The sequence below is a fragment of the Gordionus sp. m RMFG-2023 genome, chromosome 4 (assembly GCF_954871325.1).
Source record: "Gordionus sp. m RMFG-2023 chromosome 4, tfGorSpeb1-WG-v2, whole genome shotgun sequence".
Taxonomy (NCBI): domain Eukaryota; kingdom Metazoa; phylum Nematomorpha; class Gordioida; order Chordodea; family Parachordodidae; genus Gordionus; species Gordionus sp. m RMFG-2023.
The window spans coordinates 16600493-16888850 of NC_088778.1; the positions used below are offsets into that span (position 1 = coordinate 16600493).

General features: G+C 27.0%; 9 protein-coding genes and 2 long non-coding RNA genes across 17 annotated transcripts; 6 read left to right on the forward strand and 5 right to left on the reverse strand.

The window, feature by feature from the left end:
• Positions 1-33890: 33890 nt before the first annotated feature.
• Positions 33891-36374, reverse strand: LOC135928432 (uncharacterized). Of its 3 annotated transcripts, none has more exons than XM_065464892.1 (8): positions 36344-36374; positions 36240-36298; positions 34581-34650; positions 34500-34541; positions 34384-34455; positions 34294-34335; positions 34176-34241; positions 33891-34130 (listed from the first exon to the last, which is right to left on the reverse strand). In XM_065464892.1, the coding sequence occupies exons 3-8, from the start codon at positions 34648-34650 to the stop codon at positions 33904-33906; spliced, it is 519 nt and encodes a 172-aa protein (XP_065320964.1). In that variant the 5' UTR covers positions 36240-36298; positions 36344-36374; the 3' UTR covers positions 33891-33903. The 3 variants fall into 3 exon arrangements, with proteins under 3 accessions (XP_065320964.1, XP_065320963.1, XP_065320966.1); XM_065464891.1 differs by having other exon boundaries at positions 34279-34335; positions 36344-36361; XM_065464894.1 differs by lacking the exon at positions 34294-34335.
• A 5137-nt stretch (positions 36375-41511) lies between these two features.
• On the forward strand, positions 41512-51495 carry LOC135928675 (syntaxin-12-like). The gene is made up of 9 exons (XM_065465131.1): positions 41512-41548; positions 41595-41663; positions 44125-44193; positions 44235-44298; positions 47643-47733; positions 47779-47850; positions 47893-47950; positions 48088-48383; positions 51348-51495. The coding sequence occupies exons 1-9, from the start codon at positions 41512-41514 to the stop codon at positions 51411-51413; spliced, it is 822 nt and encodes a 273-aa protein (XP_065321203.1). The 3' UTR covers positions 51414-51495.
• Positions 51496-57059: 5564 nt separating this feature from the next.
• On the forward strand, positions 57060-58469 carry LOC135928676 (vacuolar protein-sorting-associated protein 36-like). Its single transcript, XM_065465132.1, has one exon. It carries the CDS (start codon positions 57060-57062, stop codon positions 58467-58469), a length of 1410 nt encoding a protein of 469 aa, XP_065321204.1.
• Positions 58470-87343: 28874 nt separating this feature from the next.
• LOC135928329 (uncharacterized) lies at positions 87344-88359 on the reverse strand. The gene is made up of 3 exons (XR_010572291.1): positions 88204-88359; positions 87884-87960; positions 87344-87439 (listed from the first exon to the last, which is right to left on the reverse strand). It is a non-coding gene; the product is annotated as an uncharacterized LOC135928329 (long non-coding RNA).
• A 553-nt stretch (positions 88360-88912) lies between these two features.
• Positions 88913-90674, forward strand: LOC135928677 (uncharacterized). Its single transcript, XM_065465133.1, has 2 exons — positions 88913-88997; positions 89038-90674. The coding sequence occupies exons 1-2, from the start codon at positions 88967-88969 to the stop codon at positions 90672-90674; spliced, it is 1668 nt and encodes a 555-aa protein (XP_065321205.1). The 5' UTR covers positions 88913-88966.
• Positions 90675-90804: 130 nt separating this feature from the next.
• LOC135928003 (uncharacterized) lies at positions 90805-92214 on the forward strand. Its single transcript, XM_065464308.1, has 7 exons — positions 90805-90913; positions 90954-91043; positions 91087-91206; positions 91244-91324; positions 91370-91414; positions 91462-91651; positions 91698-92214. Exons 1-7 carry the CDS (start codon positions 90832-90834, stop codon positions 92041-92043), a joined length of 954 nt encoding a protein of 317 aa, XP_065320380.1. The 5' UTR covers positions 90805-90831; the 3' UTR covers positions 92044-92214.
• An 18999-nt stretch (positions 92215-111213) lies between these two features.
• Positions 111214-124726, reverse strand: LOC135927782 (uncharacterized). The gene is made up of 6 exons (XM_065463964.1): positions 124628-124726; positions 124426-124583; positions 113043-113158; positions 112953-112980; positions 112614-112731; positions 111214-112447 (listed from the first exon to the last, which is right to left on the reverse strand). Exons 1-6 carry the CDS (start codon positions 124668-124670, stop codon positions 111585-111587), a joined length of 1326 nt encoding a protein of 441 aa, XP_065320036.1. The 5' UTR covers positions 124671-124726; the 3' UTR covers positions 111214-111584.
• A 321-nt stretch (positions 124727-125047) lies between these two features.
• LOC135929184 (mucosa-associated lymphoid tissue lymphoma translocation protein 1-like) lies at positions 125048-138969 on the forward strand. Its single transcript, XM_065465731.1, has 10 exons — positions 125048-125207; positions 125248-125399; positions 125442-125613; positions 125656-125762; positions 126029-126152; positions 131701-131878; positions 131942-132142; positions 132207-132383; positions 136945-137444; positions 138440-138969. Exons 1-10 carry the CDS (start codon positions 125095-125097, stop codon positions 138780-138782), a joined length of 2067 nt encoding a protein of 688 aa, XP_065321803.1. The 5' UTR covers positions 125048-125094; the 3' UTR covers positions 138783-138969.
• Positions 138970-143623: 4654 nt separating this feature from the next.
• Positions 143624-238406, reverse strand: LOC135928949 (bifunctional glutamate/proline--tRNA ligase-like). 5 transcript variants are annotated; one of them, XM_065465407.1, is made up of 29 exons: positions 238304-238406; positions 238181-238262; positions 228641-228740; positions 228302-228479; positions 218500-218600; positions 210278-210363; positions 209068-209194; positions 208671-208863; positions 201542-201713; positions 200159-200248; positions 199793-200078; positions 199055-199225; positions 192176-192373; positions 191061-191240; positions 190514-190780; positions 186339-186461; positions 168561-168665; positions 162556-162693; positions 162372-162515; positions 162121-162209; positions 161578-161839; positions 161105-161257; positions 160758-160859; positions 155924-156079; positions 155401-155640; positions 155061-155234; positions 146187-146359; positions 145804-145947; positions 143624-144446 (listed from the first exon to the last, which is right to left on the reverse strand). In XM_065465407.1, exons 1-29 carry the CDS (start codon positions 238371-238373, stop codon positions 144290-144292), a joined length of 4461 nt encoding a protein of 1486 aa, XP_065321479.1. In that variant the 5' UTR covers positions 238374-238406; the 3' UTR covers positions 143624-144289. The 5 variants fall into 5 exon arrangements, with proteins under 5 accessions (XP_065321479.1, XP_065321477.1, XP_065321478.1 ...); XM_065465405.1 differs by lacking the exon at positions 218500-218600 and adding an exon at positions 223041-223333; XM_065465406.1 differs by lacking the exons at positions 186339-186461; positions 218500-218600 and adding an exon at positions 223041-223333.
• Positions 238407-249217: 10811 nt separating this feature from the next.
• LOC135928883 (uncharacterized) lies at positions 249218-252876 on the forward strand. The gene is made up of 3 exons (XR_010572390.1): positions 249218-249420; positions 249466-249534; positions 252591-252876. It is a non-coding gene; the product is annotated as an uncharacterized LOC135928883 (long non-coding RNA).
• A 13627-nt stretch (positions 252877-266503) lies between these two features.
• Positions 266504-267582, reverse strand: LOC135928482 (sex peptide receptor-related protein 2-like). The gene is made up of 2 exons (XM_065464946.1): positions 266665-267582; positions 266504-266624 (listed from the first exon to the last, which is right to left on the reverse strand). The coding sequence occupies exons 1-2, from the start codon at positions 267574-267576 to the stop codon at positions 266592-266594; spliced, it is 945 nt and encodes a 314-aa protein (XP_065321018.1). The 5' UTR covers positions 267577-267582; the 3' UTR covers positions 266504-266591.
• Between the last annotated feature and the right edge of the window lie 20776 nt (positions 267583-288358).

Here is a 288358-nt window from a genome sequence, read left to right on the forward strand (position 1 = left end):
TATTCCATATAAACTTTTTGTGTATTAATTTATATTTCCAACATTTATTGATTTTACATGTAATATAACATACAAAATACAATTATTCCTTATAAAATTTTGTGTATTAATTTATATTTCCAACATTTAAATTTTTTATATATATAAATTTTAAAGACTCAAAAAATTCAAATTTCTATTTTGGGTGATGTGATTCATATAGTGGTTATATTCACTTTATATTTTATAATTCACATATATTTTATAGTTTTTCTATACCGCCAGTTATATCCGTTTAATATTTTTAAATTCACATTTATTTTATAGTTTTTTCTATGACGATTAATACATAGAATTTTTTTATAATTCACATTAATTTAAAATTGTATATTAGAAATAGTTATAAGTTCTAATAAATTTATGTTTGATATTTTTAAGAAACAATAATATTTCTTAAAAAAATTTATTATCCCCCCCCAGACCAAATTCCTGCGTACGCGCCTGTACCTTGGTCTTTAGATAAATTCTTAATTTGCTACCATTCGATTTCCAAAAAATGTAAATTCTATTTAGGAGAAGTTTCAAACATCTAAATATTTCTCCTGTCATTTATGCAATTATCCCTTCCTTATGTAACCTGTAGTATAGGATTCTAATCTACAATTTCTTTATCACTAGTAGCTTTTATTTTATCGCGCCTCTTTTCCGATTGGTTAATTACAGTGACGTCACTAGGGGAGGGCGCGCAGTGACTCGAGCCCCCTGAAAAATTTGAATAGCCCCCTGAAGCAATAAATTTTTTTTAATAGCTCCTTAATATTTGCTTTGAACTAAAAATAAATTTTTTTGATTGCCCCCTGAGCGATTTCTTTTATATTTCTATTAAGTAATATATAGATTTAATTTTATTAATTAAAAATAATAAGACTATCTAAATTTTTATTAAATGAATACTATTTTAATTATTAGATTATATTAATACATATAAATTATATTTTCATTATGTCAGCTTTTCAATTAACTTTATTAAAAATAGAATATTATTATCACTAACTAAATATATATTTAACCTTAACAGTTGAAGCTTAACTGACATTTATTATTTAAATTATTATAAAATCCTAATTAAATAAATATAATCATTAATAATTGAAAACAATGACATATGTCATTGATTGAAAATTTTAATATTGTAAGTTACTGAGTTCAAAATCTCATTATTTTTAAATACTATGCCTCTTCTAATTGGCCTCTTCCTAAAAATATTTTTAAGTGTAAATAAGTATATGAGATTTCTTTATACAAAGTAAGTAGGCATATAGAATATGTCATGATATTATTTATTTTTGGTGTTTATTTTTTTTGTCATGAAATTATTTTTTATTTTTGTTAGCGCGGATTGATAATATAACATACGCGGAATCATTTTGTTTTAAGAAAAAGAAGACTCATGGTGAATCGAGGATATTTTTTTTTAGTTAAAAAAAATATAATTTTTAATTTTTTAATTTTTGGAATAATTTTTAATTTTTTCTGAAATTGTAATTTTAATTTTTTTTGATTTTTAATAATTTTGTTAAAAATATAATTTTTGTTTAAGAAAAAAATAAATAGACTAATTAAAGTTTCGGTGTCAATTTGTTTTAAGAAAAATAAAAGTAAAATAAATATATTCTGGAAAGGGACAGTTCAATTCGTTAGGAAAGGTCATTAAAAAAATAAAAGGTAAGTTTTATTTTTTATATTTATGTATAATTTTTTTTTAGGTATAAAAAATAAAAAGGAAAAACTTAACATTTGTTAAGGGCACAGTAGATTAACTGTGGTATTGAATTTATATTTTAAAGGCACAGGGGTTCTGTGGAATATTTTTTTTTGAGGAAAATTCGGTAGAGTACCGTGGTTGTTGTTAAAGTCACAGGGGTTCTGTGGAATATTTTTTTTTGAGGAAAATTCGGTAGAATACCGTGGTTGTTGTTAAAGTCACAGGGGTTCTGTGGAATATTTTTTTTTTGAGGAAAATTCGGTAGAATACCGTGGTTGTTGTTAAAGTCACAGGGGTTCTGTGGAATATTTTTTTTTGAGAAAAATTTGGTAGAGTACCGGAATTATTAACAGGGATAGGAAAAATTGTAATTTGGGTTACAGAGGAGTATAAAAGGTTTAGATGTACTGTTGTGTTATTTCGGTATTAATTTTATTAATTGTATCATATTGTTTAACTCTTCAGATAGTTAAGATTTTTTTAGTTAAGTTAATTATTAACTTTTTGTAGGTAATATTTTGAGATATATTTTATCTTGTTAAAATAGTTAATATAAATTAATTAATTTAGAAATATTTTTAAGTTAATTTAGATAGATTTTGTTTCATTAATTTGATTAAAAATTTTTTCCTTAAGTGAAATGAAGGGTTTTAAATTAACTAAATAATATATTAGGAGCGATAGAGGTATTGCTGATTTGGTTAGGTAGTTTATATTTCGGCAGGAGAAAACGCCGGAATAGAAGTATTAGGATACGGGGGCAGACGTTATTGATTGAAGGACATAACGGGGAAGAAGATAGATATGGTAGGGTTACGTGGTTGCCCGTGCAGGAAATGTTGCAGGGATGGGCAAGTAATGAAGATTTAAAATGGAGCGGTAAGGAAAAAAGGAATTGAAGATGGAAGAATAGGAATATATAGAGGTCGAGGAGAATTGATGAGGTCGTTTAGGACGGAAGGTCCGAGAAATAGAAATATGGTATGTTATAAATGTGGGTTAAAAGAGCATATAGCCATAAACTGTAGGGACATTAAATGTTTTGAGTGTGGCCAAGGTGGTCACATTTCGACGTATTGTCCGGGTAAAAGAGAGAGATTAAGATGCGCTGGATGTGGAAGATTTGGACATGCGGAGAATGATTGCAGAGTGGGAAGAATGGACCAGAGGAGGATTTCCTTAAAGAGGAGAGAGTTCGAATGCTATTAATGTGAGGAGTATGGCCGAGATTTCAACAAAAGGTGAAATGGGGGTAGATTGCAAAATTATATGTTTCAAGCGCCGTGAAGAAGAGCATTTGGCAAGAGATTGCGACAGGGGATGACTATATGATGGTGAGGAAAATAGAATTCAGGCCAAGGAGGGGAGAGCGGAGGCGAGAAAGAGTTATGAAAATGTTGAGGGAAGAGGGTAGAGAGGAAAAAGTATACCTTCCGAGTCCGAAAGTGTGGTTTAATATAAACGGGAAAATGATATCCATGTTGTTTGATACGGGAGCAGCTATTTCGGTAATGGGATATGAAGATTTTAGAAGACTATGACCGAATAGTACAATAATTCGGGAGAGGATTCAAGTGAGGCAGTTTGATGGATCCGAAATGGAGATGATGGGAAAAGTGAAAATAGGCGATGTCGGAAGTGACGGATGCCAAGTATTAGATTTGTGGATAATTAATAGAAGTGTAGAGCCAGTGATGGGATGGGACTGGATTAAGAGTGTTGGGCCGGAAGTATAACTTTTGGGAAGTATTTGCGCAGTGGGGAGTATTTCTGGCCGTCAAAGAAGGCATCAGGGAGGATATTATAAAGATGGTCGAGGAGGATGAAGAAATTTACCGGAGAGATGGTAATGGATGGAAGACCGAGACAATATAGAAGTGGATGAGGGATATCCATGTTTTGGGGAGAAAGTGAAGTGATGACAATGGGGGATCGTGTAGAGGCGATGAGAGAAGGTCAAATGTTGATGAATAGGGAAATGGGAGGATGTTCAACAGTAACAAAGGAAATAGTTGGACCGCGGATGCGAGGTATAGAAAATGGAGAATTACAAGGGAAGGAGTGGCAACAAGGAAGAGAAGTAAATAGACCAGAGGAGTTTGTGGGGGAATTGGAATTTGTGAAAAAGAAAGTAGGGCGGTTAGTCCAGGAATATGATGAAATTTTTAGTGAGTTGGGTTGTTTGAGGGACTATGAAGTGGATATAGGGATGAAGGAGAGATGCGTACCAAAATATTGTGCTGTGCGTAGAGTACCTTTTGAATGGAGGCAGGAAGTAGAAAAAGAGTTGATCGGTAGGTAAAGGAGGGCATAGTGAGTCCGGTGGAATACAGCGAATGGGCGACGCCTTTGGTACCCGTAAAGAAGGCCAATGGGATGTTGAGGTTGTGTGCGGATTCCCGGGTAACGTTGAATCCATGTGTGGTGGAGGTGAAGTATCCGTTACCCAGGATAGAGGAGATATTGGATAGTTTAAAGGGGAGCAGATGTTTTTCGAAAGTGAATTTTTCGAACGCGTATTTGCAATTACGGGTGAAAAAGGAGAGGCAGAGATTATTGACTATAACAACGCCGAGGGGTCTATTTGCTTTTAGAAGGTTGCCGTTTGGATTGAGTGTATCGGCGCCTATATTTCAACGGAGTGTGGCGGCAGTTTTTCAGGGATTAGAGGGAGTTTTTTGTTATATGGATGATGTACTAATAACGGGAGTTACGCCAGAGGAGCACAATAGAAGATTGGAAGAAGTATTTCAGAGGATCCGGGAAAAGGGATTACGGGCGAGTAGAGAGAAAAGTGTCTTAGGAATAATGGAGGGTATATTTGGGGCATCGGATTTATGGAGCAGAGGTTAGACCGCTAGATAAAAATATGATTGGAATTGGAAGTATGGTAAGGCCGAAATGCAAGGCGGAGGTACAATCTTTGTGGGAATGGTAAATTATTACCATTGATTTGTCAATGATTTTGCAGAAATAGCAGCGCCCTTGTATAAATTGCTAAAGACAGGAGTAAGATTTGAGTGGAGAGATGAGCAGGATGCTGCGTTTGAAAGTTTGAAGAAGAGAATTGGGGAGGAGCCCATTTTGGTCTGTTTCAAAAATGAGTTGGAAGTGATTCTAGCGGTGGATGCGTCTAGCAAAGGAGTAGGAGGGGCGTTGTTACATGAAATAGATGGAATAGAGAGGCCGGTATTATTTTTCTCCAGAATATTTCGGGAGGCGGAGACGAGATATTCTGTAATAGAACAGGAGGCCTTGGCCGTGATTTTTGGACTGACAAAGTGCCGGGAATATTTGATTGGGCGGAGGTTTATTGTATATACGGATCACAAACCGTTGATATATTTATTCAAGAAGGATAACAAAGAGTTGTTAATGCAGTGGCGTAGCTAAGAATTTTCCTTAGAGGGGGTCCATACATATAAAAGCCTGTGGGGCTTCGCCCCCCAAACCCCCTTTAACGGGCCTTCGGCCCTTTTTCCAGGCCTTCGGCCGGGTTTATCTTATAAATCATAACTATATCTTCGATAATATATAATAAATATATATTTTAAATGCATCAATAATATGTTATTATAATTTAGTAGGTTATTTTCAATGACTTTATAATAATATTATCCAGAATAATTTCAATAGTAATATAATATCCTTCCACAAACATCAAGACCAGAATAATTTCAATAGTAATATAATATCCTTTCACCACAAACATCAAGACCATAAAAATATAAATATTAATGGTATTTATTTGATATTAAGTCACTTTTAAGTCTTTTGAACGTATAATCTAAAAAAAAATTTTGCTCTGGGAGGGGTCCAAACCCGAATGTCTCCGCGGTTGCAGAGGTGGCTGTTGTTGGTAGGAAGTTTCGATGTGACGTTAAAATATAGAAGAGGACGAGAAAACTACTTGCCGGACATTATGTCAAGATGTGGGGGCGGAGAGGAGATTGAAGACAAAAGGGGGACAATGGTGGAGAAAAAAGAAATGGCCATGGTGAGGGCGATGTCTAGAATTTTAAAAGGTGGCCCGGTAAATTGGGAAGAAATTTGGACGGTGACGATAAAGGATAGAGATTTATGTAGGATAAAGGAATGTATAATGGGTCGAAAATCCTGGAAAGAGGGCGATAGAGTTTATAAAAATATTGGCAAGGAATTGACAGTGATGGACGATTGTGTAGTGCGGGGGAATAGAGCGGTGGTACCATATAAACAGAGAGAGGCAGTAATGGGAATATTACATGCGGGACATCAGGGAGTGGAAAGGATGAAACAATGGGGACGAGAATATGTATGGTGGCCAGGGATGAATGAGGAGTTTGAGAGGTTGGCAAGGAAGTGTGTAGTATGCAATACTTGGGCTAATATGCCAACAAAGGATAAAGGAAGTACGTGGCAGAAAGCATCAGGACCCTGGGAAAGAATCCATGTTGATTTCTTTGAATTTGAAAGGAAGGAATATTTACTTGTGGTAGATGCGTATTCTAAATGGGGGGAGTTTGAGATGGTGGGAGGATTGACAACAAAAATTGTAGTTAGGAAGTTGAAAAATCTATGGGCGAAGTTGAGGGTAGCGAAAGTGATAGTTTCGAATGGCGGACCGGCGTTTGGCAGTGCGGAGTTTGAAAGGTTTTGCAGAGAAAATGAGATAAAGCATATTCTAACTCCTCCTTATCATCCGAGCTCCAATGGACAGGCAGAACGGATGGTTGGAATAGTGAAGAATTGGTTAAGAAAGGCAAAGTACGGGAAAGGAGAGGTATGGGTATCTGTGGCGTACTATAATAATAGTAGGAAGGGAGAGGAGATGTCGCCGTCAGAGAAATTTTTAGGACGCAGAACGAGGATTAGGTTGGATGCTTTAAAGCCGGGGTCAGATAGACCAGAAATGGAACAAAAGGAGGAGAATACAGTGAAGTTCACGGTGGGACAAACAGTGTGGGCCCGAGTATATGGGGAAAGGAAAAAGTGGCAGTCCGGAGTAGTGATGGAAAACGTGGAGAAGAAGTTGAGTAAGGTTCAGTTTTAGGATGGAAAAGTGGGCATGCGTCATTAAGACCAATTACGTAGAGGGGTTGACCCGGAGCAGCAATAGAGCTCAGGCCGGATGGACATAAAATAAAAAATTTTTTAATGGGGTCAAGGTCACGGATGAGGGTAAGGAGATGTCTTACGGAGGATGGTAAAGGGGATGTTAAAAAATAAATAATAAATAAAATATATATATGTAATTGGTAGTAAAAAGAGAAAAAATTTTCTTTGGTAATGCTAAATTATATAGGTAAATTCAAATGGTATGGGGAAGAAATTGGTAACATTAAAAATAAATAATAAATAAAATATATATATGTAATTGGTAGTAAAAAGATAAAAAAATTTCTTTTGTATAAATGCTAAATTATATAGGTAAATTCAAATGGTATGGGGAAGAAATTGGTAACATTTTTTTTCCTATATACTAAATAAATTGTGTATTATAATCAAATTGTAAGGAAAAATTGATAACATTTTCCTCATAATTATTTAATTGTATATGAATATATTCCTCCTTAAACTATATTGTAATCGCTTAGTGTTAAACAGTGACACTCATGTATTTTATCTTAACTTTAAAAAATTGTTTTTTTTACATCCTTAAGCTATTTATGGCGTAACTTAATATATTTCAAATGTAATAAGAATTGTTTCTTTCTTTTTGTTAAAAACAACTTTTATACTTTAAAAATCAATTTGTTTATAAACTAATATTAAATTTTATATTTTATAAATCAATTTACTTAATAAACTAATGTTCAATTTTTTATTTTTAACTTTTAAAAAAAAGATCAATTTATTATAAACTACATTAAATTAAATTGTCAATATATATAGGAAACTATTTTGAATTATGTGATCATTACATTTTTTAAATTTTAATATCAATAAATTGACGTAATATACGTTTATAACATTTAATTTCTGCCTTTGATTTCTGCAACCTTTTCATGGTGGCAGTAAATTAAAATTTTCTAAAATATTAAATATAAATTAACTTCTTAAAATTTTTATAAAATCCAATACTATAAAATAGAAAAATTCAAGGATATTGTAAATTATAAATTATGAAACAGACCTCAAATAATAACGTTAATATTAATATTGAATTTCCAACATACACAGGTAATGGCGATGTTTTTCTAAGTCGTTTCGAAGACATATTCAACGATGCTCAGATCTCTGATATCGAAAAAGCAGGATCCTTCACAAGAAGACTACTAGACGAAGAATACATCAAGCTCAAATCGATATGTTCACCTACCGATTTCATCAATCCATCGATATTGATTGAAAAATTTAGGTTATTACACCCGAGGAAATCTACAAGTTCGAAATTGTTATTATTCAATGCAGCTGTACAAGGTAAAAATGAAAGTTAAATCAATTGGGTAAGTAGATTATGTATTTTACAAAATGAATGTTCGTTAAGCGATAGTAGAGTCATTGAAAAAGTAAAAATTTCAAATAGCAGAAGTATCAGGCAGAAAATTACGTTGAAAGAGAATATTACGTTAGCAGAAGTCTTTAGTTTAAGAGATGATTTTGAGGAGACAGAATTAAAAGAAAATATAATAGCTAAAGTTGAAAACATTTCTTTAAATGAAAAGACTGAAGAAGAAACAAGCGTAAAACATTTGGAAAGACAAAGAGGCATAAAAGTTGAAGAAAACAAACAGGTGGTCAGATACGACGATAGACATAATCCACGATCGAATAACGATAACAGACAACGATGGACAGCAAGAGGCCATGACTTTCAAAGAAATATTTATCAAGGAAATAGTTATAACCCCAAAGGAAATAATTACAACCCTAGATATCAGAATTATAACGCGAATTATTACAACGTCAGAGCAAACTATCCAGGATCGTACAATAATTCTTCGAGATTTGATAATAGAGCTAGTTATAATAAAAATGACTATAATAATAATAGATTTAATAATGATTATAATTACAGATATAACAGACATTATAACGATTCAAGATGTATTCAAAGATATAACGATAATCATAATATTGGAAATCGAGGAACTAATCAAGTATGCAATTGTAAATATCATAACAACGACAATAATCAATCACGATATACAAATAGACACTGTAAATATAGAAGAGATAAAAGAAGATGATAATGACAAACTAGAAAGAAAAGAATATAATTTATACAATTTAGACATAAACAATATGGATACCGATAATAATTACACAGCTAACGATGCTTATAAGGTCACGGTATATTTGAACGACATGCCTATTTTGATGCAGATCGACACCGGGTCAAGGTATAGTATTCTACCGATTCATATCGCGAAAAAGATTGGAGTAAAAATCTTAAATAAATCAGATATTAAATTAACTGGTTATGATGGAAACACAATATATGTTTTAGGAACTACCAAAGTCAAGGCAAAATTCGAAGACAAAAGTCAAATCTTAACTGCTTATGTAGTCCAGAGTGATAAGATTGCACTGTTAGGAAGGACCTGGATAGCAGTCTTTAGAAATATACTAGATAGATTTGTAAACTTAGTCGAAGAAGATTATGACAATACTATTCAAGAACTGATCAAACAATGCGAGTCAAAACTTAGCAAGAAACCAATACTACGCAATTATGTCAAACTGCATCTAAAACAAGGTGCTACACCGAAAATCATACCTCCCAGGCGTGTACCTTATTCAAGAATTGACTTGGTTACAAAAGAACTACAGAAGTGGATAAGCGACAAAATAATCGAACCTGTTGAAGTGGTAAGATGGGCCAGTCCTCTCACTCCTGTTGTCAAGAGCGATGGTTCAATTCGGCTATGTGTTGACTTCAAGAATACTATTAATCCTGCGTTAGAGGATTTAAAGTACCCAATCCCACCGCTGCCACCATGAAAAGGTTGCAGAAATCAAAGGCAGAAATTAAATGTTATAAACGTATATTACGTCAATTTATTGATATTAAAATTTAAAAAATATAATGATCACATAATTCAAAATAGTTTCCTATATATATTGACAATTTAATTTAATGTAGTTTATAATAAATTGATCTTTTTTTAAAAGTTAAAAATAAAAAATTGAACATTAGTTTATTAAGTAAATTGATTTATAAAATATAAAATTTAATATTAGTTTATAAACAAATTGATTTTTAAAATATAAAAGTTGTTTTTAACAAAAAGAAAGAAACAATTCTTATTACATTTGAAATATATTAAGTTACGCCATAAATAGCTTAAGGATGTAAAAAAAACAATTTTTTAAAGTTAAGATAAAATACATGAGTGTCACTGTTTAACACTTAGAAAAATATGATGTTTCAGAGTACCTCTTATCCCGAGAGTCTTAGACTACTTAGCCAATTCGATTCTTAATTTTCCGAATTAATGTACTCTTATAGTCAAAGTTATATATTTTATTTTATTAAATGAAATAAATAAAAAATAATAATAAGAGATATAAAATAATTTAATGTTTAATGGGTATATATAAAGGTAATAAGAAATATGAAATGATAGTTGGTTTACCTTTTTTTTTAGGTTGTGTAAATAAGGATAAGAGTATAAAAATGGGATCAGATTGTATTTTATATTTTTTTTTTCTTAAAAAAAAGGAAAATATAAATTGGATCAGATTTTAAAAATGGGGAAGATATATATTTTTATTAAAATTGTTTTCGTTAAAGAAAATTTGTTTTTAAATGTGATTTATATTTAACGAAAGGGAGCAAGAGTAAGGTTAAGGGAATATTAGTAATATTAAGAAAGTTTGCATAAAACAGAACAAGCAATTGATTTATTTGTAAAGGATGGGGTTGGTGAAGAAAATAGAAAAGTTTGTTTTGAAGTAAAATTCATTAAGTTTTGTGTTGAATTAAAAATCAGTTTAGTTTTTGAATTAAGATTATAAATAGTATTCGCTAACATATTGGAGTTATTCTTAAGGGATTCAAATAAAATGCCCATAGATAACCGTTAAGTATGGATTTTAGATTTTATAGGAAAGGATTAAGAAGTTTGTTATTCTTTTCCCTCTCCCATAGTTTTCGGAATTGAGGAAATGAAATGTGGGGGTTTTTTTTTTGAGAAAAAATATATATTTGTAGATAAAGCTCATATTGTAGGAAACAATAATTCAGAATTAAATATATATATATTAGTGGTGGGTAAGGTCAAGTACGGTGTAGAGTAGTAGGGGTAATAAAGTTTATATATGAACCTATTATTGTCGTGTCAGTTACATAGACTTAGATCGCATATGCTTCGAACAACTATAATTAGCAACGACATGGAGCCATTGGTGAGTGAGTGTAGAATGATGTCTAAAGATCAAGATCCAGGAACTTCTCGGGCTCGGAGTGCAGAACCCCGACTAATAACGCAGACGAGGTGGAAGGTGAACAAAGGACTATGTTTTCGATGCGGAGTGGAGGGGCATATGCGGCGGGACTGCCCTCAAGGAAATTTGCCAAGGAGACGAGAAAAGTATGGAGAATTGGGAAGGCCCCAGCCCCGAAAAATGGCGCCTCAAGGAGGACCGAATATATTAAGAGTAACCCCCCGGCAGATGATGCCTACAAGGCCGATGCCGCCGCCACGGCCGGTGCCACCTAGGAGATCGGGAGTCTTTGAATTGCCCTCCACGTCATCGCAGAGGCAGCCGGTGGTGTGGGACGCGCCCGGAAGGCAGGCAGTAACGGAGGAAGAATTTCTGGAGGTTGGGGTGAGCACGAGGGAGTTAGATGAGTTGTTTGAAGACTACAGACCCTTACCCCCCCTCTAATAGGGAACTTTGGAGTGGGGAGGGATGGAGGTGTCATGATATTATTTATTTTTGGTGTTTATTTTTTTTGTCGTGAAATTATTTTTTATTTTTGTTAGCGCGGATTGATATTATAACATACGCGGAATCATTTTGTTTTAAGAAAAAGAAGACTCATGGTGAGTCGAGGATATTTTTTTTTAGTTAAAAAAAATATAATTTTTAATTTTTGGAATAATTTTTAATTTTTTCTGAAATTGTAATTTTAATTTTTGTTGATTTTTTATAATTTTGTTAAAAATATAATTTTTGTTTAAGAAAAAAATAGACTAATTAAAGTTTCGGTGTCAATTTGTTTTAAGAAAAATAAAAGTAAAATAAATACATTCCGGAAAGGGACAGTTCAATTCGTTAGGAAAGGTCATTAAGTAACGGCACAACGTAATAGTTTATAATCATCTATTATATATAATTGTTTATAAAATATTAGGTAAAATGTCACTTAGACGTATTTGACAGTTATAGAATATATAGTAGTTAACCCTTTAATAAATTTTACTAATTAATGCTTTTGAAAATAAATATAGGTAATAATTTGCATTAAATTTTTTAACGCAATCTATTTATTTAAAAAAATATATTATTAACAATTAAACATCTTATTATTCATCTCACAATGGATGTTATCCTTCTTTTTGTTCCTTCTCTTTTTATAAGGTGTTTTTAGAAAGTTATTTTTTTTTCTTTGAAAAACAGTTTTGATACAAATTTTTAATTTTTTATACGAGTATATTTTTGATATTATTACAAACTACTTTAAAGACATAATATACCAACTATATGTGGTGCGACAATAATATATAAAATTTTAATTGCTTTCATTATATCCCTTTGTCCTTATTTTTCAATTACTATGTTTCATTTCTAATATGGCATTCTTGCCGTGTAAATAACTTAAGGCTTCAATATATTTGTATAATTTCTTCTAAAGATTTTTAGTGTTTTTGTTTTATTATAAATTCTCTGATATGAGTTTAAATCGTGAGTGTCATGGCTATGACTGCAAATTAATCAACAACATCTATTATTTGTGTCGCAATATAATTTAAGATTATTACTCCTGCTGCTGAGAGCATATGATATAATTTAAATGAGCAATAACTGTCTAGTTTTATATATCATTAAAAATGAAGATAATCTTTTAGAAATTTAATATCTCACAATAATTTTCTCGATTACAAGCTTCCATCATGTCATATAAGAGGAAGCTCTAAGCACCATATAGTTTTATGATCTGAATTGTTTGTTTATGTTCTCTTCTTCAAAAATTGTTGATTTGTTTAGGCCTATAAATTTTGACTAATAGTCCATTCTATAAAACATTGTCTAAATGTAACAGAGAGTTATATTAGTTTCATGAACTTTTGTCAATGTATGCTAAGAATTATATTATATTATGTGGTTTTCTAAAACCATTATCAATTGAAGCATATGTATGAATTAATTAACCTTTTTTATAACTTATAATTCATTAGACGCAAATGTTTTTATATCAGCAATCGAAAATATTTTATATTTATACTGTAATAAATAGATTTTGTATTAAAAAAATATTATTTTTAAAAATGTCTTGTATTGTTTTAATTATTTATATGCTCGTTTATTTTGTATGCATATCCTACCGGACCTAAATATCTAGACAGCTGTTACTACAGGGGACAATATATTACCCAACATGCATCGTCCAACAAGCTCCCGCATAAGGAATGGGATTCTCCATTAATTGCATCTTCCGTGAATTTTCTCTTTTCGAACCGGCAATCAGATGTTGTGTATTTTTACGTCGTGAATTATCGTGAACGTTTTGTTCATAATATACATTGTAAAGCGGCGCTATTACATAGATTAACGAGCGTGAAAGTACCTTGGCGGTAGATAAAAGATGAACAAAATTCCTTCGACGAGGTAGTTTTATTGTCATCCGAGGAAACGTTAATTCCTTATAACGCGCAATTGCCTTTAATTATGGAATGCGACGCATCTGATTCAGGATTAGGGCCTGTGTTGTTACATCAATTAGTAGACGGAAGGACAAAACTTATTTAGTTCGCGTCACGTACTTTATTAGAATCAGAGAAACACTACGCTCCGATTGATAAAGAAGCTCGAGCACTTTTATTTGGTATTGAAAAATTTCATTCATTTATTTATGGTAGAAAATTTTTACTTCGAACTGATCATAAACCATGCTATTATATGGGGAGAAACGCAATTTACCTAAAATTTCTATTAATAGTTTGACACGATGGGCCTGGAAGATAGCTTCTTATGATTTTTCAATAGAATATAGACCTGGTAATAAAAATGTAATCGCCGACGCATTATCAAGGCTTCCAATATTAGACACGGAAGAGAATCAATTCTAAACATGCTTTGGATATTCGAAGTATTAATTTGGATGATATGTAATTGTCAGAAAATATTTACGAAAAGAGTCGAAACAAGATGTAATATTAAAAAAAAATAGCAATGAACAGCAAAGTTGGCGAAGCTTTGATCGTTATAAAGATAAAGAAATAGTTAATTTATATAATCGACGGAAAGAGCTTTCTGTCGATCGTGATATTATAGAATGGAATAGGAGATTGGTTATTCCTAATAAATTAAGAAATGGAGTGTTAGAAATGATTCACCGAGGATATCCTGAGGAAAATGTAATGAATATTACCGCATTACGTTGTTCATCAAGAAACCGTAAACCAACAAAGAAGTTTATTGAGAAAATTTAACTTTAAAATGTTTGAAGGAAATGTAATAAATTGTATTAAATATTATTTACTATATATTTTATAAAAAATAATGGAACATTCGAATTAAATAAAATTAAAAATATGATGTGATTATTTTGAAATTAAATAAACGATATATATATTAAAATAGTTAAGTCGTAGTCGTTTTATTATAATAGAAATCAGGCTTTTCAACAACACTATTACCAAATGTAATGGGTTCGGTGGCTAATATAATATACCATTTCTCATAATCTACAAAAAATCTTTATCTTTGTTCAAGGCTGTAGCCAGGAATTTTCAGTTAGGGGGGGGGGGCACTATTTTTTTTTAAATAAAACAAATTTAAGCATTCATATAAATATTTTTCTATTTCTATTAAAAAATTACTAATGTTATATTACAAAATAGTATTATAATATAAACATACAAAATAATACTATAATATAATACGACGATTTTTTATTTTAAATTTTAACATAAATGAATTAAAGGATAAATTTTGTGTTAATTTTTTTTTCATAAGCCATCAATACTAAATTTTGCTTATATTTGATCTTTCATCGACCCTCTAGTGCTCAATAGAACTCTCTTTATTATAGAGAAAGAAGCCACAAAAGCCGTTGTTTCAGTGGCGTAGGCATGGGGGGGGGGGGAAATAAAAAAAAAATTATTTTTTTTAGAAATTTTATTTATAAAAAATTTTATTTATAAAAAATTATTTTTTTTTTAAATTTTATTTTTAAAAAATTTTTCTTTTTAAATTTTTAAATTTTAATTTAATAAATTCTTAATAAACGCTTGATTTTTATGTTTTAAATTTATTTTAAATAATAATAGATATACACATTTGATTATTTTTATATTTATTTTTGGTTTGCAGCTATTTCACACTACTTAAAAAAAGGGAGATATTTATTCAAACGTATCATGATATTGACTCAAAAAATAAAAAAAAAAAACTAAAAGATTTTGTCCAACCAGATTTATCGAATCATGATATTGACTCAAAAAATTAAAAAAAAAACTAAAAAGATTTTGTGCGACCAGATTCATCGAAAGACAAGAGTCGGTGAAACTCTTTATTGAACTATATGATGTTGTCTTTACAGCACTAGAATTTTATATATCAAGCAAGGAAAAAGATTCAGCAGATGCCGAAAATCTTTTGCAGGCTATTATTAAGCCACAGTTTTTAATTTCAATTCAATGTGTTTATTTTTTATTTAATTATACATATGATTTTAGCAAAATGCTACAAAAAATTGATTTGGATTTAAGGGAGATTATGAATAGAGCAAAGGATATTGTTGAAATATTAACAAATATTAAAGAGAATGTGGATGAAAAATTTCATGAAATATATGAAAAAGTAAAGGAGATTGCTAATATGTTTGGAATTGAAATTTTTAAAAGAGTAGTCTCTAGACAATCCAATCAATGAAATATTGATGCATCTACGATTGAGGATTTTTATAAAATAAACATTTTTATTCCCCTTATTGATACATTTTTATTTCAATTAAAAGAAAGATTTATTAGTCATAATTATATTTTAAAAAGCTTTTATTTCTTTTGCCGGTTGAATCTAAACTGTTGATAGTTTTATGCTGATGATTTAGTAAGTTCATATGATAAGTTACTTTTGATGTCGAATTTTGGTATAAAAATCTTAACAGAATAGGGTATTCTTTGAGACTAAAAAATGCTCTGCAGGCCCTTTCCATGTGCAATTGCATTTTAGATTCCCTGCCTAATATCAAAACATTATTAATTATTTTAGCTATCTTGCCAATTAGTACCTGCACTAATGAAAGGTCTTTTTCAACTTTAAAAAGATTAAAAACCTATTTAAGAAACACAACCGGTGTAAAACGTTTAAATGGATTAGCCCTATTGAATATTTATAAGGAGACTATTTTAGATAAAAATTTGATTCTAGATGAATTAGCAAAATCTCAGAGAAAAGTAGATCTCTCTTTTTAAATTCAAATAAAAAAAATAGCAATAAAATTTTATTAGTTTTAATATATAATCAAATTTTTTTTGTAAAAAAAGTATTATTTATAAGATAATATCATCATATTTTTTTAAATACCATTATTTGCATAAGAATTACACATATTTTATATAATTGTAATTACTTTTTTTAAAATAGAGTCTTTATACATTGTAATTTTTAATATTAAAATCTGTATTATATAAAATATCAACATTTTGAAAATATTTTAATCAATAAAAAAAAATATATACATGATTAAATAAAGGAATGTAAATAATAAAATACCCTAAAATTTTGTTATATGAAAATATAAAACAATTTTAACAAATCCAAAAATATAAGCAACTAAGTGTTCGCCCCCCAAAAAATTTTTAAACCCCCCCCCCCCCCCATGATAAAATCCTGGGTATGCTACTGCGTTGGTTGATGATGGCTGCTGAGTAGCATTTATATAATTCTTTAAATGCATGATATTTGTTTTTATACATAATATTTAGATTATTTCTAAAATTATGTGTTTCTTTAATTTCTGCAGCTAATAATCCTTTAGCTATTTTCATTTCATGATGTAAAATTTCCATATTTAAGTTTAATAATTATTATAATCGGGCCATTTTGTCCGATATAAAATAATCACTATCAAAGGGGGACAATGCATTAAAACTTGATAGAAGATTATAATAATCTTGTGTAAATCTATCTAATAAATTATCAACAAAATAATCAATAATTCCTTTTTAAAGAACTCCAATTGGAGTCTTTTTCACAATCAAATTATAATTTGGTCTCGACTAAAAAATGTTGAAAATTTATATGCGTTTTACGTATTTTTGATGATTTGTGGGGAGTGAGATTAAATTTTTCTAAAGGTTTTTCAGCCTTTATTCTAATCAAATCAATAGAATTATTGCTTCTTATGTTTTTTAAATATATTGATAGTGGAATCAATACAATTTTTAGCATCCACTTGATAAGTACCTACTGACTGTAGATACTTATATAGTGGATCTATTGTTATTAATATCTCATAAATTATAATGGCTAATACAATGACATTAATACTATAGACTGCCGATCGTAATGCTAAAATCAAATTTGAAGTGGCAAAAATTGAAGTGACTGGTGGCCATTTTGTGTTTGTATCTTTTACGAAAGAAGCATATGATAATTTCATATTCAGGTATATTTTTATTATGTTTATATTTATAATATATATATATATTCTAATTAAACACCAATTTATTATTTACCTTATATATTATAGTATATATGAATCAAATAAAGGTCACTACTGAATATTTTACTTGAAATATTTCTGCTCTTTATTAACATTTGCAATTTATTATTTAATAATGAATGTCTTTTATAAGAATTCAATTTAATATTTTTTAATTACTAAAAGATTTAAAATGGTAGTATATTGCTGAGGAAGCAAAATTTCCTTTCATAAGTATATCTCAAATTAATTATTCTATTGTAAAAATTATTTATGGCAGATTTCCTATGAAAGATAAAATATTAGTACAAAAGTGGACCCATGCTGTGAAGAGAGAGAACTTCAATGTAACAAAATATAGTAAATTATGTTCAAAGCATTTTACACCAGATTCGTTTATTCCATCTTTTACAAATCATATTCAATTAAGAGAGGGAGCAATACCATCAATTTTTAATTTTCCAAAGCATCTTCTAAAAGTAACAAAATAATGAATAATAAATTATAACATGCAGGTTTCCTAGAAGCAGATTAATTCAAAAATACATGAATATTTTTTTTTATAGAAATCAATTCTAGATTTCTTTTGTATTTTTATAATTTATGTCTTTTATGCTTTATTTTTGCTTATAATTATGTTATTCCTTAATAAATATAAACTATCCATTTCTAAATATATTTCTTTATTTAAATTTAATTCACTAAAGTATAAAAATCAATAATGTAAATATATATCATGAAAAATACAAATAATATATATTATGTTATATTTACATCAAATTAAATAATTGTATTATTATAATTAATATGTATCGCGAAAAGAAAATATTAATCTTATAAATCAATAATAAATACAAATAATATATATATGTTATATTTATGTCTAATAAAATTAATTTATTATAACCAATAAAGTCATTAGAAATTTTCAGATAATTTGTTCTTCACCTATAAATATTTAAGTTAAATAACATATTTTTATATTACTTGGTTTATTGCCCTTGAAAAAGTACAACCTTGTATAGTTTTTGCCTGATATTTAATTGTAATTTTTGATTTACTTTATTACCAAAATGCTGCATTCTTATGTGCAGGTATCTGAAAATAAATTAAGTAAATATTATATATACCTTTTTATTATAAGTCTTATTATAATTTGAGAATGACTTAACCCTGCCTCTTGATCAAACATATGATCTTGCAGGTCACTAAGGATATTTATGCCTAATATTTTTGACAATATTAGACATTCTATTTTTTTAACAGCATGTCTTTTGGTTATTTCATCTACTTTTTCAAAAGCCCTGAATGAGCTCTCTGTTATTTTGCATAGATTTGACATGCTTTGGGATGGTATTATCAATCCACCATAATTCTTAATTTTTATTAATGTATAATTATTGTCGTTTGCGGAATTATCAATTAGGGAATGTAAACAGATATCACATCTAACTTTCTTTTCTTCATATTCAGTAGTGACCTTTATTTGATTCATATATACTATAATATATAAGATAAATAATAAATTGGTGTTTAATTAGAATATATATATATTATAAATATAAACATAATAAAAATATACCTGAAATTTATGAAATTATCATATGGTTCTTTCGTAAAAGATACAAACACAAAATGGCCACCAGTCACTTCAATTTTTGCCACTTCAAATATATTAATCGGCAGTCTATAGTATTAATGTCATTGGGCTAATATAACATAATTTATATTAACGTATTTAGATAAATAACCAGAGGCTTCGACAGAATCATGAGTGGAAACCTCTGAATTAAGAGTTCTATTAGAAAAGTAAACTAATACTTCACCAATAGCCTCAAAATTAATATAAATGATGCGAGATGTTTCTAAATGACCAGTCCACCTTTGGTCTAAAAATCTCTTAAGAGTATGGCCTGCATATTTACAGGATACGTTAAACCGCCTAAAAAATTATGCAATGCATTGAATAAATTTTAAAAAAATTAGAAATGATAACAATATTATTATACCAATTTTGAACCAAAAGATGCAACATGTGATTGTAGCAATATATAAAAGGAACTTTTTATTAATTCTTTTTTGAAGTAGGGTTTGCACTCCACCATTTCGGCCATACATAACGTTTGCATCATCATATGCCTGGTTTATCATATTCGTTGAATAATTATTTAACTCATTAAGTTGCTTTAAAATGCAATTAGTTATGCTTTCAGCAGAGAGACACTATAAATTAATAATCCCTATTAAATTTTCTTGGACTTCTCCAGAAAAAATATTTATAATTATTCTCAGGTTTTCACAACCTGATGCATCTTTTGTCACATCAACTTTAAGACAAAGATTAAGGCATCTCACTTTTATTATATTATCTGAAATATAATCAAGCACCATATCTACCATAATAGATATTACTTCTTTTTGAATCTGGGTGATGTATATCACGTATTTTTATATATAAATTTTGTATTTTTATTTAACAGGATCTTTTTGGATGGTGTATGAAAACATTGCTATAATTAGTCCAGAAAGTTATGTTTTATACATTTGCAGCATCCGTAATTTTTGTTGAACCAGTCCCACAAAAAGGTAGCTCCTGTATGTTAAGAAATATCATGAAATCTTGATTTAAGATCCTAAAAATTTACGGTTAATTTGTTGTTATCTCACTATTTTCTTTATAATGCTAAAATATTCACCGCTGTTTCGAATAACTGGTTATATCGGGCTTAGATAATATTATTTTGTCTAAGATCTTAATCGAACCATTTTTAAAAATCGGCCCAAATCGAGCTATTTAGCAACATTGCACAATATAATTACCAAATTTTATAAAAATTTAATAAGAATCGTTTTTATTTTAATAAATACTTAAAGATCGGTATCAATCTGTTTCTTTAGATTTTGATTGTAAATAATTATCACTTTAAGTGGGGGTTCGAGGTCTTGGGGGGTGAGGAATAATTTATATATATATATCAATAGGTTTTTTATGATTTGCACCCAGATCTATATCAGAGACCTTCAAAAGATAATAATATTGTGATTGAACCATAATAAATAAAATAATTATCATTGAAATAACTACAACTTAAACGTTATAATTAAGCGCCTATATAATGTTATACACAAACACACGTAAAAAATAAAATACGAATGAATGATGATTTATTATTGGAAAAAATAAAACAGGATAGGAAGAAATTTACAAACAAGACATGTTTTTTTAAATAAATATATAAAATTTATTTTAAAAATATAAAAATAATCAATTAAAGAATTTTTTTAAATTGGGGGGGGGGAATATATGGAGGCCATTTTTGGGTCCAAAGATTTTTTCTGGGGCCATGTTTAAGGCCAAAAAAAATTTCAGGGGGTCTTGCCCCCCCCCCGGGCTTTCTCGCGGCTACAGCCCTGTCTTTGTTGCATAGACCTAGGCTAAATTCTAAAGTGATCTACAAGCTTAAAATCATTCAACCGAACCGCATAGTTTGGTAAAAAAAACTAAAAAAAAATTATTGGCTACTTCTCGCTTCTCAGTAGCCTTGAGTATATATTAGATTTTACCAAATTTAGTAGGTTTGTTATCTAATAAATTGATATACACTAACCCTTATATTTGTAGATCTGAACCACGTAGTTTAGTAAGATTTAATAGGTATGCAGCACAGCAGATATCTGGTTTTATAAACTAATTTTAAATTAATAAATGAATATTCCTAAATTTAAACTCTTAGGCTGCATTCATAGTGGAGACGAATCCGATTTTTACATCCGTTCCGTCAAAAGTCAATCTCATTAAAAATGATATATATCTTCATAGTGCGTCCGTTCCGATACCTTCCGTCTTAAAAACGGATCCGGCAAATTTTGAAGTCAAAACATTTTGACTTTTTGATCCGGCAAATCTTATAGAGCGTTATAACGTTACTTACAATTTTTTTATAGTATATGAACATTTATATCATTTTAATGAGTTTGACTTTTGACGGAACGGATGTAAAAACGGATCCGTCTCCACTATGAATGCAGCCTTAAGAATGTATTATTGAATGTTAATATCTTAATTATATATTTTTTTTAATATTGCATAAATTTTTCTTATTACTATATGAAATGTAGAAAAAATGCTGACCTATACTCCTAAAATCTTAATAACTATTAATAGTTTTTAGTTTCTAATAATTATAAATATTTATAAATTTTAACTCTTAAGTATTGTTGACTTCTGAGAATGGCGAAATTACGAGAATTATTTTTTTGTTTTATTCACGAATCAATAAAATTTTTCACTAAAAATATAAAATGAAATTCGATCGTTTTATAAAAAATTTGTAACTAATATAATGTCATTCACATTAGAATTAGTGTAGTTCAATAAAAAAGAAAAACAATTTAAATTTTGAATGTCATTAAAACAAGTAAAAAAAGAAAAAACAATTTAAATTTTGAAAATCATTTCCAAAACAAAACAAGTAGTTTAAAGGAGAATTATAAATTACAACCACTTAACAAATATAATTAATATTCCAAAATTAAAACTCAAAATGTTTTTTAATATTAAGTTTTTAAATCTTTATTATATATATATATATTAAAAAATTACATAATATATTTCTAATTATATGAATTGTAGAAAAGGTGTGAATTTTTCTAATTACACAAATTGAGGAAGAAATTATAGTAATTTATTTAACCATATTTCTGAAATATCAATAATTATTCATTTTCTTCAGTCTAGAAATCTTAACTTGATGATAATTAGCAGATCCTAAAATTAAATAAATTATAATTTAAGAAAGTTTTATAAGTATTTAGTCATATCTTAGATATAATTCAAAATTCTTTTAAGCTTGATTTCTAATTTGGTTTTTTTTGACGATGATTGGCAGCAGTCCGTAAAAATTTTAATTTATTATTTTTCTAAGCCTAACAATTATAAAATATGATTCGAAGACCACTCACAAGGATCGAATTAAAAATACAAGATATTCAGGAATATCAGGAAGAATTATCCAAGGTTAAAGATAAAGTGATAGTTCAAATTTCGTCTGAAAATTTACCTAGTTAATGTTATAAAAATCGATATATTAGTTTAAAATATATATCATATATCTCAATAATATCGAATTTGACAAAATTATAAATCTATCTATGTTATATAAGATTAAAATTTAATTCATACCATAAATAAAAGATTGCATATTTTAATTTTTTTCAATGTTAACCTTGCAGTTGCTTTTATTTCATTTTGCACTACAATATAGTATAGTCAAACATCTTAATATTTTTTAAAATATTTGATGTATAATCTAAGTTGTTACCATTTTTTATTTTAGGCAAAAGAAATTTATTGTTTTTTTCAATTTTCTTTTAGCATAAAGTATTTTAATGAACCTTTTAGGAAAAATACACTTGAAATTAAATATAATAGGTGCTACTATGCTTTAGGGTCTATTCTTTGTCCCACAAAAAAATATATAATCAAATTGCTTCAATATGACCTTTATATTGGGGGATTTATTATTATGTTGATTTATTTTTATTAATATTTTGTTTTGATTATTAGCTACAAAAATCCACTAATTATGAATCTATCTAATTAGAAGCAAATATAAAAATAGAATCATATTTTCCAAGGTGATTTAAAAAATTTCATTAAAGAATTAAAAGGTAACTTATCAAATGGTATTATTACTTAGCCCTTAGCTTATAACATTACATACCAACCAGGTCCGATGGACCCTTTTAATAAAATAATAGGCATATTAACATTGTTTATTTTAAATAATAATATTTTAAAAGATTTTAAATGGTCAAACTTAAAATATCATTGAATGTTAATTTCAAAATTATTTTTGTTCATATTTTCTGTTATTTTATAGTAGGGTATATTGAACAACAACTTTTTTTTAGATTTATTTTTAGATTCTAAATCATGTTTGATACCCATTATGGTTCAAATAAAAATTTTCAATTCATTGACATTTATTTTATGTTGGTAAATTTTTCCATTTTAATACATCTAGAAAATATTTAAAATCATTGAAATGTTGATATTATTCTTCATCTTGATCATTTTCATGGGTTTCAGAGTCATTCTTTATTTTCCTGGAAAAAATATTTTTAAGTGTAGAGTCCAATAGGCCTTTTCATTTTTGATCATATTTTAGGGCAAAAATTTATTGTTTTCTTTATCAAACATATTAAATTTTAGGGCATGACTAAAATACGTGCCCCCTATAAAAGAAGCTTAATTAAATTATATTACTTTAGAATTGTATTTAGCTTTATAAGATAAGGCAGAAAATGTTTTATTTTCATTTTAAAAATAATGATAACATAGTAAAATTTTTAAAAAATTATTTTTTTACATGACTAAAATACGCGCCCCCTATCAAAGAAGCTTAATTAATAAAAAATAGACGCAGAATCATATAGAGCTTATTAAAAGGTATAAAAAATGTTATTATTATATTTTAAAACTTATAACCTAGTGGGCTTTTGAAAAAACAAAATTTTTTTTTGACTTAACTAGGCGCCTCTACGCGCCCCTTATCAAAGAAACTAAATTCATAAAAAATTAAAGCATAATCGTATTAAGCAAGGAATCAAAAAATGTTAATATTAAGTTTATAAATTATTTATAACTTATTGAGATTTGGAAAAAACACTTAATTTCTTCATTTTTTGACTAAACTACGCGCCCCCGTTAAATATACATTATTTTTAAAAAATGAATACAGAACCATGTATAACTTTTAAAGGAGATTCAGAAAATGGTATTATTTATTTATTTAAAAAAATTTTAATTATCAAAAAAAAAATTTTTTGACTAAACTATGCGCCCCTACGCACCCCCTATCAAAGAAGTTTAATTCATAAAAAATTAAAGCATAATCGTATTAAGCTCATTAAAAGGAATCAAAAAATGTTATTATTATGTTTATAAATTATTATAACTTATTGAGATTTGCAAAAAACACTTAATTTCTTCTTTTTTTGACTAAACTATGCGCCCCTACGCGCCAACTATTAAAGAAGCTTTCATAAAAAAATAAAGCATAATCGTATTATACTCATTAAAAGGAATCAAAAAATGTTAATATTAAGTTTATAAATTATTTATGTATTGAGATTTGCAAAAAACACTTAATTTCTTCTTTTTTTGACTAAAATACGCGCTTCCGGTAAACATACATTATTTTAAAAAAATTGACTAAACTACGCTCCCCCTATCAAAGAAATTCATACAAATATAAAGCATAATCGTAAAGCTCATTAAAAGGAATCAAAAAATGTTAATATTAAGTTTTTAAATTATTTATAACTTATTGAGATTTGGAAAAAACACTTAATTTCATCTTTTTTTGACTAAACTACGCGCCCCCTATCAAAAAAGCTTAATTCATAAAAAATTAAAAGATAATCGGATTAAGCTCATTAAAAAAAATCAAACAATGTTAATATTAAGTTTATAAATTATTATATGTATTCATTTTTTTTAAATAATGTATATTTAACGGGGGTGCGTCGTTTAGTCAAAAAAAGAAGAAATTAAGTGTTTTTTCCAAATCTCAATAAGTTATAAATAATTTAAATATTAACATTTTTTGATTCCTTTTAATGAGCTTAATACGATTATGCTTTAATTTTTTATGAATTTAGCTTCTTTGATAGGGGGCGCCTAGTTAAGTCAAAAAAAATTTGTTTTTTCAAAAGCACACTAGGTTAAAATAAGTTTTAAAATATAATAATAACATTTTTTATACCTTTTAATAAGCTCTATATGATTCTGCGTTCATTTTTTATAAATTAAGCTTCTTTGATAGGGGGCGCGTATTTTAGTCATGTAAAAAAATAATTTTTTAAAAATTTTACTATGTTATCATTTTTTTTTAAATAAAAAAAACATTTTCTGCCTTATCTTATAAAGCTAAATACGATTCTAAAGTAATATAATTTAATTTAACTTCTTTCATAGGGGCGCGTAGTTTTCGGGGGCCCGTATTTTAGACATTCCCAAATTTTATGAACGAATTTTAAAAAAAGTTTACAGATAATAAAATAAAATATTATAAAATCATATATAATGGATTATTTATTTATTACAAGAGTTTTTTTAGTGTTGTTAATTTGCTTGGTGGTAAAATTTAGGACACCATTTGGTACTCAGGCCTGCTCTGAGCACAGACCTGGGGTTCAGATGCATAATATTATCCAAAATAGTTCAAATAAAAATTATCTACCAAAAGTAAAGAAGCACTGAAACACCATATGTTTTCTGAGGTTATATAGTAAAGCCCTGCAAGCAACTCAGCTTCGGGTTAAAATATTTTAAATGGGGTATGCTAGGGCTTAAAAATATCAAAAATAGTATTAAAATGAGAATATTTCTTAACTGAGCGATTATTTCCAGCCATATGACTTTTACAACAATATAAAAAAATCACTTTTTTTTCTAAATAAAGGATAAATTAGAATATTTCTGGGATTAGGATAAGGACAATTAGTATTAAATTTAGCTTTATACAAAAATAAAAATGCTTTTTATTTATATTTTTAAATTTAAATATTTTCGGACTCGGTGCTAAAAGGAAGATGTGCCTAAAAATCAATAGGTAGGACTGAGAAAATATTTTAAAATAAATTGAAATGGGCTCAGGAATTTACATAATTAATTATTATAGATTATATTTAGTTAACCCTCTTCAAAACTTTTTGGGATTTATAGGATATTTACAACTTTACAAAATTTTTTACTTTTAATATTGACAATTGTCTTTTGAACATTTTTTAAAACTTTGCTATAATTGTCCTCTCAACATGCTTTATCTAAATCTTAGAAACTAAATTTAATAATATTTTAAAAGTGGGGATAGGCCTGAGACTTAAAGTTGAATTGAATAAATAATATTTAAAAAAAATTTTTTCTCTATTTATAAATAGCTAAAAAAATAATAATTAATAAACTAAACTTCAAAGTTATAAAAAAATGGAGGTTTTATTAAAAGAATTTTATTTTGATTTCACGGCTATGTCCACGTGATAATATTGGATACGCCTATAATATAATAATTTGTACGATACGTGTATATATATATATATCCTAGTCTTAACTTAACTATAGAATATTAGTAATTGAGCGTATATAACTTAAAATTTAAGCATTATAAATTTATAATTAATGACCAAGGAATATTAACATTGGGGTGAAGTACGAGTAGAAATGTATTTATTTTTAAATTGGATAAATATAGATTTTCCTTTTTCGAAATATCAGAAAGAGAAATGTATTTTGCTTGTGGATATAGATTTGATCATACAATAACAGCCTAAAAAAATATTAAATTATTCAGTACGTGCGGCTTGCCCACAAACGTGTGAAGGGCTTCTCATCTTTATCCTTATTTATAATTTGTTCAGTTAGATGGAATATGAGGAAAACCTAACCTAGCTCTGTTGTATCCACAACTAGAGGGCGGAAACGTTTTTATCACGTAATTTATTGACTTTAAGGTTCAGTTTTCCGGTGCATGTAGATGCCTCAAATTCAAATAATAAATTATCAAGATTAAAAACCATATAAATCAAACTGGAACATTAAAACTGAACATGATAAATCGAAATTCAAATGATATGAACTTAAAATCTCTTAATATCGATAGTAATCATTTAAGACTTACACTAAAAGGAATTCAAACTTAAAATCAGACATCTCCCATCTTAAAGTATAGGCTTGTTTCACCCAAATCTTCTTTTCTTAGCCTATGGACGTTTAAATAACAGTTCTCAGACTGTTGTGCGTACAAGATGCGGCTTGCCCACAAACATGTAGAGGACTCCTCATTTTTAATTTTTCATCCAACTTAATTTAATCCAGTATATGGAAATGAGGACTATCTACCGTAGCTCTGTTGAATCTAACGATAGAGGGCATACACACTATAAATAACGTATGACATAAAATTATTAAATATATTTAGAAAGATATAATTATTTATTAAAAAATATATTATTATATTCCTAACAAATTATTGCCATATATCGTCATGAAGAGCTATTATATTTATATCCCAGGATAATAGCGATACGCATTGTTTCAGGGTAGAGGAACTATTCTGTTCCTCAATTTATTAATAGTATTTCCGGCAAGAGAAAAGTTATTTCCGATGCCACGTAAGTTGTTAGTTTACATAGAAACTCTCTCGCTATCTATGGTAAATAAGGAAATCGATCTGCATTCCCTCTCCGCCAATTTAGCACGTTTGTTTTCTCGGGCGATACTCAAGATGATATGTCATTATTTGATTGTCACTTCACCATTTGATGATATATTAATTCTATCAAAAGTATTATATTACAAGTATACCTTCTTTTCAATCCCTGCAATAATAAAATACTTTTAAGGTTAGATTTGTTATTATTTGTTTAAATACTAAACAAATTTTTAAAATTTATGTTTTATTCGTTTTGAAACTTCAAATTTAAATATATAGTTTATTACAAATTGTATTTATTACTAAGATTGATGGTTTATATATGCTTAAAATATATATAAATGAAAAAAAATATGACGAATATAGCCAACATATAATAACACCTAACAATTATGCTGCATCAATACTAGACCTTAGGATTAAAAATACACTAATCGCTAATTTAAAGGAAGATGCAGCAGTTAAAAATATGGCTATATTCAAAGATATTTGTGCAAAATATATCATGGAGCCATTTGATGAGTACTTATTGAATATGAATTTGATTTTTTCCACGTAAATATCAACAATTTTTAAATACTAGGATTATTCAATATTCAAACAATAATTTTTATAAATACTTTATTTCAATAAATTATATTATACATTTATTTAGTCTTTATACATGTAAAGCCAACTCTATAATTATATATTTATTTTTTATCTTTGATTAAATTTCATATATTATGATACATTAAAAATATTCATATTTTCTTTAATCTTTGTTTATTTTTTTTAAATATTTAGTGGCTAATTAAGAAAACAAAAATATTAAAAAGCAGGCCAGGTCTGAAATTTCATTATTAAAAGTGTCTTATTTAATTTCCATAATATTTGTTTTGAAATTATTTTACTGAATAAGATAATTTTTTTGCTACTTAAATAATTGTATAAGAGTTATCAAATGCTTGATGGTTAATTATTTCTTTTATATTCTCTAGCTTTAGTGAAACCTGTTCCCTTGGATTAACCTGTGCCATTCAAAAAAGATATATCCATAAATAGCATGATTTTTTTAGATTATCAAATATCACTAGATTTCCTTCACCATTTCAGAGCTTTCATTACCTTCTAAAAAATAAACTAATCATTTTAAAATAATTAAAATTATGAATTCTAATATTATAAATGCAAATGTATTCACAGGTCCATGCTGAATGAAAGTTAATTAATGCTTTGTGTTTTAACAGAATATTTTATTTGTACTTATTTTAGTATACATGCATCACAATTATTAAAAAATAATATCCTTCAGTCTCAATCAAGTGCCATAGACTTATCAAAAAATTAGCTTCAATGTCATTTCCTTCCCTTAATGTTCTCATTTTTCTCATCATAATACCTCATCCCATGCAAATTTTATAAGATAGAGGTTATCATAAAGTGCAAATCTTTTATAAAAGAGGCAGTGTCATTTCCTTCCACTAAATGTTATCATTTTTCTCATCATACCCTTTCTATAATGGCATTTGAAGGACCTAAAAGCACTCATGTCCAAGGTGTAATTAGAGATGTGACATTTGCTATAAAAAATTAATATTATATTATTACTGCTAATTTTGTTAATAAAATTTCGTACATTAATGAAGAATCCTATTCTCCTAGGATATCTTCAAAAGTTGAACAGTGGCCCCTACAACGGGGGGGGGGGGTCCGAAGCAACTGCATAAGTAAATTTGAGTGGGTGTACTTTTCTTTTTTAAATTTTCTTTATTATTTAATTCTTTTACTGTTTTGTTACATCCATCATAATCAAGTGATTTCTGGTTTATAAATGTAATAATAAGACCCCCCCCCCCCCACTTAATACTTAATATATATTGACGGAAATTTTGGTCGATGTTTAGTAAATTAGGTTGTTATCCGAGATTTCTTGTCATAAATTATTTCTCCAATTTTAAAATATGCCCAAAAATATTAACAAAATAAAAATACAAATGCCTAATTAATTGCAAATCGCATAATATAAGAGATAATAAATCGATAGATCACATTAGAAAAAGACATGGTGGGCTTAATTTTAACGATATAAAGAAAAGCTTTAAAATAGTAGCTTTTAAGAATATTACTCAAAATTGGACAAATAGCAAAGTAATTTTTTTATTAAATATTTAATTATTTATACTTATCTTATTATAAAGGGTATTAAATCGTAATTTAGGAAAAAAGAAGTAAAAATTGGGAATTCAATGCTGTTGGTATAATAAATATTTTTATAATATAAAACATGAGTGGAAAAATCAATGATGTGCAGGTCTTGATCAGAGCAGAGGCGCCAAAGGCAGCTTTTATTTGGTGTTATTGTCATTGATTAAATTTAATCATTGTTCAATTGTGCCAATCAATTAAAGATCGAAATGTTCTAGGAATACTAGATGAGATTTATATCTATTTTAATGGTGTAAAAAGATATGAGGTACTCAAAAAATGTCAGTGTAATGATCTGAAAAAATCGCAACGATTTCTACGCATCAAGAATACAACTCGGTAATAGTACCTTATTTATTTAGATTTAAAATGTTTTTTTATTAAGAAGCTGGCTATCGTCATATAAAGATATTGTAAAAATTTTTCTACTTTATGATGCCTTGAGGGCAGCTTTAACAAATTTAATAGATTCTGAAAATCCTGCCACTTCCAGTATGGCTAGTGCTATAGTTTTTAGAATAGAAAAATTTGATTTTATCTTGTCACTTTGTGTTTTGGATAAAATATTGTTGATAACAAGTTTGGCTTGTACAAAATTGCAAACCATTTCGAAGGATATAGGGTTTGCAATAAATCAAATTAAATTGGCAAAAGATTGCTTGATTAATTTGAGAAGTATAATATAAATTATGTCTTAATTATTTTTTAATCTAATAGATAATAACACTGAATTTTTGGATGTTTTTTCAAAGGCACAAGATTTTATGAAGGAGAGAAATCTACCTTTTGATTTTGAAAGTTCTAGACTTCAAACATTACAATCCAAAAAGGAGAGATATATATACTTTCATCATTAAATATAGTTTTTTAGCTTTAAGATAGGTGTGTTTTATGCTGCACTCAATTTAATTCTTATGCTATTTAACGAAAGATTTAATGATGATTCGATTAAATTTTTACATCAATCATCATTTTTTTACGCCAAAGGTAATGGCAGAAAAATCAATTATTAAAGATATCTGTGAATTTTACAATTTAAATTCAAGTCAAATTTTCGAAGAATGTTAAAGTTTAGAAATATTTATAAGATGGCCAAAATGGGGAATGTAATTATTACTCATGACCTAGAGGTTCAAGAATCTAAAGATTTGTCAGATTCTGAAAATTGTAAATTTATTTAATTAAAATATATTTACTACATTATTTAGCTTCTTCTGATGATGATGATAATTCAGGGACTTACGATTCAGATTGGAAAAACTATTCATTTATTTTACCTTATCGTCTACTTTAAAATTTTTCTGCTTTCCTTAATTTAAGAATTTTATATAAATATTTATTAACCATTCCTACAACCTCATGTACTGCCGAAAGAGTCATGAGTAAAATTAGATTAATTAAAACAAGACTTCGTAGTACCATGAAAGATTCATTTCTCAATAATTTAACTATATTATCAATGGAAATTTTTTTATTTAAACAATTAAATATTGATGAAATTATAAATTCTTTCGCTTTCTCTTCCCCTAATTTATCTAAATTATTAATTTAAAAATAATATTTATAAAGTATATATTTTTTGCATTTTATTTATATTATATATTAAAAATTGATGCAATAAAAATTATTTTTGAAATTTATGGGTGTCATAAAATAATTATAATTTTTTCGAGGGGGGGGGGTACTTTTCAATGGGGTACTTTTCAGGGGGGTATTCTGCTTCATTCGCTCAGAATATGTAGGGGCCACTGAGTTGAATTCAACATATAACTTTTTATCAGATCCATCCCCATATGATAAATAACATTTTCCTTATCTGGTTTGAAGCCCAGTGGTTGTGTAAATTTCATTGAATCCTTTGGTATAGTATAGTCCTGTCTTATCACAATTGTAAATATTACTCCTTAATCAGAGATGGGAGTTCATTTTTGCTCCATTCATTTGCATCATTAATATCTGCACTCCCTTTTTCATTGCAAACATTATGAAACTTTATATGCCATCTTTTCCGAAATGCAACCAGCTTCTAATAGGAATGCCACCTTTATTTAATGTTTGACTAAAACCTATCCTTTTCTAACATCCCTGGCCCATTTTGACTGCAATTTTTACTTCGCATTTGGGTATACCAAATCAATAAAGTTGCTTCTGTCTTTGGATAGCAACTCATTCTAACTCTATTAGTTGCAGGGTATTTATTTCTAGAAATTGTGAGCCTATACCTGTTCTATTAGCTTCCAATATGTAGATTGTGGAAACATAACATTTATAATTTACCCTAATTGTGTTTTTGAAGTTGTACTTAATTTTACAACGATTTTCTCCTTTTGCTTGAGGGTTAACGTTTGGAATTGTGTTTTATTCTAAAATTAATTTTAAGATGATTATAATGTGTAATATTATTACCAATTTTTTATTTAAAAAAAGTTAAAGATGCAGTTCATTATATAATTTTTTTTTTCACGTCCGATTAAATTAATGGATTGTCATAATAGGACCTGAAAAATTTAGCATTATCCGATATTTAGCAATTAACCGATTCGAAATTATAAATATAATTTAACATAATTGTATCATTTTTCGCAATTTTGGCTCAGGGGCGTCGCTAGCCTTCACAATCTCAGTGGGCTCAACTAAAAAAATTTTATGGGTGGCTTTGCCCCCCATACCCTCCAATTTGCGGGCCTTCGGCCGGGTTTTATATTAATATATTATACTTTTTTTAAAATTTGTTGACTCTGAACAATTATTCTGATTTTCATATTTTGTCATTTATTATATTATGCATACAAACTGGCATATAATAAATCAGATAATGCAATAATATAATTCTTAGCAACTTACATTGACAAAAGGTTATCAAACTAGTCAGGCGCGTACGCAGGAATTTGGTCTGGGGGGGGGGGTTAATAAATTTTTTTAAGAAATATTATTGTTATTTAAAAATATCAAGCATAAATTTATTAGGACTAATAACTATTTCTAATACACAATTTTAAATTATATGAATTATAAAAAAATTATATATATAAACCGGCACATAAAAAACTATAAAATAAATGTGAATTAAAAAATATAAAGTGAATATAACCACCATATCAATCACTTAAATCACCCAAAATAGAAAATTGAATTTTTTGAGCCTTTAAAATTTATATATAAAGTAAAAAAATTTAATGTTGGAAATATAAATATTAATACACAAAAAGTGTCTTAGGAATAATTGTATTTTGTATTATATTTACAATTTAAAATCCAATCTTCGTTGGGATTGAGCTAATTTTTCAATTACTCATCCTTGCTTGGCGTCAAATGCTTATAAATATTTAAAAGATCCAAACCATTCAATCCACTTTCAGAAGTTGTACTTCTTAGGTATGTTTTCAGAGAACTGCAAGCCCGGTTCCCGGGTCGGATCGTATTTTAATTTTTTAAATACACCCGGGCAGGGCCCGAAATTTTTTTAAAAAAAACAGCCGGTGTAATGTTTTAAAAATACTCCATTTTTTTATATACTCCAATATTTAGTGATATTGACGTTTATGACTGACGTGCATATATTAAATATTACATTTTTAGTGATATTGACGTTTATGACTGACATATAAATATTAAATATAATAAATTTAGTGAATTGGCATTTATAACTGACGTATGAATAATAAATATTATTTTTTCTATGTCCTATGATATTTAAGGCAATTTTGCCGTGTTAAAAATTTATATATTTATTTAAGGTTTAATTCGAAAATATCAAAGATTAACATATATATCTTGCACTATCTATTATCACGTTACTGCTCAAAGTTAGAAACAATTTTCAGAATAATTTATTAAAATCCTTTATTTAATTTGTAAATATAAAGATAAAAAAATCAATTAATAATATATGCGATATAAATAATATATGCTATATGCAATATAAATAATATATGCTATATGCGATATAAATATTAATTAAAATTAATTATGCGATCAATATGTTCGCTATGATTTATTAAATAAATATTTACATTAAATTTTTTAATATTACTTAATTTTTTAATGGGCATATAGTATGCCCATTTATAAATAGTATGTATTAAAATATTTGTCTGGAGCATAGTTGTCATTGCAACTATCTCCACCTCTGTACCATAAACGGCATTTTGAGCCATGCCCGTCCTCTCCGGCGGGGCACCTATTAAATTAAAAAATTGATTTTATCAAATCTTAAAAATGTTACCAAAAGGTCGAATGTCATTAGGCTCTAGCATTTTCGATGCTTTTTCTGGTGTCTTAACTCCATCATCTAAAAAAATATGTATATTAGATTTTTTTTATTATACCTTTTTTGTTTATACAATTATAATCCTCTCCAACTATCGAATTTAGTATATTCATAACTAGATATTTTCAAAAAGGATTTAATATTAAATATATGAAAATATTACCCTTCATATGATTTTCTTCCGCATTAAGCTTTAGATTTTTAATAGCTGGTTCTTGAAAATTTTCATCATCATCTAAAAAAAAGGAATATTATTTAATAATAAAATCCATTGTATACCTTTTATGGTACTAGAATGAAACTTTTCACTTGACCTAGGAACTGTTTAAAGTTATTTAATAAATTTTTAAAAGTATTAACATTTTTTCTGTCCTGATTTAATTGTGTCATCTTGATAAATATATAAATATATAATTAATTCTTGTAACATCTAAAAAATAATATTGAAAAATAAAAAAATAACAAAGAAAATATTTAATGAGAATTTGTGTTGTGATGATTTAATGACACATATTGACGATTAAATTTAAACCCATTCATGTATAATTATATTGCTAGCAGAAATAATTAAAATAACACATTTGTATTTATGTATAGATATTGATAATTAATATTAAGATGGGTATTTGCTGTTTTGATAATTGAGTTTGAAATGTTTAACCATGAGTCATTATTGTTGATTTGATTCAAATTATGTAGAAAATTATTTGCTGGGGTTGGTAAATTAAGATTAGAGATATTATATTTTTTAAGGATTATAGGAGTATATTTGTTTGAGGGTTTGAAGTATGTGTGATATTTATTGTTTCTTTGTTTATAAAAAGTTGATTATTTAAAGTAGCAAAACCAATAAGAGAATTAGTGATTTCATTACATAATTTCATGTTAAGGTCTCCTCCAATGATGTGATAAAGTGATTTTTATTGATATCTAAAAGATTAAATAGGCCTGTTTTCCATTCAAATAAAGATATGGCATTCCATTATTTCTCGGAGATGGCATTTTAAAGGCAAATATTTTAAATGTATCTTGAAGAAAATATATAAAACAATTTAACATCAGCCATTTTCCCGCAGACGATTTTTTCATCTGGTACCAAGCATCATGCACATATTTTTAACACAAAAATATGATTCCGCCTTTACAAGCCATAAAGCGACAATTTGAGATTGTCCATGACTATCTATTACAAGTAGAATAAACAGTGGCATACCTAGATTGTTTAATTTGTAGGTAGCATCAATGAATATCACCTCAGGATAATATTTAAGATAATGGAGCATGCTAGCATCTTGAAAGTAAATGCCCAACAATTCACTATCATTTTCTAGGATTTCCACCACAGCTCCATTATCTTCCCTGAGTTGATTTATTACATCAAGTAATATATTATCAGATGGCTTGTTTAATTTGGCTGAAATATTATGAATATCTCTCATAGTCATCATCTGACCTGAATTAAGAACATATTCTTGTATTTTCACCTTATTAGCTTTAAAAGTGATAGCTTGCTCCACAATTTGTTTTTTTTATTGGAGAAAGCCTTCTTTGTTTAGAGAGCATCTCATATAGTTTTTTATTTTGATTATATAAATCATGTTAGTTAAAAATCAAATAAATATGTCTAACCTAGATCATGGTTTTTATGATCTTTTACAAATGTGACAATATCTAAAGAATACACATTTAGTTTATCACACTGAAGAAAGACTGTGAACATAAAAATACATTCCTTGTGAAGACTAGATGAGGATCTTATACCTCTAGACTTATTTTTTTTTCAGTCCATATTTACATATATAATAAACTCGATTATATTTATATTGAGCTATAAATGCTTTGCTATAAGGTTCCTTTAATAAGTCTGATTTATTAATAACTATGTTAAAAAAAAATTCTTTTTCATATATAGATATGGCATCGTTTAATTCATGTATAGAATTAAATTTAGTATTAAGATATAATGACATAATTAAAATAAATATATAAAACTATAGTGTAAAATATATTAATATGAACCTGTTTTTAAATATTTAGCTTCTTGAATCAATGATAAATCTTTAGCCTTCTTTTATTTTCTAAAATAAAATAAAATTTATAATGTAAAATATATTAATATGAACCTGTTTTTAAATCTTTAGCTTCTTGAATCAATGATTAGCTTCTTGAATCAATAATAAATCTTTAGCTTCTTGAATCAATAATAAATCTTTAGCTTCTTGAATCAATAATAAATCTTTAGCTTCTTTTATTTTCTAAAATAAAATAAAATTTATAATGTAAAATATATTAATATGAACCTGTTTTTAAATCTTTAGCTTCTTGAATCAATGATTAGCTTCTTGAATCAATGATATATCTTTTCTTTTCTAAAATAAAATAAAATTTATAATGTAAAATATATTAATATGAACCTGTATTTTTAAATCTTTAGCTTCTTGAATCAATAAATCTTTAGCTTCTTGAATCAATGATAAATTTGTAGCTTCTTTTATTTTCTATAATAAAATAAAATTTATAATGTAAAATATATGAATATGAACCTGTATTTATTTTTTAAAATGGAGTTTAAAAAAGGCGCCAACGGGGCAAATATCCTTTACGACCTAAAAAATTTGACTGGAAATTCAAAAAAATCGCCTCAGCATCATCAGCTCCAGAATAATGTTTCTTGATTGACATGAGCACTTTTTCAAAAAAATATCATTATAAAAATTACATTGATCTAAATATACTCTGATATGTAAATACATTATAAACGAACAATATGATCTAAAAATACTCCACAAATAAGCTTAAAGGAGTATATAAAAAAATGGAGTATTTTTAAAACGTTACACCGGGCCGGGCCAGATTTTTTTAAAAAAAAATTATCATCCAGGCTCGGCTATATATTTTAAAAACAAATATTTGAAATTAGCTATAAAAATCAAAAATAAATATAATTTCTTTAAAAAAAAACCCGGGCCGGGCCGAAAAATTTTTTTTTAAAAAAATCCAGGCCGTGCCCTGCAAATTGTATCTCTGCAGGGCTTTGTTATTCTTCTTAAAAAAGAGAATGTTCTCTCATTAGTTTACTAATGGGAAGAGTTGCTAATATATATAATATATATAATCATTTTAATACATTGGGAATAAAATCTAAAATGTGTTTGAAATTATACAAAGCATCCATAGCATTTTTTGGGATTATATCTTAGTTAATCTTTTAAACATAGTTATTCAGCTAATAAAGGCATCAAACAAATATTATTTTTTTTCTATCACCATCTGAAAAAGATTGGGAAAGCTTTTGTGGAAGTAATATCTGCAGATTGGTAAGTGCTGCGTGATGAATTAAAAACCATTCATTTATTTGGATTATTGTTTTATAATACTTTTCTACTGATCTTATACTAAAGTTTTGTTTGACGATGAGCTTGCCTTGCTGCAAATCGAGTGAGACAAATATTAAACACGGATAGCTCTCCGTTTGGCTCAACGATAACATATAAAATTGAAATTCTTCATCAACATTAGCCCTAATTTCCTTAAATTCTAATAAAATGCTCTCCCCTATTCTCAACTTCTTAATCAAGTCAATGCCATGTTTTTGAAAAGTATTACATAAAATAGTTGTATAATGAAATAATACATTCTAATGAGAAAAAAAAATTGAAATAAGCATTGAATCCAATAATTTTCTTGCTTCTGAGGAAATATTTCTTTCAGGCCATTGTGATATATCAGTAATCTTCTAACTCCATAAAAGCTGTTACTGCTTGATGGCGGAGACTCCATCTCGTTGGACAAGCTTGCAACTTCTTTCTCCCTGTTGGACAAGGAGTTTCAGAAAAATTATTATTTGACTAGAAATATAAGAATGGTAGATAAATAATACGCCACTAGAAATTTGAAAATAATAGGTAAATATTACGCCAATGAAAACTTGAAATCGAAATTAATTGATAGGGCAAAGGTTACGTTTAATCACAGGTGATCCAAAAAAGGCTTCTACCTACCACAAAGAATATCAATCAAAATTTGTCGATCCAAATGTATACCTATACATGGGTCATTAAGCCCCGCCGACCAAACTTAAATACATTATTTTATTTTATTTCTTTATTTTTAATTATATATTTTTACATAGAATATAGATATAGTATTATAATTTTAATAAATAGTTATATAATTTAAACAAAACATATTAAAAATTGTTACTTTTGGCAGTTATATTTCAAAAAATATAACTAGTTACAGTTACTAGTTACAATTTTTAAAATATAACTAGTTACAGTTATTTTTTAGCAAAAATATAATGTTACAGTTATTTTTTAGCAAAAATATAACTAGTTACATTTACTTTAACAACACTTGTATTTATATAGATAATGCTTCATCAAGAATATTATCGTGTAACAAATCTCTTCTAAATATTCAACATATTCAAATCACGACCAAATAACACAAAGGAAAATGTGTTTTAGCTTCGAAAAATAACAAAATATAATAGAAAACTTATTCGTTAAGACTTTATTTGTAATCTCACGATATTTCAGAGTTATAAAACAGAAATTAATACGATTTTAAATGGGATTTATAAAATTAGTGGGAATGTTAATTGTTAGTGCTATAAATAAGTTAAATATTTATTAACCTAAAATATCATTTTTTTATTAAAGCTTTAATTAATATTTTACTTTTTCGTATAATCCCTAAAGGTGGCCAATTATTACCAATTTTAGAGTTAGGGGAGAAATATACATTAATAGTTATATTTCCTTTTATCTCATAAAATCCTTTAATATAATTATATTAAAAATAATTATAATTACATTTTAAATTTCAATAATATTAATTCCGCATGGTTGGCGTATTATTACTTTATGAAAGAAATTTTAAAATTATTTTTTGCTTTAATATATTTTAAAATCATATTATTTTATTACTTAAAAAGGTGTATGACTAAACTGTAAATGCCAAGGTAAACTGCAAATGCTTAAATAAAAAATTTTGATATATACTTTATTAATTAGTATGAAATTCCCCCCACTCCCTTAATTAGGTGCCAGCTAAGCGTTAACAAATTATAAGAAATAAGAATTTATTATTTCAGAGATTTAGTATAAAATTATTATTATTTTTATTTGAATGAAATAAAAAAAATATATATTAAAATTTTAAATCCATATTTTTTAATAAAATTTTTAAATTATAAATCCTTTTTTTTAATAAACATTTTTATATGATGGATGAAAATGATATTATTTTTAAAATAATATATATTTTAATCGATTATGTCTAACCACTATTCTTGAAGATTATAATTTTACATATTTAAATCAGTAAAGAGTTCAGGCAATAATAAATAAGATAATTTCCATACATAATTTTTTTTCAAATGGTTTCTGGGTAATGTTAGGAATCCTTTATTTTCAAACGAAGGATATTAATTTTTGGAATTTCGATTAAGTTCATATTAACAAAATTCCCGTTAAATAGAGTTTAAAATTCCTGAACATGAATTAAACCCTAATTTGGCAATCTAGCAGATATTTTTCTCTTAATATTATACTAAAATGTTAAGATCTAAACATGCCCATTAAGAGAAATACGATGGTAAAAATTTTTATACTAGTAACCATATTTATTTTTTACCCCCCCTCACAAGTCAAACTTATATACACCATATTTAGGTAGAACTAGGCTTATTGGATACGAATCCATCATATCAATATTAGGTGCCGTTAATAATCCTAACCTACGTAGTAATTGCCATATAGAGGTGGCGCTTGGTTTGCTAATTATTAATTAGTTCTAATTAGCTATCGATTGATGCCTCTAATAATCATATATTTATATACCTTAATAAGGTCAAGAAAAAATAACTTAAAATATATTGATTGTGCTTGTGATTTGTGCTCATTGCTAGTTTAGTCGATTTTTAGACTTAAGCCACTGATCTGGGTTTTACACAATTACCCAATTATAATCAATTGAGTTTCATAAAATTTAATAAACTATTTATTGAGTTCACGACTCAAGTTCATAGCTCGAGTCGCGACTTGAGTTCACGCAAGTTCAAAACTCGAGTCGCGACTCGAGTTCACGAATTAAGTTTATAACTCGAGTCGCGACTTGAGTTCACGACTCAAGTTCATAACTCGAGTCGTAAAAATGAGTCGACTAATCGACTCAAAACTCGACTTGAGCTTTGAATCGCTTTTTTTGACTAAAAACTCAACTTGAGTCGTAGTTAAGCCGACTCGGCTGAGTCGTTTAACAACACTAGAATAGGCTAAAGTATGATACCTACAACCAGTGATTAAATACCTATATAAAAAATTTATTTAAATAATAAAGTACTTTATTATTACCTAAGAGAAAGGATGAGTTTTTCTTCAATGATTATAGGATATTTTAAATTTGTGGATGTCGTCTATAAAACTGATTTTATGTTTTAGTGTAATGTAAAGTTTCCTATATATATAATATAGAATTAAAGATAATATAGAAATGGAAGGCAACTGAAGTAAGAAGATTATCAAACGTTAATTTAATTTTTTAAATTTTATTTTATTAAAACACTCAACTACTTTTTATTACAATTTGTCGAGCATATATACATTTCATTTAATTGGTTATTTACTAGTGTTGTTAAGGTAACTAGTAAAATTTTTGCTAAAAAATAACGGTAACTAGTTATTTTTTAAAAATTGTAACTAGTAACTGAACTAATTATATTTACCAATGTAAATGTCAAAAGTAACTAGTTACTTTTAAAAATATGTATATATAAATCTAAATAAAGGAAGATAATGATTCAGATATTTAATACATTTCAATAGAAGATATAATGTCTTCCTCTGGGCTAACCAATTATAATATAAATGACTTCGACTACCTACCCAAGCATCGAAGATGTTCCTGTCACACATTAAACTTAGTGGCAACACAAGATGCCAATAAAATACTTTTAAACAATGAGGATTATAGGAAAGTGATAAGGTTGCTATATCTAAATGTCAACGTTTGTGGAATACACAAAACAAATCTGGTCCATCAGCTAAGCAAATTAAAAAGAGATTATATTCTCAGCTGCCATATCCCATTGTAACAAGATGGGGTTCTTTTTATATATCTTTATCTAAAATATTATCACTTATAAATCAAATGCCTTTGGATTTCGATCTATTATGTGATGAATTAGAATTGTGTAGATTTACATCACAAGATTGTGATTTTATTAAAGAATATTGCAGTGTGAATTTAAATTAATGTCTTATAAATAATTTACAATAATTAGATTATGCAACCAGTAGCTAAAGGTATTGATATACTAGAAGGTGAAAAATATATGTATTAGGTTATTATACCCAAACAATAACACAGATACTTATCTGTCTGGAAGTGTTCAAGAATTAAAATATTGTCCACCTTTAAAAGATGCTATATTAGCTAGTATTAAAAAAAGGTAACTTAAATTAAATAATTATTTATAAATTAATTCATGATCTTTATGATAACGATAACATAATTGCTGCTATTCTTCAAATTAAATTTTAAATTTAATAAATACTTTAATACCTCGAGGTGAATCTAACACAAATGGCTCATGTTCTCGACAAACATCATTAAATGTATTTGGATTTTTTGATTTAAAGCGTCAAAATATTTTTGATAATGATGAATTTATTTAAAATTTTATTAAACCCAATAACAGCACATTATCTTCATATGACGATTTTCCAAATTTAAAAATACTCTTTATTAAATATAGTTGTTATTACATCAAGTGCTCCTGTAGAGCGTTTATTCAGTCTAGGGAAGCTCAACTTTGGAGAGAAACGAGCGTGTCCCCTAGATAAAAATTTTGAAATCCAATTGTTGTTAAAAGCAAATAAACATTTATTAAACTCAAATTTTTATGAAAAATAAATATGTTTTTTTTCAATGCAAATATATAGGATATTTTTACTCGATGTAAATATAAATATTCTATTATTCGATATTTTTTTCGGTTTACATATTTTTTTATATAAATAAATTGTATATTTTTTTTAAACAAATGATTATAATTTGTATATCATAATTTTTTTATATTAAATAAATTCGTTCAGTAAATAAATGCGTTATATGAATGATGTATAAAGTAACTTATAATGTAACTAGTTACTTTTGAAAAATAACTAATAACTAGTTACATTTGTAAAAAATGTAACTACTAGTAACTGTAACTAGTTATGTTTCAAAAGTAACTTTAACAACACTATTATTTACATAATAGAAATCTATGATATTCCTAATATAATAAAATGAATTTATATATGTACAAAATAACATTTTTTACAACATTTAATTATTTTCAAGTAAGATATGAATTTTTAAACAAATTATTAACAAAAATTAAATTATATTTAAGTAAGAAAATAAAAAATAACCTTTAAAACGTTTTTACAAAACTTAATTATTTTAAAGTAAGAAATAAGTGTAAGTTAAAAGAAAATGACCTTAATATAAAAATATAAAAGAATTTTATATTTAACATTTCCCTCTTTTTTTAAGTTTTCCCTCTCTTGACGTCACTCCTAAGTTGTTCATCCTGTCTGTTGCTTGAGTAGTCATTTGCTAGTAATACGTGAGTTTGTTTGTCAGTTGGATAACCATTTGTTGATAGTTTGCTGTTTGTTTTTGATCATTCCAAATTTCCATTAAACGTCACTTCGTTGATCAGATTTATTATATATTGTCGCTTTCAAAAATTTTATATTTTATATCAAAAAATTTTATTTATTTATTTACAACTAAAAATTTTATAGGTCGTAAATTATAATTTCGATCTTAATCTTGAACTTGGCTTTGATCTTGACTTTGAATTTGATTTTTAACTTGTTCTCCACTTCTTCCCTCTCTAAAAACCTATGTATTTGATGAAGAATTTTAATTTGATATTATGTTTGTTGTTCATTTCTTTATTTGATCTAAATGTCTTCTAATAGTGTTGTGTCGAGTATCTATTTTGTAAATTCCCATCTTTATGTATCACTATTTCTTTGTCCCAAATATTTACTTCAAACGTCTTGTACCAAATTTTATCTCCTACTTCTATGTCTCTATTCGTTGATATTTTTCTTTTTAGTACCTCTTTTTCTCTCAGTGGTTTAATTAAATCCCATTTTGTCCTAATTGTTCTTGAAAACATTATTTTGCTGATAATCACAAAAATTTTCCCAATGCTATGTCCAAATCTATTTTCTTGTTATTTTTTGCTTGTTGATGATGAGGTATTTTTTAAATAGGTAGTTAGTGAAGTTAGTTCCATTATCTGTCACTATATTGTGTGGTATACCCAAATTGGGTATACCTAATAAACTAATAATGCTCGTCAGTATGTCTAAAATAAGGTTAATTGCATTTTCTCGATTCTTTAAATAAATAAAATATTTTAAAAATAAAAAATTTATGATGATTTTTTTATAAAAACAATAATTTGACTAATAAGATTTTATGAATTAATAAAATTGCTTTGCACTATGAATGAAAATCGCTGCGATCGATCCAGCTTATCGGTCGCTGTGATATCGCGGCTAAATCGCGAATCCTCTTCACTTTGAATTCAAGGTACGATAATTTATAATTTATTTTGAAATCATATTGGCGTGATTGGAAACGCGATTAAAATTTTAAAATCTGTTTATGAGATCAATTTTCTTTATTAAAATCATTATTTTTTCGATTATTTTTATGAATTGAATTAAAGAAAAATTAATATTAATAAATAAAAATTAATCTCATAAACAGATTTTAAAATCGATCAGCTGTTAATCGCGACAATCGCGCGACTATCAATTCATGGTTATGGACTATACACATATAAATAGTAAACAAAATTTAATTTTTAGTTTTTTTTGTAATGTACTAGATCCACCTAAATATTTTGAAGAGTTGTATAATGAAATTGGATTTAATATCCAAAAAATTCAAAATAAAAGTTATAATTATATTTTAAAAATCTTTTCACAATTTATTAAGTTTATCATCTAAATTCATTAACCAAATTTAGCCATAATCTATTGGTAAACAATACAAATCAAATGTAAGTATAGTAAAATCTAAGTAAGAATTTATTAAAGGTCAATAAGTTTTTAATTTTATAAGAACATAATTTTGGGCCTGACCAAGATTTGTTTATTAATATTTTATGATTAGGCCTGAAATTTTGAATATTTTTACATATATTTTATCTATTATTTTGAATAATTTTGCATTTATTGTTTCAAGTGGATGTAAAAATATGAACAATAAATGAATATTAAGGATAGGTATATCCAGCATTATAGTATGGAGGCACCATTAGGTAGTCCCCATAAATTTTATTGGAGTTTTACAGGACCATTTATTGTAAACCCTTGACTAAATAATATTTTTGATAAATTTTTCTTCTAAAAAAATTATAATTATGGTTATTATTTTATATTAACGTTTACTTTTGTTTTAAATTATTATTTATAGTGTAAGAATTTATAAAGAATGAAGGGTTGGGGGTGAAAATGTAAGAGATACATTTCTATTGGCTTAAAATGATATTTACAAGAACTGGCAAACTTCCAAAGGATGGATTCTCTAATGGTTATGTACCTTAAAGGCTCCATTATTTCTTGTTGTTATTTTAAAAATATTAACCTTTACCTATTTTTCTTTCAAATTATTTTTTATAGTGATATAGTGTATATTATATGCATTTTTCAAGAATGGATGGTTTGGGAGGGGAGGAGGTCTAGGAGAAACATTTCTATTGGCCTAAAATAATATTTACAAGAAGTGGCAAACTTCCACCACTATGGATTCCTCCCTCTTGGTTATTTATTTATTGATTATCCAGAGTAATTGATAAAATTTTAATTTACTTCTAGGTCTAGCATTTATTAAATTTTTTTTACAAACTGAGTCCAGGTCTTGGGGTTTTATTTATATAATTTTCATATATTCTGATACTTTGTCATTTTATATATAAAAAAGCTTAATATCTTAAAAAGAATCATAATATTAGTTAGTTTTATGCAGTATTTTTTATGACTATTCTAATCAATAATATCATAACTCTAAAATACATAACTAAGTTTGGATGAGGCGTGATTTGAAAAATTTACATTAGAATCCTGCAGAGCTCCCATCATTCCAGCCCTAAGGCATCAATAAAATATAAGCTCAACCCTTAGTCTGAAGTATTAATGTTAATTTCCTTCCTCTATTTCCTTTACTTGATTTAATATTTATAAAAAAATTTGTTATAAAATTTTTGATACATATACTTTTTTATTAATATTTTACCAAAGAAAAAAATTGTAAAATACAAGTTTTAAGAATCAGGAGGTGGATAATATTTAATATTCATTTTCATATTATATAAAAATAAATAGATAAAGGTTAAAAAATAGAGATTGGACTAACCCTTGTAAAGAAGAAACTATATAAAATTTAAAGGTTTGTTGTCTTAAATGTAAAAATATATAAATCATAATTTACTAATCCTTTTATCTTACATTATTATACACATGCTCCCATATACATTTATAGAGTTAAGTTGACCAGATTTGATGGAAAACATTTCCATATTTTTTAATATATTTGAAATTAAATTATTCGACTTGCAAAAAATTGTTTAAATAAAATATTTATTATTCTTATCAATTTACATTATAATACTTTTATTTACAAACAAATTAAAAAATATGGAAATGTTTTGAATTAAATCTCCATAACACTGTTTAATAACATAATCATAATTATATAATAATTAAAAATTGAAGTAGAAATTAAAAAGTAAAAATTCCTTTCCAAAAATTTAAAAGTGGCGAGTACAAAAACAAAATCTCAAATCATAAAAAAAAATAAAACTTTCTTCTAAAATTAACATCGAAATATCCTCATTTATATAGGCTATAATATGAAATTAACAAACATCACATGTAATATCGTTATAAGTCTATAATTTACATAAAAATATTAATTTGAATATCACAAAAAATATAATCTTAAAAAATACCTATAATAGAAAAAGGAGGAGAGAGAGTGAGAGTTCTAAAATGTTTCATTTTTCGGACCTAAACAATTGGCACATAACTAATAATCAGAGACATACAGAAGTACCATTTTCACGGCCCAGTCCGCATTTATTTTAATAAAAAAATTTCGGACCGGCCCTTTTTAAATATTAAATTTAAACCTAATAATGGCTATTTAAAATATTGGGTTTTAAAATATGCGGCATGGCCCAGGTATTTTTAAGAAAAATATTTTTAACACCCTGCTCGGGTTTAATAAATTATTTTTAGGACCGACCCAGGTGTATTTAAAAAATTAAAGTAGGACTATCCCCTATATCCGGGCATAGGGTCGAGCTGGATCTGCAGGTTTCTGCTAGTAATCAAGATTGTTAATTTTTAAAAACGAATTATATTACCAATAAAAAATAAATAAAAGAAAAATAAAATAAAACCATATTTAGAAGTCAGTCCCTTATAAGGAACAACTATATTAAAAAATTATTGTATTTTCTGAATAAAAAATTAGAATTCCTTAGAATCAAACATTTGTGATTTAATTTTATATGCTGGACTTTAAAAAAATGAAGATGATAGGGGCTAACTTTACATTAATAAACATTGACATTGCATTTATTAATTTTTTTGGTGTCTGCTAAGGTAAGCAGGTTGCAATGTATGTAAAAATACGAACTTATTTATTGAAGCGGCATTGCTGCCGACCTTGGCTTTTGATGCAATTAAGTTCATGTCTTCTAGAGATTTACAAAGCCTGCCCTTTAAGATTTTGCACAAGTTGTCCCCCCCCCTTCCGGGTTGTTTAAATATTTGTCCATCCCGTCCAGGCCCTGTTTAACCTGCCAGCACATTTTATCTATATCATATTTTTTCTAATATTAATTAACGCTGACTATCTATTTCTGTAACAACCGTTTTATAAATCAATTGTGTTTGATTTTGTTGTATTTTGTATTTATAAATGGATCATATAATAAATAACTTGTTTAATTTTTTGTGAATTTATAATTCATATATAGATTTAGTATTTTAGTTAGACAGCTCTTAAAATATAAAGATATATGCATATTGTAATTTATTTTCATAGAAATATTTTTGAAATTCAAAAAAATATATCAAGATTTAAATGCCGGGGTTGGCCCATAGAGATTACGAGGCCTGGCCAGATTTTTTATGTGTTTATTTTATATATACGAATTGCCCATTTTACCCGACTCGTGGGCCTGACTTTCGGATAGACCGGGATCTCTAATTTTTTCCGTTTACGTTGATTAATAGGATGCAATTCATACAATTGTGGGTTGACCAGCATTAAGTCTGAATGTGATTTATTAAAATTGCATAACTTTTTATTTTTTTAAATATTATATTTATTTAGCATTCCTATTCAAAATGAAATTAATGCCATTGTTAAGTTTAATACTGATCTTCTAAATCTATTGACCCAGCATAATTCCGAACTTAACAAAGTAAATAGAATATTTTTCTATATAATATATGTTCATATATTTTAGATTGAAAAGTTAAAATTAAGCAAAATCACAAATGAATTTCACGAAATATTGAAAGTATATAGTAATCTTCAGGTATTTTAATTACAAATAGGCGTATAAATGATTCATTTCTAGTCTAGAGTATTTCAGCAAAATTATTACAATTTAATAGATGAAAAGTCAAATTATACAGGTGGGTACTATATTTAATATGTTTTATTTTTTTGACCAATTGTAATGTATTCAGTAAATGAGTTTGCTTACCTACCATTTTATGTTATAAAGATCGAAGATAGCTAATAAATATTAATGGACTTTTTATAAAAATAGATGAACACACCCCTCTATTAGCGAAACAACCTCATATTTATAAACAAATAGTTACCGAGGAAAGGCTTAAAAGGGAAGACATACTTAACAAAAGATACGAAGAAACTTTGGACACTTATTCTCAAGTAAGGGAACTCGAAAGTCAGATCTTAGACGTCAATCAAATATTCAGGGATTTGGGATTCTTGGTTAAAGAGCAAGGCGATACTATTGACAGCATAGAGTCACATTTAGATAATGTTGTTATAAACGTTGAAACCGCTAATACTCAATTGTCGAGCGCCATTAAATACAACGTTTGTTATTACTTTTTTTTACATTTAAATATTAATATCGATTTTTGATGAATATTTAAAATATTTACATATTTGAGGGGTAATTACAGATTTTTATATAAAAATATGATATTTCGACTCACCCATATTTTAAATTTGGTATGCAAAGTAAATTTAATATAACTAACACTCAGATAAAATTCTGGACTCCTAACATTTATATTTTTGGAATTGAGGTCAAAGTTGGAAAAAATCTATTTTCATTATTATTGGACTTAGCCCATTAATCGTGACTCTTATTTCCAGTATATAAAAAATTTTAATTTTTAGATTTTTATAACTTAGTCCTATTAAGAAATTCTGAATATATCAACTTAATGACTTAAAAGGTTTTTATTTTATAAGATTCCAAATAAAAAATCTTTCTTGAACTTAAATTTAGTTGCATAACTATTCAAGAAATAATTGTTAAGTCTTCTAAAGCCCAATCCTTGTTAACTAACAATTCTAAAGGAAGATCCTATAAAGCATATTCATTCAGAAGATTCTATCTTTAAAAAAAATCATACTTGAAAAATGTCATGCAAGCTTTATTTATAAATGGAAATCTATCATAGGAAAACTGATTTGCAACAACATACCAAGGAAAAATTAAATACGGTTATTGGACCTTGAACTATAGAATACCGTTCTCCTTTTAGATGAATTCCGTATCGAAATGAATTATGGTAATGTTGATAGTATAATCAGATAAGATTGAACCTTTTATTATGATTATTTAAAACCAACTCTTAAATCCAAATAGCACAACGATATGGGGATACGAAATGGGGCACCATGTAATACTGCAAATCAACTGAAATAATTATCTGACAGAATTAAAATTTTGGATGCCCAGCAATGACCTCTTATTTAAATCCACCTAAAAATTTATGGTATAATATGGAAAGACAATTTAAAATATGCCCTAATACTAGAATGAAAAAGAAGATATAAAAAATTCTATTACACTAATGTGTGATCTCATAAATACAATGGCCAATGAATAAAAGTTGATATAAAAGCGAATGAGGATGTAAATATTAAATTAAAATGGACAATTATTTATGAAAAATAAATAAAATATGGACATAATTAAAGCGTTTTTATATTTTATTTTATTTTTTTTTGATTTTTTATAATAAATTGAATCAAATTTTATATTTAAAAATATTATTATTACTAAAATTTTTAAAATATAAAATTGTAGATGACCAAATATTTATGAAATTATCTAATATATGGTACTTAACCATATGCATAGCAAAATCATCAAATAAATTATGTAATATTTCAATTGCTAAATTTTATGAACATCATTTATTTTTTACTAATAATCTATTTAATCATCAAATTATTACGCGAATATAATGCAAAATAAGAATTTATGAAAAGTCTACTGGGTTTTCCAGGTCGCAAATCTTCTTTGGCTTTATAGGGCAACAGAAGATCGAAACTATAGTTAATCTATTTATGTTCTAAATTTTGTAAGACAATGTTTATCGAATAAGAGGAATGGATATATTATTGAACCAGAACATTAGCGCCTGTGAAAGACTGAATACCTCCATAATATTCCTATAGAATATATCTTCTAGTATTGGAATAATATAATCAGCAATTCTTTTTATTTGATTTGCATAAATGTATTGGTCACTATAATAGAATAGAGATCATCATTGAAAAAAATAAGGCTAAAGGAATTTTTCCGACTAGCCCCTTTTTTTCAGCAATTTATTTCACTCTATCCTGCTATATCAAGAAGATTAAAATTACCTATTAAATTGTTCTCTATATCTTCTTCGTTGTTGACTGCATTGCACTAGAAGTATGCCATCTGGTTCGGAAAAACAATTCACATAACCTTACTGCATGTTCATATAAATTTATTAAATGAACATATATAAGGTCATTTTACCTCTTTATGCTTAGGGTACCACAATGTTGTTAACTTTACCATAAAAGTAGCGTACTATAGCTACAATTACTTAAAAATCTAATAAAAGTAACGCGCTCTAGCTACTATTTTTTAAATGTAGCATCGCAAATAGCTACTTTAAAAAATTAAGGCTAAATTTTTTTTCTTAAAAGCTGATAAATAAAAAATTGCAATCCTAATAATATATATTTTTTTAATCGTAAATAAAGAAAAAGATTTTATAAAATATTAAATATATACAAAAACATACTTCGCGAAACTAAATAGTCTCCTAAAGGGAGTACTATATAGAGGTATTATATTTTATAAAAAGGGGTTTAAAAAGGGAAAATCATTAAATACAGTTAGATCTGATATTGATCATCTTAAAAATTTAGTTATATAAATGTATAATTATATCATGATTATGATTATGATTAAACTCTTCGGAAATGTCATTAAAAAACTCAAAACATCAGATGTTCTCAATTTATTGGGTGCTTTGTTTTTTAATTTTGAGATTGACGATGATAAACTACATACCCCCTCAACCAATTTACCAATTTGTATTCCTCTAATTTTTTTATTTTAAATAAATAAATGAATGCAAAAGTAATTAAGGATTTGCACAAATTAAAATTTTTTAAATATACTCTTTATTCATTAAAATTATAAAAAATAAATAATATTTATCATTTTAAAATATTAATTATAAATATGTAGCGCATTTTGGCTACTTATGCTCAAAAAAAGTAGCGGCATTATGATTTAACTATTTTCTTAAAAATTAGCGTTGCTACCTACTGTTACTAAAAAAATATAGCGGTGATAACCCGCTACTTTTAATAACTACTTTAACAGCATTGGTGTACCATAGGCATATAAAAATTTTGAAATGATTCGAACAGACTTGCTATTTATATTTTGGGGAAATATAAAGAATAGGGGAACGAATTATTAACTTTCCAACATTTTATGGTTTTTTGAAAATTTTTTTTAATTTTTTTAATATCATATTTTAATCATAGACCTGCATAGATACGGATTGCATGACCCTGTCTAATTTTTATGAAAAAAATTCAGCCCGGAAATAATTTAAAAACTAATTGTTAAGTATTTACCGATATTTTTTATCGGATATATCAGCCAATATTATAAAATTTTTCGATACGATAAAATGGCTTCCTAATTTTTTAAAAATTTATTTCAAATTTGATAATATTTTGTATTATGTAATTAGTTTAATATTATTATATATATCAATAAAAATATTTTTATATACTTTTAGATTCATGAATATATATTAACGGATCATTATAATACATTTAAATGACTTATGTTATGGTATAGTTAATTATAGATGTTGTACTATTAAAAAGAATATGATATGGATGTATTTAGTGGTGATGCGAAATCGCTTCTTAAGCCAATTTTTAAAAACGGTTAACTAAATATTTTAGGCAATGTTGAAACCTCGAGGTTTCGCTAATAAATGACCAAACCTTTGTGCCATCTTGAGCAAAATCTTTTTGCTTGCGTAATATTTTTCTGGATAAAATAGTTAGCCGTTTTTAAAAATCGACTCAAATGTAACGATTTTGCACTACTAGATGTATGCATTGAAAATTAAAAGTTTACAGAATATAAAATCAGTTATGATATCGGATCGGCCTCCAAAAGTGATATGGTAATTTTATGACAAATTGATCAAAATAACGTGATTTTCGGACAATTTTTAAAGTTTATATTGGCATGACGGTTAAATATTGTATATTTTATACAAATCAAAATTTTAATGCTTTCGCTCAAATATCTCGAGTTATGGACCTTTAGAGTTCGATGAGATCCTTTTCCTCTTTTAACGAATATCAAATAACTCAAAATATTTTGGTTGAAAGTAACAAATTATATATCATTTTGTAGCCCTCAAAATTCTCCAGTCAAAAATACAAAAATTATTTAAAAAATATCTTTAGTGTCGAATTTCTGGAAAATCAAAAAAAATTATTTTGAGAAGGGCCTAATATGAAACGATGAAATTCACTAAATATGTTTATAACCAATATACTTAAATATTAATGGAGATGAGAATTTAAATTTTATTTAGGTTTTTATAATTTTAGGAATAAAAAAAAAATCAATTATAAAGTATGTTTGAAACTATGAAACTTATCAAATATGTCTATTATCAATACATTTAAATATTAAAATAAAATTAAATGGAGAAATAAGAATTTAAATTTTATTTAGTTTTTTATAATTGTAGGAATAAATAAATCAATATGGAGAGCGCTATTTTTAAAGATAATTATAATGAATGTATTTTATAAATAAAAATATGCATTTTATATTATAAGTAACTATTAATATTTCTATAAAATTATTATATACACTAGAAATTTTTTAAAAATACGTTTTTTATATAAATATTTTTAACGATAGTTAATTCCTAAAATTATATATAAATTTAAATTCTTAATTTTCTGTTAATATTTTTACTTGAATATTCAATAAACATATTTGATGAGTTACATTTTTTCAATTTTTTTATTCCTAAAATTATAAAAAACTAAATAAAAAATTCTTTATTTCCGATTATTATTTTTTTAAATATGTAAATAATATATTGCCAATAAACATATTTCATGAGTTTCATCGTTTTAAATGGAGCACTTTCAAAATAATATTTTTTTGTTTTATAAAAGAGGAAAAGGCTATCAATAACTCGGGATATATATGAGCTAGATCATTAAATTTGAATTTATAAAAAATATGCAATCTATTTAACATTTATACTAAATTTCATCCGTTTGTAAAATGGTCGTTCGAATCACTGGTCGATTTGTCATGTAATTATCCATTTTACTTTTCATTTATAAACTAGTTAAGTATTTTCTAACGAGAGATAAATTAATGAAAATACTGGAAGTGAATAAATGTGATATATTATTATTTGATACAATTTTTAATTTTTTTATCATATATGATAATTATCATGTTTTTAAATATACGATTCGAATCGGGTTTTACCCACCCCGGATTTATAGAAGAAAATATTTTTTCCGCTCCCCCGAATTAGAAATTTTATTTAGGCTGTTAAAAAGAGTTATACAGCCCCGGCCTGTTTTTGTTTCGGGTCCGTAGGTCTCTGAAAGAAATATGATCAAAATAATACTTTTTATAATATTTCTTTATGTTAATTTTAATATTAAATAAATCGAACTTTTTTAAAATTAATTGGCCAATTTTAAAATATTAGAATTTAATTGCCCATTATACCTCTAGAAGAAATGAAATCATAACTGTATTCAAGCAAAGAGATATGATCAAAATAATACTTTTTATAATATTTCTTTATGTTAATTTTAATATTAAATAAATCGAACTTTTTTAAAATTAATTGGCCAATTTTAAAATATTAGAATTTAATTGCCCATTATACCTCTAGAAGAAATGAAATCATAACTGTATTCAAGCAAAGAGATAAATTATAACAAATTTATTATTTTTAAAAAATTTATTACTGTGTAATATGCTGATCTTGAAGAAAACTTATTGTTTTGGACAGGGTTGGGCAGTATCGCGGATATTTGTATCTAAGATACTCTTTTTTAAAATTTTGGAAAGTATCTTGTATCCAGTATCTAAGATACATATTATTTAAAAGTATTTGTATCTTAACCAACTTTGTATTCAAAAAGTGGTTAATTTAAATAGTATTAAAATTTAAAATGATATTGTTTTAAGATTTAAATGAAAAATTTAATTAAAATTTAGATATTTTAAGATAATTTTTGATATATGACGTTGGTCGTCATATAGCAATTTGCTAACAATAGAACTACCATATTTGAATCGTTTTATATCTGTCTATTTTAAAATTATGGAAGAAGAAAATAGAATAATATGTTTATCTTCGTTTTCAGATGATTCTTCAACCGAAAATTATAACAATAAATTTAAACTAAGCATACTTAATATCAAATTTTTTGAAGTACTTCAAGATGATCATAATAATGAAATTCATCGTGACTTTGGTATTGACGAAAAAGTTATAGCAACTGTTACAGATAACGTCTCTAACTTTAAGAAAGCTTTCAAGGAGTTTGGATATTCTATGGAAGCTGTAGAGAATGACTTTGACATCAATGATGATGAATGTATAGAATTCGAAATCATTGAAAGTATTATTTAATACTTCTTTAAAATTTATTATGATATTGTAAATTAAGTAAAAAAATTTATTCAAATAAAATTATTTATTTGTTTATTTAAGGGTCTAAAGAAGCCTCAATAACATTGCCTCAACACATTCGTTGTTTGTGCCATACGATAAATCTAATTGCCACAACAGATGTCGAGAGAGCTATTATCCTAACATTTCTAAAATTCATCATCCTGCAATAGCTAAATGTACTAAGCTATGGAATGCAAATAATAGGTCTAAAACTGCAGAACTTATCAAAGCAGTTTTAGGAAAACAATTAGTTACACCTTGTTGCACTAGATGGAATAGTTAGTATGATAGTCTTCATAGTTTATTAAAATTTAAAGGCGAACTTCCTAAATTATGTCAAAAATTAGAATTTCCTAAATTAAGAGATATTGAAATTCAATATTTAGAAGAATATTGCAATATAATGGCCCCATTGGCTATAGCGATTGACAAAATACAGAGTGAAATCAACTGCTATTATGGAGAATCAGCTCCAATTTTAAATGTCGTTAAAAAAATTACAAATTTAATTCAAACCAATCTACAATTTTGCAAACCATTAGCTGTTGCCATAGAAAATTATTTAAATAAAAGATTTAAAAATATATATGATTTTGATAACAATTTTAAGAGTGCATTTTTGGCAACTATTTCTCATCCCTATTTTAAAAATCGTTGGATTGATGGTGAAAAAGAAAAAAAATACCTTCAGAATTTGTCATTACATGAAGTTTCAATTGTTTTTAAAAATAATATTGAAATTAATACTTCAACAAAATCTTCAATTGATGAAGATGATGATTACTTTTGCTTTAAAAGTACCACATCCAATTCTAATAATTCAATAAATGATATTGAAATAGAGGTCCTAAATTATATGAGATGACAGGCGGAGTATAAATATGTTAAATAGTTATAAATATATAAAAGAAATATTTATTAAATATAACACAATATTACCCTCCTCAGCCCCCGTTGAAAGATTATTTAGCTTTGCTAATATGGTTAATAGACCAAATCGTCAAAGATTGAACGAAAAAAAATTAATAATATTCAAAAATAATGCTGATTGATGCTAATTTATTATTATTTACTAATTATATAATTACTAAATGGAATATCGCATTATCTTTTATAATAAATTTGTTATTTTCTACATATTATTTTAAATATTTTTTTATAAATTTATATTATAGATAAGAAAATAAAGCTTTATACATTTTTATTTTGACTATTTAAAGTTTTTTAAAAAAGTATCTTGTATCTTAGATACTTTTTTTTAAAAAAAATACAAGTATCTTATATCTTATTGAAATTTTTCTAAAGTATCTTGTATCTTAAATACAAAATTTTATAAAGTATCTGTATCTGTATCCGAATACAATTTTCTGAAAATTTGCCCAACCCTGGTTTTGGAAGAAATCTTGAACCTGTTTTTTCCTCCTCACCTTGGCTACAGGCCACCTTACCCAGTAAATTTGATGGTATCGGTGTTGGTTTCACCTTATCTCTCTCTCTTTCAGGTTTTATTTCATAAAAGCATGTTCTAACACAGACTCATTTAGACAATGCTTTGATTTGGAACCTAAATTCACTTCCCAATCTTCCTCTCCCTGACTGGAACTTGCCATTAATAGCCCGTTTCATTGAATATATACTATCGAAGGAGCAAACCTTGATAATGAACAGCCTTGAATTCTTAAAAACTGAAAGGGATATTAATGGCTGGAGATCACACATAGTGAAAGCTTAGGCCTATATATATCCCCGGAAGGATTACGGATAGGTATAGGACTCCGAACTAGTTGCCCCACAGTTACTATTCAATGCACGCTTTTTTACATGCATGTTGCATCTAACGGATACCACCTCATTGTAAATATTTTAAATGACGACCAATTAGACACAAAATCTTTAAAAATAAAATTCGCCAGCCTTAACAAAGGAAACATACCCTCAATTTTAGAGCCAACAAGGAGGAACCTAGGGGACAATAGATGCCCTGATAGAATATCCTTCACCCCTTGTCAACTGGGTCTACCCCTCGCATGGGATTATTCGAATATCAACATATTCTCTACATCTAATAATGACAACCATTGCACAAAAACCGCGGAATCTAATAAAATATTAAAATATACCTTTCTATCAATCATAATTTTATCTCGTTAGCACCACTCTATGTAATTTTGGAAACGCCTTGCTGACATTTCTAAAAATACCTGGTAAGAAAATTTTCCTCAAAACTGAGATAGCTTATATCCGACAAAATATCGGATTAGAAATATGTCGATCTAATGTAATCTCATTACATGGGTGCATGCTCATTAGAAATATTTTTTTAATACAATATATATTTTTTAAATGTTTCTTCTTACATAATATATATATTTATTTTTTAGGTTATAAATTTACTTTTATATGTATTTTTTTTAAATGTTTTGAAAATTTTTATATACAAATAAAAATTGTCAAATTAAAAACTTTGTTAAAACATATTTATTTTAATTTTTAAAGGTCGCAAATGGATACAAGTGATTATATATGGCAAAATTTTATACTCGATTTTCATGGAAATGAACAAATTTTTATGCACAGAGCAGGTGTCAAATTAGAAATTACAGGTTGTAATCCTCAAAATTTACCTGAAGGGACTATATTTCTTACAAATTATCACATAATTTGGAAACCACCATTTAATTTGAAGGAATGCTTGGGATCACACCAAAATTCTAATGATATAAGGGCCAATCATGATTTGATAATACCATTATCTCGAATAATTCTAGCCGAAGAAGATTTAAATATGGGAACCTCAAGCATAGTAATACATTGTTATTCGAATTCATTGATAAAGCTGCATTTTGGTTTGTCGGGGCAGGTGGAATTTTTAAGGCAGCTTCAAAAACAATTATCAGATAAATGTTGGCTTCTATTATCATCTATTACCAATCAACATTTGCTAATAACATGTAATAAAAACACGAAATTTAAATCGAGTGGTATAACGAGTATAGAAAATAGATTCTCACAAACCGAAAAACATATATACGATAATATATCTCAATCTTTTTCTGATTTGAGCTCATTAAAAGACCATGCCATTGATACGGTTCATCTTTGTCGGTCAATAGCTAATCAGTTAATCGAAAAAACGGGAAATTTAAGTGAAGATGAAATTACTGTTTTTAAATCACATTTGTTAAGTCTTGGGCTAGAGATTGAAGAAATTAAAAATATAAAAATAGTTATTCCCAATTCATCTACAAATATTTCAAATTTTCACAAAAAACTCGCTATTGAAATTATACAAATTATATTGCCAACTCTTGAAATCGATTACGTACAAAATCTAGATGATAAACAGAGTTTCCGAGAAAACACTTCGTTATTTAACGGTTTCATGACTTTACCAGAAGCATTTTGTCGCGTTAATAGAGCTAAGGGATTGGATTTAATTTCCCTTGAAGATATGCTTACAGCATGTCTACAAATAAATAATATTTCATTCGACTTAAATGTAAAAAATTTAGATGCTCTACATATTATGAAATCAGGATTAGATAATTTTCGTTTAGTATACAAATCTTTTGATAGTGGGCTCTCTGTTTTATGTTTGGATATACTGTTACGCATTGATAATAAAGATATTAATTATAATAATGACATATTGGGATTATATCGTGAATCTAATTCTTATCCCGTTATATGTCAAATTTATCAAGCTATGGTAAAATTTGCTATAGAAAATGACAAAAATATTGAGTCAAAAAATTTGTCAATAACCCCTGAAAAAATGGCTCAAATTTATTCAATACCCGTTTTTATCGCAAAAGAGAGATTGATGATTGCTGAAAATATAGGTTATCTATGTCGGGATGATTCGATTGAAGGACTCCAATTTTTTCTTAATTTGATTTATGACATGTACTGACCCATAATATTTATAATGATGTTTATAAATCCATAATATTGGCCAATAAAATTTGTATTGAAAAATATGTTTATTGAAAATACATAAAAATATAACACGAATTTACAATGTTTTTTAATGGTTACATGTCATTTTCGCAAACTCATTAGCCGCGAATCATTTATCTGAAAAGATAATTCCAGAATACATGTCCACAAACGCATTGATAATGCATCTATGCGATAATATTATAACAACGAAAATGCTTTAGAGTTACGAGTATATTTGCATAGCCACACCTCTAAAACTTTACTGCAAAAGACCTATATCTATTTTTAACAGAATTTAATTTGATTAGTTGATTTTTTTCTTCTTAATTTGGTTAAATTCAGTTTTTAAAATATTAAATACCTAGCTCTAATCCATATCTCTGTTTTGGCTAAATAAAATAAATATTTAGGTATGCGTTCACAAATCTAAGTTATCATTGTGAAGCATTTCAACACTAACATAAGTCCATTAAACATTTTTTACCCAACAAAGCCTTTAGACTATAATAAGCCTTAGTTTGTCTAAAAAATCACTTTTTCTTGGTCACTCAAAAGTGGAAGGTTCAATATATCTTTAACATTTCTTTCTTTCTAAAATCTATAAGTTTATGATCTTACTTGTATTAAATTTTTTTAAATAAAATCATAAATGGTATCATTTTAGTTCAAAATCAAAGTACCACAAATAGTAATCTTTAATGGGTTAAGATAATAAAAATTACATTATTAAACAGGGACATATAACAGAACGTTCCGGGACTTATTCGGACCGCTCTCGAGATCATCGTACCCGTTTCTTTCAAGTTCCATAATTTTTCTGAGGTTCCCGTTAGTGTTGTTAAACGGCTCGTTTTGAGCCGATTTTTAAAAACGGTTAACTCAATATTTTAGAGTATAAGCCTCGAGATTTCTATAATATATGTCTAGACCTTTGTTACTTCTATGAGCAAAATCTTCAGGCTTGCTTAATATTTTTCTGTATGAAATATTGAGTTAGCCATTTTTAAAAATCGGTTCAAAACGAGCTATTTAACAACACTACGGAACCTCAGGATAATTATGGAACTTGAAAGAAACGGGTACGATGATCTCGAGAGCGGTCCGAATAAAATTAATATTTTATTTTTTACATAATTATATTTATAATGGTTCATTCATAAATATTCGTTTTTTATTTTCATAATTCCACTTTCACATAACAATATTAATACATTATCTAGTATTATTATGTGATTTTAAGAATTAAGATTTTAAAAAATCATATTTTATATTATTTTAAACTTTTGAATAAATTATTATTGTATAATAAATTTTTATAAAATTTCAATGTATAATATTGTTATCATATTAGTATTTAGAGGTGTTTTTCGACACTCAAATTTATATTGACATCACCGCACAAATATAAATGATAATGTTAAAGCAAATGTATTAATTAATACTACATAATGTAAAAATAAATAAAATATATAAAAAAAATTAGACATTTTTTACGAACATATTTTTGACAGGAACGGAACTGGAACGTAAAAATGCCTTTGCTTCGGACACCGATTGTAAATAGCAAATCTTTTTCAAAAATTAGTCCAAATATTCCTCCGAGAAAAATTTTTAAAAGGCTCCTGGCATTTTATTAATAGATTTAAAAGGATTTTTAGAAAAATAATATCTCAAATTAATTTTAATTTTCAAAAAAAGTAGTGCTAGCTTCAAAAACAGCTTAATCAAGTTATTCAAAAAAATCATCTCAATCTTCAAGTTGAGACTCAATTTAAAGATTTATGCCATTTTTTTCAGGCAAACGTTTTAGCTAAGCCTTATTGGAGTTGGCCAATAGGTGATTTAATAATATCAGTAAAAATCAATGCAGATATCGAAACGATTTTAGGCAAAGGATCTTTTAAAATTTTATAAATTAGTACCGGCCTGGTCAAAAATTTTATTATACATATAATCAACCAACAGAAACATGATTATTAGTTGTTGGGTGTTCGTTGATAATATATTAAAATGAAAATATAACTCACGTTTTATAGAAATATTTTTTCAGGAAAGTTCTAATATGTTCCGATAAAGTTCCGTTTCAGGTTCATTTGTTTTATACAAAACAGGCTTCCAAATTTTTGACCGGTCAAACCAAAGTTAGAAATATTATTTTTGCAATGTGGGATAAAATAAATAACACTTTGAGGTTTCAACATGAGAGGCATAAATTTATAATTATTTTATTATTGCAAATAATAAATTAACTTTTTATATAATAGAAAAAGTTTAAGAAGAAACTCTGCTTTTTTCTAATCATCGTGTTGATATTTATGGCCATTATTGGTACTTTAGTGGCTCTCAAATTTAAAAAAATAATATGATGACTCGACAGGTTATTAATAATAACCTGTTATATTTTTGTTAATAATTCATATAGGTGAATATTCTGCTGATTATTGTAATGCAAACTTTTGTGGAAATTCTCAAACATCAAGAAAATTATTTATAATCATTTTAAATATATTAATAATATTATTAAATGAGTAATTTATAATATGGCATACACAGAATTATATTATAAATAATGCTAAATATATTATTTTTAATTTTATACATTTAGATTCTAAATATTGCATTTTTTAATTGCTAACGAGAATTCGTAAAATTCATCGACTTTATGATAATTTACTTGTTCATTTAACCTATGTTTGCATTTTCTAGATCCACTTGAGATGTTATGATGTCATTTTTTTGATTAGCTTCTAATTAGCTGGAATTCATGGTTTAGCAAAAAAAATATAATTATTTTTCGATAAAAATGGTACTATACATTTTTTAAAATCTATGGTTGCATTTTTTAGATCACCATACATAGTTTTTTTGCTTGTAAGTGGGGATTTATAGCTAGTCAATATTTTTTGGATTTTAACCTGGTCATTTTTTTAAAAACTTAAATTTTAACTCAGATACAAATATCTTTTTCTGATTTGCTGCCGTAACGATCTGTAAAAAGATTTAAAGCTCATGTATTTAAATAAATATACGGACACGTAGCCAGGAATTTCTATTCGAGGAAGAGTATTTTTTTTATCAAAATAATTATTTTTGGATCATTAAAAATTTATTCGAACTAATCAACATAAAATTTATTACAATCAATTATATTTAAAAAAATGATAATTTCGAACACCAATAATAAAATATTGCAAAATACAAAATATTTAAGAGTGAATTAAAAAATATAATCTCATTTAATCTATAAATGATCGTTTTCCTATCTTAATGTTAATTTTATCTATCAACTTTCCTATAAAATTGAGCCTATAGAACCTTAGTTAAATATTCGACCTATCCGTCCTATATATGAAACAAATAATACTTTTTTATTGGTTTACTTTTCTTTCAATATTATTGAATTATTTTTTACCCAATGATTTGATGAAAGGAGAAATAAAATAACTCGAGCCTCAATGTTAAACGCTTTTTTTTCAGTACACGCCTGTAGATTAAGCTCAATTAGTGCATTTTTAGCCATTTTCCATCTATACATACTAGTATAGAACATTAAAATGTCTAAGGTTCACCAGAATCAATAATTTACTGACTAGTATTATTATTATTATGTCATCTAATTTTTAATAAAGCCCTGCATAAACAAAAAATAAACCTATAAGAGAATGAAGAAATGCAAAAATATTATTTTTCAATCTCTTTATTTTCATATAATTGGCTTATATATATATTTTATACATTAAGATTTGAATACAAAAACAAAAAGTAATAAAAAAAGTAAATTATAAAAGGTCAAATTGTATTTTTTAAATCCAAATACAATTCATATTACTATTAAAAATTATGGCAAAATGAAATAAAAATTACTAGTTAAATAAGTATTTTTTTACAAAATAAAATTAAGAATAATCATTATTCAACATTCTCCTTCTAAAAGAAGCCTTCCCATAAAATCTTCTAAGCCGTCATAGAAAGTTTGTTGTCCAAATGGTTTATCGTTTTAGTTATCAAGTTGTTTCATAAGTCATCGTAATCGTTGGCTTGTCCCAATCGTTGGTTTGTTTAAATCGAGTTTGCACGTTGGTTTGTTTAAATCGTAAGATTGATATCATTATCGTAAGTTATCTTCATAAATCATGATTTTGTCATGTAGCTTGCTCGTTGTTATTATCATTTTTCAAAATTGTTATTATCATCATTAAGTTACGAATAATTAGAAATAATAATTCATCAAGTTGGATATAAGAATAAGTGAAGAATGATAAATTGATAAGATTGTTATATAATATTTTTAGCGTTTTTATTTTTGCGTTTTAGTGTAAGCGTTTTAGTATTTAATATACTTTATGCGTTCTAATATTTAATTTATTTTTATATTTTAAGTTATGTAGTCTTTTAAATAAACAGGTTTTTGTAATTCGCATAGGTCTAGAAATCGGTGTTACGTTATTTTTATTAGTAGTTTTTATATTTTTGTCCATACTTCCCTCCTTAAAAGAATCCTGAGAATTAAATGACTAATAAGTGTGTTAAAACAATTTCTTATTCTTAATTGATCTAATAGTCTCCTCAAAATACCTTTATCTGTCTTAATTTGGAACATCAAGTCACTTTCTTTGTATGTGATTATGCCTTTCCACCATTTGTCATCCTCATCACCTTGTACTTTTTACCAAACAAAATCTCTTACATTTAAGGTTCTATTGCGTGGTAGTGTTATGTTGATTTTATTCTCTTTTCCTTCCAACGGTTTTAATAAGTCCCATTTAATCCAAATGTCGCGATTTAACATTCTCTTGGAAGGTGTAACTCCTGTAATATCATTTCGCGCGTTTCTATAATTGAATAAAAATTTGTCAAGTGCAGTATCTAAGTTAATTTTTATATTTCTTTTCATATGTGTTTTGAACGTTCTCACCATGCGTTCTACCTAGCCATTGGATTGCTGGTGATATGCGGATGTGAGCATATGTTTGATACCATAATCATTGAAAAATTTTTCAAAATCATTACTTATATAGCGAAATAGTTTTGAAAATTTCTTTTAAAGAAATATCGGTTGTAATATTTTTAACAGGAACAATAATTGGAAATTTGCTATAGGCATCGACTATTATCAACCAATTTCTTTTGAAAAACGGACCCGCATAATCTATGTGTATCCTTTCAAATGGTTTGGTTGCCGAAACCCATGGTTTTTGTATCTATTTAGGATTGTCATGATATATGTTACAATCGCCACAACTTTTCACTTCCATGTCTATGTCATTATTTATACCAGACTACCACATGTAATCTTTAGCTAAGGATTTGATTTTTCCTGCTCCCAAGTGACCTTCATGTAATGACTAGTACATTTTTTCTCATAAAAGACGGAATTATGATTTTGTTGCTTTTGTAAAGACAATCCTTAATTATAGTTAATTCCAATTCAATGTTTTTATAGATATTGTTCTTTATAGGCCTATTGTTCTTAATATCATTTAAGACTTGTTTTAATTCAATATCTTTAAAAGTTTCATCACGTATTTGATTAAAATTGATAGGTAAATCCCCAAAGTCATTCATTATTGTGATATTTTTAACTTCATCATGATATTCTTGTGGCCAGGGATGCGAACCCGACAAAATTTTTGCCCGGGTTCGGTTCGGTTCAGGGAAATATTTTTGAACCCGGGCTTGGTTCGGGTTCGGTTCGGGTTCAAGAATTTTTGAGTTAATAAAAAAAATTCTATATTTAAATCATAATAAAAAACTAGACATAAATTTGATATAAAAAATAAATTTTTTATTTTATTTATAGGCAAATATAGTTAAAAATACAAAGCATATAGTCATGTATCAATTTTAAAAATTTTATTTAGACGTATTAGCATAATATCTTCCAAGAGTTGTTCACTCATCCTCGATCTATGTGGTGAAAGAATGAATTTCAAATGTGAAAAAGATCTTTCAACGCTAACCTTTGTTAAATGTATTTATATGTGAAAATATGATAAATTAACTTGGGTTGCAGGAACAGCAAATAAGATTTTAGATAAAATATATAATTCAGGGTGTTCCAGCTTAGCAGACTCCGAAAAATGCAAAATATTTTCCTTCTTATCTAATCTTTTATAATCGCTAAATCCAGTAATTATTGTTCCAATACTTTTCTCAGCAATCGTTGGCCCTCTTTTAAGTATTTTCTCCTGCCTTTCTTTAAGTTGTATCAATTTCTCTAAATCATCTTCTTTTTCAATAACTTCATCGGAACTAATATCATCAGATAAAATCGGCGTTGTTAAGCTTTTAATTCGTCTCCATAAATTGACAAGATGCCTTTTCGCACAAATCTTATCATCATCACTAAGTAATACCTGTAATATTTAAGGATTTATAATGTTTATATTTAAATATTCCATAAAATAACAATTTTAATATAAATCTAAAATAATTAATTTACTAAGCTTTTAATTAACCTTGTATCTTGGGTCCAGGTATATGGCAGCTAAGAGAATTTCGTTCTTTATAAACCTTTCTTCTCTGTTCTTAAGACAAGAATATAGTAATTGAGCAAAATGGTTTGGATTTTTTTCCAGTTCGATGCAGCATCTTAACCATGCTGCATAAAAATCTGTCAGTGTTAACTGTTCAGATTGGAATTGTTTGGTTGCGATTTTTAGCGGTTTTAAAATTTCAACAATCGTTATTATCTCTTTCCAATCTTCAGTCAATAAATAATCAGATTGCTCTGAAAAAAATCTTCGATATTGGGTTTTAGTAAAATCAGCCTTTCTAACATATCATGGGTTAAATGCCATCTGTTGCAATCTAACACAGGCTTAGGGAGTTTCATATTTTTTAATAACTTTTGGTAAGTGGGATGTCTTAATTTTAAATTTAGGCTCCTAGCTTTTGCAATGGTTTCCACAATAGGTGATAATTTTATAGCATCTTGAAGTGGCAGCTGAAGTGTGTGAGCTGCACACCGTACACTATAAATCAGATAGGATATAATAGTTGATAAAAAAGTATTTTGTATATCATCAATATCATATTTATATACATTTACATCCATATTTTCCTCATCTGCTGATTCACTCCTTATATCATAATCAGTTTCAGGTTGCAGTAGCTTTATAGCTCTTAAAAAATTACAACCATTATCGGAAGTAATTGTGTATATTTGTTCAATATTAATTTTAAATTTTAGTAAAGTTTTTAATATATTCTCTTTTATATATTCTCCTGTACATCTCTCTTTCAGCTCTACAATTCCAAGAGTCCTCAAATTTATAATGGACTTTGATATAAATTGAATATTTACACCAAGAATTGACCTATCTAGTCGTTGAACTGCATCAACTTTTAAACTTATTAATTTTCCTTCTACCTCTCTCGATATTTTGTCTCTAATTGATTGGGCTGTTTTATTAATAGTTCTGGATAAATTTTCTTTGTTTATAACTAAATTGAGCCCAGATAGGAGTGGATTTATAATTCTTTGAAATCCCGAATCTTCAATAATTGATAAAGGCCGGCCATTTACAGTAACAAGTTTTAGTATAGAACTCATCAAATCATTAGATGTTATATTTATACTTATATGCTTTTTTGGAAAAAAGGTTTCTATATTAATTTTAGGTTTTTTTGCCAATAACAATTCCTGATATTTGGTTTTTTCATTTAAATAATTTAAATATTCATTGTTGTGATTTCTTTCCAAGTGTCTTTCTAAATTTGACAAGTGATTACCAGACATTTTTACTTTGCAGAACATATTGATTTTTTTTCTATTGTATTAAGGGTAAAATGCTTATCAAATATGACTTTATCTTTAATCTTAAATCTATAAAAAGAGAACAATTTTTTTAAATAGCAATGATTTCAGAATTAAAAAAGAGATATTTATAAATTTAATTTCATTTATAATATGCACTTCATTAATATCTTGTAAAAATTAATCTGAACCAAAAATAAATGATTAGCATATATAAATTTTAAAATCATTTAAATAAGTTTACAAAAACTGCCCTACATTTAACAATTTTTAAGTTAGATGTTTAGAATTTTTTAAATTAACAATGTAATAATTTTTACTTTGATTTGTTAACCATTTTCTTCTAATTAATAATCTTTAAGAACAATAAGATAAAAATTTAAAAATAAATGGCGTAAATTAATTCAATTGTTTAAAATTTTTTAACACTCCAATAGGAATCGAGAATAAATTTAAAAATGGCATAAATGAATTAAGTTGTTTAAAATTTATTAACACTTCATTTAATTGGAAATTTGAAAATATAATATTTGTATTTACATATATTTATACATGATTTTAAATAATACACTGAACCCGGTTGAACCCGGGTTCAAATAAAATTCTTGGGTTCGGTTCTGGGTTTTGAAAATTTTATAAATGGGGTTCAGGTTCGGTTCGGGTTCAGAGTTTTTTTCTAAAAACCCGGGTTCACTTCTCCGGGTTCGGGTTCGGTTCGAATCCCTGCTTGTTGTCAATCTCGAGAGACAATCATAGTACTATTATCCTTAAGACCTTTGGTAAAGATGTGAACAAGAGGTTTATGGTCAGTAATAATTTTAAATTTTGTGCCGATTAAGTATTCCTGGAACCTTTTTATAGCGAACATAATAGCGAGAGCCTCACGCTCAATATTGGTTAGTTCATTTCGGATTAAGGTTCTCGACGCGAAAGCTATTGGTTTTTCTTTGCCGTCTTTTTCAGTATGAAATAATCCTATAGGTAATTCGGGGTTAAAATATGTCAAGGGAGGAAGACTAATCAACTTCTTAAGATCATTAAAACTTCTATAGTGTTCGTTCCAAGCCCATTTTTCTTTGTTGACGATTTTATATAGAAGATCGGCTATTTCTGCAAAATTGTTCAAAAATTTTCTATAGTAGCCAGCCATTCCCAGAAATGTTGATAATTCAGCAGCTGATCTTGGTTCTGACATTTTAATTATTGCTTCAATTTTGTCGTGATTAGCATGAATCCCCTTGGCGTCAATGTCATGACCCAGGAACTTAGTTGCAATGGTCGGGTCGGACCGACGGTCCGGTTTGGCCCAAGTCGGTCCCACCATGCTCTTAGGTCCCATGGGACGATCCGGTCCCACAACACGGTATTATGGTCCGGTCCGACCGAAGACCGATTAAAGAAGATAAAAGTTTACTTACTATACTACGAATTGTTTTTTAGTTAATGTGCCATTGCCATGTACATGAACACATAAAACATGTTTAATGCCTAACACTTTATAATATCTCATTCACCTTTTACTTTTATATTCTTCCGTTTCAATATTTAGTTAGTATTTTACTTATAAATGGATGAAATAATAACTATTGATGAACCACAACACTCATCATTGGGAAAAAATTCATCAAATTCTTTACAGGATGTGAAAGATCTTTATAAATTTTTCAAAAAAGATAAAGCTGGGAAAACATGTAAATAATCAAATATCTATCGCAATATATATATATATAAAATATAACTAATTAATTATGTAAATCAAATTGAAATAAATTTGTATTTTAATATTCTTTTGTAATATTAGACATGTATTGTATAATATAATAAAAATGATTTTGATATAATTAAAAATATTGAAATAAATTTAATGCTATATAAACTTTTGTAGCTTAATAAAAAATTATATGGGACCGGACTGGATCGGACCGATGGTTCCACGGTCGGTCTCATTTGACTTAACGGTCCATCGGTCAGGTCTTATTTTAGAAAAAGGGACCGGACCGGACGGGACCGGACCGTTGCAAACACTACAGGAACCTCACTTTATTTTTAAAGAACACACTTTTGTTGAAGTTAGGTACTAGCCCAAACGATGATATTCAAACACTTTTTTTATGTTATTTAGGTGGGCTTCATTGTTTATTCCGGTTATAAGTAAATCATCAATATTATATGTGACGTCTTTCATGTCACCGAAGTTTTAGTCCATGATCTGTTAGAAGATTGCAGATGATGTCTTAGCCCAAAAGGAAGTCTAGTAAATCGGTAATATCCCTTGTGCGTAGATATAGTTAAAATGTTTCTGCAACATTTATCAATCGGGACCTGTAAGAAAGCATTTTTAAAGTCAATCTTCCTAAATTTCTTTCCTTCTGAAAGTTTAGCTATTAGATCATTAATTCGTGGAAGTGGGTATCTGAAATCTTCTAGAGCTGGGTTTACGGTGTCCTTAAAATCAGCGCAAAGCCTAATGCTCCCATCATCTTTGTAGACGGCGGTAATAGGATTTGCCCATCGAACATCATTCACCGGCTCAATAATTTAATCATGTATCCATTTTTTAAGTTCATTAGATCAATTTTTGAATAAGGAATACGTCTAGGTGGTATAATTTTAGGTTGGGCATCTCTTCTTAAATGTAACTTGACACTTGCTTTGTTGATTGGTCCGTTAGTCAATTTGGATTCGCACTCTTTAATCAATTTTTTTATTTCATCTTCGTAATTTGTGTCAATATTTGCTATAAATTTATTTATAATATTTTTGAAAGCGTTGATCCATGTATGCCCCAACAAGGCATTTTTCCTTGACTCAACGACTACCGCTTGTAAATATTTTGAGATAGCTTCATAAGTCACTTTAACTTGTGTAATGCCGATGATCTTAATTAAATTTCCATCATAAGCGGTAAGTTGTAACTCGGATCTTTCAACATATCTAATACCAAGTTTTTTAGCCACACCATAAGGTATAATGGTGTGTTTGGATCCCGTGTCGACTTGCATAGTTGTTATAATATCATTCACTTTTAAAGTCATAAATGCCTTATTTTTATCATTAAGCATGTCCCCAGATAAATTGTTAATGTTAAAATCGTTATCATCTTTGTTTTTTGTAGATTCGACTTTCTCTTCAACAATTTCTTCAATATTCATATTATGGTCATTGTTGTTATATTGTATTTGCTTTCTCTGATTGTTGTAGTTACCTCTACAATTATTTGTTACTATAGGATTGGTAATTATTACGATTTCGGTCACCATATTGGATCTGTTATCTTTGATTATTATCATGCCATGTATCATTTCTATTGATTATTATTGTTGTAGCGATAGTTGTTGTAGTTATATTATAGTTATCGTGGTTTCTAGAATTATTATTACCGTAATTCCTATCATAGTATTTAAAATTATTATTGTCGTAATTCCTATTATAATTATTATCTCTATTATCATAATTTTGTCTAAAATTATTTCTAAAATTATTATTAGGTCTAAAATAATTATTATTGTTATTTCTGCAATTATATCTAGGAAAACTGTTATCGGAAGAGCTTTGGTTAACTAAGTTTTTGTGCTCATTGTTTTTAATGTTAAAGTTTTTATCTTTATCGGACTTTTTATCGTAATTTACATAACTTATATTATCAATATCTGGTTTATTATTAATGCTATCTAATCTACCTCCTATCTCCACCATTTCGTTTAAGGTTAAATTAGTATTTTTACTTAATTTATATTTTATTTTATGGTTTAAGGTAGACGTTCTTAACTTTTCTTTTATCCTACTATCATCTGAAAAATCACATTTTTTATTTAATTTAGATACTCTAACGTACCATTCCAAAAAGTTTTCATTAGAATTTTGGCATAATAAGTTAAATTTGTTGATTAAAATATTTTTATCCTGTATTGGTAAAAGATATCCTAATTTCTTAATCACTATTAAAATCTAAAATCTAAAATCTCAGTATTTGAACAAACAGATATGTTGTCAAACACATCATCAGATAGCAATTAAAGTATTTTTTAACGGAGTCCGATGATGTGCTGGTCGAAAAGTAACTCAACACCCTATCAATGTAAACCTCAGTCAGTGGTCCAATAAACTTCGGAAACTTATAAGGTGTATAATCAGGTAATTTTATATCCATTTATTATTAACTTTATAAAATATTGCATTAACATTATCATAAACAAAATGTTAATGTGTTCTTTTTGTTATATAAAAATGACAATGTGTAAATTTTCATAAATGTGCATCGCAATTGTACGAATTCTGATTCACTGTACGCAAAGAATTTGCCATCCAATGACTCGTAGCAGCGTAGCACTCCTTCAAACTATAAAATTCAAAGGAGATGTCTTCATAAGCAGGTTCTCTAGTATATTGAATATCACAATTATAAGTGAGCTCCCATAAAATATCGTATACTGAGATCTCAGATGGAATGTTGGATATTTTAAATGAATACATCGAAAATTGTATAATAAATTATTGTTGAAAGTTTTTACCTTTTTATAGGATAGAAAAAAAAATAAATTTTTTATTCATTTAATGTTTTTGCATGTTAAGTATTAAATCTCACCATTATAAAAGAAGAGAAAAAATTCAAAAAAATAAAATATAAAGGATTATGGTGAGTATTTTATACCATATCATCATCCGGAGTACCATGTAAAAATATTATTTTTCAAACTCTTTATTTTCATATAATTGGCTTTTAAATATATATTTTATACATTAAGATTTGAATACAAAAACAAAAACAAAAAGTAATAAAATAAGTAACAAAAAGTAAAATTATAAAAGGTTAAATTGTATTTTTTAAATCCAAATACAATTCATATTACTAATAAAAATTAAGGCAAAGTACTAGTTAAATAAGTATTTTTTTACAAATTAAAATTAAGAATAATCATTATTCAACAGAGAAATAGGACCAAAAAGAGTTATAAAAATTTGAATTGAATGGACTTGGACCTAAAATCATTTCAAATTTAACCTAATTAGATTATTAACAAGTTCCTAATAGAATAACGGAAAATAAATCCGCGGTTTTTAGATTTTGAAAAATATATTTCGAAATCTGCTTATCTAATGTCTTATTCACTCCCCTCTAGGGTAATATGTTCCTTTTTTTACAAAAAAATTTTATAAATTTTTTTCCGTTTAATTTTTATGCGATATTGAAAATAAAATGAAAAAAATTCCCCAAATAAAATATTTAAAAATGTTGAGAAAATTATAAAAAAAATTCCTAGAAAATTAAAAAATTTCACAAAAAATTGTTCCAAAATTATAAACAATAAATAGTAAATCTTTGTCCTTGCGAAACGACTTGAGGATCAAATTCTGAAATTTATGCCAATATTTAGAATCTTAATTGAGCCTAAATGATCTTCAAACCAGACACCAGCGAAATCAGAGGTTAGTAAGTCTTGAAGCTAACGAAACGACTTAAGGATCAATTAAGAACTTATATTATGGTGTGGCCTGTTAATTCATCCTAATTGATCTTGAAATCGGATGCTAGTAAAATCAACCGTTAGTGAGTTATAAGCAAAATAAAAAAGTGTTGGCACTTTGCCAAAAAGTAAAATAAAAAAGATTATAAACTTGGCCATTATTTAATATTCTGTGCTTTAATATTCTCTAACACAGATAACCGTATTCGAATAACCATTTTAAAACCGAGAAGTTGACGAAATGACTTATAAAAAGTAAAGATGAAATTTGTGTAGTCCGCTAATTGATCCTCCAGAAACTTCAAACCGCATACCAGCGAAATTAAGTGTTCGTGAGTTACAACCAAAAAAGATGTTTGCAGTTTGCCAAAATCTAAAATTAAAGCAATCATTTTCTAATTCAAACAGATATTTAGTTCCTTAATTGATCCTCCGTATTCATCAAATGGAATGTCAAAAAATTTAATCGGAAGTGAGTTAACTGCATAATAAGAAAAATACAAAGCTGGCGAAAATACTTGAGGATCAATGACCGAAACTTATACCATTGTATAGCCCATTAAATCTTAAAACCTGACACTAGCAAATTTAACCGTTTAGTGAATTGTGTAGCAAAATAAGAAAGTACTGGCACTTTGGCAAAACCTAAAATAAGAAAGATATTCTAGAATTTGGCCGTTATGTGGTACTTAATTTGTGCTTTAATAGTATCTAAGCCGAATATCCGCATCACTAACCATTACCAAGTTATAAAACCATTAAAAAACGTGAAGTTGGCGAATGACTTGAAAAAAGTGAGGATTACATTTTGAAACTTATGTGTAGTTTGTCAATTAATCCTCCAGAATCTTTAAACCGCATATCAGCGACATTAACCTTTCGTGAGTTGTTAGGCTAGGTAACCTTAAGGAAACAATACCATTTTTATATTTAAGTAGTTGCTTTTACTTAAATATGTAAAAGAATGTTGAATTTTACAAATTTTATAATGCATTTTGTTGCTGCTCTAAAATTTAAATTGGCAATATTTTATTTGCTATATCCTTTAAAAGCAAATTTACAGTAGACCAAATGCATTTGATTATTAGATATTTATTTCTCACAAGTGTCCAGGCTTTCTTCATTACTTGCATTATCCTTTATTATGATGTTAATTTTTGTGTTTCCTATTTCTTCAATTACTTTAATAATCATTTTATATATTCTCCCATCCGTGTTTCATTTAATTTATAAAATTGGGACTTAGGATTGCTATAATAAAACTTATTTTATAATACATTTTATATCTGTCCACCCAATATTAATAAGGTCAAATTTTTATCTTATCTTTCGATTATTATATTTTTAATCCTTTCATATTAACTGTTTAAAAATTTTTTACTTAGTAATTATGAGCATTTGAAATAATTTCTTCCAAATACACGTTGCTGAAAATTGGACGATTTCATATAAAAATGGCTATTGTAAATTTTTTTATATATTTCATTTTTCTTCAGAAATTTAAATTATTAGTTGAATTAAAATTAGAAGAGGCATTACTATAGTTGAGCTATTATTATATTATCAAAAATGAACGTACATAAAACACAATTTTGATATATGAACCAAGAGGAAAAATATTTTTCTAAAATAAAAATTAGGGAAACTATAGAGGAAATTTTCACTATGCTCGCTGATTTGATATGGAATTCACAATATATTATTCAAAGTATTTAGTATTGATTTTTTAAATCTGAACACATCTGAACTGAACACTATTTACAAATAAGAAAAATAACACAAAATGAAATGAAAAAAAATGACAAAATAAAGAAAAAATGAAAATAATAAAAAAAAGAGGAAAAAACAATGATAAATTTAATAAAATGAAATTAAAAAAATATTTAGAAAAAATGATACAATTTTAGAAACAAATAGAGATAAAAAATAAAAATTTATTATTATAAAGTATACATTAAATTTAATATTAGGATTTATGAAACCAATATTAAAAAGTTAATATATACAATCTTTGTAGAAAGCTTCCTATATGATAATTTGCAATAATGGAATCTTTTACACACTATATACATTGAATCGGAAAAAAATATCAATATGTAGAAATGTTAAATATAAAATTTTGTAGAAAGCTTCCTAGATGATATTTTGGAAAGATAATATATAATGTTTGTAGAAAGCTTATCAGATGATAATTTGACAATAATGGTTTAGATTAAAGTATACAGTACAGTGAATTAGATATTACGACCCAAGTATTAAAGAGTTAAAATAATTTATAGTGAAAGGAATTCGGTACGAAACAGCGAAAACCAGAATAGCGAAAAATAAAAAATATATAAATGTTCCCATAATGTATTACCTAAAAAAGTCATAAATTAAAATATTATATCTATTATTAAAATATTATTAATAATAGTAAATATTTAGTATATTATTGATAATTATATTATTAATATACGATGTAATCAGAGTTGGGCAGGTCCTCCGGAAAAAGAATCTAGATACAGATACAGATTCTTTATAAAAAATGAATCTTAGATACAGATACTAGTATCTTGTTCAAAATATCAATAAGATACAAGATAAAAGATACTTGTATCTTTTACTAAATTAGAGTATCTTAAATACAAGATACTTTTAAATTAACATACCAATTAAATTAGAATAGTTTATAAAATACAATTTTTATTATTTACATGTGAAGAACATAGTATTACACATATAATAATGAAAATTTGCAATAATTAAAAATATTTATTGATGAATTAATTATAATAACCAGGGATTTTAATATTAATTTTTGTCCATTTATAGCTTAAACAGGAAGGGAGAATAGTATATTTAATGGGAGTTGAAAATGTGCAAATAAGAAAAAAAAATTAAATCAAATGATTTATTAGAATTTTCAGGTTATTGTGTTGTTTTAAATATAGCTTATATTCGGAGTATATGGCTAAATGGAATCTCTAAAAAAAAATAATACTAGTTTTATTTTATTCATTATCTTTAATAAGTATTTATCATTACTTTGTTTGTGATATTTATGTATTTTTTAAATTAGTTTTATTTTCTAGTATGATTTATTAAATCTTGCATTTGTAATATCATATATATATAAATATCATTTAAATCTCTTTTCAAATTATTTTAATATATTTCTTGCAAAATCATTAATTATATATAAAAAATATGAAAATAATGTACAACATTATATTATTGGTATCACGTCAATTCGGCGCACGACAATTCGGCGCAGAAAACTCGGCGTGGCGTCAATTCGGCGCGGCGACAATTCGGCGCAACGTCAATTCGGCGCGGAGACAATTCGGCGCAACGTCAATTCGGCGCAACGTCAATTCAGTGCAACGTCAATTCGGCGCGGCGTCAATTCGGCGCGGCGTCAATTCGGCGCGTATCTAATACAGTTGCAATTTATTATAAATTTATTAGTATAAAAAAAAGGATGATTAAATAGAAATGATTTTGAATGTTGGTCATATTAATTATTTCTTCGTATTTTTTTTTACAAAAATCTCAATTTTATTTACTAAATGTGTAATATCAATAAAAAAAATTAACAACCAATATTTATACCGATTTCCTTGCTGGACCAATTTACCACATTATAAGGTAGGGGAGACTGGGGTTAATTGGACCGATTTTTACAAAATTTAGCTCCTGATTTTTTTATATAATATAAAAAATAATATATGATTAGATACCTCCTAAAACTATACTCTATAAAGATACCTTATAAAAATTTTAAGAATATAATCATTTTTTTTAAATTTTACTTTTTGAAAAAGTAAAAATAATATCCAAAAAGCCCCAATAGCGGGGTGGGCAAATTCAAGGGGCTTCCTAAATCATTGGTTTTTTTAGCCATAATAAATTGAAATGCATTTTTATTTATTAATAATGATACGTATAGAATAATTTTATTGTTTTATTGTTAAAAATATCATAATACTTATAAATTGAAGCAAATTATATATAAAAATTGAAACTTAATTTAGGTTAATTTAATAAACATTTTGGACATAAAGGAGATATTATAATTTCTTAGCATAAATCCTAAATACCAATCATAAACAGCCATGAAATTGCCTTTGTGCGTTAATTCGTTTTTGATTATTTTATAATAGAAAAAATTAGTTAAACATAATATATATTTAAAATGATTAATAGAATTATTTTAAGGATTTTTAATAAATCTAAAAAATGAATAAGTCTTAATTTGAATTTTATTGGATCAACATTAGTGTTGTTAAACGTCCGATTTGGGTCGATTAAGATTTTAGCCATAATAACATGTAGGATTAGAGATAGAAGTCCAAACTTTTCTTACATTTAGCACAAAATCTCGCTTACATAATGGCTACTAATCAAAATAGGGGAGACTGGGATTAGGCACCGGGGCTTGACAAACCACTTAATCTCATCTTAAAATTAAATACACCAGAAGGTTAAAATTTTATCATAATATAGTTTTTATTAGTTTACGTCTATAGACAAAAAATCTTTTGAAATAATTATTAAAAATTTTATTTAAGAAATAAAATATTGATGAAGTTTTTATAATTTGGGAAAGTTTTATGAGTATTTATTATATCCAGAAATTTAGAGTTAGCAGGGCTTGCTAAACCATACACGTCAATTATGGCAGTTAATAATGAAAAAAATACAAAATGTTTATTAAATTAACCAAAATTAAGTTTCAATTTTTATATATAACTTGCCTTAATTTACCCGCTATTGGGGCTTGTTGGACAAAATTGTTCTTTTACAAAAAGTAAAATTCAAAAAAAAATGATTATATTCTTAAAATTTTTTATAAGGAACCTTTATAGAGTATAGTTTTAGGTATCTAATCATATATTTTTTTTATATTATCTAAAAAACCAGGAGTTATAGCTAATTTTATAAAAATCGGTCCAATTAACCCCAGTCTACCCTACCTTATAATGTGGTAAATTGGTCCAGCAAGAAAATCGGTATAAATATTGGTTGTTAATTTTTTTAATTGATATTACACATTTAGTAAATAAAATTTAGATTTTTGTAAAAAAAAATACGAAGAAATAATTAATATGACCTACATTCAAAATCATTTCTATTTAATCATCCTTTTTTTATACTAATAAATTTATAATAAATTGCAACTGTATTAGATACGCGCCGAATTGACGCCGCGCCGAGTTTTCTGCGCCGAATTTTCTGCGCCGAATTTTCCGCGCCGAATTGACGTGGAATCTATATTATTTAATTATTAAATATATAACAATTTTTTTTAATGCATTTTAAATTGATTAAATTTTGTAGATAAATACTGTAATATAATTTTACTTATAGCATAAATAAATAAAAGTAACTAATAAAGTTAAATTCTACCTTATTATAATTATTTTATTAAGAGCCTTTTAAAATTATCTAATATTATATATCAACTGTAGCTAAATATTTCCTCTAATAAGAACTTGCTAAAATAATTAAATATAAAATATATTAGGGATGTGCCGATATTTTTTATCAAACCGATATTTCACCCATTTTAAAATATCAATTATCGGTCAATATTATAAAATTTGATCCGATATAAAAATTGCTTCTTTAACAAAAATAAAATGTTATAAAATTTAAAAAAATAGTTATATCTAAAATCATTTATTTTTATAAATAAAATCTAAATCCATTTTTTATGTATATTTTTTTAATAATAATATTTAATTAATAAAAATTCTACCATATTGTTATTTTTTTGCGCATTCTGTTTATAAAAGTGTGCGATAATCTCTTCAGAATCTGTTTTTAGCAGTGGCATAGCTAGGAATTTTACTTAGAGGGGGTCCATACCCGCTTTAACAGGCCTTCGGCCCTTTTGCCCGGCCTTCGACCGGGTTTTTCTTAAAAATCATAACAATATATTCGAAATTATATAATATACATATTTTTTAAATTCATCAATAATATATTATTATAATTTAGTAGATTATTCTCAATAACTTTATAATAATACTATCCAGAATAATTTCAATAGTAATATAATATCCTTCCATAAACATCAAAAATAGAAAAATATAAATATTCATAGTATTTATTTGATATAAAGTCACTTTTAAGTCTTTTGAAAGCATAATCTAAAAAAAAAATTTACTCTGGGAGGGGTCCAAATTCGAAAACCACCCCCGTAGCTACGCCACTGGTTTTTAGTGAAGCTGGTGATATTGACAGTTACTATCGCCGCAAGCTGACCTCTGATAAATTGGAAATATTGGTATTACTAAAAAGAAATTTTCGCTATATTAATGTTAAATATTATTTTAAATATTTATTTCAAATTTCATAATATAATTGTTTATTAATTAATATGTTTATGTATATAGATTAATGTTATTACTTGCTATATAAAAGTGATTTAACAATAAAAATATTTTATATACTTTTAATTGCAATTGAATTGAATATAAACTATAGATAATCATTATAATATATTTAAATGACATAAGTTATGGAATAGTTAAATTATAGATGTTGTACTAATAAAAAGTATATTAAAAATTAAAACCGGTATCTTTACAGAATACAAAATTAGATATGATATCGGATCGGTACGGCCGATATCAATTGAATATTGGATCGGATCGACCTCCAAAAAGTGGTATCGGTACACCTCTAAAAATTATATATCTAAAATGATTTTAATTTGATAATCAACCATCTTCTATAAAAAAATTTAATAACAATTATCTAAGAGGGACTTAAGTATAGGTATTATTATGTTAATAATTATAAAATAAAAATGTATAATATACTTTAATATGTTTAACAAAGTTTGTAGAGGAGTTTGTTTAACCTTTAATAACTTTTTTACTTGTGCAATTTTGACATTCAGCTTGTACCTTGTCCATTTTAACATGAATTACTTTATAAAATTTTCCATCTAGAATTTTAAGATTCGGATTTGATTCAAGAGAACCTATCTCCATAATTTCATTTTCACTACTATAAATGTTAAACATTCTACAAATTAAAAAATATTACATATAAAATATAACCTTTACTTATTTAGTTTTGGTGTTGTTATTTTTAATCTATCTATCTTTGTGATCTGTAAAATTTCCAACTAATTTTGGTTATCAATATATTTAAAATATAGCAGGAAAAAATAAAGAAAATAATACAAGATTTCACGAAGAAAATAAAGTTAGATTGTGTGATATGTAAATGTTTTAAACATGAATATTAAAAAGAATCTGTATCTGTATCTTTTTAAAGAAAATGAAAAAGATACGAGATTCTTTTCAAAATAAAGGATCTTAGATACAGATACTAGTATCTTATTAAAAATGTCAATAAGATACTGAGTACAAGATACAAAAAGATCTTGTATCTTAGATACAAGTATTCGCGGTACTGCCCAACTCTGGATGTAATCTAGAACAATAAATATATTAAATTTTTCCCAATAAATTAAATAATTATTTTGTAAATTTAATTTAAAAGCATAGCAAACAATATATCTTTCTTATAAAAATTTTCATAGTAAATGAAGGGTTTTTTAATTTATTTTAAATATTAACTCTTTTACATTCACTTTTTTGATAAATGTCCCTATCAAAATAATAGGATTTAGATTTTTTATTTTTAGTGTTATAGCCTTCTTTCTATAATAATAAGTGATTTATTTTAAGTATTTATATATTACATAGACAGATTGATCATTAATATTTGCACTGAATAATATATAATATTATAATAACACAATTAATACAAAATGCATTCATATAAAATATTAACAGTGAATAGACATGATTCATATCTATGCATATTAAATATATATAAAAACTATAATGATGCAAATCAATTAGAGCGTTGCTATATCTATTGGAAAATCACAATCATCTAAAATAGATTTATTAATTATGTTTATTTAAAGGGTTGAAAAAAAGGAATATTATATTCATATAATAATAATCTTCAATAGCTGCTTTTCCTACTGATTTATTATCATTTGCAAGTTGAATTTATTGCAAAAAATTTAATTTAATATAATAAATAAAATAAATCTATACCTTGAGCAGAAGTAAGCATGATTTCTGCATCTTCTTGAAGAAAGATGGTTTTGGCTGAAAGAACGTCCTTGGAGAAAAAGTAAAAATATTATTTTATCTCATTTTATTTCTCTTTTTCATATCATATATATATAACATTTTTACAAACTAAAATTAGAATATAATATTAAAAGGTTAACTTATAAAATAGAAGTATAACTAAAATAAAAATATAATTAGGTGATACGTGATATAGAACGTTTTCGCCCTCTAGTTGTGGATACAACAGAGCTACGTTAGGCTTTCAACATAACCCTGAATTCATAGTGAAGAGCTATTGCGATTGCAATTTCGCCGCGATATCGCAGCGACCGATCAGCTGGATCGATCGCAGCGATTTTCATTATAGTGCAGTGCAAAGCGTTATTAATTCAAAATGGTATCCATCCTCAAATTATTATTTTTTTACAAAATGATCTTGAAGAAGAGAAGATACTATTTTTTAATAAAACAAAAGAGGGCGAATTTTATGTCCTCTTTCCTAAACTATTAAAAAATGAGCCTAAATTTTTCAACTATATGAGAATGACTAAAGTAATTTTATTTTATCTATAATTCATTTTAATTTAGGAAACCTTTTATTATATACTCAAACTTGTAAAACCTTTATTACATACCAAATGTACCAATTTTATAAAACATCCTATAAGAGTTGAAGAAAAGCTCATGGTTTGTTTAGGGTAAAAATAAAGCAATTTATTATTTAAATATATTTTTTATTTAGGTATATTTAGCAACATAAGATTCATATAGTATTAAATCAACACTGCTATTCTGATTCATTCCATGATTATACTTATATTTATATAAAAATCCTATATTATAGATTTTTATAAATTAAATAATATCTTATTTTGTATGTTATATAAATATCTTGTTTTGTATTTTATATAAATACCTTGTTTTGTATTTTATATATATTATAATAAAAATAAAGTTATTATTAATATAGTTTCAAATAACAAAAATATATTCAAAATAATTTTAATCAAATCTTTTATAATATCAAGTATTCTAGTTGTTACTTCTTTTTTTTCCTGATTGGTACAATCATAAATATCTTGTTTTGTATTTTATATATATTATAATAAAAAATAAAGTTATTATTAATATAGTCTAAACTCATAAAATATATATGTAGGAATATGTCACAAAAAAGCTATATAGTTGTTCTAAATTCATCTATTGAAAATATTTTTATAAAGCAAGTTAACATAAATTACCAATGTCATTAAACTTTCTCTAAGATAAAGATCATTCATTAGAAATTATATATATTTAGACATTATTAATTACCAAACTCAGTACAAGGCTTTAAAGGACTTTTGGGAATAATTATATCATTCAATGTATTTCACAAAATGTTTATTTCAAATAATATAAATACATACAAAATATATATTTCAAATAACAAAAATATATACAAAATAATTTTAATCAATAATCTTTTATAATATCAAGTATTTTATTTGTTATTTCTTTTTTTTCCTCTTTGGTACAATCATTTAATTTTTCTTTTAACATTAAACATATTGCATGTTCTGTTGATTTATTTTTAAGCATTTCCAAGGTTATTTATGCTTTATCTGCTTCTTATTTTCATTAATTTCCTATAGTCATCTATTTAAAATTTATCAATAAATCAAAAAATATAAATTACCCATATCATTGTTCTTTCTCTTAGGACATTTATAATTATAACTAGGTGACCCAACACAAGACATAGATTCTCTATAAAAGATAATATAAATTTTTAGATATTAATTACCAGAATCATTACTAAGATTTAGTGCTGCAAAATCTTTGAGAATAAATATATCATCTGATATATTCTCACTATCAACGAGATCACTTAAATAATAAATATATTTTATCAATTAAAATGCTATATTACATTCATGTATACCTCCTTTTATTTCATTAAATATATCATTTGCATCTATAAAAGCTATTTTATCTATTTTCTAAAAAAATTTAAATTTAAATCATAATTTTAACTTGATCCTTTGGTTTTATATCATCAAAAAAGGTTGTCATTGAATTCATTTCAATTAATAAAAAATTAGCGCTAAATTTAAAAGTAGCGCAAAATCAAAAATTTTAAGCTATATTCACCAAAATCTGTATTTAACGAAGCACTATTTCAAAATCTCGCGATAAACACAAAATGATTTGTGTTTTGAAAAAATCGCGGCGATTTGCTTTCGCGTATCAAATCGCGCGATCGGTAACTATGAATGCGATATCATATTTACTGCATTTTGTATTTATCGCATCTAAATCGCACTCGCAATCGCGCCACTATGAATTCAGGGTAATCCATCTGACTGGACAAATTAAAATGGGGATAAAAATGAGGAGCCCTTCACACGTTTGTGGACAAGCCGCACGTACTTGTACGCGTAAAAGTCCAATGACTATTACTTAAACGTCTATGGGCTGATGAGGAATGGACAAAAATAAGCACAGCCCACACCTATAAGATGCTTATATACATAATAAATTATAAAGGCAAAAGGGGACCTAACTTTAATCACACGGTCATAAGGCATAAGATGGGAAATTTGATAGCAAATAATAGATGAAAAGGAAAAAAGTTCAATACAGAATGAGAAGAGAGAAAAGGCAGCGAAAGTAAAATAAAGGAAGATAAAACAAAAGTAAAAATAACCTGTGCCAAGGAGGAGTTTATGGGAGATTCAAATAATTTGATTTGATCCTCAGAATAAACAGAATTAAATGAATGCGCGTTACATAGATTAAAACATAATACTATTCAATAACCAAATATATAATGTTTTAATTTATTAATTCCTATAATATAACATTCTCCCTCTTCTAAAAAAGCCTTCCCATAATTTCATCTAAGCAGTCATAGAGAGCTTGTCGTCCAAATGGTTTATCGTTTTGGTTGCCAATGTTGCATAAGTCACATCTTAATCGTTGGCTTGTCCAAATCGTTTACTGTGTTTGTTGGTTTGTTTAAATTGAGTTTGCACGTTAGTTTGTTTAAATCGTAAGCTTGTTATCCTTATCTAAAGTTGTCTTTATAAATCGTGAATTTGTCATGTAGCTTGCTTGTAACTCAGTCGTTATTATTATCAATTCTCAAAATTGTTATCATCATCAGTCAGTCAAATATAATTAGAAATAATAATTCATCAAGTTGGATATAAAACAATGATATATATAACTATAGATTGACGATCATGCATAAAAAAACGTCCACCTATTGAAATCAGCTGTAGCGCCATTTTGTAGCTTGTACGTTGATCAAATGCCTCAATAATGATAATAATTTTTAAAAATTTAACAATTTTACTAATAATTTTTAATGTAATTATGTAAAATAATCAAATGAATCCTAACCTCAACTGATCTTCAATTAAATTACATGGGTATTCTCTAAAATAAAAAAACTCAACATTTAATCCAATAGTAGTACATAATATCATTAAATTACTTTCACCCAGAAATTATTCAGAAACATAGATTGCTACAACATCACTGAAACAAAAATCACCAAAATTATACCCATACAAAATATTCCATACTTATATCTAATACACCCTCAAATATTCAACCAAATAAGGTCCACTGCCTATATATAATTGCCAAAAAAACTTATCACACAGATTCCTTTGACTCAGTCAAGAAAATACATCTTTCAATCATAGTTTTAAGTTAATTTATCTATTTGATTAATATTATTATAAAAATAAATTTATTTTTAAACATTCCTCAATTATTTAACCCCCAATCATTTATTAGAATATCTAATTTATTTTATACATATTAATTGCAAATATCAAAATCATTTATATTTTTATATATATTTGTTAATTTTTTTAATAAAATTAGTTTTTATAATTTTATCAAATTCACTTGATGTTTCATTAAAAATCTTATTATCCACTTATTGTTCATTTATGGAATCCTTATTATTAAATATAATAATATTTTATGATTCATATCTTATTAATAAATAAAAATGATGTACTTATATTTATTGTAGTTGCTGGTACTTTTAATTTTAGGTAAGTAATTTATACCTTAAAATAATAATCAAAATTTATACAAAAAAAGAGATCTGTATAGATATAATTAAATAAAATCTACAATACTCTAAAAGTAGATGAGGATTAATTAATTATGTTAAGAAAATAAGATTTTATAAAAAAATATCATGTCAATTAAAAATTATTTTGGATTATGTGTTCTAGATGAAATAAGTTAAACTATCTTAAAAGATGGGTTGAGAGCTCATCTTACTTAATTTTTATTGTAATAATCATTTATAATTTTTTTTGTTTTAATTATTTCATCTTAATTATAAATGACAAATGAAAACATCTTTTATTTTTTTTTCAATAAAAACATAGTGTAATAATAACATTTTTTGCATGAGTTTAAATTATTATATAAATCATTTAAATAAGGTTTATACAATAAATATATAAAAATATAGAGTACACTTTAAAAAACAAAATGTATTTTTAACAATGTGATGATTCACATTCATATTATCTTTGATTATAAACATTCATCCTTTTTGATTCTATCATCACCTATAAAAAATAAAATATATTTACATTAGCATAGATTATATATAATATCATAATTTTTATAATATGTCTTATATAAGGCCTGTTCTTTATACAATATAATTTTTAAAAAATAAAAGAAGATATAAATATTAATTTACATGACTTATTGATTATTAAATTGTATTGCTTTTATAAGATTTTGCCTCATACCAGTTCTCAATTCCTGGTTTCTCAAGTCAGCAAAATGAAAAAATCTAATATTTAAATATCTTTAAAAAAATAGTATAAAACTAATAAATGATTACCTTTGAACAATTAATTTTACAAGAATTTGAAAATGGCTGTAACCAATCTCATGTTCATTAATATGTTCAGTAAGATCAATAAAAATATTTGTACCAATTATTGTGGAAAAAACCAACACTTCCATTTTTTTAATAATATTTTTACGTTTAATATCATTTTGATAAGTTCTAAATGAACTTTCACAAATTCGGCATAATATAGACATACTAGATGAAGGAATCACTAACCCCCCATTATTTTTAAAATTTATGAGCATATTATTTATATTATTATCAATATATGAATCACTGACCATTGCATTAATGCAAACATCACATCGTACCTTTTTTTCTTTAATAAGTTGTTGTACTATATATCCCGAAATATAAGTTGTTACATTATCTAAATATAATGATAATTTTGGGATATGAGGATTTGTTTGGCTAAAATAATAAGATAATGCCTGGGGTATTATTGGATTTGAAATAGTTTTGATAGAATTAAAATCATCGTCATGATTATTTTGAAAATTTGAACATATTAATTGAGTATTATCTAAGGAAATGCAATTTCCTGTAATTGTAGCATCCAATTTTGCCATTAAAGAAATGCGAACAGCAGATCGAACCTGATATGCTGATGGATTATCATTAAACACCTCTGCTACGAATACTACAAAAATATAATTCTAGGTGGTCTTGAGAGGTTTTATATGTTAAAAAGAACCTTAAAAAATTGTTATATTATAGCTTTATGAATAACTCTTGTTATAAATTAAATATAATACTTCATTTTTGGGGTTTCCCCAGTTAATAATTCCTTCCCCATTTCCAGGATGCTTTTCATAGAAAGAATTAACCCTTCTACACATGTTTTTTTATTAGACTTATAGACATAAGTTCCATTTGTTAACTTGAGTGATTTTAAAGTTTTAATGCACTTGTCAAAATGATTTTCATAATCTGCAATTGTATTATTATATAAAGGGGCTTTATATCCTTTACCAAGACAATTTCTTGTATTAAGATAATCAAACATTCTATAAGTTATTCATAAATTTATATCATAATTTTTATTTTACTGATCTATCATCAATATAAAATTAATTGTACCATCACAATTTTCAAATCCAGGAATCTCCTGATGCTGGGCAAAAAGAAGGCTATTTGCAACAGATGCACTAAAAACTTGAACAGCAAGTTTTACCTTAAAAAATATTTAATAATTATATATTTATTATCAAACTTTCATTTTTTGTTTTTGGAAAGCAATATGTGCTTTGCGCAATTTATTTGCAGCACGTAAACCTTCGCACTCCTGCAATTTGTGTAAATTTTGTATATGCTTCCAATCTATTAACTATAAATACAAAATAAATATTTAACCAAATTTAGCTAGCTACCTCTCCATTTGATTCATTTATTAAAATTTCCTCCTCCGCTAATAGATTTCTAAGTAATTTGAGCATATGACAAACATCTAGTAACATGTATATTTTTTCTGATTCATAAAATTCCAGCTCAATATATGGAATGATATTATCAGGATCCATACTAACACCAAGCAGTTTGCTCATTTTTTTATTAACAGCACAACCATCACATACTATGGCCTTACAGATAACTCCTGTTTCATTTATATTGAACAATGCAACTCTCACTAAATTAGCTAGGATATCTGAATTCATTTGTGAAACTAGAAAATAGGCTATTGGCATTTTCCAGCTGCTATTAAGACATGTAGCCATAAGAAACAGTGCCTTTGTTGCTTCTGGACAAGATTTATCTTCCTTTGTTGATTTTGTCCCATCACCTAAATCAACATAACCATGATATTCTGCTTTGTGGGGGTCATAATCTATTTGTGTTTTAATATGCATTTCATCAAGGCTAAGTACACAATATAACTGCTTTTCTGATTTTTTTTGGTAGCTTTTAATTTGGGTAAATGAAATAGAAAGGAAACCTTTATTTAATTTAATTTATTTTTTTTAAAATTATTATAATAAACCTGGCATGATTTCAATCTTGCTACTCCATGCCCTTAATGTGGATTCCGAAGGCATACAAAAGTGTGATTTGAGATATCTGTAAGCCTTAGGTGAATAAAAATGCATAGTCAATGCAAATTGACGGAATTCACTTGTATATATTTTTTTTGTGGGTTTGAGATGCCTCCACTGTGTATATGTGTTTTAAGGAATATAGCAGATGTCCCTGTAAAGTGCCTGTCTATAATATTTTCGACATCATCTGATAACAAATTTTCATCTTTTAGTGAAGTGATTATTGTTTGTAAATTGATTATTTTATTTTTTCCTCTTTTTGAGCTCCTATAATAAGCATGTGCTCTTTTTTTTAAGCGTTTAATTATAGCCTCTTGGTAAATAATTTTTCTTTTTAATGTTTCATATGTCGCGGAATAATTATGATCATTTGTTATATGTATAATTGGATCTTTTTCATATAATATATCACTTTTTAATGGTGTTTGTATATTTGAATAAACATTCGTTATCTAAAAAGTATATATTTTAAAATATTGTTTTAACTATGTAATGATATTGTTAACATACATCATGAAGTGGCTTAGATATACTAAATATCGATGGAATAGAATCTTCCTTCAATAAAATCTTTCCAGATATAGTTTGAATGAAACAAGTATTTTTAAAATGCCTGCCACAAATAATACTATATTTATTAGGCATAAAATTTTTTCTATTTATAGCATGTAACCATTTTTCCAATAATTCTTTGGATTTTAATGGAAATCTATATTTAAAAATAGGTGAATAATAATGAGTAAAATATAAGATATATTTATGACATTGATACAAAGATAGATAGTATATAACAATCAATATTAATATCAGATCAGTTATTAGTAATATAGTATTGAATCAGTGAAAATTTGTTGATTGGCAGAGCCTCTATTAATATATATATGGTTTACATATTTCTTACAAATATTTAAAAATGAAACTGTATCATAGTAAATATGTATTTTAAAAATGGCTAACTTAATATTTTATCCAGAAAAATATTTAGGCAAAGTTCAAAATAGAAATCTTATCAACTCAAGAGGAAGAAGCATTATTTGTCCTAGCAGTAAAAATGAGAAAACTTTATATTTTTACTAAATAAGGATTTTTTTTCAATGTTTGTAGCTTATTAATGCTTTATGTAATAAATGCATATAAAAAATAATATATATACTTATGATAAGAAATATGTGTATTAGATTCCATTTTATTTGTTTTATTACAATTATGAACACAGCACACTCCCATTATCTAAATAAAATAATAAATGATAGTGATATTAAAAGATCTGTTTTGCATGTATCCTAAGATGCATTAACATAAGATTTATAAATCCGTGCAGAATTAAGTTAAACTATATTTTAAAAAATTAAAAGGTGGGTTAGTCTTAGATTCATTTTTTAAATATAATCACCTAGTCCACATTCATAAAAAAAGTCTTATGAAAATTTAAGAATAAAAGATACTATAAAATATTATATCATAAATCGAAACCTTTAAAACTAAATTATCGTAGTAGACTTGTTTTCTATATATTAATATTTCTTGCTGACAAATAATGGATAACCAAACTACAAAATGGCGCTACAGCTGATTACAATGTGTGGACACTTTTAGGCCGTGACTAGAGCTAGCACCCGTGATATTTAGTAAAATATACTAAAGCTAACACCATGATAATTAATAACATTTTATCACGTGACAATTCATTTTCATATGATAACCCGCTTAATTTAAAAATATTTTAATGTTTCTATTTTTTGAATTAGACAAAGTTAGTAATAATTTTTGTAAATTGATTAATTAAATATTAAAATTTTATTTATAGATATGCCTATAGATGTATAGAACCTCCATAGTCCATACAAGCAATTCAAATTCGGAATTAGACAAAGTTACTAATAATTTTTGTAAATTGATTAATTAAATATTAAAATTTTATTTACAGATGATACATTTAGGAGCAATATTTTCATCATATGATTCACTTAGTAGCATTATTAAAGAATATGAGCAGTCATGCCTAGTTAATTTATATATTGCAAGGTCTACATTGTTAAAAGCTCCCCATCCTGAAGAGCTCATAAATCTTTTTAAATATCAAAAGGTTTATTATTCTTGTAAATATGGGGGATCCATACAAAAAAATCGCTCAAAAAATATAAGGAATACTTCAACATTTCGTAAAATGTGCTCTTTTAAATTTACAGTGTGTCTAAAATACAAAGATACTACCCACTTCCTACAAATTGTGACTATGGTCAATAAACATACAAACCATGATTTAGGTAAAATTTTACATAATAAATTTATAATAATCATAATTAGATAAAAATACATTTGAATCTCTTCCTAAACAAAGAGTACTTTCTCTTGAAGAGAGAGAATCAGTTGAAAAGTACTTAAACTTAAAAGCTAACAAGCTAAAAATACAAGAATCCATGCTTAAATTAGGAAAAAATATCACCCTTAAAGATATTCACAATTTACAAACTAATATTAATAAATCAAAGTGTAATGATTTAGCCAGCATTTTCCAGCTGCTTAAAGGAAATAAAGGATCTATTGTTGAGGTCACTGAAGAAAATGATATTCTATTAGGAATTTTTTTTCAAGATGAGATGATGCAACATAATCTCAAAAGATATCCAGAGGTTATGTTTGTGGATGCAACCTACAAGCTAAATAATTATGGGATGCCTCTCTTCATTACCTTAATAATTGATGGAAATGGTGAATCACAAATAGTGTCACTTTGGCTTGTACAAAGTGAAAGCTATAAATGTGTAAAAAAAATGTGTGATATTATGAAATATCATAATAATAATTTAACAAAGCTTGAAGTTATTGTGGCTGATAAAGATATGGCAGATAGAAGTGCCTTCTATGAAAGTTTCCCAGCAGTAAATATTCACATATGTATTTTTCATGCTTTGAGGATATTTAAAAGAGAGATTACAGCTGAAAAGAGAAAAATTACTACATCTGAAGTTAAAACAGTGCTGGAAATACTAGGAAAAATGGTATACAGTAAGACTGAAGATGTATACAATTATCTTTACGAGAAACTTATAGATTTAAAATTGCCCTTAGTTTCTTTGTATTTTAATACACATTGGCACTTTATTAGAAAAGAATGGGTGATATATTGGAGAAATGAGTCACCACATCTGCTCAATTTTACTAACAATCGTTTAGAATCTCTTAATCAAAAAATTAAAAGAGTTGTAAATAAATATTCTCCTTTAAATGATCTTTTTTCAGATTTATCAACAGTAGTTAGTTCTCAAGCCTTTGAAAGGCATCACAGAAATATAATGTGTATTGAGAGGCTACCATGTGTCACCTACGCATGTTATACTCCAGAAAATTTGTATTCAATTCTTTTAACACCATATGCCTTTAAAATTATTTTAAATGAAATCTCATTTCATAATCAAATACATCTATTAAATATTGATACTATTTTAAACCATGCGTTGGTCTGTGAAAAGGGTGTAGAATTTAAAATTACACTAAAATCATGTGCATGTGGCTTTTTGACTTGCATAAAGCTGCCTTGTCGCCACATATTAGCACTTCATGCTGCCTTAAAATTGGATATTTATCTTAATCATCTCTGTGGAGAGAGGTGGACTAAAAAATATACACAGGATAGCTCAATATTGTCACCTGAAGATTCTTCTCTGTCTCAGTCATATTTAAACATTTCCCAACATCATGATTTTCCATGCACAAAAAATTTGTCAACCAATGAAAAATTTAAACAAGTTCAAAGAATATTGATGCCCTTTTCAAGTTTAACATCTCAGCTTCCTCAAGAAATTTTTGATGTATTTATCGAAAAACTAAAAAAACTTGATAGTATAGTTCAAGCTAGAAAATATTTTGATATCATTGAAGTGAATCAAAGTATATTTCCCAATCCCATAGTTATTCCAAAGATAAACATTATACAAGGTTAGATTATATTTTATATAAATAAATTTTTAAATATGGGATATAGATACAAATGTAATAATCCCTATCATAAAATCAATATCAATTATTCCTAAGACTGAGAAAATTGTAGATATTGATGAAACTCTCCAAAAATTAAAAAGTATCAAACTACCACTCAAAATGAAAAAAAAAGGTAGATCCAGAAAATCTGATTTATCAGTAATAGGAATTTCAAATAAAAAGGGGAAATTATCATCATCAAGTAACATAATTAAATTTTATATAATAAATTCAAATTATAGATAAGATATTACCAATTAAAATGGGCATCCACTCACAACCAAATTTAACACTTGTCGAAAACCCAAAATTGAGCTCTATTTTATCATCAAGTTACAAAATTAAATTTTATATATAATAAATTAATAATTCTAGACAGCAAAATAATATTACCTATCAAAATGGGCCTATACTCACAACCAAATAAGACTTTTGTTAAAAATGCAATGACAAAAGATACTAACAATATACCCCAAACCTTAAAATTTACTCTTAGTTTGTTGTAATATACAAAATTATTTTATTTATTTAGTAAATAAAGCACATTCTAATACCAATCAAAAGGGTTGTATTCCATTTTTAGAAAATTACCTACCTAGACCAAATGTGATATGTATGATTATGAGATTTTATATTCTATTATAAAATTAAATTTTAGTGGATCAAATTGCACATAAATATAGACCTCTCAAAACTTCATTCAGTACTTTTAAATTTATAATGTGACAATAATGATTTTAACTTTTTTAGAAAAAATTCAATCTACACAAGATCCAATATTCATTTTTCAGCCAACAACATCGGAATGGAAAAAATATCATTCTGAAATTTTAGGCCTAACCTTAAATGCACCTCAAAATTCTCAAAATTTAACATCCACAAACTTAGGGGATCCCGATAAGGTCGACCAAGTCCTAGGTGATGGAAATTGTTTATTCAGGTATTTTATATTATCACTTAAATTATCTTACTAATTCTTATTATAGATGTATTAGCAAGGAGATTAGCAATAATGAGGAATATCATGAGATGATCAGGATGGCTATTATTTCTTTTATGATGCAACATTCCAACTACTTTTCTGGATTTATAGGGATAAAAACTACTGATTACATTGTGAAGAATAAAATGGGCTGCAGTGGCACATGGGCAACAGATGTGGAAATTGCATGTGTCTCAACATTGCTTCAAACAAGAGTGTTTGTTTTTTATAATGACAAATGGCTTGCCTTTGACCCTTTATTTATTATTCCTGAAATAAAAAAATTTTTCTGTTGCATTTATATAAAGAATAAAAATTATCATTATAATTTAGTTTTGTCCTGTAAATGATATATTTATATATATAACCATTTTATGAGAATATTTTTTTTAGTCTTATTTTTTTACTATAAAAGTTTTAGTTATCTATTTATATTTATACACAAAAGTAATTTTTATATTTTTTTTTACTATAAATACATCTTTATAAATATTTAGTCTATATACACAAATAAAAGTACATTATTATACACTATTTGAAGTTATTTTTTTTAGCCAATATACTAATACATATTCTCCAATACAAATAAATAGCAAGAAATATATTTAACAAAAAAGATATATACCTTTTAGATTTTATCTTTTATTTGCTTATCATTTAAAATTAAGTTATGTAAATTAAAATAATAGAAAAATTAGCAGAACCATCTTGTCAGTTTATAAATGTGTAAAATACTTAGAAAAATTTTATTTTTGGGTATTGGTCTCTGATAAAAATTGTAAATATCATTATTGGTTGTATGGCTTAAAACTTTTTATATTAAAACAAATTAAGAAAATAAGCAAAAAAATGTTTTGGTTCTTTTTATATTTAAATTTTAAGTTTGGGACAAAACAATTAGAGTATGAAAAAAATGGGCTATGATTGAGCTAAAAAAAATTAGGCCAGATTGGTTACATTCTTTTAAATTAACATGATAAAATTCAAAATTTATTACAAATTGTTTATATTTTATTGGCACATATAAATATTTTACAATAAATGGTTATTGTAACTATATATAAATGAACAATCTTTTGTGAATTTGAATTGCTTCTATGGAGGTTCTATTTATAAGCATATCTATAAATAAAATTTTAATATTTTATAAATATTTTACAATCAATGGTTATTGTAACTATATATAAATGAACAATCTTTTGTGAATTTGAATTGCTTGTATGGAGGTTCTATACATTTATAAGAATAATAAACCTTTTGATATTTAAAAAGATTTATGAGCTCTTCAGGATGGGAGTTTAATGTAGACCTTGCAACATATAAATTAACTAGGCATGACTGCTCATATTCTTTAATAATGCTACTAAGTGAATCACATGATGAAAATATTGCTCCTAAATGTATCATCTGTAAATACGTGATACGTGATAAAAGCGTTTTCGCCCTCTGGTTGTGGATACAACAGAGCTACGCTAGGTTTTCCTCAAAAATCCATCAAACTGGATAGTTAATTTAGGGGAGGAAAAAAAAAAATGAGGAGCCCTTCACACGTTTGTGGGCAAGCCGCACGTACTTGTACGCGCAACAGTCCGGGAACTGTCGCTTAAACGTCTATAGGCTAATCAACAAAAGAGATGGGCAAAAACAAAAGCCTATACCCATGAACTGCCTAAATAATTTAATTACTTTAAGGGTGGGTGGTGGCCAATTTTAAGTTTAAACATCTAATGTAAGCCTTGGTAGTTACTAACAAATAATTGAGAATGTGTTCATATCAATTGAGATTAGAATTTATTCATGAAAATAAGGAAAAGCTAAAATGGGTTTACCACAAATTGTTTAAAAGGTGAAAAATCCAGTGAATAGGCAAAAACTAGTCAGTAATCGGTTTATGACTATCCAGCAAACGAACACCACACAACAAACGGTTATTTTTCCTTTTTCCAGAGAAACAAAATACTCTATGGAGTGATAGATAGATTATATAGCGAAAAAGGTCTTTGATAATGATAAAGATATGAGAGAAAGGAAACTATGACGCAGAAATAGGAGCCAGCTCCGTAAGTTTTAGGAAATTGAAAAGTAATTGTTGGCCAGGATTAACAAAGGCATTTTGGCTTGATTGTTATATGATAGTCTATCATTCACGGAAAACTCTACCAGCAAAACATATTTACAAACCTCGCCACCCCCCTGTCGACTGATTTCTCCATAAATGAAGTAACAAGCGAACAAAGACTAATGAAAAAAAAACACTAAGAGAAAGCAAAAGCTCCAGGGCCAGATAATATCACAGCAGAAAAACCAAAAAATAAATAGCATCTATAACAATATCGCTACCTATTTGCCCTCATTTAATAGAAATATGGGAGAGCAGAACTACTGCAGTGGGATGAAATCAAAAATCCTACCTAAGTAACTACCCAAAAACTAAGACCACAAGAAAATTAAGACTTATTGAGCTATAGCCATCACATCCTATAGCATGGAAAAAGCATAACACCCACACCAAAAATACATAAGTATATACAGACCAAGAAAAGAAAATACTGGATCCAAAATTAATTTAGAAAAATAATCATGCAGAAAAACTAAGTACAAAACCCCTTCTGCTTTACATTTGTGAATTATAACAGAGCTATTGATAATGTTAACCATGCAGTTTTTTCAGAAAATAAGATAAATAAAAGCTGAAGTCAGTGAAGTAAGTAATTCACAGAATAGGTGAAAGACAAAAAATCAAGAGGTAAAATTTAGAGATGAAGAAATTAAATAACCTGAAAAATACAGAAAATAAATTATGGGAGGTTTAGGTAATTCGATTTAATTTTTAGTAGTTTTTTTATAGATTTTTTGTTTTTATTTAGCCTTAGGAATTGCTTCAAATTTAAGTTTAGATCCATTATGTCCTTCAAGGCTCTGTAGAACCATAATGTCTTATATTTGCAATATGTTTTCCCATTAAAGGAGTATAACCAATTAATGGCATCAATAACAAGGCTATTGTTACTATGATTTCTTAAAATATGGGCAAAGAAAGTAAGACGTTTCTTTTTTAAAGATACGTGAACCTGGGTATGGTTAGACTTCTTCCAAAGATTTTCATTTGAGATAATATTTGGATAGAAGATTCCATTTATTATTCTAAGGCATTTATTTACAAACGTTTGTAATTTCCTAGTTTCGGTCTTGGTAATCTCCCATGTATCACCGCCATAAAAGAGAATCGGGATGATGGTTGAGTTAAAAATACAGAGTCTTGTGAAAACGGATATCTCTCTAGCTTTCCACAGTTTAAAAAATTTATAAAAAGCCGCCCTAGCATTTTGTAAACGAATTTTTAGTTCTTCTTTACAACTACCTTTATTGTCAATGGTTACACCTAGATATTTAAAAGAATCTACCACCTTAACCAACTTTCCCCCCACCACCAAATTATTCAGAAGAGGCGCCTGGGACGAGGGCATTATCACTGTTTTATCAAAGTTAATGTCCAAGCCAACCTTAAGACTAAAGGAGTTTAATATAGCGATCAAATTTTGGGTTTCTTCCAAACTTTTTGTTATCAAAACTATGTCGTCAGCATAAGATATCACCCTATTTTCCAAGAAAAAAGACTGACTGGAACTTAATTCTAAGAGATTCGCAGTAGCCAGCGTATCTACTATGATTTTATTCATAAGTATATTAAACAAAAGCGGGGAAAGAACACATCCTTGTTTTACCCCTTTTTTTGTCCTAAAAGATGGAGAAACCTTATTATAAATTTTTAAGGAGGCAAAAAGACTACTATAATGTGTTTTAAGGATCCTTATAATATTAGAGTCAATGCCATATTCGGTTAAAATCTTCCAAAGCTCATCATGGTTAACATTATCAAAAGCACGTTTAAAGTCGATAAAAATAAAGTAAAAAGGTAATTTATACTTCTGACATTTCTGCATTATAATCTTTAAAGCTAATATTGGTTCGTTTATATTTCTACCTGGACGGTAAGCACAAATATACTTAGACAAAAGGTTTGGTGTAGAGGAAAGAATGCGATTTTTTAAAAGAACCATAAAAACTTTTGATGCAATAGACGTGAGAGCGATGGCTCTATAATCCTTGAATTTAGATGGATTTGGAATTTTCGGGAAGTTGCAAAAGATAGTCTTATTCCAATCCGCTGGCATCATCCCAGTCAACCATATCTTGTTAAACAAAGGAAGTAAGAACCGAGAGATCGTTAAGGGAGCTGCTTTCAGATGTTCTCCCGTAATGTTATCTGTACCCGGAGATTTATTATTCCTAAGCTTCTTAATGGCAGCCACAATTTCCGCCGATGAAAAGTTTGCATCCAATTGTCCCCCATTTTGACTAGTGGATGGGATTAAGGTAGGCCTCCTAGAATCAAAGACTCCCATATAGTGGTCAAGCCATAACGCTATCTGTTCGTCAGGGTCAGTAATTAACCTATTATTATCCAGTCTTATAGTTGGAAGTGTCTTGAACACTTTGGCTTTACAAAAATAATTTAGTTTCTTGTAGGCGTCGAAAGTTCTATTTTCCCTCATATCCCTGTCTATCTCAAAAGCCTTTTTAGCAATAAAGATCCTTCTATCTCTCCTTAGGAGTCTATGAATTGAGGTCCATAAGTGACCATCGCGCTCACCTCGTAACTTGAGTTGAGCTATCATGCGAGTGGTGTCATCGGATAGCCATTCCTGTCTCGGTGGAGAAATGTTGATGTTAGGGAGATGATTGTAGGCATCAAACAAGTTGTTTTTGAAAGACGCCCAACATTCTTCGACAGATTGAGACTCCGACGAGGATAAGAAAGTTGCCTCTCTATCATTTAAGAATAGATCAAGCTGTAGCTTGACTGCAGGGCGTTGCAGGTGAGTTGCATTTCTCTTCCAGGACAGGTATCTCGGCTGGGGTTGAAGAGAAGGACGCCGAGAGTTTCCCCATAAATTTTTCACAGTGATAGTGGCTCTGATTAATTTATGATCAGAAATATTAATATTTGGCATTACTTTTACATCGATAAACCAACTATGGATGTTCGAGATGATAAAATCGATCTGAGACTTAATATTATTTCTACTGAAGGTTAGGGTGTTTAATTCACTGTGCGAAAAGAAAGTATTTTCGACCTTGAGGTTTATACTCCTGCACATCTCCAATAACTTTCTACTGTCATCACTGTTTAATTGAGAGAGAGTTGCATTCCCAATTACCCCATCTCTAATAAAGGAGTCATCTTTTCCGATCCTAGTATTTAAATCCCCAAGAATTATCAAATTTCGACTCCTAGGAAGAGAGTTTACAATGTTTTCGAGGTCATCGAGGAATGCGAGCCGTTCGTTTCTTCTAGGCGGGGCATAGACATTAACTAAGATTGTTTGCCTGAAGCAGGTGTTCAGGTATAGTAAACAGCATCTCTCCGAAATGGGCACAAATTTATCCACGTATTTGCATAATCTTTTACTGATAAAGAAAGCAACTCCCGACCAATTATTGGAAGTGGTGCCAGAACTATACATTTCAAAGTTATTAAAGGTAGCCATATTATTATCTTTTGAGTGGGTCTCCTGTATCGCGATCACATCCATTTTTTCGTCGACCATGAGCCTTAGAAAAATGGTTAATTTATTCATTAAACCATTTATATTAAGCGAGGACATGATAAAATTTCCTTTCAAACCACTCGGGCGCTATCAGATAAAAGGATATATGTATACAAAAATATATGTATAATATGATTTATTACAAGTGGTCATACTATAGATATTTCTTACAGTTTTTGTTTAAAAGAAAAAGGAAGAAAAATTGACAAGGATGTTTGTAGGCTTTAGACCAACCCGGAAGAGAAAGAGTAGAAACAAAGTGAGGTAATTCAAAAGCAATGCCAAAAAGGGGAAGAAAGTGAACTTGGGTTTGTCGATTTTAAAAGGATATTGTCTTAATTACCTAAAAGGAAGGGAATAGTGTAAAGGAAATTTCTAGGGAAATTCCGATAGAAGGAAAAACATATGTTAGGAAAGGAATAGTGTAAAGGAAATTTCATGAAATTCCGATGAAAGGAAAACATATGTTACCTAAAGGAGAGCCAATCGAAAAATAATAAAAATGAATAAATAAAATTATTTTCCTAGGACTAATTTAATATAAAAAGACCAAAAATGTTGGAAGATGAGGTCACCTAAAAACTTAAAGAGAAAGATAAAAACGAAAAAGATAAAGATTGTTCAATACAGAAAAACAAATAAAATTTAAAACTGTATAGAAAAAAATTTACCTCCATATCTCTGTGCACATTTGGAAAACGAGTTGACATGGACATTTATAGAAAAGATTTAAAATTTGAAGGGAAAATAAAATATAGCCAAGCGTATAAAAATAAAAGTAAAACTTTACAAAAATTCTTTTTATTTAATAGAAGACTATGGAAAAGGAAAAGATTAATAAAAAATATATAGGTAAAACAATAATAAGGGGGGGAAAAAATCAGGGCGGGATAACCTTATAACTTTACAATAACCAAAATTAAAGATTATATTAAGCTCTAAAATATATAAATACAAAAATATTAATAACAAGTTGTATAAGACATTGTCGAGAAGCAAGAAAGAGAAAAATTTAAATGTTAAGAAAAGAGAGATCGATGGCGCCCAATATTTGGAAAATTATAAGAAAGAGAAAAATTTGAATGTTAAGAAAAGAGAGATCGATGGCGCCCAATATTTGGAAAACTATTATTTTAAGAGAAACAAAGAATTAATATAACAAAGGCGCCTGGAAAGTTAAAAATATGAAATATTGAAAATAAAATTTAAACAAATTTATGAATAGGCAGAAAAAGTAAAAATAGAAACATATTTGGGAGGGAATCATAAAATATTAGCGAGTGAAAGAAAGGGAAGCAAAAATTAATAAAGTCAAGGACTACATTAAAACTAGTAAGTAAGTCGATGTCAAGGACTACAATTGAAGCATGTAATATGGCGATCAACTAGTAATATGTCCATTTTCATAAATTTGATAGCTTTTTACAAGTTATATCTTAAATTCAAATACAAATTATTTGATATTCAATGGCATAAAATACTTTATTCTAAAAATTGTAATTATAAATTGGCATAAGATACTTTATTTTAGAGATTGCATTTATAAATTACTATTACAAAAATTTAAGACCATAAGGGGCTGCTAAAATTTGATGGCACAGATTACTTTATTCTATAAATTGTATTTATAAATTCCGTTAACAAAAATTAAAAACTATTTAGGGGTTTCGGAATAAGCAAGATATAAAAGTCAAAATTAATTAATGTTTGTTAAACTAAATATCTGTGAGGTTGGAAAATTTTGAAGTAATGTTCTTATATGCTAGAGATCCAGAAATAAGTAAGGGAGCTAAGTTTAAAAATTATCATAAAAGGCTATTTACCTTTGTTCATAAGTTTAAAATTATCATAAAGGAAATTATCATAAAAGGCTATTTACCTTTGTTCATAAGTTTAAAATTATCATAAAGGCTATTTACCTTGTTCATAACAATAGCAATTCTTATTAACTAGAGATCCAGGAATTTATAAGAGAGCTAAGTTTGAAATTATCAAAATCCTAAATTAGCTAGAGATTAATTAACCTTGAAATATTATCAAAAATCTTAATTTACTAACGATTTATTAACGTAACTTGAAATATCAAAAACTTAATTAGCTAAAGATTTATTTTCCTAAAATCGCCCATAAAACAAGAAAACTTTACGAGTATTTTTTTAATCTTTTCATTAACTAAAATATTACGAATAAGATTTACAAAAATACCTTTTTATTTAGCTTATATTTATTTATTAACTTAGAATCCAACTAAAATATTACGAATAAAATTTACAAGAATACCTTTTTATTTAGCTTATACTTATTTATTAACTTAGAATTCCAAATATATCAGCTATTGATCAAAAATCTTAATTAGCTAAAGATTAATTAACCTAAAATCGCTCATAAAAACAAGAAAAACTTTCAAGTATTTATTTATTTTTTTTTTTTTTTTAACTAAAATATTACAAATAAGATTTACAAAATAATTCCTTTTTTATTAACTAATACTTATTTATTTACTTAAATATCTCAAAATATATCAGCTATTGGTAAACGCACTGTAGATCAATAATTAACCAACTAAGATAAATTAAAAGTAAAATTAAAATAAGTAGAAAAAATATAAATATCTCAAAATATATCAGCTATTGATAAAGACACTGTAGATCAATAATTAACCAACTAAGATAAATTGAAAGTAAAATTAAAATAAGCAGAAAAAATATAATTGAGAGGTCAACTGTCGATTAGAAAATGTATGTGAACAATATACATGTGAAGAATATAAAAGGAAGAGGAAAATTATTTATTTTTTTTTATTTTTTTTTTATAAAGAAAATAGTAACCTCCATATTGGTGTAATTTGTTTGAAACCAAGTAAAAAGGAAAATTTTGAAAACTACAATAAGAGGAAAAAATATTTGAAACCAAGAGACTGAAATCGACGAAAAAGGAAAATTCTGAAAAATTACAACTAATGCAAATATTTTGTGAGAGAAAAAATAAAATACACTAACAAAGAAAAGAAAGGAAGCACTGGGTGGGAATTTTATTTTATTTTTTTTTTTAAAAAGAATAAAAAGAAAAAAACAATCTATAATTAAACTAATTTTGAGTCGTTTTTGAAATAAAAGCGAAAAATTAATTTCTATAATAAAAACAAAACTTTTCAATGCTATATTTAACTACAAAGTATAAAGGATATACTCAGAAGCGAAAAGGAAAAGTATAAATATATTATGAGCGATAGACAAGATAACGAAAATAAATCATATAAATTCATCAAAAGCTAAAGAAAATTTTTTTTTTTATTTTAATAAGAACACGCTTCAAAAATTTAATGGAAATTTTGAAGGAACAAAAACATACGGCAAAGTAAATCAAAACTTATAAAAAGGCAAGACATTTCTTTGGCAAAAATTAAAACAAGGCAGCTCCCCTTGCGAATAATTTATTTATAAGACAAGTCTAGGAGGAAAAATTAAAAAACGATTAACAGTGGTTAACAGTTATTGTCAAGGGGAAAGTTTAAACAAATTATATATAAGTGATAATGTTATGTTAGACAAATCTACATAAGTTTGACAAATCTGTATATAAAATACTATACTTATACATAAATAGAATTAATATGTAAGATGTAATAAAATATATATAATAAAATATATATAATAAAATATTACTATACTGGATATATAAATGCCTAATATATAAAGTAAAGACATAATCTTAAGAAATATATATGGAGTATGTAGACTAATATGAAAGATGTAATATAATATAATGATTCACATGTAAATTTATATATAATGTAATACAAATTTAAGTGTTGAAAAATCCAAAACTCACATTAAACAGAAAAACAAATAAACTATAATATGTAACCTAAAATGTAATATGTTTATACTAAAAGATTTATACTAAAAGTTTAATACACGTACATTAAGGTATAATATAATAATACTACATAACGTAAAAAATAATAAACATAAACAAGGAAATATATATAATGAAATACTTATATAGTGTTGATAAGTCAAAAAGCTCTAGATTAAATTTACCAAATATGTCAGTGTATTTAGTGTTGATAAGTCAAAGAAATATATATATAATACAGTACTTATTTATAGTGTTGATAAGTCAAAGACTCTAAAATTAAATTTACCAGATATGCTAGACCTACATAATATAGGCTGCAATATGTATACTGATAAATTGTATTTTATTTTACGAAAATGACTAGAGGAGAAACCGCTAAAAAAAAAAAAAAAATATACAAAAATCTCCGATACTATAAGGTGATAAGACAAAATAGGTAATAATATAAAGTTTATTAAGAAACTACTGTATCATTCTAAAAGGATGACTGAAAAACTTCTAGGATTAAAATTACCGCAAAATCTAATGTATTTTTTAATAAAAGACCAGCATAATTTAGGTTGCGAATATATTTACTGATAAAAATCACTCTCTTAAATGCAGATGTCTGAAAGAAAAACGGAAGAAACTGATGAAACATTCTTAAAGAAAGACAAGCATGATGAAACATTCTTAAAGAAAGACAAGCATAATTAATGGATACTGATAAATGAACTAACTTTTATGAAATTGACTGAAAAAAAAACCGCTAAAAAGAAATATACAAAAAATAATTTCAACAAAGAAACCAAATCCAAGGTAAAAAGGGATAATGTATAAATCTATAACCATTTATCACATAGATTTCAACTTATAGAAATTAATGTCAAAAAGTTTAAGGAATTAAGAGAATCATTTATTTAGAAAGGACCTAGATTTATTAAGTAATTATGTAAACTAAAACGTGTTTAAACCAAAAATTCAAATTAAGAGAAACAAAAATGATTAACTACTTCTGTATTTGTAATATCAGACAAAAATCTGAGTATTTATATACCCAGACAAAAACTGATACATCATGTAAATAAATGTGGAGAAAATTGTCCTATAAAATATCCAAATTAGCTAAATATTTAGACAAAGTACTAATAAATGTAGGACATTGGATATTAAGTTCCAAATACTAACTTTCAAACATAAGAGTTACTATTTGAGAGGGGATATCAATTAAATTAGTATCTATTTAAGAGGGGATATAATATAATCCTCAAAAATAAAGTTACTAATAACTTTATAAGAATTAACAGTGTTTAAGTTTATGGTGCTAATATGTGTAAAAGGATAAATTTAAGTTTATGGTGCTGAAATTTCCAATGTATCAAAATATACATAGGCCAAGAAAAAGGGCCACCCACAGACTAAAAACAATTAAAATATAAGAGAATCATTAATTAGGAAGGGGCCTAGATTAATCTGTAAACTAATTACGTTTAAACCAAAAATTCAAATTAAGAGAAACAAAAAAAAAAAAATATTTAACTACTTCTGTATTAATAATACCAGACAAAACTGAGCCTTAACTACTTCTATAATAATAAATACCAGGCAAAATCTGAGTATTTAAGTATTCTGAGTGTTTATATTACCAGACAAATCTGATATATCATGTAATAAAGGTGAAGAAAATGGTCCTATAAATACCCAAATTTAGCTAAATATTAAGCCAAAGTATTAATAAATATTGGATATTGGATATTAAGTTAATATTGGATATTGGGTATTAAGTTCCAATACCAACTTTCAGAAACATAAGAAACAGTAAGTGTTTCTACTTAAGAGGGGATATAGATTTACACAAATAAAGTTACTGAAAACTTTAAAAAACAATATGAATTAAAAGTATTTAAGTTTATAGTGCTAATATGAATTTAAAAGATAAATTTAAGTTTATGATGCAACAATATAGATTAAAAGTATTTAAGTTTATGGTGCTAATATGAATTAAAAGGATAAATTAAAGTTTATGTTGCAACTCACAGACTAAAAATTAAAAATAAATATACCTGAAATCAAAGGAAAAAAAAATATAACTGGCCAATATCACAGAGTTGTAGTCATCCATGTCCATAATATTTTTGAATAACTGATCAATCGCTTATAATTATAAGCCCATAACACCATAAAAATAATTAATATGAATTGTTTGTGGAAATAAAATCTATTATATCTAAATATCTTAATTGAAAATTATGCAAAGATATTTTTTTTAAAAAATTGCATTAATTTTCAAGAGTTTATTTAGATTAGAGATATGTAAAACCCAGCCTGCCAAGCCAGGCTTGCGGACTGGGCCGGACAAATTTAAAGAAAATATTATAACAGGTTCGGCCAAGCAAAAATTTAAACCGATCGAGTTGTATAAATCCTATAAGAATCTTTTGGGCCTGGCAACAGTGGCGTCGCTTAGGGGCTTAGGGGGGGGGGGGTAGGGCAGGGGCTCGAACCCCCTGAAAAATTTAAATAGCCCCCTGAAGCACATAAATAATTTTTTAATGGCTCCTTAATATCCCCTTGAACTAAAATAAATTTTTTGATTGCCCACTGAATGATTTCTTTTATAATTCCATTAAGTAATTTATAGGACATTGGATATTAAGTTCCAAATACTAACTTTCAAACATAAGAGTTACTATTTGAGAGGGGATATCAATTAAATTAGTATCTATTTAAGAGGGGATATAATATAATCCTCAAAAATAAAGTTACTAATAACTTTATAAGAATTAACAGTGTTTAAGTTTATGGTGCTAATATGTGTAAAAGGATAAATTTAAGTTTATGGTGCTGAAATTTCCAATGTATCAAAAATATACATAGGCCAAGAAAAAGGGCCACCCACAGACTAAAAACAATTAAAATATAAGAGAATCATTAATTAGGAAGGGGCCTAGATTAATCTGTAAACTAATTACGTTTAAACCAAAAATTCAAATTAAGAGAAACAAAAAAAAAAAAAAAAAAAAAAATATTTAACTACTTCTGTATTAATAATACCAGACAAAACTGAGCCTTAACTACTTCTATAATAATAAATACCAGGCAAAATCTGAGTATTTAAGTATTCTGAGTGTTTATATTACCAGACAAATCTGATATATCATGTAATAAAGGTGAAGAAAATGGTCCTATAAATACCCAAATTTAGCTAATATTAAGCCAAAGTATTAATAAATATTGGATATTGGATATTAAGTTAATATTGGATATTGGATATTAAGTTCCAATACCAACTTTCAGAAACATAAGAAACAGTAAGTGTTTCTACTTAAGAGGGGATATAGATTTACACAAATAAAGTTACTGAAAACTTTAAAAAAACAATATGAATTAAAAGTATTTAAGTTTATAGTGCTAATATGAATTTAAAAGATAAATTTAAGTTTATGATGCAACAATATAGATTAAAAGTATTTAAGTTTATGGTGCTAATATGAATTAAAAGGATAAATTAAAGTTTATGTTGCAACCCACAGACTAAAAATTAAAAATAAATATACCTGAAATCAAAGGAAAAAAAAAATATAACTGGCCAATATCACAGAGTTGTAGTCATCCATGTCCATAATATTTTTGAATAACTGATCAATCGCAAGGCAGATGTGCAGATGATAACCGAAATTTAACTTTGAAGAAAGTCCAAATATCTACAATCCAGGGCATAACCCAAAATCAATTCTCATTTCAATGTCTCCAATCATAAATTTGATTTTGTAGGATATTGTCTTAATTACCTAAAAGGAAGGGAATAGTGTAAAGGAAATTTCTACCTATATTAATGTTTTGACGATGAGCTTGCTTGTTGCAAGTCGAGGGGGACAAATATTAAACACGTATAGCTCTGCTTTTGACTCAACAATAACATATAAAATATGAAATTCTTCATCAACATTAGCTCTAATTTCCTTGAGTTCTAATAAAATGCTCTCAGCTATTCTCATCTTCTTAATCAAGTCAATGTCATGTTTTTGAAAAGTATTACATAAAATAGTTGTATAATTAAATAATACATTCTAATGAGAAAAAAAATTTGGAATAAGTATTGAATACAATAATTTTCTTGCTTCTGAGGAAATATTTCTTTCAAGCCATTGATATTTCAGTAATAGCATTAATAATCGGCTCTTCTAACTCCATAAAAGCTGTTACTGTGGCGGAGAATCGATCTCGTTGGACAAGCTTGCAATTTCTTTCTCCCTTTTGGACAAGGAGTTTCAGAGATAATTATTATTTGACTCGAAATTTAGATAAATATTACGCCACTAAAATTTGAAAATAAATCAGAATTGAATGAAAAAAAAATGATTCTAAATCCCATTATGTAAATGAATTTTCTAAAAATTTAAAAAAATAAATATAGTCGGGACATAGGATTATAATACTGGAATTTTGAATTTAATCAATTTACAAAAATTATTACTAACTTTGTCTAATTCCGAATTTGAATTGCTTGTATGGACTAGTTCTATACATCTATAGGCATATCTATAAATAAAATTTTAATATTTAATTAATCAATTTACAAAAATTATTACTAACTTTGTCTAATTCAAAAAATAGAAACATTAAAATATATTTTTAAATTAAGCGGGTTATCATATGAAAATGAATTGTCACATGATAAAATGTTATTAATTATCATGGTGTTAGCTTTAGTATATTTTACTAAATATCACGGGCGTTAGCTCTAGTCACGGCCACACTTTTATAATGCATTGAATGAATGAATCGTCAATCTATAGTTATATATATCATTGATATAAAAATAAATGAAGAATGATAAATCAATAAGATTGTTATATAATATTTTTAGCTTTTTAATTTTTCGTGTTTTAGTGTCCAATTTATTTTTTCGCGTTTTAGTGTCCGATTTATTTTTTGCGTTTTAGCCTCCAATTTATTTTTTCGCGTTTAAATTTATTTTTATTTATAAATTAATATTTTTGATCCTGAGGTTAAAATATGCAAATAAAATATTATTCATATTTCCCTCTCTTTAAAAAAAAATTTAAATTTCACACCCTAGTTTTAATTCAAAAAGTGTTTTTTTTAAATAATAATTCTTCATAAGATAATTTTAGAAAATGATCTCCTCCACATCATTTAAATATTTTTCTAAAATGAAGATGTTTAGTTTTTACATAACCTCTTGTCTTCAAAGCTTTAAATTTCAAAAACTTTTTATCATATTAAGTATTACTTATAAGAGTTATATTAATTTTATAATTTTTTAAATCAACCATATGATTTATATCTTAAAATTTATGTTTCAATTACTTAAAATTATAGTTTTATTTTCTTTAATGGTTTATCTTTGTAATATTTTTTAATTATATCTAAGAATTCATCTTTAGGTATTTCAGTTAATTTCCACAATTGGTCATAATTCAAGAAATCAAAAATATGAAAAATATCAATAGGCCTTTTACTAAGAAATTCAACTATTAATTCATTATTAAGTAAATATTTTTTAAGGCTTTTTATGTATTCAAATATGTCCATTATGATTGATTTACATTTATTTTAATAAGTTAATGTATACCATAATCTCGGCATATAATTTTAATTTATAATATCTTTTCTTCTTATGTGGATTTAGAATTATTAGTAAATCATCATTGGTTACACTATATAGAATTCATAGCCTATCGTCCAACTTCCATATCAGTTCTTTCTAGGTCGTCACATTAGGTTAGGTGTTGGTCATCATATTCCAGTCTCCACCCAGAGCCGGGGAACCATGAAGATAGAAGCTTTTGGCGTGGAAGAATGTCCTTGGAGAAAAAGTAAAAATTTTATTTTATCTCATTTTATTTCTCTTTTTCATATCATATATATAGCATTTTTACAAACTAAAATTAGAAAATAATATTAAAAGGTTAACTTATAAAATAAAAGTATAACTAAAATAAAAATATAATTTGAATAAACAGAATTAAATGAATGAACGTTGCATAGATTAAAACATAATACTATTCAATAAACAAATATATGATGTTTTAATTTAGTAATTCCTATAATATAACACTTCTTCAACTGCATTTTAGGTTGGCTGAATTAAACTTGGGCCTAAAATCATTAAACATACTAAAAACAATTGGTAAAATATTTATACTTTCAACAGGAAAGGATTGAGTATCTCTTATGAGAAAGTTGCTTGTAGACTGAATTGAATTTGTCCCTAAATTATTAAATTTATTTACTGTATCACATTAAATTAATAATATTTCATTTATAATAATTGTTTTTAAATTTTTAGAGACTGTTGGGATTTTCATTGTAAAACTAATTATATACTTTTCTCATATCAAAAATTTTGCCATACTGAGAACATTTTATTTTCGCTGTTTCGGTCTTCGCTATATCATGCCTAGGCCAGTGAAAGATGTCATCGCGATAGAGAGCGAAAAAGATAGATACTACGAGAAATTGGAAAGATGTCAATTACAGCTTTTTTAAAATTAAATCGAAACTATATATTACACTTTTAGCTTTTTATATCACCCTTATATTATTAAGGAGACCTTCTTATTAAACATGCATGTTCACTTTTCATTTATATAAAGATAAAATCGTGGCATATTTAAATTATGTATGAACCTGTTTTCACCTTATTAAATTTATAAATTTTATAAAAAATTATAATTAAAGAATAATTCCCTTTAACATCATTTTTGAAAACATTGTAAAAAGAATACCATGAACATCATAATTTTAATATCAACATATCATATATCAAATACTCCAAAATGTTGTTACCATGGAATAATAAGAACAAAAAGATACGTGATTCATAATTAATTACTTACTTTGAAGATATTAGTGAAAACGTCAATATCTGTCAATTAAAAACGGACAGATTGGGCAGATTATTATTTTAAATAGAACTTTTTCAATGTTAAAAAAAAATTCTTTAATTATATAAATTTTATATTTAATAAGTCTTTAAAAAAATTTATGTTTCATTTAGGTTAAATAAAAGATTATTAAAATATTTGGTCATGACTCTTGCCACATCACAAGGGTTAGAGGACCAATGACCCTCAGACGACTTCCGAAGGACCACCATTTCAGTATACTAAGTATGGTGGGTTAAATTTAAAAAAAATATGATCCCACGTATCACGCCACTATCAGATAAGAATATAAATTAGGGTACATTGGGTTGCATAAGGGCATTTATTTCCGATTATTATTTTTACATTCCGTTTGAAGAATAGGAAGATCAATCATGGCGTGTGAACTAGAAAATGATTGATTTAGTTTAAGATATTGTCAATATGCCAAGACATTTCTATTTTGCTAACTCACGAACGGTTAATATCGTTGGTATGCGGTTTAAGGATCCTGGAGGATCAATTAGACTACACAATATTCAGAATTAGATACCAGCTTCTTCAAGTATTTTGGCTAACTATGTTTTAAAATGGTCAATGCGGTTTAGAGACTATTAAATAGTAAATATTGGCCAAGTTTCAGAATATGATCTATTTTAATTTAGGTTTTGGCAAGGTGACAACATTTTCTTATTTTGCTCATAACTCACGAAAGGCTAATGTCACTGTTTGAAGATCAATTATCGGGTTAAACAATGGTATAAGTTTCAGTAATTTCTTTTTTATTTGCTTATAATTTACAAGCCTTTGATTTCTGGTTTCTAGATCATTTAGGATCAATTAAGACTCTAAATTAGCATAAATTTTAGAATTTGATTTTCATGTGGTTTCTCTAATTTCAAGGATAAAAACAGTAAAAAGATAATAAAAAATATTTTTGAGCAAAAAGGAACATCAATAAATACTTTTGTTATTTAGAATAAAATGTTAAAAATAGTGGCAAACGGGAAGAATAATTGAAATTTACGGTTGCCTAAAATTGGGATACTCAAAATATGCTATTTTTGAATAAAAAATTTTATTTTCTCATATTGAATTGATTTATCTATAAGTAATAAATGGAAGTCAAAATTGCAATATTTGTTCAAAAAAACAATAGTTATGTTTAATTATATTTTAACCACTTTACTCTGATGCCTAGTTATTTTACCCTGGGTATGAGGTAAAATGGCACACTTCACATAATTAATCACAGCTCTTGAAGTATTATGGATAGAGTTATACTTTTGTTTTATAGATGATGGATTGAGCTATATATAAATTTATAATTTGATGTTTGAAAATTTTATGGTAAAAATGGAAAATACCAATCGTTTAATCCCGGTCTCCACTATTGATTGATTTAAAAAATAGTCACTATTAGCAATTCGTCGGTCTAGAATTTGAGTGCTTGACCTAGTTTTAATCTTTTTGAGCCTTATATTTTAAAATCAAATATTTAAAATCGCCATTATTAGCTATAAAAATGAATATAAAATATTTTAATCTGAAAATAGTTTTCGCTATATCGCCTTTGCGATTTGTTCCGCCATTTACGATGAAAGTTTCGCTCTAAAGAGTTCTCAGAATGCATTATAAAATTCCGGATATGGTCTTCGCTGAATAATATTGACAAAAAGCCCCGCTACAAAATCATTAGCGATGAAAGTTATGCAAAATGTTTTGATGTATTAATGGTTTGCTAAGTTTACTGCATTGAATTTGAATAAAATCTTTTATTTTTTAAAAAAATTGTGATTTCATCTTGAAAGAATTTTTTATGCATAAAATTACAAAAGATCTTCTAATGCAAAATGTTTTTTTGTCATGGTTTGCTAAGTTTACTGCATTGAGTTCGAAAAAAAATTTTTATTTTTTTAGATTTCATAAAAGAATTTTTTATGCATAAAATTACAAAAGATTTAATTATATATAGAAGATCTTTTGTAAAAAAGAATTGGAATTTTTAGGTAAAATTTGACTCAAAATTTTTTGAAGATCAAAATAATGAATTTTTTTAGATAGTCAAAAAAAAGTTTTCTGCTCAAGATTTTTTGAAGATCAAAACAAATGAATTATTTTAAGATAAGTTTCAAATTATTTTGACCAAGATATCCGTTATACTATTTAAATATTTTTGAATAAAATCAACCCCTGTCAAAAACTCGTCTTCAATGAAACCATAATATACAAAACAATATTAATATATATTTTTTACTTATTTATTCAAAACAAGTTAAAATTCTTTTTTATAATAATTGTCATTTTTTTTTTCTATTTCATCTTCCTGAAATTATAATATAATATATTTATAAAATATATTTTAACCAATTTGCTTAAAAAAATGCAACTCAAATTATACATTTTCACTGAGATTTTAATTTTTAAAAATTATTTTGGTTTTTTTGGCGGTTTGGGTATTTTTGATAATTAAAAAAAATATATATCAGGTTAATATTTTTTCCCGCTTTATATACTAAAATCAAAAAGAGGGGAATTTATTTTTGGGGAATTAGTTTCCAAGTGAATTTTTATTCCGGTGAATTATTTCCCGCTTAACTTCTTAAAACTTCAATTTAAAATTGTTCCTAGTTTAGTTTAAAAAAATCCTACTAAACTCCCATAAATATACATTTCTTATAAAGATGCCAGCCATCTTGTTTTTTATTTAAATCCTACATGTAAAAAAATGATGTCTTTAGTAAATTATATTATTAAAGAATCGGACGTGTAGGTAATGCTAAGCTATACTTTTTAAAATATAAAAAATTATTGAACATTGATTTATAAAAATTTGGATTATTTGATAAATAAATGTTAAAATATATTCCTTAACCTATTATTTTTATAAAATTTTATCGCTAGGTATTTTTATTTTAACTGAAAAAAATTCAAGTATAAAAACTTATCGGATTAGATTGAGAAGATTCGGTTGGGTACCATATGATTTCTCAAATAAAAATAAATTTATCTCAAAAATTTGAACTCAAAATTTTAAATAGTAACACTATCATCTAAATTAAATATCTACGAAAATAGCATAACAACCGTTAATTATAATTTATTTAGAATAAATAATTTCATAAATTCAATATATATATATATGATTTACAAATACGGAAAATTAATTTTTGACTAATATAGCAGAAGCATTTTTTTATGTAAAGTTTTAAAAAAATAAATAAATGTGCATTAAATATAAATAAATCTGTGGATCCTATATAATTATGATATACAATTTTTAATTGCACTCTTAAAACTACTAACAAATAATAAGTGTTTCAATTGTAAAAATGAGCTAAATATAGGTGTAATAAGATATTTATTATACACAAGATTCATTATTTAATATACTAGAGTCAACAATATTTCTTATTCGTAAAATTTAAAAAAATCAATATTAGCATATAAAGATAAATGTAAATAGACTTTGCTCTATTATTAATATACATACTTCGATTTTCGGCAAAAATAATTAATAATTTAAAAATATTTGATATATTTAGATCAAAAGTCTCCGCCCCCACCTCCACCAAAATCACCGCCACCAAATCCTCCACCACCACCCCCAAAGAAATCTCCACCGCCTCCTCCACCTCCTCCAAAAAAGTCTGAGCCCCCTCCAAAATCGCCTCCACCGCCAAAAAGACCTCCGCTGCTACTATCGCCACCTCCAAACAGACCTCCGCCTCCGCTGTCACCGCCACTACCAAACAAGCCTCCAGTGTTCCCTCCACCATAATAGTCATCCATACCACCACCATAACTGGCTAGACCACCAGAGTTGTAGGAACCATCGTTGAAAAAGTCAGAGCCACCCCCACCGAGAACGCCTCCGCCAAGACCCCCTCCCATGTCACCGCCCGCCAGAGCGCCCGTGTCACCGCCACCTCCATAGTTATAATTGTTAACGATATTTGTAGTATCATTGTCTTGTATGCCTCCCATACCATATCCGCCTCCCATACCTCCCATGCCATAACCACCCATACCTCCCATGCCATAACCACCCATACCCATGCCACCGCCGCCCCAGCCACTTCCCATACCGTAACCACCAAAAGGACGGGTGAGGCTACTAAGCCCATAACCAAGCAAGCCGCCAGCTAAAAGGCCTGTTCCCATTCCCATACCACCACTTCTACCGCCTCCTCCCCCAAATAATCCCCCGCCTCCGCCATAGCCGCCACCGCCTCCGCCACCCCCTCTATCGCGATCTAATATTACAACGGTAGGATTCCCACCGGTCGCCACTCCCGGTGAAGCTCCATATGCACCAGGAGGGGCAGGTGCAGCTCCATATGCACCAGAAGGTGCAGGTTGAGGATAGTTTTGAGATGAAGGGGGAGGGGGTTGCTGAGGAGCTCCACCTAAAGATTGTAAAATATATTTTAATAAAAACAAATGGCTAAAAAAGATGGGGAGAGGGTACATTAATTTTAAAATCACTCAGCATCATTTAAATAAATTCCAATTGTTTGAGGGAAAATTTGATTTAAAAATATTTAATTGTAAGAAAAACATGTCATATAAAACCTGGGTATGGTGGAGCAGGCATAGGGTAAACATTAGGTTTATTGCTGTCGGATGATTGATCATCTTTTGTTATGGGATTGGAATTAGGGTTTTGCGGAGGAGCTGGTGGAGGAGGTAACTAATATGATTTTTTAATCAACATTCATTAATGATAAGTACTGAGTTGGTTGGCAACTATTTACTTAATAAGTTTAAAAAAGAATCTAGCCCTATAATAAGAAATGGTTTGATGTTAAAACTATATTCTTCTAATTAGGAAATTTAAAAAATATAAAATTTCTGATGGAACATGTTATACAATTTTTGTTGCAATATATGATATAAAAATATTAAACTTACAGTGCTGACCACTGCACTCATCCAGGAGCTAAATTATGTATGGTATTGAATATATTAATAAAATTATATATTTTTAAAAGTATAAATAACTTTAATTCGTTATCGTCCGCGCATAAGACCCAAATTACCCGTTTCTTTTTATCGGTTCCTAAAGCCATCAAATTTTTGTATAAATATCCCGACGGTAAATCTGGTCTATTTGGCACCTTAATATAATGATCATATAAAAAAATATTGAATCTGTTAACTGTAAATACTTAATAAAATGATATAATATCTTAAATATAATATTCATAACCATTTTTTATATCAACCGATCGAATATTTATTCAAATGGCCAATTCAGCACTGATTCCATATAGAAATTGGTGCATTGCATTTCTACATCATTAGATCTCATTTTCATATCCCTTACTATATATTTTGTATAGATATAAGCAATAATGCTCTTAATTTTACAAATTATGATCACGACCAGACATATAAAATTATAAATAAAGAGATTATTTATGTACTTGCATTAATTTATTACATAAATATTTAGTTAAAATATAAAAAAAAATTTAAGCCCACCAATAATATTTTTAGAATAACGTTTAAATTTTATTAGCTAAAATTAAGGAGATCATTAATATAATTCTCACTTTTAACATGACCATGATTTTTGAATCCAAAAATATCATCTAATGATCATCTTTAAGAAGTGGCTATTAAAGAGACCTCTATAAAGTTTACTTTATCATAAAAATATAAAGTAGTTAATATCATCCCAATTAATTACTCTTTTAATTTGATCGAATGAGTTTTAAACGATTTAAAGTTTAAAATAATACTTCAGACTTCAGAGTAAAATTAAAAAATTTTATGATATTTTTTTTAAAATTCTGATTTTCGTGTCGGATTGCGAATATTAAATTGACTTTATGTTTGGGTCGAGTCTAAGATTTTCTTCCCGTGATGTGGGAAAAATTTTTCTTATGCAATTACAGGTCTCTTCTTCAAAACCCAGCCCGCATAAAGTCGACACCTAATTTTAACATTTTGATTTCCTAAGCAGGATTGGGCCTAATTTATTTTCTAAACTCCATTTAAAATACTCTGATATTTTATTTTCCTCGTACTTTATTAAATTTCATTTTTTAACTTTTATTCTTGCAAGATTAAATTTGAAATAAGATAATTAAGTGCTGTCGAGCTTAAAAATGTTTTCGTCAAATTTCCTTTTATATATAAAATTGAAGAAATTAGGGAGGAACGGGAAGGACAAAAAAATATGTCTGATACAAGTATCTACAAAAAATGGATTGCATAATATTTACCAAAATTAGGCTACAACAAAATCGTAATCGAATGAGATTCTTAAATAGGAATTGAATATTTGTATTATTTATTTATATTCGTTTAATCGCATAATTGTAATATTCATATCGTTATATGAATAATTAGCGAAATATTTGTAGTTATATTTTATGTCTTAGTGTTATTAGTTATCATAGTATAAACAAAAAGTATCGATAAAATTCAAATGAGACAAATTATTTTATAAGGCAAATCTTTATTGATTGAACTTGATTAAAATAAATAAATCCTTTGTTCTGATATCATTTTTTTTATAATTTAAAAATATTTTGAATCGGGTTGGAAACAAAATCATTTTTAATACTACCAAAAAATTGATAAGGTGGCCTGACTTTAAAATTTTTTTTTAATATTTAGAGAGTATTCATATATTTAGGAAAAATTTTAATATTTTATCATGTAAACTTCGATTCGAATCAAATAATTTTTTGATGCAACTATTCAAATTATGATGGGTTGCTATATATTTTGATAGGATAGGCTACTTATTATGTATTATATTTTTAAGAAATATGCTAATTTAAAAAAAAATTATAATTGTAGATTAGGTATTTTATCTAACCCGCCAAAAATAATGATTGATCGACGGTAAAAATATTAATTCCAATTCGGTAAGGATAAAATGAATTAACATTCAATTTGGCATTAAATTAAAATCGATTCTGTAAAAAAAATATTTACATTTCAACAATAGTGCATTCTAATTATATATATATTTTATTTCTAAATAATCTATATATTTTTAAATTGATAAGTATGATTTTTGAGGGAAAGTCTATTAATAAATAAACAAATTTTAAAAAAGTTATAACGTCCCAAAATAAATATTTGGATGAATAAATAGTTTATTTTATAAATAATAATAAAATATTTATCAATATCTTGTTGTTATACAAACATTATTTTATAAAATGTAATTTAAACCGATTAATTAAATTTGATTATATCATAGGTCGCGTCCAAATCTTATTTAAAAACTTTCAAAAAAAATATTTATAGTTTTAAATCTTATGTTAATTCTTTTTAAAACTTGCAGAAATTAAAAAATGTTTTTGACCGTGTTGCCCCAAAATCTAAAATAAATATTAAACATTTTGGCCAAAATCACAAAATGTAATTTTATTCACCTCTAAAATCAGACTGTCCCTATGAAAATTTTATTGTAGCTGACAAAACTAGCTTCATCCATTGGAGATGATTAGTATTTTATCTTTACCTACTTATCAAGAAGGAATTTTATTTAGTTAATTTTTCTATTTTTTCCTAAAATCTTACAGGCCTTCTAGTCACCACAAATTTTTATGACCACTAAAATATCACTAGATCTCGAAATTAATTTTAGAAAATACTTTTGAACCTAAATATCGAATTGTAACACATCTCTTGGATGCAAACTGCCATTCCATCAAAGCTTAGTGGATAGGTCTATATTCCCTATACCCTTAAGCGTTTTAGCTTTTCTATCTTCAGCCGCCATATATCGAGTATTTATAATTTTTTTATACAATTTTTAATCCCGTCATTTATTTATCATTATATAAGGAAAATATGAATGTTTTCGTATATCGTCTGTGGTCTAGTCGGCGATGAGCTGGATCACCAATCGTATAGAAAGAAATTCGAATCCAGAAAATCCATTTTACATATGACGCGAATTTATAAACAATAATATTCAAATTAATAATGGCTGGTTTAAAAAATTCAAGATAAAGGAAACAGTTGATTAAAAAAATACCCTTTATTCTTAAAAAATTACGATAAATACATTTTATATTTCTAAATGAATAAAAACAATAAGATTTTGTAAAATTGAACGAATGTAAAAAACGAACGCGTTCATAAAAAAAAGAACGCGTTCACATTCAAAGTTCGTCTAAAATAAAAGAAAATTGGTTCAATTTGAAGGCGTTTCACGTGATTTTTTTCACCTGTGCAATGAAGGGTAAAATATAAAGTTACACCCTTTATGCAGATTTTCAATTCAGAAAAATAATATTTTTTTCAAGTTTAGGCATGATTTAGTATTATTTCAGAAAGAAAATGAAGCAAATTGTAACGATGAATATATTGGAAACCAAGCACAACTTTTGCAGTCAAAATTAAAAAAAAATGAATTTAATTATAAAACTTAAATTTTAACTACTTTAACGCCATCTATGAAATAATTTTTATAAAAAACAATCTTCTTGATCATTTTAAACAAAAAGATTAAAATTGAAATTCTCAGGGTTAGTTTTATATATTTTATGCCCATACTTTTCCCCTTTCATTTTTATTAAAAATATCATATATTATATTACGTATATAAATATATATATGAATGATTCAATAAAATGATATTGTAAAATTTTTTTATTAATCGATAAGATAAAATACTCATATTTTCTGGGCGTATTTTTTAGTGTCTTCAGAATTATGTAGTGACGAAATATATTTTGAAAAAGCTACTGTTTAAACTAAAATAGTGTCTTAACACATGCATTTTTAGGCATTTTGAAATAAAAATTTAGAACATTGCAGTTGTTGTGTTTACAACTTAATTAATTTTAATTGCCCCCCTTTTTGTTATCGAAATTAACTAGCTTTAAAAAATTCAAAAGTGATAAACAAATTGATATTTGCGTGTAGCTAAGGGGGTTGCACTAATTCTAAGATGGTTGATAAAAAGAACATAAAACTATCCCGCCAGTTTTCGATGCTATCATTGGCTAATAAATATTGGCAAATAAATTAGATAAAATAAAAAAATTATAAAAGTTAGAGATTGTTTTGTGGCTAAGCACTATTCTACTTTCACTTATTTTATCTCGACTTTAATTATTTTTTGGATTAAATTGGACTATGTTTACTATATTGTAAAATAACGTGCTATATTTTTACTAGCTTCTATAATAAAGGATAGATCTAAATTCACTCGATTGCTGTGTGAACATTTATCTTAGGTCCAGTCAGACCACAATGATCAGAGCTACTCCTAATCTCCAACAAACTTTACGACTACCCTCTTCTAAATGGTCTTAGGACTTCGAATACTTAGCGAAATACATTTTTTAAACATTTAAAAATACTCAAAACTATTTTAACAAATGGAGATAACTTTAAATGTATAAGAATTATTACCTCTTTTTGAAGGCCGATTCGATATTATATTGATATAGACCGATTAATGATCCGATATGTGATTTTGGTAGTTATAAATATTTAATATTTTTCAATGAATTCACTTATTATTTTTTTTATAATTTACCACTATGATTCTACCATAACATAACATAAGTCATTTAAAATAAACTACTATCAAATTTTAATTAAAATATAATTTTAGACTTATTTATTCAGTTATATTCACTAATCTAAAAATATTCATATATCAATTTAATTATATATAACAAATCGTTGTAATTCTTTTTTGTTCCAAAAGTCTTTCTATCATATAGAAAGTAATAGTCTATTCATGATCAATGTAAATTGTTAAATTTTGTTTTATAAATTATAAAATTATTTATAAAATTTTTTTTTTTGCGTATTTTAAATGATTTATTTCGTTTTTATAATTAATCTATCACCTCTATTATATAAGAATTTTCTACCAATAAATATTTTCTTAAATCAATGCTACAAAATTTTTAAATTAAAACGCCATTATATCAAATCGAAAAAAATTTAATCATATAGGCTGCGGATATTTAAAAAGAGGAATAATAGGCCCAATCGGATAAAAAATATAGGTACATCTATGATTATGAAAATGAAGAGAATAATATTATTACATATGTAAATAAAGATTCTAATTCATCAGAAACAAATGTAAATTGCCTTGAAAATAAAAAGTAAAAATTTATATAAAATATTATTTTGGTCTATCTATTGTATTCAGGATAAAGAATCTATTATTCTAGATAGTACATTTTTTAGAATAATCAATAAGCAGCAAGAATTGGCAAGCTATCGATGAATGTGATTATCACCAGGGGAACCAAGACCGAAATGGATGTAAAAATTGAAATATAATAACAAAATTCTAAACACATTAAAAAAATATAATCAATATAAACTTTTCTGGAAGTTAAATCAGGTAAAAAGTATCAAATGATAATAATATGAAGGCATCAACGGGTCATTTCATATCAAATTAATCATGATTCACCCGACCGATTTCAATTTTAATGAAATTTATACCCCACACTAAGGCTCGTAAATATATGGGCAAAATATGTTAGCCTACTAGCTGTTATACTTTTAAAGATATCGGGGGTTGAATGGAAAATGATTTTTATGTGTCCGCTGGTTAATGATTGATTAAAAATAAACTAAATTAAAATCAACGTATATATAATATTTTAGAAAAAAAATATATAAATTTTTTAACATTTTTGCCCAGAACAATATTTAAAACCTCATATAGAAAAATGGGTCTCCGATTTCAATAAAATTTAAAAAAAGAACAATAATATTACCCATTCTATATAAATAAGCCTTTTCGACATCATCGTAGGTAAAATAGACAAAACCAATAAAAAAATGAGCTATTCTATATATTTTTTATATAATATATGACCAAAAAGGATAATATCAAAACATTTTAATACTTAGCCTGTGGAGCTTTTTGGTTGGGGTTAGACTTTGGACGGGCTGTGCAGATCCATAACATAAAAATATGACATTTTCTTCTATTGTTTTATTAATTAATAAAAGTATTTATGTCATATTTTAAGGATCAAAGGTACCATACATAAATATTGAATTCTTTTATGTTTAAATTTATATCAGAAATTTTGCAGAATATTTTATATAAATTGCTTGTCTTAAATTTTTAAGTTCAGCTAGAAAGCTGAGCTGTGCAAATCTATAATACGTAAAATATTTTTATTGATTGATAATATAAAGAAATCAATCAATAAAAGAAACTATCATATTTTTATGTTGGAAATCTGCAATCTCTTCAAAAGTATATCTAGAAGGCTGAAATTTTGCTTAAATATATATTGTACGAATCTTAGTTTATGTACTAAATTTAGTAAAAATTGAAATAAGCTGTCGAATCTTAGTTTATGTACTAAATTTAGTAAAACTTAAAATAAGCCGTCAGAAAATCATGTTTTTGTGACATGGAATGAAATGGCCATTAAATGTTTTTTGTCATTTAAATTGAAAGCAACCGAAATATAGCATTAATATTCCCCCCTCCAAATAAATTATCACAGTCAGTGTTAGAAACCGTTATTACATTATTTATAATTAAGAATTGTCGAGCAACAAGAATTTATACAACTGATACAAGTTCCATATTATATTTTTGGAATTAAACAAAAAATTAAACTTCCCAACAATTTAGAAAAGGTCAATCTTGCCAGTTTATAAAAGGGAGTTTGATTTTATAGAAGAATAATCTCCTCTCTCAATCGCTTTGGATAATAAATGGGGAAGAAAGAATATTATGGCTACCTTTTGGCTAAACAATAGGAAGCAATAATTCCAAGATCTATGCGAATGTTTTATGTTATTAATGCCTAGATGTGTTTTAATCAGTATAAAGGAAATAATTATTAGCAAAAATTATGGTCAACCTTACAATTAGAAAGCGACTGAAAGTATTTACTCCAAAAAATTTATGAATGTTTAGTGCTTAATTTTATATTATTTTAATACGTTTGGTAGAAGGTATAACGAAAAAGTTATAAGCAAAATAAAAAAAAAATTGCAAAATTGACATCAGGCCACAATAATTAGATAACTTGTTTATGCCAATATTTAATGTCTGATTAGTACTTATAAACTCTCACTTAGGGCTGGGAACCAATAGTAAAAACCCAATATTAACAAAATATTGTATTGGTATTGAATCTAAAATATTGGTATTGGTTTAAACAATATTTTCTATTTCTTGTATTGGTATTGCTATTGGTATTGGTTTATATTGGTAACTATTGGATTATATTGGTATTGGTTTAAATTCAAATTACTAATTAAAAGAATAGAAATAGTGATTATAAAACCCTTAATTTCTATTTTAAATAAACATGGGGAAAAAAATCATGATACCATAAAATCAGGGCTAAGAACCAACTCTCAAAATTTTACTGAATTCAAATTCTTTTTTAAACTAGGAATTTATTAGGTGATGTGAATATAAAAAATTTTGATTTAATCATGCATTTTTTGTATCAACAATAATAAACGTATTGATTTTGAACCATTTTATTTATCATAAAGAAAATAGCAAAATAAACTAAAAATGTAACATAACTCTCTATTTATACAAAATATAATGCAAAAGAATGATATAATTTTAATATAAGAAGAGGAAATAATTTTATGTATTTAAGAAGAATCTTGCATGCGCATCCAACTTTTTAGGCACAGGCAAGCTTGTATAGTACGCTCATCTAGTGAACAACGTTGGTCTGTTATAACATACCGATCTTCTGAAAAAGCCCTTTCAGAGCTAGATGAGGTGGCCGGAATTGCTAGATAATCTCTAGCAATTTTTGATAATACTGGATATCTATTTTTATTTAATTTCCACCAATCTAATGGATTTGTATCATTGGAAATTGTGGCTTCATCTACGTATTTACTTATTTCTAAGTTGTTATTATTATGAGGTTTCACCTGATAAATTTTGTCATAAAAGGATAATTTTTTGTTATTTTGTGCTGCATTTGTAAGTTCCGCTGAACTGTTATTATTTATTTAAAAATTTTGTATTCATTAGTAAGATATCCAATAAGTGTTTCCATATTATTATGCTTTAATAAATGACTTGATAGTTTAAATCTTGGGTCAATCATTGTTGAAATAATAAAGAGGTGTGTATTATAATTATAGTATTTATTAAGTTTTGTTAAGGCAGCAAAAGAAGCTGTCTTTAAAATAGCATTAGGATTATTATTATAACTCTCCACATGCTCAAAAATACTGGAATATAAAAGAATAATTGTTGAAATTGTTGGAGTATTAGCACATGAGGCCATCTCTGTACCAAAATTAAATGGTTCCAAAAATTCTCGGTATATTTCTATATTATTCCAGACTAAGGCACTAATATAATTTTCTTGACTGGTATTTTGTAAATGATTGGTATATGTTGTCAAATAGGGTTTGAGCAATATTGCTCTTTCAAGCATTTGGTATGTTGAATTCCAACGTGTTGGTATATCCAAGATTGGGTGAGGAAATTTTAAGTGTGGATTTTTTTCAAGATATATTTTTTCGAGTTTATTAAATTTAGATATAGAAAGTTTAAAAATTTTTTAAAAATTTCTTATTTTTTTTAAAGTTGTATTTAAGGGTTCCAATGCAGCCATGACAGCCAAATGTATAATATGGCAAAAGCATTTGCACACATTATCAAAATTATCTTTTTGTTTTAAAATTTTTAGAAATGCTAAATTATTACAAATCAATTTCAAATTTTACTTTTAATACAGAATTAAAAATATTAATAGAATTATGTGCTGATTTAAAAGGAATAAAATCTAATAAGTGATTAATTAATTTAAAATCATTATCAATATAATGAATTGTTATGCCCATAAAGGGTATTGGACCAAATGTCCATTGTTAAGGAAAATTTAGATGTAATGTTAGAAAGTACAGATTTTAAATTGATAAAAGAACTATGATAATGTTTCATAATTTCTATTTTTAGTGTTTTTCTATAAACTAATGTTAGCGAAGGGTTACAATATGCTATTAAATTTTTAAAAGTGATATCCTCAATGAAAAAGTTTATAATTAAATTAGCTTTATTATTTATATTATTAAGTAAAAATGATTTTATTGTCTTAATTTTTTTACTGCCATTATTTATTTGCTCACATTTCTTATATAATGTTGGGTGGATGGATTTAAGATGTGTCCATAATCCTGAGGTTCCAAAATTGGGAAGTGATATTTTTTTTTTACATTTATTACAAATTGCCTTTTTTTTTATCACAAGTAGTATAAAATTCCCAGATTTTTGCTGAATTTCGTCTTTTATTAGATATTGATAATTCTTCTTGTTCATTATCGCTATTATTATTAGTACCAACAGCATCTATATTTATTAACTCTATTTGGTCTTCATTTATTATAATATCCTAAATAAATAGATAAAATTGATAGATATCATGTAAAAAATTTACTTCCATAATGAAAATAAACTATAATTATAAATAACAGAAATATTGATATCACAGTAGTATTGGAAGAAATAACAGATGTAATCAGTTTTTGCAATGAAAGTAAAAAAAATACCACGATATAATTATCCACGATAAACCCAAATAATTATGTTATTTTTAATATTGGTATTGGTAAAAATTGTATTTAAACAATATATCAAAACCAATATATTTAGGTAATTGGTATTGGTTGTAAAAGCAATACCAATATTTAAATATATATTGGTATTGGTATTGTAAACCAATATTATATTGGTATTAGTCCCACCCCTCTCACTCAATCAGTTTTGCAAACCACAAAAAAGAAACCGAGTTTTATAAACATGATGAAAACTATGTCTCTCCTTAAGCGTGAAGTGATTCAAACCTTGGAAATATTAATTCTGAGCCTATACAAGAAGTCTTCAATTAGTACTTTTTGTTACTATTTTTTTGCTAGATGGTTTAAAGGATAAAAAAATAAGCAAAAGTTGTAAACGTAGTATCCAGAATGAAATATCAAGGGTTAACAGCTCTAAAACTTATACCAATAATTAGTGTATTTAGTATTAGTGCCTCAATCAATTTGGTAGATAAATTATAGAAAAACACATTATTGAAAAATATGAAAAAATTGCCAAGATTGGTGTTAAAACAAAAAGAAGTACTGAATATCTGGATGCACCAATATGCAATGGCTGATTAGTAATTACTAGTGCTGTAAAGTATCGTCAAAAAATAAGGATAATAGCTTTTTTTGAAGAAAAGGAACACCATTTGTTACCTTCTTCTAGAGGTAACGAGTAACGGTAAAGCAAATCGTTACTTTAAATATTTTCTTAAAAAATATAGAAAATCATATTTAATTGTATTATAAAATTATCTTTATTTATTTTTTAATTTTATAAATAATTTAATAAATTTTCAGTCAAGAATGTTAATCTAATTAGTATTGATCAAGAATGTTAATTCATATTCTTATTCACTAATATGATAATTTATATTTTATAAAGCATTTTTATTTAAATTTTCATTGTTAAATTTTTAGTTGTTGTTAATCTAATAAATATTGAATCAATCAAGATATGTTAATTCATATTCTTTAATATTATAATTTATTTTATAAAGAATATTATGTCAATTGTAGGTATTTCTTAAGATGAAGATGATTTAACCTGCCCTGGACATAATACCAAACATTTTTTTTACACCAATTATAAAATTAAAGGTACAAAGTTTATACCTTGTAAATTTGTGTCCCAACTCAAATATTTCTTCAATTTTTGAATAAACATGAGCAGTAACTGTGCAAAAGGTCACAAGTGTTCCTTTTTTGAAGTATTGTTTATGGCACTAGTAATTACTAATTCATCAAGTTTTTTTTCTACTCAATAAACATAAATCAGTTATAAACAGAATAAAAACGATAATGTTAGCCTTAAGCTGAGTCTAAAATATCAGATTTTAAATTGTGATTAAAAACAAATTGTAATTATATCAAAGTACATTAAGGTTTCTTTTTCCATGATTTAGATATTAATTGTTCTTTTTGATTTATTTAATAGATATAGTTGTAAAATGTTAAAATCTCTTTACATTCAGATAAATCTGAATCATATACAGTTCTAATCTTGAAGGTTGCCAATTTAAAAGCAAAGTTTAGACCAACATGTGATTTTATACATTTTAGTTTATTGCTTCAATTTTGTAAGCAGTATAAGGATATAATGAAAAATATAGAAATACTATAGTAACTTTTATAAAAAAAATAATTTTAAAATATGACTCAAGATCTCTCTTTAGTTATGATAATTTCTACTATTTTACATACAATACTAAAAATCAAGGGCAATCATATATAAATTAGTTAAGATTAGAAGAATATAATAAAATAAATAATCTGAGTAAATATTATAAAAAATTTATAGTATAAATATTATTTCATATACATATTTCTAATATCTTACAATTTTTGTGAATTCCCCAACAGCAATAAGGTTAGCGACTGCTTTGAGAAATATACTGCCTGTTGGATCAGATATATCTTTTCTTTTAAACCATGATAATGTACTATCGTCATACAAAACAAACCAATCATCTCGCCAATCTTTCCCAATAAAACGTTCTTTTAAATATTATGTTACTATAATTTAAACTACAATAATTTACTTTCGTAACGTTTTAGGTATCCTGATTTTACAATTGAAGGCATAAAAGAGCAAATGATATAGTGCCAAAATTGGTAAACGACTATATTGCCAAAATCAATTATTTGACACTTGTTATCTGCATGACAGGTGTCAAGTAATCATATGAAAAATATTACATTATGATTTTTAACATATATTTTAGAATTACACTAAAAAATCCTCATTCTGCAACGAAAGAACTATTATATCCTATTTATTGCTTCTATGTGTTAATAGAAGTATCGACCTCGCTAATAAAACGGGCAGATATTCATAGGGTATATACAGAGTTTTAATAAAAATGGGATAAGGAAGGTCTTTATAGAAATAGAATATGTTATCCTTAATTTATGATACAAATGTATTTTTTTTTCTATTTTTTTAGTAGCGTATAAAATTAATCACTTCAGAAATATTGGCGGCCATATTTCTAAATTATTACCAGAAATGATAAAATATAATGATAATCAAACATTGGATTTTATACCTGAAACTAATCTTAAACAAATTTGTAAATTTTTGGACAAAAAAGATAGATGGATGCAACTTGCCAAAAAATAGTTCATATATATATTTTAATATATATATGTTTTTTTATAGTGAAATTGATGTTGAAATTTATAAAAAGGGTGACAATCCCTCAAATAGGTTGCTCAAAAAGCTTAAAATTTTAAATATATCTATTGGACACTTATTAAAAGTTTTCGAAGAATTTGAATATGATCCTCCACTTTTACTCTTTAGAACAATCGGTGACAAAATATATCACACAAATATAAAAAAAATATATATAGAAACAGTAAAAATTATTAAAGAACCTCCCAATAAACTAGTTATAAACAATGGGGGCACTATTTATTTAGAGTGCATTGCCACTGGATTTCCACATCCACTATATCAATGGTTTAGGAAAAAAGAATTTTTGAAGGATCAACAAAAAAATATTTTAAAAATTACAAATGCACAGTAAGATTAATTTTAGTACAAATTATATATTAATTCTAAAAGATTAATTGATCAGGGACTTTATATATGTAGGGTTCATAATTCAGGAATGAAGAATTCTATCTTTACAAATTGGTCTATAATTAAAATAATATTTGATATTGTAAAAGGTTTACATTATTGATCACTTTTTATTGTCAATAAATATAATATGGCAATCATATATTTTGGAGGAGGGCAATGGTTACCATCCCTTTTTTTTGATAAATAATTAAAAAAAAACATTTCTAGAATGACTGTTATCAAATAATTCCATCTGCTCCATAAATTAAAATTTAAGGAAAAATATTAAAACAAAATTTTACACTGCTCATTTAATATGGACCTCTACTATATATTTCTATGAAGTTTAAATTTGCCTTCCCCAAAACAATAGATACTCAATCAAAAGATGATGCTAAACCTATATATAACAAATTAGTTCCTTTTAAACCTCCTAAAATTACAAGACATCCAATAGCTTATTTAGAAATAGAGGAAAATTCTACCATAACCCTAAAGTTAGCAATTTAAATTAATAAATTTGGGGTAATCAGAAAAAAAAGATTAGGTTATATTCCAAAAGATATCCAATATTTGTAAGGGAAAGGAGATATTAGAAATTGCACAGGATTTTTATAAGTTATTAAATATTAAATATATATAGTTACATTATAGGAGATGTGTGATATATATTGCAGATCAGTCTGGACATGAGTTAGTATATGTGAAAGATTAGATAGTTTAAAGAATTAATTGAAAAATAGTGATTATTTTATTTAAATATATAAATTTATATTATAAAAGTAGGAAAATTATCTTAATTGAATAGCTTTTTATATAATATAATATAATAATAACAAACAATCAATTGAAGAAAAATATCTTATAATTGAAAATAACAATTTGCAATTATGCATTACAGATCTTCCCATTACAAATTGAATTTGTTATGGTAATGCAGTGGGGGTTTGGAAACTCTTTGTTAAGGTTACCCTTCCATTACGTTATACTCTGTCTAAGTCTCCCATCATTGTTATTTGTATTTCCTTTGCATCCATGAGCATCTCTCAATGGTCGGCATGCTTGATTTTTTACTATGCCATCGGACTCATTATATAATATCACACTTTAACATTGAACCACCATCCTTCATGCTATCCTGTCATCTTTTCGTTTTCTATTCAAGCCTTTTGATTTTTAATTTCAGGGGCACACCATTCTTGACTTTACAATATTTTTGATTATTACTATTGAATTTGTTACCATTATAGCTATTCTTAAAATATGTGTTTTTGGCATATTGTGTCAGCTTACGTTTTATTATTTTTTTTCACTCCACCGTGAGTAGAAAAAGCGTTGACTAGACGAAAAGTCTCTTTAAACAAAATATTTCTCTTTGAATATTTTTTACTAAAGCTCTTTTCCCAATTCAGGTAGCCCTACTCCTAAAATAAAAATATACCTTAAAAGTTCGTCAACCAGTGTTTTAAAATTACAAGTAAACAAGTACTTTTTAATTTTATCGAAAAATTAATAATCATTTTACCACCTCTTTTAAGCATATAAAAAAATATTCATATATAGAAAAATATTCGATATATCCTTAAAAATTATCTCCAAACTATTAAGCAACGTTTTTAGAAACGATATTCCAGACTATTAAGTAACGTTTTGTAATTAATGGTATCTAAATTATCTGAGAGTAGTCATAGTTCTTTATTTGGTTATCGGTTAAAGCAAAGATAAGATATTTCCTTAATTTAGGGTCAAAGATATTTTTTTACTGTGAAAATGAGTTAGAAATTATTAACATAGTTTTGATATTAAATTTCAAGGAATTTCAGGATGTGAATCTGTGGTTCTTCGCTATTTTTATGTCTTCTTTAGGCATAATTTAATTTCCTTCGTTGATTTTTTCTCATTCCTAGTGAAAGGTTTATATAGTCTTAAGAATTAAAAAAGAATGATGATTTTATTTAAATATATAAATGAATATTATAAAAGTTGAATGAATATTATCTTAATCGAATCGCTTTTTATTTATTAAAATTTCAAGCAATCATTTAGGTTAATATATTTTATAATCGAAAATAACAAAGTATGTGATAAGTTTGCGGCCACGACCGCGGGTTGTTCTACCGGGGGATAGGGAGAGGGATCGGCAGAATTCGAGGTACCGTTTATTTTATTGTTATAATATCACAATTTTCCAAAGAATAAAACTTTCAGAATTTTATTTAACACAAAAAAAAATCAGTAAAATAATTAAAAGAATGAATAATAAATGTATTTTTGCAACCTTTTATAATTTATAAAACAAAGAAAAATAAATAACATGTTGTTATATAATATCGCGATACAATCATTCTTGAAACTGGTCAGAACCAGTTTCAACAATATAAAAATAAGGTATAATATCAATATAAAAAAAAAGGACGATGGGAAAACAAAAGAAACAAGTGGAGAAAAACTTAAAGAAAAGAAATAAGTTATACGGGACAAGAGGGGGGGGGAGGTAGAACATAACAGTATGTAATCCAAAATCTGTAGACCCGGTTCACAAAATCTATAGACCCAGTTCAAGAGACCTTTCCATAGGCTGAATAGCTGGTGCTTTATGCTGCCAGAATTTTAAATATTTTTAATCTTTGAAAATAATACAAATTTATGCCAGACAAATTGTGTAAAATATTTTTGGAATCAGGCAAAAAAAATTATAGGCTGGGCCAACACATATTAAAATTTTTGATGTGATGTCTTGATGATCTCTAATGTAATGTTCCATTACTAAAATGGTTTGGCCAAAGAGAATAATCAAATTATAGGGTTTCCCTTCCAAAAAATGAAACGTCAATCATAAAAGAAAAGGGTCTGATAGAAAAAGGAAAAGTTTCAAGCAAAAATTGAAAATGTCCGACCAAAAAATATACGGTCCAATCAAAAACGGAAAGGCCCAATGGCTTCGGGTAGAGACCGATCAAAAAAGAAAAAGTGTCAAACAAAAAGAAAATTTCAGTCAAAAAAGAAAAAGTATCAATCAAAAAAGAAAAATTCTCTTTCAAAAAGGAAAATCGTTATTTTTACAAATTTTTTTCTTGTCATTTAATTTCCTTTTTATTTTATTCCTAACTTTTTGCGATCTCTAAGTAATTTTAGTATTTTTCTTAATCTTTTTTCAATTTTTTTATTTTTTAAATTTCACTTAATTTTTATTTATCATTGGCATACAAATTTTTTTTATTAGTATTCTTTGCATATCAAATTATTTCATTACAATTACGATGTATATATAATACGAAAAATTATATTAATCATTAATAATTTCCCTTCTTTTACATTTTGGAATCCATATTTCTAAAATAATTTTTTGCATTCTCCTCTTTCTCTTTCTGTATACTCTATAAAACGAATTAATTCCTCCTCGTTATTAGGATTTAGATTTAGATTTCTGACAAAATTTTTCCATTGGAAAAACACATTTTCAAAGGATTAAGATAAGGGCTCTATGGTGGTAAATATTATATTGTATGCCCTTTCCTTTCTATCGATTCTCTAATTGTATGATTATGATGAAATAGAACATTATCCATCACCAAAATCATATTCATCATTTTACTTTCTTCAAAATGATATGGTATTTCATTTATAAAGTTGCTAAAGTGTATAGCGTTGCAAGGGCCATTAATAACCTCGAAGAATATTATTGCAATTGTGAGAGAGCAGCAATGATACTAAAATTTATTTTCCTTATCCCTTCCACATTTATAATAGCCTTTTTAATCCACAAACCAATTTGCGTATTCTTTGCGAATCTTGATATTTGATTCGGTATTTTATCTAACTGAATGTGGTGATCCCTTTTAAAACTACATAAATCCAGAAGTAACCTTGATAACGTATTTTTTATCTTTCTACATCACATCTTTCTTTAATCATTTCACATAACTTTTTTAAGGATAAAATAATATATATTCTTTCTATTCTTGATTTAATTTCTTGTGTGCATGTGATTCTCTTTTGCGTAAACTATATTTTATTCCATTTTTGAGATGGGAGTATTTTACATTTGTCACATAAGATAAGGGAAAAGAAAAGTCGCGATGTCGGAGTCCTTAAAATAGTTAAAAATGAGGAGGGTCAAACCTTATTCAAGCCGAAGGAGGTGATAAAAAGGTGGAAAGGATATTTCAAGGAACTTATGAATATTGCTAATGACAAAGATTTCCTTCCCGATATTGAGCCAAACATAAGTATGGTCGAACATTTTCAGGAGGATGAAGTTAGGACGCAAATGAACAAGATGCAAAAAGAAAAAACTAATGGCCCAGATGGAATTCCTATGGAAGCATTATTCGGATGCCGAGAAGAAGGAGTCACGACCATGACGAACCTTTTTAACAAGATATTGGGAGACGAATTCCTAATCAATGGAGAAGCACGATTATACCCTTATTCAAAGGCAAAGGAGACCCGCAGGAGTGTGGTAATTACAGAGGTATCAAGCTAACTTGCCACTCCTTGAAACTTATGGAAAGGATCTTAGTAACAAGGCTGAAGAACGAGGTGGAAATATCGGCTAAAAAATTCGGATTTGTGGCTGGCAAATCCACAATAGATCCTATCTTCGCACTAAGACAAATGATGGATAAATATGGAGAAAAGAAAAGAAACCTACATATGGTCTTTATTGACTTGGAGAAAGCTTATGACATGGTCCCTCGCGATTTAATATGGTGGTGCTTGAGAAAACAAAATATCCCTGACGCATATATACGGCTTATGAAAAATATCTATGAAGCCTCAACTTCTTGCGTTAGAACGACAGTTGGAGTCTCTAAACCTTTTCGGGTTGAAATTGGATTACATCAAGGATCTGCTCTAAGTCCTTTTTTATTCAATATAATTATGGACACGATAACGAGAGACATCCAAAATCCATCTCCTTGGTGTATGCTATATGCCGATGATATAGTACTATGCGAAGAGACAAAGGAGAAAGTATTCGAAGATGAAAAGTGGTCAAAACGCTTAGCTGGATATGGTTTAAAGGTCAACAATCTAAAAACGGTATATATGCAGATGAACGTTACAGGTACCCCATCGCTGGATGACCAATTAAAGTACCCAAAGGTAGACAGGTTTACATATCTAGGCTCGATGCTCATCAAGAGGGAGGTTGCGCAAATGAAGTCAATGCACGGATCCAAAAAGGATGGCTTAAATGGCGAAGTATATCCGGTGTAATGTGCGACAAGAAGATGCATATGGTTGAAAAGCAAAGCTTACAAATCCATCGTAAGACCGGTGTTACTCTATGGAAGTGAAACATAGGCATTAAACGCTACGGAAGAAAAGTTATTACAAGCCACGGGGATGAGAATGATACGGTGGAGCTTGGGGTATACTAAACTCGACCATATGACGAATGACTGTCTCAGAGCAAAAATGGGCATTCAACCTATGGCGGACTTGATAAACGAAAATCGATTAAGGTGGTATGGTCTATACTAAGAAGGGAGACTAGTGATGTAAATCGAAAAGTATTGAACATGGAGGTGCCGGGGAAGAAAGGAAGAGGACGACCTCGTGTTACGTGGAAAGGTCAAGTAGACAAAGTTATGATGACTAAGAAGATAAATCCGAACATGGCCCTTACTCGATCAAGATGGAAGAAACTTATCAAAACAAACCCCACGACTGTGGGACCATATGCATGATAAAGAAGAAGAAGAATGATTTGATATGCAGAAAATACTAATAAAATTTTTTTTATCTATCAATGAAAAATAAAAATTTAATGAAATTTCAAAAAAAATATTAAAAAAAATTAACGATTTTATTTCATTTTCCTTGTTTGATTGGACCTTTTCCTTTTATCGAATTTCCTAAGCTTTTAGGACTTTTCCTTTTTTGAATGGAAAACCCTGTATTTAGGGTAATTTTGTTAATAGAATCTCTATTTAGTATATTTTGAAAATGCCAAAAGCTGACTATCAATATAAATATCAAACAGAAACAAAAAAATATATTTGAAAAAAATATGGATTAATTTAATATTTTAATTAGTTGTTGTGCCTTAGGTATACCCAATATATCATTTCAATGGTTCAAAGATGGAAATACTTTAGAAGGTCAAATATATCCAAATTTAAACATCGTTAATTGCCAACAATGCAAACATGAGGGTATCTATCAATGCAAGGTATCCAACGATAATGGATTTGTCTGGAGTTGTCAATCTCAAGTTGTCTTTTTATTTATTTTTTTGAAGCACACATATTCATCAATTTATTTAAATTTATATAAGGTGACGTTTCTAACTAATTATAGTAACTTGCCTTCCAATAAATGTAATGCACTATCTCATTTAAGTGATGTTAAGATGCCTGAAATAATTTACCACCCTCAAGCCCCTAGCGATAGAATCACTGTTGGCAGTTCAATAATTCTAGCTTGCAGGGCTGTAGGTAAGCTACCTTTACGATATGAATGGTATAAAAACAATCAGGTTTGCATAAGATTAGCAAAAATAATTTATTACATAACTAAAATAATGTTTAAAAAATATAAAGATAATATCTGGAGTTGAAACAAACGAATTGAAATTTTTAAATATACAATCTGACACAGAAGATGGTGGTTGTTATCAATGCAGAGTGTACAACACATTTGGGTCAAGCCTATCTAAACCTGCTAGAATTTGTTTAGATTTTACCCCAGATTCAATTCAAATTACAGCTACCGATAAGGTTATTAAAACACATTTTAAATTCTAGCTAACCTCTTTATCTAATTTCTCTTACTTTATTATGATTTAAAACAACCTGAAGTTTAAAATAAAGTTAGAGCCAATGTTTGACTAATTTTTAAGGAACCTAAGCAATATACACTATATTTATAAATAAGTAAGTGATATAATATTATTAATACAACCATTAAATACGGGAAAAATGTAAAATTTTAAGTGTAGGATTTTTAGGGCAAAAGTTGAACGGTTAAAAGCTAAAAATACTTTGCAAACTCCAAACGTTATATATAATGTGATTGTGATTAATATATTCTGCATCCACATTTGTCTGACATATGATTTTTCAGAGTTTTTGAAACCATTAATAAAAACACAAAATTTCTTTCTTCTGAGGGTATACATAAAAATTAAAATTATCTGGAGCTATATGTTTTGGCACCTATTTAATCGCATAGAAATAAAACTGAAATTCTCTGAGAAAAAAATTCTTAAACGAATTAATACTTAATGTCAGGCTTGTTAATCGAATCGAATCTAGATCTCTTTAATCCAGGATCTACCTTTTTTTAAAAAAAGGATCACGTTTTCTTATTTTAGAAATTCCTGAAGTAAATTTATGTGATGCAAAATTAACTAACATAAAAATAAATTAAATATGATGTAAATTTATTTATATATTTATAATCCAAATTAGTCTTTAAATAATAAAAATGATAAGTTACTATCATTCATACATACAAGCCTTTCATTAAGAACATATTTAGCTTTGCCAAACAAGCGCTCCCCAAGAACGCTTGATGGCAAAAGCGTTATATTTTTTTATGTATCAGTTTTTAAAATATTAATTGAACTATCATTTGAATAAAAAAATTATTAAATAAAAGCACATTTTGCAAAGATTTTTTCCTTATAAGTTTTTTTCTATAAATTTGAATAAACATCTGCATGTGGCTGATCGCATGTTTATCAAATGGATAATTAACTTTTAATTACCAAAAGAATTTGCAGCAGATTGATATAATCCAATTAAGCTTAAATTTTGGGTGAATTATTATTGTTAATATGCTACTGTCCTCACAGTGAAGGGAATTATATTTTAAGATATGATAATGACATTATTATACGGAGTTGAAGAAAAGGTAAAAAGGTCTCATTTATATCTGTCACATTATTTTTAATTTAATGAATAATTGTAGCCTATAAATCAAATTTTTTTTAAATAAAAAATAAATTCATAAAAGGATCGAATATTTAACAAAATTCACGGTCCTCAATTTAAGAGAAAATCATAAATCCATGTAAATTGTCTAAATTAGGGTCGTATCCAGGATCGTCGATTCTTTCTCAGGGATCAAACTGAAACTCTCAGATTAAAAAATAAATGGCTCAGAACTAGTTACTTAATTGCTCAAAAATATTTTTTCTTCATTATATTGCTTTAACCCCCCCCCCCCCCCGTCTTCCCCACTCCCGTTGTCGTAGTTCTTGCCGGTTCCTCAAAATAAAAATTACTGGTTTATTTTAAAAAGTGAAAATTTTGATTTGTAAGTATGGTTTTGAAATAAAAACGGAGTAAATTAAACATTCAGAAATCTTTCACATAACATCCTTGCTTGAAATGTTAGAAAGTCAAAATTCTCCTAAAGATATAGTTATGAGTAAAAATTGTAATGTTATCAGTGGATCAAAATTGCAATGTTATCAGTGGATTTTTATATTAACTTTTATAAGATACCATTATGAAATATTGTGTTAGAATTTTAGCTTTTCCACTTTATATCACCCTGATCCATATAAATAAATAGCTCTTTTTCTAAATTTTATGCTAGAATCTTTTTAATCCCACCGCATTCACCTTTAAGAAATAGAGTGTTTAGCGTCAATGTGTAATCAATCGATCTTTTTATTATGCCAAGATATTTTTAACCCTTAGCCCTTCCATACCTTATAATAAATATAATTCCTTGTGGTCTTGGGTAAAGATATTGTTATTTATTAAGAAATCGGTTATTTTTTTTAAAATAACATAAACCACCTTGCGAAATAAATATCAGAGATCTGCAGGGGTACAATTTGCACGGCCTGGCCCGGATTTTTTTAAAATATATTCTTTTAATTTTTATAATGCAATTTTAAATATTTTATTATATATATATGGCCCTTCCCGGGTATATTTAAAAAAATTCGGCCTGGCCTGTGTGGCCGGGTTTAGGGCCCGGCCTTCTGTTTTGTACTTTTTAAAAAAGTACGATATATCAATGAAAATAGTAAAATTATAATTGCTGAAGGATAATAAAAATTTTTAGTGATATTCGCTGAATTAAATATTCATAAAAATATTAGGAAAAAAAAAGTTTAGAAATTTGATCCCGGAATAAATTTTACTAATTTTAAGGATTACAATACTAAATAAATGAAGAATTAATTATTAAAGTGAGTATCAATTTTTAGGCCGACTGATATGATGTTGTTTTGACGCCATATAAAATTTATTAACTATTATATCTTTGTCTATAGCTGGATTACACATTGTTTTCTACTTATTTTGCTAAATTAAATAATCTTGTTTTTGATAGTGAATTACGAAAATTAAGTTTTCGCGAAACTACGCTCTGTCATATGTAAAGCATGTTACTTGTTAAATGAACAATTGCGATAAACATAGCCAAATTATCTATAGTTTGCTCGAAATCAGAAAGTTTTATTCGAGAATGATTGATTTAAATCATGATTATATTTTGCTTTCAAATGGTTGGCACTTAGAAATAGTTTGCTTAGAAAAATTTTAAAGATTTTGTGGGTTGAAAATTTTTTATTTTTAATAAATATGATAACAAATAATTTTCCCAGTTGATTAATGATTTTATCAATAGATGTAATGTAAATACTAATAAAATATTTATTTTGATTATTAAACAAAATTATTTTTGGAACTTTTTCGTTTTTAAATACCCTACTATATATTAGCTATATCTTTCGCTTTCGTTTTAAACCTTGAAAAATCATTTTTCATTTTTTGTATATTTAAAAAAATTTGAAATTGTTCATTATCTTGAAATGCGTTGCTTAAATTTATTTAAATTTTCAAGTTTTATCTTTATGGAAGTTGCTTCGTCTTTCCTCCTTTTCTGATAGTTAATGATATAGATGATTATCCTTAAAATTGAAGTAAGTTATAGAATTTTGGATCTCGCTCATGTTTAAGTGTTTTAATATAGAGAGCCCCTTAGGCCCTTTGATTTTTGTAAAAATGGCTTGGGCCCTCCAGCTAAACCGGAGTTTATTTGCATTATTGCAATGAATGAAGGCCAATAGCCATTCAAATCTTTTTAAGCTTTTTACTTATTATATTAAACGCATATTTTTCATAAGATTTCGCGTGATGCACCAGTTGACTTTGTAATTGAAGTTTTTAGGCCCATATATTTTGCTAAAAATAATCATATTTCATCAATTTAAAATTTCTGATGAGCCAGATCGAGAAGTCTAAATTTTAAAACTAATTTTTTATATTTTTAAATTGTGGGCTGAAATCTGTATAGAATCATTTTAATCACTGATTTTACAAATTAAGTTATCCTTATAGTTTTTTTACAAAGGAATTTGTGAATTAGGCTTCACATAATTTGAATCTTGTTTTAGATGACGCTTTAACACAAATATTGGCGAGAAACAAGATTTCTATGATTTACAAAAAAGTACATTTTTTAGTAAATATAAATAATTTAACAAGACTGGAAAGATTTAAGAGCTTAATCTTTCAGGAAACTAAAAGATTTAAAAACTGAATGTCAATAAGATGGTCAATCTATATATGGTGCAATAATATATATTTATATATCATTGGCCAACATTAAAAATAGTAATATTTGAGTAATCGATTTGTTGATTATTTTTGGGTAATTTCAATTTGTTGATTATATTTGTTTAAAAAAATTATTTTATAATATAACTATGCCTCTATAATTCAGCAAAGTCTCAAAGAAATTTTTTAAAAGGGTATTATGGTGTAAACTGTTGAAAGCTTGAAATTTAGTTTATGTAATATATCGGGTGGTGGTTTTTTAATATAATATATTGAAATTTTAAAGGGCCACTTAAGTTTTTCGCGGGGGAAGGGCGTAGAGATTGTCGGTTATATTTAATACTGTCATAGCTGCCTTATAAAAATATGATAGGGATCGGACCAAAATTTTTTTTGATTAAATAAACATATTCCGAAAACAAAACAATAAAGAAAAGAAGAAAAAACGATAATTATTTTTAATTTTCCGAGCCTACAGTCTAATATGGGCATGGGTTAATATGTACACGAAAGTTTTATTTAAAATTTTTAAAAATTGCGAAATTTATGATTGAACAAATAATGTTCATTGAAATAATTATATATTGATAAGTAAATTTATTTTAAAAAGATCAAAAGATTATTAACCTCTGTTAATTTATAAGATTTTAACTCCTTCTCGCGAAAATTAAGTTAGGATAACACTCAAAATCATTCTTGTCTTAATTTTTAATATTTTGAATTGGATTAACATGATTGAATTTATCAAAAAACCTAGATTGCTATATTGATAGGAAACTACGATTATTCGCCTTTATTAAATTCTCTGGAAACTGTCAAAAATGATTGTAAAACGTTAGCCGCTCGACTAGATGGTTTAGGATTTAAAGTTTTTACCTATTTAAATTTAAATCATCGCGAAATGTTAGAAAAAATTAAAATATTCATTCACACATTGAAACATTCGTTTAGCTCAAGAATGTATTTCGTGTTTTATTTCGGCGGGCACGGCTTCGAAAAGAACGGTAAAAGTTTTTTGGTTCCTATTCAAAGAGTTAACAATGATAATACCCAACCTTTAAACTCAATTTCGCAAGATTTAAAAAACGAATGTATATGCGTAGAGCGGGATGTTTTGTACAAACTAAACGACGGAAAAAATAACCCTTCTTTGATAGTTTTCTTGTTGGATATATGTAGGCTAGAAGAGATAGGATTGGATCATTTGACATTGACAAATCAACATACCGAAGATTTCGCCAATCAACATTCTTTAAAGTTTTTGAAAAATGTTAATTTAAAATTTATCTTTTTAACTACTGAGACCAAAAAAAATTTAAGCGCTTACTAGTTATCAACTTAATAAATAAGAAAATATTTGTTTACCCCTAATAAGAAGAATAAGATATATTTGAAGGAATAAATTTAGTAAGCCACAAAGATTCATGTTAATACTAAGCGCTTGCTGAATATTAATTTTACAGTAAGTGAAAAATAATTTCCTATGAAAAATCCTTCAATTTTGGTGATGAAGAGGGATTATTTTCTATATTTTTAAGAAAATAATTGATTCCAATTTTACATTGCTCAAAAAAAAATTTTTAACTATAAAATTTTTGTATATTAAATTACAAAACATTTAATTTAGATTTTTAAGGCTTATTTCTTTACCTGGTCACAATTAAATGCGGATTATTTTTTTTAAAAATTATTGTCTAAATCTAGCCTTGTAAAACAATGTTATTATACTGTAGAAATTTTTTTGAATAACGATGATTTATCAAAAATATATCCTTCCTAAATTCGCTACTAATTTTATCTAATTGTCCTTTGCACGAGTAAATTTTTATTGTTTAATTAGAATATCATTTTTTCATTTGTAATATTTAACCTTTTTTTAAATTCTCTTGCCCAATAATAACTTTCTTCAGGTTTGGACCCTTTGATAAATATTTTTTGATTTATTTTTCGTTAACCCAATTATTAGGTTACTATGACAATTTTTTTTAAAAAATTGATCTTTAAACAGAACTAATTTAATTTTGTTGCACCTATAGAAAATAATCCGAATGAATTTATTATATAGCAGAAACATCTGCTTAATCGCAACCACAAATGGATCAAATTATTGTTAAACCTAATATAATTAATTTTTAAAAAATCACCAAGTTTCCGAATAAACAGAATCTTTATATTATTTAAAAAAGTGATATTTTTCTTTTGGTTAAATGTATCAATAACATACTTAATGTTTATTTAACTTTAAAATATAGCAATAATGATGTGAATCTCGCTAATCCCATTATGGACACTTTAACGTCTGCAAATCCATGCGGAAGCGATTTGGAAATAGGTGGTAATTACATCTTCGGTTATGCCACCAGTATAAGTAATAGAGCCTTCGAAATGGAAGGCCAAGTCAATAGTATTTTTATGACCCACTTGCTCAAGTTCATCAGTTTAGCTTTACCGATTGAAGAGATTCTAAGGCTTACACGGCAGAGCGTTTTTGCGACAGAACCCTTGGCTAAATCAAATAATCAGTTTCCCGAAATCAGGAGTAATTTATCTAAAAGCTTTTCGTTGGCCGATAAAATTGTTCCCAAAGAGCCTTAATCAATGAAAGATTATTAAGAGAATGGAAGATCGGTATTAAATATATTGGCGGAATACATTTGTTAATTATAAATAACGACACATTTTAAATTCTACTTTACGGATGTTTAAATATAGACATTATCAAGCGAATAATAGACGGGAGAAAACGAGATATGATTAGCTCAACTTATTAATTTTAATAATTTCCTTTTACAATTAATAAAAAATCATTAAAGATTATTAAATAAATATTTTTGGAATATTAGAGAATTTATAGAGTTGCTAAAAGATGCCTTACAAATGTATCTAAACAGATGCATGGCCTAATGTATCTCGGTACAATTTTCCCATTATTTATTTACGAACAATTTATTATTATAATGTGAAAATTGAGAAAATATTGTTAAAACTGAAATTTTAAACTAGTTTTCAGCAGTGAGTCATTTCCGTTTATCTTCTTAACATATTTTTGACCACACTGGAAAGTATTTCCATAAGTGCACTAGAAGGTATGCGCTATACTTTATGAATAAGATGTTTATAATAAAATCTTCAAATTAGTGAAATTCAGATAGTCATTTTCAAAAAAATTATATTAAGATGGGTGTCAAATTTGGTATTCAAATTAGTGATCTGCAACGGGCCTAATTTTTCAAGCCCAGCCCGGCCCGAATTTTTTTTAAAAAAAATTCCCGACCCGGCTTTGCCCGAATTTATTTAAATATAGAAATTAATTTTTATAATTACTCAAAATCGTTTAGTTTCAATAAATAAAATAAAATATTTTTATTTTACATAAAAAATTCAATATAAAATTGATAAAGTCCGAATTTTTTTTAAAATATTAAACCCGGCCAGATCCGAATTCGATTATATTAAATAGAATTAGGTCCGGGCCAGATTCAAGCCGGGTACGGGCCGGGCCTAACTTTGCAGATCTCTAATTCAAATATTAAATCTATAGGGTTTTTTTTCTGGAATTTTTTAATCTATAATAAATTCAAAAAAAAGAATAAAATTTAAAAAATATAATTAAACGGGGAAAATCAAATTGTATCAAATAACCGATATAGCTATAAATTCATATATCAATACTTTTATAAAAATGTATCTAAATAGGTGCAACATTATCTAAAAAAATCAGTAGATGATTTGATCGGTCGAATTCAAATAATATGTTTAATGCATATAAAAGCAATATAACAAACATTTTATTTAAAATAAAGAAATTGCACTATCTATATTAAATAGATTTAAGTTTTAAAAAATTTATTCGATTTTTTTACCAGAGACGAGAACCCAAACCCTGAACCCTCAATATTTTGCTGAACCTAAACCCAAACCCTTTTTTAAAATTTAGAGTTCAGGGTTCAAGCTTTTTTTTTAAATTTAAAAAAATTTATATATTAATTTAAAAAAAACATTTTTTTTTCATGTAATTATTTTTGTTATATTTAGTAATTTTTTAAATTGTATTGTAGTATTATAATTATTTTTTATGGTGATACACTAATTAAAATAAATTTTTTAAAAAAATGATGTTTCTGTTATTTTAACTAATTTTAATAAGTCATTATTTTTAAGGTCTCTCCCGAACCCATTTTTTTAGAGGGAGGGTTCTCGTCCCTGTTTTTTATCATGATAATTCTTTTTCACTTTGCAGAGTGTATATGCTTTACCAATATTGAGGTCTTTCAATCGATTTAAATTCTTTTTTATATGAATCTATTTTCATAGAATTTATATTTCTCTTCGAAGATGTTTAAGTAAATGGTTAATAAAATATTGGAAATTTCTCCAAGCTCAAAACTTATTTCAAAAATTTGATGCCGAAAATGATAAATTTTTGGAATTAAAGCATTTCCGATATTTTATTCGTTATCTTAAAAGGCAAACGTTTTAGTTCTTATATTATAGGTTTTATCAGATTCACTTCTTATATTTCCACTCGATGTAAATACATTGAGATATGTATTTTAAAAATACCCTTAATTTTTTTGATTTAAAGTTAAAAAAATTTGAATTATATAGAATTCAAAATCACGAAAATGTAGTGATGTAAAAGCTACTTCAAAAAAGAAACGCGTTACCGTTACTCGTTCTTTTCCGTTTAATGGCGATTTCAAGGTTTACCCAGGTTGGTCAGTTTCCCCTCTGATTTTTCTTTTCCATTTTTAACGGTCATGAGCACAAATATTTGTGAATTTCATTTTTCTATTATGCTGCTATCACTTTTATCCACGTCATCTTGGGCCTTCCTCTAGGTCTTAATAGGAAAACATTAAAAATTGTAAGATTGCCAAAGATAATTTTTCAATTTCTTATCTTTTACTGAATTATCATTTAAAGAAATCAAGAAAAATATTTAGGTTCAGTTCTCTAAAACAATATTGCTTCATAGTTATATTATATATTTATTTAAACAAAGTTTTTTAAAATCACTATTTTATTCTTTAAATTTATTATTAATTTTATACTAAAACAAGAAATACAAGTTTATATACATGCAATAATTCAAAAGAATATTTTCGACATTTAATTTTTCCTAAATGTAGTTTAAATTTACATATAAAATTTTAAACGCTTAAAATATTTATATATTTTTTATTACATTGTTCATTGTCGAGACATTTATTTTATAGTGATTTATATGCCGGTTTTTTGCCTCCCCCCCCCAACGTCGTCCTTAGAATATTTCTGTATAGGCTGTCTTGTCCTTAATAATTTTTTTATGAGGAAAGGACATACAAATTCGCTGAAGGATAGAATTTAACTAGAGTATATTAAATCAAATATTTAAAAATTAATGTAGAGACGCTCAAATTTTAATCTAATTTCTAATAAAAATTGTAAGCTTCCGGTTCGGTCTGTAATGATATTTGCACAGATTGTCAAGCTTAGCCCAAAGCGAGGATCCTTTTGGGGTTCTCGAGAGGGGTGGTGCTAATGCTGTAGTCAAAGAATAGATAAAGATACTCAAAAATATGAAAAATTTGAATTTAAACAGACAGCGAACGAACCTTTATAATTTATTGAACCGTAATAGAACCCTTTTACCAAATTCGTTAAAGCAAACAGAAACTTTATTAATTTCCTTAAATTAGTTTGTAATCGTTTTTTTAAAATATCTTGATTAATTCAAGACTAATTTTTTGTTTAGAGATAAGACATATTTTATTATATTTTTAAAGAATTTGATCAATAATATTAAGCTTATACTTAGTTCAAAAATTTTTTCCTTTAAAATTTAGATCTAACTAAAATATGTAATATTTGAAACAGTAAAAGAGTCGTATTCATTTTGCCCCTGAACTATCAAATTGAATAACTTTGTAATACTATATTTAGCACATAAATAAACTATTAAATCAAGTCAACTTTCCTAAATCAAGGATATAACTAGGGATGTAAGACAGGGGAAATTTCCCTGTAATATGTTTTTTGCTAAAATCATCATGATTTTTATAATATTTACATTTTTCTAATTTAAAAATGGTCTTATGATAAAATAAATACCATTATTATTATATTTTATAAATATATTTTTCTTCGTAGTTCATATCATAAGTTATAATTGTTTTTATTTTTGGATATATGTTCATTTCCTTATCTCCAGAGATCGGAATTTTAAAAATCAACACCACAATAACTGACGATGTAACAATATGAAAAAGGCATGGGCCATTGTAAAAATAAAATATGGATTAAATCTACTTCTAAAGGATATAGCAAATGAGATATTATCGATTCAAATTTTAGTCACACAGCTAAAAATATCATCAAATACGTAAAATCTAGCACTTATATTAACGTTAAAAGAAAAACAACTCCTAGGAAACAATAATAAAATTGTTTCCTTAAAGTTGCTTAGGCATACTCGTTGGTTGGACAATCTTTGTTTTGATGATAAATAGCTTGTTAAAAAAATAATGATATTCTATAGGAAGTGGCAATTCTTAATATATTTACTGATCAAGATAAGAGACTTTTCTTCTCGATAGCGATGGATTTTTAAATGATCTAATGCAAGTATACAATTTTATAAAAGTCATATTTACACAATTAGAGATAGTGGATAAAGTCAATTTATCTGATGTCCCACAAGCATTTATTCATATCAAGGTGACATTTAAAGTTTATAAAACAATATATCTATTATTGTAGAACGAGATTTCAGAAATTGAGCAGTTTATAAAAAGCCGAAAAAAATTTTGTTGACGGGACTTACATTATGCTGCTAATATATTTGACCCAAGGTTTTGCGGATTTAATTTGAGACAATGAAGTTGCAAAGAGGTTGGATATCATTAACCGATTTTCTGGATATTTAGATTTAGATACTGCGAGAACGGGAAACCTATACAAATATCGTGCAAGGGAAGATTTTTTTAATATGGCAAGTCTTTGGCAAGGCAAACATTTATAGATCCAGTGATTTTGGAAAGGTCAAATACTTATATATTTTAGTAAACAATAACTAACTCTTTTTCTAATCTTAAAATTGTGTTATGCAATATATTATTAGTTTTATGTGCAATCAATACATATTGACCCTAGCCATACGGATTTTATCAATGCCACAAGTGCAGCGTCCGAAAGATTATGGTCCTCCTTTGGAAATATTCATTCGAAATCTAGAAATAGTATAAAAAATGATAAGGTCCAAAATTAGTATTTATAAGAGCCTATCTATTTTATGGGAAAAGAAATTTCTGCAAATGAAAAAATGCTGGATTCTAGAATTTCAAGCTTTGATTTGGAATCATCTTCTACAAACGATGATAACTAACAAATAACTCAAAATTAAATGTTTAAATATAATGTTTATAATCTATATTCTTTCAATAAAACATGAAAAAAAAATCAATATTGAACTGTAAAGTATTATAAAAAAGATAGTTTCCCGTTTTTTCCCCAAATTTCTCTGAAAATTTCCCCGAAATATAGTTTAGTTTCCCAGGATATTTACAACCCTAGATATAACTATATAGCTTTCAAAAATGAACGATCTGAATCAGTGGCGTAGCTACGAGGGTGGTTTTCGGGTTTGGACCCCTCCCAGTTTTTTTGAGATTATACGTTCAAAAGACTTAAAAGTGATTTTATATGAATTATATTTTTCTGGTTTTGATGTTTGTGGAAGGATATTATATTACTATTGAAATCATTCTGTATAGTATTATAAATTCATTGAGAATAATCTACTAAATTATAATAACATATTATTGATGCATTTAAAAAATATATTTATTATATATTATCGAAGATATGGTTATGATTTGTAAGATAAACCCGGCCGGGGTCTGGGGGGGGGGCGAAGCCCCCCAGCTTTTATACGTATGGACCCTCTCTAAGGATAATTCCTAGCTACGCCACTGATCTGAATCCAAGGCAAAAAATGATAAAACAAAACATTAATATAACAGGTTTTAATTATAAAAAAATAATTTTCATTCAATAATTAAACAATAAATGTATTTTCGTGGATCAAGCAGTAGAAAGAAAAAAAAATAATGGATATTTATTCAGTAGCTTCTACCAAAAAGTGTAAAAAATTTAGGCTTGTTTGAACATGCTGCTCTAATACATTTGTGCGAATCCTTGATCTGTTCACATTGCTTGAAAGGTATACACAAGCTTTTTGCTCCCATTGTGGAACCAGTAGCTTCACTTGTATCTTCGCTAATTAAATACAAATATCACAAATAAAATACACAATTTTTGATAATTAAATTAATAATAAATTTGATGTAGAATCTATTTTATTTATAATATTTAGACCTGTGCGCTGTCGGCGATTAAGATGAGCCATGCCACACGGCTAGCCGTCTATTTTTTATAGTGGTGGCATGGCGTGTAAAATTTTTAACAAATAGAATTAATATAAATACCTTAAATATAAATTGCTCTACCCGTTGGCGCAGTACATTAATTATGCTAGAAAATATCCGTGGGTTCATAATATGTTACATAAAATAGGGAAACAATCTTTAAAACTTTTCAAAAACTAATGAAATAGCTAACCAACTATTCGTATTACTATCCACCCAAAAGGGATCAATTAATTTCAGGGATATTATTTCGTAGTGAAATAGAAACAAATAAATGAATCTGATATCTCAGATATCATTTGCCTAAAAGAAAAGCAAAAAATCTTGACTATAAGTTTTCACTTACCGAATTGCAATTAATTTATTTTATATAATAAATTTTTATTTCATTAATAAACATTTATTTATAATATTTTGCACATAGGTATTATAGCGAAACTATTTTCATTAGACATCTAAAACTTATAAGGCATCATAGAAATTCAGATAATGAGATTCATGTTGAAGATAATGGACAAACATTAAATTTGTATATAGCTAAAATAGCAAATAAATATTTCCAAGTAACGACTATAAAATAACACCAACAATCTAGAGCAGGAATGCCATATTACTATACCAAAACAGGATGCACTAACCTTTTGAAAAACGCGACTGGACCTTACTAGACTTTAGCTAGGAAAGTACTTTGTATACGTGTAACTGGTAAACCTAGCGAAATGATCTTTTCTACTGCTGGATTAATACTCAATCGTAAAAGAACCTCGTTATGCTCCATCCATCTCTACAAAATAATATTTATATACCACTTAATTTAACAAAATTTGATTCATAATTTATTTATATTTTGTTTGCATTCCAAATGAGAAATATATAATTTTATTTAGGAGTAGGACAGCAAATGATTTAAGAACCAAACTGTATTAATCTTGGAACTAAGAGTGCCCAAAAAATTAAAAATTTAATATAAAATGAATTATAAATAAACATCCTTTAAATGCGTAATGCCGCCAACGCTGCCGTAAATTCATAAGGCGGCGGCTAATCCAGCCCGCCGACGATATTAAAATACCGCTGCTGCCGATTGAGACTTCGGCGCACAGGTCTAATAATATTTTACAATAGAAATATAATATTTCATAGCATAAATAATGTTGACTATTAAAGCTTTTAATTTGCAATCTTATAGGATATGTATTTTATTTTACCTAGCACTTAATTTCTTGATCTCATCCTCGCATTCCATATCTCCACAAAAAGGCGCCTCGATGATGTGCTTCTGATCTAAATGCTGGCAAAATTCGCTCCATTTGTATATCATAACCCTGTTGTTATCAAGTTTGTCTTTTGCTCTGTTAAAAAGTAAAAGTTTATTTAATTAAAGCATACTAATTATTCATGAATATGTTTTAAGAAATTAATAGGGATGTACTAATTTTCTAATATCGCATTGGTCCGAATTCACTTATTTTTGGAATTGTATTATTGGCTAATATTTGTAAATTGGTCAATGCGATATATTAAATTAGTGGATTAAATTCAAAATGGAGATTGATTTCCAGATATCAATAATTATAAAATTTTAATTTACTTTTCAAACAAATTATCGTGTATTTGGGTCAATTTTTCTTGAACGAGTGTAACTATTTTATCGCCATCTTCATTTGCTAAAGTTTGCCTATCGCCTACCGTATCTCGTCTAACTAATACCAAGGTTTTATTAACCAATTCTTTAGGCCCTATCTCTATTCTCAAGGGTACACCCTTTTAAAATTAGTTTAAAAAAATATAATCTTGAAATCTATATATATAATCCTCAAAAAATCAGTCAAATTTAGCCAATAGTTTTCTTTTAAATATTATTTGTCCAATCAAAATGATTATAGCAAATTTGATCAATGGTAATCAACATGAAAACTAAATCCTTCCATAAAAACTATACCACATCACTCTATAACCATATCATTACAATTTTTATTTTAGATAACAAACCCTGTCCTAACCTCATTTAATTATTGTACAGATGGTGATTTATCCGTCATTAATGAACAGAGCCGTAGCCAGGAATTTTCACTTGGGGGGCCAAGTGCTTACTTGTGGGGGGGGCACTATTTTTTTAAAATCAAACAAATAATTACGCATTCATATAAATTTCTTCCTATTTTTATTAAAAATTTAGTAACAAAATAATACTATAATATGAATATACAAAACAAAATAATACTATAATATGCATATACAAAACAAAATATTACTATAATAGAATACGGCGATTTTTATTTTTAAATTTTAATATAAATGAACTAAAAGATAAATTCTGCGTTATTCTTTTTTCATACGCCATTAATACTTTAATGTAGAGAACGAGGCCTCACAAGAAGCCGTTGATATCCCAATGATTATCGCTGCTGAGTAGCATTTATATAATTCTTTAAATGCATGATTATATTTTGTTTTATACATAATATGCAAGATATTTTCAAAATTATGATTTTCTTTAGCTTCCGAAGCTAGCAATCCTTTTGCTATCTTCATTTCATGATGCAGTGTTTCCATATTTAAGTTTAACAGGGATTTTAATGGGGCCATTTTATCTGATAAAAAATAATCAGGGTCAAGGGGGGACAATGTATTAAAAGATTAAAAAAGATAAAAATCATCTTCTGTAAATCGGTCTAAAAAACGATCCACAAAGTTATCTATAATTTCATAATATATCCCTTTTAAAGAACTCCAATTGGAGTCTTTTTCACAATCGAATTCTAGTTTGCTATCAACTAAAAAATCTTGGAAATTTTTAGGCGTTTTACGTACCCGTGATGATTTTTGGGGAGTAAGATTAAATTTTGATAGAAGTTTTTCAGCCTTAATCATAATCAAAGCAAAAGAATTATCATTTATTTTTTAATATATTGATAGTAGAATCAATACAATTTTTAGCATCCACTAGATTAGTACCTACTGATTGTAGATACTTATTTAGTGGATCTATTGTAATTAATATCTCATAAATTATGATGGCTAATATAATGTAATTTATATTAATACATTGAGATAAAAGACCAGAGGCTTCGACTGAATCATGAATTGAAACCTCTGAATTAAGAGTTCTATTAGAAAAGTAAAATAATACTTCACCAATAGCCTCAAAATTCTCATAAATAATGCGAGATGTTTCCAAATGACCAGGCCACCTCTGGTCTAAAAGTCTCTTAAGGGTGTGGCCTGTATATTTACAGGATACGTTAAAACGCCTGAAAAAATTATACAATGCATTTGATAAATTAAAAAAATTAGAAATAATAACAATATTATTATACCAATTTTGAACCACAAGATGCAACTTGTGGTTGTAGCAATGTATAAAAGGAACATTTTTATTAATTTTTTTTTGAAGAAGTGTTTGCACTCCTCCATTTCGGCCAGACATAACGTTTGCACCATCATATGCCTGGCTTATTATATTAGCTGAATTAATATTTAGATCATTAAGTTGCTTTAAAATGCAATCTGTAATGCTTTCAGCAGAAAGACACTCTAAATTAATGATTCCTATTATATTTTCTTGGATTTCTCCAGAAAAAATATAACGAATTATTATGCTCAGGTTTTCACAACCTGAAGCATCTTTTGTCTCATCAGCCTTAAGACAAAAAAAGGGCATCTTGCTTTTATTATATTTGTCTGAAATATGTTCAAGCACCATATTTGCCATAATGAATATTACTTCGTTTTGAATCTGTGGTGATGTATACTGGGCATTTTGGGGTATAAATTTCATAATTTTATTTAATTCAGGGTCTTTTTGGATGGTGTAGGAAAATATTGCTATAAATAGCCCAGAAGAATAAATTATGTTCTCATCTTTTGCAGCATCCGTAATATTTGTTGAACCAGTCCCACGGAAAGGTAGCTCTTGTATGCTAAGAAATAGCATCAAATCAAATATTGATTTAATATAATATTGATTATGATTAATTTGATCACCTCCCAACATTTTAGTTATTTCTGTGCCTTTGTTTATATTTTGATTTTTATCATACAATATTGTAATTGAATTTAAATGAGCTTTTGAGCTCTCGTGTTTTAGCAGTCCCTTCTTGGCAGCTAACGCATTTTTCCAATTTCTGAATCCCGTTTGTCCAAATTCATCACTTGGATTACACAAGTATTTCCTACATGGAAAACGAAAGGCAGCGTCAGCTTCTACATTATACTCCAACCAGTCTCGGCCTCTATACCATGATTTTTGAAATGATCAGGTATGCAGGATAATAAGGACCTACGCCTGATATTAACTCCCCTGCAAGTTTTTAATGTTATATATATATATGTTTATTTTATATTCACCCAGATACTTTCAACTGATATTTCTATAACCACTACCACATTCCCTATGGCACCTCTACCATGCATATTTCGACATATATTTAATGACCACCACTCACCTATATTAGATATCGGAAACATGACAGAAATATGTGCCTTCTGCAATGCTAAAATGTGGAATGGAGAAAAATTATCAAAAAGCTCATGTAGAAATATTCAGTTTTCTACATGTTGCTTGAATGGGAAGGTAATTTTATTTAAAACTTCCCAATTACCACCAAATTTATTACGTTTATTTACCAAGGATCATTGTTCATCATCCCACTTTTTAACAAACATAAGAGCTTATAATTCCGCACTGTCATTCACTTCATTAGGAGTTAATATAAATAATAATTTATCCAATTCACGATCAGGTAATTATACCTTTCATTAATGGACAGGTTCATCATCGCATTGGTTCACTCCTACCAACATTAGGGGAAACACCTAAATTTGCCCAATTATATATACATGTTGGTATAAATGAGATAGAAAACAGACATAACCAGGTTCCGTTTTTAGATCGTTGTCTTTTAATGGAATAGCAGGATATTGTTCACACCTACAACCCTTTGCTTCTCAATTTTTGAGAGTATCTTCTATGATCGCTAATGGCGTTCCTAACATATCCTTAAACTTAAATTAAAAGCAAAGAAAAAAAATGCCTATTCAACAAACGCCTTACCCGTTCTAGAGTTACTGGTGGCCAAGGTAATAAGGAACTGTGAACTCGAGGTTTATTTTGTTTTTTATCTAATGTTTTATATCTATATGTTTATTTTATACACCCAGTTGCCTCCAAATGATATTTCTATCACCACTACCACAATCCCTTGCCACCTCTGCCTAATTTTTAACAAATATAAGCATTTAATTCCACTATCATTCACCTCACTAGGAGTTAATATAAATAATACTTTATCCGATTCCCTGATGAACTTTCATGAATATTTAGAGGGATGTTCAAACGAGAAGGTGTAGTGCGGTCAATTTCATTAGCATTATTAATGGGAAAATATGCTGTAGTTTTGTCATGACGACCGTTTTATGGTTGAGTTGACAATGTCGTTCATGATTCTATTTTAGAGGGGGATACCAAGACTGACACTTTGGCAGAAATATTATTTTGCGTTCTTTTTTTACCAGTAGCCCAGGGCCTCAGCTTTATCAGGACGCAATGAGTGTTGTACACTGCTTTGGTAATCCCTCATTATTCATTACTTTCACCTACAACCTTAAATGGGATGATATTATACATTATTTCTTCTGCAGACTGCCCAGATTTATTTTGTCGCTTTTTCCATCAAAAATTAAAATGTCATAAAGGATTTGCTCTTAATTTTACTAGACGCACAAAATAATAATTAATCCTCAATTACCTAAATTTATATGGCAAGAAAAACACATTTCTTAAAAAATATATAAATAAATTGCATATAAGTTTCATTAGTATTGAATGGCATTTTTTAAATAGATAGCATTTTTTTTGTACTTAATATAAAGATATAGATAGCCCTCATCAAATTATTTGATAAAAGGAGTTAACCCACTAATTGGTAAATCCGAGATTTCCCCTTCATGTGATGATAAATTATTTAACTATCTCCGGGTTTGGGAAAAAGTTTTGAAAATTAATATAGGTTGGACTGGGCTTGGGAAATATTCCTCAAGATTAATATTTGCTTGCACCTGATTTGGGAATATCTTTTACAAATTATTATGGACCGGGCTAGGAAAAAATTTTCAAAATTATTATGGGTTGAGCTAGGCTTGAGAAATTTTTTTTTAAAATTATAAGGTCTTGGACACTTGGAAATTTTTCCCAAATATTATGAGCTTGGACCTGGCTTGAAATTTTTTAATGTTAAATGTTAGTCTTATGTAATCAGTAATATATTTACAAAGAATTTTGGTATTAGTTACAAGCTCATTTAAATATATTTTGACTCAAATAATAGCTTCCACTCTTAGTCCTAATGGGTTGGACTCAATGACATTGCTTGGACCTGACCTAAATGGGAAGGAGGGGGGGTTTAAAAATAATATAAATTGGATATGATTTTTAAATAAAAGGTAACATCTTTCTTAAAAAAACAAATAAAATTCTCATTCTCCGTCATTTTTGACGGGCTATCTACTAGTATCAAAATATTATCCATAACGACAACAACGTTATAGTTCCTAGATGCAATGCAAGTGAGAAAAATAATTTAGATTAGAAAAAAAATGAGCTAGTAAATCTTTATAGAGATATTCATAACTTGTGATGTATAATAGTGCTGGTAAAAGTTCGTCCTATTAAACAATTCAATCTTCATAGTACCTCAAAAAGAAGCGTCCATCCCAAGGTAAAAAAAGACCGGTGTTTTTATGGCTAATATATAATCGCTCAAAATTAAAACTGAAATGCCCAGAAAAAAAAATTCCTTAGCTCAGAATAAATAAAAATGCACAGATAAAAATCTCAACTGCGATGAAAAAATACTAATTGCTCATTCAGATTAAAAAATGAATTGCTCATAAAATCGTTTTAGACTTTAAGAAAAGTATATGTGAAATTCAGTAATTCTGAGCTTTAAGTATATTCTTTAAATTCTAAGCAATTAAGGAAAATAAATCCGAGCGTTTCAGTTTTTATTCTGAACGAATAATATGTCAATGTTAAATTTAATTATAAAAATTATTTTAATCTAAAATATAAAGATACATGGTCATTCTACGTCAAATGAGCAAAAAAAATGATTTTCGGCCGACCCCCTTCGATTTTTTTAAAATTTGGTAAGCAAAGAAAGGTTAGTGTAGTTAAGAAATAGCCAAAATTTTCCTATCAGGTCAATTCAGCGAAATTTTTATCGCGAAACTTTAATCGCGAATGTCGTTTATCACAAAAATTTTTTATAGCGAAGGTAAAATCGCGAAACCAATTCTGCGAATTTTTTTCCGCGAAACATTTATAGCAAAGACAATTTCGCGAAGCCATTGTCGCGAATATATTTCCGCGAAACCTTAACCGCGATTTTATTAAAGCGAATACATTTTAGGTGAAAACATTATAGCAAATTTTTTACCGCGAGTATGTTTGCGCTAAGTTATTATCGCGAGCGCATTACCGCGAAACAATAAATATATTACGAATGCATTTATTTAAAGGAAAACAACATATTATTTATTATTTGATGTTTTTTTAATAAAAAATGATATGCTACTATTTTAATATTATTTTTGTTACACTTTATTAGGGATTTTCATGCCCAAGATTTTAAGTAAAAAATATTTCTTGAAGTTCAAAAAGATTTTTGAACATATTTTGATAAAAATTTTAAATCTTCTTTGTAAATATATCTCTTTTGAGGAATTCTTTTGTGAAATTAATTATAAATGTACAATTTTTAGGTGAAGTCTTTTATAGTTTTTTTTTATCATTTTTGTAATTATCTATTTTTTTAAGTATATTAAAAGAGGTGGGTTTTCTAAATAATTTTTTCAAAATATTTATAGGTTATTTTATATGATCTTTTTAAGGATAATATTTTAATGTGACAATTGTCATATTCGTTATTTATTAAGATTTTTGAAATTTTTTGACTCAAAAGGGTAAAAATATCATTTATATTGTAATGTTAAATTATAAATTCAAATATTCCTTGGAAAAAATGGCAATAATCATAATCGGTATTAATAAACATATTAGATTTTTTTGACGCTAAAGGGCAAAAATATGTATTTTTAACATGTTAAATTAGAATTTCAATTAGGATGTACCATATAAAAGCGACAATTGTCATAATTGTTATTTTTAAAGTTTTTGAAGTAAATGGGCTAAAATAAGTATTGTTAACATGTTTAAATAAAACTTCAGTGAATATGTACCCTAGATAAGTGACACTTGTCATAATCCTTATTTTTAAAGTTTTTTGATGCAAATGGGTAAAAATATAGATTGAAAACATTTTAAATTAGAATTTCATGAAGTAACTCTAAAGGGTGGGAGATATATCTTAATATTAGGGTACCATATAAAAGTGACAATTGTCATAATCGTTATTTTTAAAGTTTTTATAATTTTTTGACATAAATGGGCCAAAAATAAGTATAACACGTTTAAATAAAACTTCAGTGAAGATGTATCCTAGAAAAGTAATATATTGTCATAATCGTTATTTTTTTAAAGTTTTTGAATTTTATTGACCCAAATGGGTAAAAATAAGTATTGCTAGAATGTTTAAATAAAACTTCTATGAAGATGTCCCCTAAATAAGTGACAATTGTCAATGTTGTACCATAGATAAGTAACAATTGTCATAATTGTTGTTTTTAAAGTTTTTTTAAAATTTTTTGATATTTAATATGTTTACAATCTATATTTTTACCCATTTGCATCAAAGATATTCAAAAAACTTTAAAAACAACGAATATGACAATTGTCACTTATCTATTGTTTATCTTAATTAAATTTTAATTTAACATGTTTACAATCTATATTTTTACCCAATTTCATGAAGATGTACCATATAAAATTGACAATTATCATAATCGTTATTTTTAAAGTTTTTTTGATGCAAATGGGCTAAAATATAAATTGTTAACATGTTAGAATTAAATTTCAGTGAAAATGTATCCTAGATATGTGACAATTGTCATAATCGTTATTTTTAAAGTTTTTGTAAATTTTTTGATCCAAATGGGTAAACTATAGATTGTAAACATGTTAAAATTTTTTTATGAATATTTACCATAAAAAAGTGACAATTGTCATAATCTTTATCTTTAAAGTTTTCCAATATTTTTTTGATCATTTAAAAAATGATATTTTGTTTAAATTTTATTGAAATAATTCAAAAAAGTGCCAAATATAAAAATCTTCGATCTTATCTTTTAAAAGTGAGTTAAATATTTGATTTTTAAATTTATATTATATTAATTATTTTTAATATTTAGGGCGCCATATATCAAATGCACAAGATTCTGATTCATATATTCAAGAACTATAAACTTGGTTGAATATATTTTATTAATATTCATTAAATATATGTTATATGGGCAAAATTTTTTATAATAAATTATAAATAAAGTAATAAATTGTGTCGATAGACAATTTCTATAATTGAGTGAAAGCCCCATTTATTGTTATTTTCACTTACAAGATGAATAATCCTTTAAATTATATCAAATAGTTAAAAAAAACAATTAAAAACTGATTAATATATAATTTTATACAAAGACACCCCTTTCGGGAAAATATTTATACACTTATCTAAATTTTTTTATAGATTTTGAGAATGAAGATGGCAGCGTCCCAGATATATATTTTTTTTATAAATATAAAGGAAAAGTTTAGTAATGTCTACTAAAAATTTTTTTAAATTGAAGGTCGTATTATTTCCAAAAAATCGTATTTAGTCCTTATATATTAAATAAAATTGTTGGAAATTGGAAAAAAAAAGTTTTTTTTGTTTAAAAGTAGAATCTTTGTACGTATTTTTCATATTAAATTTGTTATTTACAATTATGTAGTTTTTAAGATATGCTAAATTGAATGAAGGCAGATAATGGTAAAATATACGTCATTTTTGCCACTTTGAACCCTAATATCTTCAAAATAAAATGCTAGGAGGCTTTTGGCTATTTCCTAGTTAAATTGACTTCTTTGCTTACCAAATTTTAAAAAAAACAAAGGGGGTCGGCCGAATCGTGGTTGATCACGGAATGACCCTACAATAATATATATTGAAATAATTAATTTGTCTTTTCAAAAAGTATAATATACAAGAGAGTAAGTTTAGAATGTTAGCTAAAAATAAAATATATATTATCATATTACCTACCTAAGTTTATATTAAAAAAATGAAAAAGAGATATAGCGCCCTGAGAAATTACCCAAAAAGGTCTATCCTTCAGGACGCGTCCGTCTTAAAGAAAAAAGACCACCGTTCAACACAAATGTAAGAGTACTAACACGTTAAAAAACTAAAAGTTTTTCTTCCATTAAATTTTATAAATTGACGAATAAATCATAAAGAATAGTTACAATAAAAAATTATCCCAATACATATAATTCCCTCAATGATAGCTAAAATTTTATAACCAAATTTACCTTAAGTTCCCAGTGATTAAACTTCCAGCCGGGAGAATAATGGTCTCTTGTATCCGCTTTGCATCTAATATCAACGGATTTAAGCCTTTGACAAATATCTTCGCACATTTTCAATAAATTCTGTTTATCTTGCTCTGGAAGAATCGCTGTCAGACCACAAGGGATGATAACAACCTACAATTATTTTTTAAAAAAATAAATAATTGTTAAGTAAAAATAATTTTCATATGATAACATGATGCAAATGCCAGATAGTTGCACATAATATATATTTATAATAAGATATTAATAAAACTGATAGGTATTTATAAATATACAAAAATTGGAAAGAAGAGTTTACTTGAATAGGAGCGATTCTAGGTGGCAGAACTAAACCTAAATCATCGCCATGTATCATGACCATAACCCCTATGGTACGAGTTGTTAAGCCCCACGAGTTTTGATAAACATATAATTGTTTTTCTATATTCACATCATGGACTTCCGTTTGATTGGCAGTAGATGAGACCCAATCGGGATTTTCATAAGTTATATCAAAAATACGCGAAAAATTTTGGCCCAAGTGATGGGAAGTGGCACCCTATTGTTAAAAATAAGTAGATTGAAAAACGAACTGATAGATGAAATAAAGAGATATATTCGGAGTAGAAATGAAAAGAGTGAATTATAACAAAAGGAGCAAAAAGAATAATTTTAACGAAAAATAGAATTGACGAGAAAGAATTTCTGGTAATGTATCCTATAAATATAAATTTTATTAATATGTTTTTAAAAAAATAATGTAGAAATAGGTAATTTTAGTTTTTAAAAAAAGGAAATAACTTAGCTATAAATGGAGAAATCAAGATTTCAATATTAATAACCTGTATGCCTCTTCCAGTGGAATCGATATAGGCTTCAACGGTGGTGGTATAAACGCCACCAGCAAATTTTTCTTTCTCTGTTTTTCTACCCTTTATAACCGGTATAGCCATTAATTCTTCGTACACTCTTGCATATAAGTCTAATATGGTATATACCTTTTGATAAATAAAAAAAGAATTACATTAATTTAATAAAATTCATTGCAGACTTTAACATATTTATGAAATAGAATATGATCCTTTTATACATTCAGATAATTCATTTTATATTGCAAAAATCACCCATCATAAAGATTCATAATTCTTTTTTGATTCAAAATATCCAATGAACTTTTTGATTTTACTTAATTTCTATAAAAATTTTATTTAATTCCACATTGATTTTAATCATCCTTCTAAATAAAAATTAAAGAAAATAATAATTAGTGGTGTATAATTTAGGATTATAATTTTTTTAAATCAAATATATTAATACCAGGGACGTACTCCCTCCAAATTTTTTGCTCCCCTAACCTGACGCCTAGAAAACTATTTTGGCCTCCTAAAATTTTTCCGGCTTAATTTTTTTTTATTAGTTATTAAATTTAAATTCCCAATTAACAATTGAATCTAAATAAAAATACAACATTTATTGACAAATATTTAATTTTTACAAATTAATAAACAAGAGCATACCTATAAAAATATTAGTTATAAAATATCCATTCACTCATTAGTGGCTTAAGTGATGAATTTGGATAAAAGGGATTTAGCAATTGAAATGCGTTGGTTGCAAAGAAGGTACTGCTAATGAAAGCACAAAAGCTCATTTAAATTCAATATATGGCATGATAAAAATCTCAATATAAATAATGACACTGAAACAACAATTCGGGTAGCAAATTAACCGTAATCGTTATTATCTTAAATAAAGATTTATTTTAATGATACTTCTTAGCATATAAGAGCTACCTTTTCGTAGAGTAGGTTCAACAAAAATCTCGGAAGCTGCAAAAGATGAATATATAAAATATTCTTTAGGAATATTTTTAGCAATGTTTTCATGTACCATATAAAAATATCCTGAATTATAAAATTATAAAATGAATATTCAAAATGCAGAATATATATCACCTCAAAATCAATTCTAATATATGGCAAATATGGTGCTGGAATATATCTCAGAAAAATATAACAAAAGTGTCTTAAGGCTGATGAGACTAAAGACGTGTCAGGTTAAATCTGAGCATAATTATTAGTTATATTTTTTGTGGAGAAATTTAAGAAAATCTAATAGAAATCATTAATTAATGTCTTTCTGTTGAAAACATTATTAATTGTATTTTAAAGCAACTTAATAAATTAAATATTAATTCATCGAATATGATGGTGCAAACGTTATGTCTGGCCGAAACGGAGGAATACAAACCCTGCTTCATAAATATATTAATAAATTAGTGTCTTGGTATAAGTTTTAATTTATCCAATGCACATTGTATAATTTTTTTAGGCGTTTTAACGTAACGTGTAAATATGCAGCCATACTCTTAAAAGACTTTTAGACCAGAGGTGGACTGATCATTAGAAACATCTCATATTAATTATGAAAATTGTTAGGCTATTGGTGAAGTATTATTTTACTCTTCTAATAGAACTTTTAACTCAGAGGTATCCCCTCATGATTCAGTCAAGCCTCTGATATTTTGTCTCAATGCGTTAATATAAACTACATTATATTGCCTATTATAATTTATAAAGTAATAACAATAGATCCACTAAATAAGTATCCACAATAAGTGTTACTAATAGAGTGGATGCTAAAAATTGTATTAATTCCACGATTAATATATTAAAAAATAAAAAAGTTATAATTCTTTTAATTGATAAGAATTATAGCGATAAGAATTATAGCGGAAGAACTTATATCAATATTAAATCTGATCCCTAAAAAATAATCAAGGGTACATAAAACGCCTACAATTCTCTAAGATTTTTTAGGCGATACCAAATTGCAACTTGATTGTGAAAGGACTCTAATTGGAGTTCATTAAAAAAGTATTATAAAATTATTATAGATAGATTTACACAAGATGACTATAATCTTTCATCGTGTTTTAATATATTGTCCCCCCTTAATCCTGATTATTTTATATCAGATAAAATGGGTCTATTTGAATCATTATTAAACTTAAATGTGAAAACGTTACATAGAAATAGCTTAAGGATTATTAGCTGCAGAAGTTAAAATTTTAAAAATATCTTAAAAATTATGTATAAAAAAATATCATTTTGCATTTAAAGAATTGTATAATCGTTACTCAGCAGCCATCATCATTGAGGTATCAACGGCTTCTTGTGAGGCCATTCTTTAATTAAAAAGAGTTCTACTGAGCACTAGAAAATCGATGAAAGATCGACGTAAATAAAATTTAGTATTTTAATGGCCTATGAAAAAATAACAGAAAATTTAGTAATTCCTTTATGTTTATATTTTAAAATAAAAATCGTCGATTATTATTTTGTATTAATATTTACATTTACAAATTTTAAATAAAAATAGCAAAAATTTCTATGAGTGCCTAACTATTTGTTTTATTTCAAAAAAAATATTGGCACAAGTAAGCACTACCCCTCCCCCAGCAAGAATCTCCTGACTACGGCCCTGATTAACAGAATAACCTAAAGACTTATTTTATTATTCTAGTATTCCGAAGAAATTACAATTAGGGTTGGCAAAATTTTTAATTTTTTTAAAATTTAAATAGCGATACACAAATACTAATATTTCAATTAAAGAAGTTACATAAAAATATCCTACATCATAATTTTTTACCTTAGTAAAATATTTCAAGTAAAAAATTAATGCTTCAGTAGATCCGGTAGGAAATTATTGAAAAAATATATATTGATAAGTCATGAGGTAATTTGATATTTTGTCAAATGAAAAGCTTCTTGTCAATCAAAAGTTAGATGATAGGTGTAAACTATTTTTAAAAAAATTAACTAGACGATATCAATGAGTCGGAAAGAAAATCATTTATTTTCTAAAACGTAAACATAAAAGACATTTTGCCCTTAAACTTGTTTGATCATTTGGATCAACATCTTTTAGAAGTTTAAAATATTTTTTGTATGATGAAAATGGAAATTCGATTTTTTCATCTATGATCTCTAAATCCATAATATCTAAAACTATTTTTTATTATATATCCATAAAATGAATATTAATATGACTTACAAGATTTTCCAAAAAATTTTCAATATAAAAAGGAAAACTTGATGTTTAATATTTAAAATGATTAGATAAAAAACCAATAAAAAACTCGGCTAAACATTTAATAATGGATAAATTTAAATTAAATATAATTTCATTTTATTGAATTTTAATTAATAAATATTATTAATATTTAAAAAATAATTTAATTTATTCATTAAATTTAAAGGAGCTGTGAAGCGGCGCTCCTCCACTCCAGCCCTAAAAGGAGCTAGCTCCCGCTCCCCAATTTTAAAAAGGAGGGGCGTTTCAGGTGTTTATGAGAAAATGTAGCGGCGCTCCAGGAGCGCCGCTCCTTAACAACTCTGCAAACAATAATATATTGATCTTTCAATTTTTTCTTGCAGTATTTTGTATTATTTTTAAAGAAAATAAATATATAAAATAGGGATAAATTAATTAATAACCCATAAAATAAACCTATAAAAATAAAAATATGTGATTATTTTGAAATATAATTATGATCTCAATGTGCTATAGCTATTATAGCCTTTTAAAGACATGGAACGGAACTTTGAGTAAATTTATGGAACGTGTATCGGAACCTTCCCGAAAGGTTTCTGAAAGTATGTATAAATTTATTATTTATTTATATTAAAAAATTCGTTTTTTAATACATCTAACAGGTACACAATTAAGTTCTTTTTATTTGGTAATCCTTAAAATGATACACCCTTAAATTTATTTTCTCCGATGAAGATTGGAAAAATGTAAAGCCTCATTAAAGCCGTTAAAGGAATCAAGCTTAATGTTCCAAAAAGAGAGCATTTTAAGAGGTGATTTTATAAATAATGGACCAAATCTAAAATAAGGCTTCAAAAAATCAATTCCCTGTTATCACAAAACTTGATTTCAGCTCTCAACTAAAGTGAATAGATGATAATGAATTATTACTTTGTCCTGCTTTATATCTAGATCCTAGGTTTAAATCTCTTCTCAACAAAGAGGAAAATAGCAATAAATCTATGTTGGCGATATGGGAACATATTAAAAATTTTAAGGATGAAGATTTAAATATATTAAGTAATTCGGATAAATCTTCTGAAGAAGGATAAGGATAAAAAAAAACATAGCAAAACTTATAAAAAGGATGATATTCTATCAACTATAATAAATATATGGATTCTAGATAAATAAATAAAAATTTGTTATAATAATGGGAATTAAAAAAAATAAAAAATTGTATCCTGTATGAATTTCCCAAATCGTATTGGCAACTCTATGTAGCCAGGTAAGGGTTGAACGTTGTTTTTCGAAACTCAAATTTATAACACCACAAAAATATAAATACTTTTTTAGAAAATATAATATCTTCGATGTAATAATTTATTCATTATGATTAAATAAAGATTAATTAAAATAATATATTTAGATATTTTTCTAGGAACGTTCCGAAAGGTGGAACGGAACAATTTTTTGAACAGAATTGGAACAAAACGAGTACGTAAAAATGCCCTTGTTCCGGGCCCCTGCTAAAAAGGCTATATTTGTTATTTAATTTAAGTGTGTTTAAAATATGTTCTTCAAATACATATTTAGTGTTATAAAATAAATAAAACTGCGCTGATAAGAGTTTAGTACTTCATCTTCAGCTTCTTTGTAAGTAGCGAAAGCAGAATGTCCTTCTTGCCATAAAAATTCACGCGTTCTAATAAAAGGTGTCGGGTGTTTGAATTCCCATCTCTACAATTTTTTAAATTAATAATACAATATTAATTTCAATTTATTAAAATGTTTAGAAATGGAGAAAACATACAAGGTAGTCTTAAATATTTTCTATCAATCAACATCAATACAGTTAAACCTTGTCGGAGAATAATAACAAGAGTTTTTAAAAAAAATGGTTCTAGGACCTTGAAATTTAGTTTAACGAAAATTACCTATAGTGAGATTTTACTGTATATATAATAATTTTAATAGAAAATTACCACAATATTGTTCCATTGATTTAGTTTAAGGGGCAAGTCCCGGTAAGATTTAATCCATTTGGCGTAAGCGGGGTACATAACTGTTTCACTAGTTGGTCTAATGGCTATAGGTTCGGCTAGATCGGTATCACCTGATTTCGTAACCCAAGCTACCTTATATATTAGAGCGGAATAATTATTAAATTGTTATCTATATTCTTCATTTTATTATAAATTTTTTGACTAATTATACTTGTTAGTATCATAATTTTTAAAAAAGCATTTTTAAATAATTGTGGAATTATCTTCCAATTTTATGTAAATTATTTCACTAATCCCTCGTTTATATTCTTAAAAATGTCTAAAGCAACAAATAAGCGTCGTCATAAAATGGTACAATGTTATAGATTGTAAAATGTTTTCTTTAAACTAATTATTCAAGAAACCATTATATTAAGCACATTTTTGTGAATGTTTTTTTTCAAATTTAGTACCTCTGGTGAAAAATCGTTGATATGATTCTTTTCCGTCTCTAACGCTTGTCGAGAAACGAATATCGGAAAATAAACGTTGGAAACCCCTAATGCTTTGATAGAGGTATCGAAGAATTTTTGGATTGATTCCCAAATGTTGTAAGACCAAGGTCTCAATATGTAACACCCACTAACGTCGTAGTATTCTATCATCTCTGCCTTAGTAATGACTTGAGTATACCACTCGGAAAAATTTTCAGATTTTCTAACTTCTAAACCCAATCTTTAACCATTATTAACAATAAGGAATAAGGTTCGAGTAGCGTATTATGATTTATGAAATATAGTATTGAATTATAAATAAAATAGTGAAACCACCCTTATGCCGACAAATTAAAAGGGATTACGTGTTAATATTTATAACACTTATGATAGTATATTTTTTTAATCAGGAGTTTGGGCAATAACCGAGTTAAAGTGGGCTCGTGCCCAGGGTCACATTTGAAAGTTTAATTTTTAGGGTATTAAAATTATATTAATAACCAAAAATTATTTGTAATCTACCTGGTAACTTTTTTGATATTTGGATTGTTAATGAGAGTTGGATTCGGTTGAACAGGTGCATTGTCTTTATTCTTTTCTTTTTCCGTAGGCTAATTGTATAAAATAAAATTGCAATAAATAACAAATTATTTATAAGCATAATAAATAGGGCTGCATGGAATTATCGATATCGGATCGGGATGATACTATCAAAAAACTGATCCAATTATGAATAAAAAATAATTTCACAACTAATAATCATAAAAAATAACTATTAATTTGTCTTTTTCCTTGCGATTGCTCTTTGACTTTTCTGATTTTTCTTTAATGTTCGCATCAATCCAGTCTTTTCCACTTAATATTTTATATTGACTTTTGAGCGACAATAATATTTTAATTTCGGAATCCAAGGATGCCTGGTAAAAAAAAATTGAAAAAGAAGAATATTATATCTACTTTATCAAGTTTAGCGGTGATTGTTGATTTTATTTGTCTAATTTTGTCCCCTTGTTGTTTTATTTGAGTGTTCAATGAATTAATCTTTTCTTCATTATCTATTGCAGTCTTAGGATTGGGTTTGGTTGCATTACAATTCTTTTGAAAATATTTTATTTAACAAAAGATATTTTATTTTAAGAGCTCAAAATAGGGTTAGAAATTCTTGATTAGACAGGAAAACAATAATATTATAACTTTGCCTAAAAATTTTAAACTATTTATCATTATGGGATCAAACATTATTTAGAACTTTATTTCATATATTTTCGATATATTTTGTATAATTATAAAATAAAAAATATTTTATATTAGCAGAATCTTTATCGCATGGAAATCCTACTGTTGCACTTTGAATAATTGAATCTACAAAAAAGTCAAACTTAATTGTTTTTATTTTAAATAATGCATTTCAAATATGCAAATTGGTAAACATTTTACTTGCGTAATATTTTCTTTGTTAGGATCTAAGCAAGTAAATCAATAAATTCTCATTAGCCCGATCGATATCGTTTTATACAAATTATTTGTGATAATATGGCCCTAACATCAGCTTCAGAAAGATATGGTTCCAAGAGGTAATAAACAAGCAAAAATGAGTGTAACTACAGGTGGGGGACATTTTAAGGCCCGGTCAATCGAAATTAATTTATGTTTGTGGACCACGTAACGTAATTTGTGAAAAAATTTATATATTGAACGAAGAATATTAATATTTATTTGTCTTTAGCGGAATCTACTATCGTGAGTTTAAGCCGAATATTAAACCAGTTCAAAGAAATTGTGTAAAAGTAATTTTGGCCAATATAGAATAAATATACAAAAAAATGTAAAATTTGACCCCCCCCCCCGGGTGAAATTTTTTGATAATAGCAAATATATAAGATTAAAAACATATGCAAAAAGCCTTGATTATGCAATAATTTAAAACTACAAAATGTAAACATTTATAGGCTATTCATTGAACTGTCTATGCTATCTTTACAATATAAAATAATTATTCATAATCATTATAACGAAGAGGAAGGAAAAATCAAACACGTGCCAATTTTTTATTGTAATATTTAAAAGTTTACAATTATATAAAATAATGAATTTTCTTACCGAAAAATGAATGCTAGAAATATCAATATTAACTTCTGTATTCATGTTTATTCAAATTAAAACGCTATATACATGATAATAAAGCATATGATTTTACTACATAATTTTTAAAAAATAATTTAAATAAATCAGAAATACAATTACTATATAAACGCGTATTTGTTTAAATAATTAAATAAACAAAAATAATTTAAATTAAATTATTAATTAGGTCAAATAAAATGTATAAAATATTTTATTAAAAAACCTTAAACTTAAATAAGATTTTAAAATATTATTCATCAGGTTTGTTAAATAAATTATCCTTTTAAAAGATCGATTTCTGATTTGATCTTTTTTAAAAAATAGGCTTGCGAATCAGGATAGAAACTCCTTTTACCCTTTAGATAAAATATTGATTTTTTAACGAGGCGTTATATTTGTTGAATAGCTCTGATTGCGATTTTATTTTGGCTGGAATAAATTGCAATAAAGTTAATTTAAAAAATTGGGAAAAAGAATTACGTTGGACTTTAAAAATTATGGATTAATAAGAATCGAATTTATTTTGTGTTATTTTAATAAAAAAAAATTAATTCCAAAAATATAAAACCTTAATGAAAAATAAAAAATGAGGCCAAACATTTTTTTATATATTTTTTTACAGCCTTCCAAAAAGTTTTAAAACTTTTAACAAGTTTTGGACGTAACCTTAAATACACAATTTTTAAAATTCGACAATCCAGGCAATTCGTCAAAATTAGGATTGAATCCAGGATCGCGTTCCTTTATTTGTCATCCATCATATAAAAAAAGTCAATATTAGAAAATGAACCCTAAAACTGAGATATCCCTTATGGGTTGACTTAGTTAAAAGGAGTATCAGGAAATGATCTTATAGACCAAAATTTCATTAAGCGCTATATTTGCTACTTGTAATCAAGAACGAAAGGAATCATATATTCCTTATAAGCAGATTTGGCTGGAAGAATGTCTACAACAAATTATATTTAGCAAAAAAAATCGCGGTGGATTGTGTGATTAAACCAAGCATAAATTCGATCTGCTCAATTGGCTCATACTGTATTAGAGACTCCATGCAGTCATGTGAATTTTTCTACACTCAACTCAAGTAGATACTCATAATGCCCAATTATAGGTAGATCAAGATATTAAGTAGATTAGAGCCCTTTAAATTCTTTTTTTGACCCGATTTTAAAAATTTATTTTAAAGCCAGAACCCGGCAACTCAAAATTTTCAATTGAAAAAATATAAATTAAGCAAATTTTTATAAAGTCGAATAAAATAAAAATTGCTTTATCCTAATTTACGAAAATTGTTTTCTATTTTATTTTTTTTAATTTTATTTCTAAGCCCGAGGGGTTTTAACGTAAATGCCATAATAGATGTAAATAGATAATAAAGTATGTTAGTTTATAAAAAACAAATATTTATTTTCCGTTTCAGCAATAGAAGAGAACACGCAAAAATGTAGTCTTGTCAAGGCGAGTGACATAATCAGACTTGCCGGCCCGGCCCTAAGCCCGGAAATGCAGGCCGTATTTTTTACAGGGTTGTGCTTTTGACCAGTCAAATGCGATTCGGTCAATTGACCGATATTTGACCGGTCAAATTCAGATAAATGTTTTTTACGCCAATAGTAACTTTATTTTGAATATATATAATATTTTTTAATTCATTCCATAGTTAATGTTTCGATATCCGTGGCAGAGTCTCTGATTCATCAATATCATTATTTTCTTTAATATTTTTAAACAATCATAAGTTATGATATACTCTTATAAAATTTCCTGTTGTAGAAGTCTTCAATTGATTTCTGTTTTTCGTATGAATATTGCCCCAAACCGATCAACTTCTTTCTGAAGAAGTAGAACTAGGAAATTTTAGTAAAATGTTACCTACTTTACTTAATGGGCAAGGTAGGCAAAGTGCATTCACCAAATTAAGGCCGAAATCGGATTGTTTCTTATGGAAGTTACCACTTTCCACATATTTAGGCTATTAAATATGCCAATTTTACTTCTGAAATTTATTATATCACTTAAAATATTTTGATTATCACCACCTTGTAAAATATCTAATTCTTGTATTATCACATGCTCATCAAATTCAGTACTAGTAAGATGCTCCCCTTGATATTGGGTATCCAATAAATAAGCAGCATTGTGAGCACATGTATTTAGATCATTTTTTCTCTTTTCAAACATAACTTTAATTTTTTTTTTTTCAGATGGAAAAAATATAGAATCATGGAATGATTGGATTATGTGTTTTTCCAAATTCGTCTCGTTTTTTACTTGGGCCAAAGTACATTTAGTCCTTCCACTAGGTAGCTAAAGGTTGGAGTATAGCTAAAAATTTAAAATTTTTCGTCCAAAATATTTTTTCATTTTATATATTATTGGTAATTTTTATGGGGAAAATATCACATACAGCTTCTTTGTAGCTGGTATGTGTTTATTTTTAAAAAATTAACAATTTTTTTAATTATTGAAATATTGCAACTGAAATCGTTCATATTTTAAAATTCTTTTTTAGTAACGATATATTATTATTAACGATATATTCGTATTGTAATAATAGGCTGCTTTCATGTTAACGGCATTATCAGTAACTAAAGAATAAACTTTTACTGGATTCAATTCATGAATTACATTTTTAAATTCCTGAACAATATAATCTGCTGTATGACGATTTTCCTCAGTATTTTAAAATTAGTAGAATACTACAGGCGTCATCACCATAAAATTAATAATACTCTCGTTTCTGATGTTGCTCCAGCCATCTGATACAATTGATAAGTGAGGAACTTTATCTATTATTGCTACTCTCGCCTCCATATCTCCTGACGCTTTGTCTAGAAGATATCCAGCCAGCTGCCTTCGCAAGGTAAAGTGTAAATAGGACGTATTTTTTTAAAGAATTCTTGGATGTAGGGATTTTCAGCGATGTGGGAAGGTAAATTGCTCGCATATACAGCCTTTGCAATCAATTGATCGAGCTTATTTTTTCTTTGGAATTCATTCTATCTATGAAACCGGTTATACAAGATTAAGATTTACATTTAATCACCTTGCTTGTAGATTGATCAGGGATAATGGAATAAATTTTCTTGAGTAACAAGTCAATTTGATAATCATTCGCACTAATTCCATTCCACCCAATTCTTTGTTAGAGCTAAAAGTATTACAAATTACATTTATGTGATTTTTGTAGAGGTTGATATTTTTATATTTGAATAAAATTTTTCCTTAATTATGACCGGGTACAAAGTATAGCTGCTTAATAAATGCTTGACCATTCTATCAACATGGGTAATTTAAAACATCTTGCAAACCTTTCTTGGAAATGTTTCCAAACTTGATGCTTTGGTTTGAGCATATGTATTAAAATTTAACTATAAAAGATTTTGATTATTGTAAAGTTAATTAATCATAATTATTTTACAATTATCGCCAATTATTTAATAATTTGGCTTAATATTATATAAAATATAATATATAACTTTTTACCAGAATTAAATAAATTATTTTGTAAATCTGACCAGAACAAACTAAAAAGAAATTTAATTTATAAATTCAAATGTAGCAAGTGGAAATAAAATAAATGAGAATTAATATAATTTATACTAGGCTAAATATTAAAAAAAATTTAAATTTATTAAAAATGAATCATGACTTAGCTAAATTATTATATTTATTTATTTTAGTAAAAAAATTCTTTTGTTATCGATTACTTCATTCATTATACAAATATATTTTAAAATAAATTGTAAAATAAGAATAAACATGCTTTTAATGCACATTAGTTAATTATATCAAAATATTTATTCGCCAATAATAATTTAGAGTATTTAACCAGCCAATTGACCGAATTTGGCCGGTCAATTGATCGACATGCCAGCCCTGATTTTTTATTTTAAATAAACCTTGGCTGGGTCTATTTTTTTAAAAAATATAGCCATTATTATCTATAAAAATAAAATAAAATACATATAATAATTGTGTATCATAAAACTTCTTTAACACATTCATTCACTTATTATATTATCAATTTCCATTTTTTCATTTTTTAGAAAATATTTTTAGTAAAATATTATTCAATAATCATTATAGGTAATATTAAAATAAACAAAAATACACTCAATATTTAAAAATATAATACAGGAGAGAATTACATATCTTGCCAGGGAGAGAGCGTAAAATGAGTGATACTTATGTAAAAGACTAAATTAAATTACAAATGGAACAGAAAATAAAGGAATTACCATACAAGTGGAATTGAAAGTGCGGAGATTCAAACTCACTTGTTTTACTATAAATGGGAAGATAAAATAATTTCCAAATTTATTGAATATGGATTTCATATTCGTTGAAATCGGTAAAATGCCGAATTCGTATATTTTAATTTTTTTTTAAACTAAGGCCTTAGAAAAAATTTACACACCCTGATAGAAATTCTTTCTTAAAGAAATCCGGAAGAAATTTTTTTTTAAAAAAGATAAGAGCCGGGGCTAAATGTAAACCTAGATAGAGACGGGCCGAAAACATTTTTCAAAAAAAATTAGGGCGGGCCGAAATTATTTCTTCAAATCAGAATGGCCCGTGCAAATATGCAGGTCTCTGGACATAATAAATAAATTATTGGCCCAGACCCTAGCCTCTGAATATTATTTTAGATTTCCTATAAATTTAAAAATGGAAGTGGAGCCGACAAGAAGTATCCAAAATATTATTTAATAAAAAATTAATTTACATCCAACGTATATTTTTTTCTACCCATCTAATTTAAATTTACATAAACTACCAATAGAGATATCTTAATTAAGTTATGAGAAGAAATTTTTAAGTCAATGTTTTACCTCGAGAGATTTTTCAATACTATCGGGCTTCCAATCTTGTTGCGTTACCAATTTAAATTCAGATTTTAATGATAGTAATGTTTTAACATTTTCATCTATTATTTCCTAAAAATAGAATTATCATATTAATAATATTTTCTATATTTTATTGCATAGCAATGGCGAAGAGTAATACACAAAATAAGTTTGCCAATATAGATTTAGACACAATTATCAAAATTGTGTGACGCTATGTAATTTATTAATAAAAAATAAATTATAAAAAAGCAATATAAATTATAAAATTTACAAAGAGTATTAATTTAATAAAACTCGATGATTTAAATTGATATTGTTTTTAGTGTTATTAAAGCCTCGATTTATCCTCTTATTAACTAACGGCTAAATCAAGATTTTAGGCGAACAATTATAACTAAGCTTGGTAATTGGGCAAATGGAGGGCTAAACTTTTCTGATATCTATAAGCCACTTTTAGGTAATATGATTTTTGGCTAAAATATAAATTTAGCCGTTTCTTAATCGACTAAATATAGGTTTTTAGCAACATTACAATTTATCATTGATAAATTATTTTTATAAACGAAATAAATAGAGTTAAATCTTCTTCTTTTCCTTTTAATGACGATTTCCAGGTTTATCCAAACTGCCAATTTTCCCTCTGATTTTTCTTTTACATTTTGACGGTTCTGAGCATCAATATTTGTAAGATTCATTTTTCTTATATCCGCCAATATAACCTTTATAAACGTCATCTTGGGCCTTTCTCTAGGTTTTGATCTTCCTATTTTTATCAAGGTACATCTCTCAGTCATCTTTTGACTTACGTTCCATATGCCCAAACCATTTTATTCCATTTCTTCGCATTACCACTCCAATCATTTCTATACCTATTCTTGCTCGCAATTCCTTGCTAGTTTTTCTCATTCTCAGAGACACTCCACACATCTATCTAATCATCCTCATCTCTGTTCTTTCCAATTTGGCTTCACGGGCCTCTTTCATTGCCCATGTTTCGCCATCATAAACTAAACAACTCTTCACTCAGCTTTCGTAAACCTACCCCATTAATTTAAGAGAGACGTTTTTATTGGTCAGAATAGACGACATCTTTCTGATGTTCTTTCATGCTTGTCTGACCCTTGCAAAAAAGCTGAATCTACACCACAATCTGCGTACAGCCAAATAGTAAAACTTTTTCTAGGGTTAACCCATTGCCAATATCCATATCACCATTTTTAACGTTATCAGTATTATGTACCCCTTTTATGCACGTTCTACAAATAAAAGTCATTCTTGCTAACATCAGACTTCTTTTTTCCCACTAAATCTATAATGCACCTATTTTTGGCATCGTGTGCATTGGATTGAATTCATAGAAAATCTTTTCCCACATACACCACAAGGCCAGTTGCCGGACTCCTCAATCTTCAGATTATCCCCACCAATCATCACCTTTGTCTTTGCTGCATACATATTCAAGTGCATAGCCATCTTCTAATTTTATCCCTCAATTCTTCCTCACTGCTTGCCATTAGTAAAGGTCATCTGCATATAATAGCTCCCAGGGATGCATTCCTCTAGCTACCACATCAATTACTAAGATAAATAATAATGGACTAAGCAAGGATCATTGATTTCAAAACTTTATCTATCTCCATCATCCGTCAGTGCCGCAGTTTGTGTTCCCACAATATATTGCCATCACTGCCATAAGCAACCATTTTTCTACACTTGATTTTCTCAAGGCCCATCTAGTAATCTAGCGCGTCACCCTGTCAAATGCCTTCTCCAAATCAACAAACGCATAATACCGTTTTTTTCGCTACTTCGCCTGTATTTGTCTCACCATAAAAATTTCATCTGTTGTGCCTTTCCCCGATGCAAAACCAAATTGCATTTCATCAATTTTCGTTTGTTCCTTCGCTTCTCTAACACACAAATACTTTTATAGCATGTTATAAGAGTTTATAGCTCTAGGATCACTTTTCCATTTGTATACTGAAATAATTATACTTCTTCGCCAATCTTCGGGAATAGTTCCTTTTGTGACAATTAGATTGACTGAATTAAATCTCTTAGTCATCATAACTTTTAAACATTTCTGATACCATTCTCGTTAAACCAGCTGCCTTCCATATTTTATTTTTTTTCAATGCTCTCTTAATTTCGTCCTTGCCAACTTTACACTCTGAACCTTCTACCACAACTAACATCATTATCCTATTCATTCTCTTCGTTCAAAAGTCCTTCCATGTAGATCTTCCAGGTGTTCTAAATCCTACTACTATCAATCACCATTTTCCTTCTATATTTTTCAAACATTTAACACCTATCATATATTGCCATCAGGATTCCCATTCTTTCTGAGCATTCTATTTCTTTAGCATACTCCTGCCTTTGTTCTTCTTACTATTAATTTCTTGGCATTTCTAGTATTAAAATTTAAAATGATATTGTTTTAAGATTTAAATGAAAAATTTAATCAAAATTTAGATATTTTAAGATAATTTTTGATATATGACGTTGGTCGTCATATAGCAATTTGCTAACAATTAGAACTACCATTTTTGAATCGTTTTATATCTGTCTATTTTAAAATTATGGAAGAAGAAAATAGAATAATATGTTTATCTTCGTCTTCAGATGATTCTTCAACCGAAAATTATAACAATAAATTTAAACTAAGCATACTTAATGGCAAATTTTTTGAAGTACTTCAAGATGATCATAATAAAGTTACTGCAAAATGTAAAGAATGCCACAAACCTATAAATTGTTCTTCGGATTCGTCATCAAATTTTGTCAAGCATTTAAAAGTATAATATATAATTATATAATGAATCACATTTATAATCATATTCATTATCATTTCATATTCCATATCTGTTGCTTTTAAAATAAATTTTCATATTATTGATAAAAATCATTTATGAAATGAATAAGAAAACTAATATTGATAAAAAAAAGGTTGTTAATTTGAACACTAGGCCAAAATATAATCCAAATATTTGGGGCACCAATTTTATATGATAGATAGTACTTAGCAATATTTAATCCACCATGTGTTTTTTTTACATATATGCTTAAAATATATAATTTTTTAAAAAATTATTTTTAAAAAAATTCTTACAAATGTATTTTTTTAATGATTTTACAAATGTATTTTTTTAATAATTTTACAAAAATTATTTATAAAATTTTAATGGGTATTAATTATTATTTATAAATAAGACAAAAATTTCATAAATATTTTAATATAAATATATTTCATCTAATTTTATCATTAAAAGTAGAATTTTTTACAAAAAAATTAGTAAATATCTAATATAAAATATTTTATTATTCGTTTCACTTATAGAGACGTCATCTGGAATCATATAAAAATTATATGACCCATTATAAAATATCATACAAACAGAAAAAACAAAAAGAAATAGTGAAAGCTACATCATTAACTCAAAAAAAATTAGAATTTTCAAATGATAATAAGAAAAAAATATCTCAAGATAAATTTAATAATTTATTAACTTCATTTGTTGTAAAAGGAATGCATCCATTATCCATAGTTGAGCAAAAGGAATTTGTCAAAATGATGGAAGATAAATTCAATTTTTTTTTCTCTTATCCTTATTTGTTCTACTTGTTAATTTATTAGAAATATTATACTGTATTGGAAATCCAATTAAAATTTTTTCTCGAAGATCTTTGCAAAGAAAAATTGATTAAAGCTTCATACATGAAACTGATAATTTAAAACAGTTATTGAAAGCTCAAACATACATCTGCACTACTGCAGATATTTGGTCTATTAAGACTAGAAGCTTTCTTGGAATGACATGTCACTGGGTAATGAAATAATATGCTATTTTATTTATAAATTCAATTAAATAAATATTTAAATAAGCTCTCAAGTGATAGTTTTCAAAGACAATCTCGGGCCCTTGTTGTGAGAAGATTTTCAGAAAGCCACACCTATGATAAAATAGCAGAATTAGTTGATGAAATTCATCGTGACTTTGGTATTGACGAAAAAGTTATAGCAACTGTTACAGATAACGGCTCTAACTTTAAGAAAGATTTCAAGGAGTTTGGATATTCTATGGAAGCTGTAGAGAATGACTTTGACATCAATGATGATGAATGTATAGAATTCGAAATCATTGAAAGTATTATTTAATACTTATTTAAAATTTATTATGATATTGTAAATTTAGTAAAAATTTTTATTCAAATAAAATTATTTATTTGTTTATTTAAGGTCTAAAGAAGCCTCAATAACATTGCCTTAACACATTCGTTGTTTGTGCCATACGATAAGTCTAATTGCCACAACGGATGTCGAGAGAGCTATTAAGGATTCTCCTAACATTTCTAAAATTCATCATCCGCAATAACTAAATGTACTAAGCTATGGAATGCAAATAATAGGCCTAAAACTGCAGAACTTATTAAAGCAATTTTAGGAAAACAATTAGTTACACCTTGTTGCACTAGATGGAATAGTTTGTATGATAGTCTTCATAGTTTATTAAAATTTAAAGGCGAACTTCCTAAATTATGTCAAAAATTAGAATTTCCTAAATTAAGAGATATTGAAATTCAATATTTAGAAGAATATTGCAATATAATGGCCCCATTGGCTATAGCGATTGACAAAATATAGAGTGAAATCAATTGCTATTATGGAAAATCAGCTCCAATTTTAAATGTCGTTAAAAAAAATTACAAATTTAATTCAAACCAAACTACAATTTTGCAAACCATTAGCTATAGAAAATTCTTTAAATAAAAGATTTAAAAATATATGATTTTGATAACAATAAAAGTGCATTTTTGGCAACTATTTCTCATCCCTATTTTAAAAATCGATGGATTGATGGTGAAAAAGAAAAAAAATACCTTCAGGATTTGTTATTACATGAAGTTTTATTTGTTTTTAAAAATAATATTGAAATTAATACTTTAACAAAATCTTCAATTGATGAAGATGATGATTACTTTTGATTTAAAAGTACCACATCCAATTCTAATAACTAAATAGAGGTCCTAAATTATATGAAAGATGACAGGCGGAGTATAAATATGTTAAATAATTATAAATATATAAAAGAAATATTTATTAAATATAACACAATATTATCTTCCTCAACCCCCGTTGAAAGATTATTTAGCTTTGCTAATATGGTTAATAGACCAAAAAAAATTGGAGCTGATTCTCCATAATAGCAATTGATTTCACTCTGTATTTTGTCAATCGCTATAGCCAATGGGGCCATTATATTGCAATATTCTTCTAAATATGAATTTCAATATCTCTTAATTTAGAAAATTCTAATTTTTGACATAATTTAGGAAGTTCGCCTTTAAATTTTAATAAACTATGAAGACTATCATACAAACTATTCCATCTAATGCAACAAGGTGTAAATAATTGTTTTCCTAAAACTGCTTTGATAAGTTCTGCAGTTTTAGGCCTATTATTTGCATTCCATAGCTTAGTACATTTAGCTATTGCGGATGATGAATTTTAGAAATGTTAGGAGAATCCTTAATAGCTCTCTCGACATCCGTTGTGGCAATTAGACTTATCGTATGGCACAAACAACGAATGTGTTGAGGCAATGTTATTGAGGCTTCTTTAGACCTTAAATACACAAATAAATAATTTTATTTGAATAAAAAATTTTACTAAATTTACAATATCATAATAAATTTAAAGAAGTATTAAATAATACTTTCAATGATTTCGAATTCTATACATTCATCATCATTGATGTCAAAGTCATTCTCTACAGCTTCCATAGAATATCCAAACTCCTTGAAATTTTTCTTAAAGTTAGAGCCGTTATCTGTAACAGTTGCTATAACTTTTTCGTCAATACCAAAGTCACGATGAATTTCATCAACTAATTCTGCTATTTTATCATAGAAGTGGCTTCCTGAAAATCTTCTCACAACAAGGGCCCGAGATTGTCTTTGAAAACTATCACTTGAGAGCTTATTTAAATATTTATTTAATTGAATTTATAAATAAAATAGCATATTATTTCATTACCCAGTGACATGTCATTCCAAGAAAGCTTCTAATCTTAATAGACCAAATATCTGCAGTAGTGCAGATGTATGTTTGAGCTTTCAATAACTGTTTTAAATTATCAGTTTCATGTATGAAGCTTTAATCAATTTTTCTTTGCAAAGATCTTCGAGAAAAAATTTTAATTGGATTTCCAATACAGGATAATATTTCTAATAAATTGACAAGTAGAAGAAATAAGGATAAGAGAAAAAAAAATTGAATTTATATTCCATCATTTTGACAAATTCCTTTTGCTCAATTATGGATAATGGATGTATTCCTTTTACAACAAATGAAGTTAATAAATTATTAAATTTATCTTGAGATATTTTTTTCTTATTATCATTTGAAAATTCTAATTTTTTTTGAGTTAATGATGTAGTTTTCACTATTTCTTTTTGTTTTTTCTGTTTGTGTGATATTTTATGATGGGTCATATAATTTTTATATGATTCCAGATGACGTCTCTATAAGTGAAACGAATAATAAAATATTTTATATTAGATATTTACTAATTTTTTTGTAAAAAATTCTACTTTTAATGATAAAATTAGATGAAATATATTTATATTAAAATATTTATGAAATTTTTGTCTTATTTATAAATAATAATTAATACCCATTAAAATTTTATAAATAATTTTTGTAAAATCATTAAAAAAATACATTTGTAAAATCATTAAAAAAATACATTTGTAAGAATTTTTTTAAAAATAATTTTTTAAAAAATTATATATTTTAAGCATATATGTAAAAATTTTAAAAAAACACATGGTGGATTAAATATTGCTAAGTACTATCTATCATATAAAAATGGTGCCCCAAATATTTGGATTATATTTTGGCCTAGTGTTCAAATTAACAACCTTTTTTTTATCAATATTAGTTTTCTTATTCATTTTATAAATGATTTTTATCAATAATATGAAAATTTATTTTAAAATACTTCTAAATTTAGCAACAGATATGGAATATGAAATGATAATGAATATGATTATAAATGTGATTCATTATATAATTATATATTATACTTTTAAATGCTTGACAAAATTTGATGACGAATCCGAAGAACAATTTATAGGTTTGTGGCATTCTTTACATTTTGCAGTAACTTTATTATGATCATCTTGAAGTACTTCAAAAAATTTGCCATTAAGTATGCTTAGTTTAAATTTATTGTTATAATTTTCGGTTGAAGAATCATCTGAAGACGAAGATAAACATATTATTCTATTTTCTTCTTCCATAATTTTTAAATAGACAGATATAAAACGATTCAAATATGGTAGTTCTAATTGTTAGCAAATTGCTATAGGACGACCAACGTCATAATCAAAAATTATCTTAAAATATCTAAATTTTGATTAAATTTTTCATTTAAATCTTAAAACAATATCATTTTAAATTTTAATACTATTTAAATTAACCAATATAATTTTTTTTAAAGTATCTGTATCTTTTTGAATACAAAGTTGGTTAAGATACAAATACTTTTAAATAATATGTATCTTAGATACTGGATACAAGATACTTTCCAAAATTTTAAAAAAGATACAAAAGTATCTTGTATTTCTTAGATACAAATATCCGCGATACTGCCCAACCCTGCTTCTTACTTGTCTTGCCAATCATTCTTGCGTCATTACCTTTCCATCTGGTCTCTTGTATAATGGATATAGTTACTAAAATGTTATCAATGTCTGAAAAACAATGAAAATCAAAGATATCGCAAAATACGTTAAAATGTCTATGTCACCGGTTCATAAATTTAGACGCAACCCATTGCTAGAAATAAATAGAGATCCTCTAAAAGAATACAATATTCAAAAATGAGGAAGTAAGAAAAAAGATCCCTCTATAATTTAAAGAAACATCATTAGCTTATTAATGGAAAATAACATTGATAATAGTAAATTTGTCTTCTGGTAGTCCAAAAATAAAAACAACCATTATTAAATATATCAAAAATGTAGGTTGGTCTATAAAAAGAGCTAGCAAGAAGCCTGATAGAAGAAATACACCCGGGAAATTAATATAAAAACTAATGTATACTTAAATATCCCAAGGGAAAACTTATATTTAATTTTGTTAGATGAAACTGGAATAAACTTGCATGTTGTACCAATCTACGCCTGGGCGCCATAGAATGTCCGTCCAATAATAAAAATCCCATCCTCAAAGGGCAAAAATATAAGCATACTTTGTACATTTGGAATTGGGGAATTCATATTAAAATATACGAAGGAACATAATGGAGTATTATTCCGTGATTCTATGACAGAGCTTATTAGTATCTTACTAATGGATACAATCATTGTAATGGATAATGCATCCATCCATAGAAGCCATCTTATCGAGACTTATGAAACCATATTCACCTCAGCTAAATCCCAAAAAATTTTCTGGGGGTCTTGAAAATAAATATCGCTCAGTCAATCCCCGCTCTAATTAAAGAGAAGAAACTGTTGAGAATATTCAACTCTTATATGGATTTATTCCTGATGATTTTACTAACTTATACAATCCCATGCAGCTATTTGGAGCTGAATTATCGCAGAAAGATTAATTAGGTAATCCTCATAATTTATTTGTATTAGTAATTTAAATGTAAACTCTTTTATGTTCTAAAAAGGTACCATTATCGAGTTCGAGGAACAAATGGAAATTTTATAAATTTTAATAATATTTTTATTTATCATTTTATCAATATTATTATAAAAGTTTATAGATTACCATATTTTTACGAAATAAATGGATACAAAATAGATTACATTTAAGAAATTCCAAAAGTTGTTCAAATATTAAAAATATTTTTTACAAAAAAAGATTTAGGATTTTAAATGAAATTTAATCAAAAATTTTATTTGAGCATTCTCAAAGAGGAACAAAAAAAAATTTCATTTTTCATCACAAATTATATATTTACAAACTAGAGTTGTTAACACTACTTAAAAATTTAGATATAATATCATATCATAATTAATAATATTTTTATTATTTATTTTTGAAATTGAAATTTATATTTTCAATTTGTAATTTGTATTACAAATAAATCATCTGGTGCAAATTATTTAAAATGAATCGATGAAATTGAGTCAGACAATGATAATATTAATGGAGTAGAAAGTACCCTGGAAGAAAATGTTCTTGTTAAAAAAAGTGGCAAATTTATCTATTTAAAATGAAAAAATATATTCTCAAATAAATCTAGTAGCTAAAAACACCTTTAATTTAAAATTAAAATAGTATTTTTATTTTGTAAGAATGTTCATGCCAACAGTCTTAAAGAGATAGAAGAACAGCTTAATAATTTTGTTCTAGATGAGATTACATCCAAAAAGACCAATTCAAACTAAAACTAATAATATTGCACATGCCAATATTTCTCAGAAACTGGCTGATAAAGTCATTGTCAATTCATAATTGTTATAGTTCAGCCTTATCATTGGCTGATAATCCATTATTTTTATATATAAATACTTGACTAATAAATTTATAATTTTTTTATATGTATATAAAATAAAATACTGCCTTTAATGTTGAGACTATTTAGTAAGGCGACGTGAAACTTATACTTTCTGATCGTCGCTATAGACTTGAAGATGATAGTATAGAAAAATGCAACAAAATAAATAAAAAATGATAAACCTATTTACATTTTTTGATTGAATACTATATTCTCAAATAATAAAATATTTTGCAGGTATCTGAATATTTTAAAATTATATCCCAACCATTATTTGAATTTTATATAGGAAAGGTAGACTTGTGAAAATAATGAAAACTAAGAGATGGCGGATTAACTTTCTTTAGCACTCCTCCTCATCTATATATATATATTTAGTATTTTTATAGTTCTTCTTTTAGGTAATTATTTTATTTAGTCATTAAATGTTAATAACTATTAAAATATTTAAAAAATATCAAAAGTACATGTCCAAGATCTTAAATTAGAAAAAAAAAATCAATACGTGTTTAAAAAATAGATGAAATTAAACAAATCGGCCAGAAAGTTCGTACCAAATTCTTAACTAGGATGGGGCATAGCGATACTAATTTATTAAATCTGGGCATGCTGCCACACATTTTAAAAACGTTTCCTGACCGGTCTGTTGTTTTGTAGATACCGCTATCTTTTATCGGATCGGGCCGATATTCCACCCATTTTAAATTATCGGTTATCGACCAATATTATAAATTTTCCGATCAGCCCGATATAAAATGGCGTTTTTAATAAAAACAATGTTAAAAATTTTTAAAAAGGTTATATCTAAAGTCATTTATTTTTATAAATATGTTTATTTTTTAATAATAATTAATAAATAAACATCCTGTCATAATGTTATTCTTTTGGCGCATTCTGTTTATAAAAGTGAGCGATTCTCTTCAGAATATGTTTTTAGTGAAGCTGGTGATATTGACAGTTACCATCGCCGCAGGCTGACCTCTGATATATTGGAAATTTCGGTATTTTTAAAAAGAAATCTTCGATATATTAATGTTAAATATTTATTTCAAATTTCTAATATATTTGTTTATTACTAATTATGTATATGGATTAATGTTATTACTTATTATATAAAAGTGATTTAACAATAACTTTTAGAATTGCAATAAATGTAAAAAACAACAAATATCTTAATTAATAATAACTAATTTGAAATATTCGTCCTCTAGTCGACTCAAGGTCATAGAAATATTCGTCCTCTAGTCGACTCAAGTTTATAATACTTATTCACGACTCAAGTAAAAGTCAAGTAAAAAATGTAAAAACAGAACAAATATCTTAATTAATAATAACTAATACGTTATATTCGTCCTCTAGTCGACTCAAGTTCATAGAACTAACACAAGTTCATAGAACTATTCGTCCTCTAGTCGACTCAAGTCCATAAAACAATTCGTCCTCTAGTCGACTCCAATTAACGACTCAAGTTCATAGAACTATTATATAATTCTTATTCACGTATCAAGTTGGAAGTCTAAAGTAAAAAAAATGTAAAAACAGAACAAATATCTTATTAATAATAAATCTGAAGTATTCTTCCTCCAGGCGACTCAAATATATAAAAATTATTCACGACTCAAGTTAAAAATCTAAAGTAAAAAAAAATGTAAAAACAGAACAAATATCTTAATTAATACTAGTTAAAATATTCGTCCTCTAGTCGACTCAAGTTCATAGAACTATTCGTCCTCTAGTCGACTCCAATAAACGACTTCATAGAACTATTCGTCCTCTAGTCGACTCAATTGTATAATTATTATTCACGACTCAAGTTGGAAGTCTAAAGTAAAAAAAATGTAAAAAACAGACAAATATCTTATTTAATAATAATTAATTTGAAATATTCGTCCTCTAGTCGACAAGTTAAAAGTCTAAAGTAAAAAAAATGTAAAAACAGAACAAATATCTTAATTAATAATAACTAGTTTGAAATATTTGTTCTTTAGTCGACTCAAGTTCATAGAACTATTCGTCCTCTAGTCGACTCAATTATATAATTTTTATTCACAACTCAAGTTAGAAGTCTAAAGTAAAAAACAGAACAAATATCTTAATTAATACTAATAAATCTGAAATATTCGTCCTCTATAAGTTCACGACTCGAGTCGAATCTTTGAGTCGGAGTCGGATGAACTCGACTTTTTAACAACTGTATACATTATTTACAGAGTTGTGCAGTACAGCGAATACTTGTATCTAAGATACAATATCCTTTTGTATCTTGTACTCAGTATCTTATTGACATTTTTAATAAGATACTAGTATCTGTATCTAAGATCCTTTATTTGAAAAGAATCTTGTATCTTTATCATTTTCTTTAAATAAATACAGATTCTTTTTAATATTCATGTTATAAAACATTTACGATATGTAACTTTATTTTCTTCGTGAAATCTTGTATTATTTATTTTATTTTTTCCAGCAATATTTTAAATATATTGATAACCAAAATTAGTTGGAAATTTTACAGGTCATAAAGATAGATAGATTAAAGAACAACACCAAAACTAAATAAGAGAAGGATATATTTTATATGTTATATTTTTTAATTTGTATAATGTTTAACAATCATAGTAGTGAAGATGAAATTATGGAGATAGGTTCTCCTGAATCTAATTAGAATCTTAAAATTCTAGATGGAAAATTCATGTGAAAAAGAACAAGGTACAAGCTGAATGTCAAAATTGAACAAATAAAAAAGTTATTAAAGGTTCAATAAACTCCTTTACAAACTTTGTTAAACATATTAAAGTGTATTATCCATTTTTATTTTGTAATTATTAACATAATTTCATCAATCCACCAGCTGTCCCTGATTGAATCTTAGATAAGTTTTGCTTTGTGTATCAAGAATCTTTCAATATAAAGTAACCTTTAAACATAATCATACATAACAATAATATGAACTATGGTGATATGTCCCACATGCTTTAAGAATGTTTCCTTAACAAAAGGAAATAAAATTATTTGTCATGGTAAACGAGCCAACAGATGCCCTTCGTCAGGTACTTTCTTTAACAACAATGAACCTGTTATGCCTCCTTCTTCTTATCCTGCTCTTATTAATAGTATTAATTTGGAACCAAAACCTACAACTTCAAGCTCCAACAATACCTTCAACACAGAAACAATCCCTTTAACTATATCTTCATGCCCAGATAATAACATTAATTCAACCTTTATTGCTGAGGCACAAGAATGGCTAGAAAAATGAAAGAAAGTCTCCCACCCCACAATAGCTCGTATAACAAAAGGTGCCAGAATGATATTTTCACAATTATTTTAGCTATTTTAACCACTCTAAATAAAAATATTAAAAGCTTAGATAATTGGATTATATTATCATTTATATATTTAAATCTACATCTTCCAACATCAAAATCAAACTTAACACAAAGCATCAAAAAAACATTAAATTCAAATGATAATAGCAAACAACCTCCACATTCTTTCAATAAGCTTTTGACAGATAAAAAAAAGGCCAAGCTTATTGAAAATAAAATAAACCTATGCAATGTAAATTCAGCTATCAACATAGCCGTTCAAGTGATACTATGGCCCCCAATAATGATATAACTCTCATGGCCATGCAATCTAAACATCCTCAAGATTTTTCACAAATCATCCTTCCACTATCTGATAATCCTATTCCACTAACCGAGATGGAAATATTGGAAGCAATAAAGACATTCAAAAAAGATTCTTCAGGAGGCATCGATGGCTTTCGAGCCATTTATCTCCAATATATAATTAAACCAACTATACCCCTATATCAAAACATACTCACACAATTCACCATATTGCTTAATCATATCTTTCATAATAATATACCTAATCTCATTCAGCCCATCATTTTTGGAGCCCGCTTAATATCCTTAAATAAAACCAATGGGGACATCAGGTCTATTGCAATAGGGTCATTCTTCCGGCAAATCATTTCCAAAATAATTTTCTCCCGTATAAAATCTAACCTATCCAATCTACTACAATCAAACCGCTTGGTTTTAATATTCCTGGAGGATGTGAGGCTGCTTCCCACCGTGTCATCCTCCATAATACACATGATCAATGCATTCTCAAAATCGACCTAAATAATGCCTACAACTCACTTAGGAGGGAACATTTTATACAACAAACATCGCTGCATGTTACAACCAACCCACCTTAAAATTTAATGATTCTATTATTCTCTCTAAACAGGGCATCCAACAAGGAGACCCTTTAGGTCCGGCATTATTCTGCCAAAGCATCCAATTAATTATAAAAGAGATATCTTCCAATTGTGATCTTAAATTTAATGTATGGTACCTGGGCGATGGCACACTAGCAGGCCCTTATAACGAAATCATAAAAATTCCATCAATTATAAATCACTTAGCTCCTATTACAGGACTTTCACTAAACCCTCATAAGTGTGAATTTTATTCCTTTTCTGAATCGGAGTGCCCACCCGAAAATTTTATTTTAGTGGATAAAGCCAACTTTACCCATTTAGGTTCACCTATTGGAGGGGAAAAAGCTATATTTCATTTTAGAGATGAATTCCTTGCTAAATTTAATAGAAAGAAAAATATTCTAAAATATTTACCCGCTCACCAGGCTTTCTATTTACTGAAATTTTTTTTATTCATTCTAAAAATTTTACACGGCTTTCGTTCATCTACAATTTTCACATCCCCTGAGGTATTATTGGACCTCGAAGTCCACTTAAAAAATACTGTCGAATCCATATTAAATATCAAATTTTCATCATCCTCCTGGATGCAAGCCGCTCTTACACCAAAGCTAGGCGGTATAGGCATACAATCCCCCATATCCCTAAGCATTTCAGCTTTTCTATCCTCAGTGGCTAAATTTCGACACACACTGGGAGACTTGAATATCGACCCACATCGAACGGCAGCACTAGAGCTCTGGAGCAAAAATGCCCCAAATCGCTCATATCCAGATTCATTAAAGCAAAGAGACTGGAACTTTCCATTGATATAGCATTGCTTGAATACTTACACCAAAGCTGTTCAAAGAAAATCTCCATCGCTCTTTCTCCACCTAAACCCTAACCCAATTATACATGATGACAATAATATGAGCCCTCTGCCAGATCCAATAATTCCAACTTCACCCATATGCCATCTAGGATATGAATGGTTAGAAACTGTACCTAGTTCTAATCTAGGCTTGTTATTAACCAACGAAGAACTTAGAATAGCCACAGGCCTTCGCTTAGGATAGTAACACCTACATCATGCTTACTATGTGAAACCCACATCGATAGTCTTGGACACCACCCCCTTCAATGTCGTTTCTCAAAAAGCAGATTACCCAGACACCATGCTATCAATTCAATCATCAACAGAACCTTGAAATCCTCAAATATTTCCTCCACCCTGGAACCATCCGGCCTCAGCCCCGACAATCAAACCAGACCAGATGGTATGACGCTAGTCCCTTGGAACCAAGGTCTACCTCTCGCCTGGGATTATACTTGCGTGGATCGTTTTGCCAGATCTTTTTCTTCCAACTATATCACGAAAGCAGAAAACACAAAAACAAACAAATATAGCAACCTTAATAATGTGGTAGTCTCAGATACCTGTGGATCATTTGGACCCCAAGCCCTAAAATTATTCAAAATAGGGCAGAGGTTACGCTTAATCACAGATGACCCAAAAGAAGGCTTCTTCTTTCGACAGATAATATCAACTGAAATCTGCCGTTCTAACTGCATATCCATACATGGGTCTATAAGCCCCGTTGATCATACCTAATTAAATTTATAATTATTATTTTATTTAATATAGTTTTTATAATTTTTATAATTTTATTTTACAAATAGTTTACATGTTATTTTAAATATATATAAATTTTAAAAAATAAAAGAAATGAGCATTTTAAAAAAATAAATAAATAAATAATACCTATACTTAAGTCCCTCTTCGATAATTGTTATTAAAAATTTTTATAGAAGATGGTTGATTATCAAATTAAATCATTTTGTATATATATATTTTTTAGGGGTGTATCGATACCACTTTTTGGAGGTCGATCCGATATTCCCGATACTAAATTGATATCGGCTGATTATCTAATTTTGTATTCTGTAAAGATACCAATGGTTTTAATTTTTAATATACTTTTTATTAATATAACATCTATAATTTAACTCCATAACTTATGTCATTTAAATATATTTATAATGATCAGTTATAGTTTATATTCAATTCAATTGCAATTCTAAAAGTATATAAAATATTTTTATTATTAAATCACCTTTATATAATAAGTAATAACATTAATGAATATACATAATAAGTAATAAACAATTATAATATGAAATTTGAAATAAATATTTAAAATAATATTTAACATTAATATATCGAAGATTTCTTTTTAGAAATACCAATATTTCCAATTTATCAGAGGTCAGCTTGTGGCGATAACTGTCAATATCACCAACTTCACTAAAAACAGATTCTGAAGAGAATCTCGCACACTTTTATAAACAGAATGGGCAAAAAAAATTACAATATGGCAGAATATTTATTAATTAATTATTAAACAACAATTTTCTTAAATGCATTTTAAATATTTTGTAAATAAATACTGTAATGTAATTTTACTTATATTATAAATAAATAAAAGTAACTAATAAATTTAAATTATACCTTATTATAATTATTTTATTAAGAGCCTTTTAAAATTATCTAATGTTATATATCAATTGTAGCTTAAATATTTCCTCTAATAAGAACTTGCTAAAAATTGATGTGCCGATATTTTTTATCGGATCGGATCAATTTCACTCATTTTAAAATATCGGTTATCGGCCAATATTATAAAATTTGATCCGATATAAAATGGCTTCTTTAACAAAAATAAAATGTTATAAAATTTTTTAAAAAAGTTATATAAAATCATTAATTTTTATAAATAAAATCGAAATCCATTTTTATATATATTATTTAATAATAATTTTGTATTTAATAATTATAATATAAAGTTGTACATTACTATGATATTTTTTATATATAATTAATGATTTTGCAAGAAATATATAAAAAAAAATTGAAAAGAGATTTAAATGATATTTAGAATTAATAAGTCATATTAGAAAATAAACTAATTTAAAAAATACATAAATATCACAAACAAGTAATGATAAATACTTATTAAAGATAATGAATAAAATAAAATTAGTGTATGTTTTTTAGAGATGCCATAATAAATCATTTGATTTAATTTTTTTTTCTTATTTGCAAATTTTCAACTCCCATTAAATATACTACTCTCCCTTCCCTGTTTAAGCTATTAATAAGCAAAAACTAATATTAAAATCCCTGGTTATTATAATTAATTCATTAATAAATATTTTATTAATTATAGCAAATATTCATTCTTATAGTGTATGCTATGTTCTTCACAAATAAATAATAAAAACTGTATTTTATAAACTATTCTAATTTAATTCGTAATGATAATTTAAAAGTATCTTGTATTTAAGATACTCTAATTTAGTAAAAGATACAAGTATCTTTTATCTTGTATCTTTTTGATATTTTGAAAAAGATACTAGTATCTGTATCTAAGATTCATTTTATAAAGAATCTGTATCTAGATTCTTTTTCTGGAGGACCTGCCCAACTCTGATTATTTATTATATAACAAATATTTTGCCATTGTTGATAATTTTCAACTGTGTTTAGTTTATATTTAAAACTTATGTTTTGCCATTTGATTTATAATGATTGTTAAACTCAATGTGTTAAAAAAAACGATTTATTTTATCTAATTTAATTTCAAACTGATATGCATATAAAACTTCTATTATCTGGATTTAATAAAATTTATTTTATTCGAATTATCGTTTAATTATTTGGAAAATCTTATCGATTATCTATAGTGTATCATAGAATTACTTTTTTATTGATGCAAGTTTGTATAATTACCTTAGTTCTGATTTTAAGACATTTGTATTTTTTAGCTATCGTCATTTCTTATGCAATATATAATTTCTGATTGTAGAGCGAGTTATATTTTTAAAAGATAAAAAAATCTTTCTCTAATCTAACTTCTCAAATCATGTCAAAAAAGGATTAAATTTAAAATTTTCCAAAACGATTGACTGGCATTAATTATGATATGAAAAAAACATCAAAAATAGGTATATGAAAAAAAATATAAAATTTAATTATACTTTATTAGCCTTTTCGGATTTTAACATTCTTAATACTACTCCCTGTTTCAAAATACTTTCATGTAAATTAATTTTTTGGATATTATTATCGTCCTGTGTTTTAAAATCAGTGAATCCTTTTGTCTAAATATCGTTAATTTAAAAATAATTTTAAACTTTCAAAAATACTTATATTATAAATAATAAAAAAAAAAGGTCATTAGAAATCGTCGTCTCTATTAACATTTTCATTCATCTTTGTTATTTCGATTGACTCTTACCAATCGTTTGTAACTTTTCGTATTGCCAAGACCTTAATATTCTAAAACTAATATTGTAATGTTCTAAAGAATGTGAAGTCACAGCCAAAGTCAAAACATTATCTATAATTTGGGGTAGTTAGTATTTTTTATTTTCGATATAACAAATTATTGAACTTTTAAAGGTTAATTAAACTATTTTAGATAAATTTGCAGTATAAAAAAATTTTTTTGTAAAATAATAAATATTTTTATAATTTATCGTAAAAAATCAGGGTTGGCAAGTCGGTCAATTGACCAGTCAAATTCAGTCAATTGACCGGAGGAGTATTTGACCTGTCAAATACGGTCAAATACTCTAAAAAATTTAAAGGAAAAATAAATTAAAAATATGTTTAAAAAAGGGAAAAAAGATGTAAATACATGTGATCACAATGTTTGCTTATTTTTCGGGTCCACAATATCAAGAGGAGAACTCACTAGTAGTGTAATTAATGAAGTATGTGATATAATTCAAGAATTAGCTATTTTACAAGGTAGTGATGACCAAAATATTTTAAGTGATATAATTAATTTCAGAAGCAAAAACAGCATGTTTAATATAGCAAAATATGTGGAAAGTAGTAATTTCCAGAAACAATCAATTCCGACCTCAAGTTAATAGATTAAACTTTGTCTACCCTGCCCATTAAGAGACTAACAATTCCTAGTTCTACTTCTTCTTTAGAAAGAAATAGGTCGATTTGGGTTAATATTCTTATGAAAATAGAAATCGATTTAAGATCTAAGATATCAGGAAAATTGTTTAAAAAATATTAAAGAAAATGATAATATTGAATATGAATCAGAACAAGACTCTGATACAGATAGCTACACGTTAGTTATTGAATGAATTTAAAAAATTAATATTATAAATTCATTTTACTATTATATTCAAAATAAAGTTAATATTAACTTTAAAAAAATATATTTGAATTTGACCACATTTGACCATATTTGACCGGTCAAATGCACAACCCTATTAGTTTTTTAAACAATTTTTATTTCATAAAATAATTAGATAAAGGTGTCCTTCTAGTGCTTCCCTGTGTTCAGGCTCATCTTTTTTTTAAATGCCCTTATTATCTTTTGGTTCTCTTCCAAGAAATGAAAATCTTATTGATATTTTTCATCTGACAGGCGCCGTCCTACAAATAATCTCAATTCAGAAAAGAAAAGAAATCACACTATCGCGATATTTAAACAACTCAGGTTATTAGAACTGATTGGTAAAGGTTAAACTAGCAGTTATCATCTCAGGAAATAAACATTGTATTTGATGAAAAATTTCATAAAACAAAATCTTTGAAACAAATATAAATATATAGCAAGGTAAAATAACCTATCTCCTAACTTCACCGCCAACAAAAAATCTATTGATTATTTGCTGACTAGTGTTGTTAAATGACTCGATTTTTTAAAACGGCTACCCAATATTTTAGTCAATAAATATTATGCAAGCCAGAAGATTTTGCTCATAAATGCAGAAATGTTTGGACATCTATTAATGAAATCTCAAGGCTTGCATAATATTTTTGGCTATATTGGGTTAGCCGTTTTAAATCGAGCAGTTTAATAACACTATTACTGACTTCCCATAAATATTCTGAGATAACACAATTTCAAGGTAAAAAAGGGAGTGACAGTGAGGCACCACAGAAAGTCGAGTACGAGACTTTCATTCATAAAATTTCCCCTCTTACTCCTTCAGTTCTCTAAATGTCGTGATCTGTAGGGTTTTGATTCTAGGTCCTTTAGGAGCTCTTGTTTTTAGTCAACTTAGCAGGATTACACTAGGGCAATCTACTGAGCAAATTTTTTAAGTTTCAAATAACGGTTTAGAATTTGTATATGATTTTTTAAATATAAATTCATAACTCTTAATATAGACTAAAAAATTCAATTTACGAATTATTTTTTTTTAATTTTGACTACTAGCATCTATTAAAATTGAAAATATCGGCCGATAACGGTATTGACCGTTATAAGCATTGGTATTGGTGAATCGCTAAACACTTAAAAATAAAGATTGCTAGAAAAATATAAATAATAAAAACTTATATTTTATTAGTATTTTATCACTTCTAGAAAAGGTAAAGACCGATTTTTTGGTAGCGACGCGTTTAGAATTTCTGAAATTTGTATATATCTTCATTAAAGAAGACAAGTGGGGAAAAATTTGTTTTAGATTTATTCAAGAATTTCTAATTTTTTACAATATATTATATATGGCGCGCCATACAAAAAAATTAAGTAGCAAAGCATTTTTTAAAATCTCATTAGGTGAAAGAATATAAGTTGCTATTTACAATTGCTATAATGTTATTAACAGCGATTATTGGCGTATTTAAAGGGGTGCCAACCGGACATTTAACACCTTCCCTCTTCCGAAATAAAATCATATATATGCAAGCTACTGATCTAGATATTAGATTTATTCTTCGTAGACGGAAAAGAACGATGGAGACGTGTGGATGAAGAACTAACTTTTACTCCTTGGAAATCTCATTTTTATCGAGAAAGGTCAACCACCAAAAATCATACAAATAAGTTACATATCATTATATGGGCCATTTGAAATATTATATCCAGTTATATAATGTTTTCGACTTTTTTTATTTTAATAGATTTGAATAAATTCATTTTCAATATTTCTCAAACTTATAGGACTAACGGAATATATCCATGTTAGCTATTAGGTGAGTTTTGCTAAATTCTTCAGTTTAAGTTCTTTTTTATCGTATATATTTGTAATGCAACTAAAAAATGTATCTGTTTAATATTTTAATTTGAAATTATATAGATCGCGAGGGGTAAAATTTGCTAGGATGTAAGTAATTGTAAGCTTGACCTTGCTCCTAAGCGTTATATGATTCCTCCAATAACACCGCAGGAATTCCGTAGGCAGGTGTTAAAAATGTCATTCTGCACCCACTTCAAAATCACTATAATGATAAAGATTCAAAAATAATCGATTTTTATATTGTTTTGCAGATCCGAATCAAAATTTGTTAAAAATAGGATAATTTTTAATATAAATGGACTGAATTAATATCATGTTATAATCATTCTTATATGAATACATAATTAACATGATTAATTCCGAATTTTTATAATATGACCATTGGATGGAGTTGATTGGGAATTTGTTTAATGAAAGACTCGGTAATCTTGGATGACAATAGCAGATTATCTATCAATAATTCATTATTTTCTAAACTTCATCCATGAATTTATTGAAATCTGAACACGACACATATATCATTTTCAACCGCTTTCCATATCAATATTTCCTTTTAAAATTAATAAAACCGCTTTAAATTAGAGAAAATATAGCAATCTATTTAAAAATCAAAATTTTATAAATCGGGTACAGCCGAATTATATAATTACATGGGCAAGAAGAAATATTAAATGTTAAAAATATGGGCCTGATCGGGTAGGAAAATGAAGAATAATTGTTATTTCGAACCAGGCTGGACAAGAAATTTGAGAAGTATAGGCCACTAATCCTTAAATTCTAATAAAATCGATTTATTACTTCATTTTTTGCATGGCATCACCTAGAATATACTTTTTATCGGTAAAAATATTTAAAAAAAGTAGAATAACTAAAACAAATTCTTACCCCATGAATTTTTTGGCATACATTTGTCTTACTTTAAGGAACATATATATAAAATTAAAAAATTATAAATACGTCGGAACTACTGTGGAATTCAAAGGCTATATTCTTTAAATGCGAAGCAATAGAATTTCGATTGTAATATTCCTCACAACATACATAAGCATTGTGAAAACTTTGATTTGAAAAATGGTGCAAGAAACAACTCTGATTTCAAGTGGAATGACCCCATAGTTTAAGTTTAATCAGAAACATGTCTCAAATATATATACTTGTGGTTTTTCTTTTGTGTACGGATTCACTATTGTTTTAATAACCTTATCTTTTACATTGCAAGTCGAGTTGGTATTTATGGTGGTAGTAGTAGATGAACCATCGGGTATGGAAAACAAACGAAGAGGAATTGAAGGTCTACATATATTACGGTCGAATGATTCATACTGAGAGTCGCAAATGTAAAATCCTTTTCTTAGCAACTGTATTATTTGACCTTTCTTAATATTTCCGAGAGCGATTTCACCGATGTACCTTTTTTCAATCTGATTATTTTTTAAAACCAGTATACACATATTATAAACTAATAAAAATTATTTTATTGGCAAATAATATCATTAGAAATGTATATTTAAATATATTTATCTTTTGTAAAAGACAAAATAACAATGTTAATTATTTTCCATGATGATACAAATAAATTTAAATGCCTTTTATATTTAAAAATCGCTCTCGTGTAAAACAGCTCGAAGCGGTGTTTAAATAATATAAAAGTAATTAAACGGCGACAAATAAAAAGCCAAATATTATTTTAAAAAATGTAACCCAGGTATCTTTGGTGTTAATGTAATCCTTAAAATCCTCTTCTTTAGCGAGAACAGGTTTCGTGATAAGATAATCGAATGAAATGGAATCGATAGGTATTAAATTATCACCGAGAGTCAAATTTTTTTGATCCACACTTTTAGTTGCAAGCCAATTTATTTTTATCGTGTTTTTATAGTCCTAGAATAATAAAATAAGTATTAAAGACCTGTAGAGATAAAATTTTAAGACCCCGACTGAGTTCAAATTTTGTTCCCGCCATTTTCTAGTCTTGTTCGGATTTAAAAAATAATCTTGGCCTGGTCTAACTTCTTAATTCCATTCTAAATATCTTTAAATAATGTTGGCTGTATTTTGTGTTATATTCAAATTTGCATAAAATAATTAACCATTTTTTATTTTTTGTTTATAAGTTTTCTTTTATTATTATACATTATGCAATAAACACAAAATAGTGCTTTATATATTAATTCGGTTTTTATTCCAATATAGTATAATATTCTACATATTATGTTATTTTTAAATAATAGTACATAATGCTTGTAATATTTTTAAATATTCTAATATTTACTAGCAAATAACCCGTCAAGAATGAGGGGAATCAGAATTTTCTCCTTTATTTGATGATGATTGAATAATAAGTTTCACCTTTATTTTATGATGGGTGAATCAGAAATTTTCCTATCTTTATGAGGTGTGGTTTAGAAATTTATTTTTACTTTGATGAAGGGAAATTTTTCATTATTTTTAAAAAATAATTAATGAAGTATATATCTAGTACCTTTAATTTATGTGCACAATAAAAAAAATTTTCAACGAAATTTTTATTCATTTGTATTTGTAATTTATAAAACCTAAAAAATATTCTTGCTAGCTGAGAGTTTTGCATAATTCATTCTCAATTTTATAAGAGATAGGATGCTAAAATTTGACTTGAACATTTAGTTACATATCCTAAGTTTGTATACAAAATTTCACCCAAATCTAAAATTTTAAAGGCAAAAAGTCAAATTTCTAAAACATCACCAAACGAAGGAGAAATACCTGGTTGGCCCGTACTGGTATGAAAATATCAATGTACAAAAGCCTACTAGAATAAATTGACTAATTAAAACCTTATCGTTGGGCAAATAAGTTCCCGTTATCATAAATATCAAAGATTTATTGTGATCGGCGTAGTTGATTTTGTTTACACGTACGTTACCTAAATTCATGAATGTTACGATATCCCCTTCCTTCATCAAAACTCCGTCCGCCTGTTCTATCAACATGTTAGGGCTAAACAAGGTTTTTTTAGAGCCGAATGAGACATCCTTTATAGAATTTATTTATTGTGTTTAGTTTATAATAATATTTGAAATGTAGTTTTCTAACTCAGTCCTATAGAAGTTAATATTAAATAAAACATAAATCGATCAGGTTTCGTGAACCTCTTTTAAATAGAATGAAACTTCGCATGATGATTATATATGTTGTGAGGACCTAAGCAATATATTTTTTAAGCTCGAACTCAATTAATTCCGGAGATATGGCCAGCTCCCTAAAAACTTATAAAAATTACTCAAAAAATATAAATAATAGAAACCTATATTTGAGATCATCAGAGAGCCCTTGAATCCCTTTCTTTTCATTTATTTCTTAAAAAAACTAAGATGTTTTTTCATTTTCAGAAAAAGTAGAGGTTGATTTTTTAATATGTGCTTGGGAATAAAAAAATTTCTTAAATTGGTATATATGTTTAATAAATCAATATAAAAGCCATTGTAAATGGTGATGTGCTAAAAATATCAAAATTGTTTTTTAAAAATAAAAAATATATATAATTAATAAAATTAATAAAATTGCATTTACTTAATTTTGAAACAAAATATCATTATTTAATCATCCATTTTCATTTTGTTGTGGTTTTTAAAACGTCTATGGATGTAGGTGTATAAGTATTGGTTCAGTTGTTGTTAGGCGATTTACAATTCCTATATTGTTATTGAGAGATGTATATAATTTATCTTCATTAGGTGGAAAAATGAAGGATGAAGAGGTCCATGTGAATGCAGCCGGTCATTTCATTTTTATCTATAACAACCGCCGAACACCAAAAGTTAGCTCAAACAAGTTACATAACGACTAATATAATTCATGCTAAATTTCTTATTATGATAAGTAATATTTTCTAATAGTGAGCATTTGAAAAAACTTTTGTTTGAATAGTTTTCAGACCCACGCATGTATATTGTGCTTGGCAGTTATTGCGCGTGCTTTACTAAATCTTTTACACAATTTATTTCTTATTTAAAAATTATTTGTAAATTGTAGCACACGAATGAAGAAGAAATTAAATTTCTTAAAAGATTTAGTAAAGCACTTGCATTGCTGTAGTTTTTCCACTAGGTCTGAGAACCAGTAAAAATTTTTTTATAAATTCTCATGAAGGCATGGTGGAAAATATTACTTATCAAGATACGAGATTTAGAATGAATGATATTAATGTTTATACGATAACTTTTGATGGTTGGAGGTTGTTATAGATAAAAATGAAATAGCTGAATAAGTGCAAGTTTTATTTTCTGAATCCACATGGACCCTCTCCATCCTTTATTTTTACACCTAATGAAGATAAATTATTTACCTGTCAATAACATAAGAATTGTAAATCGCCTAACAGCAACTTAGCGTCTTATGCACTTACAAACGTTTTTTATCGATAATAAATTAGAAAAAATTAAATAACTAAAATAACAATGGTTATCTCAGCCTAAATTTTTCAATATAAATTTATTGATTTCGTAAACATATGGTGAATTCCATATCAAATCGACAAAAAAAAGTCAATTTTTCTTAAATTTTGCATACTGGTAGTATATATTATAACTAAGAAAAAAATAAAATTTTACCTCCAAACACTGCTTACCCGCTAAGATATAGGCGTTTAAAGCACGGAAAAATGATATATTTTTGACAAAATGCACCTCATTTATTTTTAAATATCTCGAGAAATAATTATGATAGAGAAATAATTTAAATTTTATTATGTAACGTAATAATAGTTCTTTAATATGACATACAAATAAATATGATAGATATCTGATTAATATCGAAAACCAGATATCTAAAACCGGAAATAGCCATAAAAAAAGGTATTATTTTATAAAAAAAATTTTTCCCTATAGATATCACACTCTTTTATATTTGTACAAAATCCTAGACAGGGCAGGGGTGAACATGGCTCTATGAGTTATGACTTTTATATGGCTAAAATTGATCAAATTTAGCATAAATATCATATTTAAAAATGTATAGTTATGAAATAATGTTTATCTTAAGTTAAATTTTGTCTCAAAATTACTTGACAAAATAATTCTAAACATATTTATAACTTTATTTGTCTCAAATTGCATAATTACATATAATACAATCAAAAATTTATAATTTTATTAAAAATATATCACATATTAAATCATCCAAAGAATTTGAATAAATTTTGACTTTATGGAACTTTTGTGTTCCAGATATTCTTTTAGCTCTCAATAACTGCTTTCAAGATGATTTTCCATGTTAATATATTCATTATTACTCAAAAATATTTAATTTACCCCATGGATATTATTTCTTGCATAGATAAATAAATCCATGTGTCGCAGGGACTTTTACCATGTGCGGTTTCAAAAAATGCCACTCAGCCTTTATCCCAAAATCATTTCCATGATTGCAGAGATTAATGAAGTTTTTTATTATTTTTTATATTGGGTTACTGCCCCATCAGAAAAATAATAAGTTTTAGCCACTCTATCAAATATTTCTTTCAAGAATAAGATGAATTTTGTTTGAAATAAATAAAATGTACATGTGTTGTGCTTTAAACAATCTGATATAAACACAAAATTTACATGTTTTATTATGTTGTTCTCATGGTAATAAAACATAAAAGGGTAGATAGTGGCCTGATTATTGGTCCAATGAAATCGTGCATGCTCTTGCACTACAAATGCATAGTTTTCTGAAAAGTCCGCAATAACTAAGAATTCGCCAACATTTAAATTGGATTTTAAAAAATTTCGAAATAATTATTATTGTGAAGATATAAATGAGTGAGGAATCAAATTGTTTAATTTTCCAATTAAATAATCTATGAATTCGTCGGCGGATTTTGTCAGTGTTTCGAGGGTAGTTCGATCAACTGCTATCCATTGTTTGAATGTTATATAATTTATTGAATTCGCGTCAAATAATATATTAAGTTTTTCTTTATTTTTAAAGATCCGGGGCAAAATTTATTGTTGAATTTTAATTTTGGCAGATTATTTTATGCTAAATAAAATATTTAAACAATTTTCAAGTAATTTAGAGACAAAATTTAACTAGTGGTAAATAAACCACATTATCTTAACCACCTTTCAACTTTTTTGTTAAAGATAAAAAAAAAGTAAGGGCCTATCATTTAGACATAATTTTTAAATAAACATTATTTCATAACTATTCATTTCTTTATTTTTAAAGATCCGGGGAAAAATTTATTGTTGAATTTTAATTTTGGCAGATTATTTTATGCTAAATAAAATATTTAAACAATTTTCAAGTAATTTAGAGACAAAATTTAACTAGTGGTAAATAAACCACATTATCTTAACCACCTTTCAACTTTTTTGTTAAAGATAAAAAAAAGTAAGGGCCTATCATTTAGACATAATTTTTAAATAAACATTATTTCATAAGTATTCATTAAATTTAAATTTCAGATATAATAATTAACAATCCAGAATCGGGTACAAAAGATAATAATGATATTACTCAATAATATGAAATTACAATATCCAAATTTATCTAAAAATAAAAAAATATCAATTGCTGACCATTCTGCCTCCTAGTTGGAGCGCAAATAAAATAAAAACGACATTCAACGCTACATAATCATATGGCATATAATTCCAAAATCGTTTTAGAAGAAAAGGGGATTCTTTCAACTCAAATCGAAAGCCTGCAAAAACATCTCAATCAAAAAACAATTGATATTGTTAAAAAAAATTTTGCAGTGATTAAGTTAGTAGGGTATTACCAGGAAAAAGAGATTGCATAATCTATCATTGAAAAGGGGAACGAGTGAACGCTCAAAAAAGGTTAGTTCTTAATAATTTGAAAGAATTATATAATCATTTAAAGGCGAGTAATTGTTTAACTAAACTCAACACTAAACTATATTCTAATTCGCAGACATTTATTGTGGAGAATATAGTATATCCACGTGAGGATCCTTTGATTGAGGATCAATTAATCGATGAGATTAGAGGATATGTAACATGTGCATATGAAAACTATTGGTGGTTAGGATTTGTACAAGAAGTGAATGTAATTAGAGATGAAGTAAAAATTAATTTTCTTCACCCTAAAGGACTAGCAAATTCTTTTGTTTATCTAGCTGCACAAGATATCCTTTTCATACCAAAAAATAATATTTTAACAATAGTTAGCCTATCAACGGCTACTGGGCTAACATATAATTTATCGCAACAAGAAATTATCATGGCGTCAAAAAAACTAAATTTAATGAAAAACCGAAAATAGGTAATATCTTTCATGAATTTTAATTTATCTATTATATCTACAAAATTTATAAAATTTTCGAAATTTAAAATTTTTTATAAGAAATAAATGATTATAACCGCAACTAAATAATCTCATTTCATGATATTAATGAGAGAAAATCTTGCTATTTATTTTTAAAATTGAAAAAAGTTTAAAAAAATAATAATCTCAACAAAACGCGTTATTTTATAAAGGAGCGCCATCTATTTTTGAAAAAAATATTTATTTTTTAAATTTCAATAACTAAAAAACCCATGGTTGTCCCAAGTTTAAATTTTTTTATGAATAGATATAAGGTTAGAGAATAAGAAAATATTAAATTCAAAAAAATTTGAAAAGTGAAACACCTGGAGTTTTTATGTTTAAAATTTATAACGTAAATAAAAACCGCAACAATATTATTTCAAAAAAATCTTTAATATTTAATAAAAGGCCTTTAATAGATTTACAAAATGACATATAACTTATATTTTTAAAATCATTATTTTCTAACTTATCTCCATTTTAAAAAATCGTATTTTTCGAAAAAAGTTCATTTTTGGCACTTTTGACCATTGATATCTCAAATTATTAGTACTAGGAGGCTAAAATTTTGGATTCAATGCTTTCTAATGATATTTTCTCAGTATGCAAAATTTTATCGAAATTAAAAAGGTCGGGCCGTGTTAAATTTGATCAATTTTAACCATAGAAAGGGTCATAACTCCTAGAGCCATGTTCACCCCAGTCTAGGATTTTGTACATATAAGCAATGTGATATTTATCTACAGGAGAAAAAATTGAAAAAAAATACCTTTTTTTCTATTGCTATTTCCGGTTTTCGACAATAATCAGATTTCTATTATATTTATTTCTAAGTCATATTAAAGAACTTTTATTAACCTACATAATAAAATAATAAATTATTTCTCAAAAATAAATGAGGTGAATTTTGTCAAAAATGTACCACTTTTCCGCGCTTTAAACGCGCATATCTTAACGGGTAAACAGCGTTGGGGGGTAAAATTACATTTTTTCCTAGTTATAGTATATACTACCAGTATACAAAATTTAAGAAAAATTGAAGGGCGTCGGGTTGAAACCTTTCTGGATTCGATATGGAATTCACCATATACAAATTAGAATAAACTCAAGCAAATATTAAAAAATTAACCTTTACTTTTTCCAGAAATGAAAAAATACCTGATTTTTTAAAGGGTTATCTAATAATACCAAATATAGGTCTAATTTATATATTTTGAGTAATCTTTATTTTTTTAAGTTTTCCGAATTAGGAAGGAAGCCATTTTTTAACGTTGACTCACCATATTTTCAAAACTAATTGAGTTATGGCTTAAAAAATTAAATACTAAGTTTCATTTATTTTAAAGAGGTCTACGAAAATGGTCCTTTTTTGATCGTTTGTCATGGAATGGCCAATAATGTGATATTGAATGAACCAAAATTTATTATGATCGATATAACTAATATAGTCGATGTTAAATGCTTTAAATATACAAAGAAATGTAGAAGCTCAGAAGTATGCATCCCGATTAAAAACACATTTGCTACCGGGTTTAATTTGAGGCTTGGTACAATTTTTTCTGAACTATTTGGACGCATTTACTATCGATGATGGTAAAATGTCCATTTTATTTTTAATATTTAAGACTGGCCTTGTCTCATAGACATTATACCTTGGACAAGACGAATCCACGTCCGTCCCAGTCCTAATTTTTCCGTCCCATTAATTTTTTAATAGAAAATATAATTTTTTAAAATCATAATATATTTTATTATTATATTAATACTAATTTTTCAAAAATATATATAAAGTTTTATTATATGTAAGAAAAAAAGGGCATAATGTTAAATTTCGTAATAATAATTAGAGAGTATCATTTGAATTTACTTTATGGTTGAACTTGTCCCAATTTTAAATAAGTCGTTTGCTAAGATATGATGAAAAATATATGAATAAATAATACTTATTCTCAAGAGATGTTAGGTAGTATTTTTATTTTCTAAGAATTTAATAAAATCTTGCCAACTTTTCGGTCTTATTTGAAAAACGGGATACGTCTCAAAGACGCTAATCTTGGGCGGGATACACCTCAAGGACGCTAATTTTGAACGGGATTGCACCCCGTCCGGACGTTTGATCATCTATAGGGTCAAATTAGGAAAGAGGGCAGTATCAAAAGGTTAGAGATATGGGTAACGGTTTATTTATATCAGGAAATGATTGTATATATATTTTAATAAAATTTGGGAGTTTATAGTAAATTATTATATGTTGTGACCATGTTGTTGTCTTTAACACTAACTTCTTATCCTCCCTCCTTCATAGAATAAATAAGACTCAGTTAGGACATTGTATTTTTAAGTTATGTGATATAGGTCATTTCACTAAATAAAATTTAATATTTATTACGAACCTTGGGATGAAGCGGGATGTCTCTAACAGATTCTTGAAGCCCCTGAATTACAACTTTAATAATATTCTCTCTATCTAAGGCAACGTAACGGTGTGCCGATGGTTCTATGACTTTTTTGTTAAAACTCCAAATTTTGTCCCAATCCATATTGACAACCGATTTAGATGAACCCTATAGATTCGTGATGCAAATTAGAATGTTGATTTTTTTAAATTAATAACTTACTTGTATGAAGGATGAAATATGATATAAACTTTCTAAAGTGGCCAAATATGAGTGGTTAATTATGACCAAGTTGCAGGAAGTAATTTTTTAGATGAGTTTTCTAATCGACTTAGAAAATCCTTTAAATATTAATTGGGGGTGGGGAGGGCTAACTCTTTAGAAGTGATCAATATTAAGGTTGGTGTGAGGCTGGTAGTAAAAAAATTTTATTAGCAAAAGATTTCTTATTTTGTAACTTCTTTCATTGACTCCTAATTAGCAAAAACTAGATTTCTTATTTTGTAACTTCTTTCATTGACTCCAATGATCATTGTTCTAATTATAATCGGGAGTAATGTTAATGTTAAAAAATATATAAAAAAATTATATCAGACGAGCCTATGAATCTTCATTATATACTAAACTAAAAAGAACGATTCAGTGAATCGTATCAATGGCATGCATTTGATGGTAATGGCAAAATCTTGCTAAGTGATAGATAGCCAACAAAGGGAAAATAAATGTAAAAGAAACCTGAGCCAAAATAAAATTCTTGAGTCCCTCTATAGTTAGTCCTCTCCTTAAAATGCCTCTGAGAGTAGGAAACCGAGGGTCATCCCAACCCTGAACCACCCCCAGCTCATTAAGAAGCCAATTCAATTTTCTTTTAGACAAAACGGTATGCATCATATTGAGTCGGGAATATTCCATAATATTGGGTCTATTAGGTAGTTGTAAGGAATGGGGATTAATAAGAGGGTCAGGTGCAGAGTTGCAAACCGTAACTATGGTATCGTATATCCAGTAATATTGATCATCTCTAATTAACATAATAAAAAATGGATTTTTTTTCCAATAAAATATAATATATATTTTTTAAATATATTTTTAAATAATTACCTGTCATGATATTCAGTGGTTCTCAAAGCATGAGTAACCCCTTCTATGCTATCAACTATGGGACACGCAAAATCATATGTAGGGTAAACTCTTCATTTAAAAAAATTTATTAACAATATAACTTCTATATATTACAAAACCCATAAATAGTCAGGGTAACATATTCGAAACGGTTGTTTTTTAATGGTTCTGATATAGTATTTGTAACTATTTTTTAAACAACTTATTTTTACAGGGTTCTTTAGATTAAAATTTTAAAAAATAAAGCATTTTTTCAGGGATCTAAATTGAAACCAATACGATTCGGCTTCAGACAAACATAAAGGTTCAGGATCCTTATTTATAAAAATTAATATTAGATCGATTCGAACTCTTTGGTATACAAACTTATATTCGAATTGCACATTTTTTAAAATTTTATCTCATTATTAAAAAAACAATATTATAAATTACACATTATAAATAATTACTAACTTATAAATTAAAACAAATAATCATCATTTATTAACTGCAATATTGAACATTATTTACTTAAAAAAATAATATTGAGCTGTACAATTAAAAAATTATTTTTCTAGTCAATCAAATTATATCTAGATATAAAGAAAATATAAATTTTATTGTTGTAAAACATCCCTCCAAGCTAACTTGAGTAGAAGACTGTATAACATTAGATTTATATAATTCGGGGAATCTACTCTGATTATAATCCATATAGTCTCTGATAGCTATAATAGTTTTGTTTATTAAGAAATCGTCTTCAGACGAAGACCTATTCATTGATGTTGATATATTTTCACTAGTCACCCACTCTTATAACAATTTATATCTGTTATACCATATTTTAATAGTATCACAATCTTCAGCTTGAAATTTTGATGTATTATTTACATTACTATAAGCAAATAATTTATATATTGAATTTAATTTATCTAGGCATTAATAAGCATTTAAAATTAATATAAAAAGATTGAGTTAAAATATTTAAAAAATATAGTAAAATAGCAATAAATAAAAATATATAAAAATTGTGACTGTTAATTATCAATGAAAATTAATTGATAATAATTCTTAAAACAATTAGTATATATTAGAATTTTAGCAATATACTAGTAATACTAATTATTTCATAAAAATAAAATCATGGGGCTCAACCGGTTCACAATCATTTACAACAGTTAGATTGATGTTCGGAATAAAATCCTTAAAAGGTTCAAGTTCGGTTCGATAAAAAATCCCTGTTTAAAGGTTGTTCAGATTTGTATCCCTGATTTTTTACTATAAAAAGTTAATTAATGGGTTTGTTAAATTATTATATTAATGATCCTTTTATTTAGAATGGTGCTTAAGTGAACCAAAATTCACGATAAAGAAATAATTAACTTGTATCTATCGCATGTTCGAATGTGATTTTCATTTTTGCATCTGTACATAGTAGGGTCTCGCATACAGCCATTATTAGAATCCATCTCAATTTTTGCTCTAACACAACAAGTTTGCCCATAAATTGTTCCTTTCTTCATTTCTTCCCACATTTTCAGATTCTTTTCAATGCCTTATTGATTGAAAATATCGTTTATAGAGTTCAGTGGTTAAATTAGTGTGCTACTTTTTTTAAAGTAATCAATTAGCCTGCTACTTTAAATAAATATAATGAATATAAATATAAACACGAAAAAAAATTATTACAATTAAAAATTATAATTTTTATATTTTATTTTGAAATAATAATTTCAAAGTTTGTATTAGCGCGCTACTTTTTTTTTAAATAATCAAGTAGCCTGCTACTTTAAATAAATATAATGAATATAACTATAAACACGAAAAAAAATAATTTCAATTAAAATCTATATTTTATTTTGAAATAATAATTTCAAAATTTGTATAATAAAACCTAAACCGTATAATTAATTAAAATTTTTATACAAATGGATATCGATGTAAGTGCGTGTAATTAGACGCTGATAATATAACGAAGTGGAAGTTACAATGGAGGAAAATAATATTCTTGATAGTTGTTAAACGCTATTTTTAAAAGTAGCGCGCTACCGCTATAGCTATTTGTCAAAAAAAGTAGCGCCCTACCGCTTTCGCTATTTGTAAAAAAAAGTAGCGCGCTATTAGCTACTTTTTTTCAAAAGTAACTTTAGCTACTTTTAAGCTACTTTTATAAAAAAAATTTTAGAAACAAATGAAACAAATTTTTTTTTTTGCTTATAATATAAATGTATAATAAATAATATATAAAAATCAACATTTATAAATATAAAAATATAGTTAGTTTAAATTATAAAAAAAATAAGCAATATAAATAAATATTTATTTTAATTTGTTGCATTTTAATAATAATATCATTTCAATATTATCATCCCCAAGTCTAGAGCGACGATCAGAAAGTATAAGCTTTGCTAAATAATCTCTCGACACAAGCACTTGAGGGCAAGGAAGCTCTAAAAATATTTAATCAGATCAATTTATAAATATAAATAAGTTTTTACCTTCTGTTATGTGTCCAACTATCTGCCGGTGTACATACATAAGATATATCTGATAACTCTACTATTAGAGCATCTTTCATCACTTTGAAGTTGTCGGCTATTTTATTCATAAGTGTCTGGCGACATAAAACTATTGTGCCAGGGGATAAAGTTTTAATCATCATAGTAAATGATGGATTATCAACCAAGGACAATGGCTGAACTGTGTCAATAATAAAATCAACAATTACTTTATCAGCCAATTTTTGTGAAATATTGGCATGTTTATTATCAGTTAATTTGGTTTGGATAGTATTTGTCTTTTTGAATGAAGATTCTCTTATACCAAAATTTTTTATATGTTTCTCTATTTCCTTATAGCAATTGGCGTGAACAGTCTAATAAAATAAATAATATTATAATGTAAAAATAACAATTTACCTTTAGGTGTTTCTTCAGGTTATAGCTACTCGATTGATTTGATGATATATTTTTTTTACATTTTAAGCACAGGAATTTGAATCCAGATTTTGTTTTAATATTTATTTTAAAAAAATTTTCAAATTTAGGGAATAAGAAATCGTTATTAGAGCTATTAAGTACATTTTCTTCCATTGAATCTTCCATGTCTGAATCACTTTCAAGGATTTGGATATCCATGGGCGATTCCATTTTAGATTATTAACACAGATTGAAAATATAAATTAAAAATTGAAAATATATTTAAATTTCAAAATTAAATAATAAATTATAAAAATTATAATTAATTATGATATTATATTTAAATTTTCAAGTTTATACTTACATTCATTATATTTTTTAAAAGTAGCGCGCTAAAAAATTAAATAATTTTAAAAAAAGTAGCGGCTATTAGCTATTGCTACCAAAAAAGATAGCGCGCTACTTTAACAACTCTGTTGATAACAATAGCACCAATTTTCCTTTTCCAAAATTTGAAAAATATTTTCAAATTGGCGGGAAAAAAAAGTTGGCTACAAATTTTTATGTTTAAAATGTAATAAAATTATATTTCCATTAAATCTAGCAGTTCTCTCCAAAATCCTACCTTCAGCCTAATCGTAGTGGGGGAGTGGCAACGTCTTTTGGCGGCTAATGAAGGTTTAAAACGTTCTCTGTGGTCTGGGTCTAGAATAGGATCACCCTCTCCTCGACGGGCTGTAAAAACCAAAGAGGTTGATATCAGGAAGGGCATCCGATTGTAAAAACCTTGCTACAAAATTTTCTAATGATTACAACAAAGCATGGGCGGGGTACAGCCCAAAGTACCCCGTGGACCTCCTTCTGCCTTCGACAAAAAGAAGGATGGGAAAACTGGTGGAACCATGATTAGTGAAAATGAAACATATGACGGCCATAAACGACCTGATAATAAGTGGAGAAACCAGTTTACAGGGGATAGAGTAAGGGTTGAGACGTGGAATGTTGAGTATGATGGTAAGAGCGGGAGAAGTGGTCGATGTATGCATAGAAGGCATATAGATGTGCGTTGCATACAAGAGACCAGATGGAGGGAATGGCACAATAACGATTGGCAGGATAAGTGAAAAGTACAAATTTTTCTGGCTAGGAAGTAATGATGGTAATGCTGGCATTGGGGTTTTGGTTGCAGAAAAATGGGTTGATAAAATAATAGAAGTATGAAAGCTAGATAATTAGATAATGATAAACAAGATGATTTTTGATAGAAAGCTATACAATATTAATTAGGCATATGTTCCTCAGGTTAGAAGAAGTGAAGAAGAGAGATACATTTTGGGACAGTCTATTGGGTGTGACATCGAGCCTGGCAAATGAAGAGGAGATTATTCTGGCTGGTGATCTGAATGGACATGTGGGAGCGAGTAGTGATGGTTATGAGAGAGTACGTAGAGAATTTAGTTACGGCATGAGAAATCCGGAAAAGGAGATAATTTTGGATTTTGGTGATGCTATGGACATGTAATCCAATTTTGAGAAGAATCAGACGCTGGTGACTTACAAGTCGGGTAGTAGATTATTTGTTAGTAAGGAGATGTGATAGGAGCATAGTAAAAAATGTGAAAGTGATACCGGAAGAGATTAGTATTGATCAGCACCGTCTAGTTATAGGAGATATCATTTTTAAAGGCATCCAATTTTGAGAAGAATCAGACGCTGGTGACTTACAAGTCGGGTAGTAGATTATTTGTTAGTAAGGAGATGTGATAGGAGCATAGTAAAAAATGTGAAAGTGATACCGGAAGAGATTAGTATTGATCAGCACCGTCTAGTTATAGGAGATATCATTTTTAAAGGCACCAGGATCACTAAAAGAAAATTTGTGCCAAGGCTGGAGGTTTGGAAATTGTAAAAGGAGAGTGCTATACTTCAATTCAATATGATATGGGCGATAAGAGAGGTGGAGGTGGCACAAGCATCTGGGGTAAATGACAAGTGGAAAACTATGAAGAAAACCTGGGTGAGGACAACTGAGGACGTATGTTGATGGACAAAAGAGCCGCCTAGACATAAGGAGAGATGATGGTGGAATCCGGAGGTAGCTAAAGCTTTGGACGAGAAACGAAGGTGCTTCAATTATGGTATAATAGTAAAGAAAACTGTGATAACGATATTTACAAGGTGGAGAAAAGAAAAGCTAAGAAATTAATAGCGAAAGCGCAAGAATAAAAAGGGCAGGAGTTTGCCAAAGAAATGGAATGTGCGGAAGGAATGGGAAATGTGATTCGAATGGCAAGCAGGATGTGGTAGGTGTTAAATGTTTGAAAAATATGGAAGGAAAAATGGTGATTGATAGTAAAAACACCTGGAAGGACTTTTGAACGAAAATTGGATAATGATGTTAGTTGTGCAAAGGTAGAAGGTCCAGGGTGTAAATTTGGCAAGAGAGCAGTGAAAAAGATGAAAAAAGGGAAGGCAGCGGGTTTAACGAGAGTGGCTTAAAAGTTCTGATGATTTAGGGATTGAAAGGTTAATGAATTGAGCCAATCAAATTGTCACAGAATAAACTCTTCACAAGGAACTGCAAAAAAATATAATTATACTAGTGTACAAAGGGAAAAGTGATCCTTTAGATTGCGGGTCTTACAGAGCTATTAAACTCTTGGAACATGCAATGAAAGTATTTGAGAGGAGCGGATAAGGGAACAAATTAAAATTGATGAAATGCAGTTTGGTTACATCGGGGAAAGGCACGGCAGGTGCAATCTTTGTGGTGAGACAAATACAGGAGAAGTATCTTGCGAAGGAAAATAAACTGTTAGATAGGCCTTGAGAAGATCAGGTGTAGAAGAATGCTTGGTTATGGTAGTGATGGCAATGTATCTGGGAGCCCAAACTGCGGTATGGACGGATGATGGAGATAGTGAAGTCTTTAATGTGAAGATAGGACTTCATCAAGGATCCGTGCTAGGTCCATTATTATTTATCTTAGTAATGGATGTGGTGGCTAGAGAAATGCGTGAAGGACTTCTAGCTATTATATGCAGATGACTTTGTATTAATTCAAACATTGAGGAAGAATTGCGGGATAAAATTAGTAATTGGAAGATGGCTAAATGAATGCAGCCAAGGTGGGGATAATCTGAAAATGGAGGAATCCAACAACTGGCCTTGTGGTGTATGTGGGAAAGAAGTTGTTATGAAATCAATCCAATGCACCAGATGCAAGAAATGGGTGAATAATAGATGTAGCGGGAAAAGAGGAAATCCAATGTTGCTATTTGTAGAACGTGCATAAAAGGGGTAAATAATTAACGTAGAAAATGGTGGTTTGGATATTGGCAATGGGTTAGTCCTAGGAAAAGTGGATAAGTTTTGTTATTTAAGAGATATGCTAAACGCAGATGGTGGTATAGATTCTGCTGTTTTTGCAAGGGTCACACAACAATGGAAGAAGTTCAGATTAGAGGTCTGCATTGAACGGGGTTTCGACCCGCCCGCCCACGGCGAGTAAAAAATTATTTGAAAATGGGCAGGCGGGCGGGTTAAAAAATTTTGAAACTATGGGTGGGCAGGTGGGCGGGTTAAGAAATTTAAACAATGGGCGGGCGGGTTAAGGAAATTTAAAATTTTTGTTAAAACATAAAGAAAATCATAATTAATTATGATCAATAAATATTTCTTTTTTTATTGTACCAATCGTTTTTTTAAGTGAAGAACACTTTACTAGTTTTTCGGCATTTTTATCTAATTTTTCCCAGCATATATAATGTCTCGTAATGGATTTCATTGTTGTAATACTCGGATGTCCCGTATGCAATATATGCAAAACTCTTTTTTGAATTGAGTACGGAATGATTAATCTGCCATTCCATAGAAATACCGTCATCATTTTCTATTTCATCTATTCTTGTTCCAAAAGCTTGTAACTCGGAATTTTAGACAAATGGGCGGTGCGGGCGGGTATATATTTTTTGAAAACTATGGGCGGGTTGGGCGGGCGGGTTAAATATTTTTTTAAACATTGGGTGGGCGGGCTTTTGGGCAGACCTCTAGTTCAGATGTTGTCTATTCTTACAAATATAAAAGTCTCTCTGAAGTTAAAGGGGAAGTTTATGTAAACTGTGTGAGAAGTTATTTATTTTATGGTGGTGCAACATGGGCAATGAAAGCGACCCACGAAACCAAATTAGGAAGATTAGATGAATGTGTGGGGTATCTCTGAGAGTGAGAAAAACTAGCAAAGAATTGAGAGAAAGAATGGGGTATAGAAGTGATTGGAGTGATAATGCGAAGAAATTGACTAAGATGGCTTGGGCCTGAGGAACGTTAGACAAAAGATGACTGAGTTAAGAGATGAGCCTTGATGGAGGTAAGACAAGACCTATAGGAAGGGCCAAGATGACGTGGATAAATGTGATAGCGGTGGATATGAGAAAAATAATCTTACAAATATTGATGCTCAGGACCGTCAAAAATTGAAAAGATAATCAGAAGGAAATCTGGCCAACCTGGAAATCGCCATTAAGTTTAAGAAATATCTAAAGGTAAATTCTATTTTTAAATTATAATAGTATTTATATTTTTATTAGAATGTTCATGCCAACAATTTCAAAGAGATAAAAAAATATCTTAATAATTTTGGTATAAGGGTGGCTACACCCAAAAGGTTAATTTAAATCAAACTACATGATCAATACTAGTGCACAATCAGTAGCTATCTAGTTTTTACAATATCAGAGGGCTTAATCAAAGAAAAATTTGGAAGGCTCCCCCGTAATATGCCTTTTGACCTCTTTTCCCAGGCCTTTGGCCGGTTTCCTTTTAGGATCTTATCTTTTTTTAATTAATATTTGCAGACCCTGAATTAGTTTTCAAATTGTCATATTTTTTCATTTATTATGTATATAATGCACACATATAGGTTGTAAATATAAATAATGATAGCATAAATAAAAGACATTTTATATGCAATGCCAAGATAATACGTTATAATATATTTAAAAATAGTATCTAATAACTGGCTACCTTTTTTGATAGGCAATGATAGCGCCCTATTTTTAAAAGTACGACTTAAAACTCTGATAGTCATACATAAAATGATTTGTGTTAACAATAAGTCTAAAATTAGAACAACAAATTCGCCTTATCAATATTTGAAAACTGCTAGAAATCAACTTTTATTTCTGTGAGCTTTTAATATCCACCAGGGGTGAGTATGTTATTCAAAACCAAATACGATTTATGAAATTATGTTGAGGGAGTGCAGAATTTAAGACATTTTGGGCGTAATTATAATTATTTAAAAATTAGGGTTCTAGTTGTTACACCACTACTGGTTAACCAGAAAGTGCTAAGATTTTGGTGGACAAGGCGAAAAATTCGGTGGTTCTCTATTAAAAACAACCCCAATTTACCTAAGTCCTAAAAAAAGAAAAAGGGATATCATATCAATCAAAATTACCAAAAAAAGAAAATCAATATAAAAAACCAAAATTTAGCGACCCAAATAGCATGGCGATCTCCGGTTTCCATTCTGGGGTTAACCAAATGAAACAAAATTGTATATAAACCATTTATAATTATTGTTCACTCACTATTATCACGATTTTTAGAACACTTTCTAGCCTCGCGTTCCTTCTTAAGGGTATCAGGGTCAGTGTCATCAACATAAAAATATCCCGATTTTAATAAAAGCTCGCTAAATTTTAAGAGAGTTTCAAAATGATCGGACGTGTGACTAAATTTATCCGGCTTGATATGCAACAATTCAACATCTTTTAAAATTTCCTAAATATAATAATTTTTGGAAAATAAAATTTAAATATAACAATTTCTGATAGTTAAATTATAATAGGTCCGTTATTCGTTAGGTTTAACTAGTATTCTATCTGAATTATTAGTAAAAATATCGTAATTATTCAAATCGATTAATTTTTGAGGATTTATAATTCATAAAAATAATTTGCATAATTATCTACTATTAAAATATACCTCTTCAAATTCCTCTGTTTCCTTAGCGGGATTTGTGTCGTCAAACCTCATTATTAGTTTTCCGTCAAATGTTTGTTGATAATATTGGTTTAATAATGCTGCTTTAGCATGGCCAATGTGTAAATATCTCCAAGAAGTTAAGAATAATTAGTGCATTAAAAATAAATCATAAACTTCAATATGAATCTGGTGATTAATTCTCATGAAAACGATTAAATATAAAAAAATTTTAATTAACTATTTTAGTGATAGTAAGTATCCGGTCTTTGTCGGACCCATCGACAAGTCTTAAAAATCCGGTTGTGACAAAAATGCCGAAACACCAATTTTTTGTATTAAAACTTACTTGTAAAGTAAATCAACAAATTTTTTAAATATATGATTTTATTTTTTTAATATAAGATTAAAATATATTAAAAAATATTCATTAATATTAATTTTAAAGCAAAATGTTTTAACCAATGCCCAATTAATTATTTATCCTACTTTTTGCATTAATTTCATGCCATTCTTTTTGATATTAATTTTATGAAGATCAAGACCAAGAGACTATTAAATTTAGAAAATATTTTTTAATAAAAAAAGGGAAATTTTTTTTTCGCTCAATTTTTTTTTCGCTACTAAGGTAAATTAGAATTTATCGCATTAAATTTGTCGACGTAGTTTAATGCCCACTTATTTTAAATTTTAATTTTATTAAACAAATTTTTTGGTGAACTATTATGACGTTAATTGGTAAACAAAATATCAGCAAAAAAAGGATGAAACAGATCCTATCCGGTTCTAAATCATACTACCCTAAAGGAGTCCAATAGACATGTTCGGTTTTTGTAATAAAAATATAGGACTATAGAGCTCTAAATATTTATTTATTTTTAATTTCTAAGTCCTAGCCTGGCCTAAAATTTTTATTCATTTTTAGGTACGAGCTCGGGAAAAAAATTTTAATCAAAAAATATAAATTTATTTATTGTCCAAATCCCAGAGAAATTTCAACTATCATTTTATTTGACTAAAAAATGCGAAAACATTTTATTTTTTAAACCCAAGTTAGGCCCGATTTTTTAAAATTTACATGACTAGGTTTCGGGCTGACATCCAAAGATCTATAAGACCCGAACTTTGAAGATCATGAAATTATTTCATCTTTAATAAAAGTTATTTTATTGATCTGAAAAAAATATATTATTTAAATGCTATAAAGACATACCCGCTAGCCTCAGGCGGGAATCTTGTAACAACTTTCCCCATAATAGCGTTTGGTAATTCGATAAACTTTCCTTCGTCCCTTTTTTTCTATTTTAATATATAATTTTTCTTACAAGTTACTTTATAAAAACTGAATATTTGTTTTTCCATTATTTTATTAGAAATTACCAGTATTTTTTAAAATACTTTCTCAATATACTAGCAAAATTGTCAGTATATTAATTTAACCAGTATAAATAATAATATCTTAGGGTTCAGTATAAAATTTTCTACAGTATGTTAATAGATTTACCAGTAAAAATATTCCCAGTATTTTAATTGATTTGTTAGTAAATACTAGGCCTATTCAAAAACGAATTCGAATCGAATAGTGCATTAATTCGTACGAATAATAAAATCTACTATTTGTATTCGAATTAATTTTTTTAATAAAATAAATCATACTCAAATATATTGACAAATTTTTTTATTACAAATTTGATTTTAAACAGAAAAAATTATAATATGTAATCAATAATCTGATAATAAATAATATATAATCAAATTATAAACAAAATTAAAATGTATATTATTAATTTATTTTATAATTTAAGCCAATTTTTAAGGCAAAGAGTTTTTCTTTTATTTTCTTCCTTATATGACATGCGGTTTTTTGACAATAAATTAGTTCCAACTGAGAAAAGCCTTTCACAAGCAGTTGATGTTCCTTGTATAGATAGATAATCCCTTGCCATTTTCGAGAGCATGGGGATCCGATATGCATTTGCATTCCACCACATACGAATCATTCTAATAATGTTTCTTAGTTTTAGAATTGAAGGATCTAAAAATTTTTAAATTTCTTTGGATATTAAATTAATTACATGGGCAAAGCATCGGATGTGCCCTATTTTTATTAATGGATATTTTAAAGAAAATGTATCAATAAATGTCTTATTATTAGTTGCATTATCTAAAAGTTATATAAAAATTTTTATTCTCTAAATTATAAATTTTATTATTTTAACAAAGGCTTTAAATATATTTTGACCTGAATGTGTTTCATTTATTGGACTGACATCCAAAATTATGTTATTTATTTTAAAATTACCATCAATAAAATGGGCTGTTAGCCTTAAAAAAGGAACCTGTGTTGTTAGTCCAAATGTCAGATGAAAAATTAAACTGACTTTTATTTTTATATATTTTTCCTTTACCAGCTGTTCTTTATCTGCAAATATATTATACATGTGCAATTTAAAAGTATTGGAGCATAATGATTTTACAGAACAATCAAGATCACTTATAAAATTTTTAAAATCATTTGAATTTATAATTTTAAAAGGTATACAACATCAAGCATAATTTCATCAGAAGCATTCTCCTTTAAAATAATTAGGTTAGCTAACAATAATTATTGTTAGAGATGTAATATATTTTTATATACCTCTAGTTTGTTTAATTTTTAATATAATTTATTATGAGATTCAAAAAATAAACTTTTCGTGAGATTCAAAAATGGCAAATAAAAATTTAAATTTTCACTTCAGAAATTTTTAAATTTGTGCTAGAATCTTTATAAACACAAACACATCACCTGTCAGATTGGCAGGTCAACAAATAGAAATGACAAATGTTAGATTTATTAAACAATTTATTAAATATTACGAATAATTCGTTTTATTCGAATAATTCGTTTTATTCGAATCGAATAAATGATTATTCGTATTCAGATAAAACAAATAATTTATTATTCGTATTCGTAATTCGAATTATTTTTGAATAGGCCTAGTAAATACAGTCTTCCCTCCATTATATATTTATTTTTAAAATTAATTATATTTATATGTAGATTTTCGATATGAAAATATAAATAACTAGTGCTGTAAAGTAACTTGAAGAAAAGGAACGCAATTCGTTACCTTCTTCTAGAGGTAACGAATAACGGTAACGCGTTTCTTTTTTTTGAGTAACGGTAACGCAAAACGTTTTAAATTATTTTTTAAAAAATATTAAAAAAAGAAAAACATATTTTATTGTAAGTTTTTTAATTCATATCAACCACCATTCCTTCATTTTTATTTTAAATACTCGTTGTTAAATTTTCAGTTAATGTTAATCTAATTAATATTCAATCAAAATTCAAAGTAATGTTAATAATAATATTATTATTATATTTTATAATTTATTTTAAGAATATTATATCAATAGTACTTACTTCTTCAGATAAAGATGATTTAACCCTTCCATGGCCCCAATTTGAAACATATTTTACACCAATAGAGAAAATTTATGGTACAAAGTCTTCACTTTGTAAATTTAAATTATGTTACAATGCAAATATTTCAACCTCAATGTCCAGCAGTTTGAATTAATATATAATTATTTTACACATTACTTTAATAATAGAATATTAAATCATGGGTATTATAAAATAACCATTAAAAGAAGTATTCTTTCATAATATTTTGAGAAGCTTAATCATGAAATTAAAATATAAGCAATAAAATATACTATAGTATAGGGCTGGGAACTTACATTAAAACCCCAATATTAACAAATATTATATTGGGTTTAAAATATCTTCTATTTCCTGTTTTAGTATTGAAATTGGTTTAACTTCTAATTGTTAATAAATTTAAAGAATAAAATAGTGATTTTAAAAGTTGTTTAAATAGATATGTATTTTTAAACAAATATATATATGGAATAAAACTATGAAGCAATATTGTTTTAGAGAACTGAACATAGATATTTTTTCTGATTCCTTTTTAAAGGATAATTCTGAAAAGATAAGAAATTAAAAAATTATCTTTGACAATCATAATTTCAATTTTTAATGTTTTCCTTGACAATATTCTTAGTGAGGGATTAAAAAAATACAATTAAATTTTTAAAATATTTATTTTCAATTATTGAAAAAGCGAAGTTATTTTTGATAAAAAATTCAGTAATTAATAATATTTTAATTAATAAATTATAAGATGCAGAATCTATATACATCAAAGACAAAAATAGCGCAATCAGCTGTTGATGAATTAATTTTGTAATTGAAGAATTATAATCATTTTCAATTGTAGAAAACACTGCATTTATTTAATATTATCAAAAACTTGCAGCCAACTAAAAATGTGGTGTCTAGGCCTACCCCTATATTTAAAATTAAAAAGGCAGATACCATGGCAAAGAAATTAGTGGATTTATTGTGTCAAAAATTGTCTATACAACTGTGGATTCTTGGTCAGCTTATCATCGGCATATAAAATATATATTTTATAGATAAATAATATTGTCTTTTAAAAAAGTTCTTTTAGACACTCTTGAGAGGATTTCAGCCTGTTTAGGTTGTAAAAGGCTAAACTAACCCAAAAACACAGATTTTATTATCTAGCAAAAATAATCTTTACAATTTTTACAACACATGAGATATAAAGTGATAAAATTTATTACCGACAATGTTAGAAATTATATAAAAGCTTTCAAGTAAAAAAATTATAATATATTTATTATAAATTTATTATAGTATATGAACAAGGAGTGGAATTGGATGATGAAATGGTTTCTCTGCCATTATTTGATCTATTTGAAAATCAAAATACTAATGATAGTATTGTATACTTACCTAAGCACTGTTCAGCACACACTTTAAATCTAATTGCAAGTGCATTGAAAAAACAGGTAACGATATCCATTTAAAAACCATTTCAAAAATTACATTATCTAAGTGTAAGCTATTGTGGTAAACATGGGCAATAGCCATTTTTAAGGAAAACATGGGAAGATATCTGATTAAACCGGTTATAACAAGATGGAACTCGTTTTATAATTACGTAAAATTAATAGATAGTCATTGCCAAAAAGACGAATCTTGTGATAAATTTGAATCACAGAGATTTTCAGATAACGACAAGTCATTCGGTGAATATTGTATGGCTGTTAATTAAGAAATATGATATGTAATATATGATTTTATAAGTTATGGAACCGATTGCTACGGCTCTTTCAATTTTAGAGAGCGAAGAAAAAATGTATTTGGGATATCTCACTCCCACGAAAACTATTATAATATTAAAGCTTAAAAAATGGCCTTAAATCATTTCAAGTTTTGTAGCCGCTTATAAATTCAATCCTGAAAGGCTTAGTACAGTACAATTTATATTTTGATTATCTTTTATTTTCAATAGACTTAAACACATCTATAAAGTTGAATATATACCATCAGCAATAATTCACCCGCTATTTAAATTGGATTGGCCCTTGATCAAATTAGAGGTCAACAAAGGAAGAATGCTAGAACTTATTTCCAGTTTGAGAAAAGATTTTTATAAAGAAGAGCAGACGTAATTCCTTTATCCAACATACATACCAGAATATTTTTTGATAAAGATAGATTGATGAGGAAATGAATGAAGATCCTTGTGAAGATGATCAATTAAGCTTCTTTCAAAATAAAGATAATTCTTTAAATATTTTTAATAAATTCCCCGAATTAAAATTTTTATTTATTAAATATAATACAACTCTCCCATCCTCTGCGCCAATTGAACGTATGTTTAGCACGGCGAAAGCTGTGTTGAGCACTAAGCGCTCTTCATCTAATCAAAATTTTGAAAATTAATTGTAGCTAAAAATAAAAAAAAATTGTTACAAAAAGACGTTATCTTATATAATATATTATTTTTGTATAATTATATATATGAATTTTTTTTATAAAAAGATCTTTTTCCGGTCATGGGATACTTTATTTGAATATTTACTGATATGATATGATGTCAAAATATATTAGCAAATAATTAATTTTTTAAAAAGGTAAAATAAATAAAGGTGAAAAATTGTAGAAATATAATTTACGGGAAAAAATATATTATATATTCTTTTGTATAGTTTTATTTCTATTCTTTTTTTTTAATGGTAAATTCTCTCTTTATTTCAATAGTTGCTGATATAATATGTTATCAAAAGTTTATAGTAAATAATAAATTTTTTTATATGGTAAAATTAATAAAGGTAAAAAAAATATAAAAATATAATTTGCGAAAGAGGGTAAGGGATAAAAGGATGGAAACTAGGAAAGAGAAGGGAGAGAGAGAGCATAGACATAGGAGATTATTCAATGGAAGAGATGAAACTTAGGTAGTTAGAGCGAATGATGGCGGTAGCAAGTCTTTGTCGTAAGAAAAGGGACTCTTTAGGCTGATCGGTTTTTTCCCGAATCCGTTTGCCTAATTCTTTAAAAAACTTAGAGCTTTGCTACCGAAGGTGGTAAGAGTAGAGCAGGCGATAGGTATGAATAAGAAAGAGGGGTCTATGGAACTATATTTGATAGTTTTACGAGTTTCTGCTAGAGCGAGGGCATCGACGTTGTGGTTGGATGGTGCATTTGGGTCTATGCAGGTGAAGTCCCAGACTAGTAGCTGGCCCCTTGACCAAGGAATCAAGGACATTCCATCAGGACGTTTTCCGTCGGATCTAAAAATGCCGGTCGGTTCAAGTCTTGATGGAATGCCTGCGGATTTGAGAGCGCGCAATATGATGTCATTGCAATTGGTGTGCCGTGGAAAACGGCCTCGGCAATAGCGGCAATGTCTGCCCTTGCGATCGACGCTGGTTTCGCAGTGTTTGCATTGGTATGGTAGAACAATTTCGCAATTGAGCCGTAATCCAATGGCAAATCTTAGCTCGTCAGCGGTCAGCAATAAGTCGAGGTTGTTGGAGGGTATAGTTTCCAGAAACTCGTAACCCGATCCTTGGTTTAATTGGTGAAAGACTGTGAGATCGTCGTCATGAAGGCTCGATTTTAGGTAAGCGACGGAGCCTTCGTTGAGTGGAGTATCCCAGTCTCTCTGTAAACAGGAGGAGGGTCGAGGAGTGTTTGGGACAACGGAATTGTCCCAAATGGTCTGGGCTTCAGCTAATAATGGGTCAGGAAAGTGAGAAAGCTGGCTAATGTGTGAGTCAGATGAGAGGCGGGAGGCGATGAATCCACTGATGGAAAGAGTTAAAGGTGAGCGTAAGCCGATGCCCCCGAGCTTGCATGGAAGTGATGCTTGTAGCCATGAATTATGGTTGAAGCGAAGATTAAGGATCTCTTCGGCAAGAGATTTGACGGAAGTTTCAAATGATTTTAGTGAGTCGGGAAATTTAAAGATTGAGGTGGATCGAAGAGCGTAAAGAATTTTAGGAATGTAGTAAAAGTTTTTGAGGAGAAAAAAAGCTTGATGGCGAGGGAGAAATTTAGAGATGTTTTTGAAATGAAGTAAGCTAGATGATGCGTTAGAGAAGAAGTGATTAATGGATTGCAAGCCACCGACAGGTGAGCCGAGATGAGTGAGGGATGATAGCTCGGTTGTAAGGAAGTTATGGGTGAATGGGATGGAACAATGAAGTGGACAGATCTCGGTTTTTTGTTCGTTAAGTGAAAGTCCAATTGCGGCGGAATGTGTATTAATGATGGCGAGGGCCTTGGCGACCTCGTGAGGGGAGCCGCAGAACATTCCGTCGTCGATGTACCAAGTGTGGAGTGGAAGATTGCAGTTGGTAGAAATGTTTTTGACCATTTCGTTGATTCCAATGAAGAAAAGTATCGAGCCTAGAGGATCGCCTTGCTGGATCCCTTCAGATGATGAAAGTAAGTAGTTGTTGAATTGGAGATGAGATGGCTTGGAATAGCAGGAGTGGAAAAATTGGGAGAAGGTGGGAAATGAGTGGTATATTTGTGGAAGAAAGTGGGAACGGCGAATGGAGTTGAAGGCGTTAGAAAAATCAATTTTGACGAGGATTTCGTCACTAGGGTTGGTTTGGAGATGGATGCGAGTAGCGTGTGTGGCTATTTCGCAACCTCCCTGGATGCCAATACCGAGTTGATGGGGTGCTAAAATTAAGGCTGCGTTGTCCTTAATTTTGGAAGCTATGAGTTTAGCAACGAGGTGACGGAATACGGTCCCGATTGCTATCGGCCGGATGTCCTTGTTCGGCTTTTCGAATGCGATTAATTTAGCGCCGAACAGGAGTGGCCTGATGGATTCGGGAACAGGTCCATGTGCAATTTTGTTGCAGAATGTTGTTAGATTCTGTAAAATAGGGACCTGGCTGACTATGAGGGGGGATGTAAGGTCCTGGAGGAAGATGGGGCGAAGCCCATCATACACGGGCGAGGAGTCGTGATGAAAGGAAAGGATACTTTTGCGCACCTCGACGGGGGTGAAATTAGTGGTTAAAAATAAATTTTTTTGTATATAATATTTAATTCTTTAAGTAACGAGTAAAATTTTACTTTTTATAATAGTCAGTAACGCGCGTTCCTTTTTAAAAAAACGAGTAACTGTAACGCGTTTCTTTTTTGTAGTAACGTTTACAGCACTATAAATAACTATAAAATGTATAATTTTTCAAAATGTCCCAAAATTTATTAGCATATGGTTTCAACAACTTCAATTTAGGCGCTTTTTATAAAAAGCTAAATCACGACTACCAGAAAAAATAAAACCTAAGACTCGAGATTTTGCATATAGAGAAAATTCTGGCAATTTTTTAAAAAATATTTTTTTATTCTACCTTCATTTTACAATATTTTGCATATAAGTTTTAATTTATATCGTTAATTATTATTATATAATGTTTTATCTTGTTAATCCTGAAATTTATTATTTTGGTATAATAAACTCCTATAAAAAAATAGAAATTTTCTAAAATTATTTCTCCCATGTTTAATAAAAATAGATTAAATATTTTTTTGATGCTAAGATTAATTTAGATGCAATGAATATATTATTAATTATAGTTTATATTAATTAATTATAAATAATGAAATATTGTCAACACTTTATTGTAATTATAATTACAAATTAACGTAAATGAGCAAATATTTTGATAACATATAAAATAAGTTCAAAAAAAGGATTTGTCTTTGGAAATTATCTTATCGTCTGCTTTTTTTATTTTTTATATTTTTAAATATTCAAGTTTTTATAATATTACAAAATGAAAAAGCATTGAAAAAAGCAAACCTGTTTGCGTTTTTTAAAATGGTTGCTAAAGCCAAATGGTAATTTTCCTAATTTGCAAGATGCCATTTGAAATGTATTATTTACATTTGCAACGTAGCGTTTAAAACGCTCAATTTTCGATATTGCTAATTTAACAATGGTTTATTTATAAATTCCAGGTGGATTGGTGATGGTAAACCAAGACCAGTCTACTTGGGAAATTCTTTTCAAAAAAATAAAATCAAGTTATTTTATCTACCAAAATTGGTTTTTTCCTAGAATAATGCAGTGGACCACTTTGTTGGGGCTCTGGAACGATCTGAACTGGTTCATGTTGGCCTTCACTACAAGTAAACAGATCTTTAATGTAACAAAATGAATGCATGTTCGATTAATAACCTTAATGTTATTTCCTCCATAATATTTTTAAAATTTGATTTAAATAAAAAAATCGTAATTTAATCAAATAAATTGATTTTATTATTTTTATAAATGATTTTTGCCAACCTTATTTTATTTTATAATTACATTAAACTGTAGGGCCCAAATATTATTATTTAAATTGAGAATAATAAATAGTTTTGTGAAGCATATAGTAAAAAATGTTAGTTGTGTTATTAGATTTTGGTGTAATGGGATGTAGGGTTTGACAAGAAAGAATTTCGGGATAAATGGATAGAAAAACGTTGATTCTACCTGAAGAATCTTTTTTTTAATATAAAAGCCTCCTGGCCCTGTGAGTAGGTCTGGATTATCTGAGTGTGAGTGGGTCTGGGTTATCTGAGTGGCAATGTGATTGTGGTGAAACGGGTATTTTGATAAAGATTATAGTGTCTACATTATTGAAAGCTATAGTATCACTAGAACAGGCTAAACTGATTGCTGAGTTAATATTACATATATTGATTTTGGATTCAATTGATTAAGCTTTCGACATATATTAATTTTGGATTCAATTAATTAAACTTTCGTATTGGTATGTTATGGGAAGAAGCAGTGGGTCTTTCTGTTAAGTAACTTTTTGATTGAGTTAATTGAAACTTAAAAGAGGGTTTATATTTAAATAAGTAAAACTTAAAGTTAAAAAAATTTAAGTTATCGAGGTGACTAATATTGTTGTTTATAGAGAATAAATTAGATAATTTTTGCGAAAAAAATAGGTCTCTTAGAAATACGTGCAATAGTAGGTGGGAGTAGGAATGCAAATTTCCAAAAACACTATAATTGAGGAAAATTTCCTGAAAATTTTTACGAAATTTCCTTTAAAAAATATTTTACAGATCATATTGAATTTTTAAAATGTTTTATTAAAAAATAGCTAGACTATTTTTATTTAAACAAGTAATGATATTATTTCAATTATTTAGTTCTTATCTTCGCTTGAAGATAAAACGATACCAGATATATGGAATTGAGCAATTTGTTATTTGACTTGTAACATCTAAATTTAGGTATCCAGAAAAATGGTTTATAACATCTGAAGAACGTCAGATAGATTGGATTTACCCACTTCCTCTACCTCTATTTGGGTAGAAATAGCTTTTATAAAATTGCATAATTGTGTAAGATGATTTAAAATACCTTCATTATCAAGAAGATAGGTTTCTTATCTTTCACATTAAGAATATGAAGTATTGCCATTTCCTGCAATATCTTTATAATCAAAATTATCCCTGTCCAACGAGTTGGGCAGGCAAAACAATCCTATATTTATTCTCAAATAGTTGTTTTTCCATATGAATAAAAGAATGTTGGATTTTACATATTTTATAATAATTTGGGCTTTTGTTAATAAAATTTAATTGGAAAGGGTTTATTTGTTAGAACCCTTAAAAGAAAAAGTCCATTAGATGCAGACCCAATACATTCGATAGTTGGATATTTATTTGTCACAAGTGTCCAGGTTTTCTTCATTACTTGCATTATCCGTAATTATAGTGTTCATTTTTGTGTTTCCTATTTCTTCAATTAATTTAATAAATTCACTGGATATATATTCTCCCTGATGCATATTGGACCCTGTTTCAATTAATTTATAGAAAATGGGACTAGGGATTGCTATAATAAAACTTTTGTCCACCCATCACTAATGTGGTTCAAATGTTTATTTTTATCTAATCTTTCGGTTACTCTATTCCCAATCCTTTAATATTTTCATTGTTTAACAAATTTTTAATGAGTAAATATCTTGTAGGCATTTTAGGCTGGTTTTAAAGATTGAAATATTTTTCCCAATATATATTGAGTTATAGAAAATGGACATTAAAATTAAAATGGCTGTGCGAATTTAATATCTAGTTTATTTAATGCTCTTCAGATGATACACTATTAATATATTTCATTAAATTGTTTTTTGGGAAATATATATTATTAGTTGAATTAAAATTAGAAGAGGAAGTTGGTATAACCTACTTATATCTTTTTAATAATCCTACTCCTTATCCTATTTTAAATATATTACAGGCAATTATAAAATTCCCTTTTGATGAATATTAATAGAGTTGAGCCATATTATATCATCGAGAATTAACTACATATAAAAACAAAACACAATTATGATTTATGAACCACTATGAAAAAATATTTTTGTAAAATATAATAAAAATCCTGATAATTTAACAAAAAAGCATATTATGGGAATTAAGGAAGCTATAGGAGAAATTTCCCAAATTTCCTGTGTTATATCCCTATGTGAAAGGAATTCCTTGATTCATTCCTGCTGTGAAGAAATAGAGCTTGATTAAATGTCACTGGAAATAGATTGAAGGAATTGGATAACTCTATCAATACAGGGAGAGAGAGACAAACGGTTGACCAATGTTTAATAAATTGAAATAATACCTAACTCTAAACAAGGAAGAGTTTCGAATCGATTTTGGTCTCCGATACTATGAAATTCTAACATCAAGGGCATGAACTCTTTGTAAAGCACATATCGACAGCCTAGGCCACCACCAGTTATATTGTCGCTTTTTAAAAAGCAGATTACGATCATCAATATGTTGAGAGCCACAAATATTCCTTCCTCATTGGAACTCTCTGGCTTCAGCCTTAGTTGACAACCAAACCAGACGGCCTTAATCCTTTGTCAAGCCAAGTCATACCTCTTGCTTGTGATTACATTTACCTAAATCGTTTTCTCGTATAATTTTCTATCAATTCAAAATTAGTGCAGTAAATTCAAGACTAAATAAATATAGATGATCAAACGGCTATTCGGGATGAAATAAACGCAGTGGCTCTGGGCGATATGTAGTCAGGTTCTGTGGGACACAATCAGGTCCCGGACGAGACGTAATCCAGTCTAAAATTAGTATTCTTGAAACGCGTTATGTCTAGTGTAACGTCTTCGTCTTTCCAAAAAAACATGGAATAATTTTTATTAGTAGCTTAATCTATCACTACCTAACATAACAACTTCTTAAAATAATTTATTCGTATATATTTTTATAGTATCTTCGCTAGGTTATTGATGGTAAGAAAAATTATTGAGAATGAACTTATAGAAATCGAATAAGAAATAGTGAGCGACTATATTCAAAAATGAGTCTTTTATAAGTTAAGCTCTAAAATAAACTTAGATGCAACTAAGGTCATTGTGTAACTAATTTTAAGAAATAACATTGTGATTGTGATATATTAATATGATTTTATAATAAAAGTAATTTTATATATTTTCTAAAAATTAGTATTAGTACAAATATAAAAATAAACATATGCTTTTAAAAAATTAAATTTTCTATTAAAAAAAATTTTTAGAATGAAAATTTAGGGTCGGATGTGGACGTTTCCCGTTTAAGGATAGCGTCTTTGTAAACGCATCCCGAGTTGGGACGTGTCCCGTCAAAAGCTTCATTAGAACGCGGCTGTCCTAAAAATTAAAGACGGAAGTTTAAATTATCACTACAAATAAATACAGCCTCTTAAATAATATATTGTTCGTTCGTTCAGAAAACTTGAAACACCTCTGGTTCACTTGGACCTCGACCTAAATTTATTCAAAACAACAAGATAAAAATTGCGCTTAATTACATCCAAATTAAGGTTATTACTTCTGGCAGGGTATATGTATCGAAATGCTGATCCAACTCTATTTTCTATAAATATAGATCATTAAATCCTACCGAATCACTTAAATAATTTCAGATTTTTATTAGTTTTTTATATTGTTTATTTTTTATATATTTTATTTAGCACATGTTGATACGTATATTATATTAATAAAAAAATTTTAACTTGTTAATTTTAATGTCACCTGCAAATATAGATTAAAGAAATCGCTTCAAATATTAAATTAAATTATATATTTATTAATCTATACTACCATATTTTATTTATATATATACAATTATTTATATTGAATTGGCTATCATCAATAATTTTTACCTGAAGAATTTGCAGTTTACCTATCATATAATCTTATCTGCTCTAACTTAATCCAAGATATAGATTTCAGATTTTTTTGTCACATGTCGGTGACAGATCCCTAACCCTCTGAGCATCAACTTAAGATACTCAATGACCTCTAATACTAACCAATTTTAATATTTTTTATAAATAAATTTGATTTTTTTTTACTGAAAAATCATTTTTATCTGATCAAAAAAAATACTGATTAATTTTGTATTTAATACTGATATTCTATTATTTATATTGATTAAATGTTAATTTTTACTGATAAGAATGGGGAAAATATACTGATCAAAAAATACTGAAAATTTCATAAAAATAGTGGAGGTTATATATTGGCCTAAAAATTATAAAATTTTTCTCTTTTGAGAACATAAGAATTTTTTAAACCTCTTTAGACATAGTTTTTTTTATAACATCTTTTGGATGATAAGGTGAAGTATTTTGGTTGTTTAAGCTTTCTTTTCCAATTAATCCGCCAAAAGTAGTATTTGTGACTTTAGCAGATTCTACCAAATTAGCGCGCTTTTTTATGATATTTCCTTGTTCTTTAATCTTGGTTAAGGCTTCTTCATTAATTTGGATTTTATTAAAAGGACAAATTGAGGATAATTGACTGAACCATGATATAAAGTTTTCGCATTTTCTCATATTTGTGACTGCATTAGAAAACTCGGGATTCACTTGAAAAATAAATTGTTAATATATCACCTTCAATTAAAATATCTATAAGATGAATATTTGATAATTATAAAGTATTGGGATTCCTAAGTTTTACAAAAAAGCTTTTATAAATAAATTTTATATTTAATTTATTATGAATAAAATTAGAAATTACAAGTTAACTTAGATGAAAACATTATCGATAATCACTTATGATAAAAAAAATTGAAGCCATTCTAAATGTCTTTATGTTTCTTTCTATCTCTCATTCTTTTTCTCATCCTTTTGATGGCACTTGTCTATTTTGAAAACTTACTTGCATTCACTTTGCTGCCCTCGATTGCTTAGATCTGAAAATCATAATTATGAATGCATTTGGTATTGATAGAGCGTGTATCAGATGAATAGCAGTAATATGTAACAGAGGCCTGCCTGCCCAGCCCGGAACTCGGCTTGGAGCGGATTAAAAAATAATGAATTGAAATTTCCGGTCTGGGTTATAAATAATATGGGCCACGCCGATATTTTATTAATAAATAAAAATTATAGTTTTTTTAGTCAAATAGTGTCCTTTTTCAAACAGATAGTGGTTTTTGTAATCTTGCAGAGTCCTTTTTCAACACTAATTAGATCTGGATTACTATGTATTTTTAAAAGAACATTAGTGACTAAAAAATATATATCAATTAATACAAGGGTGGTGCAGGGGTGGAGAGGGTATTGAGCCCCCATTCGAAATTCGCGCACTCTCGTAAATATTTTATGTTAATAAAAATTTCCCCCCTAAACACCGCACATTCCCATTTAAACAGTAATTTGAAAGGAATAAAATAGTTATTAATTTTCTAAAATAATGGTTATAATCAAAAATTTTCAGAAAAAACATTTTTACAGGGTTTACCATTAAAAAAGGAAAAGCCACAATCAAAAAAGGAAAATGGTCAATCATAAAAGGTTCAATCAAAAAAGGTAAAGACCCAAACAAAAAAGGAAAAATGTCAATCAAAAAAGAAAAATTCCCCCAAAAAAGGAAAAAAGACCGAACAAAAAAAGAAAATTCCCAAAAAGAAAGGAAAAGTGTCAATCAAGGAAAATCGTAATTTTTAAAAAAAAATTTTTCTTGTCAATTTTTCTTAAATTTTTGTCATTCCTTCTTATTTTATTTCTAACTTTTTGTGATTTCTTTACTTTATTTATATCTTTTCTCAATTTATTTTTCTTATTATATCTTTTCTCAATTTATTTTTCTTCTCATTTTTGATAATTTTTTTGCCTTTTTAAAAATAATTTATAAATTTTTTGTTATTTTTCTTCACCTCTGCTTCATTTTTTTTAACAATTCTTCATTTTTTTCATCAAGCATACATTATTCTTTTTATGATTTTTTCTCCTTATATTGTAATCTATTACATACATTTCTAACCTTCTCAATCTCTTTAAATCCTTTTTAATCTCTATTTTTTTGACCTTTTATCAATTTATTTTCTTCTAATTTTTGATAATTTTATAAATATGACTTTAAGAATGATTATTGTATTTACATATTTGTGATTGCTGAATTAAATTATTCGTTTGGTTATAATATACCTTTTTAAAATTAAATAAGTTTGAACTGTAATACCTAGTGTTGTTAAACGGCTCGTTTTGAGCCGGTTTTTAAAAACGGCCATCTCAATATTTTATACAGATATATATTATGCAAGCCTGAAGATTTTGCTCATAGATGGCACATAGGTTTGAACACCTATTAGCTAAATCTCTAAGCTTAGACAATATTTGTCTAGCTAAGATAATGAGTTAGCCGTTCTTAAAAATCTGCTCAAATCAAGCTGTTTAACAACACTAGTAATACCAAACGATATGTTAATTAATAAAATATAATAATCATTTTTAAATTCTTATTTTTAAGATTTTAATATTTATTCAAGACGCATTTATACTTTTGAGCAAGTAAGTACCTTTTTTTAGTTATATATTTAAGACTATATTCTTTAATTTATGAATAATTAAACGTAAAAATGAGGTAAATGTTATAAAAATTTAGTCTTTTTTGTCATTCATTCTATTTAATGAGTAAATATTTTAAAAAGATATTTTTTTTTGTTTTAAAAAATAAAATTATGAAATGGTAAAAAGGGGAAAAAACATTAACAGTGAAACAAAGGTTCTAATAATTGATGCTATCTAAAATTTAACATCATGTTTTAAAATAAGCTAAAGACAGTGACAAATATTAAATATTCTCATCTCAAAAATGGAATAAAATAAGATAGTTTGTCCAAAGGAGGTTCATGTGCACTCAAGAAATTTAATCAAGAACAGGAAGAATATATATTAAATTGTATAAATTTGAATTGCACTTTATCCTTAAAACTAAAAGGGTTATGTGAAATGATTAAAGAAAGTGGAAATATTAAAAAATACGGTTAGGTTACTCTCCGGATTTAGGTATAGCTTTAAAAGAGTATTACTACGTTTAGTTGAGAAAATACCGAATCAAATATCGAGATTCGCAAAGAATATGCGAATTGGCTTGTAGATGTAGCCTATATGAAAGAAAAATTTATATTTATCGATGAGAGCGTTTCAATATCAACGAGGCGGTAAATAAAAAGGCTAATAAAAATGTTCAAGGGATAAAGACAATAAATTATACTATCATCGCGATTCTCACAATTGCAGAAATATTTAGATTCGAAGTTCTTAATGGCCCTTGCAATGCTATATATTTCAGAAACTTTGTAAATCAAATATTAAATCGTTTTGTAAAAGGTAACATGATTAATATGATTTTTGTGATGGATAATATTCCATTTCATTATTATCATACAATTAGGGAATCGATCGAAAGAGGGCATTCATTGAAATATTTACCACCTTACAGTCCTTATCTTAATCCTATTGAAAATGTGTTTTTTCAGTGGAAGGATTTTGTCAGAAGTAACGAGGAAGAATTAATTCGTTTCATAGAACAGAGGAATATCTGAGGAGAATGCCAAAAATTATTTTAGAAATATGAAGACCTATATTCAAAAGTGAGAAATTATAAATGATAATATAAATTTTTGTTTCATACTATATTACATATATATCGTAATTGTAATTAAATAATTTGATATGTAAAAAATTATAATAAAAAAAGTTGTGCCAAAAATTTAGTGAAAATTAAATATTAAGGAGAAAAAATCATAAAATGAATATTGTATGCATGATGAAAAAATGTGAAGAATTGTTTTAAAAAAAATGGAGCAGAGAGGTGAAGAAAAATAACGGAAAATTTATAAATTATTTTTAAAAAGACAAAAGAATTATCAAAAATGAGAAGAAAAATAAATTGAGAAAAGATATAGTAAGAAAAATAAATTGGGAAAAGATACAAATAAAGTAAAGAAATCGCAAAAAGTTAGAAATAAAATAAGAAGGAATGATAAAAATAAAAAAAAAAATTTAAAAAATTACGATTTACCTTTTTTGATTGACATTTTTCCTTTTTAGATTGGACTTTTTCCTTTTTTTATTGAACCTTTTCCTTTTTTGTTTAACACTTTTCATTTTTGATCGGACGTTTTCCTTTCTTTTTGGGAATTTTCCTTTTTTGATTGACACTTTTCCTTTTTTGATTGAACTTTTTCTTTTATGATTGACCTTTTTCCTTTTATGATCGAACCTTTTCCTTTTTTGATTGGGAATGTATATGTGGCAAACCAAAATGATTTTTTAAAATGTAACATAGCCAAAGGCCTACAATAAGTGGCCCTAAAAATTTCAAATATTTATGGAGAAAATCTACCTAATAAAAATTTGTTACCCCCCCCCCCTTAGCAAAATCCTGACTATGCCTATGACTAATCAGCTGGGAAATTATATGATAGGGCATTTAATATTAGTTTGCTGCTCATATTTTTTTCCATTTAAAACAATTACAAAATACAGCCAAAACTATTCAAAATAACAAAATTTTATAAATCCTGGTATGCTGAAATAAAAATCCATTCTAGGCCAAAAAATATTGGACCAGAAAATGAAAGGTCACTTCAAACCCATGCCAGGCCTAAAATTTCGATATCAACAAGGCTATAGGATATGTAAACCAAATTTTAATTATTTTATATGCCTATTATTTGTTCTTTCTCTTTTTTTTTCTCCCTATTTCTTTCTCTTTTTATTTATTTCACTTTTTTCATTTTTCTTTTAAATCAGAATTTAACACAAATATTAAATCAATAAATTTTTAAAAAAGAGAAAAAAATATACATAAATTAAGGGCTAACAGTAATATAGGTTAATTTTAAAGGTCGCCTTTAGAGTTCAGATGAAAAAAAATCAAAGGAAAAATTTATAAGTAAATATTAACCACCCAAAAAACAGATACTAGTATACTCTTATTTATTTTTTATCAAAAGTATGAAATCCAATTTATATATTTCTGGTCATCCAAAAATGTGGGGGATAATTTTAGGGAAGAAGTAACCAGATGAACCCAACAAAATCTTTGCCGAGAAAATGATGCATATCATTATTAAAAAATCAATAAAATCTAGGGTTGTGCCGATATTAAATATCGGATCAGATCGGCACCAATATTTAGCGTTTTCCATAAATATCGGATCGGGCCAATGCCTGCAAAAACCGATCCGATCTTATTGCTTTTCTTTTTTTTTGTTATTTTATGTTATGTATATTTAAATTATAATTTTTTTTTATCTATTATAATATAATTTTTTTTTAATTGTAGAAATAAAAAAAATTAGCATAATTCGATTTTTTGCATAAAAAATATTAATTTCTTAATTACAATTGGTTCAAATGGGGGAGGGGTGAAAATTAGTATAAATATAGTATCGGTTTTGAACCAATATCGGATAGGTGAAAAAGATGTGGATCGGCAAAGCCCTAATAAATCTGAGTTGATTTTATAAAGCTTTACACAATATTATAATATCAATTTCAAGTGCTAATCATAAGTTGTATAATATGGAACAATATACCTTGTGTGTAAGCCCAAACAAAGATATCAGCAAGTGTTAAGTTATCGCCTACCAAAAATTTAATTTTGATTGAATTTGATCGTGTTAATGTTGTATTTATTTTGTCAATTACTCTATATAATTTTGCTTTGGGTAAATTAGGATACTTATATACTGCCTTTACAGTCCAATTATCTATCTAGAAATTAATAAATATTTTTTATAATGATGCTAATGAAAAAATTAAGTATAAGTTAATTGATCTCAAGAATAAATGAATTGGCAATATGCATAACTATTCAAATTATGCAAGTAAAAAAAGCAGATTAAAGTTTGTTTATATTGTAAAACCAAATAAACCTCGGTTAATTGTAAGGGATTCCCTTCATAAAGTTTGAGGTAAGGAAAAACACGAGCTAGATGTCTTGCTATTATAACATCATCTTTTAAATTTATTTCACTATAAACATTATTAAAAAGAGAAAATTTGTTAAATCAGAATTATATCAATAATTAAAAATGAAGATAGCAATAGAGTATAGAAATTTAGATCAAAATTTATTTGGAAAATTTTTCCCAATAAACTTATTGATATACCAAACATCATCAATTTTTTTAATTTATGATTGTGTTGGTTACAGTTACACAACTAAGAAAGCATTTTATAATATGATAAAATTCTTATATCATTTTTATATTACAATTTACTATAAAAAATAATCTTTTTATGAAGATTTATATTTTCCCTAAAATGAAGATTTTTATTCATTCATTTTTGATATTTATATTTTATCAAGAAGATTATTCATTAATAACTTAGTAAAATTTTAATCCAAACTTTTTTTTGGCAATATATATTATTTAGATGAAAACACAAATCATTGGCTGAGGATAATTGTCAGGGGCGGACTGGCCATAAGACTGGGAAATTTGACCATGAGGCCACAGATCAAGAAAAAAAAATAAACAATAGGTGGATCAGAAAAAAATACATATTATTTTTATTTGTTATGACTTTTCTCTTGTATAATTAATATATATATTTATATATTAACATTATTTATAATTATATTTTCTTTTCTAGTTAGAATATAATATCAATCATTACTATAGGATTATCATTTAGATATTGCTTTATTTATGGTTCATTTTTTCAAGGAGAACATTTCCCTTTATATTAAAGTCACTTTTTAATTAATTTACATTTTTATACATTATTTTATAACATTATAGAAATAATATTCAATTAGCTTTAAAATATTAAATGAAAATTTTGACAGATTCGCAATAATATCGATGTGCAAAGGTATTTTGGATAATAAAGTTTTTAGATAAAAATTTATCTTACCAAACAATCAGACCATAATGAAATAATTGGAAATCTTAATAATGAAATCATGGGAATTTTCTTGAGATGATACAAATATTTTGAATAAAGTCATTAAAGCTGTTCTAGGTATAGAAATATAATATTTTTAAAAAAGAGATAAGTGGCAAAAGAGTAGGTTGAGAGTTGAAAATACATTAGCTAAATCAAATTGTTCTATCCTTCTAAATAATTTTTTGGCCAAAGTAAGCAGCAAAGGCTCCAATAGATGGTTATGGGGAAAAAAGCTTACTCACAATCATTACACGTACGTACACTGTGTGTACGAGTTTGAGGCAAACCTCATCATTTCTTTGAATGAGGATCTATCTATTTTCAACTTAAAATAAATTTTTGAAATAATGCAGCAGCTCTCATTATAACATTTTATCAGCTTGGAAAAGGATTGATGATACCATTCTGTATCTTCTATCCCATCCATTCAGATAAAAGCTAAAAACATGGCTATAAATATAAATGAAAAGATTTCTGATTTAAAGTTTCCAGATAGCATCAGGTACAAAATGAACTGCCAAAAAATAGAATAAGGAGGATGTACAGTGATGAATGCCCGAAGTTCCGATTGATCTCTATACTAGTGTTGTTAAATGGCCTGATTTTTGAAACTGCCTGATTAAGATATTAGCCAAAATATTGGAAACCTCAAAATTTGGTATATAGAGGTCCAGCCTTTCTGCCACCTATGTACGAAATCGCCAGCCTTATGTAATATTATCTTTGCTAAAATCTTAATAAGGCCATTTTTAAAAATCAACCCCAAATAGGGTCATTTAGCAACATTACTCTATACTTTTGAAGTACTTCCTCCTATAATTGATCAATAAATAGTTTGACCAAACTCTTCATATAAATAAAGAGCTTATAACAAATGTGCAATATTTGTATCTGAAGCATATTGATGAAATATATCAAAGGCATTTGTAAAAACTAGTAAAAAGTTTGAAAATTGGAAAAAGTATTTGTGACAAATTACGACATGAATTGTCTAGATTTCTCTCTATTTATAAGGATTTAATAATTGGGAGTAGTGTTGCATAATCGGCTAAAAACTACGCCTAAGCCTAATAAGGCTAAGCCTAAAAATCGGCTAAGCCTAAATCGGCTAAGCCTAAATCGGCTAAGCCTAATTAGGTAAGCCTAAAAATCGGCTAAGCCTATATAAATCTGCTAAAATTAGTCAAAATTCTGCATCTATGCTTAGTATTAATTATTATTTATTCATTTTAGTAAAATAATTTATTTTATTTATATTTAATGTAAATATTTTATTATTATCAACAAATAAACATGATATGATTTAATATTTTTTATTTATATTATTATATTTTCAAATGAAAATAAATTTATTTATTTGATGTTATTTTAATAAAAAAAATAATATGCTGCTATATTGTAAAATTGTAATATTCTTTTTAATATAATTTATTAGTGATTTTCACAATCTTCTTTATAAATACATCTTTTATTGAGGAATTATATTGTAAATTTTATTAGATAAATAAACAATCTTTTAGGTGAAATCTTTTATAATTTTTTTATCATTTTTTTTAAATTATCTTTTTTATTAAATGAGGTGGATTTTATGAAACTTTTTTGATGATTTTATATGATCTTTTTAAGGATAATATTTTAATGTGACAATTGTCATAATCGTTATTTTATAAGTTTTTTGAATTTTTTTGAAGAAAATAGGTTAAAATAAGTATTAATAACATGTGTAAATATAAATTTAGTGAAGATGTACCAAAGAAAAGTGACAATTGTCATAATCGTTATTTTTAAAGTTTTTTTTAATTTTTTTGACGACAATATGTTAAAATAAGTATTAATAACATGTTTAAATAAAAATTTAGTGAAGATGTACCATAGAAAATTGACAATTGTCATAATCGTTATTTTTAAAGTTTTTTGAAATTTTTTGAAGAAAATATGTTAAAATAAGTATTAAAAACATGTTTAAATAAAAATTTAGTGAAGATGTACCATAGAAAAGTGACAATTGTCATAATCGTTATTTTATACGTTTTTTGAATTTTTTGAAGAAAATAGGTTAAAATAAGTATTAATAACATGTGTAAATATAAATTTAGTGAAGATGTACCAATGAAAAGTGACATTTGTCATAATCGTTATTTTATAAGTTTTTTGAATTTTTTGAAGAAAATAGGTTAAAATAAGTATTAATAACATGTGTAAATATAAATTTAGTGAAGATGTACCAATGAAAAGTGACATTTGTCATAATCGTTATTTTTAAAGTTTTTTGAAGAAAATATGTTAAAATAAGTAGTAAAAACATGTTTAAATAAAAACTTAGTGAAGATGTACCATAGAAAAGTGACAATTATCATAATCGTTATTTTATAAGTTTTTGGAATTTTTTTGAAGAAAATATGTTAAAATAAGTATTAAAAACATGTTTAAATAAAAATTTAGTGAAGATGTACCATAGAAAAGTGACAATTGTCATAATCGTTATTTTATAAGTTTTTTGAATTTTTTTGAAGAAAATATGTTAAAATAAGTATTGATAACATGTTTAAATATTAGTGAAGATGTACCATAGAAAATTGACATTGTCATAATGGTTATTTTTAAAGTTTTTTGAATTTTTTTGACGAAAATATGTTAAAATAAGTATTAATAACATGTGTAAATATAAATTTAGTGAAGACAATGAAAAGTGACAATTGTCATATTCGTTATTTTTTAAATTTTTTTGACGAAAATATGTTAAAATAAGTATTAATAACATGTGTAAATATAAATTTAGTGAAGATGTACCAATGAAAAGTGACAATTGTCATAATCGTTATTCTTAAAGTTTTTTGAATTTTTTTGACGAAAATATTTTAAAATATGTATATATAACATGTTTAAATAAAAATTTATTGAAGATGTACTCTAGATAAGCGACAATTGTCATAATCATTATTTTTCAAGTTTTTTGATTTTTGTTGACGAAAATATGTTAAAATGAGTAATAATAACATGTTTAAATAAAAATTTAGTGAAGATGTACTATAGAAAAGTGACAATTGTCATAATCGTTATTTTTAAAATTTCTTTGATGTAAATGGGTAAAAATATAGATTGTAAAATTAAAATTGCCTGAGTATATGCCATAGAAAAACATATGGTAATAATAGATTCTTCCCCAAAAACAGGAGCAAATTGGCATTTTATTACATTTGTTCATCGGGTCAGAAATTAATATGCAAAATTTATATCATAATATCTAATCCTAAGTTAGAAATTATTATTTTTTTACCAATTTTCACCAGACAATCTTGTTTAAAATTTGGATAAACTTTTTTTTCTATTTTAAAATCAATATCGATGCAAGTTAACTATTTTCGTCAAAAAAAATCAAAAAACTTTAAAAATAACGATTATGACAATTGTCGCTTATCTAGAGTACATCTTCACTAAATTTTATTTAAACATGTTATCAATACTTATTTAAAATATCTTTGTCAATAAAATTCAAAAAACTTTAAAAATAACGATTATGACAATTGTCACTTTTCATTGGTACATCTTCACTAAATTTATATTTACACATGTTATTAATACTTATTTTAACATATTTTCGTCAAAAAAATTCAAAAAATTAAAAATAATGATTATGACAATTGTCACTTTTCTATGGCACACCTTCACTAAATTTTAATTAAACATGTTTTTAATATTTATTTTAACATATTTTCTTCAAAAAAATTCAAAAAACTTTAAAAATAACAATTATGACAAATGTCACTTTTCATTGGTACTTCTTCACTAAATTTATATTTACACATGTTATTAATACTTATTTTAACATATTTTCGTCAAAAAAATTCAAAAAACTTTAAAATTAACGATTATGACAAATGTCACTTTTCATATGGTACATCTTCACTAAATTTATATTTACACATGTTATTAATACTTATTTTAACAAATTTTCGTCAAAAAAATTCAAAAAACTTTAAAATTAACCATTATGACAATTGTCACTTTTCATATGGTACATCTTCACTAAATTTATATTTACACATGTTATTAATTCTTATTTTAACATATTTTCTTCAAAAAAATTCAAAAAACTTTAAAATTAACGATTATGACAAATGTCACTTTTCATATGGTACATCTTCACTAAATTTATATTTACACATGTTATTAATACTTATTTTAACATATTTTCGTCAAAAAAATTCAAAAAACTTTAAAAATAGCGATTATGACAATTGTCAGTATTTCTATTGGTACATCTTCACTAAATTTATATTTACACATGTTATTAATACTTATTTTAACATATTTTCGTCAAAAAAATTCAAAAAACTTTAAAAATAGCGATTATGACAATTGTCACTTTTCTATTGGTACATCTTCACTAAATTTATATTTACACATGTTATTAATACTTATTTTAACATATTTTCGTCAAAAAAATTCAAAAAACTTTAAAAATAGCGATTATGACAATTGTCACTTTTCTATTGGTACATCTTCACTAAATTTATATTTACACATGTTATTAATACTTATTTTAACATATTTTCGTCAAAAAAATTCAAAAAACTTTAAAATTAACCGATTATGACAATTGTCACTTTTCATTGGTACATCTTCACTAAATTTATATTTACACATGTTATTAATACTTATTTTAACATATTTTCGTCAAAAAAATTCAAAAACTTTAAAATTAGCGATTATGACAATTGTCACTTTTCATTGGTACATCTTCACTAAATTTATATTTACACATGTTATTAATACTTATTTTAACATATTTTCGTCAAAAAAATTCAAAAAACTTTAAAAATAGCGATTATGACAATTGTCAGTTTTCTATGGTACATCTTCACTAAATTTATATTTACACATGTTATTAATACTTATTTTAACAAATTTTCGTCAAAAAAATTCAAAAAACTTTAAAATTAACGATTATGACAATTGTCACTTTTCATATGGTACATCTTCACTAAATTTATATTTACACATGTTATTAATTCTTATTTTAACATATTTTCGTCAAAAAAATTCGAAAAACTTTAAAAATAACGATTATGACAATTGTCACTTTTCATTGGTACATCTTCACTAAATTTGTATTTACACATGTTATTAATACTTATTTTAACATACTTCCTTCAAAAAAATTCAAAAAACTTATAAAAGAACGATTATGACAATTTGTCACATTAAAATATTATCCTTAAAAAGATCATATAAAATAACATCAAAAAAGTTTCATAAAATCCACCTTATTTAATAATAAATAGATAATTTAAAAAAAATGATAAAAGATTTCACCTAAAAGATTGTTTATTTATCTAATAAAATTTACAATATAATTCCTCAATAAAAGATGTATTTACAAAGAAGATTGTGAAAATCACTAATAAATTATATTATAAAGAATATTACATTTTTACAATATAGCAGCATATTATTTTTTTTATTAAAAAAACATCAAATAAATAAATTTATTTTCATTTCAAAATATAATAATATAAATAAAAAATATTAAATCATATCATGTTTATTTGTTGATAATAATAAAATATTTACATTAAATATAAATAAAATAAATTATTTTACTAAAATAAATAAATAATAATTAATGTTAAGCATCGATGCAGAATTTTGACTAATTTATTTTAGCCAATTTTTAGGCTTAGCCCATTTTTAGGCTTAGCCAATTTTTAGGTTTAGCCGATTTTTAGGCTTAGCCTAATTAGGTTTAGCCGATTTTTGGGCTTAGCCTAATTAGGCATAGCCGATTATTAGGCTATACCTAATTAGGCTTAGCCGATTTTTCCACCTAAAATCTCGGCTAGCCGTTTTTAGTTGGCTAAAATTAGCCGATTACGCAACACTAATTGGGAGTGAAAATACTGATGATATAATTTGTGCTAGTAACGAGTCTAATAAAAAAAATAAAATAATACAAGATAGCAGAGTTGTTAAAAGATACTTTTTAAATGGATCTAGATATAGATACAGATACATCATCTAAAAAGTTATCTAGATCCAGATATTGTCTAAAAAGTTATCTTAATATATATACATTTTTTAAATACTCTTATATAAGCTTTGCATAAACCTAAATTAGGATTCTATTGTGAGAATGTATAAAATGAGCTTAAAACCTTATTAAATAGTATCAAAATATAAGTAAAATAATGATTTTTAGATTTTAATATAATAATATAATATTGCCGGGATATGAAAATATATGATTAAATGATTATAAATAATTATTAGATTTCAGTAATAAAATATTTTTAAAATTTTGGTCAATAAGGCATCCTCGTTTATCTTTAAAGACATTTTTAGCTATATTAAAAAGTCTTTCTACCAGAGTGCTTGAAGGGATTGTGTTGTTATATTTTAATAACAATTTTATATCAGAATATTCTTTAAAAATAAAATTACAACATTGATTTTCGAAAAAATTATTTAAAATTTGTTGACTGCTGTGGAGTACTGAAAAAAATCGGATATTAAATTATTTGTTTTTTCACAGGTTATTTGTTTGCAATCAGTTGAAGACCTTAATAATTCATCAACTATTCTTTGTATTAATAATTTTTTTATTAACAGTGTCTGATTTTTTCTCTTAAAATTTAAAATTGCAATTGTAAACATTAATTTAGTATCTAAACTCTTAAATGTTTTAGTTGCAAGTTGAGGTAATGGTAACTAAAATTTTGGTGTTCTTTTGTGGATATGGCAAACATCCTACTAGCAGAGATCTGTTTTCTTTATAGATACAGATACCACATTTTTATATCTAGATACTGTATCTAGATACTTTAACAAAAGATAGTAATAATACTATTATCAATACTTAATGTGTCCATAAGATTTTTCAATGCTATCAACCTAGGTGGAGCCTATTAGTTGAAAAAGTTAACAGTTAGCTGTTACCTAAATTCAAAAAAGAAATATAATGGTAGTTGCTGCTTTTACTTAAAAAAAATAGGTTAACAGTTATTTCATATTATATTATATGGAAGAAATGACTGTTTAGTAAATTAAAAATTATAAAAATTAGGCTGAAGGCAAGAAACATGATAAATTAGATACATTCTTATTGGTATACATTAAAAAAGAATTGTTGACAAAATTGAAATAAAATAAATTTTGTTTATTTAAATCAAAGTTCAAAGTTAACACCAGAGTTATTAGCTTAAAAATTATATAATATTTGTTTAATTCATTTATTTAAATTCAATTTTGTGAAACTTTTGCTATATGCAACTCTGGGCATAAAATAATTTTTTATATGTAATTAATATGGTTTCTTATGTCGAATATATACTGTTTCAATGCACAATAGAGACTACGTGTTTATATCTGGAATTCATATGATTTTAAATATGGAATTTTTGTTAATATGTTATTAATGTGTCATAATAGTGTTTTTCTTAATAAACCACAAATATAGTATTTAACCAATCATTTTAGATTTATTTCAAAATATAAGAAACCTTTAATATGGAATACTCACTAAAGGGAACCTGGCTGTTGGCCAATTAGAAGTGTGTCAAAGGTGTGTAAAGTAACAAATATGGGGGTATAGCCCCACATAAAAATGAGGTCACTAGATACAATGCCCATAAGACCTCAACATCACCACTATGTCCCTGATTATAGTGCTCCATATCCATTTTTTATATCTTTTTATGAGTTTTTTTTTAAATTTACTTGTATTTTTATTATGGAAAGGCATTCTAGCATATATTTTTTAAATTATGGATAGAGCTTAAGGTAAGCATCATTATGGATCTAACTAATATAATTTTGCTAAAAAACATATTTTTATATTTTTTAAAAAAGCGGAGATAGAACAATATGTTAAATTTAACTATAAAAATTAAAGTAGATATAAAATCATAATTTGTGAAATATATTGTATTATATAAGATTTTAAAATTATTTTTATTTTTTTTTACAGATTTGGGAAAATATTTTAGCATTGCTATGAGATCTAACTTTTTTTATGGAGATTTTGTTAGATTATTAGTTAAATTTTGAGAAGAAGCTGCCTATATTAATACAACTTGATTTTAGAATTCAGATTTGAATATTTTAATGATATGAAACATAATATTAGATTTTTAAAATTGTACATAAAAATAATTCTTGACTATTTTTTGATCTATTTATTGTTGATGTATAAAAATTCAACACTGAATTTATTGGAAAATATGTATTTTACTAAAAGTGGATATAGAACACTATAATCTCTAGGCATTAAAAGTCAATAAAATATATTTATAATTTCATATAATATATAATATATATAAGTAAGATTTTTATTAAAAAAGATTAAAAGCTTTGAAAAAGAATTTATTTTCCTTATATGGGAGTAAACATGGATTGTTTTTTAAAAATCATTAACTGATTTTAGAAATTTAATTGTAATTAAAATAGATATAAAAGAAATAATAATTATATAATTTAATCTATACAAAGTATTAAAGAAAAGTTGTATAAGAAAAATATACTTGGCTAGAAATGATGTTTCATTCCCATATTTTATTCTTACATTATTTCGACTATTTAACTGATCCAGTATTAAAAGAGTCCCTTAATTAGACTATAATAATCTATTTTTAGATAATAAATACCGTAAGGTAAATTATCTTTATTAATTGTAATTTCTATATCATTCGAATTATTTTTTAAAAGGATAACCATATTTTGAAAATTGGGAATGCAAAATGTAGAATATAAAAAGATCGTATATTTATTTTACTCAAATCGGAAAAATTTTAAAATTAAAGCATATACATATACATATTTATTTATTTTATTAAAATATCTATACTCTGCAATATTTGTATAAATTGCAATTATCAATTTTCTGATCTATAACGTTTTAATAAATTTAGATTTTATACATGATCATATATAGCATTCAGGTTTCCTAACAAGTCTAAAAAATGTATAATACCATGAATCCATACAAAATAGTAATTATCTCATCATTGATATGCCATTTCATATTTTATAAATACATATTTTGATAGGTTTTGATAATACAGCCTATAAAAACATAGTGGAAAATAAGTAAACTGAATGGACAATATTTTAAACCAATAATATAATCTAAAATTATTAATGTTCTGACCTTTTAATAAATTTATATTTATACATGATCAGATGCAGCATCATGTTTTTCCAACATGTCTTAAAATGTTTATGACACCAAATATCCAAATAAAATAGTTATGTCATCATAAATGTGTTATTTCATATTATATAAATACATATTTAGAAAGAATTTAATGTTATGGCTCATAGAAACTCAATAGAAAATATGTTAAAATAAAAACATACTAGCAAAACCCTCTCTCCAGATCATTCTATTTTTCTTTAATTCTCCTATCCTTTTTTTCTTTTTTTCTTTCCCTTTTGCTTTTAATTTTTCTTTCGCTTTTCCTTATTCTTTTACCTTTCTCTTTTCCATTACCTATTTCTTTTCCAACAAACTTTTCTTTTCTCTTCGCTTTTCCCCTTTTCTTTATCTTTACCATCTTCTTCTTTTTCCTTACTTTTTTCCTGCCATTACCCCTTTTCTGTCCTTCTTCATTTCCTTTCGCTTTTCTCATTTCTTTCCATTTTTCCCATTTCTTTCCTTTTCCATTTTCTTTTTTTTCGCTTTTCTTTTCCTGCCCTTTTCTATCTGTTCTCCTTTCGCTTTTCCCTTTTCTTTCACTTTTCTCTCCATTTCACCTTTTATTACACTTTCCTCTACTTTTTCTTTCCCTTCTCATTTTTCCTTTCCTTTATCTTTCGTTTTTATTTTTCTTTCTCTTTTTCATTATATTCTCCTTTCCAGTTGTTTCCCTTCTGATACCTTGTTCTTTTTCCGTTTTCCCTTTTCTCCACCCTGCCCCCCCCTCTTTTTTTTAACGTTTTTAATTTTCTTTACCTTCCTTTCTCATTTTCATTTCTTACTAATTTCCATTTCCCCCTTTTCTTTCCCTGTTCTTTTCCCTTCCTTTTATCTTTCCCCTTACCTTTTTCTTTTCATTTTTCTTTCCTTTATCTTTTCCTTTTGGGTTCTCTTTAACATTTCCCCTTTTATTTTTCTTAATTCTTTCTTTCTCTTTTTCTTTCCTTATTCTTTTTTCCCCATTTCCTTACCCGTTTTCTTTACTTCCTCCTCACCCTTTTTCTTTTCTTTCCTTTACTCTTTTATTTCCCTCCTTCTTTACATTTCCCTTTTTTACCTTTCTTTAACGTTACCTTTTATTTCCCTTCTCCTTCACCCTTCCTCCTCCCTTTTTTTCCTTTTTATTCCTTCTATTTTACTTTCTCTTTTCCTTTTTCTTTCTATTTTTTTCTTTTATTTCTCTTTACCATCTCGTTTATTTTCCTATTGCCCTCTTTTTCCTTTTTTCTATCCCTTTCCTCATATCTCTCCATTTACCTTTACCTTTTCCTTTTCTTATTATTTGTCTTTTCCTTACCCTTTTTCCAATCTTTTCTTTTCGATTTTCAATTTTCTTTCCATTTCCCTTTCTCCTCTCCTCTTCTTCCTTATTTCTTTATCTTTATCTTTTCCTTTTTTTTTCCTTTTTTTTTTTTTTTTTCTTTTGCTTTTTATTTTTTTCTTTTCTTACCCATTCCATTCACTTTTTTTATATTTCCTTTTTCTTTACATTATTTTTTGTTGTTGAAGTATTCAAATATAGATTTAATATAAAACATTTTATCTTAATTTATATAATTCTGACTTTTATCAGGGGTGTCGTTAGCATTTATAATTTCAGGGGACTCAACTAAAAAAAAATTTATATTATAATTATTCATATCTATTTCTTTTTAAATTTTTATATTATTACCTTTTTCATTTACTAATTTACTTTATCAATTAATTTCGTTTACAAGTTTTCCTTGTGGCGTAATATTTATCTATTATTTTTAAATTTCCCGGTATTATAATTTTTAAATTTTTAGTCATGGATATAGACTTTTTTTTAAAAAACGCTTAAGGTGAAAATCATGCCAAAAAGCAAAAAAGTATAGTATGATAATTTAATAAACAAAAGCAGTGAACTGATGATTTCCTCAAAAGAATCAATTCAAAAGGGGGATATGATTCCCATTTCATCAATAATTGATAAAAATAGGGTTAAAATTGCAAAAGAAAATAGAGGCAAGATAAAACTAACTATTGAGGCTATTTTATATTGTGGCTTGCAAGGCCTAGCACTTTGTGGCCACAAGGATTCAAGAAGCTTAAATTTTAATAATAATGATAACGAAGGTAATTTCCGCGGACTTTTAAAATTTAAAGCATTAGGAGATCCTGTATTAATGGAGAGCCTCATTAGTACCAATAAAAATGCTACTTATCTCAGCCCTAGGATATAAAATGAGATAATTGATATTTGCAACAATATCATTTTAGAAAATCAATTCTGCCCCATGTTTCTCAATTTTGGCAGATGATACCACGGACATTGCTGGCATTGAGCAGATGTCGTTGTGTGCGCGATATGTAGATACTCATAAAAACATTATCAAGGAAATGTTTCTCCAATTTATTCCTGTTTCAAGCATGACTGGGACTGCTTTAGTCTGCTTTAGCTGACGTAATAATTGTAAATCTTAAAAAATTAAAAGTAATAATTAATCGTATTATATAATTATTTTAAAAAATATAGCTAAATATAAATATGATACGTGGGCAAGGGTATGATGGAGCACGTGCAATGAGTGGACAATTCAATGGGCTACAGGCATTTATTAAAAAAAATGCCCAACAGCTATATATGTCCACTGTGCTGCCCATTCACTCAACTTAGCAATATCGGATTCATGTTCTTTACCATTGATATCAAATTGCTTAGGTTTTTAATTATTAAATTAAATTTATCTAGCATCTATGAGATGTTTAGATACCCCAAACGTCAAAATATTTTGAACAGAATTATATCTGAAACTCCTTGCCCAATAAGGAGAAAAAAATTGCAAAAAGCTTGTCCAACAAGATGGAGTCTTCGACATCAAGCTGTAACAGCTTTTATCGAGTTAGAAGAGCCGATTATTAATGCTCTTATAGAAATATCACAATGTCTGAATAAGATATTTCTTCAGAAGCAAGCAAGCAAGTTACTGGATTCAATACTTATACCAAATTTTTTTTTCGCATTAGAATGTATTAATAAATTATTTAATTATACAACTATTTTATGTAATACTTTTCAAAAACCTGATATTGATTTGATTGAGATGACAGAGACAATTTTATTAGAACTCAATGAAATTAGAGCTAATGCTGATGAGGTTTCGTATTTTATATGTTAATATTGAATCAAAAGCAGAGCTATACGAGTTCAATATTCTCCCTCGACTTACAGTAAGGCAAACTTATCGTCCAAATATTAATATAGGGTCAATAGAAGAATATTATAAAATAAATGTCTTTATACCTCTTTTGGATACATTTATAACCCAAGTAAATTAAAGGTTTTTAATTTATCAAGAAACACTTATCAATCTGCAGATATTACTTCCGCAAAAGCCCTCTGAACCTTTTTCAGATGGTGATAGAAAAAAAATAAAATATTTGGAAGATTTTTATCATGTAAACATTAATGTATCTCATGATGCTTTATTAGCTGAATGCCAATTATGGTATAAAAGATTAACTATGGTTGATATAGTCCCAAAAAATGCTATGATGCTTTGCATCATTTCAAACATCTTTTAGATTATTTTCCCAATATATTGAAATTATTATATCTATTAGCAACTCTTCCCATTATTACTGCAACTAATGAGAAAACATTCTCTTCTTTAAGAAGATTAAAAACGTACCTAAGAAGTACAACTTCTGAAAGTAGGTTGAATGGTCTGGCCCTTTTAAATATTCATAGGCATTTGACGCCAAACACGGATGAGATAATTGAAAAATTAGCTCCCTCCCAACGAAGATTGGATTTTACATTATAAAAATATAATGTTTCTATAATATTTTTTGTGCTATCATTTTTTAATGTCTTATATATTTTTCTTTTACATAAAAATTATAATTATTCATATTTCCAAATTTTTTATACTTTATATATAAATTTTAAAAGCTCAAAAAAATTTAAATTTCTATTATGGATTATTTATTTTATCATCATATCCTGATTATATCCACTTAATATTTTATAATTCAGATTTATTTAAAGTATTTATATGCCGCCGGTTATATTCGTTTAATATTTTTTAAATCAAATTTATTTTTATATAACGGTTTATATATTTAATTTTTTATAATTCATATTAATTTAAATTTGTACATTAGAAATAGTTATTAATCCTAATAAATTTATGCTTGATATTTTTAAATAACAATAATTTTATTTTAAAAAATTTTAATTATCCCCCCCCCCCCACACCAAATTCCTGCGTACGCTACTGAGGTTAGGTTATGTCTAATTAATAATAGTCAATTAAGCTTTAACTGTTAAAGCTAAATTAATATTTATTGAGTGACACAGAATTTGATTGCAAGCTGACATAGTTAAAATAAAATTTATGTATATTAATCTAATCTAATAATTAAAATTATATTCATTTAATAAAAATTTAGACAGTCTTATTAATTTTTAAATAATAAAATTAAATCTATATATTACTTAATAGAATATAAATCGTTCAAAGGTCAAAAAAAAAATTTATATTTAATCCAAGGAGTTAAGATTCCATTAGAAAAATTTTTTTTTTGCTTCAGGGGGCTATTCAAATTTTTCAGGGGGCTCGTGCTCCTGCGCCCCCCCCCCCTAGTGACGCGACTGACTATTATTATTCATATTATGCTATATTATAAAATTATTATATCGCTTGACCTTTTATATTTTATTACAATATTTTATTATATTTTAAATATTTAAATTATTGGAATATAAATTACTGTATATATTATTTTTATAAAGGAAAATATAAATAAAATGTAATTTCAGATAATATAAAATAATTAAAATAAAAATAGAAATAGAAATAGAAATAAAGATTAAAATATATTATTAAAAAACTATAGAAAACAATGATAGACTAAAGTTATAATAATTATATATATTTTTTAATATATTCATTTCAAGTTTTATTCAAAAGTCAAATGAAGTCACTAGAGGGGGGGGGGGGCTCATGGGCTCGAGTTCCCTGAAAAATTTGAAAAGCCCCCTGAAGCAATTAATTTTATTATTTAAAAATTAATAAGACTATTTTAATCTTTATTAAATAAATACTATTTTAATTATTGATTAGATTATTACATATAAATTATATTTTCATTATGTCAGCTTGCATTCAAATTCTGTGTTAAAAATAGACTCTCAATATCACTCACTAAATATTAATTTAGCATTTACAGTTGAAGCTTAATTGACTTTTATTATTTAAATTATTATATAACCCTAATGTATTAATATCTCATTTATTAATTGAAAATTAACAAGTTTAATATTGTAATTAGCCGAGTTCAAAATCACTAATCAACTATATTATTCATTTTTAAATTTAATTATCATACTTCTTCCTAAAAATATTTTTAAGATCCAAATAAGTATAAGAGATTTATTTATAAAAAGTAAGTAGGCATATAGCTTATAATCCTCTATTATATATAATTGATTATCAAACAGTTATATAATATATTACAGTTAATATTAATAAATTTTACTAGTAAATACTTTTGATAATAAATATAATAAAATTTGCATTCAATTCTTTGACGCCATCTATTTATTTAAAATATCATTAATTTTAAACATCATATTATTCATCCCACAATGGATGTAGTAAATTAGATATCTTTTCTTCTCTTTTTTACGTGTTTGTTTTTAAGAAAGCTATTTTTCTAATTCTTTGAAAAACAGTTTTGAGTTAAATACGTGCATATTTTTGATAATTACGAGCTACTATTATTTTAAGTTATAATATACCAACTTGAGGTGGTGCGACAATAATATATAAAATCTTAATTGCTTTCATCATATCACTCTGGTTCTTATTTTATAGTTATAAAATATTTCATATCCAGGGTTGCCATGTCTCCCCCCATCAGCGGGAGACTCCCGCAATTTTTTAGTTTACACGCAGACATCTCTCTTCCGCAAAACTACCGCAATTGGAAATCTCTCGCAAAAATCTACCACAATTTTTTAATTTTTTTTAAAATAATATTTTAATGTTTTTAATATATAAATAATAATTTGAGAGACAGTAATTGATTATTTTTATATTTTTAAAATATATTTTAAATATTTATTGGAAAAACATGTCTAGTTTGTAAATTTCTTATTATCCTATTATTTTTATCCAATAATAAATCAACATCATTTCATTCATATAAGTCAATACAGGGGAGTATATCGTATATCAACATCGATATCAATGCGAAGATATTTTCTAAAATAATAAATAATACAGATTAGTGATCTGCATCGGGCCTAATTTTTCAAGCCCGGCCCGGCCAGAAATTTTTTTTAAAAAAGTTTTCCCGGCCCGAACCCGAATTTTTTTTATTCATCCCAAAGTAAAAGTTATTTGTCCGCCCGATAGAAATTAATTTTTTTTAGCTTTTAGTTTATTTTTTATGTTACATTTTGTATTTTCTTAGTAGACACTAGACAGACAATTTATTTAGTATTTAATTATTTATTTAAAATACTATCAAAAATACCTATAAACCAAACAAATAATAATTATAATGTTAAATTACACAACTATATATTAGATTCATATTTATAATTATCATTTAAAAATATCAAAGCATCAACATTTTCAGGTTTCAGCTTCTTTCTTCTAATAGCCTTCCAGTCTTTGAAAAAGTTCTCTCTGACGTTGTGGACGTTAAATAGCTAGAATTTTTCTAGCCAATTTCGTCATCTTTGGTAATCTAATTTCATTTTTGCTCCACCATTTTAATAAATCTTTTTCTGGATCTATATTTTCTATATTCTCTTTTATATTCAAAATCTTATAAATTTCAAGCTCATCTGTTTATTTTTTTTTCAAATTCTTCCTCATTGTCCTCCCATCTTTCATATTCATTGTCTGATATATAAAAATAAGATAAATAGAACAATTTTAAATGTACCTTTAGATCTTTTAGGAGATTCCATAAATTTGTCTTTATTATATTCTTTATCAAACGTATTATTGTATTTGCCTTAATTATAGCCTTTATCAAAGGTATTCGTTTGAAACGGATATTTATAATAGCATAATTTTTTTGTAATTATTATTTATCTTATTGACAATCAACATATTTTAATCTGCCATTTTTTTGTCATGCTTGTCAATTGTTCTAATTTTACCCGCTTCAGTTATAGTTTTCACTGTTCCTTGAAGTGCAAAGTAAAATCTAAATGCAAAATGTTATAGTCTGTTAACACATTGACGTGATCTCCTCAAAAGATAAGGCTTTAATAGAATCTTCGTCGCCATTAAAGATCTATAGAAAAGCATGTTAGACTTAGGTAATAATCAATATAGATTTTATTATATATTCATTCCGAGTTTTATTAAAAAGTCAAATAAAATATATAATTTTTACAATAACAAAATTAATAAACAATTTTAAAATAATGTTGATTTAACGGATAAAAAAAACTAGTGGAATTATTTACTAATAAATTTGATAAATTATCTTCTTTTTTTAATTAGGAAGCTAGTTTTTGTTTAAAAAATGTAAGTCCAACTGAATATCAATATAAAGATATCTTTTTAAATTTTTTTGGTAATAAGAATATTGAATTAGTTTATCATAAATTTAAGAAAAAATTTATTTTTTTAAAAAATGGCAAGTCAAAATTATTTTTTAAAAGTGTAAAATATCCAAAGTACTATACAAGAAGTGAGAAACACAATAAAACTCATAGTAAAAAAAAATTTCTCCCCACCTCCTACTAAATTCCTAGCTACGCCTATGATCCTTAAAATTTTATCCTCCCAACCTGAACCGAATCCCTAAAGGTGTCAGAAAAGCTATTTTAACCTTTTGATAATTTAACTCTTTTAAATATGATTAATAATCAGTTTTAATTGACTGATAGGTATCAATATTAATTTTATTGTTGTTTGACGGTGCCACTACCTATGTTAGCATATATATGTAATATCAGTCCTAAAATTTATTCTTCCTTATTATAGATATAATTTGACAGAAGAGAATCGAAAATATTTTTGTCAGGTTCAATATTATTTTTTTAGAGAATAACGATAAAATTTAAAAAAATCTTATTTCTTCACATTATTCTAATACGCTTGTTTGCAAAATGGTTTGAACCAGGATTCAAAGGTTCGAACCAATTCTTGTGAATTTTTATTTAAAAAGAAAGCAATATATGACATAATAATACTATAATATAAAACTATGTATAAAGAATTAAAAATAAAGTACACAATAATATCAAAAATTATAATGGTATAAGAAAGGAGATAGCTAAGTGAATGGTACAAGCCAAGAATTAAACATTAGATAATTGGACAGAATTATTTTGACAGCCATATTTTATTTTGGTTTACAAAATGGGTGGTGTTTATTTTCAAAGATTGAAACGGTTTAAAGACTCAGGCTTGCCCAAACGAGTAGGAGGATATAGCTATGATGGGGACCAAGTGATTATCACCCACTTGGGAATATATTTGGCATTGTAATGATTCAGCCCTGAGAAGAGGGTCATGTATATTATTAGAAGGGGCAATATTCAAGTATAATCCCAGACCAAGGGTTTACCTAAATCAAAGGGATAATTTTGCAGTTAGGGCATTTTTTATCTATGCAATATGGGTTCAAGAATTCACGAGATATTTGCATTATTGCTGTAGCAATTAGTGTAATTATTTTGTTATGTCGATTAATTTTTGATATGAATTTACAATAGAGTGCATGGCGTTCAAAACAGTCTGCTATCTATTGATTTAAAAATGGTATTCCTGGAAGCAAACTATTTGCATAACGAAATGAAATGTCATCTATTAGTTGATTAAGATACTGTGGTAAAAATCAAGCCATTCATGGCCGAGTGGTTGAAATTAAGCATTTTGAGGAGGGATTTGTATTGGTGATCCTCGCTCAAGTTGAGGAAAGCGAAGGAACCAGATACCAATCCTAGATCCCACCTTCTTGCTTTGATGAATCTGGTTGAGGTGTAAGGCTTAGTTCATCAAACTATCAATTACCAATGAAATTATTTGGGAAATGATGTGTTTTACTGATTTTGTGGAAGATATGAAAGAAACAAGACCAATAGTTATAGTTAGCGCAGATCTCAGTCCTACGCTTCCTGATTTGCAAGGAAGAGTTACTTGGAGTCAGGAGTTATAATCATATTTAATATTTAGAAACTCTTTTTTTTAAATTCCTTTAAAATGACTAATAATCCATTTTGTTTGACTGATAGTTATTAGTAAATAATTTTCGATATATATATATTATTTGACAATGCCGCTACCGAAGTTAACGCACTAAAATTTATTCTTCCTAAAGATATAATTTGACAGAAGAGAATCTAAAATTGTGCACATTTCAATAAACATTTTAAAGAATTGGGAAAATTTTTTTAAGAAAATGTTATTTTCTTTACACAATTCTAATATGCTTGTTTGATAAATGGTATGAACAGGATTGTAAAAGTTCAAACCCAATCGATATTATTATATTTGGCCATTCGAACTTTAATCATTAATTTTACCTGAACCGAACCAGTAATCGTTACGACTTGGATCGCTGGTCTTATTGCATTTTATATAATTAGTGGTAACACTAAATTTATTTTTTCTTAATTTAATTAATATTTTATTGTTCGGTATATTATTATTTTCTATCTGTAACTATTTTATTAATTAAAATAATCTAAATAATATTTCATTTCATTTCTTTTATTAAATTTTCATTTTTTATTATATTATGTTTTTTAATTAACCTAAATAAACTTTCTTTACTGTTTATAACCTTTTATGGTAGTCACCTCTTTAAGCATCTTACTTCACTCCTTTCTCTTTAAATACTTCCCTTTTATGAATCATATTAACTTTAATATTCTTTTCTATTTGATGTTCATTTTGTGACGCACGATTTTTCTTTATTTTTTTATGAATCACTATTTACTACCCATTTTTGCCTATTTTCTAAGACTATTTACTATTGATTCTGATTAATATCTTATTCACGTGATTAAACAATTTACCTTTTTCTTTCTCTTTGACCAAATCATTTTATTATATTCGCAATAAAATCGATGCTGTTTGAAACAACCCCTTCACTCTATCTAATTTCTTAAATTATGATAATTATTTTTATCTTACAATTCTTCCTTGAAAACGTTAAATTATATTATATTTTTTTAAAATTTCACTTAATTGTTTTAAAAGGAATAAATGTAAAAAAACATGTTACTCTTTGTTCAGACAATTCAGATCATATAGAATATAATAACAGCTGATTCTTAAAAAAAATTATATTTAAGGCAATCAATAAAATTTAATTTACTTAAAATTCTATATATCTATCGCAAATAACGTTTCCTAAATATTTAATTTGTTAGTTTTATGGTAGATTCTAATACTCACTCTTAAAGGGAAAAATCTATATATGTTATCTACGATTCTGGAAAAATGTTTGGAATCTGTGTTTCCAGTTAAAATCGCTAAGTTCAATCGATAAGATATCCCAATTTGAACATACCATTGGTGTCAGCCCCATCACGATGTGAAAGATATTTAGAGTATATAAAGTGTAAGTTCAATGTCCTTTTAGTATAATAATGTATTATATTTTAAGTTTGTGGCAAAGATGGTTTGTAGATAAAAAATATTCAAAATATTTCTCGAATGTAAAGACATGCAACAAGTTTTAAAGATAAATATATTTTTAAAAATAAGAATATATATATCGATTAGTGAACTGCATCGGGCATAATTTTTCAAGCCCCATCCGGCCTGAAACCTTTTTTAAAAATGTTTAGCCGACCCGACCCGAACCCGAAATTTTTTTAAAAAAGTTTTGCCGGCCAAGCCCGAATCCTAATTTTTTTTTAATTTTTTTTTTTAAAAAAAAAAATAATTTTTATAATTACTCAAAATAAAAGACCCGGGCCGGGCTTAACTTTTTAGATCTCTAATGGCGATAGTAATTTACTCGTGGTTGTTAATAATCTCAAATGTTTTATGCATCTTAGTCTAGAATGATTATATGGTATTCATATTCTGAAAGTGTTAGAACAAAATTACAATGGATAATATGCCAGTTAAGTATAGGATATTTTTTCCCTCTTCTTTTATTTGTATATCACTTTATATTTACAATGACACCGACTTCTTTGAATTAAAAAGAACTCGTCAACTGAGTTTAATATTTTTATACATTGATCATTAATATAATGGTGATTGAGTTCCAACTATATTTTATAGGTTCATCCATATAATGTCAAATTTTAAATTATAATTATAGTAATCAGAAAATAGGCACAGAGTATTATAATTTTGTTGAGCAATACGGTGCGATTCAAAGAGATTTTTGTGACAATGAAAATGTCTATCGCATTCCATGTATAAAATTTCATAACATATATATGATTACATATCCGTAAGTTTAATTTTTTTTAAAACTTTTTATAGAGAACTCGATAGAAAAGATGGACACAAAATAACTTAATATAGAATTTCTTATTATAGTGAGTTTTTACAGAATTATAAAAAATAAGGTTTTATTATATATTTTTTATTATTAAAATAAACTAAATCCATTAATAAATTTAAATTTATTTTGTATATGGTTATGGAAAATTAAAAATTTACTAAATACATTCTATTTAATGAATATATTATAGACTAAATATTAATTATTTTATGAGGTTGTCTATTATAATATAGTGATAATGTCACGCTAGTTGCGCTTGCTCTCTATTATTCTGTTAACATAGAGTTATAGATAGGCTTGTAACCGAATGAATTATTTTTTTCAATACAAATAAACAAATAATATAAAAATGAATATAAATGGAAATAAATGAAATGATGGAGGTAGTATACAGGTCTACAGTAAATAATAATATTAGTTTTTAGGTCAATTTCGGGGGAAAGGTAACCAATTTACTAGATTCTGTAATGGGGTATATTTTTTTCTAACTAAATAAAACAAGGCTTCCGAAATTATAAGTGATCTATTTAGATTAAATCATTCAGTGTTATTATGGTATAAAGGAATGCGCTAGTAACTCGCTATCACTTTGTATGTGTCTCCAAATCGCTTGGGTCATATGAAAAAAACACCCTCATACAGTTATTGATGAAAATGAATGAGTAGAGAGGCATTTATTTCCGCCTGCTCAAAATCGATCATTATCGATATAGGATTTAGATTATTTTGTAATCTTTTTATCTCATCCAAAACCCTTATATATGTAATCTGGGTTTTGTTCGGTAATAGGGCAAAAATTGTGGGTACAAACGTTTTATGATATAGGGTATGGAGGTCCAAAATTGGTAAAAAATTAAGGGGGGGGGGTATCTTGAACGTGCCATCTGCATACCGGTGATTGCTTTCCGCAATCAATGTAAGGTTTTAGACGGTGGCAAATATCAAAATTCTTGCCAGTTCCGGTTGCAAATGCTTGCTGTCATATTGAAGGAATGGCAACTCCGATCATGTTATTCTATAGCTATCCGGTAAATCTAGATCATAACTGTTCATCAGGCTAGGTAATGGAAAACCTATAAGTTATCTATCCCGCTGAATGGTCTGTTTTATTGACGAAATGAGTGGAAAGGTAGCATGAATGGATGGGGATGCTTATAATTTTTTGAGATGTATTAGTCACCTCAATGGCACGCTTTTTGATGTTATTTAAGCATTCGGTTTTTAAGACCTTAGTACTATCTAACACTGACATTTGATATATTGCACCACCCATTGCAGCGGGCAGGCCTACCATCCAATAATTTATAAGACTACACATATCCATATTGTTTTTTTATTATCGTTCTCTCTTTGAATATGTATTGAACATGAACAAGTTGTTTTGATCCACGTTCACTAATTTAAAGGCATTAAAAAAAGTAAACTATAATATAAAAAATTATAAATGATATACAGAAATAAGATTATATTTACCTTCTTTAAATAGTAATTCTCAATTTATAATGATTAAATTATGGAAAGAAATTATAAAGATTAAATTATGGAAGGAAATAAAAAATATTAAAGTTTTCTACAAACTTTTTAAAATTTTTATAAGAAGAAAAAGAGAAAATTTTAAGATATAATATAATTCTATTTATTAATTTGTTGTCTAAAGTTAGGCGGTAAAAAATAAGAAAAAGGAGATTTCGATTTTATGTTTAATTTAGATTATAAAATTTATAATATAATGATTGAATTCTTTAAAATTATTGAACAAAAAAAGAAAATCCGAAAATAAAATATAATTTTATTTATTTTTTTTGTTGTCTAAAATTAGGCGGGAAAAGGGTTATTAAAGATTTAACATAATTTTGGTTATTCTTTCTTATCGTATTTATCAGGGGGGGGGGGATATTGTTTTTTAAACTTTAATAATTTTATTTTCAATTAGTATATTTATAATTTTCCCATAATATAAATAAATATGTGTTAATTTGTTTTTTTATTATTTTATAATAGAAAAAATTGGTCTAAACATCGGGCCGATTTGGATCTATTTTTAAAAACGGCATTAAGATTTTAGTCAAAATCATTAGCATCTCTAGGATTTTCCTATGGGGTAGGGGTATTTTTCTTCATTCTCATAAGGATAGTGGCAAAACTAATCTAATAAATGTATATAATATGTAGGAAAAAACATTATTAAAATTTTATTTTTAAATTGTTTTATTAAAAAAATCTGGAAAAAATTCTATGTACTAACTATATTATATTTTAAAAAAAAGGTCATAACATAGAGGAGATGTGGCATAAATGGTGTTTGAAGACTGACAACAACCCTTTACCTTTTTATCTATTGGATTAATTTGTCATTGGTCAAAATGTGTATATTTAATGGTATGATTAATATTCACCGAACCTCAGAAGCATTATAAGTAAGAAGGAAATTCAAAGATCAAGGAACCTCATCTCCAATAAACTACAAACTTTATAAATAAAATAGTTCTAATTTAATAAAAAATTTATAACTAATGCCTAATCTGACTTTCATAGAATATATCCTACCTACCTTTACCATTTTTTTCTTCAATTTGTATTTGTTCATATTTTTTCATACTCATCCTTATTTAACTTTTGTATTTCTAATTCTTCTGTTCTACAAAATGGAAGTTTGTATGAACAATATTTAAAAAATTCTAGATATTTATTAATAATTAAAATATTATAAAAATACTTTTTTATTTCTCTCTTTAATTAAAAAATTTTCCATTTTATTATTTTTCTTTGATTAATGTTAATATACTAACAAGGAACGGAAATTTTAATAAAATTTATTTATGTTGGAAAATTGATATTCAAATATTTGCAAAATTTTGACTGGGAGAGGGGGGGGTGTAAATTATTATATCTTAAAATGATATTTATGAAAACAGTCAAATTTGCTAGGGGGGAGGGGATTTCCTCCTTTCCCTCCATTGGTTACGCGCCTGGCCTAAAATAATACGTAAGATCGAGATAGAGGTTCAAACCTTTCTTACATCTATGCGCAAAATCTCCAGATTTACATAATATTGGCTATTAATCAACATAATTATAATGTGGTAAATTTCCCACCAAAGAAATCGGTATAAATATTGGTTAATTTTTTTTGATATTTTTGAATTTTTTATTTATATAGCACATTTAGTAAATAAAATTGAGATTTTTGTAAAAAAAATATGAAGAAATAATTATTAGGACCAACATTCAAAATAATTTCTATTTATCATCCTTTTTTTTAATACTAATAAATTTATAATAAATTCCAAATGTATTAGCGCGCCAAATTTAAGCTATCCCGAATTGTCGCCGCACTGAATTTACGCTGTGTCGAATTGCCGTCACGCTGAATTTACGCTGTGCCGAATTTTCCGTACCGAATTGACATGGATCCTAAATTTATGCCGATAACATATTTTCTATCTGAGATAAACGTTTCTATTTGCAACTGTTACAAAAATTGGCTATTTAGCCTGCCTATATAATGATAGATTGTGATGTAATTCATTTTACTAGTAATAAATGATGCACTTTTGGTTAATCCAAATGATAAACATGAAAATAATTCTTCTCTAAGAAATAGCAAAACATATTTATGAAAAAAACTTTCTTAAATTTCAATTATTTTTAAAACATTTTTGAAATTAATTTTTTTTATTAATAATTTATCCGTTTGGTATATTTTTTTTAAAAGGATTTTTTTCAAACATTAAAAATAATCTCATGTCAATTCCATTATTTCAAATTTGAAAAATAATTTTTAATAATATCAATTTTATAACAAAATTATTCAATTATTAACGTCATTTTATAGATAAATAAATATATTATTTCAAACTTCATAATGTTGCTAAAATAGTTTATGGACAATGCAATTTAGTTATCACTAAAAATTTTTACCAGAAAATACATTAATAATTATGATATATATGACATTACAAATAAATTCATTGACCATTATATAATTTCAGGACTCAAGATTTATTATTATGGTACCATTTCATTACCGATAATCATTCAATTTATTAGTCCCTTTAAAATTGTTACATGAGCATAAACAAAAATACGAAATCTTTATTATTATGTTTGGGAAATTGTTTAAAACAAAGAATACTTCCCTTTAACCAACTCATTAGTTGAAAAAGACTGATTAATTTTTATAACATTAAATATTTTAAAGATGGAATCAGGAAACGAGTTTTATAACATTAGAATATATTATAATTATAAAGTTTTCCTTATAGCATAAAAATTAATAATTATACTCAGTAAATAATGAACAAGATAGTAATAAAGCATTAATACTTAGCAAGGGTTAAACAAAATGATGTTTTTCTCTTTAGTCTTTAGATATATTACAATTATCTGTTCTATAATTTGTATTATGCCCGATTTTCCAAGCCTTAGAAAAAAGTACTTAGAAAAATTGGACAAAATACCTAGTGATTATCTAGAGAATTTTTATTCAGCCACACACACTGGTCTTCTGAAATTTTATGTTTATTTATATAAACAATAAGTATTATAATTAAAATTAAAATTATGATAATAAATGTTCAAATAACAAAGTTCATAGATTTTTTGACAAATGTGAGAACCTCTCCCCCCCTCCATATATTTTATGACTATGGCAATAAAGTTGAAAAATCTAAATATTTATTTTTAGAATATTTAAATTATAATATTTTCTTAAATTTAAGCGTAAAATAAAATATAATACATAATTTAGATTTAAAATAACTCCCTTTTTATGCTGATATATATAAAATATCAATAAAAATTTTAAATAACCTTAATGATAAAATTTTCAATTATTAATTAAAATTGAACCATTTAATTCTTTATATAAATTTTTAGACGAATACTGGATTTAAAATTTATAAGTAGAGGATATAATTATAAAAATAATCTCATCTATAAATTGAATAAGAATTTCATAATCATTCATGTTTATATATTACAAGTAATATGCGTAATAGGACAATACATATTTATAATATCTTAGAAAATTGTCCGAAAAATATAGAATAAATTTAAGTGGAAATAATCATTTGTTGATAAATAAATTTCAAATTAGTTATAAAAATCAAAAATAAATATAATTTATTTAAAAATATCCGGGCCGGGCCTGAAAATTTTATTTTAAAAAAAGCCGGGCTAAGCCTGAAAATTTCTTTTAAAAAAAACCCAGGCCGGGCCGAAAAAATTTTGAAAAAAAATCTGGGCTGTGCCCTGCAAATGGTACCTCTGCAGGGCTCTGTTATTCTTCTTAAAAAAGAGAATGTTCTCTCATTAGTTTACTAATGGGAAGAGTTGCTAATATATATAATCATTTTAATACATTTGGGAATATAATCTAAAATGTGTTTGAAATTATACAATTCATAGCATTTTTTGGGATATCTTAGTTAATCTTTTAAACATAGAATGTTATTTTTTCCTATCACCATCTGAAAAAGATTGGGAAGGCTTTTGTGGAAGTAATATCTGCAGATTGGTAAGTGCTGCATGATGAATTAAAAACAATTCATTTATTTGGATTATAGTTTTATTATACTTTTCTACTGATCTTATACTAATGTTTTGACAATGAGCTTGCCTTGCTGCAAGTCGAGGGAGACAAATGTTAAACACGTATAGCTTTCCTTTTGACTCAACAATAACATATAAAATTGAAATTCTTCATCAACAGTAGCCCTAATTTCCTTGAGTTCTAATAAAATTCTCTCCGCTATTCTCAACTTCTTAATCAAGTCAATGCCATGTTTTCGAAAAGTATTACATATAGTTGTATAATTAAATAATACATTCTAATGAGAAAAAAAAATTGAAATAAGCATTGAATCCAATAATTTTCTTGCTTCTGAGGAAATATTTCTTTCAAGCCATTGTGATATTTCAGTAATGGCATTAATAATCGGCTCTTTTAAATCCATAAATGCTGTTACTGCTTGATGACTCCATCTCGTTGGACAAGCTTGCCCTTTCTTTCTCCCTTTTGGAACAGGAGTTTCAGAAAAATTATTATTTGAAAATGGTAGATAAATATTACGCACATTTGAAAATAATAGGTAAATATTAGGCCAATGAAAACTTGAAATCGAAATTAATTGAAAAAATAACTTAATAGATGAATGCGATAATGAGATAGGAATAAATATTAACAAATATAAATTAATATAAACATTAATATTTTTGAGAAATATATCCGGCATCTGCATTTTTTGGCTTTGGGGGGATTCTCCCCCCCCCCCCACCGCCACATACGCTCCTGGATTATATTCGTAATGCCCGTCCTCCTCTCTTTATCTCTTGACGTTACTAAGATTTTAAATCAAGAAAACGGTGAGTTAATTGAGGAAATTAAGACCAGAAAAGTCTTTAATATTTGGGGGAAGGTTAAATAATGAAAAATCTTGCTGGGTAATTTTTCTCCGCAAATTGATTGTTATTAGGTTTGGGATGAGAAGTCAAAATAAATCTTGGCCTTTTCTGAAACAAGTTTATACAATTAGCTTTAGGCGAACTTAGGTTAGGTTATTTGAGGTTTTGCCTTTAAAGATAAATCAGTTATATTATTTGGTTAATTTTTTAATAAATATTTATTTATTCATCTGTATACAAAAGGGTATATATCTAGTAATACAAAAAATTTGTAAGTACTATAAGAAGAATTGCGTGTTAAATTTAAATGTTAAATATTTTGATATGTTTGAATTGTCGTTTTAAAATATTAAGCGTGATTATGGAGTAAATTTTCTTTAAGAGGTTTAAAAGGCGTTTGCATGTGCACATATTAAACTTTCATGATTCTTCTCCCCTCTAGAGATGCCATATTTTTTAAAGGTTTGCAGATATAATTTGATTAATATATTCAAATTATCTTTTATTTACAAGCCGTTTCAACACATCATGGGGCACATGAGTCCATTCCAATATCCAAAACTAATTAAATCTAAGGTTTCAAATTTAACTCTATAATAGATAATTACGATATATACACTTCTCGATAAAATAATATATGCTTTAATATGTTAATTTTTATAAAATATTTTATCACAATTTTTTTTATTACATCATAAAATTTCGATTTTTAGTGTTCCCCGTTATTTTTATTAATACAAAAATATGTTATTGTGATATAATTTCCTTACATGATTTTATTTTGTGGTTTTATGTACCACTTTACTTAATCCAATGCACCTTTGTTTTTTTAAACTGAAAGTCAAAATAAATCAAAAAATTTAGTTTTCTATAAAAATTATCTGCTACCTTTAAGGTAACTGCCAATATTTTTTGTTAATATTTTTATAAACAAAATTCAGTCCTCGGTGTAATTTATATCCTAGTTATTAGAATTAGTGTGATTTTAAATAAGCATATTTCGAAACCAGTACTCTGTGCCCCGGTTCCCTAATTTTTATTTAAGTTATTAGGATTAGTGGATGTTGAGTAAGCATAGTGTTTATATTCACACCACATTTAATAAATTATAATAAGAGAGACTAACACTGATGTCGAGGGGGATAAGAAAGCAACGTCCATAACATTTAACTATTAAATGTAAAATTTGATGTATTTTTATGTCCAATTATTCTATCACATTTCTCAAAAATAGGGGGATCAAAATTCAAGAGATATTGGCCATTGTTTTTGCCCTTATTCCTAAAATTATTTGTAATATTACTTATATTTATTAACTGTTTCACTCGGGGGGAAACAGTTTAAGTGGAGAATTTGGCACCCCTAACAAATTTAAAACTACCCCCTAAACAATGATAGGTGAAGATCTAGGAGGTTTTTATTGTGTAGATATGTTATCCTATCAATTACATAATATATTTTAATGGATTTTTTAAAAAAAGACTATTTTTGGTCCTGCTCGAATATTTTTAATTTTAAACCAGGCTGGAATTCTTTATATTTTTATCCATTTACGGCCTACCCCGAAATTTTTAAAATGTTGTTATTTTGAATATTTAGGCTTTATTTTGTAAATTGTTTTGAAGAAAAATTGAAAATATGAGCGTAAATAAATGTTAACCGATCCCTTATATAATTTTAATTTAAATTAATTTTTTAAAAACTGTCTGGCAAGATTTTCTAAAAAATAGAAGTTCTTAGATCAAACTAGGGGTGTAAATTTAATTTATATATTTAGACTGGCTTGACCCGAATTTTTAAAATTTTACCATTTTACAACCAGATTCGAAACCTGCGGGTCTTTGATTAAAAATAATTTTAATCCAAAGTATAAAAAAAATTCGCAGAAGAACAAAATATCTGGGGGCATGCACAAAATTAAGAAAGAAAAATAATTCATTTTTTTAAAGAAAGAATATATACATTTAAATTATACTTTTATATCTAAAAAAATACATATATAACATTGTAATGTATTCAATTGTATACTATTGTATTGCTATTGTGAATTGATAAAGCTCTCATTTTCGTTAATTTTAATATAAACAGTTTATTTTTTCTGAACTTATTTTTCGAATTATTAATTTTATTACAAATATATTTTGAAATAATATTTTACAGAGTTGACCAAAATTAAAAGGAGGTAGTATTATACCAAAATAATTCTATATATATTTTTAGTATGATCAAAATATATGATATATTATTATTTTAATATTTTTCAAAGATCATACAGATTTCAAGCAAATTTTTATTTTAGTTAAGTAACAATTAAAATTCGTGCGAATTATATTTTTAGATTAGGGCTATATAATGGTTAGGTGAATTACATGATATATTTCCATATTTTCTAGGGTGCGATCATTTTTAACTGCCTTTCTACTATCCATAAATTTCTATACCATTAGTTCATTTATATTGAAATTTAATTTTACATTAATCTTGTGAATACTTAATAAATATTTGTTGAGTTGATATCATAAATTAATAATGATGACCAGTTGAATACAACAGATCAAATTAACTTTTTGCAAAATTTATATGCGAATTATATTAATATCGATTATTTATTAAATTTACGACGACATGAAAGTAGTTACATTAATATTAATAATTGTTTGATCTTAGGTTATTTAATATAAATTAAGTATAAGACAATTTGAACAATAGCAAAAAAAAATATTGAAATAAGAGATTTGAGATAAGACATAAATATATTATATGGACAGAATAAATTCGATCATTTCGTAAGTAGAGTAATAATCTTTGAAATCAAGATCTGATTTTTAAATTAAAGCGGTTGATGATATATTATTTATTTTTACAATAAGATAATAATCCGTTGATTCGAATCTTATGCCTACGAGAAGGCTTATAAGAATTAAATATGTATGTAGCCCAAAAGCATAGAATATTATTTATAATAAAGCTAAAAAATAAATTTCCAAGGATTTTAAGATTATAGAATGCTGAAATAAGAATCCTTAAAACATTCTTCATTTTTCCATTTCACATAGAAAATGGCTATATTTCCTTGGAATTCAGTTAGGTTGCGATTTGGGACTGTAATTACTATTTAAATATTTATTTTATTTTTTAATTATATAATACTTAATTAATAATGTACATTAGTTTATTTTTCGTTGGCATCATATTAATTCAAAACGCATATCAAAATATTTGTCTGTGTGGTATAAAAAAAAATTTTGTGGGAATTAATAGACCTTATGAATTTCAAAAAAAGCGAGTATATTATAGCGCTTTAAAATATTTTTTAATTATAAATAGTGCAAGAGAATTTACCTATTTCTAAAATTTAATTGGTTTTCAAAAAATATATAAAAATTGGATTTTTAAAAGAAAAGCCAATGAATCAAGCTTAAATTTAAATCTATCGGGTAGGACCGAACGTCTGAAATAATTTATTTTAAAGTGCAAAAGGTAGAGATGCCCGGCACGCTTAATAGAGAATAGAAATAAGATTATTCTAAAGCTTTTATGTTAAAATAATTTATTTTATTTAGCTTTTAATTTTAATATGACCTGTCACCTTGATCATTTATTCAGAAAAACAATTTCATTTCCCTACATATTGTGTTAATACTAAAATCATGAAATCACCTTGGTAAAAATTAAGAATCGACAGGATCTATATCTTATCCGGCACTGATCGGAATTAATTTTTGACGGGATCAGACCAAACCATGTTTTATCAAAAGGTATGTAGTCGAGAGAGGGCACACAGTGCCTATGCCGATCGTGCCCCCGTTAGGAATTTTTAAAGAAATAGGTGGCAAGGGCGTGCCTTTTACAAACAATTTGATTTTTTTATAATGGTATTTTAGCATATTAGTAAACACAAAATATTTTATAAACAAAATGGTAGTCTATTAATCTAATTTAACATATTTAATTTAAAAACTAGTCCTTTTCTCTTTTAATTGGATCTCAAAAAAGAATTTCTAATAGAAAACGCATATATATAACGAATGGTGCAATTATACCATTGATAACAGCCATTTACAAGATAGAACACTTAAACTACGATATTTATATAAATAAATTTGGAAACATCCCAATTTAGATGCACACAGGCGCGTAACCAATGGGGGGGCCCAATCAAAATTTTACAAATATTTGAATATCAATTTTCCAACATATTATTCAAAAATATTAATAAAATAGAAAAATATTTAGTTAAAGAGATTGAAATCAAACGATAATTTATTTTATTATTATATATATTTATTTTATGAAATTCAAAATTAGTAGTGAGTTAGAATTAATAAGTATTTTTAATAATATTTTAATTATTAATATATATCTATAATTTTTTAAATATTATTTATTTTTACTTCCATTTTGTAGAACAGAAGAAATAGAAATACAAAAGTTAAATATGGCTAAGCATGAAAAAAAGTAATGTGTCGTCAGAAGCGATATCATTATTGAATTCAATAGATCAATCAGAGTTTATCATTGCTGCTAGTTGCATCAATAAATTATTTTTAGTTCACTACTTTGTAGAAATTTACAAAAACCAAATTTAGAATTGGTTCAGGTTATTGATTTGGCGGAAAATATACATGAACAGGTAGATACAATAAGAATGAATGTAGATAAATATTTTCATAATATTTAACTAGACGTTGAATTGAAGGCTAAATTTTATGATATAACACTAATTAAACCTCGTCTAGCACCTAGGCCATTATTGAGATGAAAATAAATATTGGTTTAACTGAAGAATATTATAAAATATTCATTTTCATCCCATTCTTAGATACTTTTTATTGCAAATAAAAGTACGGTTTTTAGATAAAAAAAACAAGTCTTTAGCAATCTTCAAGTTTTATTACCCAAAGATCCTTCTTCGTTTTCTAATGCCACTATTGGTAAAATTAAATATTTAGCAAAATTTTATTCCTATATACTGAAATAAATTTAATCAGTGAATTCGAATTGTGGTATAAATATTTACTACGTTTAGCTATTTTATCTGAGCATGCTATTGATGCGCTCAATCGGTGTAAAGAAACCTTGGCTCAATTTCCTAATATTTTGAAGTTGTTTTATATTCTTGCAGGTTTGCCTATTACAACATGTACGAATGAAAGGACTTTTTCCAACTTGAGAAGGTTGAAAACATATTTACGAACTGAATCTCGGCTAAATGAGTTAGCTCTGTTAAATATCCACATTTCCAATAAAAAAATTATATTCTACTTATATTGTATGAGAATTTAAGCTAAGGCTAGTTTTTAAAGCAAATTTTATAAAAAAAATGACATTACACTTTATTTCAACTTTACATTTAAAAACTATACATTTAAAAAAACTTTATTATATATAATATACCTAACTTGAAATAATAAAAAATAGGCTTGTAATATCCATAAGCACGAATTAGTAAATAATAATTAAAAATAGAAATATAATTATTATTAAATTATGAATAATTTAATAGAATAGCTAAAACATAAGACCCGGCCGAAGGCCAGGTAAAAGGAGTTTGGAATCGAAACCCCAAAAAATTCCCCCCCCCCTATAAGAAAATCCTGGATACGCCACTGGATGCACACAAGCTGGAAAATGCTATGAAACCAAACAAAATAATATTTTTAGAGAATGCACTATAATAGTTGATCAATCACATTGATAAAAGAACCAAGATATATTTAACACTGCATATTATCTTGCAAAAGCAAATCGCTGATATAATACTTTGAATGGTTAATAGATTTCAAATACACAATGATTTAAATATGACATACATATTTTGCCTTCTAGGTATTCATATCCATCAATTATGCACTGACACAATCAGTTTATAAAAAAAAACCAAAAAGGGTTGAATGAAATAGGGTCTGAATTGGATAATCAATTTTAGAAGATTGAAATGGTACTTGGTGTACGATAGGTGTCTAAGCAGTCTTCGTAAATGCAGTTTGGAATAACTATGAGGCTTAATACGCATTTCAAAAATTCAGCAATAACAACAAAGCAAAATCTAACGGGCTGTCCACCCTAGAAAGTGGTAATTCTTATCGGATATCGCCTTGACATATGATGTTCTATTTGAATTATTTAATCTGTCTTTAAGGATTCAGACAAGAAAAATTATTTACCTAAAGCTTTGTAGGTTCTAAATCTCTTATATAAATGAATTTTTTATTTAATATATCTAAAGAAGAACATATTAGCTCAAGAAGCTAGGGAAATAAATAAATTTGGATTAGTACTATTAAAGGAAAATAGAAGGCACTCTGGTAACAACGAATTAATTCATTATTAATAGATAATATGCAAAATAGATTAATGGATGGTATTTCTACTAATCATAGTTATTAAAATTACTATATTAAATTATACAGTTTTATATTTTTAGCTATCTTTGTCTAATATGAAATATTTATAAAGCGATAATTGACCATTAGACTCTCTTCATTATAGAGAAAAGCTAATTAAACGAATTTGTTCTTGAGGGAATATATTGATGATAACAATAGTAATAAATCTCGTGATTTGAAACAGTTTCAAAATTGTTTTAACACAATTCCATGTAGTATTGCCGAATGTGAGTGCGGCTTTTACATTATGAATTTCATGACAGATTTGCGTGCATGTCATATGATAAAACATATTTCCAGTTTAATGCTGATAAACGTTAACGGGCCTCTTCTCAGTTAGGGAAATTTTTCTCCAAATATTATAAAGTGTTTGGCAAATATGAGGTTTGCAAATGAAACTAATCGAAATATGCGATTAATATTATTATTATTGAAAAAGATTCGCCATGCCGAGTATTGTAGTTTTTTTCACCTTTTAAATCTATTCCTATACCTGTGCGCAAAACAAAAATATCGGCGGCCGGCAAGAGTTTCAAAAATAGAATCGTCGGCCTGCGGCATGCCGATTTTTAGCCGCCGTATGCGGAATAAATTGGCGTACAGTTATAAATTTTTTGTAACATATTTTTTTAAGAAAAACTAAATTAAAATATACATTCGCTACAGATATCTTGGCATATTTTTAGATCTTTATTGAAGAGGAAACTCATAAATTCAAAATAGATTTTCTAATTTTCTAATTAGTATGTATAAAAATAATTTTAGTTAAATTTTCCGGATATAATGATGATCTCTTTGAATTTAACGTAAACTAAGCAGTAGAGAAAACTTTTTCACTAAGTGTGCTAGTTGTCGGAATACAAAGAATTTTTTAACTAGCGTGGAAAAATTAGAAAGTTCGATCCTCTATTCTCTCCAAAAATTTAGAACATCTATATCTTATGAATGGCGTTTCCCAATGGCATTCTTGTTCTAAATCACTTAAAGTGGAATCATTATTTGTACTTACTGTTATGTTTGTTGCAAATTTTGTCTAACAATTTGAATTTAATATTTCCTCTTGATTCTCAATAGATCTATTAACTACCCTAATATCACATGCTCTATACGTTAATTCCTACACTCAATAATTTTGTTATACTATATACATTGACATAATTTTCAATTTTAGAAATCTTAGGTCTAGATGAAAAGCCAATATATAGATTATTTTTGTTAAATGAATATACTTATATATTATTAATTGCAGATCACAAACAGGAAATTGTAACGCAAATTTTTCTTAGCATATTTTTCTTTAGGGAAATAATTTTGAGCTATTTTTATCAATTACTATTAAATTTGTTTCATTATAAGTCTAAAAAAAGATGCCAAGTTTAAGGTAAACTTTGTGCAGATAGAACTTCAACTGTTTCTTTAAATTTTAAAAGAAAAGCTAATGGTTCCTCTACTAGATCTGATTAATAGTTTGAAAGAGTGTTTTCAAATTATTTTCAAAACTTTATTAATTAAATTTTTATTTTCTCCAGATATGCTTTCATTTCAAGCATAATTAATATACTATGCCACCTGGTTGGAACATTTAATTTTAACGTTTTCATATGTGTGGCATTATTGTTATTATCATCATTGGAATCGTCAATTTGAAACGGGTAATCGGCCTCGAACTCAGATTCAATTTCTGTAATTTTATATCTTTGAGCTGTGATAGTTTCCTCTTATTCTTTTGATAATATTTTCAACAAAAGGTATTTAATACCATCTAATTCAACGAGTTTAAAACATGACCCAAGCATAAGTGGTGTTCATATTCACTTAATTAAACACCCTTTCAATATAAGGTCTCCATTTTAAAGATATGTAAAATTATGGTAAATCTTGGAATTTTAATTTTTGATTGATTGAATTTTAAAATGATGTCAAAATAATTTTGATGATAAAATAGATATAAAATAAGACTTCATCCTGATTGCCATCAAAATTTACAACAAGGATATTTATTAATTATTAGAATAAAAATGCATATGTGGAAATTATATTTATTTTGCGCAGGCCATTCGCCGCTGATATGAAAATCGGTGGCATCCGGGGTGATTTTCATAAACAGATGCGTTTTCGGCATGGGAAAAAATATCGGTGGCCGGCAAACGGTCGGAGTCTATCTCTTCCTATTTATGCATTTTAATATAGTTATTTTTATAAAATTAAATGAATTCTGAAAAATACTACCTCATTTTTTATGCAATATATATTTTGCAATGTATATATTTTCTTTAACATATTAAAATTTATATATAACTTTCTAAATAGCTATTTTATATAATATAGATTTTATGTAACTATTTTAAAAAAAAATAAAAAAAATTCAATAAAATTTTGCTACAAATTCTTGGAAGAACAGAAATTCGTCTCTATTTTTTGCCTATTTTAGCGTGTCCTCTACTATTTCTGCCCCAAATTTTAGGACTACGCTATCAAATCTTTTATAAAAATTTAATTAACTTTCTTTTTGAATGACTATATTTATTTATTCAAAATAATCTCACCAATATAATTTGGGATATTTAATAAGAAATAATCATAAATATGAATTTATAGATAGCATTAATAAAATATTTACATTTTTTAACTTGTAATTTATATTTTTTCTGTCAGAAATCACCTTCGATGATTGGTGTCTATCATTTATAACTTCAACTTCTGAAAATAAGTTATCTGAGGAAACATATATATTTTTTTCAAATTTAACAAAAGAAATTAAAACAATCGCAAAATAAAACAAAATTTAAACAATAACATAAAATATTTAAATTGTAGATTAAATATATAGAAATCGGTTTTAAGATTCGGTTAAGAATTAGTAACATTTATATTTTTATATGAATAATTTGACCTCAATCTTTAAGCATTAAGATCCACCACTCTTATATTAGATTCAATATCTGGTAGATCTTTCGATTAATCCAACTAGAAGATCGAAAACATTTTTGTTTAAAAATAATTAAGATAATTTCAGATGCCAATTTAATGAGCCAGGTCCACATAATGTGCATTTTAGAATAATGATGGTATCAAGTTAGAAAAAATTATATCTAAAATTTTAGTTTTCCTTAACAAAATTGAAGGGGTAATACTTTATTAAAGATTTTCTTTCTAATGAATTATAAATTACATCAATTACAATACAACTCAGATATTAGGGAAATATAATAAAATAGTAAGATTATTTATAATAAAATTCGTTAAAGTAAATTTATTATATATTGCCTATCTAAAAAATTTCCCAAAATTAACCTTCTGATGTCTCGATATTTGAAGCAACTTCTCTTTTATATGAATGAATTTTACACAAATTTATAAATTTTCGCCTAAAAACCTTGTTCATACTGCAATATACGAAAAAATTAGCTGGAGTGCTAAGGATGACCAAAAAATTTCTAAGGGACATAAAAATGTTCCAACTTTTAAGACCAATTAAATCTTGATTTGATATATGTATAAGCATAACTATCAATATAGGAAATTGAGTAATCAAAAATATTGATACCACAACTATCAGCATTCTTGTGGATCGGGTTAAATCCTTAGCTTTCATAGAGTTTCTGCGATTCCTGATTTCTGTCAAAAGTTTTACATTTTTCTTACCCTTTTGAATAGCCTTTATTAGATAATAGTTACACGTTGTCATGAGTATGAACGGGATCATATCTATCAATATGCTCCTCAAAATATTTTTTAAGTTTTCATATATGACGTGGTTTTTTTCAAACCATGGATTCATATTCCGCGTGCAGTAATAATTTATGTAAGGATTATCTTCACTAACATTAAGTTGAATAGATATTTCAATGTCAATGTTGTATCCAAACAAGCCTACGGCATGAAAAAGTATACTAAATATAACGATAAAAAGTAATGCACTGCATGTACCATGCCTCGTATCACACGAAACAGCATACTTGTTTAGATATAATCCCGAGTATCTTTGATAGGCTAAAAACGATGTACTTAATATAGTCATTGTGTGAAACATCGAAGGAAACCCTTGCACTCCATAATGAAACAAGTAACACCCATATAAATTAGTTTTTCTGTAGCCACCGGTTAGAAAAAAGTACAAATACCAGGGGAGGGGTGAAAGAGCCAATAAAAATGAATAAATTGCTAATGCGATGAGAATAAGTTCTATGGGCTTAAGCCTGCATATTTTTTTGCCTTTGATTAGTATGATTACTATGAGGGAGTTGGCAAAAAATGTTAAAAATATTATCCAGGGGCTTATGTAACCAAATAGTATGGATTCTAGAATAAATAATTTGTCTTTTGTTATTAAATTATATGATTGATAATGTTGAGGATATATCTGCTTATCTGATTCATTTGCATAATTCAAAGTGACGGGTGCTGTATCGTTATAACGCAATAAAAATTTAGCGAACGGATTTAATTCTGTTTTCATTTTACTAAAAAAAAGTTATAAAGTTTTTTAAAATCGCATTTTAAAATATTTTATGCAAATTTTTTTTCTTTTGGTTTGTAAGACTACTTTAATTATGATATTAATTTAAGTATAATTTATTTTTTATCTAAACTAAAAGTCAATTTCAAAAAATAAAATAAATAAAAATAATAATAAAATAATATAATCAAAATAAAATGTAAAATATTTTAAAGGATGAATAAAATTAAAGACGATCATTCAAGACGATCTTTCAAGACGATCATTCAAGACGATCATTCAAGACGAATCTTGAGGGAGACCGAGAATAATTGACCATATGCAGTGGCGTAAACAGTGGGTTTGGAGCCAAAACCCCTTCATAACCTTTGAATTTTTATTTTTTATTTTTAAAAAAAAACATTATTATATTAATAATCTTCATGTACTCTATCGCTCCACGCTTGGTATATTGATGATGGAATCTTGAGTGGTCCCAGTAGTGAAATTGCCAAAGCAGTCACCATAATTAAAGAAATGGGCACAGCCATTGGACTTTCGCTTAACCAGAGCAAATCTGAATTCTCACTTTTAAATTCTAATGCTCCTAACACTCACGATTTCAAATTCATATCAAGCGTTGAATTAACACATCTAGGATCGCCTGTTGGAGGACACGAGGCAATAAGCACCTTTCTTCATTCCACACTTGACATACTCCTTAAACTGGAGGACATCTTTACACTTCTTCCATCACACAAGTCCTTTTTTTTGCTAAAAAATTTCTTTTTTATACCAAGGATTCTTTACGCAGGTGCAACTCGCCAGTTGACTCGAAGGGTAGACATAGTTTACATTGTCGCTCCTGCAATGGACGATTCATCAGACACAAGCAATGTAATACAATCATCCAACATGCTCTGAAATCCGCCCAAATTCCTTCCACGTTAGAACCACAGGGTCTTTTTAGATCTGACGGTAAACGTCCTGATGGGATCTCTCAAATCCCATGGAGGAGAGGCCAACTTTTGGTATGGGGCTATTCCTGTATTGACCCCTTGGCCCCATCCAACCACGCCATCAACATCCTTGACCAGAAGGAACAACTTAAAATTTCTAAATACACAGAAATAATAAACGATCATTGCTTCATCCCAATCATATCAACCACTCTTGGCACCTTCAGCAAACTCGCCTTAGCATTTTTCAAAAACTTAGGATCACAAATCAGCAAACTCTCAGAAGAACCACGAGAGGGTTTTTTTCTTCGTCAACGATTATCCATAGCGATTCACAAAGCTAATTATATCAGTTTCAATGGTAGCCTTCTAGCCAAAGAGCTATCATAGACAACGCTTACGTCCCTTTTTCATTTTTGTTTCCCTGCGTCACACCATCTCCGTTCTTTTTTTTAATAGTATTATTATATATTTTTCAAACATTTTTAAATATATTAAAATTTATTATAATGAAAATTTAAATTATTATACCTTATATTTATAATAAACTATATAATAAACATTTTAAAAAAAAATTTATATTGCTAAATATTTATTAAATAAACTGGAAAGAACAAGCAACATCTATAAAGATCATAAAATCATAAGATTTAAAAATATTTTGAATCGAAAAACTTTAAAGTATTTAAGACGTAATTGATTTTTGAATAGTAATTTAAAATTCTATATTTAAAACTCAGTCTAAGGCGTGCGGTATTTTATATTTTTCTTATAATTGGTTTTAATAAAAAAACTTTTTCATTGCTTCTATAATTTTCCTTCTAACATGATGCCAATCTTGGCAATTTATTTTTATATTACCAATAATATTTTAAACTTCAAACGGGTTGAATTACTAAAAAGTATGAAATACGCACTAAATTGACATAAATATCAGAGATAATGCTTCCATATCTTTGGATGACTTTAAGCTTAAGGCGTGATATTTGGTTCGTAATTGGTTTTATTGTGGCCTTTCTTTATTAATTTAATAATTTATAAGTAAGGCACTAAATATGAAACTAGATAGTTATAACTTCTTTATTCTAGGACGCGTCATGTCACAGTTTTCATTTTGTATATAACTTAATTTCTTTTTGTGGTTCTATATGGATTGAAGAACTAAAAGTACTAGTTTGGCACTAAATATTAGCCTTCGCCATAAATAGGTTTTTTATATTATCCATTCTAGCAGAAAACCAATTTTTTTTTCTACTGTTTACCATAGGGCAGTATTTTTAAATTAAGGTTTTAGAAGTGCCCTACTTTTTTCAGTAGCGTTAGCTTTAGTAAGCTACTTTAAAAATAGCAATCGCGGTAGCTCGATTCTAATTTAGAAAGTATCAAAGTGGCGCGCTACTTCGTTACTTTCAATTTTATATAATAGATACACATAAATAATTTAAATTTAATTTTAAAATTTAAATTTATATTTAAAAATCTGCATTATAAATCTATTTTCAAAATGATTTAAAATGTAGACGATAGAAATTTATATTGAAGATAGTTTTGGTGAAGATCATATCGACAAAGTAATATCCCTGGAAAATTATATTGAACTTTCTTTTCAATTCGCAAAATATTTTAATCTCATTAAAAAAAATTAATAGTGTATCGTTGTAAGGTATGCGAGAAGGTTTTATCATCAAACAAGACTAGTAGCTTCAAAGGTTATATATCAAAAAAATTTAATATCAATGTGTAACCCAATTTAATATTTAAAATAAAATTTGAATCAAAGCTGTATCTATATCAGTTTATGAGATAGATGAGTTGTTGATTTTCTGGCCCAGTCCAAACATGATATGTTTCAACTGGCTATAAGATATTAATTAAGAATCTTAATAAATTAAAAATTACAATAAATAATTAATATTAACTATTTTATCATCAGACTAATCTATTTAATGATTATATTTTATAAATTATTATCTTTCTGGATGTTAAACATGCTTAAAATACCACTCATCTATTTATCTATTGATAAATTTTATGAAAACATCAATAATATATATTTCCCTAGTTGAAAATATATTTTTAAATGGATCTAGATACAGATACATCACATAAAATGGATCCAAACACAGATACATTGTTTATATACATATCTAGACACATATATATTTTATATATACATGGTTTGCCGTTGTTTTCAAACAGAGACTCATATTATGAGAGCACAAAATAAGTAAAACAACATTTTGATAATTTGTTCTCATTCAATTGTCAATAAATTTTATCATTCTTTCGAACAAATCTAATTTAGATATTTAAAATAAAAATTTTGCATTTTAAACTTATAATTTATTGAATAAAAGTCAGCGGAATCTATAAAATTATTTTTAAAATTCTAAATAATTTATTTGTTAAAAATAATTTTGTGCATCAATAGTATTGTTTTTAATAATTAATAGGCATCATGGCTAAGCAAGGATTTATATATTCCTTTACAGGAGAAAAGTATCCTTCAAAATCATAAACTGATATCTGTAGATTAAAAAGGGAAAAAATAATATTTAATGAATATTTATATATTTTTTATTGTCTTAATATTTTTTAATAGAGATAAAATAAATTTTGCATTCAAATATTCCTTTTTTTAATATAAAAAAGAATTAAATTAAAGTATCCATATGTATTTAAAAGTATCTAAACACAGAGACAATCTCTAAAATAGTATCTGGATACAGATACTTTGTATAAAAATTTATATATATATATGCATCGGTAGGGGAGACTGGGGTTCTGAACCAATTTTTACAAAATTGGCTATGGCTCCTGGGTTTTTTAGATAATATAAAAAATTATATGATTAGATACCTAAAACTATACTCTATAAAGGTGCATTAAAAAAAATTTTAAGAATATAATCAATTTTTTAAAATTTTATTTTTTGTAAAAGTGAAAATTTTGTCCAACAAGCCCCAATAGCGGGGTTAGGCAAACTACTTCAAGGGGCTTCCTAAACCATTGGTTTCTTTAGGCCATAATGAAATGCATTTTTATTTATTAATAATGATACGTATAGAGTAATTATATTGTTTTATTGTTCAAAATATCATAATATTTATAAATTGAAGTTAATTATATATAAAAATTGAAACTTAATTTTGGTTAATTTAATAAACATTTTGGACATAAAAAAAATAAGAATCTTAAGGTGAGATTATGATTTCTTAGCATAAATCTTAAATACCACTCATAAAACAGTCATGATATACCTTTTCAGATTTTGAAATTTTTTTCATTATTAATTACCATAATCGATGTACGGTTTAGCAAGCCACGCTAGCTCTAAATTGACAAATTATGGTTAGAAATCTAGATATAATAAATACTCATAAAACTTTCCCAAATTATAGAAGAGTGTTTAAACTTTGCTATGAAAATTTAATTTACTTATAAATTATTATATATTTTAATAAAAGTTTAAATTCTGTCGTCATATAAAAATCTTTTGAAATTCATCAACAAAGTTTTATTTCTTAAATAAAATTTTTAATAATTAAAATTTTCAAAAGATTTTTTGTCTATGATTTAAACTAATAAAACCTATATTATGATAAAATTTTAACCTTCTGGTGTATTTAATTTTAAAATGAGGCCAAGCTCGGGGTTCACCTAACCCCAGTCTCCCCTACTTGTATTTTAACAACTCTGCTTAATTCAATCCTTTCATTCTGATCAATTTAAGATAAATTGGTTCAATAGATAAAAAGTTAAAGGGTGGTGGCATGGCTAGTCAGCAAACATGGTTATTTATGCCACTTACCCCCTATATAATTTTTATTCTAACAATCACTGTTATAATTTTAAACTGACCCTAGCCAGAACACTCCACCTACTATAGATCATATTCTTGAAATAAATAATACTACTAATAAAAACGCTCTAGGCGCATAAAATACTCAAATAAATATTTTTGATAATTTTTCTTATATAAAAAGTATGTGAAATTTAATAGTGCATTACCCTAAAGTGCTAATGTTAAACTATTTTTTAGTAAAAGCTTATACTTTCTGATGTCGCTCTACTTGGGGATGACAGTATGGAAATGATATTATTATAAATGATATACCATAAAAAATATATTATATATATATATTTGAAATATTGGTCATATTTTTTATACCAATATTTTTTATTTGTGGAAATAGAGATACGTAAAAAATATTTAAAAATAATTCAAAGATAGCGTAAAAAGTAGCCAATAGCGCGATACATTTTTAAAAAATAGCAGTAGCGATAGGGAGCTACTTTTTTGGTAAATTGAAATAGCGATAACGCGCTACTATTAAAAGTAGTGTTTAACAACACTGCCAAACGGATTAAATTAATTTACAATTAAGCACCTTAATTTTCAGAATAATGCTTTCAGTCGCTTTTTAATCATAAGTTTGTTCTAATAATTTTTTCATTTATGCTGGCAACTATACTGGTTAAAGTCAGACACTAGTGATAATCACGAAAAATCAATAATGGATCTAATTTTTAATTATAAAGACCTGGCAAAGGTGGGGCAATTAGGGGGCGAAGCCTCTCAAAATTTTTAACCCCCTCCCCCTCATGAATAAATTTTGACTACGCCATAGACCATAGGTATCTACTGAATTATTTTGTTCTCAAAATATATTTACCTATGTAAGTAATTACCATGGTTCTGCATACCCGAACTTCCTCACCCGGGTTCAAGTCTTTATTGCCCCGAACCTGCATCGGCCTGGACTCAAAAATATTTAGGATTTTAACCCGGATCTGACCTCGATTTTCTCTTGAACCCGGATCCAGACCGAATTCAAAATTTGAGCATATTTTGATATTTTGTAGCTTGCATAAAATTCAATCTTATATTCCTCCACATTTCAAATTCAATTATATTTATCGAGCTATCAAATAAACCGGCCCTGATCATTAGGGTAAAATTGTTATTAGTTTCTTCTCATGATGATATTATTTTTATATTATTAGACGAACTGAATTCAAAAGATGCAAAAGATAAGTTTATACATTACTGCATCTTTTTAAATCCGCCCGGTTTTCTGAAGATTTTTTATAAAAAAATTAAATTAATTTTATTAGCGATGGCGCCAATGTCATAACTAGGAAGAAATTTGGTGTCGTAAAGCCTCTTTGTGCACTACATTTAACCATTATACCCTGGCATTGTTAGAATCACCTTTTAGAATTAGCGGTGTCTGATCCATTAAAAAGGCGTTAATCACTTTAAAGTCTTTATTGACACGATATATAGTTCATATAGACAATCACAAATAAAAAGACTTTGAAATAGCGTTTGACTAGGGCATTAGTTGTTAAAGATTGGATATGTCTAGCCTAGCAGTCTTTACATACTTAAGGCAATTTATAATAATTCTTTATACGCATATCAAAAATTTAATGGAATTGCCACTTTAAATGGCTATCCATCAGATTATTTTCTTATTAGAGCTTTGATGTATGATGTTCTATTGAATTATCTAATCTGTCTTCAAGACTCAGGTAAGAACAATCAATTTTCCTATAGCGGAAATGTCAATAAAGCGAACTATTAGTGTTCTACATACAATACACGTTTAAAGATATGCCTAGTAGGTTCTGTTCCAAATCTTTTTTAATAGTTAATAAATGTTTATTTAATATTTCTAAAGGAGAACATTTGAAAATAGCTTAAGAAGCCAGGAAAATAAATACATTTGATTTAGTAATATTGAAGGATATCGGAAGGCACTCTGGTATCAACGGAAATTAATTTTACTGTCTTAATGACAATATGCCAAATAGATTAATGAATGCTAATTCTAATTCTAATAATTAAATATTAAACCATGCAGTTTTATCTTTTTAGCTATCTTATCTGATATGGAATATTAGAAAAGGATAACTGACCAGCAAACCCTTATATTTGTTATGGGGAAGAGTAAGACAAACTCGATGTGGATCTCGCAATAAATGGGACAGGGAATAAAAATGGAAATAACAAATGCACCCGTAATTCGAAAGAGTTGTATTAACACAATTCCGTATAGTACTGCCTTCTTATGAATATTATTACAATGAATTTGCTTACAAGTCTTATGATAAAACATTTTCCAGTTTACTGTTTTCAGGGTAACAAAGATTTGTTTTTAACTAAGAATTGAATTGTAGAATATAACATTTATTTTAATTAATTAAAAATGAAATTTTTATTTTTATCAAGTATTTCATAATCTTAAAAATATGCGTATTTATAACAAATATTAATATCGCAATAAAAAATAAAAAGCGAATTAGTAAATTTTTTTTCCAGTTATTTGAATAATTGCTTATATAATTTTATTGTCAATAGGTGGCGTATAATTATTTTTTTCAAAGATAAAATTAATAAAGGCGAAAAATAGAAAAATATAATTTAGGAAAAATGATAAGGGATTTAAAAAGAGTGTGCCTTAAATGGAAATTAGTAAATAGAAACTGGGAGAAGGAAAGAAAGAAAGTATAAAGATAGAAGATTATTCAATGGGAGAGATAAAACTTAGATAGTTAGTGCGAATAATTGCAGTAGCGAGTTTTTGAAATTTGAATGTGGTGTAATATAAAAAATAAAACAATTTAGGTACACAAATATAAAAGAAATAACAAAAAAAGTAAAAGTTAATTTTGGGTTATGCCGATATATATAAAAAATAATTTAAAAAAATAAAAATTAATTTGAAGTTAAATAACAGTTTCACTTAAATTACATAAACCAAAATTAGAAATCAATACAGTTTAATTATGATAAACGTTCACGGGCTACCTCTTAGTCAGTGGAATTCTTCTCCATATACTAAAAAATGGCTGATAAATCACCGTTTGCAAACGATAATCAATCAAGGAAACCATCGGTTAACATCATTAAAAATATTGGAAAAGATTCGCTATGGCGAATATTAGAGTTTTTTTCCACCATTTTTTTGATCTATTTCGATGTATGTATTATGTTATAAATATGAAATGCATTCTAAAAATTATGTCATTTTTATGCAATATATTAGAGACCTGCAGAGGTATCATTTGCATGGCCCGGATTAAATTATTTTTCGGCCCGACCCGGCTCAGGTTGCATATTTTCAGGTCCAGATCGGACCAGATTTTTTTAAAATATATTACATTTATTTTTAATTTTTATTGCTAATAAGGGCGATTTAAAATACTAGGTTTATAAAAGTACGGCCCGGCCCGGGTATTTTTAAAAAAAATTTTAAGTCCGACGTGGGTATATTTAAAAAAATTAACGTGCTGGGCTGGGCTTAGGGCCGGGTCTACATTTCTCTGATATATATTATATATTTTTTGCCATATAATTTTTATATTTTTTAAATAGCCATTTTTTGTAATATAATGTTTTTAATGCTTCAATATAACAATAAAAAATTATTTAAAAATTTTTAAAAAATAATGTGGCCTGAAATTCTTGTAAACAAAAATTTTCCACTATTTTAAAATTTTGTATCTAGACAATTAACAACTTTGCGAATCTATTCCAAAAAAAGATAACATTTTGAAAGTTAAATGAGTTACTTATGCCTAAATCTCTAGTTAATTTGTATAAACTGGCTAATTTATAAATTAGCTAAGTCCCTAGCTAGTTTTTAAAATGTAAATTTGTATATTAACTTTAACATATATATAAGAAAATCGAAATATGTTTTAAAGACACACAATTTAAGAACAAAGCAATTCCTAATACAATTTGTTAGCGTCTTCATGAGAAAATAAAAGGAAATTCTAATTGTGGAATTGAACAAGATCAGATCCCTACTCTTTCCATGTCCCATTCCCCAATCGTTAACTTTAATTTAAATTCAAAGTCATTTCAAAATAATCTTATTCCATTTTATAGGATCAAATCAATATCTTGAATAACCTTCTAATATTATTTTATAACAAATCCTTATCAAAAGAGATAATTATAATGAGAGTATATACATTATATGTTATCAGATTAATCGCTTTAAATCTTCAAACGCCATTGAATTTAGCTTATCTAATATGAAATCGATTTTTCCTTTTTAAATTCGATATTTTTTAGCAATTGTAAAATAGCCTTTTTTTGCTAATATTTATTATATATAAATCTTTCTATTATAGTGTTGTTAAAGGTTTTGAAAAATAAATTTTTACAATTATAAAAGATCGTAAAAAGTAATGCTTTTTCAGTAACTTGTAACTAGTTACAGTTATATTTCAAAAATATCTTGTTGTATTACAAGCTATACGTTATAAATTATTTAAATAACTCATCATTTTGAATATACTGTATAAAGTAATTTTGCAATTACAAATTTAAAAGAACTTAAATAAAATACCATATATATAAAGAAATAATTACACTGAAAAAATACCTCTAAATAATATTTATTTGCTTCTGAAAAAAAATATCTCAATAAAATATTTATACGCTCAGAAAATATATAAATAGCATAATCAGTGTTCAGCATACAATTCCACGGCCCGGCCTAGAAATAAGTATAATGTACCGGTTCGAGTAAACCCTGTCCGATTATTTTAAAAAAAATATAGGCCCTGCCCGATTATTTTTTAGAAAAAATTTTGACCTGGCCTGGGTTTATTTTTTTTAAAAATTAAGGCCGGCCTGGTTGAAAATTTTTTTTACGACTAGGGTTTATAGAAGAATTTTATCAAGCTAAAAAAAAATTTTGTTTGGATTTTGAAAATTTACTTATTCGACATTTTACGGTTCGTTTTTCAGTAAATATGAAAAAATTTAATATCTAATAACTTTTAAAATTATCTTCTTTATTCTAAAAATTATTTCTCATTTAGTACCAAAAAATGTAAGGAAACTAGGTGCAGGAATAAAATTTATAATTTTACCTAAAAATAATTATAATTAGGTGAATAATTTGTAAAATATTCTAAAAACCGAAAAATCCGGCTCTATTCTATTTCAAAAATTTTGGAAGAAATATTTTTCAATACCCTAGAACGATATTTGAGTTATTTGAACATATAATTGAAATATACGATTTTATTTGAAAATACCACATACAAAAATATACAAAAAATATAATTATGATCAAATATGTGTATAAAATTAGATAATTAGCTGAGTAAGTCGATTTAATGATTTTACATATATTAATAACGTTGAAAGTGTTTAATTGTGCTTGAATAATATTTATAAAATATATGTAATTAAGAAAATATTTATAACTATATTACAATTGACACTATGATCATAAGCATTGTAAAACTAAAAAAATAAACATTAACAATGTAATTTTGGTTATAATGTATTTTTAAATTCCACAAAAACATTTCAAAATTTAATAGATTCAGTTATGTTTTTTCCATTTCCTACTAAAACCAAGTTATCATTTCTTATATCAATACTTGAACGTCTATCTAATTAAATAATTGTCTTTAATGATAAAAAAGCACAACTAAAAGCATTTGGAAATGCATTTTTGTGTGGGTATAGAAATTTGACAAAATCTGATGCAATCATATGATTTTTTAACAATCTCAATTTTATTGACTAATCACTCTTAGTAATATTGTTTTCCAGTAAAGGTTTTAATTTATTTATGTTTAGAATATTAGATCATATTGATTTAAATTTTCTTAAAATTGATATAATCGCGATTTATGATATTTGGCTAGGCCCAAGTATTTTTTTTTTAAAAAAACATCTCGACTTGTGTATTCGGGCCCGGCTGAACCGGGCCTGCAGCTCTGAGCTTAATTTATTATTAATTTTTCATAAAAATTTGGGCTTAATCATTATTATTTGATTTAATTAACAATATCAAAATTAGTTTCTAAAAAGTGTGCCATTTCTCCCAAAATAAGTTTCCATAGACGAAATAAGTTTTCTATAGTGGATATATAAATTATTTCATAGTTATTATGTAGCTAGTTATAGATAAGATAACTAGTTACCTTATATAAGTATTTTAAATAATTTTCTATATTTATTTAATATTAAAATTATATATAATATACCTGCTTTATTTTAATGACACTTTCTGTGGCATATATTCATTTTTATTTCCCTAAGATAATAAAAATAAGATTCTTAATTTGGATTATTTAATGTAAAATTATTGTAATTGCATCCATTGAACTAAATAATTAATAGACTTTGCTCTAATTAACATAGCAACTAAGCCCAGTTTACTAGGATGGATGAGTCTTGAGTCACTAATCCATATTTATTATATTTCCAAAACTTTTTTAAAAAAAAAACTAAAAATTAAATATTAAGAATCTTTAAAACATGAAAAGATATAAGGATTAACTTTTCAATTAAAATATTTTATAGTATTTCATTTGAAATATAAAATAAAATCAATATTTTTTTAAACGTTATTTAAAATCAAAATTATATTCTCTTTTTTTATTTCCTAAGAAAACTGGAATTGGACTAGAAGTGTGCTAAAAAATAGTCTGCTATAAAAAATATTAACCCTTTAGAGTGTTGTTAAACGCTATTAAAAGGAGCTCACTACCGCTATTTGCTAAAAAGGTAGAGCGCTACTGGAATGTAATAAAAATAATTATATATTTTTTATTTATTATATTATATTTTAATAATAAAATCATTTCAATATCATCATCCCCAAGTCTAAATCGGCGGTCACTAAGTATAGGTCTGGCGGGCGTAACCAGTATGGAAAGGGGGGAGAGGGGAGTAACAAAATTTTTTGAAAAAATATAAAAGGTCTGAATTGTGAATTAAGTATTATGGAATAGGTTATATTCTATTTCAAATATTAGCAAAAAGTTGAAATTAATTTAAATATTTATTCCTTGTATATTAATATTTTATCTCAAGAAAATTTGAAGTTTATTATTTTTCATTTTATAAACCTTAAATCTTAATGGATATAAGAAAAAATTTTCAACCAAAAAGATTGATATTTAATTTATTTCTAAGTAACTATGATTAGACACATTTTTTTGGTTGTATGAAATTTTCAAATATCCAAATAGACAGAATTTGCTGAATAAAGAGACTTCTTGTGTTACAGTAAGAAACTGCAAAAATGCCCGACAAGATGGGGCCTTATACATTAAGCTGTTATAAAATTTTTAGATTTAGAAGAGCCTGATTGCCTTTGGAGAAATATCAGAATGGTCTCTACCATTCTAAAGCTAATACATTAGATTCAATACAACGGCCGTTATTTAATTACACACAATTTAATGCAATATTTTTCAAGAATATGATAAGGATTTGGCTGATGTAAGAATCGCTAAAATTGTTATATTACAACTTAAAAAAACTAAGAGATAAAATTAACCAAGAATTTTAAGAGATTTATGTGATTGTTGAGGTGAAAGCAAAATTATATAATTTTAACACAAGCCTCGACTTTCACCTAGACAAACATATCATTCAAAATTCAATTGAGGATTACTATAAAATAACCGTTCTTATTCCAATTTTGAATACATTTTTGTCTCAAATCAATAAACAATATATGATTCATCAAATGGCTCTATCCAATTTATAAATACCATAAACTCTCTCTGATCTAGGATATATTAAATCTTAATATTGAAAAAATTAAATAGTTAACTAAATTACATTCAGAGAATATAAATTCTAAAGGCCAATTAATTTCAGAATTTAAATCTTGGTATAAAATATTAATTTTAGTGGATAATCCTTCAAGTGAAAGTTGCATTAAAATATATTTTGGAGTTTTTTCAAGTATATTAAAATACTTTACATTTTGGCAACGATACCATTTATTAACAAATGAGTGGATCTTCTTCACTACAGAGTGTAATAACTTATCTCAAAAGTACATATTAAAATCGGTTGAATGGACTAGCTTACTCAATATACATAGATATCTAATCCCCAACACAGAACAAATTATTGAAAAATTGGCGAAATCACAAGGAAGATTAAATTTTTATTTTTACTGTAATAATAGATTTAATATTTTTAAATATTGCTCTTAAATATTTTCAATTTTTTTAAAAAATATTTATTTTTTAAAATATGATTGGCTTATAAATTTTATATGATGATTAGTTCTAATAAATTTTTGACTCCAAAAAAAAATCATTTCATTATAAAAAAAAATGTATTCACTCCTATAAACAAAAATACTCATCCACATTTAGGGCATTAAAAATTGAATTTAATGGGTTTTCTAAATCTGTTTCACACGGACTTATTGCCTAGATATCCATTTACTTCGACAATTTTAATATTTTATACTAGTTGATTTAGGTTTGCAAATTTCGAAAATATAAATTTAAGTTTCAAAATTAAATAATGAAATTTAAAATTATAATTCATAATTAAATCATATTATAATTTTCGTGTTTAAAGTTATATTTTTAAAAAGTAGCTAAGTAGAGTGCTAACTTAATACCTATTTTTAAAAAAAATATTAGTTATACCTATCAAAAAAGATAGCGCGCTATTTTAACAACTCTGCCCTTTAGCTTGAGTTGATTAGTCTTATTTGAATAATTATTTATTTTTAAAATATATTAAGGTTATATCATTTGAATATCTTATATTATTTAAATTGATTGTTTAATATATTCAATTAACTTTGTTTGATATTTTTTGTATAAATAGATTGTGGTAGAAAAAAGAAGTTAGTTAATAAAATTAAAATTTATATTACTAAAACAAATTTGTTAACCTTATTTAAAATGGTGCCCCGGTTACGGTGGTACGTTTCTTCGTTTTTTTTAAAAAAAAAAAAAATATATAACAAAAGTTTAAAAATTAAAATTATATCCTTACCTTGAAAATAAAATAATCAAAGAATTTATCCGTTTTTTTTTGTCGATTTCTTTTGTAAAAATAAAAAGTAAAGGAATTACTTATCAAATTCGTCGTTCGATATTGGAGATGATAAAAGGACATATAAAATTTTTTTTGACTTTTCTTTTCGATAGTCAAAATTTTATCCAAATTTACAAAATTATAAAAGGTAAAAAAAAAAAAAAAGTAGAAATAAAATTTATTTAAAATAAATATAACTTGTTAAATTTTCTTGTTTCTTTTAATAAATATAACTTGTTAATTTCTTGTTTCTTTTATGGCGCTCCGTTACGTTTTTGTAAAAAAAAAAAGAAGAAAATATATAAAATTTGCCTAAAATCAAAATAAAAAAGTAAAAATTAAATTAAATTCGAAATTGTGATGACTACCTTATTTATTGATTTGACCCTATTGTGACGATTGCTTAATCCATTGAGATGACTCTATTTATATGACTACCTATTGTGGTGACTACCTATTGTGACGATTGCTAAATCCATTGAGATGACTCTATTATATGACTACCTATTGTGGTGACTATTTATTGTGACGATTGCTTAATCCATTGAGATGACTCTAGACTACCTATAGTGGTGACTACCTATTGTGACGATTGCTTAATCCATTGAGATGACTCTATTTATATGACTACCTATTGTGGTGACTACCTATTGTGACGATTGCTTAATCCATTGAGATGACTCTATTTATATGACTACCTATTGTGTTGATTGCTTAATCTATGGAGATGACTAGAATCAAACCTTAGCACTTTCATGCAAAAAGCTTCTTTCTTCATGGTGTCCTGGCTCTGGATGTTGGAATGGAATATGATAACCAGCACCTAACCTAATGTGACAACCTAGAAAGAACCAATATGGAACTAATCCACCAACTTTTCTAACCTACGAAAACGTATGGACTCACGCAACTCTAATAAACGATTTTATCAAACCTACGTGATAGAATCAAGCCTACGAGAACATTTGAGACTTATGCGCTAACCAAGAAGAAACCGAGTACAATCGAAACGGGAAAAACTTCTAGGACAACAAGCTCTCGATGACTGCTGAGAAGGAGCTTTGTTCTTTGTAGAAGAGAGGGAATGTTGATTAGTCTTATTTGAATAATTATTTATTTTTAAAATATATTAACGTTATATCATTTGAATATCTTATATTATTTAAATTGATTGTTTAATATATTCAATTAACTTTGATATTTTTTGTATAAATAGATTGTGGTAGAAAAAAGAAGTTAGTTAATAAAATTAAAATTTATATTACTAAAACAAATTTGTTTAACCTTATTTAAAAGCTTGAAAGGCTAAAATTTAGAAAGAATATGTATTTTAATGGCTTCTACCATAATTTCATTTTTAAAAGGATCTCTCTTGGTTTGATATATCATGTCAATGAGCCTGATGTTTGTTATAAATTTATTGAAGAAATATCTCTTTTTTTATATTTAATAAATCTAAATCTTTATTAATTATTACTATAACATTTACAATAAATAATATACGTAATTTAAAGTATCAGTGTAGAATATTATTTTAATCTGTTTATAATAGTAAAATAATATGTACAATATAAATTTATTAATTTTAATCATCAATTATATTAGCGGCATTAATATGTCAATTTAAAAAATAATCACATTTGTTAGTATATCTTTTAAGGATAAATAATAATAGATTTAAATAATATAAATAAATATATAGTAAATTAATATAATAAATTGAGCATATGATTTAAAAGAATTATGAGTTTTCATAGTTTGCCCTTCAGTTTTTCTTCTTCCATCTGAATATTCCTCTCTTGTTCTTAATTACTTTTCTCATCGCCGATTCTGTGATTAGGGTTTGGTTCTTTTGTTGACTTCCATCTGAATATCTCTCTCTTGTTCTTAATTGCTCTTCTCATCGCCGATTCTGTGATTAGGGGGTATCAGTCATTGAGAATATGAAGCTGAGGTAATTGGATTTTATTATATTGAGGTCTAATCTTTGGCGTAGGTAGTAACCCTCGTTGGGATCTTCGGTTCTAGTAGAGATCCGTTTCCCCAGCTCTTTAAAGAAGGCCAGGGCATGAAGGCCGAACGACGTTAGAGTCGTGGCGATTAGTGGTAGGAATGTGTAATTGGCCGGAAGCGATGGCGAATACTTAGCGAGTTTATTCGTCTCGGCGTCTACTAGAGCATCTCTATTTATATTGGAAGGGGCAAGGGGATTGATGCATGAGAAATCCCAGGTTAGGAATTCCCCCCTCTTCCAAGGGATCATGGTAGAGCCATCAGGACGCTTACCATCAGAATTGTAGAGTCCAGTAGGTTTGAGGGTTGATGGGATACCGGCAGATTTTAGGACCCTGGCATTAGTATCATTGCATTTTGAATATCTAATGAATCTGCCTCTACAGCGCTTGCAGTGTAAAGAGTGACGGCCTTTGGAGTTGACCGGCGTTTGACAAAGGATGCAGTGATAGGGTATTACCATATCACAATTAAGTCTTAGACCGATGGCGTGACGTAGCTCATCATTGCTTAGGAGCTGGTCAAGGTTTCGCGATGGAAAAGCTTCGAGAAATTCATACCCGCTGTCTGCGGAAATGGAGAAGAGTAGAGAATGGTCCTCGGGTTGGCTCCTCGATTTAAGGTAGGCAACGGAGTTGCCAACTAGAGGCTTATCCCAGTCCTTCTGCAGTGTCGATGAGGGAGGATCGACTAATGAAAGAGATTTCCATAGATCAATTGCCTGGGGAAGTAAAGGGTCAGGATGTTTTGTGAGTGCGTGTATGATGGGCTCGCAGGACAGGCGAGAGGATATGAACGCGCTAACAGAGAGTAGGGAAGGCGATCGTATGCCAATGCCGCCGGATTTGGTTGGCAAGGTAGCTTGTAGCCAAGATAAGTCTCCGAATTTGAGATTGAGTATATCCTCTGTGAGGTGTTTAATCTCCGTGTGCAGCGAGGTTGACGTCGTATTGGAAGATACGTGACGATCGGAGTGTATAAAGAATTTTTGGGATTAGGAGATAGTTCTTTAATAGAAGAACGCTTGGTGGGCTGGGAGGCGAGATAGTGTACCGCGCATAAGGGATATCTCTAGTAGAGTGTCGGCGAAGAACTTGACAAATGACTCGTCTTTACCCACTGGAGAACCGAGATGTGTTAAGAAGTTCAATGGTGTATGATTGAACATAGGATCATAGTTAAGGTCGATGATTCCAAGAGGACAATATTCGCTCTTGTCTTGATTGATTCGCAGTCCCAAACTGCTCTAGCTGGATTTTATTATTTCGACCGCCTTCATAACTTGGCTGGGTGAGCCGCCTAGTATACCATCGTCGATATACCAGTTATGATGAAGGTTTAGTTTACATTGGTCATTTATGCCTTGTATTAGGCTATTAATGCCCAGACAGAATAAAAAGGAGCCTAGAGGGTCACCTTGTTGTATTCCACTACTAGAAGGAATCAATCTATCTCCAAATTGAAGATGATGGACTAGCATAGCAATCGAAGATGAATTGCGAGTATTCTGGGTAAAGGGTAAGGATGGGATTAAGAAACGCTGTACGTTTTAGAGAGTTAAAAGCGTTTGAAAAATCTATCTTAATTAGGATATCGTCACTGGGGTCTGTTTGTAGATACATTCTGGTCATGTGTGGGGATACCTCACATCCCCCTTTTCGTTGACTCCTAATTGATTAGGGCACAGGTGATTGAATACTGTGAACAATATTTTGCTCACTACTAGCTTTGCGGTTAATCGGCGCCAAGTGGTTCCAATAGCGATAGGGCGAATATCTTTATTAGGTTTATGGAGGGCGATGAGTTTAGCTCCATAAAGGAGTGGAATAATGGCGGGTGGTAAGCCTCCAGCAAGCATACGGTTGATGAGTTGAGTAATTTTTTCCAAAACGTCGCATTGTTGTGTGATGTAAGGTGCGGTTAGATCCTGTAGGAATATTGGGCGAAACCCATCAACCCCCGGTGAAGAATCGTTCTAATTTTTAGAATAAATATAATTTATTTTATCACTTTGTGTTTTGGATAAAATATTGTTCATAACAAACTTGGCTTGTATAAAATTGCAAACCATATCGAATAGAGCTTACAATCTATTAAATTCAAATGGCAAAGGAATGCCTGATTAATTTGAGAAGTATGAAATTATTGTCTTATACCCTTTTTTAATCCTATTAAATAATGACAGAATTTTTTAATTTTTTTTCAAAGGCATTTTATGAAGATGCGAAATCTACCTTATGATTTTGAAACTTCTAAGCTTCAAACATTGCAATCCAAAATAGAAGGTATTCATTTTTAAATATAATATTTTATTTTAGCTTTAAAACCGCCCCTACACTTTCTGAATAATTGAAGCAAAATACCTCCTTAAACCCCCCCCCCCCTCCTTCCCCCGAAAAAATACTTTCCTCCAAAAATGCAGTTAATTATTTTTTTGTATAATAATTTTTATTGCATTAATCTTACATAATATAAATAAAAATATCGCCGGGGTGGCCTAATGGGTTAGATGTATGCTTGGAAGCAGAAGGACGCAGGTTCAATCCTGGTATGAGCTAAAAAAATTCAGGAATCTTCTTCGATGATGTATGGCTTTAGACATATGATATTATAAACTTCTGAGCTGAGAAATTCCACCCCGGTCACCGACAGGCTTGGACAGCCGGGTGCTAGGTGTCCAATAAACCAAAAAAGACGGCCAGCTGAACTCGTGGGTCTAACAATTTCTTGGCCAGCTCGAGGATGATGGGATGATGGTGACCTCGGGGGCCGTTCAAACTCAATGTCTACCAAGTTACAATGGACTTGATAACGATACTCCGGTGGGAGATCCATCGGGATTGATAGTGGAATATCAAGATTGGGATATCTGTCGATTTGATAATTCAGTGTGAGGAATACTCAGGTGGAATATCTGGTCGATATTGATTTGATACACCGGTGGGGGAGATCAAGATACGTTAGCCTCGATAGTGATACACCAGTGATCGATACAAATGAAATCGATCAGAAGTACAAATATATGGGAGATCAGGATTGGGATATAACTCCGTGTTGGCAATATTCATGGGATATCTGGTCGATACTGATTTGATACACCGGTGGGAAATCAAGATACTTTGACCTCGAAAAATGATACACCGGTGATCGATACAAATGAAATCGATCAGAAATACAAAGTTAAAAATAGATAGCATAGTGAAAGAGCTTACCACCACAAAAGGTGAAAGCTAAATAAAAAAAAAATGTAATAAAATATAATATATATCCTAAAAATATTTTTCTTAAATTAATAATTTAGGCAAATTAGGGGAAGAGAAAACGAAAGAATTTATAATTTCGTCAATCTTGCTTTAATTAATTTAATTTTACTCATGACCCTTTCGGCAATACATGAGGTAGTAGGAATAGTTAATAAATATTTATTTAAAATTGATAAATTAGGGAAAACAGAAATATTACAAAGAAAGCTTGAGGTAAAATAAACGAATAGTTTTCCTAGTCTGAATCATAAGTTTCAGAATCATCTAGATCACTAGAGGAAGCTAAATAATGTAATATAAATATTTTTACAGTTCTCAGAATTTGACAAGTCTTTAGATTTTTTAACCTCTAAATGATATGTAATAATTACATTCCCCCCCCCCTTTTAGTCATCATATAGTTATTTTCAAACTTGGACATTTCTTCAAAAACTTGATTCGAATTTAAATAGTAAAATTCAAAGTTATCCGATATTATCTTTAACAAATGCCTTTTTCACCATTCCCTTTGGTGTAAAAAAAATGATGTCTGATTACAATATGTCATTGATTCATCATTAAGTCTTTCATTAAACTGCATTATTATCAAATTAAGTGCAGTAATGCAGGTTTTAAAGCTAAAGTAAAATATTATATTTAATAATGAAAGTATATTTATCTTTTCTTTCTAGATTGTAATGTTTGAACCTAGAACTTTCAAAATTAAGGTAGATTTCTTCTCTTCGTTAAATGCCTTTGAAAAAATATTTAAAAATTCAGTGTCATTATCTAATAAGATTAAAAAACAATACAAAACAATAATTTAAATTATACTTCTCAAATTAATCAGGCAATATTTTGATAATTGAATTCATTATTGCAAACCCTATTCGACATGGTTTGCAATTGTACAAATCAAGCCTATTAATAACAATATTTTCCAAAACGAAAAGGGATAAAACAATTTTTTTTTCTTCTAAAAACTATAGCACTAGTCTGATAGAAGTGACAAGATCTTCAGAATCTTTAAATTTGTGCAGGCATCATGGAATATAGAAAAATTTACAATAGCTATATATAATGAAAACTAGTAAAATAAAACATTTTGAGTCTAATCAAATAAAATTATTTTACCAAGTGGTATTCTTGGTGCGATAAAATTTCTTAATTCTTTTATTGATTGGCATAATTGAACAATGATTAAATTTAATCGATGACAATAACACCAAATAAAAGCTACATTTGGGGTCTCAGCTTTAATCAGAATCTGTACTCCATTAATTCTTTCACTCATGTTTGATACCCCATTATAGCTTTGCCTAACTAAGAATTCGAGAAGCAGATTCATAGAACTAAGTTTGCATTTTATATTTTTTTAATATCAATCCCAGTCACTCATACAATATATATCAATCTTTCAAGCAGTTTTGGCATTTCACCCATCTTACTAACAACGCTATTGCTTTGATTTTAAAACGTCAGGTGTACCATCAACTATAATTGAAAAGCATCAGCTAGAATAAATTTCTTTTTGAATTTTTTTTGTAACCATATTTTCCATGGTATCTAATTTATATTATCAGGTAAAAAATTGGAATATAGTTTGAATACTAATCTATTTTGGATATCCCTTCTTTTTTTATTCATTTGTTTATATAATTTAGAAAATTTTGTAAAAATATTTTAAAAAATTTAAAAATAAAATAATTTAACAGCATTTTTTATAAGTGTACTGGTGGAATTAT

Excerpts from the sequence above, each read along its gene's own strand:
- LOC135928432 (XM_065464891.1), bottom strand. The coding sequence starts at position 34,650 with ATGTTACAAGAATTAATTATATATTTATATATTTATCAAGATGACACA. Across the intron at positions 34,542-34,580 it reads TAAATCAGGACAGAAAAAAT|TTCCTAGGTCAAGTGAAAAG; the intron begins GTTAATACTTTT and ends AACTTTAAACAG. Across the intron at positions 34,131-34,175 it reads TAATGACATTCGACCTTTTG|GTGCCCCGCCGGAGAGGACG; the intron begins GTAACATTTTTA and ends TTAATTTAATAG.
- LOC135928675 (XM_065465131.1), top strand. The coding sequence starts at position 41,512 with ATGCAACCAGTAGCTAAAGGTATTGATATACTAGAAG. Across the intron at positions 44,194-44,234 it reads CCAAAAAATTCAAAATAAAA|TTTATCATCTAAATTCATTA; the intron begins GTTATAATTATA and ends CAATTTATTAAG. Across the intron at positions 48,384-51,347 it reads CGAGCGCCATTAAATACAAC|ACCTGCATAGATACGGATTG; the intron begins GTTTGTTATTAC and ends TTTTAATCATAG.
- LOC135928676 (XM_065465132.1), top strand. The coding sequence starts at position 57,060 with ATGGATACAAGTGATTATATATGGCAAAATTTTATACTCGATTTTCAT.
- LOC135928677 (XM_065465133.1), top strand. The coding sequence starts at position 88,967 with ATGGTCAATAAACATACAAACCATGATTTAG. Across the intron at positions 88,998-89,037 it reads ACATACAAACCATGATTTAG|ATAAAAATACATTTGAATCT; the intron begins GTAAAATTTTAC and ends AATCATAATTAG.
- LOC135928003 (XM_065464308.1), top strand. The coding sequence starts at position 90,832 with ATGAAAAAAAAAGGTAGATCCAGAAAATCTGATTTATCAGTAATAGGA. Across the intron at positions 91,207-91,243 it reads AACCTTAAAATTTACTCTTA|TAAATAAAGCACATTCTAAT; the intron begins GTTTGTTGTAAT and ends TTATTTATTTAG. Across the intron at positions 91,325-91,369 it reads ACCTAGACCAAATGTGATAT|TGGATCAAATTGCACATAAA; the intron begins GTATGATTATGA and ends ATTAAATTTTAG.
- LOC135927782 (XM_065463964.1), bottom strand. The coding sequence starts at position 124,670 with ATGCCTTCAATTGTAAAATCAGGATACCTAAAACGTTACGAAA. Across the intron at positions 113,159-124,425 it reads TTGGGGAATTCACAAAAATT|GTGCCAAATAGACCAGATTT; the intron begins GTAAGATATTAG and ends CATTATATTAAG. Across the intron at positions 112,448-112,613 it reads GCCTGCTCCACCATACCCAG|GTGGAGCTCCTCAGCAACCC; the intron begins GTTTTATATGAC and ends TACAATCTTTAG.
- LOC135929184 (XM_065465731.1), top strand. The coding sequence starts at position 125,095 with ATGATAAAATATAATGATAATCAAACATTGGATTTTATACCTGAAACT. Across the intron at positions 131,879-131,941 it reads TCTGGAGTTGTCAATCTCAA|GTGACGTTTCTAACTAATTA; the intron begins GTTGTCTTTTTA and ends AATTTATATAAG. Across the intron at positions 132,143-132,206 it reads AATGGTATAAAAACAATCAG|ATAATATCTGGAGTTGAAAC; the intron begins GTTTGCATAAGA and ends AAAAATATAAAG.
- LOC135928949 (XM_065465405.1), bottom strand. The coding sequence starts at position 238,373 with ATGGTTATCCTTTTAAAAAATAATTCGAATGATATAGAAATTACAATT. Across the intron at positions 190,781-191,060 it reads TTAACACCAAAGATACCTGG|ATTGAAAAAAGGTACATCGG; the intron begins GTTACATTTTTT and ends AAAAATAATCAG. Across the intron at positions 156,080-160,757 it reads ACAAAGAAGCTGAAGATGAA|GTATATACCATATTAGACTT; the intron begins GTACTAAACTCT and ends ATTTATCAAAAG.
- LOC135928482 (XM_065464946.1), bottom strand. The coding sequence starts at position 267,576 with ATGAAAACAGAATTAAATCCGTTCGCTAAATTTTTATTGCGTTATAAC. Across the intron at positions 266,625-266,664 it reads CAAGAATGCTGATAGTTGTG|TTATGCTTATACATATATCA; the intron begins GTATCAATATTT and ends CTATATTGATAG.